Genomic DNA, 207,502 nt, shown 5'->3' with positions numbered 1-207,502 from the left:
TATGTCAGACTTGAAAGTCACACTGATTTTCCTGCATTGGTGCTGGTTGTACAGTTAGTTTAGCGAGCAGGCACTCATAAGACTGATGAAAGTGTAACACTGTGCTGATGTTTCTGAAAGTAGGGTTCAGTAACAGAATCTGGGATTTTATTTGTTGAAGTCAAATTCTTACATATTTTTTTCCCTGCTTTTTAAAACCTCCCTTCTTGCTGTGACAAATAGACACATTTTAAGTGTGAAGGCCAACACCTTTAAATGCTGTTCTGGGAAGCACTGACAATATTTAATAAAGAACTTGCAGTCTAACTCTACTCCCTCCCATGTTCAAATACTATGTGATATTTGTAAAGTTGTAACTAAATAAATCCGTATCTCAAAGAAGAAAATACATGCTCAGTCCCAATCACTTTAGACATTTGTGTAAGGAAATCCATACAATTATTAGAATTAAGAATATGGTGAATAATATTCAAATAAGAAAACGTATATTAAATAGCAGCACTGGTCCTGAGACTGAGAAAAAGCGGTTGACTTCTTAAGTAACCTAAATTGTAATTAAATATCTTGCTGAATTACAGTGTTAAATACTCATATATAATTTCATCAGCTTAGTTTTATTTAGACCTAATTTAACTTGATAGTTGAAAGGGAAGTGTGCATTACACAACTGATGTCTATGCTTCTGACCTTGCAATCAGATCCATATGTGAGGATAATTGATTTATACCCCTGGATAGAAATCTGCCAACATGGATATTAGGGCAGGGCCAAGACCTAAACTACTAACTCTACATCTTTCATATAGCTCTCTGAAAGATGTAGAGTTACCCTCAATCAAGTCTGTTGATAAAGCTTTGCAATACCAAATTTATTATAAAATTATTGAAAATATAATTTTGTTAATGAAGCTACAATGTAATACAATTATATCTATCACTGTACCCAAAAAAAAGTAGGATAATATTACCTTATTGTATTAATTAATTGAAGCATACAACTTCAATGTTTTCCTGGAAATCATTAGCTATAAACAAGTTGCAGACCCATAGAAAATGGTCTATTCCAGCAAAATATATGCAGCTATAAATATATATATATAAATACATGCAGTAGTGTGTGATCCCTAGTTTATTAAAAAAAAAAATAGGCAACACTTAGGCTGCCCACAGCTGTCTAATTTTAATAACTATGTTAGTTTTTGCAATATACTTAATTTTAATAGAAGATGTTTTATTTGGTGAACACTTCTGTTACACTTGCTCATCCATTTTCCCCAGACGCTAGGGGTATTTTTTGTACTTCTAATACTACCCGAGAATAACGTTGTTAGACTTGATTCTTACAGAGAGATGAGTCATAAGATAATTATTTTGTCTTAATTGGAAAGGGTTTACTATTTTTTCTTACAAAAAATACATTTGCATTGTGTATTTGCAAGAATAAAGAGTGTTCAAGATAAATTGGTGTAGTCAAGGAAACAAGATAGCTCTACAGCATTTATAGTTTTGAATAATATCTGGTATTAAATAACACGGCATATTCATTTGTAGCCACTAAGAGCATGCAAAGCTCCTCGAAAACAAACTTTTGGAAAAGCTTTTAGGGACCAGAGAGATGAGTAAACCAAGCCATTCACACAAAGCACCACAAGGCCTATCTCTAATATTCCTTTAAAGTAATAAAGAGACATTCATCCATGCTAAGCTTACATTGTAGAGTTCTCTCCCTGTTCTGAGTTTTCACATGGACTGTTTGAAGAGTTAACCACCCTGGACTGAAGCTGGCCTCTCTCTCCCATGGAGGGGCAGGGAATCTCCAAGCTAAAGGGTAGAAATTAAAAATTTAGACTTTCATCAGTTTTTCATAATCTATTTAAACAATTTCATGTCTTGCTGTGCATGTGTTCAGCATCTTGCAACATCTTTCTTTAGTCTTTTCTCTATCACAAACATTTTATGATGTTCCAGGAAGTCTGAGGTCTAATTTATTACTCACTGTTTCTTTCCAAGTCTTCTTTTCACCCTCCTACAAAGAGAAACTGATTGATATAGCTATTTTGGAATACCTATTTTAGTGCATTTCCTTTTGTATACAAGGCCTTAGGTTAACAATAAAAATTATAATGAAAAGAATGTTTCCCAATACAAAATTCTTAACCTTTTAATCAAATCTTGTCGTTAATCAGTCTAAACTACACTAGAATGGAAACTAGAAAACCTACAGCAAATTTGTGGTTTCAAATTTTTCTGAGAATGTGACAGCATATGTTGAAACTTGTCTTAAAATGGTGACTGTTTTTGCCTATCTACTGTGTATAGATTCCCCTACATCATGAAGTTTTGGGTTGTTTTTCTCATTTACTCAGAAACCTTTCCAGAATAAAAGAGCCTTAAAGCCAAGAAGGATCATAATATAGTTGGCTGCATTTGATGCCACTACAGGATTAAGCAAAGCCCTTTCCTCATCGTGCAAAGGTTATATAAACAGTTGTGCTTTGCAGTGTGCTCTGAAGGTCAGCAATGCAAGTGCTGTTGAACTGTTACAGAGAAAGTGAATTCCAAAGTTGAGAGCTTTCTTTTGAGGTTGTATACTTTGCTTGTTTTCTTTCTTTTGATGTGCCTGGGTAAGTATTTAGACTTCCTGCATAAGAAAGTCACACAAAGGAACAGTGTAGAATGCCAACTTAGGACCATGGGAGACTTTGTTCCTCCCTGTAGAATATGTACAACATACAGCAGCAGCACAAGGCTAGTGTTTCTTAAGCTTGAGATGGAGAACGAAAATTATTTAAGTTATTTGACCCTCCAACTGAAATTGCCACCTGTTTCTGCCATACATTGTGGAAATCAAAATTATGCAATTCCTACCATTTTGGATAAGCTTATACTCTGAGTGTAGATTTGAAGAAGGAAAAATATCTGGCGTAATGCTGGTGAAGGATTTTTCTCATATTGATGCCCGCTCCACAATATGCAGGGCAGATTTGTTCCTTGTTTATCTACAGTGCCAGTGTGTTGTTGCTGGAGATCCATTTAGGGAATTATTGTTTTACAATACCTATTTTTGTAAATTTCCAAGCACATACAAGGCTTTGGATTCAGAATAACAGGGAAAAAAAAAAAAAAAACAAACCCGTGTCTTCACACCCTATTCAGGAGGCTATTTTCCTGTATCAGTCAGCTGCAACTTGGTGTAGCTTCTTTCTTCTAGTGTTCCAGCATTTTCCTCTTGCCTTTTTCCCTGTCTCTTTTTATCAACCCACTAAATATCAGCTAGGATCAGACTGACAAATGTCTTTTCACAGAGCTTACTTTTGTGACAACCTACCCTATAAACCTCTGTTGCATCTTCTGTAGTGGCACGTTGTGTTTGCAGCATGCATGGCAATGCAAATCCTACAGGCTTTATTCCCCAAAAGGCTGTTAAGCCAGCTTTACTTTGTCTTCAATGACCAGCATGCTGAGCCCTGAGTTAATCTTTCTTGTTCAGTGAATAAAATGAAGCAGTTGAAATCAAATGCATCCATTTGTGCCAACTTTGCCCTCTGAGTGCAACACTGGAACAGGTATGGGACCTGGAGTCTTGTGTCTTCATCTGATTCTGTGATAGAGGGGACAGTGCTCCTGTAAGATAGCATGGAACCTGAAATAAAGTTAGATGGCAGTGTGGAGCCATTTCTGAGAAAGATGAGATCCTTTACTGTTGCTGCATAGAAATAAACAATGGATACTTTTGCTCTCACTGTTGTGCCTACTAGATGTGTACTCTTCGGTGACTCGTAAGGACCAGGTCAAATGCAGCTAACGGTATAACAAACCAGTCTCCATAGTGGAAACACTGAGTTCAGTTCCCTGTATTGCATCCATGATAGCTATAGATTACACTCTATGTGATGCACAGAAGTGAAGGGCACATCAATCACACAACCCCTGACTGCATCATGGAACTGTTGGGTTCATACAAAACCATTACCCATCCAGACAGCATTAGCTTCAGAGAGCAGAAGCTGCAGGGTTCCTTGAAGAGCTGTGTTGGCTGATCATTAGTGTTCTCCAGGGTTCAGTATTGGGGCCAATTCTCTTTAATATCTTTATCCATTATCTGGATGAGGGAAATTAGTGCACCCTCAGTAAGTTTGCAGATGACATCAAACTGGATTGCAGTGCTGATCTGCTTGAGGATAGGAAGGCTCTTCAATGAGATACAGATAGACTTGATTAATGGGCCAAGGTCAGCTTTATGAGGTTTAACAAAGCCGAGTGCCAGGTCCTGCACTTCTGTTGCAAGAACCCTATGCCTGGGGCAGAACGGCTGAAAAGTTGCTCAGCAGAAAAGGACCTGGGGGTGCTGGTTGACTGCCAGCTGAACATGAGCCAACAGTGTGCTCAGGTGGCCAAAAAGGCCAACAGCATCCTGACCTGTATCAGGTGTGCAGATAGCAGGAGTGGGGAAGTGATCATGCACCTGTACTCAGCAGCGATGAGGCTGCACCTCAAATACTGTGTTCAGTTTTGGGGCCCACACTATGAGAAAGACATTGAGTTGCTGGAGCATGTCCAGAGAATGGCAATAAAGCTGGTGAAGGGTCTAGAGAACAGGTCTTATTAAGAGCAGCTGAGGGAACTAGGATTGTTTAGTCTGAAGAAGACGAAGCTGAAGGGAGACCTCATTGCTCTCTATGACTACTTGAAGGGAGACTGTAGTGAGGTGGGGGTTGGTCTCTTCTCCCTAGTATCAGGTGATGAGAGGAAATGGTCTCAACTTGCAGAAGGGGAGGTTTAGATTGGATATTAGGAAAAATTTCTTTACTGAACGAATGGTCAGAAATCTAAACAGGCTGTCCAGGGAGATGGTGAAGTCTCTGTCCCTGGAGATGTCCAAGAAACATATGGAACATGATTTAAAGGCCATGGTGGTTTTAGGCCAGCGGCTGGACTCAACGATCTTGGAAATCTCTTCCAAAAGGAGCAATTCCATGATTCCACGAAGCGCCCTAAAGCTCACCGTTGGCGTTTAAAAGGGAAGGGCGCCGAGCGCGCCAGGCCTCCAGCCAATTAGAGCGGCCGGCCGGCTCGTCCAACCGGGTCGCCTCTTTCTCTTTGGTGCAGACGGGGCGGGGGGGTGAAAGGAGGAGGAGTGTGACGAGGCGTGGGGGGGGGGGAGGGTGTGTGTAAGGATGAAGGGGTGTGACGAGGCGTGGCGGGGGAGGGGAGTGCGCGCCATGCTGATCACGCTCTGCTACCTCTACCTATGGGCGCGCTGGGGGCCTTGCCCGGCCGCGCTCATCCGCCGCACTGTGCGCCGCCTCCACCGTTCCCCCTACTCCTTCACCTTCTGCTGCTGCGCCGGCGGTCCCCCGGTCCCCTCTGCTCGGCAGCTGCACAGGCAGGTGCCGCCCGAGGAGGGAGTCTGCCTCAGGATAGGGAACAAAGTCTTTTTCACGGACGAGACGCAGGTACCGCCCCTGAGCCGTGGGCTGAAGCCTGGGAGGCGCTTCGCCTGGCGGTGCCTTGGGCCGCTCGGGCAGGGAAGAAGACATGCCGGCAGCTACCGTATTACCGTAGCAACGCCGAGCTGCCTTCTCTGCCGAGCGCTGGCGGAACTACGCGATCCTCCCCGCCCCCATCTCCGAGCCTAGCCGCGCCTCCTGCAGCGGGAGGGGGGGGACGGGGTTTGTGGTGGGCTGAGGTGACGGAGCCCGAGGGAAAGGGAAGCCGCGGTTGCCGCGCTCGGGGCTGCCCTTTCTCGTTCGGCGTGTGACAGCAAGCTTGTCAGCAGCGGGCTCGGACTTGGCATTGAAAAAAATAACTTCCGTAGCTTCCCGGGCCTGTCACAGCGCAGCTTGTCTTAGATAAGACCCAGGTAATTGCCTTGGTAGAAAGTACAGTTGTAGTTGCTTCTCTTCACTAGTATATAGCCTGTCGGCTTAGGGAATAGGCTGAGGTTTATTACTATATGCCTGTGATGTGCAGCTTTAAGTACAGCTGTGGCAGTAGAATCACGTAGGAGAACTTGTTAGTATTTCCATATTTGTAACATGCTTGTAGCACATATAAGGCTTTAGTCTAAAAATCTATGTTTTGTTTGTGAACGCAAGATAACGTATCAGAGATTTAAAACGTAGTTCAATTTCTAATGTAGTCTGAGTTGAGCTTTTGGTTAGGGAGAGCTGAATGCTTCTTTAGATACAAAACATTGTTTCAACCGAGGAAAACGACATCAAAACCACGATCTGTGAAAATCACTTTTGTGCAGATGTACTGTGAGGGAGGAGGGTGGGATGAGGTTGTGGTAGCCCATGACAATGGAAAAACACTGTGCCTCAACAAGATTCTCTTGCCATCTCATGAAGTAAAACTGAAAGTAAGCTCCCTTCTGACTTTCAGGTTTAGAAGTGGAGCTCCTCGGGCACCTGCCCTAAATCATGTGAAATTATTTAAATGAATGTTGGATTTGTCTAAACTTGTCACTTCATGTGACACTTCATTTGTCTGAATTTGTCAATTCATGTGGATAAGAATATTTTTTGTTGATTTTTATGTATGTTTGTGGAAGTTGTTTTGCTTAAATGGGTGTGACTGAGATGTATTTATGAAACATGTCACTGGCTAGGTGCTACTCTTTAAGAAGCAGAGAAGCTTTTCAAATTCAGTGGGCAAAGAGAGTATTTCCAGTGCAGTGAAAATAAGATCATAAATGCTAATGGAGTTTGTTTAAAAATAGTCTTTTTATTATCTAATAATCAGATTATTTCACACTTAAAAGTAATAGTGACAATCTCAAAATCTCTCACATAAAAGGTAAAATACTCAATTCACATTTTGATAAAGCTCTTAAAACCAAACCCAAGTAATTGCCCATGTGTTTAGATGAGTTCTTCCTCAGTTGGCCTGGATTATTGTTTTGTAAATAATATTTCAACTAATTTATGCTGTACTTTGCTCCACTTCTGCTCATTTTTGAAATAGCTTCTCCTCCATCCTTGCACAGTAAGCACATTCTTTTTCTGTCAACAGTATTATGCATGCAGACTGATTTTATAAGCTTGTCAGTTTATTTGTATTATTGAGAGTCAGGAAGCCCTCAGGGAACTGTAGTTTGGCTTTAAGCTTGGCATGAAGTCAGTGTTGTTATTCGAAATACATTTGTGTCTTAAAAATATGTATCAAAGGTTACTAGTTGCATTTGACTTTTGTAATCCCTGTGGAAGATGCCTGCCAAGCTGCAGGGTCAGTAGTGTGGCATATAAGGCCACTGACCCGGCTGCACTAAAGATAGAGGCAGCATCACTGGAGCTCTTCACATCGTCTGCGTACACTGTGAAAAGAAGAAAGTTAACTAGCATGCTTTTTCAGCTTCTCAAAAGCTAGCTAAGATACTTTGCTTTCTGAGTAGGTACAACTGCCTCAGGACTGTAATCAGTAACTTCCTTAGATAAGATACCAGCAAGCCATAAGTGGTAACCTGTAAAGTTTTTGTTTGATTTTTAATCAAAGTGGATGCTTAAGATAATATAAAGCTCTATCAGTTCAGTTCACTTTCCTGGGGAAGGCAGCCGGTGTTTACTCTTGCAGCTTCTGTTCTCAGTAAAGCACAGAAAGTTAAGTAAAACTATCCCCACAGATTTAATATTGTATAGTTTCATTTTTGGATGTGGAGTGATGCACACACTTAGTATGTTATAGGGAAATTCTCTTATGTTTCCACATAAATTTACTGAAGCAAAGCATGTGTTTCTCATACAGTAGTAGCAACATATTTATTTCTAATCTTTGCCACTTTTAAAATACGGCAGAAAAATAAAGTTCAGTGCAATATCTACATAAAACTTGATGTAATATTGTGTGGGATCAGATTATGTATTGAGAAGCTTTGAGTTACTGGTAACTATTTTTTTTTTTGTTTACTGATTCCAGCTATTGAGCATTAGTCATTTGTGAGGACAAAAGAGAGAACCATGTTTATAGTTTAATGAAGGTAATGTTTGTACAAGTGGACCTTATGGACAAATTAATTTTGAATGAGTTGCAGCATTAACTCTAAACAGTAACAGGCTGAATGAGTAAGCTTGCTGCAAATGCATAAAGACTCTTTTTTTTTTTTATTTCAAAAGTACCTCCTCTTTTTATTTCAAATATTTACAAAAGATTTTTCAAATAGCTTCTTAAAGAATTTGTCCTGAGTTTGTGCATGCCCACAAAATAGAACTGCCTTTATATAACTGGCTTCACAAAGGAAGTCCTGCAACTTTGTAAATTAGGTCTAAAAATTAAACCTGCTGAGTATATAGTTCTTGGGTCACCTGTGGCTCACAGGTTGGTTGGGCTTTTGGCAACTGGGTGTAGAGAAAGCAGTGGGGTTGTATGCTTCCTTAAAGATGTGGTGTTCAACCAGAATCACTGTTGCTCCCTGGTAGAGGGGCTATAGTGACTGATTAGGCAGGTTGTACGTTGTGATTGCCATCTCAATCCCTGCTAAGTAGCAGACAGTGCCCTTACACCTATGACAACTGAGACAGCAGGACCGTGGGTTTGTGTGGTCAGGTGAGGAGCAGGAAGGAAGGGGCAAGATGAACTGCAGTGTGAGTGGGAGAGGAGGATCAGGTTGAATGAGTGATGTTGTAAGTGGCAAACAGCCCACAGTAGTCGTTGCCGGTGGCATAGTGGTCTTGCAGCCCACTTGCTTGTTACTTTCCCTGTAAATCCAAAACCTGGAGTCTGAATTGGATTAAAAGCTTATTTGTCACTTTTAGTTTTACTTTTGATGTGTTCCTGATAATGACTCAGACCTTTTTTTTTTTTTCCCCTAATTAGGAGTATGAATTAGTAGAGACCCTTCATTTAAGGTTTAAGGGTCAGATTTTAATTTAGGCTGGGCATAAAGTAAAAATGAGTTACTAAATCAGATGCTTCCTATGCAGACTTGTTTTTCTTTCCTTTCTTTTTCAGTTCCTTGATGACTTAAACAGATGGAGTCTGCTTCTCATTTCTCCATTTATTTATCCTGACAAATTACTTAAAGCAGAACATATAGCTTTTGTGACAGAAAGCGTTTCAGCTCAGACAGATAATTTGCAGAAAGTACCTGACTCTTCAAAAGAGGTAAGTAATTCTTGTTGTTTCTTATATAGAAAGTAGCACAGATGAGTCATTTGGTAGGTATAAACCTGAAACATTTAAAAAGAAAAAAAAAAATCAATGGCAGGTAGACTTCATGTGTTTGTAATGTTATTTAGAATAAAAGGGTTAATATCTTAATTAAAATGAATCACTGTTAGTATTCCAGTTCGATTTTATGCTTCAAAAAGACACTTGGCTTTTTAATAGTACACTGTTTCGGCTGTGGATAGGAACTGCAGAATTCCACTGGGACTTTGGATAAGGCATGTATGGTTAGATACACTGAATAGAAAAAAAGTACTTGAAAGCTGTCATACTAAGGCAGACCAGAAGTTCATTTAGCTCAGCATCCTGTGTCTGACACTAGCTGCAAGAAATGTCTCAGAATATGCAGAGCAAGCAAATGTTGAGATTTCTGAAAAGGTCTCGAAGCCCTCAACTGAGTGGTTTTAAAAAGTTATAATTGAAAAAGAAGTCTTTCTGGGGAGCTTCATTTCTTTGTGATTTATAGGTACAAGTTTAAGTGTTATATGTTTGGGTAATTTTGTCAGTCTGCTTTTAATCTAATTGCTTTTCTGTAAAATGCAGTAGAGGAATGGCAATACATTTTGATTGGAATTCTATACATTATGTTTGACTTTTCATGTGTGATACTAGCCAAATGTTGTTGAGGCATCTGGAGATATAAATTAAACTAAAGTCCTTATGGCAAATAGAGAATATTCATATTCTAGATACTTTGAAGTCTAAAAAGTTGTGTTCTCCATTGCCATACCGAAAATGTGAAGATGTGGATTTGAAAGATGATGTTCGAAGCCTTGAATTACTGAATACATAGCATCTTAAAACAAATCATGCATAAAAATAGTATGCAGAGCCCATCAAAACTTAGTATGACCCTGAAATGATGTCCTTAAATTTTATTTGGTTTATAACTCTTTTGTCATGTGAGAACGTTTTGCTGCCTAGATGCCTCAGCTTGAATGCAGGTCTGAAGGGGCAGAAAGGTTTTAACCCAAAGCAAAAAGATGAATTTATCTTTCAGAGAGGAAGAATCTTCTAAGCTGTACAGGTTGTTACACTTCCTTTCTAAGGCAGTCACTTGTGTGTGCTGTGTACTTTCTGTAGTGAAGAGGACAGAATGGACCTCATTGCCTACTGGAAAGAGGAGAAATGGAAACGCATGCTAGGATATCACTGGATATGCAGTAATAAAACCTCTAGTTCTGTCACTGGGGTATTGTAAAATGAACAGAGCCTCCCCATTGTTAAACAGGCTGTGCTACAAGCTGGGATCACCACCTGAGGGCAGTTGATGTCTTCCTGAATGGCCCCTGCTTAGCACCTAAAAGGGCCATCTGTCATTCTTGCTTTTTGGCATTTTACTTCAAGCTCCTTTTTGGAGTTAAAGGAAACCTATCACATGCACAGGTGTTTGTGGCCTGTGCATTTCCTTGGATAAGGAATATATATTATCTAGGCCACTTGTTCTGGGAGATGATCCAGAAACCCTCTGCTGGAGTGAACATTGAGAGCCAAGTGGCTGGTCAATAGTCTTATCTTACTTGAGTGCAGGAGCAGAAGGACAGATTGGAAATGGACACAATTTCAGATTTGTGCTTGCAATCAAATATTTAGTACCTTCACTCTCCATGGAGGCCTGTAAATTCTACAACAGCATGTCTTTGGAGCATATTAGTCTTTGCCCTCTAGAAGAGTGATGTCCAGATGAAGTGTTGCATCAGGCAAAATCATTATCTCCTTGAAGCTCAGTGTGTGAGGTCTAGAAGTACTGCAACTTGTTGAGAATTTGGCAACTTTTTTTTGCTGGAGCTTTCTGACCCTGCTTCCACTGGGCTCGTGTTTCCTTTGAGCACACAGGAAATTGCCACATTAGCTGGTTTGTAAATGGTTTTATTGCTTTTAGATGAATTCTGCAGTCTTACACATCCTACTTCTAGGAGATAAACAAGATAGGATACCTGCTGTGTTCTCTGTGTTGTCCTGGAGGGCACCTGGGGAGTGCTGGGTCAAGGTCAACTCAGAGGACTTTTTTTGCACATTCTTTAATAATTAATGTATGCATAACAATGCAGACATTTTCCATTTTAATTTGGTTGGTCAAGCTTAAAAGTGATAGTCCAAACAAAAGACCAAAACTGAAGAGGAAAAAGCTGTTTTGTTTATCGTTCTTCACTCAAGGCAGTCGGTTGGTGCAGTTCTGGCTGACTTAGTCACAAACTTCCCCAGTGACAGTGGGGCAGTGTCTGACTAATGCCCCAACTACAGTAATGCAAATCTGTCAAGGTCTGGTGTAGCTATTTTCCTTTGCTATGAGGATAGTCTAAGGTAACTGGTATTGTTCAGTTTGGATAAGAGAAAACTCTGGGGCTGACCTTGTAACTGCCTTCCGATACCTGAATGGAACCTACAGGAAGGCTGGAGAGAGACTTTTGTTTACAACAGTGTCCACTGATAGGACAAGGAGAAATGGATTTAAATGGAAGGAGAACCGGTTTAGATTGGATCTTAGGAAGAAATTCTTCACTACAAGGGTGGCAAGACTCTGGAATGGATTGTCCAGAGAGGTTGTGGATGCCCCCACCCTGGACACATTCAAGGCCAGGTTGGATGGGGCCTCGAGTAACCTGGTCTAGTTGAGAGTGCCCCATGGCAGGGGGGTTGGATTAGATGATCTCTAAGGTCTCTTCCAGCCTAGGCCATTCTATGATTTTGTTCTGCTTCAGAACTGGTCAATACTAGTATGTCCAGAAGTGTATTCTGTAACTCTGGAGATGATATTTCTTTGTGGTACAATCATGCCTGTAGAAACTCACTGCTGTTGTTTTTACTACTGAGTGGTGGTTATGTCTAGGAGTTCAGGATCTGAGATATACAGCTGTCATGAATTTGAGGCTGGCTTTCACCAACTATGTGTTCTGGCTAGTTTGAAGCCATTACTTGCTCTTGTGTTACAGATTTGGATTTTAACCAGAAAGTTAAAGCCAGCAGCTAACCTTGTGATAAACATCCACATGCTGCTTACACATTGATACCTTTTTCTCTTTTAGAATATTATTTTTTTCATTAAGAGTTAGTGTAGATGGTGCATCAGAAGATACCCAGTCAGTTTTCTAGTTAGATCACTGAGGGCTACTAGTGTGAGAATGGTCTGGATGGTCTCATCTGGATTCCCTTGAGACTAGCTTTGAAAATTACTTAGAAAGGAGGTGCAACCATTGAGGTTGTATGAAATCTCAGTTTCTTCCTCTTCTTGTTCCCTTGGGAAATACTGTGAACTCAAAAATGGGAAACAGATTCTTTTGAATGTTATCTAAACCACTTTGCTAAATTTGCCTTTTAATCTACTGCAGTTGACAGTCTAATAAAGTTATGATCAAGTAAAACATCCAAGAGCACACCTGCATTTTGTGCTTTTTATCAGCATTGGTTTTCGAATTTGTGCTGAAAGCTGTGTCTTAGAAATAAATACAAATAGAATTTTACTTACAGAATGTGATAATGCTTTCCTGTTCTGTGTGTTGAAGCTTTTAATAGCCTTGATCTTTGGGAAAGATGTATTTGTACTCCCAATGTGCTTTCAATGCTTAGTGCAGATACTGCTTTGTTTACTTCTTCCAGGACTGAATCTTACAGCAGGTATTGCTTGCTACACAGCCCTTTCTCAGCAGGTTCTTTTGGTGGTACTCTATTTCATACATTGACCTGGGTAGTCTCAAAGGACACATGTTTTTGTGAAAGGAACTGCCAACTGAAAGTCTTCTCTAGCTGTGTTCTCATGATACTGTTAAATGTAATGGTGCTTTAAACATGAGGTATCACAGGAACAAGTCTTAAAAGTGGTTGTGCTGATTTAATATTCTGTAATACTAGTAGCTATGCTTTCTTTTGATTTATTCATTTATTTAAAGTAGTTTCTTTAAATTTGCTTCCAGTCCTTGGGTTTGCCAGTTGTACTGTTTTGGTTTGGTAATGTCCCTCTGTTGGCTCTATCTACGGTGGTTCTGCTTTTCAATAGCAGAATCCTTTGGGAAGAAAGAGCAGGTTTTATTTGTAGTTCATCTTGCAGATTTGTAGTACTGTTGGTATTGTGATACTTTTGTGTAACATTTTCAAGCTGAAAAGCATGCATGTGCTTTATTCTAGATTGTGAAGTGGTCAGACTATTGTTCACCGTTGGCCTGTAAACCTGGTGAGCCTTACAAGTTAATTGCTGAAGCAAGCGTAGATAATTTCAGTAACCTTGGAATAGCATTCATGGAAGACAGGCTTCAAATGGATAATGGAATGGTGCCGCAGAAGATTGTTTGTAAGTATCTTCACAAGCTGCCCACTAGACTCAGTGCCACAGTTCACAACCCTCTGAGCTCTGTCATTCAACCACTTCTCAATCCACCTCGCTGTATCTGATCCATTGAATTGGTATTGAAACAGTATTATTGATCTCAATCCACCTCACAAATGTATCTGATGTGAAACTCTATCTCTTGGTGTTCTGCAAAAATATTCACCCAAGAAGGGAATGGAAGCTGCAAGAGTGATCCAATCATCTGCTTTTCAGTATGTTTTCTGGCTCATTTTGTTTAAGGCAATGTGTGCATGTAAGAATTGCTCCAGAGCAGGCTGATTTGCTAGTTATTCCTTGTATTCTTAGCTCCCAGTTCTAACTGTGGGTAGATGTGTCTACTTTTCTACAGACCAAATGGAATTCAGGGTTGGGTGTTGGCTTTTTTTCTGTTTTTTTTTTTTTTTCTTTTTTTTTGTTGATTGGTTTTGTTTGGGTTTTTTAACTCCCATTTAGTTGTGCCCAGCTTTTATGTGCAGCCTTCAGCAAGAGACAAGCTTCAGTGTCTCTGTCTTACTCAACATAATCACATTATTAGCTTATTTCAAAATGGTTTATTTCAAAATAGCAGCAAGTGACTTTCCACCCTGCTCTCCTTAAGAGATCACTATTCTTCCAAAGATACTTCCCTTCTCTCATTTTGTCAGTTGCTGGGGGCAGAGGAAGAGGCAAAATAACAAGCTAACAGTGTGAGGCATTTATGAGAACTTCTTCACCTTTCCATCCATAGACTATTGTTCTGTTAAGAGCACATGACTGGTACTGTAAACAGTGCATGTTTTACGTTTTTGCAAAGTTTTTGTTTTTGGTTTTTTTTTCACTCACAGTAATTGTTAGTTTGTTTCAGTGTGCTTTGTAAATACCAAATTTTGTGCTCTCAGTCAGACCTTCCTGAAACAAGAGTCATTGGTCTGGACAAGCTGTTGAAGTGGGCTAGTGTGTACCTCATGAGGTTCAACAAGCCCAAGTGCAAGGTCCTGCACCTGGGTTAGGGCAATTCTTGGTATCAGTACAGGCTGTGGGATGAAGTGATTCAGAAATAGCCCTGTGGAGAAGGGCTTGGGGGTGGTGGTCAAAAAACCGTGCCCTGGCAGTGTTTACTCACAGCCCTGACAGCCAGCCATATCCTGGGCCATGTCAAAAGAAGTGTGGCCAGCAGGTTGAGGGTGGTGATTTTGCCACTATACTCTGCTCTGGTCAGACCACACCTGGAGTACTGTGTCTGGCTCTGGAGCCCTCAGCACAGGAAGGATGTGGAGCTGCTGGAGCAGGTCTGTAGGAGTGCCACAAAAATTATCTAAGGCTGGAGCACCTCCTCTGCGAGGACAGGCCAAGAGAGTTAGGACTGTTCAACCTGGAGAAGAGAAGGCTGTAGGGAAACCTTGTTGTGGCCTTTCAGTACTTAAAGGGGGCCTCTAAGAAAGATGGGGAAAGTCTTTTTAGGAGGGCCTGTTGCAATAGGAGAAGGGGTGATGGTTTCAAACTAAAGAGGGTAGATTTAGACTAGATACAAGGAAGATATATATAGGGGTGTGTGGTTGTTTTGTTTATTTTTTTCTTTTTTTTGGGGGGTTGGTTTGTTTGTTTGTTTGTTTTACAATGAGGGTGGTGAAACACTGGCAGAGTTTGCCCAGAGAGGTGGTAGAAGCTACATCCCTGGAAACAAAGCCAGTCAGGTTGGACAGGACTCTGAGCAACATGAGCTCACTGCAGGGGAGGGTTGGACTAGATGACCTTTAACAGTGCTTTCCAGATTCTATGATTACAGTAAATGAGTTGTGTTATGAATGCAAAATTACTATGTTCTTGGGGGGTGGTGTTAGGATTAGGTCCTATCACAGATGATTTGTACTGAAATTAAATCCTCCTGTGGTAGTGATACTCATCATAGCTCTTTTTAGTATCAGCTTTATAACCTGCTTTTCTTATTTTTTGACTCTTCCAGCTGTCCATTTACAAGAATCTGCTCTGAAGGAGTTGGCACGGGTGGCACCATCTGTAAAAGAACAAAGTTTAAGCAGTACACAAATGGATGAAATAACTCCTTCTGTGACTTCTGGGATTACATTTAAATCAGGATTAGGAGTGTCTGAGTCTTCAGAGCAAGGTGAAGAGGAGAAATCCAAGCTACAGAAAGAAAGTGAACATGAAGATAAATCCAACAGTCTATCTGACAAAGAGACAGGTGCTGGAGAACATCGTCACTTGCATCTTTCCAGCTGTCATGAATGCCTGCAGCTTGAAAACAGTACTATTGAATCAGTCAGATTTGCCTCTGCAGAAAACATTCCAGAACTTTCTGATGATCAGAATAGGACACTAGAAGAGAAGAATGAAGACTGTCTAACAAGAGAAATAAAGAGAGTAAACCTTGGTGGAAAGCCCCCTAATGTCTTGATTTATCTTGGCTCTGAAACTGCAAAAGTGAAATTTGAGCAGGTAAAATCAGTCCTTCAGGAATGCATTGATACAGACAGCTATACCATCTACCAGCTGCATGAGGAACAAGTTCTGAAAGCTCCATGGATTGATAATTCACTGCTGTTGATCATTGCCACAGAGAAGCCTATTTCTGAGGAGAACCACAAACAATTTATTAAGTTTTTATCTAAAGGAGGAAAGATTCTAGGGTTTTCTTCGTCTTTTACATTTGATGGCATACAAATAAAGAGGAAAAACAAACTGAAGAAGACTGTTCATGAATTAGTGGTCTCTAAAATGGACAGCACTGAAATCAAGTTAAATCTTTTGGTCAGTGGCTGTATTTTTGAGGAAGTGATGAAGGAAGATACTGGCAAAATGAAGACATTGAGTCAATTAAATAATGCTGACAAAGATACAGTTATTGTTCATCTGACTTATGGGGACAGTGGAGGGGAAGCCATTCTTTCTCAGGTACTGTGTCTGCAGAAGGATTAATTTGCTCTTTGCTACACGTGGTTGTGGTACAGTGAAGAAGTTCATTTGTTCTGATTGTATGCTTTTGGGGTTGCTTGTCACGGGGAGGTGTAGATACCTATATCGATAGGTATCTATAGAGATAGATGTCTCAGTTTAGGTACAAGGGCTGTGCATACAGAATGGTTTTTACTTGATCAGCCTGAAGCTTAAAGAATGGTAGAGAGTGTCACTGCTGTTTCACTTGTTTTTACCATGTAACCATGCACACACAAGATCATGCAAGATCCCAGTAAGTGGTGTAGAGAGAGAGATTTGCATAGCAAGCAAGCATCTTCATGAGCAAAGCTAACCTTTCCTGCCTGCTAGGAGCTGTGCAGTGATACAGCTGTACATTTTGCAGATTTTGAGAGGTGGGAACAGGAAGAGCCAAGCTGTTGGTGGACTTGGGGTGAAAGCTTACACTGACAAGATAAAAAAACCAGACATGCTTACGAAAATATTAACTATCATGAAGCAGAGAGCCAGGCAAGGAAGTAAAGTAAATCTGGCAAGGAACTTGAAAGATGTCTCCTCTTCTGTTTAAGGTTAAGGTGGTTAGAACTTCTAGAAGTCTAATTAGTGAATGAGAGAGTCACAACCTCTATTAGTTGTTGCATGCCATCTGTAGAAAAACTGCTGTACTATTCTTGATTGAGCAACTAACTGCATGATAAAGGTTAGTCTCTGCAATTGTTGCTTTAGGTTTGTGGGTTATTTTTTTGCTAGTATTGCTGCCATTTATTCGGTTATATTCTGTTTGTATCTTAGTGTTACAAATGAAGTGAGGCATTTTATGGTTTCTTTAGCACTATTTTTGATTAAGGCTAATTTCTAGATGAATGTTCATGATATTGGCCTTCCTCTTCTGTCATTTAAAAGAACCTCTTTATTCAACTGGAATGGATTTTTTTCTATATAATGTCAAGATTAAAATTCTAAGACTTGTTTTTTGAAACATTGACATGTTTTCAGTCAGTAATATATGCTCCTAATTTATTTTTCATGGAGGGGAGGGGCAAGGAGAATCTAGTCTGCTGAAAACTTGCTTGGTTTGTTTTCCAAGTCTTCTTTTAGGCTTTAAACTTTTAATTATTTAACATTCTGAACCTAACAAATAACTTAGAAGTTAGAGTGAGCAGTGAAGGAGTCTAGAGTGAGCCAAAGTCTTTTTTCACTCCACTGAATAATAATAATGTCTTGGCAAATATGTACCTCTCCAGTGTTACAGTATTGTGTTCTTTGTTAAAAAAAAAACCAACCACCAAATAAAATCCATGCTCCCTCAAATAGCTCAACAACAGATAAGTTCACATGTTCATAATCTTTTTTTTATTATTGCTACTCTGTCTTTCTGGATAATGAGTGAGGAAGCTTCGATGGCTGTGTTGAAGGTAAATGTTGGTCACTGCTTATTTAAATATTCACAGATATCTGGCTCAAGTTTTGTTGATAAAAAGGCTGATAAGAGGTACCAGTCAGTTTAGAAAATATCTGGGTAGGTAACCTGTGCTATTAAATCAAGAGAGATTTCAGCCATTTAGTAGCAAAACTCCTAAAGTGAACGTGGAGGCAACTTGCATGTTTTGAGTTAGCCTGAGGAAGAGCAGAGATAATCATTTTCTTTGTAGCATGGCTGGTCACAATTATATCAACTTTCTTTACTCTGTGAGCAAGATTCATTTACCAGTATTTAAGCAGGTGAGGAATATAATGGAGGCATAGCTGAACAAAATTCATGAAAGATTCTAGGACCCACTTTTACCAATATTTTAGTTACAGGAGAACTTTCAGGAACCCAGAACAATCAAATTTAACTGCTCATGTATCAGGTAGCATGCACTCTTCTAGCAATTATGCAATTCAGAAATACTCATCAGGTTTCTTTAGAAGTGTGGGGTTTGTCTCTTATCAGTTTATCAGATTAAATCTGCTGTCTTATTGGAAACAGTTGTACACAGTAGTGTGCTTATAGCTTTGCGTAGGAAGCTTTGCCACCCATGTGCTGTGTGCTTGTACTAGAAAATTGATTAGATACTGTTGCTATCCATTTCTGCAAGTTCCATGGTAAAACCTGCTTTGCTGCACCGTTTAAATTGACCCTTCTGCTGTAGTAAAACTTAATACTGCAGAGGTTTTCCCCAGAAAAAGAGCACTACAGTATAGCTTCAAAAGTCAGATTAAAAGGATTAGTGTGTCATTTTATAATTTTAAATGACTTCCAGTCTGGATTTGAAAAGCCTTATTGTTTTCTCTTCAGGGGACTGACAGTGACATCAGCCATTAAATATTCTGTCACAGACTTGTTGTTCCCCTTTTTTCAGTACTCTTCTGTTTCTTCCCCACCTCATCTCAGCATATTTCTCTGAATTTCAGTGAGGTAGATCACGTGTGAAAGACGACCATCATTAAAATGCACAGAATTGGTGACATTAACAAAAATAATTATTTTCATTAAATGAATATATGTATAGTAGGGTACAGAAAATCTCAAACAAACGAACCAAACAACAAAAAAACAAGCACAAAAGTCCACCAAAAAAAAAGGTTTCTAAGGGATTTTCCTTTTTGTTCTTCTGCATTTCATTTCTACTTCCAAGAACCTGCTTCAGCCCTGAAAAAATGATCCTTTACCAGATGGTGTTCTAGGGTTCTTAGTTCTCTTAGATAGAAGCATTATCTGCACTGATTGCAACTGTGACATGGTAAGGACTTGCTCAGCTTGAATCCTACATATCTTGTGCAACCTCTCATAAAGCTCTGTCAGTTTTAATTTAATTCTGCTCTCGTACAAGCCAGCATATGACCAATATTGCTCTTGGCTATGGGTTGCCAGCAGACATGAAAAGCAGAAGCTTAAGTTAGTACAAGTTTGAACAACTCCAGCAGAAGACCAGTTTATTAAGAAGGGCTATTTTGTGTAGGTTTCAGAGAAAATTGTAGTGTACTGGTAAGTGTGATCCCTGAATCAGAACCTGTGAATATATAGGTATTTCCTAGTTTATCAGGATAATAAAAACTTACTTATGTAGCTATGATAAAGACATGAGAAGCTTTTAAACTGCTCTAGTAACACTGAACAATTCAGCAAGCACAGTAAGGACAAAGCTGCTTTTGGAACTGTTGTGCTTCTCTCTCTACCATGCTAAAATGTGTAGTACCAACAAAAAAAATATTTGTAATTCCCTTTGCACGTTTCTTGCCAGGCACACTTGGAACTGGATATCAATTCTAAGGATGTCCAAACTGAAGAGGATTTTCATTTGCTTAAGTTAAGCAATAGCAAGAGATACGAAGTTCTCAAGGAGATCCTGGTATCACTTGGCCTGAATTGTGAATTAAGCAAAATACCTCCATTAACACCTATTTACCTTCTGTCTGCTGATGAGGTAAGGCTTCAGCTTATCTTTCATTTGTTTGAATATGTCTTGTAGAGTAAATATCAATGTTTACTTAAATGCACCTTGTTTCTTACGTGGTATTTTTTGTTTGGAGAGGTTTACATATGTATTACAGGTAAAAAAGTTTAATTTCTACACGGTCACTGTTTTGTCAGCTGCTAGTAGTAGTTTTGAATTTAGCCATGGGGAAATTGTGTAAGGTTAACTTTTCAGATATAGTTGCTCTACTTCTGTTAAGAATTTTCATGCTTATTTACATGCTTCTGTGAAACCAAAACATAAGGCTGTGGTAAGCTACAGAAAGAACCAATTGAAAAGAGAGGATTTGTTTTTATTTTAAAATGAGGTAGAAAGTTCTATGTAGGCTGACAACAAAACCCAAATTAGGGAGAACGGTGTAGCAGATCAAAAATGACTGACCTGAGTGAGAGGGGGAGAATGTGTGATTACACAATAAAGAGCTTTAGTCATGAGGATGTTGTAATATTTCCTGGAAATAGAATAGCTTCTTGTAATTCAAATGGTCAGATGATTATTCTGGACTTGCTAGTCTGAGACGTTGCTATGAAGAATTGTGAAGAGCTTCTATAGTTGAGTTCCCCTAGAAACAGACATTTCATTTCTGTGCTAATGTAAGAGTCTGGTACTATGAAAATGTATTTGGCTCTGTCATTCTTCTAACTCTTCAAGTAGTTACAGGTTGTTATTAAATCACTTCTAACTCTCCTCTGCCAAACTGAATGAACCCAGCTTCCTCATCCTCTTCTTAGAGATACATTGTACACCCCTAAACCCCTTTGGGATTGCTTTTCAAAGAATCCCAAGTAGCAATTCCTTGAACAAGCTGATACCTACTTTCCCAAGATCCAGCCTGCTTCCCTTCTCAGCCTTCCTCCAGGTCTTGCATTCTCGTGGTTGCTAGAGCCAATGCTGCTGTGACCAAAAAAAAAAAAAAAAAAAATGTTCTCTGCCTGTGAGCAGTAAATTTGTAAAAATTGATTTTATATTTTTTGTGGGAGATGTGGAAACAAAACTAAAACCCATTTAGCCTTTCTGACTAATATTAAATTTGGTCTTTACAGAAGATTTGTTTAATCAGATTGATTAAATGGATAATATTAAACAGATAAATAATAAATTTATTTAACAAATTATTACATATTTATTATGAATAAAACCCAGATAATACTAAGCAGGCAAATAATCAGATTGATTGCTGAACTCTTCCTTTCTTTTGCTCTCCTCTTTCATGATTCTTTTTTTCTATGCCCTTGGCATGCTATGAATAAAAAAAGTGAGCTAATTTCTATCCGAACTTGCCATCTAGTGGCCTATTGTAGGGTTGCAGGCTGTCTGTTAATGATACATTAAAGGTAGCTTTGCAACTTAAGGTTTACACTGAAACTGACTTTTAAAAAAATATTGGTTTTCTACAAATTGTGGTGCAGGTTTGTGGTAATTGTTTTTGTGTTTTTATTTTTTGTTTGCTTGGGGTTTTTTTGTTTGTTCATATGTTTGGGTTTTGTGTGGTGTGGCTGGGTTTGTTTTTGTGTTTTAATGGCAGTTTTTCTGTGCTAGCATGTGTAGTCATTGTTTCAATGCCTTTTGCTTTCTCCGTGGTGTGTTTCCAGAATGTTGTGTAAGGAAGTTGCAATTTGTGAAAAACCTACAGTTAATAATGAAGAGATAACATATTAAAATAAATAAGGAGCATGTAATAGTTCAGATTTCTAACAAGTTTGTTATTTTCCTCCATATATCATGTTCTGTGTCCGTCTTCTTGTTTTCATAGAGAGCAAGGAGATACCAGAATTGTACCTGACAGATGAATCATTATTTTGGTTGCTTCTAAATTCTTTACATATAAAATGCTTGTTCAGTTATCTTTTTCTTTCTGATTTGTAAGCTTACATTTACAGTAGAGCTGTATGCTGTTCTATGTCATTTCCTTGGTTTCTCTCCCCTATCCCCTTTCCTCTGTCACTTCAGAACTTCATCAGACCTATTTTTTACTACATCTGGATATAAAATAAAACTTTCTCAACTTTTATTTTATGAATAAATACCTTCTTTTGTCTTCTGCCTAAACAATCCTGTGTTGGTTTTGCATCATTATTGTGATGCTCTTAATAATCCTATCAAATTATTATGCTGATTGGTGTAAATTTTATCATTAAGACTTTCAGATCTTCCTGTCTTCTTTCTGAGTCTTGGGTAGTGACTTACAATGTCATTTTTACCTGCTTCTGAGGAGTGGCACGAAAATGTTTTCCCTTTTTTGGATTCAATTTTTGAAATTTTAGTTTTCAGTATATATGGAGATCATAGACCTTAAAATAAGTTTTATGACATGGGTTTTAAAAAGCCAATAAAATATGAGCAGAATTTGCATTAGCTTTCTGAAGCTTTCTGAAAATCGGTGTGGCTGTAGAATTTGAGGATACAATTCCTTTAATTCTTTTTTCTTAACAACAACAACAAAAGAAAAGACAAGTTAATTCTGGAGAGAAGAGCTGAATGTTGTCTTTGTGTTCAGGATTTCATATATGTTATCTTTTTTTTTTTTTTTGAAAGTATGTATTATATTTTTATATTTTTGTATATAACCCTGGGACTTGGAAAGGCAGATGTTAATATTTCATGAGGAGTTACAGACTTCATAATGCACTTTTTGCTGTTGGAATCTGAAAAGAAAATTTTGATCTAGGGTGGGATGGGGGTGATATGGGAGGAAACATGTAAACCTTGACACTAGTTAAGTTGAAAATGACACAATTACGTTTTATCCCTCCAGTAGAATACATTAGGAACAGGATGGTCAAGGTGATATATTTGACTGTGTGTGGCTTAACCAAGCTAGATTTATGCTGCTGACACTTCTAAATCTGGCAGAGATTTCCAGCTGTGCTGTATTGAGTTGGAGATAGGTTGGGTTTGAAGTTGGACTGAGTAAGCACTGAATCTCACTTCAGCTGTTGAATGCCTTTCTAAACAGTGGAAATTAGATCATGTTGTTACCACTGCTGTTACTTATGAGTAGAAAGATAAAATGTCAAATTGAGATGTCAGAATAGAAAAGATGATTTATTAGATTTGTGTGTATTGCAGTTCTCAGATAAAGTTATTGCTGTGATTGAAAATCCCCAGGATTCAGGACTCAGTTTTACTAGTATTTTCTCTTTTTCCTGTGTTTCTTCTGTTCACGTGGCTCTTTCTTACAATGTCCATACTGGTAATACTCAGTCTTTGAATTCAAGTGACAGCTCTGGTAGGTAAATAATGGACATTATCATCCATCTATGAGAGGACTAGTACCTACCATGTAGAATTATGCTAGTCAGTCCTCAACTAGTGCTTGCTTCTGTTGGTGTTGAATGATTGCTGTGACAGTGTGCACTTTTTTTCATTCTTCATCTCCTTCCCTGTAAACAGAGATTAGGTAGGGAGCCTGGAAAATAGCAGCACCTGACGTAACTTCATCACAAGATGTTTTACACTGAGGTGTGCAAGTATGGTTTGCTTCAGTACACACATGTGGACACTTTAAAATTCAGTTAACTCCCAAAAATACATATTGTAATATGGATGATATTGTAACTATATCAATGATATAGTGCTACAACAACAATGAAGGCAGTGTTTGAACCAAAAGCAATATAGTATTAAAGGCAGGTTGCTTGCTGGTAAAAAGTAGAATTAAATATGCACAACTTGTTGGTGTTAAATGTAATTTTAGAGACAGATATTGATACTGAAACAGAGCACCTTTTTATTTTCCTGTTTCCTTGACGTGGTGTAAAACAGTTTAGCAAATTGTAGACTTGTACATTACTGTGAAAAGAAAATTCTCTGTTACTGTGGTGCAGGGTGAACTCAAAAGTGTTGAAACAAATGGTGTTCACTGTAATCCTGTTGTCTGGCACCCATATGTTCGGTGGCAGCTTCAAGCATAGAGATCTGATTTTTTCTGCAGCTTTGCCTTTAAACGCTCAATATTTACTCTTCCACATTGCTGTCTTAAAGGATAATTTTTCAGACATAAATGCTAGGATTGTATTTTATTGCCATAAATTTCAGCATAACATCTTCCAGGTTTCAAATCAAGAATTCTCACTCCTTGAAGAATGAGAGAGATCTGTCATAATAGTGATTATTTCCATTAGGAAGTATAGCACACCCACACATTTGCTGAGCTGAACCCTTTTAAACTTGACTACTCCTCAGACTGAGTTAGGCTGGGTCACTTTTTTTCAATATTTTACAAATGGATGGTGGCCAAATTATGGAATGTAATCTATCTTTGTTACTTTGGCTCAGCTAGTAACTGTGGTTTAAACAGTACATTCTTCCAGAGTAATGAAGAATCAATACAAACTTACTGGCTGAAGCCTGAAGTTGGGGCCTTTAACACTTGTTTATTGGAAACAGAAAGAATAATTTAAAAGTGTGCTTGAATGGACCTCTTGAATCCCAAGCTTTCCTTTAAAGGATACTTTGAGATGCAGAATACTGCATTCACAAGGGTGTGACTGCATGTTTGAGTAGCTCAGGACACTATGGCACAATCAGAATTCCTCTGGGCCAAATTTACACATCTTGAGCTGCAGTTTTGATTCTGTGATGGCATTGGATGTTTTTAAATTCCAAGTCTGTTATGTCAGCAAAGAGAGTATGAAGTTACTTTATCATGAATAAATCTTTCTTTGAGGATGGGAAATTGGAACTCTCAGCTAATACTATAATGAACCTAGATTTCAGGGTATCTTTTGAGACCATTGTTTCTGCAATATTTCCATGCATATTAATGTGTGTTGTAGAACTTGAGATTCAACTATGAAACTTCAAGTTTTTGTTTTGAAAAAAATCAGGGATAGTTATAGTGAAACTTCAAAGCCACGGTTCTATTGCTTTTCAAGTTTTCATCCTTAAAAGTGAACCAACAATATATAATCAACAAAATAGGAGACTGATGTTCTTCTGTCATCCCCAAAGTATAATTATCCTCCCTACCTGTTTTTAGCCAGTAGGGCAAAAAACAAGAGCCCTTTGGAAGTATTTATTTTGAAAAGGAAATTTGCTTTTTGTTCTAGCTTGCAAGTAACCTATGAGCTGAAGAAATGTTGAATGAAAAGCACACAACATAAAATGTCTAAAAGGATTCTGTTGGTCACTGATAAATAGTTTGTCTAACCTTTTTTTCCCCCTTTTGTTAACAAATTAGGTGTATTATTTCAGATAAACAGTGCATTATTGCAAGAAATCTTTGTACTTGCATGCTTTGTGAGTTTGTCTCTTGGCTAGGAATGAAAATGTCTTCTATGGCAAAATTGCTTCAGGGGAAAAAATAGATACAGCCATGTAAATACATCTGTACCAGTAAAAATGTGTATTTGCTGGAACAACTAATTCTTTTGGGGAAACAGATTTAATGTATGCCATGTGTGGAACTCTCTTTTTGCCATTAAAAACTGTTTCTGCTAGGCTGGTTAGGCAGTGCAGTGCATTTGGCAAACCATTTACATTTTGACAGGTAGTATGCTTTTTCTCCTAAGTGGCTTTCTGAAGAATTTTATCTGTAAACATTAACCCAAGGACTGATAAGAAAGTACTATAAATTAAAAAAAATATATATTGTAATTTAACTCCATGCGTTTAAGATTTTCCCATAATAAATTTGAAGTTGCTTGTTAGCTTGCAAGACTGAATTGTGTGTGTGCAGGGAGGGTGTATTTGGTTTGTATTTTCCCCTCCTCAAACTATCTTTTAAAATTTTTTAATTTTTTTTTTTTAAATAATGAAACTTGCAAATACCAATTGTAAGCCAAAACTATTTCAGTGTTGTTGTCATTTTTTTGAAAAGCTCTTTCTGCTCAATGTCTGGATTCTAATAATAATCCCCACTGTTTGCTAGTGCAGGGTCCTGCACCTGGGAAGGAGTAACAGCAGGCACCAGTACAGGTTAGGGATTGCTCTACTGGAGAACAGCTCCACTACAAAAGACCATGGAGTCTTAGTGGACAGCAAGTTCTCCATGGGACAGCAATGTGCTCTTGTGGCCAATGGTATCCTGAGGTGCATCAAAAAAAGTGTGTCCAGCAGGTCAAGGGAGGTTCTTTTCCTTCTTTACTTTACCCTTGTGAGACCACACCTGGAGTATTGTGTCCAGGTTTGGGCTCCCCAGTTCAAGAGAGACAGGGATCTGCTGGAGAGAGTCCAGCAGAGAGCCACAAGGATGATTAGGGGACTTGAGCATCTCCCCTATGAAGAGAGACTCAGAGCCCTGGGGCTGTTTAGTCTTGAGAAGACTGAGAGGGGATCTGATCAATGTCTACAAATACCTGAGGTGTGGGTGTCAAGTGGAGGGGGCCAATCTCTTTTCAGCAGTGCACAGTGATAAGACAAGGAACAATGGATGCCTACTTGAACATGGAATATTTCACCTCAACATGTGGAGAAACTTCTTTACAGTGAGGGTGACAGAGCCCTGGAACAGGCTGCCCAGGGGGGTTGTGGAGTCTCCTCTGGAGACTTTCGAAACCCTCCTGGATGTGTTCCTGTGCAGACTACCCTATGTGATCCTGCTTTTGGCAGGGGGGTTGGACTCGATCTCTGGAGGGAGGTCCCTTCCAACCTCTAACATTCTGTGATTCTGTGTTTTTTAAGTATGTGGTACTGAAAGAAATGGCCCTCTGACAGGGGATGGTTATTTGTGGTTATTTGACAGTCAGTAACTCTGACAATGAAAATAATGGGCCTGTCTCTGGCTTTGACAGTTCAGAGCTCTCTTGGTCAGAGGAAAGCAGAAAAAACTATTCTGAGAGCTAATGCTACCTTGATTGAAGAATGAGATTCCTGGTTTGTGCCTACTTGATTAGAAATTTGCTGGCTAAATCCTGTGCACTTCCAGCATGAAAAAAAGACCATTCTCCAAAGTGCTTAGGCTGCTTAGGGCTTTTTTTGGGCTCCAGTTCCACAGTAGTGCTGGGTGTAAGAGAGAACTCAATGGCATATCAGAATAAATTGTAGAGATTTAAGGTGATGTGTTTTTACTTCACACTTGTGAATGGCTAAGAGAATGATTATGGTCATTTATTGTATCTTACCAAGAACAGGGTGGCAACAGAGTAATGGAGAGGAAGGGTAGTCCTTTGTTTTCTGTCCTTACTCTTTAGCATACAGAGGGAGAATGAACTATGGGACTTGAAGGTAAGTGCAGCATGAGTGAAGATGGATAGGAAGGGAAAGAGAAGGAAATTTGCAGGTGAGAATTAAGATACTCATTCTTGTTTCTCACTATTACCTCTTGTTCCTTAGTAAACAGTCTTACAATGTCATACAGTGGTGTAGAAGACAGGTGGATTAAGTACTATATACTTTAGTGCATATTTGTTCTCCTCGATCTTCTATTATTCTGCATACCTTGTTAGTGTAGTTTCCTAAAAGATCTGTGCACTGTCTGCTCTCACAGGCAAGCCCTTCCCCAAAAAGATCATGAGGGAAAGTAACTCATCAGCAGATTCAGCTGAACCCATGGCATTCTCCACCCCTTATTCTATACCAGCAGCAATTAACATCTTACAACACATGACATACGTCATTCACCATCCATTCTCACTCAAAATGAGTGCAGTACACCAGAGATTTCTCACTGCAGATGCTCTGGAGCTCCACCCTGTTCCAGTACAGTCTGGATCAGTTCATTATTCGTCTAAATTGTGGGGCAGTGGGGCAGCCAATTCCAGTGACTCCTCCCAGCCCTCCAAGTGAAAGCAAATTGTGACCTTCATTCCAGTGCTCAGCTTCCAGTACATCCAGCTCTTGGGATCTTCCTGTCATGCCAGATACACAGATGGGATCCACCCCTTGTAACTTGGTGACCTCAGAGTACAGTGTATGCCTGTGTCTGATAAAGCTTTATACTCTTGTGGGTTCAAATTGCCAAGCCATCAGATCCATACAGTCCAATAAACCAATTTTTCCCTCTGGTCCATCTGATTGGAGTCGGGGCCCCTCTAATTCTGAATGGAATCACTCATGCTTTGTGAAGATGCTTTGGAAGTCTCTTCAGGAGGATCTCTGTTCTTTTGGGGTGATTTTTCCACTGGAAACTGGGGCAGTGTTCTGGGGAGAGTTTCCTTGTAATTCACAGCCTCACATAGCTAGGACTGAAGTGGGTTTTCTGTTCCACTTCCTTATGTCCTGCCTTTGGTCATGGTAAGTAAAACCACAGGGTACACCATGATGTGTGCCTCCCAAATTCTCTCTCTTGGACAGGGAAGCACTTGCTCCTAGTAGCTGAAATGTGGGACTGTACAGATGGGCAATAGAACATGTTCTTTTTGAATTGATGGAGTTCCTGGGACAGTTCCTTCACAGCTGAAACACAGGCTTGTGCAGAGGAGGAGAGACCTTCCTCCTGTTGCTGGAGCCTGCTAGTTTTTTCATCCACCATTTGTCCTTGGCCATCTTTCAATGCCAGGGATAAAGACAGAGTGATCACCTCTGGCTCTTCCTCTGTATGTTTCTTTTTCTGTACAGGGGTGATGGATACCAGCACAGGCTGGTTCTCTGGTGCAGCTGCTGTGCCTACTGTTGAGGTCTGGGTAGCCACAGTGCTGGTCTGCCTGTAGGTCCAGGGACCTTCTTTTGACCCTGAATGCTCTGAACAGTAATGAGAAGGTTTTGATAGGCATGGGCCCCAACACATTGCACTGATTTCTGTCTCTTGGGAACGTTCAGGCTGACAACATACTTTCTCCAAATATTTTACTGGTTTGTCAGGATTTTGCACTTGTTCAGGGATGAAACCTGAGGTGACCACTGTACTAGGCACTTGTCCATACAATCCCACACACCCTGCCACTTGTGGCAGATGTCCAAGTGCTGTTCTTGGGAAAGACCTGCATCATGTCGGACAAGACCTGGCCCATCAATTGGGTGAGATTACATTTACACCAAGTAGCCAGTGCAATAAACATATCATAATATGACAGTAACCAGCACAGCAACACCGTAGCTTTAATCCATTTCCCAGAGGTTATAGCTTAAAAGAAGCTGAATTTCTATAGCAAATTTTATAACGTACCATCCAGGGAAGGATGTTTTTCAAAGCTTGTTACGTGTAAAGGCAACCTGTCAGTCTTGCCTGGCAATAAAGAGATGTTAGTGGAACTCCCTCAACACTTCTCTGACAGGAATACTCACCCCCTTTTGCTCTCTTCCCATCTAGCAGGGCAAGAGGTAATAAAGAAGCAGGAACTTGTGAGGAACTGACTGTGTTACTACAGTGAAAGGAGAAAAGAGAGGTCATGGGTGGTTAAAGCAGGGGTGAGCTTAGAGATGCAGAGTAGATGTGATGGAGTTGATACCAGCTCCTCGGTGATCTTATGGGGAGCTGCAATGACATCAACTGTAACAGGTTACCATAGATTGGCTTCCTGATATATGTGCTCTTCCCCATGGCTGGAAGAGTGTGATGAGGAAAGCAGCACATTGCTTTGTCAGAAAGAGTATCATTGTGATATGAACTGTCTCCTTCATCTCACAGCACTTCCTCATCCCCAAATAAGGGAGGAGTGCAAGGCAGAGCAGTGCTTTCTGAAGTATCAGGTCTCTGTGGCTGACTGGAGCCCTGCTGGTCCCAAGCTGTTCTCACTCCTTGGGTCAGTGAGGGTCATTAAATTGACATCTTTCCTTGAAAGATTGTTTTGTTCTTAAAAAAATTATTTTGCTAGTGCTGCTGAGAAACATTTAGCTGGCCCTGTAGAGAGAGGAGGCATGCAAGATGTCAGAAAATCATAATAGTGGCTGCATGCAAAGGGCAGGGAGAAAAATACAAGGGCTATTGCAGTTAAACTATGAGACACCGTTATGAGAGGAAACTAAGCTTTCATGGCTCTCTGCTGAGGCTGATTTTTTTAAAACTAGTCTCTGACTATGAAACTCTGCAAATTTTTTATTTTTACTAACTTTTGAGACAAAATTGAAGTGTTTTTCTTGTGTGCTAACTCACTAGTCTGCACTTGTGATCTGACAGCTGAACTTTGTTCCTGCTGGTCTCTGTAAGCATTAGGAGTCTACTTCAACTGTTCAGACTTCTCCCTGAATCTGTTTATCGAAGAAGGGCTGGCATGCTGCAGGTATTTTCAGTGTGTTCAGCAGCACTACGAGACTCCAGTATTGATCAGCGTCCCTAGCCAGCAGAGTTTAGAACGGCGTTGGCATTACATTAAAACCATGGGGCGTCTGTTGCTCTTGAGCGGCGCTGGATGCAGTTGTCCCTTTAACACAGCAGCCTTCGTGAGGGAAGGTGTTTTACCACAAGGGGGCACTTGAGAGCTGGATTTAGAACCCACGCAGTAAAGTGAAAAATAAGGAAGGGATGGAAAATGTTTTATGCGGAGTGCGTTTTGTGTAGATTTGCATTAAAGTAGCCTTGCGTGTTTGCAGCGATTGCCCTGTATAATATTTCCTCGATTTTAAACCAGCTTTTAAAATTCCATAGGAATCGATGGTATGTCGCGTCAAAATACAATAAAACATTTTCAATTAAGAAATCTTGATTGGAGAGGAAGGAGACTCCAAATGTGGAGCCAAGTAATTCCAGGTGGTTGTTAAAGCTACCTTTAGTTTTTCTGTTGTTTACCTTCGGGAAATATTTGCCATCTATTTGGGGGAAGGGGAAGGAGAAATCTGTCAAACATTCCCTTTGTTTTACAGTTGTCTAGTTAAAGATGTGTTTTCCTTTTTGCGTGATAGCAGCAAGCATGCTGTTTGTGTTAAACCACCACAAATCACATTTGTAGGCACATAATAATGAATAGCATACTTATGTTCCATTATGGTTTGTAAGCAATTTTTTGGCTGTGTATTGATTCAATAGATGTTTTTTAACATCATTTGGAAAACGCAAGAAGCTTTGAGGAATGAAAGAAAATATCTTGTTTACAGCAGTCTCCATAGAAAGGGTCTTCATGCTGCTGTGAAAACTAAAAGTTAATGCCTTTTGTACCGAGCAGCATTTAATCTTATTGTGGAGCTAACTCTGATATGAAATTATGTGCTGGCATCTGACCAAAGTGCCACTCATTGAAGTGGAATTCTATCATGTTTCCAGGCTTGCTTCAAGTCAGTGTTCATGATACTTCACAATAATTTTCTTTACTAGGCATGTTTTTTTTCTATACTTCTAGAGAATGGAAAATTCTATTATCCTGTCAGGATGGCTGATATAATATATATATTTAAAACATTTGTGAGCTTGGTGTTCATCTCTTCTGCTAACTTCTCACTCCTGAAATGATAGATGATAGCATTATGGTTGTCTTTTTTTCATTTTTTTTCTTTTTTCTTTTTCTTTTTTCTTTTTTTTGGCGTGTAGGTTGCTCATAGAGCATTGCCAGCCAGCGTGTGAGGCTGAGTTTTCTTACGTTCAGTTGTCTTGGGAATCTAAATTAAAACAGTAAAATCCACAGATTTTTGCAGGCTAATTCAAATTCATGTTGTCTGTGTCTACCACAGGCACACATTCTATCATAATGTGAAGGCTGGTATTTTGTTTCAGTGCTCAAAAGTTGTAACCGAGAAACCTTTTGGAGTCAGGGTTCATGGTACTGCCTTTGAGCAGATGGGTGATTTAGATAGCAAGAATCCATAACTTGTGACAAACACTCTGGAGATCCATGGCAATTTGGCATCAGTCTGTTGACTGTGACCTCACTGGTAGAGATCTGACAAAAGTGGAGTATTTCCAAACATAAAAAACCTTGAGATTCTCTGACTGTCAGTGGGGCCTGTAGCTAATTTATGTAAGTGAGACTGGGAAAATGAGAACAGGCTTGGCATCAGCTGGAGCGCTGTGAGATGCTATCATGTTACCATTGCTCAGAAATGACGATACATTTCCACAATGAGAAATCATTATAATGGTTGTCTAACAATTTAATTAGTGCTTCTTTTCTACCTTTGCTTCTAAACAAATTATAGCTGAACGATGTAATGTTATGTATTTTAATTAAAGGGCAAAGTCGAATAATAATATGACCAAAGGGAAATAGAAATGTGACCTTATTTTGCTCACCCAAAAACAGAGATAAAACTGCAGACTTTGCTGGTTTTGAGACAGTGCATTTACCACATTTGAAGTCTTCTGAATGTGTTTCTTTGACTCTTAGCAATTTTTGACAGTTCAGTTACACGATAATGCTATCAGAAAAAACATTGTCCACTGAGTTTATCATTTAAGTTTATCAAGCTGTATTTATTCTGGAAAATTAAGATGGGACTTTAATTAAAGGTGTCGTTAATTTAAAGAACATTCCAGTCTTCTCAGAGTTTGTCGTCAATGAAGCTGAAAACTGTCAGCATTTCATAGGGAAGGGACTGACTTAGAGACTTTCTGCTGTGTTTATCCTTCGATGGTTCATTTTAAGAAATCATTTGGGGTTTCTGACATTTTGAGGAAGTCTTGAAATTCCAGGTGCAGTGGGAATGGAATTTGGCATGTGACTATCTGGCTGACATTATGCAGTTCTTTAGTGAAAAGCTGATTAAAGAACAGCTGTTAGGTTAAATCAGAAAGTTTGCTGTAGTTTCTACTGGAACTGCTATGTGAAAGATTTTTTTCATTTGGGTTGTAGTTTGTCTTCACAGCAAGGGGAATGTGTTCCAGTTTAGTAAATCACTGTGCTCAGTTACTTGGCAATTGTGACACTGACATTAATTACAAAGGATCTACATGAATATTGAAGAAAGGTTCTCTCAGAAAAAAAAAATAAAGATAAAGTCTTGTTCTGTCTGTTTTCATGGTACGTGTATTTTTCTTCTGTTGGTAAAAGCATCTGTAAAAGTGCTGTGTAGCTGAGTCCAGCAGGGCAACCTGTATTCTTACAGATTATACAGAGCTGTGCTTCACAGAACTGCATGATTTAATTTTAAAAGTTTCAGCTGGTCACAGTTATATATATGCCAGCATTTCCTTTTGCAAACACTAGAGGATCCAGAACAGGGATAAAGTTCTGTACTTAGGCATGGTGCTACGTCAGTATGTAATTATATATTCAGACCTGTGTAAGTCTGTGTGTATATGTCTGTTAATATGTTGGGGGTTTTGAACTCTGTATATAGCCTTATTAGCTGTATTAGCAACCTCAAATTTCAGAAACTGTCTTGTTTCTTTACCTCTTTAATAAATGCATGAGACAGTAGAAATTCTGAAAGTGACAGAGGCCCAGAGAAGATGACTGACCCTGGAGAAGAATGAGAAAAATTGAGGCGGGAGTTATTCCTCTAGTGTGTAAATTACAGCATGCTCCTTGACTGATGAGGGTAAGAACTTTTATGAGGGAGAAAAGCCTCAGGAGGAACAGGTAGTGCATCTAGTTTGATACCAGATGAAAGAGAAGACAGTCACTGTGTGGGAGGAGGAGAGAGGGAAATGAGGCAGCAGCTGAAGAGGCAGAGGTAAGGAGCAAGAATTGACCGTATATAAACCAACTTGAATGACTCCATTTTCTAGCATTCCTACAGCTGCTAGTTATTATAATGCATATCTAATAATTTTTAGCTATAAAATCTGTGCTACTTCAGACTGATCGTTTCACTAAGATGTAAGATAAAGGAAAACATTGATTTTTACAGCTTGTTTTACAGAGAATCACTTTCTTTATCTAGTGTGTGTTATTTCTCAAGTGTGTACTAAATGGTTCTATCCAACTTAAATGTTTTAAGTGCTGCTTCAGAAAACACTTCATAATATACTTCTCAACTTGTGAAACCTGAATATATGTGTAATTAAAATGGTTGTTAGAGCCAAGCCTTATCAGGTTTGAGTCAGTATTGAGGAGGCTAGTACAATCTCTCTCTATTTGTTTAAACACCAGCAAGAATCTTTACTGCAGTTTAAGAGTAGTAGTAGCTGTAATAAATTTGAAATATTTGCACATGGTGAGAACCAACATTTGAGGACAGAACAATAGATCCATTACATAATTTAACTTCTTAGAAGTGAGTGCACAGACTGCTGAGTCTCAAAGCATTCTTCAAACAACCTGCATCTAGATTTTTTTGCTCAGCTTCTTGCCTTTCAATATAGACTTAGAATAAAGTGAATACTATGTTTTAACAACTACAGAGGGAGTATCTAAGTAAATATAAGGTGATTTTTATTTCTTGAGATCCAACTGTGAAAGGAAATACAGATATAAAATGTATTACTGAATACTATGTATATATTTTCTTTTTTTCTGTTGTACCTTCTGTGATGTTATACTTGCAACAAAGTAACTGATTACAATTACTTTTACTTTTCAACTGATGAAGTAGATCATAGCTTAATTGGAAAAAAATTACATTTTTCTTATTATAAAGAGCAATATTCAGTTGGACAAATCATACCCCCATTGCCTCCATTTAAAGAACTGTGTCTGAATGCTCTCTACCTATTGTATAAAGACAGCTTCTAGAAACTGGAAAACCTCTTGAGATCCTCTGAATTTTAAGATGGAGACAACTACTTTGTGGAAGGATGTCTCAGCATTTCTATGTAGTCATAATCGATGAAAATTAATTCCAGTTGGTATTTCTGAAATTGTTTTTCAAGACAAGGAAAAAGAATTGTGTTTTGATGCATAATCATCAAGATGTAAATTAAAAACTGCATACAGCACGTTTTTGACTTTAGAACTCATTACATGAAATAAGCAATTATCCCAGCATTTTTTCTGATGTGGAAAATAGGCTACTTTTGATTTTTCTTTCCAAACTGGAAATGTGGGTGTGATGAGTAGTTTATGTACTGCTGCTACCTGAACAGCAGCTGCAGAAATTAAAGCTGTCTAATTAGTTTCCCATTTTTTTTTGACTGTTTTTTACATGTTAGTATATTAATACAATGTATGGGCTCATTCAAAAGAAAATACAGTAACTGAAAGCAAACACTTGTTTTTGCTTCCCATAGAGGGCCACTTTCACAAAGTTACCATAATCAGCGTGAGCTGCAAATTGCTGTAAATATTTGAGCTGCTTGTTTGAGCTTCTGAGGTTTTGTTAGAAATATCTGAAAGCACTTGAAGTTATACTTCTGTCATTATTTTAAATGAGTGTAGTTGATACCAGGAATGCTTTGAACTGAGTTCAAAACATTACTTGTCTTCGGTGGCAGAAAACTTCATTGAAGCAATGAGGCTCTTTGGCTCACAAATCCTTGTGATGTAGGTTGCTAGAAGAGGAGATAAGTTACCTTGAGCTCACTCTGTTCTTGTGCATCTGCTGCTGGCTGCTGTTGGAGAAAAGGTACAGATTTAAAAGGGCATATTGTATTCATATGGCTGCTGCTCTGTCTTTGTATTCGTATTGCTTGAGCAACCATGGCTTTCGACAAGAGCTGCCCATTTCTGCTTAGTGTTAGTTATTTAGTCATTGGAAAGAGTGTTTCATCAGGTCTTGCAATTATGGGAAGGTTTTCCTTCTACCTGTTTTAGCCATAGGCAACATCTGGGAAGCAACAATGTTAATCTGGTGTGTAAGAATAGCTAACTGTGATAAGGATATCTCCATAAGGATAGCTGTGATAACGGTATCTCTACAGCAACTGTTTCCTTTTGGAGATGGGAGTGGACTTCAGTATTCTCTTAAGTATCTTCAAGCTTTCTTCTATCCTATGTGATCCATTCTACTGATGGCCTTCAATCAGTAGTTGAGGAATAACAAATTAGACATTTTGGAATTACAGTACACCTTACTACAATTAATGCTATCCATACTGCACTGTACAAGACAATTTTTCCACTTTGCCAAAGATGTCTCTTCCTCTTAGAAGCATGAGATAATTTCCTGTTAGAATGTTGCTTTCGCAGCCACTGTCACATTCCTGAATCTTTTGTAATAATACTAGCTTGACAAACTGAAAGTGTACTTCAAAATTTAAACTCAGAATTTAAATAATAATTGCTTTGCTCTTAGTCTTCTGTCTACCTGGCTATGTTCAAGAACTGGAAATCAAAACTGTCCCTTTTTAACCAAGAATAAATTAATCATCAGATATCACAGACTGAGTATACAGACATTGCAACTTGAGTTCAGTAGTTTGTATGGAACTACTCTGGTGACGCCTTTTAAACTAATTTTTTTTTTCCCCCAATTTTTATTTTTTTATTTTAGTGCTGACTGAAGTAATTCCTGAAACTTTTCCCCTCAGGATAACTTGGGTTTTAGATGTTAACCCTCTGGTTAGGGACTATTAATTAAGGGTCTTAAACAAAGGTGGTGCATATTTAATCAGTTAAATGTTCATGCTTGGAGTGGATGTGTACAGAGCTGGTTTTCAGTCTTTCAAAGCTTTTGTGTCATTCTCACAGGTTCTTGACTTTAGAAGTGTAGTCTGAGTAGGATGTTGTAGCTGTAGTCCTCATTTTTGTAAGATCCTCTTGCACAGACGTTGGCTATTTTTCATTTTAGTGTTACAAGAGAGTTCAATACTTTCAATTCCACCACTTTCTATGGTCAGTCAGGAGCTTGAAAATGCAGGGTACAGCCATCTGCCTTGGGGGCTGGAATCTGCTTTCACTCACTGACTGCTGACCTAAGCTCTACTGTTACTCCACTTAAAAGTTTGAGACTGGCACTGGAGTCACTAACCGTTGCAGCAGACTACATTAGTGCCCATATGCAGCAAAACATTTACTGCTTACACAGTTTTCACCAAGTATTTCCCTAAGTTTAAAGTTTGTTGTCCCCTCTAGAATGCTGCTCCCAAGATATTTCCTTATCTGGGTTAATTCTAATTTTTAATGAGAAAAAAAGTCTTAAAAATGCAGACAAGTTTTTCAGGTGTGCCGTTCAGCTCAGTGTTAAAATAATGCAAGAGTATGCTTCCAAGTATTGTGCTTGGACCTTATTAAATGAGTTTTCTGTTAACTACATTCTATATGAAGTCTTACCATTTGCATTAATGAATATTGCAAAATTTTGTTTGAGAGGTTTGGTCTTCCCTCAACTCTTAATAGTAATGGAGCATAAATATCCCTAAGCACAGAAATAGGTGATTATCCTCAGAGATAAGAGAATCCAAAGTCCTTCAGAATAAAGAAAATTCTCCTGGCTGCCTGTATTTGTTTCTGTTGACTAATCTTCGTACACTGTCTTAGTCTCGAGTCTGTTCTTGTTTGCTTCTTTGAGTGTTTTGTATTCCAGAGTCACTCCGAAACCCATGAATTTCAGTCATGAGCTTTGACTCCTGCTGCGTTGTCTGCAGTACTGTAAGCTCTGTATGCCATGTGGGGTCTTCTGGAGTAGAAGCTGGTGGTGTATATAACTTGACTAAAGTGAACGCAGCCCCAAATACTGTCTTTCCCCCCAAGTTTAATAAGAAAAAAAAGTTAATTTGTGATTTGAGGCTTCATTCAGAGTTCTCAATATTAATACAAACGTTTGCCATAGCTGTTTAGGATCTATTTTCAAAGTGTGAAATTTTTTTATAGACTCAGCTAAATAAAATTAATTTGTTTCTTTTTTTTAAAATAATCCCCTTAAGTCATGCTAATATGTTGGGGTTTTTTTAGGATCTTTGAATAGCAAGGAGAACTTGGTGATAGTGAAAGCTGGTAGTTATTATCTTAATACTGTTTTTTTTATCTTCAGAGTACCAAGCATGTTCTTGCTGTTACAGTATGTAATTTTCAAGAAATTCTTCCTTTCTAAGACAGTAATTAGCACCTTTTAGTATAATTCTGTTTATAACTGTTTTGTCAACTCGAGTGTGTTATAGAAAGGATTATAAAATATATGATACATATTGAACAGTAACTGTGCAACATCGGGGACATAACTGTATTGTAATCACTGAATTGTGGTTCATGTGGAAATGCGTTGTGGTTTCACCCTGATATTCCACAGGCATTTTAGCTCAAAAACCCCTACAGTGTGTGACAAAGTTGGGAGTTCTTGCTTGGAAGAGGCAAAACCAAGGTACAGCTGAAATTGTGTCATTTGAATTTAATGCATGTTTGCAGTGCTAAGAGGAGAATCTTTGGCTCCTGTTACACTGTTCATGAACTCCTAAATTCTCTCGCATTTCAGGTATATAAACCTGTTGAAAGGCAAAACAAACCTGATGGAAAACCTTAAACTAAGAATTGTATATTATCAGTGCTAAGAAAAAATATTTTCTTAGTGTTTATTTACTTAACTCATTCTGCTACTAATTCTGAGATTTTCAGCATACCCTCAGTTTTTAATTAAAAAAAAAAAAGTTTAGTAGTACATAAAAATACTATTCTATGATAGCAGTTTTACCAGCTGAATATATTGCATCTAATTTATTACCCTGTTAGCTGAGAACAAAATTCTTCTGTATTCTTTTTTTCCTAGTCAATATAGAATACTTTTGAAAGTAATTTAAATGTGCACAGCATTTAGGGTTAGATTTATATCTTAATTTATTTTTCTAAACAGGACTTTGATTATTATTATTTTTTAATTTTTTTTTACACTCTATAATCATAACGTTCAGATTTTAGTGCAAAAAATGGAATGCCTTTTCCTTTCTGCCTGGTTTCCTTATACTTATTTTTAGCACAGTTGCACATATGCTCAATTTACTGTGCACTTTTCTTCAAGAAAATAACAACAGTTCTGTTACAAAGTAGGTGTCATGAAGAATTAAATGGTCAAACCGTAATTTATCACACCTTTTTCTGGTAGGATAAATCAACACCTACTAGTCCTCTGATTTATCAGCCCTTTCATTGCAATGCTCATTTTTGTGAAGTGTTATGTAGTGATGTTATGTCAAAGGTAGACCTTGTTCTTATTGATCCTTTACCCTCAAAGTCAGCTTTATAGTCTGTTGCAGCTAAAGTACCCTAATTACTGTGCTATGTTATGATACCATTTTACCTTGCATAGGTGGTCATATAGTGTTTTAATTTCTGAGGTTAAGAGTTACAGAGTACTAAATGAGATTCAGTCCTCTGGTTTTTAGTATCATTTAGTTTAACCCAAAACTTTATTATGGATGTTACTAAATTATACTAAATGGGAAGGGGGGTGGTGTTGATGCCTACAATCTTTGTTTCTTTCTTTTTGTGTTTGTGTGCTTAAATATAGCTATCTGGTAAAATGCAATTACTTTTTTTTTTGTATGTTTGGTTTAAAACCTGGTTAAATTCAATCCTTTAGTGATTCTTGACAGAGCTGAAAATATTGGAAGAGGTTTTGACATCCGAGAACGGGCTTTTGCATTGAAAAGTTTTCAAAGAAGATTTGAAATTGACTTGGCAACTGCTTGTGGGGGATTTAATACTCTTGTGTTTAGTATGTCATCTTACTCTGCTTCCTGCATCAGAAACCCAGCAATTTTTCTTTTTGCTGAACTGCTGAGCCTAAACCTTTTTTTTTTTTTTTTTTTCAACTTGTGTAATGCATTTCTGGTACATTTATGATATATTAGACGAGTTCTTGTTATTGTTGTAGGTGAGCATGGAGCTAACTGGTTCAGTGTATATTTTAGAATATTTTAAAATAAAATTGCATTTATTTTTTTTTAACATAAGACACAGACAATTTTAAATAACTTCTGTTTTTATTACAAACCTTGCACAGTTTTCAAAATCAGCGTAGGGTGCAGTAAATTAGTACAACATCATAAAATACTGCTTCATCAAATTAAGGGGTTTTTGTTTAAGTAGACTTTTGGCCTTTCAGATTGGAATATGGTTCTCTTTCATATGTAATGTGCTTTTTTCCTATGCATGGACGGCTTCAGGGTTTTTTTAAAGATATGCTTTCAGTTCTGGATGACGTTTAGCCTTTGACCCAGCCACTTTCTTACAATAAACAGTTTGTTGATGAGAGCAGCTGCTGGGAAGATTGCTTCCAGACTGTTCTGCTGCAGCTGAGTAAGAAAAGCAAAAGCTGGGATGCACCTTACAGCATTGCTCTCCTGTCCTACTTCTTCCTCCCCTCGGCTCTGTTTTGCATGGAGGACAGTGCAGTGGGGCCTTCTGCAGCTAGCTTTTCCCTGTGACTGCAAAGGCTGTTTTATAGTCAGGAACCATAAATGGTAGTGCTTTATCAAAACTGAGAAATCAAAACAAATGTGGTCTGCTTAGGGCAGTACGCTTTTTTTAAATTATTTTTTTTCTTCTATTGTTCCATCCTTTTAAGAATTTGTGATAACTTTTTTTTTTGCATGTAACAATGCAGAAAAAGTGCAGTTGCCTCATTTCCTGTGTTTGTTCAGCATGACTGAATGATAGCATGTGTCTTCAGGCAACCTAATACCTAAGCCTAACACTGTGCTGAAAAACAACAGAGAGATACTGATAGAATGAAATGGACATGTAGAAGATTTTTCATTTTCATTGCTAATTGGTTTCTTTTTCTTATTTTTAACCTTATTGCCAGCATTATTTTCTTTACAGAAGGTAACATCTGATATATTTTTCATTAGTTGGTGAATTCTGACCTAGGCCCTGAAGTCTGGTTTTAGAACAGATTGCTGCACATTGGATAAATTAATTTTCTGCCTACATACAGTGCTCTGTAAAGCTGAATTTAATTTTGGATTCATATTTAGACACAGATTTATGAGCAGTTACTGGGCATGTAGTCTAGGAATGGGTTGAAATCTAAGGTGCTTCATGTTCAAAGAAATGTGACTGTAGTGAGAAGGGTAAGGATACCTTGCAATACTTTGCTTAAAAAACTTTCACGTTTTTGGACTAGATACTCCAAAAGCAGTTGGCAAAATGGACCCAGTTCTATATCTGACTGTTTCTATTCACCATAGTGCTGAAACTATGCACCGTGTAACTGTTTATGTAATGTAATACTTGTTTTTAAAAACACACTGAAGAGTAGAGACATGAGGAACTTAGTCGCTGGAATGATCTCTCAGAAATTATTACCTTTTTCTTGCCTCTTTTGAGAAAGTGTATTGCAGACTGAAGTAACTACCCAAACCACTAGAGACTCATAAAAATCCAGTTGGTTGTGAATTAAAAAAGTTAGCCAACCCCACCATCTTTTCTAAATGCCCTTCAATATTTTATGCAGTTGGCTCATGTTTGTATCTGCGTCTAGGAAATCTAAGAATATTATTAATAAAATGAAACAGATTTCCTAGTTATGTTGTATCCTGAGAATGCGTAGAAAATATTAGCCAAGGAACTATCGAAGTTCATGAGAACATAGAATGAGAATGCACCACAGTTGTACTACAATAAAATCTTTATTAAGGTCTTTAGGGGATGGTGAAAGGAGGGAGTGGAGAACGGGGAATTTCTCTCCCTCCTAAGATTTTTATACTATGAACTAAAACACCAGTCATTAAAATAGTGGCTTTCTGCATGCTGAATAGAGTAAGGTGGATGCACAGACTCTCCCCGGACTTAATCTAGAGGGGTGACCTCAGCTAAAAGATGTCTTCCTGTTAGTCAAATATGCAAACCAAATGAAAATGTAAGTAATCTGAAGCTAAATTAGAATCAGCTGGTGGGGTCATGAAAGGAAGCTACCTAGCTTGCTCAATTTTTATCCGTTTTCTTGAACAAGGACTAAACTTTGAAATTCATTATAAGCAATTAAGAGAATTTTTATATATGCTTTCTAAAAAAGAATTTGAGTGCTTTATACATTTCAAATTAGATTTTGAATGTGTTGTAAATAGACATTGTATTGTAGTATTCTGTTTATTCTGTTTGCTATTGCAAAACCTATCTTCAAGCTTATTGTTAAACCTAAAAGCACAGCTATTGAGGATTCTAGGCATTGATGTGTAGTTTGGTGATGTTATTACCTCTTAATTACATATTAATGATGTCTGAGCAGTATTGAAACAATGACCATCCAATGAAATCTCTTAACCTGGTTGTCTGGTTCGAGACGCTGGCTTTGGCTTACATACACAAATCAATATATCAGTGACCTACAGCTTTCCAAAGACCTGATGAACTGGTAGAAGATGTCCACTGCAACTTAGTTACCAGGATAGTTGTTTTGTGAGAGGGAAGAGCAGGCCTATTCTTCATCTCTTCTAGTTCCTCTGTCAAAGCTGTGATCACCACAAGATAATTTTGATCTTCATCTGATCTGTGAAGGTTTTCTTTTTCTTTCTTATTTTTTTTTCTTTTTTTTTCTTTCTTCGTTCCATTCCTGAAGACTGGGTTTTGCCTGGTAGAAGAAAATAATTACTTTCAATGAATGATTATGGTACCAAATCTAGTATTTATAAAATATTTTATAAAGCCTCAGTGCAAGGTAATACATACTTGCTAGGGTTTGAAAGCAACGAGGATAGTATATGACTTCACATTTTTTTCTGTATCTTTTGTGTATTTACAGTAGGTGTTCTGCAGACTTTTTTTTTTTAAACATTTTTATATATTATTAAGTATGAACAGGATTTTAAAACGGGGCTACGGTTGCATTAGGCAACTGTCACCTGCTTTCAGATCTCAACGTATGACATTATTACAGAAAGTAAAACCACAGAAAGCAGAATCAGAAAAGCATTTTGTATGCTTCATTAGTCAGAAATGTCTACAAAGTGTTGCCCTCTTTTGTTAATAGCTGACTTTTCCTTCTGCTGACCTTCTAAATCACTAGGAACTGTAGACATGATTTTGCTGGCACTGGCCTACTGCTTACTACTTCAGTTTGTTTCTGTTGGATTCAAGTGATGCTATGGAATCTTTCCAGTGACTAATTTAACACCTTTTAAACTATTGAGCAAAGCTGTGCAACACAAAGAGGATATATGTATTTTTTTGGTAACACATACTTTCAGTTTTATAATACAAAAAAAAAATATGATTCCAAGTGCCATGCAGTTCCTATTAGAGGTTGGTCTTCTCTGTCAATGCTACTATAGAATTCATATGAAATATACTTGAGATCATACCTGAACCATATAATACCCATTTCAAAACAGCCAATTAAGAAAGAAAAAATAATAGGACACGTTAACCATATTGGAGGTGTGAAATGTATAAATGTGGTTGTGCTCTAAATGTGCTCCTCTAAAAGACTGGTACTTGATATCTGTGTAATCTTCACTTCTTTGCAGTTAATAAATGTGTATGTGGTTTAATCATTATATTAACTGATAATACATGAGTCAGTGCATCAGCTGCAGACATTGTGAAAGTACAATGAAGCAAAAATAATGGCTGTAATTCATTGGAATTGATTATGTTTTATGCCAAAGGAAGGAAATAAATTAAGTCATGTTCTAGCTTTGTATCCTGGAAACCAACACTTGGCCTCATGTACTCAACAAGCAACATCTGAAATAGCATATCACGGTATAGTCACAATATCGAGTCATCAGGTAGAGCATCAGTAGTTAAAAATGTCTGGGTTTTCCTCCCAAGAAAGTAGAGACCTGACTGATGCATACTTCTTGTTTGGTTTATGGCCTTATATTTTAAACTTTTATTTAGTTTTGCCTCCATGTTTTTAACAAAAAACCCAAAATAATTTAGGCTGTGACTGAATTTTGTCTTAATAAAGAATTCCATTGGCACAGAGTTTAAGACCTATCATCAAGAGTTTGGTGGAACAGAGCAGCTCCCAAATCACAGAACATTAGAGGTTGGAAGGGACCTCCAGAGATCATCAAGTCCAACTCCCCTGCCAAAGCTGGATCACCTAGGGTAGTCTGCATAGGAATGCGTCCAGGCGGGTTTTGAAGGTGTCCAGAGAAGGAGACTCCACAACCTCCCTGGGTTCCAGTGTTCCTCACCCTTTACTGGGAGAGATACTTGCATGTATCTGTGTGTATATGAACATATATATGAAAAAGAAAGAAAAGCCTCAAAATTATCTATCTATATATGTAAAATGTAAGAATGAAGTCTTGTGCTTGGGTTTATTTTAAACCATTGTAATGGAAAGTTTATGTGCTCTGTGCCGAAGTCTCATTGGTTGATACAGCCCAGGTGCAAATAAAATCTTCTCCATAAGGGGCTGTAATTTTCTGTTACTTTATACTACAACAGAGAAGGGTCCATATACAGCTGTTTTTTTCTTTATGTCTCCCTCTTTTCTCAATCTCAGCTGCAGAATAAGCATTAGGGTAAAAACAAAACTAGTGATTACAAAAATAAAAACAGTTTCAAACAGCAAAAGAAAACTTCTGTTATGTATCAGTTTCTTCACTTATCTGACCAAACTCCTGAAGTCATAGAAAGCAGATATTATTAAAACAAATACAGCTTTTACTCCTTCTTTATGTTACAATTGCTGTTAAAACTTTAGTTCAATGACTTGCAGCATCAGATCTCGCTTGATACAGTGACCGCTAATAAACCTTTGTGCTTGTCAGCGAAGGAGATGAAGGCTACCTAGTATGCAGTAGCCTAACTCTCTTATTCTGTGAATTTTGTGAATTAACATCTGCTATATGTACCTGCCCACTCAGAGCAACTTCATTCAGTGACACTTTTGGTCTGACAATAAAAATTCTACTTGTCCAGCTGTTTGTCGTTGGCCCAGATCAGTGAGGCTGTAACTGCTTTGAAATTTCCTATCTCTCCATACTTCCATTTGGGAAGATTTGAGTTGTGCTTTGGAGTGCTGAGGAAGAATTTGTTAGGAACTACTCACCACGTTTCAATGTCAGTTTAGTGCTTTTCTGCTTTTAGCAATTTTTTTTTTTTTACAATGCATTTAAAATACATTGTGCTTTTACCATGTGAAGTATAGGTAGAAAAATTTTCTTGTAAACAGAATTTGTGGTTGAGAATTTTAACTGTGAAAAGCTGATGAGCTCTCTTGTTGGCAAGTTGTTTGGCTGACATGTCATATTTCATTCTTGTTTTCAGAAAGAAGACAATATCTTGGCTTTAGAGAATGTACACATAAAATGTGATTTGAAAAATGAACAGTTTTATAGGAAATTAAATGTAGCTTGACTGCAGTTCCAAAACTGATGCAGTAATGATAAATAACAATTTCAGAGTCTATTTTTAGTACTTGCATCTCTATGAGGAGGAAAGGCTGAGAAACACTCGGGCTGATGAGCTTGGAGAAGAGAAGCTTGAGAGGGGATCTTCTCAATGTTTACAAATACCTTAAGGGTGGGTGCCAAGAAGGGGCCAGTCCCTTTTCACTGGTGCCCAGTGCTGGGATGAGGGGCAATAGTTACAAGCTGGAACGCACAAAGTTCTGCCTCAACATAAGGAAAAGCTTTGTTATGGTGAGGGTGATGGAGCACTGGAGCAGGCTGGCCAGAGAGGTTGTGGAGACTTTCAAAACGCACCTGGATGTCTTCCTGTGTGGCCTGCCCCGTTTGATCTTGCTTTGGCAGAGGGATTGGTCTTGATGATCTCAAGACGTCCCTTCCAACCTCTACCATGCTGTGGTTGTGTGATTATATTTTCAAAGGACAATATGTGTAATGCAGATTTTAGTACGATTGTATGTGGAAGTAGCTGCAGATATTGTTGGTGGTGCCTGAATGTCTAACAGCTACAGCATTTTGATTCTGTACTTACTTCATTAAAACTTGTACGTGCAGATTCAGGATTTTGGTAATGGTCAGAGTAGCAGTGGCCAAGAATTTGGGCATTATCTTACCTCGGTGCCTTGCTTAAAACACCTGATGTGTTCCCAGATGTGGAAGGTCAGGCATGTCCTGCACCCAACACTTTTCATTTCAATGGCCACCAGAGGTTGCTGCAGAACGGCAGACGCTGTCAGGGGTTGGTTTTGAATTCTAAGCTGAATCCTGAATTTAGCAACAAATTGCACAGTTCGGGTTCTGATGTGATTATATTCATTTTAAATGGAGTTGAAGCAGAGGTTAACCTTGACTTCTTATGTATGTTTATTTCATTACAGAAAAATACTTCTCTGTGTGCCAGTATAATTGTGGGGATCAAAATACATTGGTTCAGCATCCAGGTTTCTTTAACTTCCTGTGAAGGAGGTTCTTAGACTGAAGATTAATTTTTTTCTAGTGTGTGCTTGGCTGGCACATAAAACTTTGCTTTGTTAAAAATATAAAAACATTGTTTTAAATTTTAAAAAATCAATTGCTCTTCTTGATTATGTGTTACTTATGATTATCAGTTCAATAAAAATATGGACATTATGAGAAAAGCTTCAGAATTATACATATGTAGCAGATCTTAAATGGTTCAGGTGTGCATTAGAAACAAGAAAGTTAAATCAAGAAGCCTAAAAACTATGGGGAAAAAACACCTGGAAGAATATACTCAGGAGGACAAATAGTAGGTATTGTGTGGTATATTTGTAATAGCTTAATGTTACAGATGAATATATGCTATTTCAGTCTTTTCAGAAAGTGTGCTGTGGCAGAAGTACAGCAGACTTTATGATGCATAGTAGCAAGCGCTTTCATTGTTTGTTTAGAATGTAATATTACTTTAACCACCTTTATTTTTTACCGTGGTGTCTGTTTCTATAAGTCTGTAAATCTATCCTTATGTGAGTTAAAATTATGTTTTGTATCTACGATGTGCATGCTCAATTATGCTAAATGAATTTTTGTGTTTGGAAAGCAATGGGAAAATGCACTTTCTGATTAGGCACATTTTTTTTTCATACGATCTCTGACAAGAACGAAAGCTATAATGTTCTTAAATATCAGTTGCAGCTAATAAGTTACTCTGTGTGTGTGTGAAACAAGTAGGATAGCACACAAATAATTTAGCAGCAGTCTGTCAAAGCTATGATACTACACTAAGTGAAGATAAAAGCACTTCATGCAGATCAAGTCAAAGAAATGCCCATAAAACCCTTAATGCCACATCATCAGTTACGATGCATAATTTTTCTGTAACTAAAATTTAGCTACTGAGTCACTTGTAGATCCTTCTGGGGCTTTGAGAAGTTAGTGCCTGATTGTATTTGGAAAAAGACTATTCCTTTCTTCATATAATGATCTGCTACCCATACTATAAGGCTGCAAACCAGTAAGTCTGCTGACATTCAGCATACAAAGAACGTCACACAAGAAGCAGTGACCCTGTGAAACCTGAGAATGTAATTTCTGAGGATGGAAAAATCTATAGGAAGGTGTTAGGAACAGAGCCACTTTTCTCCTTCCTTCTTAATGTGTAACAATGGGACTTGGAAAATTGGAATAATGCCATGGATAGATAACTATTTTTAGGAGGTTTGGGTTTTAAAGAATTGGCTTGGAGCTCACAGACATCTTGTTCAAGGGTGAGAGAGCTTAGTCCTGTCTCAGCACTCATGTAGGAAATGCTAGCTTGTATTTTGCTTCCCAGATGCAATGCTGGGAAGATGAGGTGTATATGTGTGGTCAAATGTTTTTTGTTTTAAAGTCAAATGTCTTCCTCTTAAAAATTTAAGGGCAAGAATCACTTTTATGTTGCTTTCAGTAGAATAGAAACCACAGTTTTTTTGTTGCATATATCACATAAAACCCATTTTTACTTTCAAAGGAGAGCTCTTCGAAATTTAAGCTACGTGCATAGCAAAAAGAAGTCCCTGCATCTGTGTTCATGGGCTGTTAACTTACAATTTCTAAAGACATGGCAAATGTTTCATATCAAATATCTCAAAATAGAATTAGGTATCTCTAGAAAGAGCTCTGTGAATTTGTAATAGTTACTTCAGAGAGTCACCAAGAAGGTAATAATCTCAGTAATTCATCTCTTTGTGTTTAAAAAAAAAGAGTATTTCTAGATAACCTAAAACAAAGGAGAGAAAAATATACTTGTATGTATATAGATATATTTCACATTTAAAATCTTTCGCACAAAAGTGTGTGCTAACTGTGCCATTGACTAAGGACAAGGACAACAGAGAAGACGTAAAATTGCATTTTGAACACCAGTAGAGTTTTCTTAACTGTGTGCATTCTTGACTTACATGTTTCTCTTTTAGCTAGCTAATTAACAGCCACTGTTGTCTGTATTTAAAGCAAGAATAGCAAAGCTTCTTGTTAGCTGAAGGTGTGAGTCCTATAGCAGGTATTCTGCTGAGAAAGCAGTAAAGGTTTTTCTTAGCTGCTGCTTTATCCTTCAAGTCAAGGGATGGACTAAAGGGCTTCCAGCAAAGAAACAGCATGCTGAAAAGCCTGCATAATACAGATGAATGTGTCCTCCATACTTCAGTGTCTAGAAGCAGGACAAACACTGTCCTAGGGAAAGATTAAACCTAATTAATCTCTCAAGGAGTATGATCTCAACTCTAGGAAGACCCTACCAAGTAGTCAAACCAGGGCGGATTAGAACAAGCAGAAGTTGATCTTTGAAGAGGAAATTTAGTTAGTTTACCTATTTTGAAGTAGATGACTGCTGAATATTAATGTTCTCTAAAGAATGGTTGCATACGTTCACATGTGGTGGTTTGTATTTCTATGCCTGATTTTTATTTCCCTTGCCCACAGGAAATTCATCTTGCTTTTCTGAAATGGCTTGAGGGAAATGTAGACGCTGAAGGATTAAGAACATCCAGCAAGGTGTCCCTTAAATTTGTTTCTTCCCGTGAATCAAAAATGGAGATCACTCCATCTCTCATGCCAGTCATCACTGAGATGGGAAGCTTCTCATCAGAACTTTTCAGCCTGAAGACATACCAAGAGAATCTTCAAACAAAGAAGCTTGGAAAGATTGTTCTTTTTACTGAAGTTACCACAACAACAATGAATCTTCTAGATGGGTAAGACAGACCTAGATGATACCAAATGAGCTTTCTGCTGTGGAATTCACAATTACAATAGCACATGAAGTTCAGAAAGAAACTTCTTCCTCTTTGGTTTATTTGTTGCCTACAAGCTAGCCACAGTAAAACAAACAAACAAAAAAACCCCAAACCAAACCAAGCCAAACAAAACAAATGAACAAACAAAAAACCCTAAACCAAAACACCAAACAAACAAAAAACCTCCAACAAAACCCCAAAACCAACCAAACACAAACCCCCAAGCCTGGTGATCTTGTAGATAAGACACAAAATAGACGTCTTTGTATTCACAGAATGTTTATTGACAATGTATAAATACCAAGCCATAGCAGATGTGAAAATCTGAGTATGACAGCTTTGTACTTGGCAGTGGAGTTTTTTCCTCTTGCAAAGCACAAGCATCACCAGAGGAACTTGTAAATTGTTAAATATGCATGTTTAAGAGATTATTTGCATTTTCTAGCACAAGTTATTTGCTAAGCTAGTTACTTGATAAAAGTAATACCAAGTAGATTGTGGCCTTAAGTTTAACATTGCTGTTTCCTCTCATTCCTTTTACTGCATATTTCTCGAAAACGCTCTTTAGTGGTTTGTTTGGGGTTTTTTCACACATTGCTTAGGTTTACACTAAACATTCTTTCATCATCACACAGATGACCCTTGTGAATGAGTTGTGGGATACTTTTGAGAAGGTACTTAATTAGAGTTTTGAATGGGATTAAACAATATGAAAATCACAGCTACTAAATCTTAGGTTGGAGTCTATGTACAAAGACTATACTGTTACGTTTCATGAAATACTCTGATGGAAAAAACTGTCTTTGGGAAGTTGTTGCTCCTCAGGACAGATTATTCTCTGTGTGTAGCTATAACTTTTCTTGGCAGCTACTTTTGAGTATCAGTGTTAAATTCTCTGCAGGAATTGCAGATTAATTTTTCTGTTGAAAATAGCCTCAGGAATTTTGTTTCAGACTTCTTTTTAATCAGCAACATCAGTTAAATAATCTGGAATGTTATTGTAACTACTTAGCTGACCACCAATAATAGCTGTAGTTCTCAGCTCAGTGTACATTACAGAATATGCCTTCTTGCAAGTAATAAAGGTGATTTGGTTTAGAATATATGCATAGAAATTCTGTTAAGGAGGATGCATTATAACAGTATTAAAGCAAACCAGGAATTAAAAAATTATGTTTTGTGCTAAAATATTGCAATGTAGAGACCGTTGGAATCAAATAGTTTCAGCATCTCTTGAACCTCAGAGTTGTCAGTAGTACACCCCATCATGTTGATTTCTGCAGCCTTTTGTTTCTCACTCTCCAGATGAGTTTTGAGGGAGAGCCATTCTTACTTTTTAGATTTCTAAGGCCATTTTTACAGTCCTCCAGAGTTTTTGTCACTGTGCTGTTGCTGTGCTGTTCCACTTCTGGAAATGTACGCGGCTTCTCATTTTCTTCTCTTAGGCTTTTAATCACCTGTGGGGCAGCTTGATGCTCCCTTTCTAAGCTTTGTAGGCTGCTGGTTAACTGTTGCTGAAAGTTAAGCAATTTCTCTCTTTCAAATTGTGCTTGTTTTAAAAAAAAATCTGCACTATTCCCTATGTGTGCATACGGATTCTCATGCACACACATTAAAAAAAAAAAAAAAGGTGCTATCTAAGTTTGTGACTCCCCTTCCCTGAGATCTGCACCCTTGTCTTACTACAGATTTTGTGATAGATTTTGGGCATAGGCAGATGTACTAGCTCAAGAAGAGAGTACAAAGAGAAGATTTATTTTATAGGAGCATTTGTAGCATTTGGTTCTTCATATTCAGTGTTCACAGTATGTTCAGCCTGCAGGATTAAAAGCAGTGTGGTGAAGACAGCAACAAAATGATTATGAGGGCAAGACCTTTCTTCTGTGACAAGTTGGTTTTGAAACATGTTCTCAGTAACATTATTCACCCATCTCAGTAAGATACAGTATATCATTCAGAGTTTTGTGAATTTATTTAGATATCACAAACTAAATAAAATATTGTCTGGCCAATTTATGTATGATTGTATTATCAAGAAAGGCAAGGGAGCTAAGAGAAGTGATCTTGGTTTTTCAGTGTACCAGCTGAATGGTCAGCACTCAGGTTGGTTTTTTACATTTAAGTAGTCCAAATGTAATGAAGTATTTACAGATATAGGTACTCAAGATTTCCCTCACCATGATCCAGCTTGAATAGTCAGTTTTCAGGTGAGATATTCACTAGAAGTCCTGGCTCTATGCAGTTTATACTGGGGAGATTATAATTTGAACAATTAAGTTTATCTTAAAGAAAGGCCTTTGTTTTAATAAGTTAAAATATTTTCCTGAAGTATATGTTTGATGTTATTGTAAATACTTTGTTGTCATGAGTAATAGAATGGTGTAATACCTTGAGACTTCACAGATAATAACATTTCATAAAGAAATTTTTATTGAAGGGAGAAGTTGTCAAGTTTTTGAGATACTTCCAAAAGAAGCAATATAAATTTGTTAGGATATGTGTATGACACTTTTTTCTAGTTGTCAGTTCTGAATGAAAGGAAAATTTACCTCTGAACAAAAATGATTTTTTTTTTGATGAACAGGAAAAAGGTACCTATTGATCATTTGTGATTCCCAGAAAAAAAGAAATCGCAGTAGCATGTTTATAGTATCAGATATTGCAGTAAGCACTTGTTGCATGATAGACTTCCATAGGGTCTCTCAATGTTTTTGCAGTTTGTAGTGGTTGAAAATATGATGCAAACACCTCAAGAGCTTAGTGTGATTAGTAGTAAGTTTAATTAGTGAATTTTAGATAAAATCTGTTTAAATTTGATGACTTTAGATTTTTTTTTTTTTTGGTGCTTTGCTCACCAACTGAATGTCAAACTTCTGTTTCTCTTTCTTTCTACCTCCCCAAACCTTCATACCCCAAAAAAATTAAGATGTGAAAGGAGAAAGTGGGCTGGAACTAATTTAATGGCTGAGCAACCTCACAGTAGAGAAACAGCCGGAGCCTAATAGGGGTCTTTGTGTGCATTTCCACCCTGGCTGGTAATGTGCCAGTCAAAAGTCAAGCAAGAGAAACAGGTGGAAACTATTAGACCTGTCATAAAGTTTGAAAAATTGATTCTGGAGGCTAAGTGAATAGATTGAACTTGACAGTGTTGTCCTAAAGATTCTAAGGAAAAGTTCTGTAGTTTAATTTGGGATCCCTTGATTGTTCATTAGCTCTCCAGATGGCTGATCTTGGCGGTTTGAGTATTAATGTACACACTGTATTATCACTGACATACATCTATGTGCCCTAAGGTAAGAAGTGAAGTGTGAATTCACCTGTAGGCATGTAAAATTGAATGATATTAGTCCAAATGTAAACTAAAGATTCGTTTAAACATTACATAGTTTTAAATGTGCAATATTGCATTTATGATCTTGTGTTAAAAGCTTTATTTGAATCGTTTGAGGCCATTTTTAAAAGCATTTCTCTTTTTATTTCTTTAACTGAAGTTTAAAATCCTCACCAAGGATTTTTTCCCCTTCCCCCCTGCCTCCTCCCCAAAAGGAAATTATTTCTGTAAGTTTCATTTCAGAAACCTGGTCTTCAAAGATATTTACCCTAAGACCACCTGAATGGGTTAACTTTGCAGGAGGCAGTTCCAGTTTCTCAGTCTCCTCTCCTCAGAGTATGCCTTGGCTGAAACTATTATTTTTGAGGGTGCATTTGGTATACTGATACAAGTTTTACATTGTAGAGGCATAGATTAGACTTATAAGACTTGAGATCAATAAAGAAGTAGCACTAATTGGCTGCCATGGTTTCACAGGCATTTCATTAAAAAATGAATTAATTAGGTATGCATTTTAGTTGTATTCTTTACTTTATAACCTGTTTTTAGTGTTTTATTGGCAGAAGAGTTAATGATACATTATTAAGCCAGCATGTGATATATTCTATATGCAGTGCCATTGTGGATCCCTTTTCCCCAGTAATTAAGAAACACAAATTGCCATTTCTGTGAAGAGTTTGACACCAAAACCGGTGGATTTTAGTGGAAATGAAATGTGGAATGAAGGTGCTTTAATAATTGCTGAATGGGATATTTAAACAAAATGTCAGCTTAGAGTAAACAATAAACAGTTAAAAGTTTTGAAAAATCAAATCCATTACATCATTGGTGCCATTTTAGTTTTCTTTTTTTAAAATGCTTTTCTAGAATCAGATTGAGTTTTTCAGAGTGGTATAACAGATATGATTTTGGAAAGTGAGCATTAAGACTCATTCCTTTTCAAACTATTGTTTTAGTTGTATTCATGTTGCATGTATGACCTAGTGATGAGTAGTGTCTAGTTGCAGGAGGGCAGAGACACAAGTGGAAATTGACAAACTGTATTATGTACTTAGTAATTTTTAATTTTATTTTTCAAATCCTTGTGATGTTTTACTTTATGCAAACATAGTGGCTTAACATTTAGTCATTCTGTGCACCTCAATGATCTCACTTTCTTTTAAACCTTTTTTTTTTCTTAGCAAAATGAGATAAGTTGTGGGGAGTGGGTTTATAATGTCATTTGAAGATAGACATGTGCCATTAACACAGCCTTTGCAAAATACTTCTCAGAGTCACAGTGCTTGTTCTCATTCTGTCATCAGGTATACCTGTTGAAAGCCTCCCCTCTCAGATATTTGCCTCAGAATTACACTAGGACTCTAACTACAAGCCAGACTTATTCTTCTTACAACTGTTGGCTCAACTTGATCAACCATTTCCTGCTTTTTCTGTTTACTGCTTTTAATATTTCTTTAGCTAGTCATGTCTCATAATCTAGGCTTAGGTGGGTGGAGGAAGCTCTTTTGCTGTAGCAGCCAAAACCAACAGCAAGCTGCATCACTGCCTTAGTGCATTACTCTTCTGAGGATGTATGGGGTTGGTTGTGGAAAAAGTCTTCGAAGAGCAGTCTTTGTCTTTTAGTGTGGTGTGACTATCCCTGTACATTAATAGTCTGCTATAAATAAATGTTTTATTACCAACATTAACAGCTTGTAAAATTAATCCCCTGTGCCCTTCTCCTTCAAAAATGCATGTGGAAGAGCTGAAAAACAGCACGGAGGACAGGAAGGATGCCTTTCTTCCAGGAAAGAGACATTGCAGCTGGATGTTTAAATCATAGATGATTATAAATTGGTCAGTTGCATTTAAATGGTGGGTGTATTTTATATATGAACTTTTCTACTGATCCATAACCAAAAATCAGTTTGTATAGTGAGTACTTCTTTGTGCAGAGAGCTCTCACAAAATAGTTCATGTTTCTTTTAAAAGCTTAGCTTCCTTGGTTATGTTGTCTGTTAAAACTGTAGTCTGGGCTAGGAATGCTTTGCTTGGTGAACATCTAGCCTAAAAACTAAAGTTGGATACTAGTGATGATACACTTTAATCTACATGTGATGTAGATTGATGTGTTTAATGATGTGTTTAATCTACATCCCTCTTGTTTAATTTAGTCTTGATATAGTTACTGGCTTTTAAGAGTTCTATGAAGGGCTTTTTATTCTCCAAAGAAGAAAGTGTTTTGGAATAGCTGCATACATGCTTGTTTTCCTCAAGGGTTATTTTATATTCAGTATTTGGTGCCTGCCTTTTGTTGATAAAGATTAACTCAAATAACAAAACATGTTTGTTTCCTTTAAATCAAATAAAATTAATCTCAACAGTATTTTTTGCTAATTTAGTTTTAAATGTATAATATTTCATACTTTAGTCTTCTGTTCACTTATTAGTAGTATTTTGCCTCATCCAGTGTTAGAGAAAGTTGTCCTTCAGCCTGATAACAAAAGATCACACAAGAATTTCTGTAATACAGCCAAGAGTCTGTTCCCTTCCTTGCCTGTAGAAAGGGAGGAATTCGGAAGTCTTTGGCACTGATTTGGTTCTATGCCATTCCCAGACTCTTCTCTGCAATACCATTTTTCATTACATGCTTGCTGAAAGATTTCTGTATTAGGATTTGTCATCTCCTTTGTGTCAATTTTCCGTGCCTTTCTTTCCACCTGTTGTGAACAGTTCTTGAGGGCGCTAAACAATTAGGTCCCTATTTTCCTGTCACGCACCTTGTGCATATGATTTTTCATGGAATTGAAGGCAAAATATGTTCCTTTTCATTTTTTGTTATGTAAAATCAGTAGATTTTCTTCCCATTAATGAAGTGGGCCCCCCACTTGCGTGGTTTCTGTCAGTGCAGGGGGATGTTTGGCATTCCCAAAGGGAACTGAGTCATAAAAAAAAGATACCCGTTTTGCAGAGCAATTAACCCACGTTGAACTCTTATAGTATATTGTATTACCCTGCTGCTGGAAGTTCCTGAACAATCCACATTGTCGTCTGTAGCCTTGGAGCACTCATCCTTCTTAAATATAAGAGGAAACCTTGCAAGACTGCAAGTTAAAATGAGAGATGGAGAATGGAAACAGAAGGGGTTTGGTAATATTTTGCAGTTTTCTTTTACACGGTGCTGTTTTCATGCACACGTTTTTCATATTAAGATATTCAGACTTTTCATATTAAGATAAGAAAATCGAATGCTGAAGTTACAAATCACTTTTTTTCTTTTTTTTTTGAAGAGGAGGATTCAATTTGAAAAGTGTATATGTAGTAGAATATAGTATATCATAGTAATATATAGTGTATTGTTAGAGATAATTACAATATTAATTGCAACATATGACATATCTATTATTGTTACTCATTTGTCAACTCCATGACTGTCAGGTCTGCCTTTGAATTTCAATTTTTATTTAGTAAAAATTAAATGTTGCTGAAGGTTAAACTACCCACAAGCACCTACAGATTAATGTTTGCACCTCACTGAGAAAGAAATTTCATGATTTTCAATCATCATTTTGTAGCATATTGCTAAGTATAGCAGTGTGAGTTCTGTAGTGTCAGTGCAAACACATATCCAGTAGAGCTTTCCTTCTGTTCATCAAATACCTTTCTGTGTACTGGGAAACCTGCACCTTGTTGCCACCAATCCAACCTCACATCAGAAGATAGCCTCTACTGAAGTCATGTACTTATGGTAGTATGTTAAAAACACTCGAAGAGAAGGAGTAAGTCAGTGTAGGACATGACCCATTGATGTAAAAAGGGGAAGGTTGAGACATAGCAAAACTAGATATGTTGATAATCTGTTCAGATGAAACAGCCTCCCTATTTCCCTAATTAACTAACCTGGTTTAGTAGCTTGCAGCTTGGATAAGTCATGGGTCTGCATTATTCCCCCATACCTTTTCACTGTAATTATTCTGTTTGTTAGACTAGTAAAAGAATAAATTGAACGACTTACTATTACCTGATAATGTGTTTGATTAACAGGTTGTCCATATTATGTGACACTGAGGAAACTCCAGTGTGGGAATTAGTAAAAAATCCACTTGACTGAGCACTGCACATTTCTTACACTTGACCCATCAAGGAGATGTGCTGCAGGTGCTCAGCACATGCAACTTCCAAACAGACTTTTTTTTTTCTTCCTCCCCCCCCCGAAAATGGAAATTCTGGATAGGAAGCAGAGCCCAGTATGCATTGCCTTGGCAACTCCTTTTGGAATTACGCTTTCTTTAAGTGATGCTTAGGGCCTACCTCAGCCTTGGAATTATATCTAGAGTAATTCTGGTCTGATTTTTGAGAAGTTGACAGGAAGAATTGCTATTGTCAGCCATGGAGACAAATATGCTGCCTACTAGATTTTGACTTTTAACTACTTTTATTTGAAACTATGACAAAGCTCTGAATGCTGAACTACAACTAAGTGCAGTCACACAAAGCCTGAATTATTCTCTGGAGATGCCAATTTCTCCTTCTGACCCCACAGGGAGAAGAGTGTAATTCAGTTTATTAAAAACTCCAGGTTAGATCACGGCTTTCAGTTTCCATTTTGCACATCTCCATCTCTTTGCCCCTGTTAAAAAAAAAAAAAAAAGGAGGAAAAGAGATTGGATTTATAACAGTATGGGAGCTAAGGTAGGAGCTAAGGAACTTATATCATGGCTGTTTAGGGAAGTTTAGACAGCACCCGTTCCAATGTTATTAAGAATAAATACACAGATTTTTGTTTGTTCTTATGCTGACAGTCAGAAGGTAGTAATTTAATTTCAGAATAATTCCTTCACTGTTTTCAGAACAGAAAACTTTCAAAACTTGTGTAATTTCTAACTTAAACAGTAAATGAAGAAAATCCCACAGAATCTGAATTCTTTACCTAAATCCCACTGGGCTAATCTATTTTCACATATACTCCTAGTTAAAATATTTTAAGAATCTGTTTGTGTTCAATCGAGGGCTTGCGTTTATCACACCTCATATCATTTAGCCTAAAATGTTGTGGCCTGTAGAATGGTGTGGGGAAAAAAAAAAAGTGAGGTTCTCCCACTGCAACTTTGTAATCCCCAGGATTGCTATAAAATGCTGTACCTCATGTTAGTTTCAAAAGAATTTATTGGCATTGTTCGTGTTGCTTAACTGTTAAACGTGGATGAACTTCCAAATGGCTTTTTTAAACTCGAACTGACACTATTTTTACTGATGGTATTATCTTACATAAAAATCCCAGAAGTATTTTTAAGGATTCTCTGCAAATACAAAGCTTCTATGGTACGTTACATTAAGCAGTGGTGGAATACAGTTATAAGCTGTCCTTCATTTGATCTGTGTTTGATTGGATCATCGATCTCTCCGTTCACATAGGAAGATGCATACTGAAGAGGAAACAAGAGGAGAAAAATAAGTGGGGAAATGGAGCTTGAGGCACAGGAAAGATGAAATAAAAATAAGACATTTGAGAGAAACAAATATTATCTGTATTTATTGAATGTTTCTTCAGCAAATCTGTGAAGAGGAAGGTAAAATAAGTAGGAGGTAAGAAGATAGCAGTATTAGTTGGGGAAAAATCTAGGTGTTGTCTGAGTGCTTAGCAAACCAGTTGCTGATCAAAAGCCCAATGCTCCCTTGTTCAAGTGGCAAATTGCTTCCTGAAAGATAATTTACCTAATGTCTGGCTTTGATTTCTTCTGAAGTCATAATTCTTGTAATAATTCCACTTAAGAATGTGATGATTCCATTTGTAATTTGTTTTTGTTTGAAAATTGGGGAGTGTGAAGAAAGGGGGGCACTTTATTTTGTTGAGTCTAAGTAGTAATTTTGATTACACTTATAATTGAATCTGCAAATTGTGATGTGCTGTGTTGCTTGTTTATTTTTAGTCATCCTTTTACTCTTTCCTACCATCCTAATAATGTTTGACTACTTAGTCAGGATGCCATAAATTGCTCATATTTCATGCTTTAAAAAATGTGGCTCACAATGTATTACAATGGACTTTTTGGATATTGTGAAATACATTAAATTACATGTTATGTGACAGTAGAAAAACTTCTTCCTGCCTGTAATGCTTTCCATCCATTAATGTACTATATTTATTTAAATCCTTGGATAGGCAGTTAAAATTTCAACATGGAATTTCATTCACCTGTTTCTAAGCCTTCAAAACATACTGGTAGACTTTGATAGGCTGTGGGCTTAGTGAAAGAGAAAAGATTCATATTTTCATACAACTACATAAATATTTTAGCTGAAAAATTCACCTATATGTAATCAGTTGCTTTAAACTGAAGACTTTTTCTCATATGTCTTAAGGAGCAATTAATTTGGTCTTGCAAATTAAATGCTACAGAACGAGGTTCCTTTTAGGGATGCGCGTTAGCTCAATGTGATCCTTGCAGTGAAACTAGGATGTATAAACAGTGAAGCAATGACATGCAAGTAATGCTTTAGTGGCTAAAAATTATATTTCACTTCACTGGAGCAAACTAGGACTTGATGTCTGTAAGTGCCTGTGAAACAGGCTTACAAGCTGGTTTAGGACTGTTTATTATTGGCAATGGATATAACTTTCTGATGAGTACTGATTTTGTAGGAAAACACATTTTCTTTCCTTGTTGAATATAGACACTAGGAGAAAGAAAAAGATTTGCTCTCTGTTTTCTTAGCTTTGTGCTACTGGCTTCTGAAACATATTTTTTTTTTTTTGTCAAGATAATACATTTAGGAAGTAATACATAAGAATGCTTATATGATCTTAACCCATCTGTCAAGCTTCCCTGAAAGAATAGTAGTTTAAAAATACTGTCCACAGATGCATTAAAAAAAAATTATAAATTTTTAAGTTTCAAGACTGGAAATTAGATAAAGAGTTCTCACTCAAGTCATGATTTATTAGCAAAAGATAATGTGTATACATTATATATGAAAGTGTGGTTCCACATGTGAGGTACAAAAGAAATTGCTGGTGGCCATCTGCTTTATTCCAGATTTAAAACCTATTGTGGTAGTTGATGTCATGTAGAATTCATGTGTTAGAGAATAATTTTAAGTTAGTAGACTATGTCAGGTTACTAAGGATTGATGCTCGATGAATGTTTAATATTTTTCATCACAATTTATCCGTCTGAAAAAAAGTGAAATAATCACCTTTTGCCAAAGTGCACCATAGTACCAGCATGCTATTAAACCTCAAGTAGTAAAGAATCCTTATCCTAGGAAGCTTCTTGCTTTTAATAAGTAATGACTATTAAAACTTCTTGGTGTAGCGGGCTGAAATGTCTGCAGTATGGAAATATTCAGCCTAGAAAACTACATTCAGGCACAGAATATCACCTTTGCAGTGTATTTAAAGGGTATAGCTGATCTTGTCCCTGGGAACTGAAGTTTGTTTGATTAAGTCAGATTTCCACAGAGCCATGGGCCATGGGCTGCAGCCACAGAGGTGGAAATTGATTACGGAATATATTGTCATAGATATTTCAGTGCATGCCATATTCCTAAGGGATTTTTAACCCTTCTGACAGAGCAAGATGAAGAGTTATTTTGCTCAACAGCCAAACATGGCTTTCACAGCACCAAAAATTGTATTATAAAATGGATTTATTTGATTTAGTTATTTATCTAAGTGGTTATAACTTTAGGTATGCATAATATGCAAAAATCTTCCAGGCAAATTTATTCTATCTCAGAATCTGTTATAGACAAGGATTGCAAATTCATTCTAATGTTTTAGGGAAAATAAAACCAAAAATTCTGCTTATATTATATTTATTTCTGTTGCCAGTAGTTTCCTCAAACATTTCCAATATTTTGCTCTTATCAGTGATTTTTATTCCCTTATTTTTTACATCTTGGGTTAATTTCATGGTTGAGATGGAGAAGAGATAACTTACTGATACTATAATTGAATTGAGTGGTACCAATTATTAAAACTAGACATTGCAGAACTCATTTCTTTAAAAAAAGTAATTTAATGTTAAAATAGTTCTGGTAGTTGCCAACTGAGAAGTAAAATAATAAAATAAAAAAATATAGGAGAAATCAGTCTTATTTCAGTTAGGAACTCAGATTTTGACCTACTATATACTGGGGAAAAAAACCTTGTTCTGGTAAAACTCTTCATCCTACAGTTCTGAACACAGTTTGGAATGAGTAAGTTGTAATGATGAAATACTTTAAAAAGATTGAGTAATTTTCTAAATGTCCCCTTCATTTTTTTTTCTGTGTCAGCTGACTTGAAATGAATAAATTACACGTTTCTGCTATGTGGCATCAGGAGTTTACATACTACCTTTTCTACCTTCTCTGTTATTTTTCATCTCTTTGTTCTTACTAAAAGCAAGTAAGACTTCTTTTACACTAGAGAATGGATTAAACCTTCTGTTTTCTCATTATTACTGAATCAAGTATGAAGTTCAGCACAATGCTTATCTCCTCTTTACCTAACATAAATAGTTCAAAAAAGGTAAAGTGAAAAGGAAGGAAAGAACGTACAAAGCTGAAACACAAAAATGTTTTTTTTTCCTCCCTAATGTTTTATGCAGAAATAGGAGTAGCAAAGCAGAGATACGTATAAATGTCTTTTTGGACATCAGCAGGAATAGGTGTAACATATTGTACACTTGGACACTATTCTGCAAGACTCACAAGAAAATTCAATCCAGAATTCTCTGAAAAACAGCTAGTAAAGGGAACAGAGAGATTACTTGCTCTGAAGATTTTAGATACAAGACAGTCATATTTTGGGGAGGAGTGTGGAAGGAAAAGGGAAGAAGTAAATTTGGAATAAAATTGAAGATTTCTGCTTTAAGAAGTCCAGGCCAATCAAAAAGCAGGTCCTGTTACATGTTGATTATAACAATTCAGTCTGGGAGGATGTCTGCTGGTCATCATCAGATCCTTGCTGAAGGTATGTTATTGTTCTAGACTCTTCTGGCTTGTATTTCAACATGGTATGGACACAGAATACAGTAGGCGTTTTGGGAGTGGAAATAATTGGAACACTGGGATTCAACCTGATAATCTGTTTTTCATCTAAAGTACTATTTGGAGGTGTGGTGGACAGCAAGTTCTCCATGGAACAACAATGTGCTCTTGTGGCCAAGAGAGCCAGTGGTGTTCTGGGATACATGAAGAAAGGTGTGTCCAGTAGGTCTAGGGAAGTTCTTCTACCTCTCTACTCTGCCCTGGTAAGACCACACCTGGAATACTGTGTCCAGTTTTGGGCTCCCCAGTTCAAGAGAGACAGAGACCTGATGGAGAGAATCCAAGGGAGAGCCACGAGGATGATTAGGGGACTTGAGCATCTCCCCTGTGAAGAGAGACTGAGAGCCCTGGGGCTGTTTAGTCTGGAGAAGAGAAGACTGAGAGGGGATCTCATCAATGCATACAAATATCTGAGGGGTGGGTGTCAAGTGGAGGGGGCCAGGCTCTTTTCATTGGTTCACAGTGATAAGACAAGGAACAATGGGTTCAAACTAGAACATAGAAGATTTCACCTCAACCTGAGGAGAAACTTCTGTACAGTGAGGGTGACAGAGCCCTGGAACAAGCTGTCCAGGGGGGTTGTGGAGTCTCCTTCTCTGAAGACTTTCAAAACCCACCTGGATGCATTCCTGTGCAGACTACCGTAAGTGATCCTGCTCTGGCAGGGGGGTTGGACCCAATGATCTCTTGAGGTCCCTTCCATCCTCTGATATACTGTGAGACTGTGAGGTTTCATCATTCAGTGATCGTCAGATAATACATAGCCATTGGCAAATTCTATTTCACTAGTAACCAGGGAACAATTGGACAGAAACTGTACCCCTTTACTTGCAAAGAAGTAGTCCAGTTGGCTGAAGCTGTAATAGAGGGTGTTCATGACAACAGAATTATATTGCTTTGAAGGAAAATTGGTAATTTGCTATGAGGCATTAGCTTAATAAACTGGTGTGCCAACAGGAGAGGTTAAGAAGGGTGAAAATTTTCTGTTTTGATGTTTTGCCAAGTTAAGCAGTGAAATATTGTTGATGTGAACCAAGTGAAATGGAATGCTTTCCACTTGGATTTGAGACCTAAATTTCAGTGAGTGAGTGATAATTCATAAGAGTATAACAGTAGATAAGTATCCTTCCTTCCTTGCTTCCTCTCCTGCTGAGGAAAGATTGCTGAGCAAAAATCTGAAGTGCTGAGGTGTTTATTTTAACACTAGGAAACACTTACTACTTCAAATATTTGCCTGCTTGTATATCATATCTATTATACCAGAAGTGCCACATACAAATTAGACATGGCTCATAAAGGGTGGTAACTCTAGATTTGTCAAGATTTTAGATGTACATTTTCCTTTTATGTAACTGTTCTCTAACTCATGTCAGGGAGACTTTCTAGTGAGAGCTGTTGCTTTTGAATTGAAAGCCTCAGCAGAATTCTTCCTGTACTTTAAACACACAATATATTCACTTCAGTTCATCTTTAGATGGTGTTAAACTATGAAATGCGGTAATGGGAGGTTGCATTTACTGGATCTGAAAACAGGTTCTCTTAATTAGTTGGCCACATCTGCAACTGCATTTATCTAGTAACTAGCAAAACCTTATTGGAAATAGGCAAGGTGGTGGTCTGGTTTTTTTGTTTTGTTTTGGGTTTGTTTGTTTGTTTTTTTACAGTGATGGTAACTATACAAGGAAAGCCTAAGCCAAATTCAGATTACAAAATACTAGGTCAGAAATGAATAAAATACAAAAAAATAACACCAAGAGTCAAACTATGCTTCCATTTCTTTTTCACTTGTGCTGAGAGATAATTCAGATGCACATTTCATGTGTGCATTTATCTTGCACCCTGTATCTAATGGATGCTAGCATAGGAGACTTCACATATTGACTGAAGAGAAATTTGGGTTTTTTTACAACAGTATTCTATGCATCCTAGTCTGGACTACACAGAAAAAGTGCCAGGCAGCTTTTTGCAGGCTAGCCTGCTGGGACTGCTTGCCCCTTCTACTTGATTGTGGAGCCAGCTGGCTATCACATCCAGTACAACACTAGGTGACACAAATGCACTGCTCTTCAGTGAACTAGGATGTTTATTTCATGTATTAAGCAGGATCATTAAACACCAAAATCCCCCCAAAAAAGTCATCTTGTGAATGTCTTTACAAGCTTCAGCTATATCACTATTAAGAAAAAAGCTAAATTGTGAAGGTTGCATATTACAAACTGTCCTTAAAAAAAAAAAATCACACACTTTAATAATTTTTGTTTTCAATCTGTCATGTACTTCAGTATTTCTAAAGGTCTTTCTTTATTGTGTAATATTAATGTCATCAAGGGAATGAGCTGTAAGGCAGAAGTATTTGCCTAGTCTGTGTTTTCAATTTTATGTGTTCTAGTAAATCTGAGGTGCTTCGTTTTGGTTTTCAGGTTTCAAAATACATTAACCATCTCTCCATCTTATGCAGTGGCTCATACCCACCTCATTATAAGAGGAGTAAGAATATGATCCCTAGATGTGGTTTTTTCCTAAGTAGGTGATTATTGGTGTGTATGCCATTTGTGCCTAGATTTCTGCACTGGACCATATTAGTATATTGGGTCTTCCTAGCATTATTTTTTTTTTACCTGTGTGAACACATTCTGGAGGGTGGTTTTGAAACACTGATATTTGTGTTACTAGGATATGTGTGGTGTCTTCACCATTCGCCAGTAATCTGAGTTGGGTTTGGTTTCAGAAAATGTGAGCTAGTTGTATTTCCACTCTGATTTTACCTTCATCTGTTTTAAAGCACCAGCTGTATGGCAGATGCTCACATTAAGGTTCTGTTTCAAGCACAATCAAGAAATTCTCAGGATATCTTATTGCTTTTACTACAGGTTTTTCTCCTTCAGGTTCAGCCAATGCATAATCATGAGTGCATAACTATTTCAGTCTCTTGTCAAAATCTACTGACTAGAACCTCTTTTTCTCCTTAAGTTTCTCCTCTTCTCTGTACTGCTTATCTTCTGCCAAACCCCAACGGGTGAGTAGGATCTACAGTGGAAATGAAATTCTCTTCTGCTTATCTTTATTAACTCAAAATTTTGTCGCTACCTGCAAGAAATAAATACATATGTTTGTGTTTTGCTTTACTCTTCACTGTATCCATGTCCTTAGTTATTTTGATCATTCAGGAGTCCAGTGTACTGTTAGGCAGTTTTATGCAGCTTGTACAAGTGGCCCAAATGATCTGATGCTGTAACAGAGGCCCTTACCCTGTCCTCAGAGAGCAGCTTTTTTGGTGACTGTGATCAGACCAGGGAGGCTTTGCTGCCTCCCTCTTGCTTTTGTCTCCCTTCTCCCCCCTGCCACCTTTTGGTTTATTTTTCATATCTAACTGCATATCTAATTTAAAACCTTCTTTTCAAGGTGGTACAGCAGTTCTGCATGGACGTGGACATGTAAATTAAGGCCAGAAATAGTACTGGCCATAAAGTTAGATCATATAACTTTTTGTTGAGGCTGTGTGTGTTTTTAGGGATACTTACAAAGTAGAACTTGATGCAGGAGTGGGGCTTAAATTTACCTGTTATATTTGTGCCAACCTTCTTTTTTTCTTCAATCTACAGTTGTTTTCAGCAGGCTGTAAATATGCGAGTTGAGACTACAGGCTTTAACTGAAAGTATTTAACCTTTCTAATGTGGGAACTTAAGTCTTGCATGGGTTTCCTTGAGTAATTTCTTCTTTCTCCTCTATGTGCTTCATAACTTTGCTTCTAGAACAAAAAGCACTAGCCTTCTGAATAGGTATATTTTTATTTTGTGGATATCACATTTTTTACAAATACATGTGGTAGGAGAGTTTTGATTTAGAAGGTATTGATATGTACTTATGTGTTTGCAGTTGTGACCTTTGGTAATATAAGCATGTGAAGACTTCTGAAAAGAAGTCTATATCTACTTCTACTCTTGTATATGAAATGTATATTGAGTGGTTTTCTGATGCACTGAGGCATCTTTTTCATAAATTTATATGAATAAGTTGATAAAAACTGTGAACTCTCATTTCTTTATTCTTGGGATTTGAGCATGCTTAGTTCTGTTTGGGAGAGTAGCTAGAATACTACTCAAGGGTCTTCCTCAGCCCCTTTTAACATGCAACTATTATGCTGTGTGTTTTCAGAAACAAATTAAAAATTCCCAGTAAAATTGATGACAAAAATACTTAAGAAAAATAAAATTTAATTTGTTCCTCATCCTTTAGTTCTCATAACTCCATGCATCTTTGGTTCATTGAGGTTTAGGATAGGCTGAAAATATAAAATTTTCATGGGAGCTCTTTCTTGTGTTGACGTAATTTAGAGAATCACTAAAATAACATCCGATTTTGACACTTAGGAGGATTTGTATTGTTTGGTTTCATTTTCAAAATTAGCTAAAAAAAAAAATAAATCCACAAACCTAAAATGAATTCTAACCAACATGAGATTAATTGCTTTGTCCATGGGAGATTTTATAGTCGTGTGTATTTTACAGGATAATGAATGGAAGTTGCAAAATAAGCCTGAGCATAAATGCTTGTGGAAAAAAAAGTAATTTCTTGCATAGTATCATATCACAGAGATCAAAAGGTAGAAAGGCAAAGGTACATCCTTTTATGTTTGAATGTAATGGTCAGCAGGCATCTTTCTAAATTGGTTTTCTCTTGTTCTGCTGCACGTGTTGAATAGGAAAGCCATAAGTAACTGACGTGGTCACTATGGGAACCAGAAGTTTGCATATGTGAAGGGAAGAGCTCTGCAGAGGATGGTGAAAAATAGGTTATATTGAATTTTTTTCTAGTAAGACACAGTATGATACATACTTTCTAGACCTATGGTACTGTGGATTCTACAAAACAGCAGAAAAGGGATGTAAACCAAGTGATTTTGGATTTGTAGTGTAGGACATTTCTCATTAGTTGCACTTAAGTGACTACAAGACGACAGGGACACTGTTGATATAAATGAAATATTTGTGTCATGCACAACAGAAGCATGAGCAAAAGGAAGAGCCTTGGAAGCTCAGTTAGGAATACAAATTGCACTCCTTGACCCACTCTCCACCTAGCTGAAGTGGGTTTTCTGGTTCAAATTTAATTCCACGGTGGTGTCAGAGAAAACTGCTGGTGCTGGAGCTGCCCTTCAGTCCTTCTGCATGCTTTTGCAACCAATAAATGAAACTTTCCTATTGTATCCTGTATTTATCTTCAGTTGTTCCGAGTATCTTTGTTTTAATGTAGAACTTGAGTAGGTTTGGTTTCATCAGCTTTAAAATTCTGGTCAGACGTTATCCCCCAAATCCCTTGTGCATCAAGTCAGGCAAGACAACACCTTGGACATACTAGTGAGAGAAAGGACAACAGGTCTTCCAGGAATCTCTCTGGGCATTGTGAAATGCTGACAGAAAATTTTATACCTTGCCACAATATTCCCCAAAATTTGTTCAAATAGCAGTGATGTCTAGAATTAGGAATACAGTCGGCAGCTACTGTACTTCTGGCAAGTATAGCTTCCAGCTCCACATACGAAAGTGCTATAAAAAATAGATGTCTCTGGAGGCCCGAGTTTCAGAGACTATAGTTTGCAATCTAGTAAGGGTTGCCATTTGTTATGTTTGTATTACAGCTTCTGCCAAGTACTTATGACAGAATTATGGAAGTATGAAGTGCTTAAACAGAGAGTTTGAGAAAGAATTCCTCCGAGGAAACAATATTTCCTTACTGCGGTTAGGGGACTGGATGACTATAGACCACTATTTCATTTGCAGTGCTTTGGGTAAGTGCTGGTTCATGTGGGTGGTTTATTGGTTTGTTTTGCTAGGGATGCAATATTTCCTTTTCAAGCACTGCTACTCCTGATAGATAATTTGAAGTTCGAGGTGTGACAGTTCTTGTACATTTACTGTGACGCTAACACTCTGTGTGTTTTTAGAAACGAAATGTCACAGATGAGGGCTGCCATCTTGAAGTACTGCAGGGTGGAAAAGCTGCAGATTGCCAGATAAGCCAGCTGTCTAGTTCTCTGGGAAAATGCAGCTAAATGAATAGAAAAGTCTTTTAACTGTCAGCATACTTTTTTTTTTTTTTTGGTGGGTGTGTACATAGAACTGACATTGATGAAGTTAAGTATGAAAAGAGCTAGTTCTGAGAAATTCAGCTACCCTAAGATAGTAGAAGATCAGCCATTTCAAGAGATGTAATGAACAGCTAGCTGCACTCCCAATTCAGGCTGTTATAAATATTGAAAATCCCTTTTCATGATCTTAAATTAAGTGTATGTCTCAGGAGAGAGTTGTCTTCTGTTTGGGAGATGGTGTGTCACAGAATCACTGAAGTGTCAGGGTTGGAAGGGACCCCAAGAATCATCTAGTTCCAACTCCCCTGCTATGGGCAGGAACACCCTGCACTAGATCAGGTTGCCCAGGGCCACATCCAGCCTGGCCTTAAAAACATCCAGGGATGTGGCTTCCACATCCAGGTATGGGGCTTCCACTTGCCATAGTTTTCCCAGTAGAGATTTGTGGACCATAATTTCAATTCAGTTGTTTGAACAGCTAGTCTTTGTGTGAGCTGCTGTATTCCTGACTGAGAGTCCAACTTAATAAGCTACAGTGACTTTTCCCTGCCTCAGTTAGCCTCAGCAAGAGTAAAATTTTAAGCTGATAACTCAGTTACTTTGTTTTAAGATGAGTTTGGGAAACTTGAACTAGAACAGACATCTAATTGAGGTGCAATTAAAGGATCCTGTGTTCTGTAGTCCACAGGAAAATAAGGTATTGTGTGGGTTGTGTATGTGGTGGGGGAAGCCTGATTACTTTTTTCTCCAGCATTCGTAACTTTATGTGATTGTTCAAGCTGCAATTTGCATCTCTCATGTTTGTGAGTTGGTATAAAGGCTTGTATATGACAATAGGCATTACTTGCTTACTTACATTAGTTCCAGAGAACTTATAGTTGTGAAGTTTTATTCATGAAGTTACCACTTCTGCAACCATGTAATAAGCAGAGGAGCAGAGCTGTCAAGATGATTTCTTATACTGGGATTAGAGCCATGCTCTTTTTAAATGATAAACCAATAGCATTTTCATTCAATGCTGTTCATTAAGCTGCATGAAACTTTTGTATAGGTGACAGTAGCAGATAACAATTTAAAAATTCAGAGACTTCATTTCAAGAGTTTGAAACTTAGCAAATCTGTATTACTCCATAACGGTGGACCCTCGTGGTAGTTTCAGGCTTTGCCTGTAAAATTTTCTACAGATCTTGGACAGAAAGTGGTAGAATGTAAATAAATCACCATTGGATGTAAAAAGGAAAATAATTATAAGTTCTAAACAATCCCATTGGATAGACTACTAACAAAGTTGGTTTAGACTAACTTTCTTTCTCTCTTTTCGGTTTCCTCACTCTGGCAGATACTAGCTCTGGGCTTCTGCCTGGCTTTGCTGACCTTGGCTGTGTTCTTTGCTGTGGCTGAGTATTTAAGAAAACAACACTCTGCTCTTTTCTCTCCTTTACCACGTGTACAAGGGGGTAGGGAGAGGGGAGCTGTTGCTGGCTCCCCTGGTTTGTCCAGGGGGGTTCTTGTGCTGTTTATAAATTGTAAGTACCTGTAAATACTTTATATTTTGTACATATTCATTGCATTTCATTTTAGATTGTAGTTTTGCTTGTAAATTCAGCCTCCTTTGCTTCCAATTGAGCTGGCCTGGCAATTTAATGTTTGGGGGGAATTTTCAACCCACCACAACCCTCTATTTTAAAACCTGTTATCTGGTTCATATTAAAGGTGTGTAGATAACTTTACATTATTAGAGGAGAGAAGGGAAAAAAAACCAAAAACTAGAGGTTTCAAACACATGTAAAAGAGGAGGAGAGTGAATAAAAAGATTCTTCCTAACTTTCCTGGTCAAAATACCAATAAAAAATCATAGAATTGTTTCAGCTGGAAATGACCTCTAGGCTCATTGAGTCCAACAATCAACCTGACACCACCATGGTCGTTAAAACATGTCCACATGTTTCTTGAACACCTCTAGTGATGGAGTCACCATCTCCTCCCTGAGCAGCCTATTCCAATGCCTGACCACTCTCTCAGTAAAGAAATTTTTCCTGACATCCAATTTAAACCTTCCTTGGCACAACTTGAGGCCATTTCAGAGAAGAGACTGACCCCCACCTCACTTACAGCCTCCTTATAGGCAGTTGTAGAGAGCAGTGAGGTCACCCCTCAGCTACCTTATCTTCAGAGTGGACAATCCCAATTCCCTCAGCTGTTCCTCACAAGACTTGTTTTCCAGACCATTCACCAACTTTGTTGACCTTCTCTGGACGTGCTCCATCACCTCACTGTCTTTCTTGTAGTGAGAGGTCCAAAACTGAACACAGTATTTGAGGTGCAGCCTCACCAGTGGAGTACAGGGGCACGATCACTGCCCTACTCCTGCTGGCCCACTATTCCTGATACAGGCCAGGATGCTGTTTGCCTGCCTGGCCACCCAGGCACTCTGCTGATGCTTGTTCAGGTGTCTGTCAGCCAGCACCCCCAGATCCTTTTCTGCCTGGAGGTTTTGAAGCTGCTCTGCCCCACGCCTGTAGCATTGCATGGGGCTGTTGTGACCCAAGTGCAGCACCTGGCACTTGGTTTTGTTAAACCTCATACGACTGACCTCAGCCCACTGATCCAGCCTGTCCAGATCTCCTTGCAGAGCCATCCTACTCTCAAGCAGATCAACACTCTTACACAATTTAGTGTCATCTGCAAACTTACTGAGGGTGCACTCAATTCATTCATCCAGATCATTGAGAAAAATATTAAACCTGTATGCCACAAAAGAAATCTAAAAGCTCTACGTATCAATGATACTTACTAACAGATTGGAGAGTTGTGCCAAGGATATCTTTCGTAATTATAAACAGATGCTTTCCTTTTTGTCTTGTCTTTAGTCACAGTTTTCCCAAAAAGGAACCTAACAGTATATTAATTTTAACATTTAAGTGTTCAAGTTGGCCTTTCTAATAACTGGAGGGGTGAAGCTGTGTGCTTCTGCAAAAACTTTTATTTGGAGATGGAGAGGAGAAAACCTCACAGATTTCACTGGGTTTAGGTTCTGCTTTGCCTTTGTAAATCACGCTTAAAGAATGTAGTTTCAAACCTGCACAAGATAATAGTGGAATATCAGAATCCAAAATATGGAAGATTTTAACTATAGAAAGTAGTTTCATGTATGCAGTGCTGTATATGTTACACTTGTTAAAGCAAGAGGTTATGTAAATATTTGAGTTTTTAAAGATCTGTTGGACTTTTTAAAAACTAGATGTTTTATTATCTAAATTTGTGTATAATATCTTATTTCAGGAGCAAGATTAAGTATCTAAATGGCAGAAATGTGGATTTGTCACATAAGTAGTCATGGTTCTCTCTTGTTTTTTCCTTGGTAAATCCAGACTTGCCAGGAGACGAGGCCAGATTATTTTTGTGCTATAGAAATCGTTCCAAAACAAACCCTCTCTGTAGTTACATTATCCTTCAATGTAAGGAACATGTTTGGCTTACATATCGCTGACATCTGCCAAATGTTTCTTTACCAAGTGTTTAGTGTAATTTGCAGTGAGCTGGTGAATACTTAATGGTCTTTGTAGAACTTCATCTTTTACGTCCTCCTCAGCTAAAGCAAATCCTTTCATCATCATCAGTGTTACCTTTGTGCTGGCTTTTTGCTAGTTAAGTCCTTGCATTTCCCACACCCAGTTTCTTTGGGATTTCATGGACTTGGTTTGGAAGTATATACTTTTTTTTAAAAAAAAAATATTTGAAATGGTCCAGCAAATATAAGTGGTGTAAGAAAGGGACACGTTTTTCATATAAATCCTAGTAAAGTGTAAGAGTTTTACCTTCTTTGGCAGCCTATTTTAAGTTGCATAGGTGAAGCTGAATCAGTGTTAAAATGGGAAATTCCAAAAGCTGCTGGCAGTAGTAATGATAGCTTTTCTTCTCTTCCAAGTCTTTTTGTGTAGGTGCCCCTAGTTCTCTTTTTATTAGGAAATGTTATTTCTTTCCCCTCTCTTCTTTGCCCTTCCCCACTTCCCTGGGCAAGAAAAATATCCTGATTAGTTCAGTAAAAGCAGTTTATGGCACTAAAATTAGTTTTGCGCAACAAATCCAAACAGTTTTTGAAATGGTTTGAATTCTGAGGGGGAGGTTGGAGATGGGCTAGTTTGTGTCACTAAACTTTTCCCTTTCTGATATGAAATGCTTGTGGGGTCTGGAATCACCACAATAAGGCCATGGATTTTTAAAAGTAAAAGAATAATGTTAATTCTATTGCCTGCTCAGTCTCACATACATCATTAATGTTCAGCTAGGTTTAACCTGAAGATTAAAAACATGGGAATTCAAAAGCTTCATATGCAGATTATTAGTGAGAATCTCCAGATTCCTCCCCCCTACATAATTAAGCTACTCACTTCCTTTACAAGAAATAAAGAAATCCACAGTCCATTTAGATTCTTCTGAATACTAGATGAAGGAAAAACAGCTTGGAAAAAATTTTCTGAAGACATTGAAAATATCCCTTCTAGTAAGTCACAGAGAAGATGGATAGGGTGATAAGTTTTTAAAGCAGGCAATATTGGGCCAAGCTGAGTAAAGACAAGTCTTTATTGATGGGAATGTTTTCTGAAAGCTCTGATGTTTACTTTCAGATTTAGCTGTTGTTTGGACAAGAAGGAGTCATATTACTTTTGCAGATCTATATGAGCACAGCTTCAAGGTTGCAGATATAAAGAACTTTTGCAAAATTTATACTTTCATCTGTATTATACTTAATTAATTTTTAGTGATTTAACTGTATACTGCTACTGGTAGTAGAAGATGTTGTGTACTGTTTTATTTCCTAAGCTAAGTTTGCTGTAAAGTGTGCAGCAACATACCTGAGGTAGAATCTTCACGTTTGATGCAAACCACAAAATTCAGACGCTTCCAGATGCAATTTTACTATAGAATCATATTTTTTTTTTCTGTAGTAAATTGTAACAGGTAGTAATAGAATTGTCTTTTAAAAATGCTGATAAGTATTTTTTTTTTAAGAGAATGATAGATGTTGCTTTTTAATGGAGCAGTGCTTACCATCAAATTTATGAACTTTATTGTAGGGATGCAGGCTGTGATTTTAATAATGACTGACCTCTGCATTGCTGCGTTTTCCCTCCTCCTCATAAATGTCTTCTCTGTTAATGTTTGTGTATTACAAAGAGTTTTTCCCATGTATAACTAATTTTTCAAGGTAGAAAACAGCTTCTTGGGAATGTAACTGAATTGGCCCAGGAAGCCTTTCAGCTGCAGGTTGCTACTTGTGACTGGGCCCCTTTCACCACCTCTTAGAGACCTGGTTTAGTGCAAAGTCGTCTGATTAATTCAAGTTGCAAGGCAAGATAGCAAGTTCACTATATGTCTTCTCAAAGAACCCATCATGGAAAATCTTGTGCAAGTTGTTGTTCCTGAATGTTGGAGTTCTAATTAACAGCTGCAATGGAAACATTGTAGCTCCTTACCTCTGTTGCTGGGAATAACTGAGAAGATTGTCTTGAGAAATTCATCAGAATACTGTGTTAACTGGGTTGTTCCAGCTTCAGGAAGACTGATGAAGAGTATTTCCAATCAAAAACATATTTTAGACCTACCTACTGAGCATCTGTGTTCTTGTTCTGACACTTAATGGGGCTACTACTCCAGTTGTTCAGAATAATTTGCATATCGTACATCGTAATCAAAACTCATTTGTCTTTGGTCCAACAAATGAAGATTTCCTAACATGATTCATAATTGGTGTTTAAAAGTAAAATCAATCATTTCTGTATAATTACCCAATTCATAACCTTTCCTTGTGCTTCACCTCATAGAACCATGGCAGTGTGCTGTAGGTAGAGTGGAAAAAGAGGAAGGAAAATGGGTTATTTGGTGAAGCATAGGGCATGCAATTGTTGTTTGTTGTTGTATGAAATCACAATCAAAATTGACACAAGTTGCTATTAAACTCTATTTCCTGTGTTAAAAAAAGTCGGTATTAGCTAAAAAGAAACCTGCAGCAGTAGATTTGCACATAGACCTTAATGAGCCCAATTGACCTTCTGTGCTGTATTTACAATTGCCCTAAAATTGTAAGCAGATGTTTGAAAAACTTTTGTTAATAGGTCCCTAACATCTGTTTCACCAATGATATTGCCCACCAAAGCAGTCGTAATTAGTAGAGCACCTAGCGCATGCATCTTTTTCTTATTGGTGCAGATGATCGTATTTCTCCCTCAGGTATTAACGTAAAATCTTATTGGCACTTTTGTTTTAATAAATTCTACGGCATTTCTTTTTGCAGAGAGTAAAGTTTTTCCACCAAACGCAGAGTAATGTAATAGTTTTTTTCCCTGTGAAGTCTTAAAAAATGCAGTACAGTACCGATACATCCACTAACACTAGACAAAATGCAGTGGATGGTGAAAAAAACCAGAATATGAATTACTGTGTGCAATTGAAACTTTTGATAGTGTTTGTCCATTTGTGCTGCTCATATGCATGATAGAATGTGTGTTTCGAGTGGAAAAAAAAGGAAAAAATGAAAGGAAGAAAATCTTAAACTCTGCTGCAAAAAAAAAAAAAAAAAAAAAAAAAGCCAGTGTCACTTGCCCATTAAAGTTCTTTTATATGACATATTTTCCATTTATGTGAGAACACAAAAACCTGTCTGCTTGTTCAGTTTATATAGCGCTCCTTTCAAAGAAATTGTTATGACAGTCTGCAAGGGTAAAGGTTCAGTTTTAACGTTGTGTTGGTTGCCAGCCTTCATAGCTCTCATGCCTTCGTTTTTTGAAATAAACTACAATTTGAAAGTTATTCTTTAACTCCTACTTTATAAAATGTAATATGGAAAATGCAAAGGGGGGAAAGCTGTCTGAAGCTGCCAATAATGTTTCCACTCCAGTTGTTTCCATGTGGACCTCATTGGAGATAAGTCATTGACAGAGGAGCAGCTCCTTTTCCAAAGAGAGAAGTCTTTTTAGAAGTGTTCTACTAGCTTCTGCAGCAGCTTCTAGCCTTTATAAAGCATAGGAGCTTTCTACAACATCCCCCATATCTTCTCAAACTTGTGAAACAAAGACTGCATTATGCCTCAGTGGAGTTTGTCTAAACAGAATGGGTTTTAGCTATGTCATCTGTACAGTATCATAGGTACAGGCTGTATAGCATTGCAAGTTTTTCCTTCCTGAAAGTAAAGGAGAGAAGAATTTCAGGAAAGGGGATTCTTACCAAATGTCACATTCCCTGGTGGTGCTATGGTTGAATTGTGGAGTATAACTTGAGGTGCAGGACTACATTAATACAGAGATGTCTTTCGCTAGCTTACCTGTATGTTAAATTTATGGTTATATCAGCACTTATGAAACTCACCAAGAATCTAGTTTTATTGGAATTTATAATACTAAGAAGTACTATTTTGGACATGATTTTCTATGCTTACAAGGAGCAGCAAGATTAGTAGAGAGAGAGACTTTTTAGAGAGATACAGTTAGAAAAATATTTGGAGCTCACCATCCCCCAATACCTGTTGATTTCTGCCAGACATAGATAGTCTCAGGGGTCTGTGGCCTTTTCCATTCAAGGAGGTATCCCGGGCTGCCATTAATGTAGTCCTTTACCTTTCAGCTTGTGCTATGTGCTTCTGGATTGAGAAAAAAAGAAAAAAAAAGATGAACCCAACTTTTTACATCTTCCCTTCTCTGTAGTCTTTACTCATATAACAATTTAAGAGTACAAGAATGCACTAGTTATTTCATGCTAGCAATACCATTCTCCAGAATGTTCCATTGTGGTGTTTTTCAGAAAAGCTCATTTTCCACCAGAAAATTTTCTGAGTTCAGTTTCTGTAGTGACTGTGCAGATGTACTGTTACTGTTTTAAAGAACTCGAATAATCTCTCAAGTCCCATTTTTCTTCCACGGACGAAACGTAAAACAGCTTATTTCCTATTCTTTATGTGGGCCTGAAATCACGTGGATAGTAATGAAACAGGTTTTCTCTCAAGATGCCAAACAGAAACATGCTTGACTTATCACAGGAGAGACATTTGCTCATTGTTTATATAGACAAATGTAAAAATACGGAACATCGTTATGAAAACCAGCTGATACACAGAGGCACTTCTGCAGACCGCTTCTGTTTTTTTTAATGTGGTGAATGAAAGCCCTCTCCTTGATGCCTGGGGTTATGAAATGGAGGAAATGCACATTTAATATTGTAAGTAATTTCCAATGTCTCTCCTTTCTAATTAAAATATATTTTTCAAAAATAAGTGGTAGAGTTTGTACTCTGTAGGTAAATTATATGTGCCGTTCAGCTTTTTAAGCAGGTTTTTTTTTCATTGTTTCATTGGAAAAAGCCTCACTTTTTACTTGCTTGATTTTTGTCAGCCTTCTGTTTTGAAGTAGCCTAATCTAAATTTAATCAAAATTGTCAAATGAAAACTTTTTATACCTAAAATAAGGCTGGAAGGTTTTCTCTTGTGAAAACCCTGAAGATTTTTTTTACCAAGTTTGAAGTCAATGTGGTGTTTACGTACAGCTTCTTAGCTTTCAGATGTAGTCTTTAAGGTGGAGGGATGTATGAGTGTGCCCAGAGGGTATAGGAGGCAAAATCCTCAGTAAATTCAGACTTACTCATAGAAATCATTGGAAACTGTTTTGAGTTAATATTTTGGATTCATTTGAGTGTTCTTGGCACCTGTGACTTCGTAGTGAATCTCATCCTAAATGTCAGTCTTCTGTAAGGATCATCAGCTTCCATTCCTGGACTCAATTCTTTTTTTATTGTTTTTGTTCTTGGTTTTGTACATGGGTTCATAGAATGGTTTGGGCTGGAAGGGACCTCGAAGATCATCTAGTTCCAACCACCCTGGCATTGTTTCTTTATGTGGAACAAATATCTAAATCCTGTAGGTATTCTTTAGATCAGATTGTGGTAGTTTCAGGCTATGCCTGGAAAATTTTTCCACAGATCTTGACAAGAAAGTGGTAGAATGCAAACAAATCACCATTGATGTAAAAAGAAAAATAATGATAAATTCTAAACAATCCCATTGGATAGATAACAGACACAAAACTTAGTTCTGTAAACTATCTTTCTTCTCTTCCTCACTCTGGCTGATGTTTCTGCTGGCTCTTTGCTGACCTTGACTGTGTTCTTTGTTTTGGCTAAGTACTAACAAACAATTCTCTGCTCATTCTCTTGTACTGTGTACAGGGGGGTAAGGAGGGGAGCAGGGAAGGGGAAGCTATTAGCAGCTCCCCTGGACAACCAGGGGAGTTCTTGTGCTGTTTATCAATTGTAAATACCTGTAAATATTGTATGTTTTGTACATATTCGTTGCATTTCCTTGTAGATTGTAGTTTTGTTTGTAAATACAGCCTCATTTGCTTCCAAGAGAGCTGGTCTGGCAATTTAATGTTGGGGGAGATTTTTCAGTCCACCAGACAGATATTCATCCATTCAACTTTTCCTCTATTAACCTTAATCATACTTTTTAATAAATCTATAGATGTGTGTATATATATATGTATATGTATGTGTGTGTGTGTGTGTATATATATATATATATATGAGTGCTTTACTTTTTAGATTACAGATATATCCTCTGAGATAATACATGGTTTCGAACAGCCACTTGTATATCCTGGAGAAGCAGTGAGAGAATCTGTAAACATTGTGTAAATCAATAAAGATTCCACCAAGACTTTTCTCTTTTATTTCCCCACCTCTATTTTCTATGGGCACTGAAGATGCATGTAACATTTTATATTTTAAGGAAAATCATTGGATGCAGGTTTGAGAGTTCTAAAATTATTTTGTGTGTAAAAAGTGTTAGAACTGTTTTAATGGTCAAAACCAGCATGCTAGATTTTTTTTTAAAGACAAGATTGTGTACAAGTTTCCTTTACAGTAGCAGTGTTATTAATTACATATATATGTGTGTATAAATGTATATTATCAGAGTACATTAGAGGTTGGAAGGGACCTCAAGAGATCATCGAGTCCAAACCCCCTGCCACAGCAGGATCACTTCGGTAGTATGTTTCCTGTATGAAGTAGAAGAGTGGACACTGGTTGGAAGCTGGGCATTGCAACCATGTTGGCCTTGCTTTATCTATCAAATTTTCATCTGGTGAGCAACAGAGACATTTATTCACATACAATGTTCAGCCTACAATTCACAAGTGCTAAATCCAACCCAAATTTAACATTTGAGTGTACATTTACTGTTGCACTTTATGGCTTGAGCCTACTTCAGTGATGTGCATGTTATTAAACCACTTCATTTTGGGGTAATTCCAGTTTTCCTATTCTCCCCTTATGTTTTGCTGCTTTTTCTGTGTCATTTTATCATTTGTTTAGGTAACTTGTGGCATTTCTGCAGTTCCTGGGAAGGTCTGATAGTTGTGGGTCAGTTCTTTCCTTGTGTTTCTGAAAGACAAGAAATTACCTGCATAGCCAAACTTCAGTTATACTTAAGCAATTCATGGCTTCACTTCTAGGAATTTTGACAGTCAGGAACAGCCAAAAAACCCCACACCAAACAAACCAACCAAAAAAAAAAAAAAAAAAAAAAACAACCAAAACCACAAACCCCAAAAAACTGGAATAAGGTTAGGACAGCTTTGTAGCTATTCCTATTCTAATTTGTCTGACAGAAAAAAATGTTAAGCAGCAGACATTTAGTATTATTTTGAGATACAGAAATTTAATTGTAGGGCTTCTTATAAAGTCAGGGATGTTGCTAACACTGTAGTACAGTCTAGTGAAGGCATCAATATACCAAAGCATTTACATGTTCTTACTGCTAAATGGGCTGTGTAAGGAAAACCGTATCATCTACTTGGAGAAAATGTGTATTTCATTTTATTTTACAAAGCTTTTTTGCTGGTGGTAGAGGATTTCTTTCTTTGTTTTGAGATGAAGATGGCCTCTGTTGCAATCAACTTTCCTTTATAGATTGACAAATACATCAAATCAGGTGGCATGAACTAATAACCTGAACTTCATGTTCCTCCAAAATTAAACCTACAAGGTGAGATACTGTTTTCAAAAGTTAGGAGATGGTGAAATACATCAATAAATTCATGTATATCTATTGGGGGCTAAAGATAGCTTTTGGTTTTTTTAGGAGAGAATATAAAATATTTTTATATACTACTTTCCTAAAAAAAAAAAAAATTGAATGAAACACCACCACCAAAAACCTAACCAACCAAAACCAAACCAAAACAAACAAAAAAAAACCCTAAACACCAGAAAAACCCCAACCCCCCAAACAACCTAAATGCTGTAGAAGGAATAACCAGCAATTTTTATAAAGTCTGACTGAATGTATAGAATTTCATGGTTTCATGTGGGCTGTATGGAAAACAGTAGCATTCATTATGTAGTTCAACAAAAAGTTCATAATTGCAGTTGACTTGCAAATTTCTCTGAAATTACACTTCTGTGAGAAAACAGCTCTTTCTATGTGTAAAAATCACCATTCATTTCTTTAGTTTCGACCTCTGTTGATCTTACTAATTCTTAGTTATTCTCATATGTTCTACTTTTGCTGGAAAGCAAAATGGGACTTTAAAATACCTTATATGCTGTCAGAGATTTGAGGAGAGGGAAATTTCAGAGAGTTGCAGCAGCATCCATTAGGTTACATAAGATTCAATTCCAGTTTCTATTAGGAATCTTTGAGGAAACTCTAAAACTCAGTTACTTGAACTCCATTTCAAATGTAATGTGCCAGCCATGAAGCTTTTCGTACATCTTTAAAAATTAACCCAAAATTTGGTTAAACATGGCTTAAGCATTTTGATTAAACAAAATTACATGTAAGAAAATTCAGTGACCATGTTGCTGTATTCATGCTTAGTTGTTGTAATAATAGATGAGTTCTGGAAATCATAATGTAGAAGTCATGTTCACTAAGAGACTAAAGCAAGAAACTGCAGTTTTAGTGGTACCTGAAATTTTCCACATTTAAGCATTTGTAGTTGACAGGTCATTTAGGGGAGGTACTATAAAGTGTGGTACATACAGCTAACCACTCTGAAATGATCAGAAGAATTCTGTGTAAAAATCTGTTTGACCTCCACTTGCTCATTTCGATTCATAATCAAATTGTGGTTATCCTCTTTTACTGCACTTTGGTTCACGTTCCAGTGCTTTCAGAATGTGGGACTGGATTCCACTCAGGTTAAATGTCATTGAGAAGATGTGCTCCAGAAGTACACCTAGTCTGTTTCAACCAGACATTGGTGTTCAGTCTGTGGAAGCAGGGTGAAGTTACTGCAAAACCTAGTCCCCCACCCTTTTATGGTGCAGACATTGCATCCACATCACCTGCTGTGCCACTCCGCACCTCTGCTTCTGCTCTGTTGCTCCGCTTGTGGTGTTGCCTATGGTGATAGAGGCCACACAGAGAAGTGCAGCATTGCAAGACTGACTGATACACCTCAGAGATTCCTTCCTCTGGAGCTGGACTACAACAAAACCTTCTGGCCTTTTACAGATGTGGTGAAATAAGGGACTTCCTTTCTACTGGAAATACTGCTAGAATAGGCCTAACATTTAGAGATGTCAGTTAAGTTTTAGAGGGGATGTAAATTGAGTTGTAGCTGAACAGATAAATATTTAGCAGTCTGAATGTTGAAGTCATTTATGTCAGTTGGTATTTTGATGTTTTAACTAGTAGTAGTGAATTATAATGGATCTTTTCCCTACGTATTTGTGTTTTCCACTGGAAATGGGGTCTCAAATGTCACGACAGGCATTTTTCTGATAATGTAGGATCTATAGAATCTCAAGACCTGTCAGTTCCATTATTTAGTGTTTTGTTGTAATGACTGTGTAGGAAGATCAAGTGGTGTTTGCCCCCAGCTAGAGTTAAGAGAACAAAAGAATTGGAAAGAATTCTACATTTATGTGGGAAGTGCATTGAGTTGTCCTAAATTTCCTCACGATAGTGCCCATGGTTTATCCATCGTCACTAAGGCTATTATTTCATAATAAGTTTGAATTGCAACCATTTCAATGTGACCCATCACAAAACTCAGAATTGATGATAAAAAGGGAAGTCTGTTTGCCTTTTAACTTCTCAGAAAAATATTGTTAGGTACAACCAGAAAAAAAAACACCTAAAACTTTATTCTTAATTAAATCTCCTTATTACTCTTATTTTTTTTTTTAATTAAACACCATATCTCACTACCTGTCATTTCCATACTTCAAATATTGTCAGTTAGAAGTACTTACCTTCTCAGTTTAAAGCCTCACATTCAATACTAAGGTTTGGTCTAAACAGTTTTGTACTATTTAAACCTGTCAGTCAGAGGTATGATTTATGTTTTATTAAACAATGTAGTTGTGGTATTACAATTCCTAGAATAAATATAGTTATATAGGTATGGGGCTATATTTCTACTAATTTTTCTTATTTCCCTTTCCTGTCTAGCAGAATAGTTGTCAAGTGATGCAACCTTGTGTATGAGCAAGCTCATATACAAAACAGAATAAGTTATTGTCCTGTTACATATTTCTTATTTCACTGACCAAGCTCACTGTACGTCCCATTTCTGTAGTACTGAGAGGACATTTCTTGATTTGTATATTGTCAACACCCGTGCCAGTGAAATTTCTGTATCTCTGTAGGAATATATTATTCAGTGAGAAATATCTTAATTTTTCCATTCCCAGCTAAACCAGATATGATAGTTTTGATTTTTTTATTTTTTTTTTAACTAAGAGCAGGATTTTCATCATCTTGTATTTGTAAATTATAGAATACTTTGGTAAACAGGATTTACTCAATTAATCAAATTTACAGATTAGCTTATTGATCACAACTATTTCCTGCTGGAGATCAATGCTAATGTACTTCAAATCTTTAATTTTTAATCCATTTTTGAATTAACATTGATATTTGTTGGTATAAGCCCTGCTCATATGATTATTTTTTTTTGGGGGGGGGGAGGTGCAGAAAAATACTTTTTTTATCCATTAAGGCATTTATGGGAAGAAAAGCACAATTCATTTTCTGCTTATAATTGCAGGTATTTCTCTTAGGTATGGAATTCATGTTTGACATAATAGTTATTAGCTATGTATTAGAATGTCATGTATTACAGAAAGACCTACTAAGATATACAAAGTTTGGGAAAGGTAAAATGTTTAGTGTTTAGAACTGAGATATTGTTATTATTTTAATCAAGGAAATTGGTATTGTCCTGATTACTTTAAGCCATTGCTGCAATTCTATAATGTTCTAATATGAATTGCTAAGTATGTTTGGATGTTGTATCCCCACTTGTGCACTGTCCTTCTCTAACTGGAACGGGGGATAAGAAACACTGTTGACATACAGAATAAACTGCCTGCTTAATGGTGACTTAGGGGACTCCTTACAGTCAATGTCCAATACTAGGTTACTGGTTTCATCCACAGCTGACTAGAGACACCAGTTTCTTGTTCTGTTTGGAGAGTGGGTTGTGAATAACAGGCAGGAAAGACCTCAGTGTGCACTTTTCTCAGTTCCTCACCTGTCTCTCTACCAGACTAAAGGTCGACCAAACCCAAACTCCATGATTTATTACCGGCTAATCTTCTTTGGGTATCTTTTTCTATTCCAGAGTGATGCTGGAAGGAGGTGGGAGAAAGTTGGAAACATCTATCCGTCTTAGGTCAGCCTGACATGCTGGATTGAGCAGACAGGCAAGCAGGAAATCCTCAGCATAGCAAAACATACGGTAGCAACAAAGGAGAGAGGGCAAGTTGGAAAGATGTTTAATCTGCCTGTCCAGATAAGATAGAAATAGATTTTTCAGGAGCTTCAAATAGATTTGTGCTTTATCTGGCAATTAATCTGGTGACACTGTCTCATACTGCCAGTAATTTTTCTGAGGGGGGGGAAATGAACTTTCAGGGGATCAAAAGTTGGACAAGCATCACCACCAAATCCTCAGCAGCAGCACGTGTGTTAGATCCACAGTCTATCTTAATATTTTTATTAAAAAAAAAGGAAGAAAAAGAAAGGAAGAAAGAAAGAAAGAAAAAGAAGCTTTCTTAGCAATCATTTATATAGGGACTTTTAAGTCTGAAATTCTGAAAAGGGATTATTTAGATGGTATAGTCAAGTACTTAGGTTAATAGATCCCACATATGCAGTTTATTGCATACTTCTGTTTATTGCTTAAGGCACTAATTCCCTTAAGTGAAACACAGTATTTTATAGAATTAAATAAAATAATAAATTGTTTCTTTACCCATTTTTAATGTGTTAAACAGAAAATGTCTCTAGCAGATGAACATTGAAGATGTATCAAAGTTCACTATCATCGTTGGTATTGTTACTGCTAAAACTTAACCGTAAGTTAAGTTAGCTGACAGAGAGCAAAGGTCGTAGTAAAGGCAAGGTAGTTCTTATTTTCACATGATTTAGCAGGTGAATTGAATGCCTCTTAAGGAAACAAACAGTGTCCTTTGTTAGTATGCAAACTTGAGGTATACACATTGTGGGCTTTCATAGTCAAGGTGATGCTTTCACTGGATCCTGGTTCACTTGCAGGCTCCTCTTTTGGCATGTGCAGTGCTATGTGGGCAGAGAGTTTCCCAGCTCTGTTTTGTCCTTCAATCTATTGTAGTCTTCAGCATATAACAAAGAGCTGTAAGTCTGCATATGCAACTTTGACAGAAGGACTGTGAGATGCATGCAGAGCACTCTTCAGCTGCTGAAGCCTCTGCAGATACAGATGCATTGTCATCCCCTTGGAAGGATTTGCAGTTTTAAAAGATTGGGTGATAAACCAAACAGGTTTTTGCTCTGTTGTAGGAGCTGGAGTTATAGGATGGATTTAAGTCAGTGAAAGTCAGGCTCTTGATGAATTTGATACATTTTGCTAGATAAAACTGCTTGTTGCTAAGCATTAAAAAGCAGCGTGGCCAAGCAGTAAAAATGTGGTACCATTTTAATATGATTTGTGCTATCACATGGAAAAAAGCTTTTTTTTTGGGTTGTTGTTTAAAGGAGATAACAGCAGAATGTGCTAATCACATGGTCAGGACAATCTCTCTGAAACTGCTTAACTCTGGTGATCAGGAGCAGATTCTTACTGAAGTGCCTGCTGTTTTTTTTAAAGAAATACTTGTCAACATGTAACCTTAGAATATGGACACCATGGTAACAGTTTTAACATAGTCTCTTTAAAGAGCATAATTGTGTGGAGCACAAATAGAAACATCTTGACTCTTGTAGTCTGCTAATCCACTTAAAGAAATGCTTTTCAATCCATCAAGCAGTATTTTCTGGATCTTGTTGAACATCTGTCTGTCTTGAAACTACTTTGAATACAAGTCTAAGCAGGTCCTCCCTTGCTGCGTTTGCTGAGCATGGGACAATTTCAGTATTTAGGCAATCTTAGTGTTTTGATATTAGATTTGAGCTGAAGGACACTAAGTGGAATTATGAATTCATTTGCCTGTATTATAATAAAAGCATGTGTGTAGCGGTTCCCATGCACCAAAATGCTTAAGTGTGTGCATTCTTTTAGGCACGTGAGTGGCTCAGATGCTTGGTATCTTGTAAAATTCATACACTTAGGTGCATGAATACTCTTACAGGCACTTTAACACACTTATGCTATGTTAAAGTCATGGTGTCTAATAGTCTGGGCAGGTTTTGGTCAGTAAAGACAATAGGATAACATTTTCTGACATGGTGTGACTGCGTGAACGGCTCTGTTTTGGCTGCTGGATATTTTGCATAGAAGCTGTCTTTTTGTTGAATATCAGAGTACCATAACTCTGTGGGTATCTTTGGGAAAACACAGTCTGGTCCTGTGCTTAGGACCATCTGAAGGATAAGGACTAAGGTTCATGCCTTTGGGAGATTTTCAGGGCTGGTTAGGGAAGAGCCCTACGGGACAGTATTCAGAGTCAGGACTGGTAATACTGCCCTTTGGGGTGCTTTCAGATTTACATGTGCACAGGCCCTGGTATGTAGCTGTCAAAATGCAGCAGAAAACAGTAATTTCTGCTAGGCATGGCATAAAAAAAAAAGTGCCTTGATATGGTCTCATCTGGTATCTTTTGTAATTCTGAGCATGCTTTTACAAAATGCAGTTCAATAACTTACCCTTTCTAGGATGTGATGACCCTCTTCTTTATGGTGATAGTAGTAGTTTATTTCCTATAACTGGCTTATCTTCATAACCTGATAATTATTGATATTCTGGTATGGGAAAATAAGTGCAAAATGGCAGACAGTGCAAAAAGAAGTCTTGACAGTTACTTTTTCGCTATTGTCTATATGATGACTTTCTATAACTATATATATATATATATATACATGTATATATATATGTTTTTGTTTGAAAATAGCACTACCTGAAGAACATTTGCTACAAAAGATCAGTCTTTCTGAATTTTTTCCTTGGTTGGGTTACTGTGGGCAGTATCTTCTAGACCCTTTATATATTGTTGGATGATTTAGTCTTTACTTACACAATAGCAGCAGTTTCACTCCTTAGTTTAACAGTTAGGACATAAAAATGCGTTGCCAGTTTAGCAACTGCAAGCACTGTCAGGCACTCAGCAGCAGGAAGGGCCCCTTCAAAATCTGTTTTTTTTTTAAGTCCAGTTATACAAAATCACTTACTTTTCTGCAGCACCTTATTCTATAACTTACAGGAACATTTCCACATATTGTGTGTCTTTTAGGTTAAGAGAAAATGAGATATTTCCCATGAGCTGCCTTTCCAAAGACACAGCATAGTTTTGGTGTAATAGCAGACTTAACACAAGTGTAATTCACATTTTATTAATATGTATAATTCAAAATACTGTTCCTCTTCCTACTTCTTTGCATCTCCTTTAAAAAGAAATTGAGTTCAGAATAAACAGTATTTTATTAGGTGGTACAGTTTTTGTTCCTTTTTGTTACTCTTTACCTCACACTGGAGAACGAAAGGCATCTAATCTTCACCTTTGTTTTGTACTAGGAGTTGTATTGCATGGCTTTGTTGCTGTCCTGAAGAAAACATTGCATCTTTATGCAGATTCATGCAGGTTCTCTCACAATATTCTTTCACAAATGTATTTACATCTTATAAAGTGTTAGGTTACAGCTTTCTATCTTTTATGGAAAGAAAATTATACAAAAGGCTTTGCAGAGCTGAACTATTACCAACATCCTTTTCTACAAGTATTTTAAGCAAAACCAATGCACATTTGCTATCATTAATACTAGTTAATTTTGTTGCTTTTGTCTGATTTTGGTCAATAATACCTTTTGGGGATTCCTGTGAAAAAAATATTAAGGATAGAACCTGGAAATTCTGGAAAACAGAGACAAGTTTCTGCATAAATATTTATAAACTTCCATGAATGTAAATACTGCCACAAAAATAGCTACAGCAGAAAAGCTGGTGAGTTGAAGTGGAATTACAGAATATTGTTTAAGTTGCCTTCACTAAATTGTCTGCATAGTTCTGTTAAAAATTACCATCATTGTGTCACCTCCATAACTTTTATAAGTTCTGTTGCTCTGAAAACCACTACCATATTTTCCATATCAGTGAGTTAAGAGCTATTCAGGCCTAGAACTTTCAGTGAAAAGTAAGTCCTTAGTTTTTAATTGCAATACTGAGTACTAAAATAACTTTTAATTTAGTTTTCACTTTTTTGCTTAGTTGTTCTTAATGGCTCTTTTTGTGTTGGTTTTTTTGTTTGTTTTGTTTTGTTAGGGTTTTTTGTTTTGTTTTTATTTTCGGTTTAAATTTTTTTTTAGCTGTTTCTCATGATTCTGTTATTTCTGTGAGCAGAGACTTTATTCCGTTAAGCTTAGGTGAACTTTGCGCCAGTCCATTCTATTGTGGAAACGATGTTTGGTTCATTTCCTGTGATTTTAGAGTACGAAACATTTTGCTGTCAACATTGCAATCTTTCACTAGCCCTTCAGTTCCATTTTTGAAAGTCTAAATGGACGTCATTTGTGTTGAGGGGATAAAAGAATGCATGAAAACATTTTTCTTTTCATCTTTTAAGTAGGTCAGTTCGTGGTAGTCAGAAACAGTGGAAAATATTATCTTGGATTTTCCATCTTCCCTTAAAGTGTCTTCAGGATGGTGCTTGTGTGCTGATTGCAGGATTATATCACAAAAGCAGACCCAACTGAAAGTTAGTCGTGTGACAGCTTAGCAAAATGTGGTGGTACAAATCCCTTCCCCCACTGCTTAGAGTGAGAATTGCTCACTGCTGAATTGCTCGCTTGTCTTGCATCCTATATTCTCAGTTTGTTTACACCTGGATGTTGGCATTTTAATGAATAGTGTTGACTCAAAAAAGTTAGGTGAAGGATGACCTCAGTCAGAAAATTTTTTCTGCAGGAGTCTTTTGGCCTAGAAAACTGAATTCCATTCCTTTCCTGAATTGAAGACAGTTGAACTCTTGATCAGTTGTGATGGAAAAGTTGCAGCAGATTTTAATCAGTGTGCTAGACAGTGTATATGTATGATAAGAGGATCACAAATGAGATTGTTGAAACCACAATCAGCTCTATTAGGTTTTCTTCATTTATGCTGTGTCCAGTTTTATCAGGTTAGAAATGACATGGGACCTTTCTTACTGTAAGATGTATTCTTGGATCTGATAAGAAGTATTTTGTGAAGTCTAGTTCACTGTTAGGGATAAGTTTTATGAGATACATAGTCTTTGATTAGGAGCAGTGGACACGTGTTTTGTTTTCTAAACTTTGAGGAGTATAAAATAATAGAAAAGAGATGTTTCTAGTGCAGTTTTTTAAAAATGCTTTGTGCATAGTGTGTTTTTTGTCAGAGTAGCTGCTTGATCCATTTTGGTGATGCTTCTGCACACTTTTAAACCTGCTTCTGGTTACATTTTGTATGCTGAAAACACTGAAAGATCCTAGGTATACAGAGGGAAGAGAGTTTGCTTTTTGGTTCTCCCAATTACACTTCAACCTCAAGACAGCAGTAGTAAACAAATTTGTATTGTCTTTTGGTATCCTCTTCATGTGGAAATGGGTAAATTTGTTTCACTAAGGTTAATGCCATCTGTGTTCAGACAATATGGTGCTACTACCCTCTCATAATTGCCTAGAAAATATGCCTCATAATATGAACAACATGTATTTTCTCTTGATCCCCATCTTCATTTATTCTCTGTCTTTACCAATTAATAAGGATTCTGGTTTTGACCTTTCAGACTTTTGATGCTGCTGCCTGCAGAGCAGAGGGTGTCTGGGTAATATTATCCTTTTCAGAGGTTTCCTTGCTTATTGCTCATGGATGCATAAATTACTGACTTGGATTCAATTAAAAATTCTGAAGATTGTCCTACCTGTATTATGGTGTACAGACTGAACATGCCTTTGACAATGTTGTTGGCATTTGTAAAACTCAACATTGGTGTGTTAGAAGTGCCGTGTTCTCAGGTAGGAATGTGATTGCTTTATTTCTGAATTGCAAGCAAGCATACCTAGACATATTTGCAAACGTTGTATTGTTGTAACAGATATTAAGTAAGTAAGGTTTGTACGTGAAGTTTTAACTTAAAAGAGGATTGACCACTCCATTTGTAGTGGATTTGTCATGTCATGGAAACTGTGGCAGTTTTTATTTACAGTGGTAGCACTAGTATAAGTTTATTTTCATTTATTTGAATGTTTAACAGTTTTTAAGAGATGATGCTGTTTGCAGGTGCATCGGAAAAGATGGGTTGCATGTTTTCCATCCAACATAATTGTAATGAAAGTTGGGTCTTTAAGACCTTGCACTTTTAATGAACCATCTTATTGTCAACTCTCAGAATCTACTAGTGTGCCTTTTGGTGACGTTGTTGAGAATTTTAATGCATTTTAGTTCTCATTCGGCACGGCCTATGTGCTCCTCACGGGAGGGTCTTTAGAAATAGGATTAACTTCTAGAGGAATGCATTAGCCATGCCACAGAAGTAGGCAAAGCTCTAACTAGCCTGATAGATTGCTCCACGCTTCAAATCCTTCTAACTACCCCCCTCCCTCTTTTTATTGACAGCTTCTCATTGAGCGGCTCGAAGCATTAGTGTATTTAGGAGTTAGATGTTTTGTATGATCCCAGGCTGATCTCATATTCGCTTTCTGAAATTAATTCGACACTGCTTTACATGTTAATCCGCAAAGGATTGATTTTGGGAAGGTCAGAGCAGTGCAGCCTCAGAAAATGGAAGAAAAGCTCCACTTAAAACAGCTCATTTCAGTTCCCAGAAAAAAGTATAGATGCCTTTTCATTGTGACACTTAGCCAGCTGTAGGAGACTTGGTCATCTTATAGAATACATCAAATGGTGGCATTTGATGGGATCTGCAAGGAAGTTGAGCTAATTAAATTTAGCTTCATTAACCAATTGCAGCTTGCAAATGGCAAAACTATACTTTGAAAACCTGCGGTCTAACAAAAAAATCCTTGTCTTTTAACCACCAATGTAACTGCATAGGAAGAGCAGTCAGGAACACAGCTTAACATAATTTGATGTCTTACATCTATTTTTCTCTTATTTGACTGCATATTTATAGAATTTTCAGAGCTGCTAAAACTGGGAATAAATTCATATGGTGAAAACCCTTCATTGTGGGATATGCTGGTATGGGACCATTATGGATAAATACCATGTTTTATTTGGAGCTACACAAAAGAACAGGGGACTGCAATGGTGAAGTATTGTAGCAAGAGCAGGATAAGGACATCTAATAAAAATAAAGTATTGCAAAAGTGTAGCTGAATTGCAGCTGTGACTTGCTGAAATGATTCTTTTCATTTGAAAACAAATGTCTCTGATGAGGTGGTAATAGCTTTTGGTATTTAACAGCATAGTATATTTGTGGGAATTCAAAAAAGTCAGGCACAAAACCTGGTTGTTCTCTACTGTGTAAATTAGCTTGAAAATAAACACAGTTTATTTTATATTAAAATGCAAGAACAGTTTCAATTATAATTCACTTTTGACTTGAAGATTGATTAAGTCATCGCAATTAAAAATGCCAGGAAATTAAATATTTTACAGTTTGTATTTTCACTTTTTCTACTTTAACTTTCATGAGTGCAATGTACATATAACTGTTTTACAAGGAGAAAAATTGGATTCACATTTGATGTGTTAGAGTTCAAAGTGCTTCAGGTAAAATTTGTCCCCAAAAGCCTATAAATACACAAATTTGACTGCATTTCTCCCTGAAAGAGTAGTGAAGTCATTTATGGAGTTCAGATGTGCTCCATTTTTGTTTTCTCTCTCTTTTATTTTCATTATTTTTTTTTCTTATAGTGAATTAATCTTTATCCACATAAATCTTTTTGTTCAAGGTAGAGATGACTAAAAGTCCTTGTACCCCTTTCCACCAAATAAGCCAACCAGTTTAGTCAAGTAGGGATAACTGGGGAGAATGTAGTATAACAAAGATCGTGCTATAGCTCATGTATTGATAAAATGGGTAAGGCCAAACCTCAGATGAAGTATTTGTAGTGAGGAATTCACGCCTTTACTGTCTTTACTCTTGTGTAGCATAGGATACCAATCTGGAAAATAATATTTGTAGTTGAGAATTATTCTTGTAGGTTAGCATTTCACAGCATGGAGAGTTCACAATTAATATGTAAGTTGTTTTGCCAGGGTTGACAGCTGCAGGACTGAGGGCAGACAGATTCAAAGTTAACCTGTAAAACACTGAGTTTAGTCACTTGAGTGTTGAACACTGTGACAATCCCAACTGGCAATCATAGAATCATAGAATGGTTTGGGTTGGAAGGGACCTCCAAAGGGACCTGGGGTTGTTAAGTCTGGAGAAGAGAAGGCTCAGGGGAGACCTAATAGCAGCCTTCCAGTACCTGAAGGGGGCCTAGAAGACTGGAGAGGGACTTTTTACAAAGCCCTGTACTGATAGGATGAAGGGCAAGGGTTGGAATTAGAGAAGAGTAGATTTAGATTGGATGTTAGAACCCAGTTCTTTATCATGAGGGTGCTGAAACACTGGAACAGCTTGCCCAGGAAGGTAGTTGAGGCCCCATCCCTGAAGATATTCAATGTCAGGCTCCACGAGGCTCTCTAAGCAGCTTGATCTAGTGGGACTGTAATTCAGATCTGGCAAAGCTCTTGTTATTTATAAATACAATTCTGTGAAAAGACAAAATATATTTTTGGGGGGGAGGGGGAAATTAAAGTGGAATTGTCATCCCAAAACATCTAATTTTTTTATTCCAGTGTGATTTTAGAATAAATTTTGCATCGAAACTATGGTAGAAAAGATCTTAAGATATGAAACGGAGAACTTGTGTCAATATGCAAAAGGTATAGCTCTGAGTAAGTCATGGTGTTGTCTCTTGCTTGGTTTTTAGTGTTGCTTCAAACAATGTTCTTTCTAAATAGAAGTCCTAGCAAAATCCAAGGTATGATACTTCCGAAAATATGAGCAAAACCTCAAGCAGCAAATAATGCATTCAGGGATACTAATGGAAATTATTTACTAAGACTTAATTTTTAAGAATTTTTGAATCAAAAATCTGTCTGTACAAAGATGAAGAAAGAAAGAACAAAGTAAATATTTTTCTCCCTGACTTGCATATTACTATTTATAATTTATATGTAGATTATATATATATGTCTGCTAGCAGTTTAAGGTTATGTTTGTTAAAATAACAAATGATCTGCAAAACTTTTTTGTGTGAGAATGTTGTAGTAGAGTTCTAATTCAAGACTTTATCAAAGTCCTCTAGTCTTGCAAAATTCTTCATTTTGAAAAGTGGGAGAGACCACAATGTGAAATTGGTCACCTTCAGAAAATACAAGTAAGTAAATATTAATATGAAGGCTGAGAGTGCAGATCAGAAAGCTTTCAAGTGCCTTTTATAACTGGAGTTTGCCTTTTGAGTGCAAAAATAAGAAATCCTCATCTGCCAGCAAGAAAATAGATCTTATTTGTGACTGATTTACATGTTGGTATTTTGCCTCTTTTTTTTTTTTTTTTTTTAGGAAAAAATATTTTTATATTGGTTTAAGAAATTGTTTTGAGCTGTACCTCACATCATTAGAAGTTACGAAGTTTTGACTTCTAAATTTAGAAGTTTTACACTTGAATACAACTTGAAAATACATACAAAGTAGTTTTTGGCCACCTCTTAGGATGCTGCTTGGTGTTATATATTCATTGAACACATTACTGGCATTGATATTTATATACATAAAGAGGACAATGGTGGCAGTATGTAACATTGTTATAGGTCTTGGCTGTGATGGCCTACATGTTTAAGTTAGGTGCAGCATTGAAAGAAAGGTAGTATCTCTTGTTAAACCATCTGTTCCTGAACTTCTTAGTGTTGGTTCTCTTGATCCTATACCCCCCCTCTGCCTAGGTGGTGGCTGACAGTGCTCTGCAAATTAAGGGTACTAAGTGGCTGTTGTGTTAGCTGTTGAGCAGCTTTCTCTCAACTCTTAGTCAATTCCATATTTACCTTTCTTTTTCATTTGCAATTTAAAGTCTCTTTAGGTAAACTTAATTGAATAAAGCCATTATGCTATTTATAATAATGGCAAATTATCCTAAGAAAAAGTGGTTATTCATAAAGCAGGCTTTTGTACAGTACCACTACTCTTCTGAGATAGCCTCTACTGTGATAACCTGCAAGGGCACCAGTTGTTGGTAGGTGCCTTCTCCAAGGCTGAGTCACTTCCTCTGTCTGCAGAATAAAACCATTTAATTTTTCTATTTGACTTTTAACTGGTTTTAAGAATTGTGTGTCACATCTCCCAGATAAATATTTTGAGATACTTGAGGAGTGTGTCTTAAGAGAAAGGAACTGTCATTGTGTGGAAAAAAAAAAAAACAATTTCAAACAAGAGATGAAAGATAGGCAATGAGCAATGCACACAGAGAAAGTATACCTATTCCACTGATAGAGCATATGAAGACATAAAAGTAATTCCTTAAGTGCAAATAATACTGTTGCATAGATGAATTCATAGAAAAGAAGTCCAGTTAGGGTTGTTTTGTTGGAAAATACTATCTTTGGCTCAGGAAGCCCCTGAGCTGCACCTTGTTAAAACCTTTCAAGGGTGGTCTCCCTGCATGGATTCATGTGGTCTGTTATTCTCCCCAAGCTGTGCTTTGGGTCATTGTTGTGGTGGGGATGCTAGCCTAGCTGAAGCTTTCCTTTGACACAGCATCATCTTTCTTATTATGGCCAAGTTTGAAAGAATTCTTCTGAAGTGTGCAGCACATTTTAGCATAGCTCTTGGTGGGTTTTTCATGAAAGTTAAAGACTAAGTGCTGCTTCAAGCATGTCCTTCTGGTGTAGGAAGAATCTAGAGATTCTCCTTCCAGAATAAATAAACCTTTAATCAGTCAGCCTACTACCTGATTCTTTAACTATATTCTTGCTACAGTGCAACAAGATTTAGTGAAAATTTTCCCTTACACTTTCTTTTGTTCCCCAATAGATTATTCAAGGAAAAAAAAAAAACTCCCTGATTTTTAGAGAGATAATTAATGTAAGCATATGAATTTTAGAGAGATAATTATGTAAGCATATATGCAATTATCAACATAAGATATTCCCACATGCTGTTAAGAGCCATTTGTTTTGCCTTGGTTTTGTAGGCTGTCCACTCTGGTGGAATTTCATTGATTAACTAAACTGATGCTGTAATTATTACTTTACATAGCATTGTGACTCTGTAAAGTAGGTCTGTGCCAAGTACAGTACAATGCTCTAACATAACCACATGATACGGAGCACTGTAGTTTCATCTGGAATGCTTTGTGGAATAAAATGCAGTTTTCAATCACCTCCTCAAGCCCTGGGCTGTGCTTCCAATGTCTGCTACCACTCTAGCTAGATTCTGAATTTCAGCTTTCACAATTCCATGTCTCTTATATTTGTTCAGAGATCTTATTTTAAGTCTGTTCTTTCTTTTAACAGTTCCAGGTTGTGGAATACACCTTCTTTTAGCTTGGATGCAGCTGTTTCCCATCACAAAAAGAATTACTTGGTTGTATGGGGAGACTTGAATTGCCTTCTTCCCCAAACTAACAGATGGCTTAAAGATAGCTTTAATTGAGGCTGTGTTGCCTTTGAGCACTTACCAGTTTGTGATTTTGGAGAAAGGTCTTGTTTGAGGAAATCTGAAGCCACCACAACACAAAGTTCTACTGCCCACTGAAGGCCTGATATTCAGTATACAGCTCTGCCTTCCCCCTTTGCTCTCATCTAGAAGAGCTGGAGAGATCATTTGACAGAACAGGAGTCATAACAAATACGAAACTTTTCCTACATCTGTGATGGAAAAGCAGACAGGATATGAATGGAAGTTACTCGTTAAAAGGTGATTTATGTGCAATCTTAGACTACAGTTACTCAGGACTTTAATAGTAATTGCATCTTGTAAGCTAAGGAGGTTTATTGAGTAGCTAAGGTAAAAATCTTCATGCCATGTTCAGTTGCTGTCCTCAGACATTGTCCACTAGAATTTAGTTTGGGATATGAACGTGAGAGAGAACACTTAACCCAGTGGAAAACCTTGTACTGGAAGATGGTCATCATAGGCTACCTCCCTTTGCATTTCAGTTTACAATGGTCAGTGAAAACTTAGTTTGCTTCTGTACAGCTCTGCCATGGATGCAGCTATTAACAATAGGTCATGTTTTTCCTTTTGATTCAACTGATTCATAGCTCCTTGCTCTTTGCCCTCCAGCTCTCCTCCTGTGACTTCTCAGTGCTTAATTCCACATAAAAGAAAATTTTTGAAAAAAATGGAAGGAGACTGCTGAGACTATGCAATTAGAAAGAGAGTCAGTTCTCCTATTTTTTCCAATGTATAAGGAAAAGAAATTACATTCCTACTAGCTCTGACCTTTGATGATACTCCGATTAAGAAAGAAGTAGCAATGGGGGTACTTTTTTGCTGTTTGGACTTTTGGGTTGTGTTTTTCCAACTAATCTCTTGACCTGTATTGGCCAGTGTTTGGATTTTTAAACTGAAATATATATTTGCAGGATTTCAGAAGCTGAGGCACCTTACCAGCCCAGTGTGAATTTTGCAGTGACATCTTACCAACAGTAAATCACTGTCATTATTCTGAATGCTCTCTGAGTATGTAAACCACTGAGACATCCTTAATCTTAGTTTAGGTTGAGTGTTTGGTTATTTTTCTGAAGCAGAAATCATCTCAGAAGGAAAAAGCAAATAATAAAGTCAGGATGTGTATTGCAAACTTTTCAGTCACACACAAAACATGTGCAGTTCATGTCTCACTTATATATGTCCAAGTATTCGCTTTTGGTGATATTTTTTCATGCTGATGAAACATTTGCAAAGGTGTCTCTCCTTAGACACTTTATGAAAACATTTGCTTACTGTTTTTATTATATTCTCAATTATTTTTTTATAAAAGTAAGCAAATATTTATTGCTTGTATATGACTTGCCTAACATCAGCTGTCTTGAAATTAAGACTTCATACAAGATGGAACCAAAGAGGGAGGGGATGAGGGGGAAGTTGGGATAGGCTGGGGGTGGAGAAGAGAAATACAGGGACTGGATTGTTTTAAAATGAATTTTTTTTTAACTAAAGGAAATGATTGCTTCCAATCATCATAGCTTTTCACATTCTTTTCTCATATCTGACAGTTTCTTGCACAGAAGGGTGCAGTCAAACACTTTGCATATATAATTATTTCAGTATATAATTATTTCTAATTGCTACTTAATATAATAGGCGATAGTGATACAAATGTTTTAAAACAGTAATAATTATTCTTACATCTCCTCAAGTGTCAGCTCTTAACAACTAAGTTAAGACTGTGACAGATGCATAGGACCTGTGTACTAAATCAAATTCTGAAACGATATGAAGGAATTAAAACATCTCTATTTTGTGGCATCTTAGCTTATTAAGAGCCAGTACTTCCGCTGCATAGTTATTAGCTGAATATCCATTCTTGTTTTATCTGGAATCCAATCTGTAGATTTCACTTTATGAATTTGATTTGGATGTTAAGCAAGCTGTGTTGAAGTCTGCAATCCCATGCAGAGAAAGTACAGCAAAGGTAATAGGGAGCTTCCTGCCATTGCTCTTCTAGTATGATACGTGCCAAGTCTTCAGGAAGCGCTTTTTCAGGTGGGCAAAATCATGCTAACCTGCTTAAATGTCAGCAGAGATCCCAGTCATTTGTCAGTGGACATTTAACATTGAATGCGAGTGGGTTGCATTTGGTGGAGGATTTACCTTGGTGTGTGTTTTATAGGGTAACCTGTACTATTTATACATGTGGAACATCCCTTTTGAATATGACGAAGCTGCACTTCTGAATGAATCCTAGAGATTTAGAAATAAAATATCAAATCTGCATTAATAACATGCTTTTTTTTTTCCCCAAAGCTTTTTGATTTCCAGCTTTTGCTGTGAAACTTCCTTTTTGTAGACTGGCTACTGAATAGTATTTATTGATTTTTGAAAGCTATGTGAACAAAATTGTATTTTAGCTTGCCTAATAAAATATTTCTTACAAAATTATTCACTATCACCTCCTGTGATTTTTAGTTCTGTTCACACAGTTCCCAGCTGCATTATCTACCCCCAGTGTAGAAAATTAAGTCAGTGTAAAAGTATACTCTGTTTTTTAAAAAGAGGTCACGAATAGCCTTTCTTCCCTTGGTAGTCACCAGTGTTCTTATTATGCTTCATTTATATAGTTGGAGGATTTGGGAGAACCAGCTGGGCCCCCTGTCTGCACTCATCAAGAGTTAATTTCTGAAAGAGGTGCTGTTGTCATGAACAAGTGCAGAAGGTACTCTGGTGGTCCTGCCAAACAACAAGAGCTCTTAATTAGCAGCAATGTTCAATCAGACTGCTTAACCTGCCACAGCGCAGAGGAGGTCATGTTCCTTCCTGATACACTGCCAGCCTAAAAAGAACCCAAGAACAGATCCCAAATGTTGGGGTTTTTTTGAAAACATGTACTTAGTTCCCAGAGGCAAGGAAGGCAAGGCATGATCTGTTCTTGAAAACTGTCAGCAGTAAAGTGAAATTTTATTTTTTTTTAAAAGGATGTAGGGATTTCTTCTTCTGTATAGAATACTCTGTGGGTTTTGAGGGAGAAATATTTTTCATCACAGTGATGAAGAATATGAAAATTCATAGACTTCCTGTGGTTTGGTTCTGCTCCAGGAGGGCTTGCCTTGGACTCTAGTTATTTTGTAGATTGGCTACTCTACAAAAATGAAAGCTGAGGCCAGTGATGCTTTGCAATGCTTTCTTTGTTCTCATCAGCAGATCTTGTGATATTTGAATGCTTAACCGCTAATGATATATAATGCACGTGTCTGAGTTGTTGGAGGGAAGTCTCTGAGACTGGTGTGGCTGCCTTGGAGGCCATTAGCTGTAATGTGGAACACAGGATGTAAAATGCTAGCTGAGGAATATCTTTAAAAGTCAAATTCTTGAGTTACTAATTATTGTATATAATTTTTTAGTGCTAGATGTCCACATATGTAGTGAAGTGTTTTGTAGAATGAGGATAAATAGCACATGAACAAGGAGCCCAAAGTAAATAGTCTGTTGTATGAGCAACTCCTAGTAAAGAGGCCTGTTACATAGACAAAAGTTTTGAAAATTAAACACAGCAAGTGCCAGAATATCACTAACAATCAAGTTTCAAGAAAACTTACCACTGAAACTTGTTTACTTTTTTAGTGGCAATCAGTAGCTAAAATAAACAAAACAAGCAAACAAAACACCTGAGGAAGATCTGAAGGATCCATATAATCTGATTTATGTTGAATATTTCAGTTTATGGTCCTCTTCCACTGGTAGGATTTTGATTAATACCTGCAGGGAGGGTCATTTTCACATTCTTTTATGCATTCTCTTTTCCATCTTAGTGTTCAAAAAGTGAAGACTGGCATATGTGATACTGTATTGATGAATGCTCATTACCAATAAAACAGGGAAATAAAAAGTTGAGACTCCCATCTTAAAGTGGAAGTGTATCAGTTTTCCAATTAAACATGATACTGCTTAAATTCTACCTTGTTATTCTAATAGTACAATTTCAGTCAGCTGCAAAAGATGTCAGGTTGAGGTAATGTTCAGCAGAGATAAAAGTTGCACGTGTTTAACAGGAAAATCAGGAGGAGGAAACTGGATCTGTAACTGCTGTTTCTATAGGTGGGCTGAAAACTTGTTAGTAAGTTTGTGTAAGATGTTTCAGTTCTATTCTGATTTCAACCATCCCTTCTTTTTATTTGAAATATGTGAGGAATTTTGAATATGGGAAGAAAACATCTCAGAAAGTTTTTGGTTGTTGTAGCATGGGACGATGCTGTAAACCTGTGAGCTGAAATAAGCTAACTACCTGTAAGCTTAGTTTAATAAGGAGTAGGCTTAATACTGTAGGGAACTTTTTTTCCTGAAGAATAGTAGTATTTTTTTTGTTTCTCAAAATTCCCTGTTTTAAATGACTAATTGTTGAAGTAACTCATTAAAACAAGAAGAAGATTTGCAAGACATAATAGTACAATTTATTTAAACTTAAGGATAGGAAATATTTTAGTAAAAATGTAACCTCATTAGGATGTGAAGCAACTAATAAGGGAAATGTCAGCAGATTATGTTGTTGTGGTTTACCAATGATGGGAATTTAAAAGGATTAATACCAAGGACATGTATTGCCCTATAGGAAAAAGGAACTGAAAATATGCAATTCATATTTAATAGATATTTCAGAGTTTAAAATGCACAGTTCCTTTTTTAATTTTTTATTTGGAAATAACCATACATGCACACATGTGGGTGTACACATACATACAGAATGGGACCCATTTTTCTGGCTTCCTGGGAAGTCTCTTGTGCTAAGACTGTTTGATCTGAAGGTATAAACGGTTACTGTTTAGAATAACATTGAGAACCAAAATGAGTACCTAGGCTGAAATGAGCTAGGTAATATCTCTCGTGTTGCTAATTGGATGTTAACAAAGTCTCAGAATACAAAAAGTGTTCATTATTATTATAATAGTTATCTTACCAAATTGTAGCTGTCTGACAGCTGTTCTACCTGTTTAAGAACAAGTTGTCTCAGTGCTTTCATTACTTGATTACTCTCCTAAACTAACTCTATGATATACTATATAATACGTTACAACATAGGAGTGTGACTATTCACAGGCAAAATAAAAAGAACTGTCGTTCTTGTAGAGGATCTTTGTATGCCTTTTGTTGTTTGTTTGGTTTTTTTTTCCCTTTTTTTGCCTTGGAGTTTTAAGACAGCTGCCTGCCTTAGTGATCATCCAACTACTTTATAAGTAGTTTAAATTGAAAGAACCTTTTAATATATTTCCAGTGTAGATCACAGAATTGTTAGGGTTGGAAGACACCTCAAGGATCATGTAGTTCCAACCCCCCTGCCATGGGCAGGGATGCTTTCCACTAGATCAGATTGGTGAGAGCCACACTGAGCTTGGCCTTAAAAAAATCCCTGGATGGGGCACCTCTTTAGATAACCTGATCCAGTGTCTCACTACATAGTTGTGTATGTACTAATGTAAGTCTTAACTGTAGCAGAAGAACTTTGTAAAAAGTGGTTACATTCAGCATGAAGTGAAATTATAATATGAACACTCTCTTTGGGAAAGAGAAGAGAGGTGGTTGCCAAAAGCCTCTTTTGTAAGATCTTTGCTTTGATGGGAAAAACATGGTCCAAAGAGGCTTCTTATACTGAAGATGTGTCGATGAAATAGAGTTTAGTGTATATACCATTTCTGTAGTCTTTTGTCATCTAGTTTACATCTGTTGTAAATAGGACCTTTAATGTTGCTTGAAAGCAAGAATGGCATCTAAAAAAAAACCCCAAGTAAATGAATGCAACCCTTACTTTCGTACATAGGACTGAATCCACAGCATCAGAGAGTAAGGATTTTTATTTTTGCTTTTTAATGATTTATGGGATAAAGTAGATCAGAAGCGCGCTGGGACACATTATTCAGTGTTTCTTTTTTTCAGCAAGCTTTGTAGGTGCCTGTGCTCTTAAAATGGAAACAACTGTGTCTGCCATCACTGCTGAATAAGGGCATTAATTACAAGAGGTGGCTGGCTGTTAGCACTTTTGCATTAATGTAATGCTGTGTGATGTCAAAATGAGACCATCCCTTTTCACAGAGGAAAGAACACGTTGGAATTCTTTCTGTCTTACTGTGTAAGTGAAGTTGTTGCATAGATGGTTTGGTACGTGTGCATTTATCGAGATGCATACATTGTTTTGGTGGCTTTGCACAGCTGAAGAGAGTACAGTGTACATGATGAGTAAGGATTTGAGACAGGAATGTCTGCTGTCTTCCTGAGCAGTGTGAATGCTGGACTCTTCCTGGAGCCAGTCAGCTTATTCTATGTACAATGACAGTTACTATCTTCTGGATGTTCGTTTTTCTCCTCCGGTTGCCATTTGTTGTAATGATACATTTTTAGAAATTCAAGTTCTGAAAGACAAGGATGGGAAGATGTAAGGGGAACTGAAAATAAAAAATATCACTGCTTAAGTAAGAAATTTTGTAAATCTTTACGTTTAAGTCCTACTTTTAACCTAGTTGCAACTATTTGAGTCTTACAGTAATTATGTGCATTTTGTTTGCTCTTTTCATAACTGTCATTGCAAGCTAGCGCAGTTAATTAGAATAATAACTCTTTAATAAAAGACCAGATTTCAAATGTCAAGCCCACAGAATGAAGCCTAGATTCAGTGGAAGGTGGCAAGAAAAAGAGCCCTGAGGAAGTATAGTATTTTTAATTATGGTGAATGCTGTATAGGTTAGCCAGTCTACCAAAAAAACAAAAGGAAAAGGGAAAAAAATATTTTAAAGTACATCTAATGACTATAAATGTACATGTAATATTTTGAGTATTCAAGTTGGACACGGTGTTGAGGGTTTAACCACTTTTCTTCACACGGTATTGGGAAGTCTCTTACAGCCTTGAAGCCTCAGAAAAATGTTAATCCTTGTCAGTGTTGTTGCTCATCATCTTGTTCTGTCTTCTCATCTTATTCTGAAACTGTAGTCTTTGAGACAGAGACCAATTTTATTTTATAATGAGTTGCATAATGAGGTCTCCTTTGTAACTGTGAGAGAGAATAATTGCTTTCTGCATGAACTTCCCTTGCAATTTTCAATTGGATAACATTTTCCAAATTCCTTGTTGTGAAGAGCAAGGTAACACCATGCCATACTGCCAAATAGCTGCTGTAGTTTGTTGTTGAGGTGATTTCATATGCTGGTTAAAATTAGGAAGTGTTTCCCACAGGGCTTTGTTTTCTTGATTCTGAATTCCAGTATTTGCATGTTTTAGAATAGACACCAAGAAATGTACCTTCCAAAATTTGTTTTGAATGGGCAAATTTCTCCATTTATTCTCTTGCATAAAGTGAGATGCATGTGTTCTAAAATAGAGGAGGGTGTTCCTGAGGCAGAAGTGGAGCCATGTGAACATTCAGGATAGAATGTGCCTCTTACTGTTGCTAAATGCAACTGCATTGGCAGAAAGTAATTGCAGCATTGGTGTTTAGCCAGGGACCCAATATTACATACATCAATTATTTCACTGAATAAAAATAGAAGATTCTGCATATTGCAGTGCAGTTAACAATGATGACCTCAAAGGGTATTTGCACTCACCTGGAGTACTGCATCCAGCTCTGGAGCCCTCAGTACAGGAAGGACATGGACCTGATAGAGCTGCCCGGAGGAGGGCTGTGAAAATGATCAGGGGGTTGGAACACCTCTCCTATGAAGTCAGGCTGAGGGAGCTGGGGTTGTTCAGGCTGGAGAAGGTTCCAGGGAGACTTAATAGTGACCTTCCAGTACCTGAAGGGGGCCTACAAGAAGGATGGAGAGAGACTGTTTGCATAGGCCTGGAGTGATAAGACAGGGGGCAATGGTTTCAAACTAGAGTAAGGGTAGATTTAGATTGGATATTAGGAGGAAGTTTTTTACCAGGAGGGTGGTGGAACACTGGACAGGTTGCCCAGGGAGGCAACTACACTACTAAGTACTCTCTACTAAGAGGCCCCATCCCTGGAGATGAGGCTTGACAGGACTCTGGGCAACCTGATCTAGTTGAGGATGTCTCTGTTTACTGCAGAGGGGCTTGGACTAGATGACCTTTAGAGGCCCCTTTCAATCCAAACCATTCTATGATTCTATATTATGCCCAAAACTCACAAAAAAAATGAAACCAGAAGTATCTTACAGCTCTGCACTGAGATGAACTTCTGTTCAGTTGTGTCCGTAATGTCACAGAGGGAGGTGAGACTTAAGCATTTTTTGCAGTAGCTCTACACATTTGTGTTTTTTGCATCAGTATATTGGGACTCGGCTGTGTGTCTCGGAATGCACTTGAGACAGAAGTTTGGTAGCTGCAGATGCATTTGATCTCATTTGTATCATTACAGGCAGTAGTAGTCAAAATAATTCTTTCAAACTTGATTTTTATGAGTTTCAAATGCATATTGTAAAAAGGGAAAAAAAATCATGGAAGTTCACTGCTTTGATTTTTTTCATCTTGAAGAAAATGATTGTACATTTGATCAGCTACCAAAGACCATACGCATTAAAAGATGGAAAGACATGACAAAATCAGTAGTTTCTTTTGTGCTTGTATGACATTTAATGTGTAGTTCAGCTTAAGCTATTTTGCAGTAATTAATATTGGATGTGAGATCTGGGTGTTTTATGGACACCTCTTCCAAGAGTCTGAGGACATTCTAAAATTCCCTGTGTACTTTGCCTTGGACATAACAAATGCTGTGGTTTTGCTGTGCATCTGCTCCATAACCAGTGAAATACTGGTTGGCCTTGATGTTCAGTAGATGGCAGGAAAATGGAAGTCCAGGTGACTGCTGTACAGTGGCCTAGAACTAGATAATGATAATTTGTGAGTGCCCTGAAGCTGTTTCTTGCAGTGCTTTTCAATGAGTAGCAGTAGATGGGTAGATGCTGCCAGCCATTCGTTGTACTCTGAGGGAAAAGCACAGAATATTTGAATGTGTGTAACAATGTCATGTTTCTGGCACACGATGCCTGTGGTTGTGAGGGAATAAGAGGTTTTACGTAAAACCTTTTCCTGTAATAATTTTGCAGTCATTTTCACATCCACTGTTTGATTTCTTTGACATGCAAATGCTTCCATCTCTGGGCATGGGGTACGTGATAAACAAGAGAGTTACATCTTGATCTTAGACTGTTGTGCTATTGTCTCTGATTTTTAGAAATATGCATTATTGATCTGTGTCTCCCATGAGATTAGAAATAGTACACAGAGGACTTCACTCCCTGTGCAAAATCAGTTCAGAGCCCAAAGCAAGCATGTCCTTCAGGTTGCTCCAAAAGGGGGACTTGGGTGAACATGCAAAGCTCTTCAAATCATTGCTTATGCAGAGCAGTAACACAGAGTAGGAGAACATTGGTGCCCAATGTATTTTAGGTCACTACCTGTATCATTTTTCACAAATGGCACTAGTATTCCTTACGTGCATTTATATTGTCATCCATCTGTGGGTTTTTTAAAATACTTACTCTTTCGGCTTTCCAAATTCTCAGAAATACTGTGGATAAATAGTGATTAAGTGTGTACTAACATGGGGGAGCAGAACCACAAAAATTTTGATTTTGCTTTGGATCCTACAAAATTGTTTATGGGAAGACTGATGTACTGTCAAAGTAGGATTGAATAGCATGTAGTGACTGTCTAGACAAATCTAATTGATTTTATCTAATAATAGTAGATGGAAAACAAAATTCTATTCATTTCTGGCATGCAGTCTTGTCTGTTCAAAACTACTAGGGAGCAGTAGTAGTAGTGTCCTCCCCCAAGAGGGGGACTTTGATGAAAACTTCAGTGTCATTTCTGCCCCCACACTTGGAGTGACAGAGTTTTTCTTACCAATTTGAGGGACAGAGTTTTTCTTACCAAGTGCAGACTGCTACTGGTAGTTTATACTTTTCAACATTTTGCTTCTTTTCTATGATTGAAAAAAAAAAATAAGAATGTAATATACGTGTATATGTGAATGTGTTTATATAAAATTTTCTTTGCTTATGTAAGTGATGTCTAAACTGAACTCTGCCATGCCCATGCTGTCCTCATATGATAGCCCAATACACAGCCCTAACACTGGGGTAGAAGAATGCTCGTCAGGACTGCAGAGCTTTTGTGGCAGCAGAAACTTAATCCCAGTTTGTCTGGGAAAGAGGCAGCCATGCGAACAGCTGCATTTCATGAGGCCTCGTGGCAAACTGCCTGGCAGATAATGTTTTCACTGATTTGCAAGACAACCAAAACCATCAAAATACAGTCCAGAGCTGTTAGTTAGTCTTTGCAAATAACTTTGCGTTCGTATGGGAAGGCATATCTGTAAGTATGTGTTACTTCTGTTACTTCTTTCAAGTTCTTTCAGTTTACAGTGAACTGTGTTAACTGGATTATCAATTTTTTTTCACTAGGAAAGGCCTGTGGAATTTTACTGATGTGGACTAGCAACAAAATGGGGGCTAAGAGAGTAGCTTAATTTTGCCTGTAATTTTTTTTCTTTCTTTAGTTGCTAGAATGAGTTGGGGTTTGTGTGTTCATGGACACCTATAGGGTATTGCAAATATTCTTTGGGCTTAATCCTCGTAGTGTTTGTTCCACCTGGGAAGAACTGCTGTTTAATGGACAGATAAATATAGCATTGTTCTGCTGACACATATTTTATGATTTCCTTTCTAAAATTCAGTCATCTTTTCTCTGTGGAAGTATCCTGAAAGCTGATGATTACAAGGAAATTCAACTATAGGAACTCTTCAATAACAAAAATAAAGTTTCATGTCAGAGGAGGGATAGAGTGTGATAAATAATCAAAGATACATTTTATGTTAACTATGTTAACTTTTTTTTTTACAGTAGAGTATATAAAAATAATTTTAATATTGAGAACTTGACAATGCATTTAATGATTTTGGAAGCCAACCTGCTTTATCTGATGCTGGAATAGTTAATCAGGTTTTATTGCCCAGAATATGTAACTTGAGGGAAGAACTTTCTCACTATTAAAAAGATTTTATAGTATCTTTTAAAAATGGATAGTAATAGACATTATTTGTTTTAATGCAACTCAATGATACCCAGTTGCTAGTCAGTTGCTTCAATAGATGTGAAGATTTTAGTTCATTCAAAAAAACCAAACATTTTTCCATCTTTTGTTGTTGCTGAACCACTGAGACTTTCCTGGTGTTGTCACACTAAATGTGTTCCTTGTCCCTTCAGCTTGAGAGTCACACTCATGTCATATTTGGCTTGCAACACTGCATGTCTCAGCTTTCAGGATCTGTAGAACAAAATGCCCCATCAGAGAATTAGGTTCTACCCTGCATAGTGACAAAGGTCTGTTTGATCAATCAGTCTGCATCATGTCTGCATGAGAGAATTAGGGTCTACCCTGTATATTGACAAAGGTCTGTTTGACCATGGCAGGGGGGTTGGAACTAGATGATCCTTGAGGTCCTTTCCAACCCTAACAATTCTATGATTCTATGATTTGATTTTGGAATGAATTTTCCATTTCTTGCTGCATAAGAGTATCTGATGTGTGAAAGTATTGTGTCTCAGCTAAGCACTTAGCCTGTATCTTGCCTGTTAGTAAACTTTGGGCTCTGCTTACGTTGTGATATGTAGCCACGGAATTCATGTAACACTTCTGCAACTTGATACCTGAAGCAGTTTATTCTCTATACATGGGAAATGAACGCCTCTAGAATTCCAGAAAACCTGTGTTTATGATCTGAACTTGTGCATGATAAGAATCCATACGTTGGATGACAGCCAATTCAAAAAGTAAGTTCTTTCTATCTGTTCTGCCAATACTAGTAGGAATTTTGTTACTAAGAATCATTTCCCCACTGCAAGTGGACTGCAAACATAAAGCACGCACCCCTCCTCTCTCAGCCATGTGTTTTACCTGTAGTTGGCCTTGTCAACCTGCAGTATGGAAACTCCAATTCTATTTGAATTTTTCTCGTTGAATCATATGAGCCTCCCTAGTGATGGCTCAGAGTTACACAAACACAAAATGAGGGGTTTGTGACCCCGAGCTGACACATTTTGAATGAGAAAAAGACAGGATGAGTGTGGGATCTTAGACTGAATGACAGTGAAAAGAGTCTCAAAAGTGAACACAAGGAGCTTGTATTTGCTGCAATATAGAAGTTATCCCATTAAAAAACCCCAAGGGCAATAGGAAAATTAATTTTATAGGTTTATTCCGAATGGATAGGAATGGAGTGTTCTGTTATGGTAGTCTTATGTCCATGGTCAAAAAAGTCAAATTTGTTCATGCAGTCAAAATTATTTATGGAGTACTTGTTGAAAAAGACACTTTAAAAAACACCTGAAGGAAAAATATTTTCTCACCTTATTCTTTCTCAGTTATATTCAACAGTAAATATATCGTGAAAGGTAGAGGAGACAGACAGCTGCAAACACTTGACATTTACAACTGCAACTTATTAATTCTGTGAATTTCTTGTTAAAATTCTTTTAGGGGGGGAAAGGAAAGGTGATCATTTTTTCTTCAGTGATCTTTCTTTTTTTAGATGCTTAACTACTGAGTATCACAGCTGAAGTCTTTAAACACTCTTCTTAAGACCCATGAGCCATGTGCATTACCAAAGCTTCCAACTCTTAAAGCAAGTTATGACCTGTTGGATTTTGTTTTATCCAAAACCTGTGATAGTTTACAGATCAGGGTTGCCTGTTGAATTAGAGTCTCTCAAGCTTGGGAAATAGCTCTGACTTTTCCCAAAATCCAAATCTTTTGCCTAGGAATATTGTATTTACCATAAGCACTCAGAGAGAGTGGTTCCCTAACATACCAGTTATGCAATTGCTTTTTTCCTTCTTCTTGGAATAAAGAAGTATAAGGTGCTACAGTTAAGGCTTCTGTTTTAACTATAGCACAAAGACACATTTAGTTGACTTGCTGTTTCTGTTTCTCCTGTATTTCTAGTTGTTCCTTTCTTAGTCATGGTTTACTTTAATCTGCTTTGGGCAGCATCTAAAGGGTTGTTGAAGCTTCCCATTATTGATCTCCTTGCTTCAGCATCACAGATCATATTTCCTTTGTCAGATTTCCTTTGTCAGATGTACATGTTTGAGAAGATTCCTTGTGTTTTTCTGATTTCCCTTAAACAATGAAATAAATAAGATGCAGCTTTTTATGGGTATGTGTGTCACAGAGTAATAATCAGATGCAGATCACTAAATGAAGTTAGGGTGGTTGAATATTAGTTTCCAAGAGAGGTTCTGGAAGTCTGGGTCAGCAATGGAATATGGTTTAGAAAAGACAAAAAAAAAAAAAAAAAAAAAAAACCAAAAAAAAAAAAAAAACCACACCAGAAAAGATAAGAAAAGAAAAGAAGAAAAAGTCTTACTGTGGTAACAAAGAAGATGAGGCCTGAAAATGAAGTTCATACAAAAATACTTAAGAATGTTCTATATGTAAAGTGTACAGTGTAATTTTTCCAGTTCTACTCTGTGGGTGTTTAACTGAAGTTATTGATCCAGTTTTCAGCACAGGCTTCAAAAGGTGTGGATTTGCTGGGCACAGTAGAAAGCAGAGGAAAGGGAATAGTTTGAGGTCTAGGAAAGTGGAATATAAAAAAATTATGTTTATTTCATCATAGGAAGACAAAACTTATGTAAAGAAACTTTTGCTTGAGTCAGTGGTCCATTATGGGAAGAAAATTATTAAGCATTTCTCCATTTTCAGAGGATAGGGGACAACATTTTAATGCAGAAATGTGGATGCAGTAGTTTTGCCTTTAAAATTTGTTAATGAAAGGTAGCTTGCTTAAGTAAGCTGTTGTTTCTCCGTTGTTCTAAGTTTTTATGAACAGTCTAGAGAAAGTTTTACCAGGCATAGAAGAGCACTTGAGGTTCTTTCCAACTCTGACTGTGGTGTAAAATTGTGTTTTAGGCTTACACTGTAGCTGTCAGCATTGACCTGTTGTTAGAGTAGGGTTTCAGCTCACTGCTGTGCAGCTGTGGCTCACTTTGCCACGATTACAAATCTGGGTACTGATGGGGTGGCTTTTTACTTTGCACAAATGTACTGGTTACTGACTTTTAATTTTTTTTTTTCATCCACGTATTTATTCATTTTATTAATTTCTGTTTCTGAATGGTTTTGCATAGTACCAAATATATGTCTGTGCTGATGCTTCCCATTTAAGATGATCTTTCCGGTCCATTGTTTTCTCCTTTTCCAGAGCCAAAGGAATTACTTACCACAGGCCACCCTAACCTTGGATAAAACCTTACTGTTTCATTTCAGATGAAATACCACCATGTCTGTCTCACCATTTCAGCTTGCTTAGTGTTAAGTACTGCTAAGAATCATAGTATCATATAACTAATCCTCCAAGTCTTCCTCCTTCTCTTTCATGCTAGCTTCTGTTGCATGTGATCTGAATGATTGCGCTCATTTTCTTACTAGCCCAGAACACCTCTGCTAAGACTTCACATCTGACTAAGCTTTAGTATAACTCAAGTGTCAGGGTCTTCTGAACACCTGCTTTGTAGAAATGTATCGGTAAAGCTGAATGAGAAAGTTTCCTTTCTACACCTGTAGTCTGTTTTCACATTACAGCTAAAAAATATTCCGCCCCCAATTAGGTGAAGGAGGACCTAGAGGTCTATTGGGAGGTTCAGAAATTATTTTTTGGCACATTTCCCCTGTAATTCTGAGGACCAAATGCAATAAAGTCAGTTTTCCTACTCACTTGCAACTGCTGCTTAAGCAGCAGATATGATTTGGTTACATGATACAGGATGATCCTGCAGCTTTCCCCAGTTGGATGTCAGCTCTCTCCAGGTCAGGGCTTTACCCATTCATCCACTTCTCAGGGTCAGAGGTGTTTATATGTATTTGATTGCCTTAAACTGGGCATTCCTTTGAACTTTACAGAAGTTACTGTCTTTCTTGCACTTGAAGAGTTTGAAGTAACAAGGATACATGGGGGACCTTTGTTTTCATTCCTACCCACTCTGACAAAGAGAATCCACTGTTTCAGGATTTTAATATCAGCTATGTTTTGTGTTGAATATGTGGTTAAGTCTACATTATGATTACTGTTTCTGGAGTCTACAGAGGATGCTGTGGCCAGCATAAAGTAACTTCCTTATTTTGAAATCCATTCTTAATCACCCATGAAATTAACTATTGGAGTCTGCCTTCAAGTTGGCACAGTCTTAACAGGAGGGGTTTAAAAAATATTTAACAACATATTTGGAAACAGAACTTTTCTCATGCAAGAGCCAACATCCAAATACATATAAATAAGGAACAGAAAAGTGCTGTATGCTTTAATACTGAATTTAGAAGTCCTGTGGTTTCTGTTGGCACTGTGAGGGAGCAGCTAGTGTAAGACTCCAGTACTTGCTGAGAGCATTTTTGTGTTTTAATTATTAGACGCATGAATTCAGAGCCAACTGAGTTCAGCTATTGTGTTTATTGCCTTTTTTAAATTCACCATAGAAAGCCCAATAATGTTTATGGATTATTGCCTCTAACACGATCTGCAACTTGAAATCAGAAACAAAGCTGACATATCATCACTGCTGTCTTCACGCAAGGAACAAGAAATTGCAGGGAAATTCTGTTCAGGGGTGTTGAAGTGCACTGTTCAGGATCTATAACCCAGCTCAATGCTTTATTTCAAGTCAGCTCAACAATGAATTAGAAGTGCATGCATTATTTTATCCCTTGAGAAGGTTCTGGTTAGAATAGCCCTTGTTGCTATGCTAGTGGGTGGGCCAGACTCCTCAACCAGAAGTGCATCCCTGTAAAGCATCACATGGCTTAATGTAGCTCCTTAACAGAACCTGAGGCTTCAGGGGGAAACTGCAGTGTGTGAAAGCTCAGGTGTGGTGCCATGGGTAGATACAGTTCTACATTTAAGTCATTAAAAACTTTAACCTTTCCATATATTTGAAGTAAATTATGTGTTTGCCTAGGTTAAAAATGCCCCCAAAACAGTGTTACATGTTTTCAAGGAACAAATTACATTGTTTCAAATTAATTCCTGTCCTCTTAGAGATTAGTGGCTTTTTTCAATCTGCATTTTATATGGAAAAAACATATATACATGGAAAGCATCTGATTTAGGTCAATAATACATTTTTTAAAATAACATTCTAAACTTTACTTGCTAAACAAAGTATTTAAAATGGTAATTCAATTTTTAGAGCTAAATTGCCATTTTCCATTAATTTCTTCTAAAACTATCTCTCACTGGAACACTGTTTTTTCTATTTTTGTTTTTAATAAGAAATCCTTTTTTCTAGGTTTGCATTCAGTTTATTCTTTTGCTTTAACCTCTTGCATTATACTGAAGAAATTTCTAGATGCTACACATCTAGGTTGTTTTAATAGGGAAGAAGGAAAAACCTGACGTTTTTATCTGTGTGAGTTTTACAGTTAAATTCTGGACTTACTGACACAGAAGGCCTATAGTGCTTTTGATTGCACAGCAAAAACACGTTAGTACTACTTTTTTCAAGGATTTTGTGTTTCTCAGTCCTTAATGGAAAAAAGACACACCAGTAAAATACTTGTGCTTTACCTGCCTGTTTATGAAGCGATAGTTGTTTTATAACAGTTGTAACACCTGGTCAAAATTATGAAGATTTGGATGAATGCCTGGTCATGTTACCATCTTCGTGATGATGCTTGTAACATAAGTTGTACTGTGTACTCTCTATCATAGAAATACAAATACGAACAAGTGTGTACAACTGTCCTGGGTTAGAGTGAGACAGGTTGCTCTTTGACCTCTTCCAAAAGGGGCAAAAGGAAAATGCTCCACACACAGGACTGGAGAGTTGGAAAGTTTAAATGGAAAGGCTATGCACAACTATATACAACAGTACGAAGCACATAAAATACGCCAAAAATCCATATTCCGGATTTAACACAGAAGCTCTTTAAGCTAAAGCTTCACACAAACCTCCCTTTAAACCAGGCTAACAAACCCAAGTCTTCATGCCCTGCCCCCCCAAGCCTCTCTGCCCTCCATACCACACCATTGTGATGCAGCAAACAATGCAGCTTGGCACCTCCAGGCCCCACTTAGGCTGCTCCAGGCTTCATTGTCAGCATTGCCAAGGCTGACACCAGGCCTCCCCTGCTGCAGAGATAAGAGCCTGTGTGTCCTTCCCAGGAGCAGAGAGGGAAGGAAAAAGGGAAAAACAAACAGAAGTGCTTTGGTTTATAGGGATGCAGGATTTATGGGAATGAAGTACAAGTGATTACAGAATCACAGAATCAATAAGGTTGGAAAAGACCTCAAAGATAATCGAGTCCAACCTGTCACCCAAGACCTCATGACTACTAAACCATGTCACCAAGTGCAACGTCCAATCCCCTCTTGAACATCTCCAGGGATGGTGACTCCACCACCTCCCTGGGCAGCCCATTCCAATGGCCAACCACTCTCTCTGTGAAGAACTTTCTCCTCACCTCCAGCCTAAACCTCCCCTGGCGCAGCTTGAGACTGTGTCCTCTTGTTCTGGTGCTGGTTGCCTGGGAGAAGAGACCAAACCCCTCCTGGCTACAACCTCCCTTCAGGTAGTTGTAGACAGCAATGAGGTCACCCCTGAGCCTCCTCTTCTCCGGGCTAAACAACCCCAGCTCCTTCAGCCTCTCCTGGTAGGGTTTGTGCTCGAGGCCTCTCACCAGCCTCGTTGCCCTTCTCTGGACATGTTCAAGTATCACAGTCTCCTTCTTAAATTGAGGAGCCCAGAACTGGACACAGTATTCAAGGTGTGGCCTAACCAGTGCTGTGTACAGGGGCACAATGACTTCCCTGCTCCTGCTAGCCACACTATTCTTGATGCAGGCCAGGATGCCATTGGCTCTCTTGGCCACCTGGGCACACTGCTGGCTCATGTTCAGGTGGCTGCCAACCAGTACCCCCAGGTCCCTTTCCACCTGGCTGCTCTCCAGCCACTCTGACCCCAGCCTGTAGCTCTGCATGGGGTTGTTGTGGACAAAGTGAAGCACCTGGCACTTGGATTTGTTGAATGCCATCCTGTTGGACTCTGCCCATCTGTCCAGCCTGTCAAGGTCCCTCTGCAGAGCCCTTCTACCTTCTAACAGATCAACACCTGCTCCCAACTTGGTGTCATCTGCAAATTTACTCATGACTGACTCAATCCCCTCATCCAGATCATCAAAAAAAGATATTGAACAGGATGGGGCCCAGAACTGATCCCTGGGGGACATCACTAGTGACTGGCCTCCAGCTGGATGTGGCACCATTCACCACCACTCTCTGGGTACGGCCCTCCAGCCAGTTCCTAGCCCACTTTTACACTTTTCTGGTCCACCTCCTGGACCTTTCTAGCTTCTGGAGGTCTGTAACTTTGTGGTTTCTTAAAGACACCCACAGCCTCAAACTACCACAAGAACTTAGGAGAAGTTCTTAAATTACATGTTGAGAGAGTCATATGGAAATTTAAAATTGAGGCTCAGGTGCTTTTGGCCAAGGACAACAGTGCTAATGAAGAAATTAGCGTGGCATTTTAGCTAATTGGTTTTTCCATGCTAGGAATGTTTTTCAGAAAGAACTTTGAACTAACTGATGAGTTCCCCAAAGGTAAAATCTAATCTATAGGCCACGAGACATGTCAAACAATTGAAAAAATATGCTACCTCTGTGTTTTAGTGTGGGGAAGCTGCTGAGTGTGTTTTTAGAAGGAGGAGAAAAAATAAAAATTATTTTTCAGTTGACATTGGATTAGGAAGAGTAGAAATTTGCTACATCCTCAGGTTTATAGCTAGAACCACGTTGTCGTTATCACAAACCCACCAGGACCTAAATTTGAAGCATAATATGTGTATGTTGCAGGCATTAGAGAAAAGAAACAAAAGCAAATCACAGAAGAAAATTTAAAAGCTTTTAGTGTATTCTTTTAACTATCAATTACCTCTGTGATTTTAAGTCTGATTGCTTTTGATGAAACTTTCAAGAGTAAAAGGGTAAAGGAAAAACTATAAATCTAAGGAAAAATAAGTTTATTGCTAATTTTTTAAGTCTTCTACAGTTACATAGCAAGGAATGGGTAGCTTTTTATTGAAATGGTTTAGGTTTTCCCAGTTTGCAATGGAAACTTCTGTGAAGGATCCAAGGAGGACAGCTAGTTTCTGCTCGCATAGAATTCTTTTTCATGCACATGGTATCTCCAGTGTCTTTTATGTTTAACCCTGTTTGAGTAGCTACTTGGGAATAAATTCATCACTTCTCTGGTGAAACATGGCAACTGTTTAGCAACTTGTATGATTTAAGACAGGAAATGAAGTACTGTCTTAGTAAATTGCAGAGAAATTTTCATAAGGAAATGTAATTACCCAGACTAGAAATTGGCCAGAATATGAAGTTAAAATCGCTGCGTATGCAAAAAGTTCTCAGTTTGCTTTTTAACTGGGAGGTGATTTTCAGTAATATTGAATGAATTTGGAATCACAGTGCATTACTTTTGAGATCCTAATGCTTGCAGTGTCTCACACTGTAAGTTAGTGAGTCAAATATTGATCTAAAATCTCTTTGCAATCTTACTGAAATGCTGTTGTTTCCTGTCATACTGTATGGGGATTACTTTTTCATCACTGTCTGAGAGGGAGACCTTGCTTTTCCACTCTTATAGGTCAGAGAACAATTCAGGCAGGAAGGGACATTTAAAGATCATTTAGCCCAAACCCCTTGCAATGAGCAGGGACATCTTCAGCTAGATCAGACTGCTCAGAGCCCCATTCAGTCTGACCTGGAATATTTCCAGGGATGGGGCATCTACCACCTCTCTGGCCAATCTGTTCCAGTGTTTCACTACCATCCTTGTAAAGAATGTCTTCATTACATCTAGTCTGAATCTACCCTCTTTTTGTTTAAAACCACTACACCTTGTCCTGTTGCTAAAGGCCAAGTCATGTCCAGCTTTTCATCACCTGGTAACCCCAAGTCCTTCTCTGTAGGGCTGCTCTCAATCCTTCCATCTTCCATCCTATATTGATACTGGGGATTGCCCCAACCCAGGTGCAAGACATTGCACTTGGCCTTGTTGAACCTCATGAGATTCACATGGAGCCATGTCTGGAGCTCCTGATTCTAATGAAGTGTGATGAAATTACTGTGAAAAGTGACATCACTACAGGCTGCATTGATCTGTGTGGTTTACATTTTTTATAACATCCGTACCGTGCTTTACTTTGGACAAGAGTGCTTAGATCTGTGTTTGATCAATATGTTTATAAATTTTTATTCCACTCTGAAGATTCCTAACATGTTATGATAAATATGTTTCACTGCATTCCACTAACTGTTCTGATTCTTAGATCTTGGCACTGCAGTTATTTCTTTAATGAGATCTATTTGTCCTATGTCAATTTTTCAGTATGCTTCAGGTAGCTTTTTTTCAGATAAAGAAAGGTAATGAATTGAAAAGATTACTTATTATAGGAAGAAAAAACATGTTCAAAACAGGAGAGGTTTTTGCTTTCCAAAATAAAAGTTAAAGCAACTTCAAGTCCTAAACTCTCCTCACATCTCCCTTGGAAACTCCCTCCTTTACTGTAACTTTGTGGTCTTAATGATATTCACAGAGAAGCTGATTTACTGAATAAAGAGGTTCTTTAAGTTTTCAGTTTTGGAACATTACCAGTGTGTCTGAACCCAGGTTTCAAATTTTACTGGCATTTTGTTGGCAAACCATTTTTTTGGAGCCCTTTCTTATTTGGGTATGTTTCCTGACACCTTTGGCTGTATGGTACTGTGTTTTAAAATTCTCTTTTCCTTTTTTTTTTTAAGAGGAAAAGCCTATAAACATATACAAAGGACTAATTATAAAATATCTGATATAAAAATAGGAAGACAAGAAATCTACCAGCTGAAAAATGCAGTGAGCAGGAACAAAAATGAGCATTTAATGGTAGAGTTTTACTCTGCTCGTTCAGCAGGCCTGATTCTCAAGGCAATTCTACAAGCAAAGCATGCAGTAATCCAAGGTCATGATACAGTAATTTAAATCAGGCTTAAGGATATGAGTGGTAAGAAAGAGATGGTTTAATCTTCCCTTCTGTCCACTGGCCTCTTTTCCTGTTGCTTCCCTTTTGCCAGCAGCAGTGTTCATTTATGGTGAGCCAGATAGGACCATTGATCCAGGCAAAAAATAACTCACATGACTTTGCCCTCCTTGCAGTCTTCCTGCAGTTCCATTTAAACTATGTTGTTACTAGTGCACTGCTCTCACAAGACTAGCCAACTAGCCAAAGTATACTTAAGTTCCTAACCTATGCCATTCATAGTACCAACACATTATTCCTGTGACTAGTATAGGACAATTTTCTTTTCTGTAGTCTTTATTGCAGTAAGGTACAAGGAAATTGCAATCCAACATTCCAGTACTTTTTTGTTTTCCACAAGCCTGGGAGGCTGTAATCCCTTAACTCTCACTGATGTATCTAAGGAGTTCAAAGAGAACTGGACAGTAGAAGGTCTTTCTCTACTGACATTGCTGTAGAGAAACCTACTATAAAGTGAAAGAAGCTATGAATTTTGTAGTAGAACAGAAGAGTACATTGATGTTGTAGTGTATTCTGGCACATATTTTGATTGCTGGATGTAGGCAAACTTAAAGCAGTGCAGAGTGGTAAGATTTCTGTCAGTTGAGTAAGCCTCAGCAGGATTAACAGTCTAGGTGTTCTTCCACCTTTATCAGCTGTGGGTGTCAATCTTTTGGGAGCCTGCATGTTACACCTGGTGGTATAAAATATACTGTATGGAAAGTGGAAGATGGATAAAATTAAATATTCAGGCTAGTAAGAGAGTACAAACATTAATCTAGGATCCTACTTGACATGGAGATTACAGTGAACAGCTTTTGGGCTAAATTACTAGTTTTGTAGCTATTGGATAGTTTCTGACTGATGTCAACTGAAAGGACAGCTAGGAACACCAGAGATACCAAGTTTCTGTACATTTCCTGGAGTCAGAGAATCACTCAGATTTGAAGGGATCCCTGAAGGTCTCTAGTCCAACCTCCTTCTTTCAGGCAGGGTCAACAATGAATTCAGACCAGCTTGCCCAGGGCTCTTTCCAATCGGATCTTGGGAAAGTCCAAGGACAAAAATACTCCACAGCCTCTCTAGGCATCCTATTCCAATGCTTAGTTACCCCACATTTTCCTTGTTTTTTCTTATCATGTAGCAGTAGAAGTTCTTGTTGCTATGTTTCTTGTCAAGGTCTACTGTAGCTGAGCTTCAGCTTTCCTATCCTTGCTCGTCTGAATAGGGTTTGTGCATTTCTCCTTCAGAGCATTTCTCCTTGCTCCCATCTCTTTTGTGCGTTCTTTTTACAGTCATGAATTCCCTTTTTAGCCAAACCAGACTCGTTCGTCTCCTTATTTTGCTCACTCTTGTGATGGACCATTATATTGCTTGTGGGGCCATGTCTGTTGATCTCCCTTGCCCTTCAGAACTGCCTCTCCTAAGACCCCATTTATCAAGTCCATGGACTCAATTCTGCTCTTGTGAAATCCAAGGTTTGTACTCTGTCACTTACTTTGCTTATTCCTCAGAATCCTGAACAGCATTGGTTCATGGTTGCTATGGCCAAAAGCTGTGGTGCCATAGATAACCACCTGCTTAATTGGTTCTCCCTTGTTTGTAGCAGATCAAGTTAATCACTGCAGTTGATCATCTGATACTTGTTTTAAGAGCTTGTTCCTAGCATCCTTCATGAGTTAGCTGAATTGCCTGCATCCCACTTTGTTTGCCTTTTAGCAGATACTGGGAGATACAGCACAGATCCAGAGCTTTTCCTATTCTGATTGGCCAGCACAGCCTCTGGAAGGCCATTCAAGCACGCAGAGCTTGGAATCACATACAACATCATGGAGTTGCAGGCTATAGAAACAAGATGGAGGGAAGTGGAGGAGAGTTTAGGAAAAATATTTGTAGGCACATGCTTATTTTCAAATTGAACATAATGGACAGAACTAATGGCTATAAAACAGTAAAGCAAGCATAGAGGGTGCCTTTTTATCCAAAACAATCTAAGAAACTGGTAAAAAGGCAATGCTGCTTTCCACTTGACTAAGAATTGAAATTGTTTTTAGTTGCTTTTAGAATACTCTGTAAACAAACTACTTGAGAATGAGATTTTCAGACAAGGAACTTGAAGCGACAGGAGAAATCTCTCCATAACTCAACCTTTTTGTGCCCAGGTACTTTTAACGTCTGGAATGTAATGCTGCCTATTGCAATACCTCTGCAATAGTGTAACACAGCAGGATGCATTAATGAGAATTTCAACTTTAAACCCACAACGTCAATGAAATTTATAGTTGTCAGGCTGCTAACATTCAAAAGTAGTTTTTGTGGTTTCAATTCCCATTTTACATTCATGTAGGAAGAAAAAGCATTGCAGTGGCTAGCCATGAAGAGAGAGTCCTTAGACTTGAAATTTCGATAAAACAATTAAGTATTGTTTATTACTCTTGACAGCATTTACAGTGTGCACTGTTGTGCTAGAATATCTCTCTTAAGATTTCAGCTGGTTTAATATTCTTGAATACCAAAAGTGCCTTGCTCACATTTTGGAAAATACCACAAAAATGTTCAAAGCAGAAAAGAAAAAATTACTTAAACTTCTGGTATCATCCTCTGCAGTCATATAGGTGCTATCTGATTTCCTTCTTGATGAGTAAATTTGTCTTCAGATGTTTTCTGTTTCTCTATTCTTCTATCTCAGTGTGGTCTTTTGACTTAATATGTAGAGCATGCTAGTTAAAGGGCACAGAAAAGAACAGAGAATTTCTTGAAGGAAAAAAATTTGGAAGGAAAATGTGGTGAGCACAGTGATTAAGTCACTCTGCAGAAAGATGAAATAGTTAAATCTGCAACTGATTAAGTTGAAAGAAAAGAAGGGAAGTCAGTAACTAAAAAAGTGCACGTACAGTTACTCTTTCTGGTAAGGAAAATCCAAACTGTTTCTCCTGGAGAAAAAACTAACAAGCACACACAGTTTACAGAGCTCTGAACTTTTGGGGGGTGGTTTTGTGGAGTTTTTTATTATCAATGGCTTCATGGTTAATCCAGCACTATCTCAGGAAGTAGTAAAAATAAATCTATCTGTCTCTTGCTGTATCAGTCGGGTATTAACAACTTCCCCATGTTGTGTCCATTAAGGATTTTCTTAAAAGTACAAACTTGATCTCTGCATTTAATATGTTGTTACCTGCTGCCAAGCCTCTAATAGCTACATTCATACATTCAGTTAATCATCTCTCTTTGATCTAGAAGCCTGTGTTTTGGATTCATAATGAACTTTTTTCCCTGCTCTGATTATTTTCCTCCCATCGTGGCAGCACATGACTTTTTTTTTTTTCTTTCCCTATTTAAAAACAAATGCGTGAATGGAGAAGTAACAGAAATCAATGTATATAAACAAAGCCTGTAATCTCTTCATAACTGTACTTCCAAATTTAAATTAATTTTTCATGTTGCAAAACCATGAACTTGGTGTTGTAACTCAAATCACGCTGTTCCCAGAAGGCAAGGCTGAAGCCTCATGAGCCTCCTAAGGGAGAATTTTCCCTTAGGTCCCAGCATAAGAGATGTAGTTTTCACATTAAAGGTTGGTGGTAGATGGGTGAGCCTTGGCCTCATGTGTAGGATCCAAAGGAAAGAGCTATTGAGCTGTATTTCATGTAAAATGAAAAGGGCTGCTGAAGAGATCTTCTAGCTGTTGCTCTTTGACAATGTCTCGCTGATTCAGAAGTAATGTGGGATAACGTTGTGGAGCCCGTCAGAGCTTCTGTCAGTTTGAGTTTGGATATTTCTAATGAGCAAAGGCATTTGTGGTCCAGACTTTGCTTTGGGCCCTTCAATAGCGTCACAAATTGGTGGTTGTGAAAGCAAATCAGCCATCTGAAATATACTCTGAAACCTTGAGGAGCCTACTTGTGTTTTGCTGCTGACACAGCCCCAAGGGTTACTGAAACCCTGCTTTTCAACCTGCAGAGCAGGATGGATAACAGTTCCTTAGCTTGTCACCTACCTAAAGATGTATGTCTGTGTGTGGCAGGGAGACACTTCTGCTTGCAGCTGGTGCTTGCTGTCTATGGATACTTGCTTGAGTGCAGAACTTGAAACACCTTTCATACATATCTGAAGTTCAGCAGAAATAATTTTGAGCGGTACTCTGCTGGTTTGGACTGCATTTACCTCCAAGACAAGATTGCTTTTATATGAATGAACAACATGATATTTGTGCTCATATTAGAAGTAGGCTTGTAGGCTATACATCACTTTCTGGGTTTCCCTTGCTGGCAGCATCCTGAATATCTGTTTTATCTGTTAAATAACTTCCTGAACATGTGAAATGGAGTAAGATTGTAGTACAGTTCAGATCTGTTTTAAAGTGGTTTGAATGAAGTTCTCACAGTAGGGTTTTTTTCCTTCTTCTTCTTTTTTTTTTTTTTTTTTAAAGTCTAGCATTGACTCATTTGGTGGTGTTAAAGTGCATTTTCTACTTATCCCCAGAGGAAAGTTAGTATTCTTTTAAGTGAAACTATTTTAAAAGCAGAACACAAGCCTAAAATAAGCCAGTGTTCTCTAGAGTTCTCAGAAGGTGTAGATTTATTTACTGTAGTTAAATCATAATTAGTTCTCAGGGGATAGTGTATCTTTTAAACTGCTTTATTGCCACCATATTGGTTTTCTAAATAATCAGAAACTGCTGCTCTTATATTCTGTAGTATGAACAAAAAATTTACTTTAAGTAGAAACAAATGTCTCGAATTGCTAGTTGTCACTTACTGAAGATAGTGATATACAAAAAATAAGCACTCCAAGAAAACATGAAGAAATAAAGAATGTATGTTATCAGAAGGCACCTTAACTCAGCTATGGTTATAACTTTTTTTCCACTGTAATAGATATAGTAATGTTTTACATTATCATTTTTTCAGGGTTGTTTTTTATTTTTTTATTAATATTTTAATGCTTTCAGGTCAAGAATAAATGTTAACTGAAAACGGATAACTGGTAGTGCATTGTTAATATAAAATATGACCTGATATTTAAGCCTAGATTTTCATGAATGTAGCTTAGTGTTCCAGCTGATAAGCATGGGGTGTTTTCTTTTCCTAATTGGCAGGTTAATGTTTGAATTGCCTGAGGAGATGGGTTTAATAGCGATTGCTGTTCGACAAACACAAGGGAAAGGTAAGTTTCCTTCTAATGCTGATAAATATGTATTAAACATGTGAAATAAGGCATTTTAATGTGATCTGGCTGCCTTAAGGATACATTATGAGTCTTTTTGATACTATAATCTATAGAATAATTGTGTCCTCTTCTCTTCCCACTTGAACTCTAAATTCAAACTCAAAGCCCAAGTTAGCAGAGACCAAAGTAAACATTTTCAGGATGTTTGGTGGCTTTTGCAGAAATGATTTAGTGGTCTTCTAGTTTCTGCCAAAACTTCTCCCCGGTCATGGAAACAGCCATCACTACATTTAGTGTAATACAGACTTCCAAATCAGAACTCTTTTTTTTTAATTAACTGGAATAAGACCGGGTCTTGACTTTCTCTGAGATAATGGTTCCCTGATCTTGCAGGAACTGCCTGAACTTGAACTGTGATGTGGGCTTTTATGCCCTTTTGCACTTAAATATAAGCAAGTCCTGTCTCTTTACCAGCAAGGTGCTAGCACTGATTTAAAGCTGCATTCATTTTATTAGAAGCCTAATAAGCTCTTCTGAGTACAAATCTACATGAAAACGGTTATCTGGCTTTCAGTACAGATCTGGCTTGTATCGAGGTGATTCCCAGTGCGGGTGGATTTCTAGATTCATAAAGAGCATCTTCAGAAACAAGTCTTCATTTAAAGAAAGCAAATTAAAAAAAAAAATCATAGAATCATGCAATTGTTTTGGCTGGGAAAGACCTCTAAGATCATCAAGTCCAACTATCGACCTGACACCACCATGGCCATTAAGCTGTGTCCCTAAGTGCCATGTCCACATGTTTTTTGAACACCTCCAGGGATTGTGACTCTGCCATCTCCCTGGGCAGGCTATTCCAATGTGTATACCAGGAAAACCCTGGTAGCAAGTCATGTAGAAGACTGGAGGAGACTGAGTAGCAGTATGCACTTGAATCAACCCGCTGTTTTTTAAAGAAAAAGCTTTTCTCTTTAACTGTTTTTCTTTCAAAGTTAGTTTGGAAACAGCATTACAGGACTTAGAGTTGATTCTTGGATGGATACTACTGAATCTTTCTCTTTTGTAGCTGCCTACATTAACAAAGTGGTCTTTTTAAAAATACCTGTTTCTTGAGTTGAAGTTAACGTCTTTTCTCTCCTTCCTGAGGTCGTGGTGGAAATGTTTGGCTCAGTCCTGTGGGCTGTGCACTATCCACTTTACATATCACCATTCCTCTACATTCCAACCTGGGCCAGAGAATTCCTTTTGTTCAACACCTGGTGTCCTTGGCAGTGGTAGAGGCAGTTAGATCAATACCAGGATATGAGGTATGTCATTCTAATTTATCTCAAAATTCCTCTTTCCATTTTCATTAAATTCAGATTTAGCTGTGTTCTTCTGTGTGTTGAATGACCAAATGCATAATGCAGTTCTTCAGCACTAATATAGTGGCAATCTTAGCCTTCATATATGCTTGATTATTTATGTTTTAAGAAATGTAGTGTATATAAGATGAATACTGTCTTTTTACTGAGTTGATCAACTGTACTACACTCATTGCACTCAAATCTCATGAAACTTAAGACTCAAGTCTTCAGCAGTAAAGAAAATGTCAATTTTGTTTGTCTAACAATTGAGTTAATTTGTTTTGATTTTGAAGGAGTTGGGGGGAAAGGGAGGAGGGAAAAATGAATAAAACTGACAAATCCTTTTCTGCTTTTTCTGTGGGTGCTGTTTCAGTGGTCACTTTATCCCTTTTAAAGGATTTTTCCAACCCTTGTTTAAAGTTGAAAACTGATTTCTAAAGCAAGAACTTAGGAGTATTGCTCTCAAGAGGGAATCAAGTGTCCTGTCATCAGTATTAAAATGAAGAACCAGTCTTCTTCCTCACCTCATATATCTTCTTTTTAATGTTACCATTTCCTAATATTTGCTAACTATAAAACTTCGGTATTTTACAGAAGTAGTTAACTAAAGCATATGTTTCCTATATTACTGAAAATCAATGACTTATACACATTTACACATGAACTTTATTATAGTGGCACCCAGTAGCTTTGCTGTAGTTTAGGGTCTGTCAGCCTTTCCATTAAAACCTTCTAACTTCAGTGCTTCATAACTTGACTATAAAACCAAAATGCTTCAGGCTAAAATTTGCAATAGCAAATATTTGGTGAGAGTGACTAATTTAACCATTTACAATAGAAGGGTCAAGCATTAGCTTTGTAAAATATGAGTCTGACGGGGGAAGGAGTTAACTTATGAATGGAGGTGGTTTTGCTTCTGCACAACTGCCCTGGTATACTGTGGCATTCAAAAGGAGAAATGCAATTGAAGTATTAAATATTTAATGTTTACAAACTATTTATCTATAGTGTATTTACTACACATAGCACATGTACAATGCATAGCTTGCTGAATCTCTTATGGTTTACATTCACCCTAGGCAATGGGTGAAACCCATATTAAGACTCTGGTCTCAAATACATTAAAGCAAAGAAATTCAGAGTTAATGCTTAAATTTCCCTTTTAGGCTTAAGTAACACAGTGCTTGTATGCCAGGTAAACATCCGTGCAGTAGCTGAAAACAGTGAGCTAATCTGCAGATGAAGTTTCATTTTCTCCTCGAAATTTCCATTTTTCTGTGGGTTTGTGTCAGAATTGTAAGGACACTCTAACACACTTTTAATGTCATTCCTTATACCCAAACACCAAGTCAGGATTTTCATTAAAAAATCTGAAATACCTTCATCTCAGTTTATCAGCCAGTCATAACTTTTAGGATCGCCATGAATGCTGTCTATGCTAAACAGACACCAACTGAGGTCTTTGTTCTGGGTCCTCACGGAGAAAATCTGACTGCTCAGTTGGAGGCTTTACTGTCAGATGTTAGTGCTGCAAGTGCAAGTGGCTTTATATCAAGAGAATTCTTTGCTTTTCCATTCTGAGAACAGCAGGCATCTCTCTCCAGTAAGTGAAGATAAGAATGTGCTCTGTTTCTAGCATATTTTGTGATACCCATAATTTCTCTGACAAGTGAATAGTTGTGCAGCACCTCGTAACTTCATTTTGTGGCAAAGTCTCTGCTGCTGTGTAGTTTGTGTCTTGTGAACGCCCACTTGACTTGGTTGTTCTTCATGCTTGTGTGTCACTTAATTGCAGAAATAATGTCTGGTGTATGTTTTCATTAAGTATGATCTACTGAATAGCTCTTCAGAAGGTCTCTTAACACTGATAGTACTGTTTAACTGTGTCATACTTTGCATGTCTCAGGAGTCTTCTATGAATCTTTTCCCAGTGTGAAGAGTCCAGTTGTTTTGCATAACGAATATGAATTGGTGATACTCTCTCTTATAATGCTTTGATAGCAAAATCAGGTAGTATTTCCTGTCAGTGTATGTGTAATGGACTCCTCTCTGGCCTTTAAATCTGTCAGGAAAGTAGACATGCACCCAGGTGCAGTTTTCACACATCCTGTAAAGGGATTTCATAATCTACAATAGGAGGGAATGCGACTCTTGTAGTCCTGGAGCACCTCCCATAATTTGCCTCTGGGGATACAGTCATGTGCAGTTTTTCAAACTGCAGGAAGCACATTTGCTTTCTTTTTGTGTTTAAGTAGCTGGTGCAAAGTTCAGTTCAGTTCTGTACTTTCAACAAAAACTTCTCTATTGCACTGGAACGCTGTCACACAGCACAGTTTGTGTTTCCAGCTCCATGGTGTCGCTTGAGCGTAGCTGCCGAAAGCATGAATATACTTAGGACGTTACTAAAGTATTGACATAGTTGTGAACTGGAATTCCTCCTGTCTGCTAAATTTCCTTTCTGAAATTCAAGATGTCATTGTTGTCTTGGCTGGTTTCTGCAAGGATCTTCAAATACGGTGTTGATGTTGTTGTTGGCTTATCCTGATTGTGTATCAGCAGTGAGTCATATGGGCTGCCACAGCTGCATCTAGCTTGATTAGAACTTTTAAATCTTTAACAGGCACCTTGTGAATGAAGGAAATTATTTCTGTGAAACCTCACAGTTTTGAGACTGAAAATCCCTAGTGTCTTTGGCTTCCTTTTGGTTGTTCTTTTATTATCTGCCATAATGTTTTTCCTCTTTTTTTTTTTTTTTAATCTTTTTTAATAGACACAATTCTCTGGCAGAAATAAATAGACACATTTCTCTGGCAGCTGCAAACTTCTGTAGTAAACCACCTAACCACGTTACTTAAATAAGTTCTCACTACGATAAGCAGCTAGTGGTACCATATTTGGTGTGGCACAGAGGTGCAAAAGATACAGAACTATGGAATGATGAATAAGATGTTTTCTTATATGATCAACATCAAAGAGTAAAGTCTTTCTAAATATATGTTCTTCTTTCTTTAGGATATTGATCTGCGAGTAAAATGGCCAAATGATATTTACTACAGTGATCTTATGAAGCTTGGTGGAGTTCTGGTAAATTCTACACTTCTTGAAACAACATTTCATATACTTATTGGTAAATGTCTATTTTCAAGGTTTTCTTTATAACTGTGGGTTTTTTTTTTTCCCAAAGAAATTTGTTGTTACTGTCTTTATGGGTTCAAACGATAAGGACATGAACAAATAATGACAGCAGGCATAAGGAAATAAACTGCAATATTAAATCAAAAGGAATCACAAAAAAGTAAATGTTTTCGTTCTTCTTAATAATCCCATATGCTTGACAAAGAAAATGTAAATGCAAGCATCTGGGCTGATGTAATGGAGTTCAAAGAAAGATCATTACAGGAGAGAAGGAAAATGTGCTCCTTGATCCATTGTAAAACTAGTAGAATATTCTGAAAATTTTATCCTTCTTTCAGTTTTATTTTCCTTTTTCCTTTGCAATATGACAAAGAGTTAAATTAAGAATGTGCCTTTTAAATCAGGAGAAAGGGAGCTGTCTTAGTTTCCCCTTTCATCCTTTTAAAATCTATTCCTAAGTTGTTTCTGATGATACCTTTTCTAGAAGCTAGAATACTGCTAGTGAAGCAGCAGTAATGATTTGATGAATTAATCGCTTTCTGTAGTTCTCTCTGAACATAAAATCTGTGAACCAGTTGGGAAGGCTGGGTGACAGGGCAAAGCGTGACAGTCTGTTCATTGTGAAGACAAACATTCATAGATTCACAGAATACCAGGTTGGAAGGGACCTCAAGGACCCTTCAGTCTAACCTTTAAGGGTAAGAATACAGTTTAAATGAGATGACCCAGCACCCTGTCAAGCTGACCTTGAAACTATCTAATGTAGGGGAATCCATCACCTCCTTTGGGAGTTTATTTCAATGTTTAATAGTTCAAATGGTGAAAAATTCTGCCTGGGTAGCTGGTTCCAAAAAGGTAGCACAACCAATCTCAAAAAGACTGTTACAAATATTTTCCAGGAAGTCCCAATACTGTAACAGGGGAAGACATTTAGGTGCACAAATAAGTATTGAGATGTTTTTAGCATTTCAAGTCTGATAATCTTCCTGCTATTTGTTAAGGAAAATTTTTTCCCTAACCAGCAGCAGCACAAATCTGTCAGACATGCTTAGAAACCTGCCAGCAGAGCTCTAGCTTCTGATTCCAAAAATAATTCTCTCTGCTGTGTCTAAAAAATTAAATGAAAGATCCTTAGCAGGTCTAAAAGTTTAAAGAAGACGATGATAATATTTGGTTTATATTTGAATGTAGCACAGTAGATAGGTGAGGCATCTTGTAAAGGGAATATGGGCATGATATGATTTCTGTCAAAGTGCTGTAAATTTTCAGGCTAGAACAAGCAAAAGAGTTGAAGTAGTCATCCCTTCGTTCTGTGAAATATGCACAGCCATTAAATTTTCTGTTCTGTTGTGCTATCCCCATTTTGTAAATAATCTACATGTACAGAACGAAAGCTGCGCCGAGACACTTAGAAGTCTCTCTGTGTCGTTTACTGCTTCCTTAAATTTTTCCAGGACCTATTCTGGTTAACAAAAGAAAAGCAAAAATTACTCCAAAAAATAGGTCACCTTACCAAAATCTCTTTGCACATTACATATTTGGGTTGGACCTAGTATTTCTTACTCTAAACTCCAAAACATTCAAATTCAAATGGAAACTTTCTATATGCATTCTCTCTGATGTCCCATAGGAGTCATCATAGTGGTGATGGGTCTGAGGTGTGCACTTTCTCATCAACTTTCTTTCATCTTGTATCTTCTGAGACTTACTTGCCATGTACTAGTCCAAGGATTTTTTTTCCATCATTTTCAGAGATGTATGCTGCTGAGAGTAGTGGCTGTGATAACTTCTAACATTTTGGTATTAGTAGTAGCAATGAGATAAAACTTCCCCAGCAGGAAATCTAAATCATTAGAATCAACCTCTTTCAACAGTCATGCAGATTCCTTACCTATACCTCAGTTGTTTATGTGACACTCATAAATACATGAAAGTGATGATTAAAATCAAAGGTCATCTACGTGACTTCTGTACTCTTGAGAAATACCTCACAAGAATAAGGCAAAGGCCAGACCTGCATTTTTACCTGTACCATGTGCTCAAGGCCTCACAGATGACACAGTTCATGTTTGTACTTTCAAAAGTGTTTTTTAATTTTTTTTTTCTTTTAAGAACTTAATTGTTGCAGGGCTTTTGGAAGAAGAGTTCTGCAGAAGAATGTACTTCGTTAATGTGAGGGCCAGACTCAGAGCAGACGTCGGTAGCCAAACACGAGTGGAATGCGCAGGACAGCCAACGTGCTGGACCTGCAAAAGCTCTGTCTGCCTCTGTGTGCAGCTAAGGCATGTCCAAACAGTGCAGAGATGCTGAAGGCAGGGCAAGCTCTATGACTGGAAGATGTATCAGCCACATCAGCATGCTGCAGGATCAGCCCTCAAATGTGTGTTTTCCACTGGTCTCACAGTGGCAATGCAAGGGTGCCCTAGGTTTTTCAAATTAGCTGGCTACATTTTTACCACCCCATTTATCCCCAGAGGCTTCTGCCTCAGCTGACCTCACCATTTCAGTCTATCTGGTAACTGTTTAAATTTTTCTTTGCCAAGCAGTGGTCTCCCTATATACAACCCTGAGTGCTCTGAGCCTGCAGGTGAACTCCAAGGCCCCATTGTGCACCCTGACACTACCAACCAAGTTTAATAGCCCTGGTCACTCTTCACTTGTATTTGAATGTAAACAGCTGAGTTAGGTCTAGCTGGCATGACATATTTTATTTTTCCAGTGCATTTTCCTTTGTCTCTTTCCAATAATACATTTCACCTCATTTCCATAGGATCAACGTATGGGGGATTGCTATCACCGTGGCTTTCTCTGCACATGTTCTCTGGCTAGTTAAAAGTTGAAAACTCCTCTTCACTGAAGAGATCCTTCTCCCCATAGTTAATAAGAATTTCTTCTTTATGTGAATAGTCTCCATTAATAGCAAATTTCCAAAACAGTGTATCTGGACCTTCTTGCAGATGAAGGTTTATCATGTCTGAATCTGATTGACAAACAGAGGTTTTATCCCAAATGTCTGAGGACAGGAAAAAAAATTACTAGGAAAAAAAAAAACAACCAGGTAATACAATATATTTCTTCACATCCCTCGAAGCCTGTTTCAGCAGACTGCAAAAGAGGCCCCAAGAGCCACATATAAATTAAAAAAGTGTTCTGCCAGTGCTATTCTAGCTGGGGAAATCTCAGTGAGAGACTTGAGGCTTCTAAAGGATATGCTGTGGTAAAATAGATTAAGCAAACTGGAGTCTTGTATGGCAAAGTTAAATCTTCTGGGCTTTTCAGAGCAAGCCAAACAAGGCTTATCAACTGAGTCAAAAGGCTTCATTTTCAGAAAATGCAGTCAGCTAACTGTAGTTAACAGAAGGATCTCTTAATCAAATTTTACACTGAAAGACAAGTCTCCATCTGAGGGTGTGATCAATGATTGACTCTCAATTAGCTAATGATTTGTCAGCTTCCAGGGAGTAAAAGAATTTCTGACTTTTATGTTACTGTAACCAATGTGCAAGTTATCATTTGCCATCTTCCTAAAGGCCCATTGACAGGAAGGAGTGCTGTTGAAAGACTGCATTGCATTCACTTCTGCAGTTCTGAGGGGGTGTTTTAAGGGGAATGAGCAAATAAAATCTGGACTTAGATTTGTAAGGAAAAATGTAAAGGTGTAAGAAAATTCAGAAAAACAGTTACTGGAAACAAACATCCTTAAAGATAATCTTACAGGGTAGTTGAATTGAGTACTGACTTTCTGGTGGCAAAAAAATGTTCGTATTTACAGATCTTGTCCCCTTCTTCCGGTTTGTTTTCTTCAGGCTTTGGATTTAATGTGAGTAACAGCAACCCTACCATATGCATCAATGATCTCATCACAAAATTTAATAAAGAAGAGGGGACACAGCTGAAGCCTTTAACTGCTGACTGTCTTATTGCAAGAACTGTAACTGTGGTAGAGAGGCTTATAGATATTTTTCAGGAGAAAGGGCCCAATGGAGTTCTTCCCTGTTACTACAAGTACTGGGTACACAGGTAAGTTTTATGTTTTTCTTGACCTTTTTTTTTAAAAAAGTTGAAAAGAGCTCATGGGTGTTTTGTCTTTTGCTACTAGATCTTATTGCCTTTAATACTAGTGACTGAAGTAAAATATACTTCCAAGTAGGATGTAGTTTTTTAAGGGAGAATAAAAGTAGCGCATGGTAAAATCAATGGACTAGCACAAGTTAAAGAATGCTTCAAGGTATTTTACATGTATCATCTCAAAACAAAGGGAATTGGGAATGATTTGTTTAGTGATGAAGCCGCTCTGCTCATGCCTTTCATAAAATACAGACTGTTTGGATTAACTCCAACTCTGCTAATTCCGTAGAAAGAAATTAAAGCAGGTAGAAAATGCTGCTGAGTGCTATTCTCTGTGAAGAAACAGTGAAGTGGGAAACAAAAATACTCAGCTAGACACTTGTCTTCTAAGCTGTGTTTAATTGTTTGTGGAATGTCCAGCAATGAATTCTTAACCATCTGGTTCTCTTTGTTCGCAGTGGTAAGCAAGTCCGTCTGCACAGCGAGGAGGGCCCGATTGCGTGGATAGTCGGCATAGATGATTATGGGTTCCTTCAAGTCCACGAAGAAGGCAAGGGTCTACAGTCTGTGCACCCAGATGGCAACTCTTTTGACATGCTGAGAAACCTCATCGTCCCAAAGCATGAATAGTCCGTAAAGCTCACAGTGCAAAGGGAGGCTCTTTAGTATTGGCACTAAGCAGCTGAATTTGCTTAAAGGTGGGAAGGGCAGCTTGATTTTTTTTTTTTTTAAATCCTGATTTTCTCACATCTTTGCTCTGACATGGTTAACTTCAACAGTTAAGAAAAGGTAATTATCTCATTGCTGAAGGCCTTTATTCTTTTAGTAACTTTAAAGCATATCTATGTTGCCATTCTTTGTAAGCATCTGTTCTTTAAAGAGGAGCCTGAATGCAAAGGAATACTTTGCAATGGACAGAACTTTCTTTTCATTTACGCACTGTATTTGATAAACTGAAGTGAGTAAATATTATCCTTTTCGTGTCTCTGTGTTTTTACTTTACTTTAGCACAGTGCAGTCAAATAGATATATTTTTACTGATGTTTGTTTAAACTAAACTCTGGTTGATGTGTTGTCTGCAGTGGAAACAACTGGAAGAGCTCATTTTATGTTTCTGAATTTACTGGGATTACCACTGTGTTACAGCTCAGGTTTAAATGTAGAGCCTTACTGATTTGGTTCTTCTTCATGCAGGCCTGTACATCCTGCACTGTGATCTCCAGTCTTGTACTCTTCCATGGCTGTCTTAACTCTCTGGAGAGTTTTCTGCCAGTATTTAAGAACTCTGTTTGGTTGACCAAATTATTTGTACTCTGCTCTGTCAGTTGGATCTGAGTAAATAATCTTGTATATCCTTCGAATCTTAGTCTGCCAAGAAGCTTCAGCCCCTTCAAACATGGTCCACTGGAGTAGTGTGTCACCAAACTACAATCTTCTTATCTGGGTTATTGTAGAATCCTGTTTCAGGAGAGGGAAGTCCTAATTAATTTAGAATTTAATAGTAATTCTTTTGTAATAGCAATGAAGGTAAGTGAATAAATAAGAGAAAGTGTTAAAACCCCTGTTGTGAACAACTACTACAGCGAAAAGGAGAAAACATGTAGTTAACCTGTGTTTGAATTCTCTTCCATTGTTGTTGTTGTCACTCTCTTCCCAAAGCAGGGCATCTGGTTTTGGTGCTAACCATAAAAAAAACAAGAAGTCTAACACCTGCTGACCTTGCTTTGGGGGCTGACCTCACAGTTCAAGGTCAGGTGTAACAATTTGGCCATGATTGGAAAGCATTGTGAAGTAGGCACATGGGAGCTTCCATGCAGTGGCACTTTGTCAGGTTTTTCTCCTGGGCATGCCAAATTTGTACTAGGAGGCTTGGCCACCACAGCACTTCAAAAAGTTCTCAGCAAATGAAAAGTCTGTCATAGGTGTGATGTGGCCAGGTTCATTTCCTCAAATAGGCAGCACTTCTTAGTATGTTGCTTTGTCCCTACTGAAGGTGGATCAGCCAAATTGGTTACCACAAAGGACTTCTGTCTACCAGCCAGAAATGGGGGTTTTAAGTTAAAGTTCACCTCATAAACAATCCAAGCATGCTAGTAGATTGTTTCAGCTACAAAGCCAAGAAATCTTAAAACAAGGAAACTAGTCTGTAATGGTAATTTAGAGTAATCCTCACATATTAGGGTTTAGGTGGTTTGGCAGCAAGTGCTTGAAATTAAGTTGTCCCTAATATATTTAGGATTTTATGCTCCATATCACAGGAGATTTGTCTGTGTGCCTGGTTGTCCGTGCCCTGCTGTTTTGTTTTCCCCTGTGACCCCCATCATACGAGACTGCTCACCAATATTTCATAGACCTGTACAGCGGAGTGTAGACAGCTGTTAATTGGCATAGTTAAAATGATACACATGAACACCAGCTTTTGGGGTTTCCCACCAGATGCTTTCAAAATGGCTTTGGGCTGTTAATTTTTGGCAACTGCCTTCATTTTGGAATCAAATATTGATGTGTATTATAATCAAATTAAACTTGTCTGGGTTAATGAAGTTTAAACAAAAAGAAGAAACCATTTATATATGTATATGAAAAATGTGTAGTGTGCATATACATGCCCACGTCTTTCCTAGGCGTCTTGGCTGCTTCTTGTACCTGTTCTTCCAAACAGCTTATGAGCAACGTGTGCTGCTGGAGGTCAGCTGTGGAAAGCATAGCTCTGGTACTGTTTTTCCAGTCACACAGTTTTACAAAACTTTAGATCTGTGCCTCAATCCAGTATTTGTAGCTAAAACACTGTCTCTGCTTTGGTGCTGTAGGGTATGCCAGTGGGAAGCACTTTTAATTTTGCTCATATTCCAGATAGAATGATGAGGACCTGTAGAGATTTCCTTTATGACCAGGTCATTTATCAGGTTTTGACATGAACTGCTTCTTTAAAACTCACTCTCCCTTCGCTAGGGACAAGTACTGTAGAAGAACGATGAAGGGCAGAATGGACCTGCTAATCTTCCTTCAGCTGTGTTGCCATAGGGTCTGAGCAGCAGGCAGATGGATTTTTTTTAATAGTAAATTCTGCAATATTTCTGGTTGCTATTTTTCCTTTTAGATTTCTTCATAGCCTTCTTAATGAAAAGCTTGCTCTATTCTAACTCTGAGGTGTAAGATTATTCCAAAAAGTGCTGCATTGGACAGAAACTTAGCATTGAATTTCCTTTCTGCAAATGGGGGCTAACTCAGTGTGGATGTGTCAGAGATGGTGGTGCTATGGGAGTGTACCACTTTGCCTCTGCTCTTCAGTGGCCTGTTCTATGTGTGTAAGTCTGCCAGCTGTCTTGAGGGAATAGCCTTGAGTTGGATGAAGCATTTCTTAGAAATTTGACCTTTCCTTCAGAACAACCAAAGAACATCACAAAGAGAATTCCCATCATATAGACAACAACTGCATGAGGTCCTGACTGGCAGCTATTAATGCCATGAGAGCCAGTGAACCTCCCTGGGCCATGCTCACCTTAAGGGAGGTAAGCAGCACAGCCAGTAGTCTTGCTCTTTCTATCCCAAACTTGGCACACTCAGAAAGCCACAGCATTTCTGTTTGAAATTCATTGTTGTTATTGTTCTTTATGTAGGACAGACAGATGTGGTGTAGAGTGGCTCTGGGCATAGGTATGGAGTGAATCAGACAACTCCAGATCCAGAAGTAATGCACTGAAGATGTTTCATTTCACTCAGCTGTCTCGATTAGTAAAACACCTCTTTCATTGTGAGGCTGATGTCATATCTTAAACTATTCTCTTGATGAAGTGATTTAAAAAAAACACTTATTACAGTGTCCATATTTCTGTGACTTCATTTTTCTCCTCCTGGGCTCTGTTATAACATTTCTCATTACACATTGTGAAAATATTTGTAGAGATTGTTTATTGATCGGAAAACTTCTGCTGAGCAGGCTGAGTGTGTTGGCATCTGTCCGTATTCAGAAAGAGTAAGTGGGTTGTGTCCAGTCAGCAACAATGCTGCTTCCAAAGGTTTGAAAAAGTAATAAAGTCCTTAACATTTAAGAGTTCAAGCAGTACGCCTCACTTCTAGTAAAAGGTTTTATAAGACTTCAGAGCATTTTTATTTAAAATGTAGCCAACGGATAAATGTACTTCAAGAGCTATTACCTAGAAATGATGTTAAAGCATTTTAATTCTTTATGCTGCTGCTTCATTGTACAACTTCTTTTTTTTTTTCTTCCCCCTTTTCTTGGTTTTTACAATTCAGCTACAAGACACCATCAATCTAGACAATTACTCTCTGCAACTATTCTGTAATATACAGTAGCCATATAAAAAAAAAAAAAAAAGTGCAACTTAATATCTGTCCTGAAAAAGATTTGTGCAGCAAAGAGTTGATTCCCAGGGGTGACTGGTTTGATAAAAGCATTTGCATGCGCAAGTTACTGCAGTGATGCACAGCACTGATCAGACACCAAAGAAATTAAATGTGGACTGAGGAAAGAGCAGAGGTCAAAAAATGATGGTGCATGGCAGGCTGCAGTCATGTAGCACACAACTGAGAGGAAAGAAGTGCAGGGAAGAATTGTAAAGCGCTGTCGTGCTTCGGTATCCTGCATTAGTGTGTTTCATTAGTGATGCTGGGTTGTTTTCACTGCTTCAAGAGTTGTCCTCTGAAAGGCAACATGGCTAAAACAGTGGAAAAAAAAACAACCCTTGTGTTTTATAGTACTTTATCTGTCAAATATAGCATAGAATACAACTGAAACAAATTTTCACACACGCAGCTTTGTGAAACCCTCCCTTTTGTAGCAAAAGAAAGAAATCCAACTTGCTTTTCCTTTGGCTACAGGGTTTTATTAACATTTTAGCAGTTTTGTTTTACATAATAAATAAGCAAAAATGCTTTACATTTTTAGGGAATACATATATAATTCTGAGCATTAATAGGTTGTTTGTTTTGCGTGCTTTTCCATCTACATTTGTCAAGTAGCTTTTATCTGCATCATATTAAACATTAAAAAACAAAACCAAAAACAACAACAAAAACCCCCCAACAAATAAAGTGTGATGTTCAGGAAAAAATGGAATAAGTATTTTCTCTGTGTTTTTTTGGAAATATGACTGAAATATTTCCAATAAAACTTGGTGTCTTGTTTTGTGATTTTTTTAGAGAAATATTGGTACTCTGGCAGGTTTTCCATTCATTTGCACTTTATCTCAGTTGTGTATCTTCCAGTTTTGTACCTATTGTCCACTGTGCTTAATTTCATTAAATTACATTAATACCCTTTTTCAAATTTCAGGGCTGTTGTGACAGGGAGAGAAGTCTGTTCCTTCATCACTTTATTTGCATCATGGCATTTCTAGTATTAATAAGGTAAAAGCTTTGAGGCTTCAATATCGGATTAACATCTCCAGCTTTACATTTTGCTAAAATGCTCCCTCTCTCCCTCTCTTTCTCTCTCATTCTCCATGTCGTGTATTTGCTAGGTCTGAACTCCCCTAAAATAAAACATCATATCTAGTCACATGACAAAGATATCTCTGGTGGCTCAAATGAGTACAGTAGAGAGAAATGAGGTTATTTTTCATAATATATTCCAGTTCACACTCCACTTCTGTGACATAATTTTTTCCAATTACTAATAGCGTGGCCACTGTCTGTGGCTCAGCTGCGTTCTGTGCTCTGAGTGTGCTATGAACATCTGTAGTTCCACTGACTAAAAGTCGTCTTTTTTTTTTTCTCTCAATATAATTTACTTGCATTCCAGATGTGAACAGGCAATTGCTGTTTCTATTTGGGAATGGCAAGAATACTGTTTCACACATTTGGTTTTTTAATCACAGGTCTTTTCCAAACCTATGCTTTATTATCATATGTGAATGCATAATTGATTCATTATTGCCTAACAGGCAAAGTTCATGTACCTGTGTATCACATACTGTGAAACGTCTGCGGGAGAATGATGGAACACCTCCTCTGCTCGAATAAAGCCTGCAAGTGTGAATAACAAGGTAGATGCTGGAAAAGTATTTGGTGGTGTTAAAAATATCAATAGCATTTTTTTAACCAAAGCGTAATTTGTACGTTCCTGAAAACATGTCATTATAGTGAGAAGTACTTACAAGAACAGAAAAATACACCAGATTGACTTTACATACGGCAAATGCCACCAATGAAGAATAAAGTGCAGTAGGAGAGTTGTGCATCAGGTTTCCTTTTAATGATGCAAACAACATCAGTGACTCCTTTATAGGGCATGGTTTTAGTTTAACTAAACTAACATGCAAGTCTGAACATAGTTCTGTGTTTTAAGGGGTTGGGCCCATTTATTAGTAATGCTGGCTGGGAAGGCTATTAACCAACGCCACTGTAAAAACAACTTGTATCTCATCACTTCAGTTTATGAAGTCAGAGTGAAAGCAATATTCACTCGTAACGTTTCTGTACACTTGCTAACTTCTCCGACATTAGACAAGCCAAGGAGTGCAATTACTCCACTGAGTGGGTGAATATGCTGGTTTGGTTCTGCTCTTTTCTTAAGTCAGTGTTCTGCTAATGGCTGATTAAGTATTTTTATCATGGGAGATAATTTTTGTGGGTTTTTAGCAAATGAAGAGGTCAGATGACTATGAGCTTCCAAGTGAACATCAATTTAACTTCATAATAGAGCCTTCTCTATTAACCTTTTAATAGAAAGCAATAAAAATACTGAAAGTGTTTTAAAAGTATTTTTTGTGCACTCACAACAATAAATATACATACGAGGAGCTGACTGAATATTATTGCTGCATATAAATGATGGAGAACATGTCCTTTTAGAAGTGTATGTTTTCACTACATTTTTATCTGACAAGGTGCAATCCATGAGCAAGTGCTTTTCCATATTGCACAAGCCAGGTAAGTGTTTTCTTCAGTGAAGGTCTCTAGAGACAATCTGATAAAATTTTTGACGTGTAAATTAGCCTCAGATTTGGCTAAAAAATACAGCACTACAACCATCTTTATTGTTGGTATTTACAGTTATTATTTAGGAAGTAATTTGTTTTATTAAGAACACACAATGGGGAAGCAGTTGAAAACCAAAGTGGGGTGACTTGTCAATTAAACACGCAGATCAGTATGCCTCCTTGTTTGTAAACAAGTGGAGGAAAAAAAAAAAAAGGAAAAATCTATTCCTAATAGGCTGGAGAAAACATCAGTGTGTGCTGTACACTTCTTGCTTGCTGCAGTTTATTAGCACTAACTGGGATGTGTGCAAAACACTGAGCTCCAGACCCTGATGTACTCAAAGCTTTGCTGTACTTCAAGTAACTTTGGATTTGTGGTTGTGCAGTGACTTCTGAATTTGGGTATTCAGATTGTCCACTGATACTTGTGAAGTGCATGAATCAATTATTAGTCTTGCATTTGTGTTGACAATGAGGTTTATGCTTAAGGAAGTTCAGTGTGTTAAAAGCTGAACCTTTCAAACTTCAGAAGTCTGCTGGTAAGTTTAAAACAAAGCATAAATCTTCATTATTCCCTAGACTATAGAAAAAACATTTCTGGTGCTATTATGATGATGTACTTTTGACTGGCTGGTTTCAAAATCTGCACAGCCTGCTCCCAGAACACGTTAGAGAAGCTTCTTTTTTTCTTATTACAAGATTTTATAGGGAATGGTCTTTAGTTCCTGCTACACGATTTGTCCCAGTTTGCCATGACAAGACCTGTAACCCTTTCATACGTATCTTGGTGTGTATTACTCTGTCATTCCTTGTCAAGACAAATGGTAACAGTCTCAGAACACTGAAATCTATGTTAAGTACATCGAGTACAGATTTGATTGATTTAGTTTACAACTTGGATAATTAATAAATATTTTTTTTTCCCAAACTGAGTTTTGTTTACTTAGTACATGTATTATGGATACTAAAAATCACCACTTCTTAAAAAAAGTTCATTGGTCAGGGTGTGTCAGGTGGGTAGAGAGGTGATCTAAGGTTTCACACAGTTTGTCAAAAACACCTAGAGTGTATAGTTTATCATAATGATAAAAAAAACCAACCTAAGAATCTTGTATGTATTTTGAGAAGGAGGGATTAAGGAACAAAATGTTCTTCATATAGATTTCTGGCTATAAGACCTATCATTTAATTTTGTTGCACGCTATAAAATAACAAAAATAAGATCTGTAACATGTCTTCTCACTGGCACCAGAGCTTAATCTGTGACAACAAAGCATGGAAGCTAGATGTAAGGTTTTTTTTTCCCGACCTTGAAGGTACTGTTACACATGGCTTGCCAGGAGCACTCCGGTCTGTCCCTTGTTGACCTTCAGCTATGCTCAGTAAATGTAACCATGGTTTCTCATGCTTTTTGCAAATCATTACAGTTTGGCTTCTTAATTCAATGTAAATACTCTTCTATTACTGTCACCTTCCATTGGCTATTATTACAGAAGTTCCAATATAATGGGGTAGTGCAGATTCCCTGTGGGTTTCTGGAGAAGAAGCTGATGAGGGACTTTGGTTTTTGTAAATAAAGGTATTTACTTCCTCAGAATTGTATCCGTAATTTTCTCCTACGTGTCCCGTCGCCGTACATGATGAAGTTTGAAACGTGCCATGTTTGGCTAAAACGTGGTGATAATTTAGGAGCACAAATGGAACTTGGCCAGAGGGCCTCACATCCATCACACGTTCGCTTTCGGAGTCATGATCAAGCTTTACAGTCATTCTCTCATCACTGTCCAGTTCATCTAGGTTTGTGGAGTGGTGACTAATGTGCCCGTATTTGGGTTCTTTCATGCAAATCCTTCTTGTTTGCTCATATACTGAGGGCATTGGCAGGAGATGACTTAATTGTCCTATAGTTTTAGACTGGAAACATTCTGCTTTTGGCAGCAAGGAGTTAGCTATTGAGTTTGAAAAAGAACTTTCATTAATGCTCATTTTGTCTTGGAGATCTCTGCTAAAAGCTACCTTGTTTTCTTCTTTAATGAGGTGGTGAGGTGGCTGAATCCTGGTTTCTGTTTTGTTCGGTTTCATGATGCCAGAATCGTAAATCTCTTCTTTGTATCTGCTGCCTGGCATGGGTGCTGTGCAGCTCGTAAAGTTGTCAGATAAAGCCTCTTGACTGTATCTTCTGTTTGATATGGGCACTTGCAGGAAAGAGAAAACATGTTAATTACTGACCATGAGTTGAGTAATAGTTTAGCACTTTTTATGAGTACCCATCTGGTTTGGGCCATGTCCAAGTATCAGTGAAGACACTCCCATTTGCCTCAGTGTCTCTTTAAGACAGTGCTTAGAAGTAAATGTAGACCAAACCATTTCAGAAAGGCCAACAGCGTTCAACAATTCTGAAAAGGTTTTCCATGAGAAATGCTTAACTGAATAATTATAAATGACTGTCATTATTAAAAAGGTTAAATCAAGCAAATGTGGAAATGTGACCTGCTGTCAAAAACCTTGACCTTAAGTAAACTCTTTTCAGATATTTATTGAAATATTTAGCAAAGGATGGATAGCTTTTATTACATGTTAATGATTCAATGAGTAGAGTAAACCAGAATGTACTCTCCCAAGTCACTTTGGAAGTGGTATTGGACATTTGCCCTTGTAATGGAAAAAGAGAGCATGTGATACCTCTTGTTTGATAGGTGCAGTATCTTGATTGTGTGACATTAAGGGCTTTTTCTCTGTGAAAACCTAGCATGAGATATTTAAAATGTCTGCTTAAAAGCAACACAAATACTTCTTGAGTAATGTTGTAGCTCTGCTTTTAAGGTGCTATAATGTAATAAAGCTGTATAATATAATTTACAACATACCCTGAGAATGTGTCTCTTAGAATGCGAGAGTACTAAACTGGGAATGCATGGAAAATCACAAGCTAGGTTCTTACATTTTCAAGAGACTATGAACCAAGGATTTCTGTTTAGGCTTTAAAATAAAATTGAGTAATCTTAGTTTCTGCATGGTAGCTGAACTCTTGAAATAATTTGATTTTTTTAAAAATAATTTTCTGCTTGACTTAGGCAGCATTTTTGTTCCACATGTTTCTATCTGCAAATGGTAAGAGAAGAAGCCACTGGTTTACTCCTGTGGAGTATGGCTAAAATGAGGCAAGTACTAATAATTTTGCAGTGTCTTGTATGAATAGTTTGACAGTTACACTACTCCTCCAAGGCATATTTTAAAGTTTTATGTTAAAAGTTAAATGAGGCACTTGGCAAGTTTCTCAACTTAAACCTAAACTCTCTTTTGTGTAACGATCACTGAAAGCCCTGGACACCTTTTGCAAAAGGGATTTTCTGTTTTTCTAAAAATATTATTCAACATCTTAAAAGTTTTGGGTTTCCCCTGTAGTGGTTGCTGATGAAAAGGTGCCTACTAATAATTAAATATTCCCTGTGCTATAGTAGGCTAGCAAAGCTGTCATGTGTAACAGAGGATGCAGAAACAGCTCAACTGTCTTTTTTTTTTTTTTTTTTTTTTATATGTAGCTTCATTTCAGAGGGAGTTGCACCACATAATTTGTGCTAGAATTTAAAACAGGAATCTGGATGAAATTTATTCTTGATCAACCTGCCTCCCTTCTGGAAACAACAGCCTTTCCAGTTACTCTCTTTAATTTGTATGTATGTATTTTGTATCAAGTACATGCAGTCATAACTAAAAGGAATTCTTTAAGCTGTTGAAAAATGGCCCTCATCACAAATCAAAACAAGGATTCAGCCACATGTACAACTTGGAAATTTTACAAGTGTAATTATACTACTATAATTTTAACTCCATGTTTGGCATTTTTACTACAAAATGAGTATACACGCTGAGAGCTATTGACATAGAACTAACGTAATTTAAGCTGAGCTCTTACTCTGGGTTTAGTGTTTTTCCCACTTGAGACATCCACAGGAGTGAAGGGTTAGTTCTCTTACTGCAGAACAGAGTATTGTTACTTCATGGCTCTACTCTGGTATCTGAACAAAAGATTGTCCTTTTCCATCTTCAGAGCCCACGCTTGTAAGAAGTTACAGCAGCACAACCACCACTTGGCCCCTGTCTGGGTTTCTTCATTTTTGTAATCATTCTGTATGGCTGATGGCTGCCTTCTTGGTACCAAGAAGTAGTTTGCATACTTGGGAGATTTACAGGATATTATCCATTTTGTTCTATCCTGTTTCTCAAATATGCTTATTGTCTGTCTCTTGAAGGGAGAAGGTAAGTGCCTAGTTAATTGTTTCCAGGCTTCCATTAAAGTTGTCAACACATTAGTGGAGTTTGACCAGACAGTTAAGCAAGTTGTGTCTGCAGTGCAGAATAGCAAAATAGGCTTTGGCCTCTTCAGAGCAGTTACTAGAGCTAGACTTCAATCTGCTTTTGTCTTCCTTTGCAGACAAAAGCTTAAGGATGCCCAGGCACAAGCTCCTCCTGGGGAGTCTTTCATACAGAAGTTAATAGAAAGCAGACCAGCTGCTTTATATTGCTGTAGAAAGGCAGCACCCTAGGATTGCTTCTACCCATTTGGTATGTGGGCAGTTGCCAGAGTATCTTCCTCAACAGGTACATGGAGGTCCCATGTATTCTGCACTTCTCCAGCACCAAAAACACTTTACAGTCATTGAAGTCTGTACTGGGACCAGTGCTGTTCAACATCGTCATCAGTGATATAGACAGCAACACTGAGTGCACCCTCAGCAAGCTTGCAGAAGATACCAAGCTGAGTGGTGTGGTTAATAAGACTGAGGGACAGGATGCCATCTAGAGGCACCTGGGCATGCTGGAGAGGTGGGCTGAGGAGAATCTCATGAGGTTAAATAAGGTAAGGGGCAAGGTCCTGCACCTAGGTTGGAGCAATCCTCAATATCAGTCCAGGCTGGGGGGTGGGCGTGATGAAATTGAAAGCATCCTTGCAGAAAAAGACTTGGAGGTAACCAGCAGATGAGAAGCTGGACATCAGGCAACAATGTGTGCTTGCAGCCCAGAAAGCAAATCACATCCTGGGCTGCATCAAAAGAAGCACGGTCAGCAGGTTGAGACAGGTGATTCTGCCATTCTACTCTGCTCTGGTGAGACTTCACCTGGAGCGGTATGTCCAGCTCTGGGGCCCCCAGCTGCTGGAGCAGGTCCAGGAGGGCCACCAAGATGATCAGAGGCCTGGAACTCCTCTCCTACAAAGATAGACTGAAAGAATTGGCACTGTTCAGCCTGGAGAAGAGAAGTCTCTGGGGACACCTTGTAACTACATTTCAGTATCTGAAGAGGACCTACAGGAAGGGTGAGGAAGGCCTGTTTAGAAGGTCCTGCAGTGATAGGACGAGGGCCAACAGTTTTAAACTGGAGCAGGGTAGATTTAGGTTGGACGTAAGGAAGAAGTTCTATACAATGAGATTGGTAATATACTGGAACAGGCTGTCCAGGGTTGGGGCTAAAGCCCTGTCCCTGGAGACATTCAAGATCAAACTGGATGTGGCCCTGGGAAGCCTGATCTAGTTGGAGGCATCCCTGCTGACTGCAGGGGGGCTGGACAAATGACCTTTGAGGGCCCCTTCCAACCCAATGCAATCTGTGGATCTGTACAGTCAAGTGCATTAATTTGGGATGTTTTGTGGGCTGCCCTTCTGCCAGAGCAGCTGAGCTGTCTGGCAAGTGAGGTAGATACACTGCACATCTGAAGTTGTGTATCATGCCAGAGTGATAGCATTTTACTTACACTGCTTCCATTCATAGCAGCCTAAAACCGCAATGGTGAACTCAGTCCTGCAATGCTGAACTCAGTCCTGCAATGGTGAACTCAGACTGAAAGGGTTGCAGCTGTTCAGTCTGGAGAAGAGAAGACTTCTCACAATAAGAGGAGACCTTATTGTGGCTTTCCAGTATCTGAAGGGGGCCTACAAGAAAGCTGGTGAGGGACTTTTTAGGATATCAGGTAGCAATGGGACTAGGGGGAATGGAGCAAAACTAGAAGTGGGTAAATTCAGATTGGATGTTAGGAAGAAGTTTTACACCATGAGGGTGTAGAGACACTGGAACAGGTTGCCCAGGGAGGTGGTAGAAACCCCATCCCTCAAGGTTTTTAAGGCCAGGTTGGATGTGGCTCTGGGCAACCTGATCTAGTGTGAGGTGTCCTTGCCCATGGCAGGGGAGTTGGAACTAGATGATCCTTGAGGTCCCTTCCAACCCTAACAATTCTATGATTCTATGAGTCTTCAAGCCTCATGCCTGTTAGTTCTCACCAAGTAGCTCTGTTTTCCCTCTGGCACACAGGGTGCAGCTCATGCAAATTGAGGGAAAACCCAGAGATAAGAGCCCCATCACCTGGCAGTCTGCTCAGATTTCAGCATCCAACCATTCAAGTGCAAACAGGAAGACTGAGGCTGTAGTAGGTATGGATCTTTGTTTAAAACATATCATGTCTATTGATAGTTGCAGTATACTAGAGAGATTTGCCCTCTGTCATTGTCATGTATTGTGTGGAACCTGCTGCTGTTATTTATACTGTGCTGCAGTCATGCCAGCTTCACAAATGAAAGGGCTAACTGGAGTGAAGTATTCTGGGGCTTGAAGTTCAGATTGCAGCTTGGGAGGCTTCCAGTTGCTGCTTCTTGGTTCCAGCTTCTTGGGTGTTGGAATCGTTTTTTTCTGTAGGCATAGTGGTGGAACAGGTGGGAGTTGGGTAGGTGCTGGTTTTGGTTTTCTGCTTTATGCTGAGGACTTTTTCCCTGTATTTGACTGCACTTCTTCTGAAAATAGGCTAAAATAAGATAATTATGTACTGTATTATTAGATTAATTAGATTATTAGCTAAGGTAATTATGCATTGTGATTATGATATCTCATGTTATATTAAACTCTTATTTCCTTATCTCAATTCTGAGTTTTGCAGAAAAGAGATTTAATTCACAAACATGTCTTTCTATACCCAGCATTAATAGGTAGAACTGCTCCTTCTTCTATTTCAGTAAAAGTTAAAGATATCTTGGAACCAGGCTAAAACAAAGGAAGACTGGTACTCAGAATTGGTGTTCATGCAAAATGTATGCAGTGCTCATCAGCAGAGTTTTACATCCTGCCTGAAAACATATTAGCTGTAATTAGGGCAGGGTGAAGCTCCCTTCATGCATGCTTTACCTTGCATAATTCTTCATGGACTTTCTGACGACCTACACTGACCTCAGAAGAGCAATATGCTAACACTTGAATGCTGACATGTAGCCCATGGTATTTCAGTATGTTTCCTAATCCTTTGTACAAGAGGACCTTCAGAGAAGAGAATCAGTTACTCAATCACTCTGACTTTTGCTGAAGAGTAAGGAGCAGAGCCACTGAACTGCTCTGGTCACACACTCCCATGTCATGGAGTCATGCTGATATGCCTCCATGTCAAACCAGGCAAAGATACAACATCTCTGAATATTGTCCATGCCCATAAAACAATTTGTTTTAGATTAGTTGACTATCTGCTGTTGTCACCTGGTCTGAACTCTAATTCTAAATCCTCTGAGGCATGGGCTGATGTTGTAATTACTTTCTCCATTGTTGTCCCTCCAAAAACAATAGTAAGACAACATGATTTTCAAGATCTCTTTGTCTCTAGTGGAACACACTTTTCAAAGAAGATGTCAAGTATTTCTTCCAGTAGTTGCAGGCTAAACCTGGGTGTTATTCTGGGGAAGGAAGACAGACAGATTTTTCTTGGTATTCTGTGTCATTTCCTGAGTTTTGGCGTGGTTAGTGGCACTAAGCTCCACGCAGCACGGACTGGCCAACAGCATCATTTAATGAAACGTGGGTGCTGGGGTACCCACAGTAGCAGTGCATCCATTTGAGTGTTCAGAGGAAACTTTCCTTACTAAGAATATGGCTACCTTCTCTGAAGTGAGTTTCTTTTCTGATGACTAGGCCAGCTGGAAAAAAAGTGCAAGAAGCTTCAAAACCATATTCTGAGGCAGCAGCATCTGATTGGCAGGCAGTTTTATCTGCTACGTGCTTTTCCAGAGTTTTGATGGCTTGGCATGATCATCTTAGGATCTCTGATCTCTCCAAAAGAAGCTATTTTCCATAGAAAAAAAAAAATGTCTCTGGCCTACAGCATTTTTGGCAGATGCATCTATGGATGTGCTGTGGAATAGCCCTTGCATCTAACCCGGTTGCCAGATGTCATATTTGGCATCGCCTTTGCATTGAAGATAATGATGCTAAGCAGATCCTCTCTGCTTTGAAGCTTACTGGCTGACAGTTTTTCAGTGAACCACTGGAAAAAAAGCAGCAGTTGGCAATGTAAGGAAGATCAGTTGCCCCTTTCAATTCAAAGCAAAATATTGTTTCCAAAGGTTCAGGTTTTTCTTCTGCCACCAGCCTAATCAAGATGACAACAGTGGTAATTCTACCTCCAGAGGAAATAAACTCTGAAGCAATTAGATAGAAATCCTCTTTGTGGTTGAGGCTTCATTTTTCTTTCCCCTCTCATAATACTGTGTGTGAACTCAAGCGATGATCTCTGACCAGGCCTGAGTTTGACCATATTCCATTTTCCTTCCTGAACAGTACTTTTATAACTGCTTTTGCAGAGATTTAATTGTACCCTGTCAGTTTTCATCAAATACCCAATAGCTAAACATCCATTAAAATACATGTGCTCAAAAGTGAACCCACATATTCCAACTTAAGCAACAAAATCTTATGCAGAATTTATCTGCCCATATCAACAAACTGATGGTAAATTGCTTGTCTGCTGCTATGCTCACTGGGCTTTTCTGGCAAATTCTATGGCCACAATAAATTTTACAGACTGTTCTCTAGCAGGCTGCTCTTTTCACACCCATTCTCAGTGTACTCTATGCCAACACTCTGATGGGGAAGGGTTGGATTGAATTTCTCCATCAGTCTCACAGTCCTGTTAGTCTGGAAGCAGAGAGGAAAATCTGGGCTGACTTCTCTACACCTAGAATAGGCTTGTCCCTACAGACTTACAGGATTTACTTTAATACTCAATCTCAAAAGATGTATCTTTTTTTCTTTTCCACAAAGATACAGCATCATTAGAAAGGACAAATCCTTTTCTTATTTTTGCTCCAAAGCTACTCCTTGTCACACACCCAGTCCACAACAGCAACAAAACTAGACTTTATGAAGAGTTTTAGTTTTGCACATTCTCATCTTAAACACACAACAGTAAAATAAAATGCTACAGTCAGCTAGGTGAGGTAAAAATGTCCTGTGAAAGGCCAAACCCTGGGCAGCAGTTATTTGCTTCTCTGTGGGAGACACATTCAATGTTTTAGACTATATTCTGTGTGATGTAGCAAGCTCAGCTTGTAACTTCTGCAGATATTCCCTTCAGACATCTTTTAAATCTCCACTACTGCTTCCTCCATCCCATCCTCCCATGAAGTTAGAAGGAAGGAGCGTTTCCATCTAACTTTATAACAGTGTGTCAACCAGTCAGTTCTCATCTGTGATTTTTAACTAATCAAAATGGTGTATGCACAGAGATGTAATGTGTATGAGATCTAAAAATTAGAGCTTGTTTACATTTAGTTACTTTTTAGCTTTGCAAATTTACTTTTTACAGATTGTCAGCTCGAAGAAGACAACGTCTTCACTGCTTCCTTCAGACTGTTTGAGCTGATTGCAGTCAGGCATTGGAATAGGTTTCCCAGGGAGGTGGTGGAGTCACTGTCTGTGGAGCTGTTAAAAAAAAAAATGTGGACATTCCACTTTGGGACATGGCTTGATGGCCATGGGGGTCTTAGATTGATGGTTGGGCTCAATGATCTCAGAGGTCTTTTCCAACTGAAACAATGCTACAATTCTATGATTTTATAATGCAGTTGATTAGGGAGGAGCACTGAACTAATTTTCAAATAAATCAGAAGACAGGGCATTTTGTTTCTCACTCCCTCTAGTAACTGTAAGGCAAAGACATTCAGAAAGGCTTTGTACTCAGAAAAGACAGCCTTCAATTTTTATGGAAAAAAAGGTCACATTTATTTTAATTTTCCTGTGCGAGATGAAGCACATTTGGTTCTTCCTCACTTCGACGTTGTCTTATCTGATCTGTTCTACTATACAACTCTGATGGTGCAAAACAGGAAGGTAAACTGTGCTGGTGTTAAAGGAGGTGGTGTCTCTGCCTTGTTCTAAAAGTGATTCTGGTGAATGCTTTTTGTAACCGATGCTTTGATACTATTCCAAATCAAATCTGATGGTAATAGGAAGAGGGATAACATGTAAATACTATACAGAGTGTTTGTTACACTTCACTGGGTTTGATTTTCTGTGTTTCCTAAACACCTTGTAATTCAAACTACTGTCACAAACCTTTCCGGGACACGCCACAGCTTTGCTTTGTTGGTTTTGTTTGGCTTGTTGTTTTTATAAAGTGACACCCACCTTCATAGCTCTGTGCAAGATTGTGTCGGATGATGTTCACTGGCTGATCAGGAAGGTTTTTGGATGGTGACTGGCTGTTGGGTACCAAAGAGTTGGCATAATGCCACTGGCATTCTCCATTTGTCTGCAGCGTACTCAAGAAAAATCGAGCCACTTCACAAGGTGCTCCTTGGGATTGCCCAAACTTTGAAGGCAGCATTTGCTTTTTGCTACTGAAGACATGAGAATCTACAGGGAAGTGTCCATAATGGTAAGAGAAAGGCAGGCTATACGATGGGGCATATAAAAGTTCACTGTTTTCTGAATGGAAGTTTTGTTCTTGAATGGTGGCAGCGTTCACTGCTGGGCTGGATCGCCAGTTTCCCACCTGGCTGCATTCCAGTTTGTCTGTTTGGAATGAGCTGTATTGCTGGGGGAAAGAAAGAAAAAAAAAAAAAGAAGGGGTGGGGGAGGAGGAGAAGAGAGTTAAATGACTAACTTTTTTATGAAACATCATACAGACCTCCCTGAACTGCCATCTCACTGGCTGAAGGGACTGGTTTACCACTGCATTTCAAGTTCCTTGTCATGATAGATTTAGCTTCACTTAACATGGGAACAAAAAATTGTTTTATCATCATAGTACTAAGGGTTCATTTGATAATGTCAGTTGAATTTTAGCTATTAAATGTAAGCACAATTTTGTTATAAAGCACTGGAAGACCATGAATACGATTTTACGTGTGTTGGCATGTCAAGCTTTGGAATGGAAAGAAGGCAAAATCTCTCATTTGTATCAACTTCTATTACAAACAATTTTCTCTTCCCATTCTCTCCCACTCTCTTCTCTGAATTCCAAAGAGCTTTTTGGGCTCTCACTATTTCATATGAGGTATATGTGCTATCTGCATTTACTGTTATTTTAGAGTAATAATAGCCCTTTCCAACCGCTTCTCATTCCAGTCTCAGAATGTCTCATGGTGGGTGTCAGACTCACCAACTCAGTTTTATGGACAAACTCTATAATTTCCTTTCATATTTGGTTCTAGCTTACCCCATGACAGTAAGATGTTCCAAATCCTAATCCACTGCTCTGTTTGCTGGGATTCATTGTTACGACACATTCTCCAGCACAGGAAACTGATAATACCTGTGTGACACTAACAACTCTGCACATCTACAGCACAAATTTTCATAGCACAGCTATCTTGATACAAGTTTTTCTTCTTACCAAGAAAGCACATTGATTTTTGAAGTGCTTTACATACTCCATAGCCAAAAGTTTTTGTGTTTGTGTCACTCGACAGAGTTGGTTTGTACTACTTGTGCTGTCTATTCCAAGAACAAAAAGGTTTGGTCTATAATGAAATTCTTTCAGCAGGGCATACTGTAATCACTTCTGCATGATCTCTATCCTGCCCAAAGCACTCTACAACAACAACTGGTAAGTAAATATTGCTGAAAAAGTTACCTGTTGTGGGTAAGGCGTTGTTCGGAGTTTTGCCTTCATTTTATTACTTTTGGGTTTTACTATTTTCCTTGTTTCCTGCGAGGTAGATACTGAGTTTCTACATGAAAACTGTGACTTAGAAATGGTAGCCTGGTCCAGTGACAACTGAAGTTCCTTATATTCAATATCTCTGCAAAAGAACAGTCCAATAAATTACATAAACATACTGCAGAAATCCAAAATAGCTCCTTTGAAAGTACATGTTAGCTTTCACAGTGTTTTCATTTTAATTCTTCCAAGATTTTCTGAGTCTGCAGTGCAAGTCTGGGATGTCAGCAGACAGTGAATTTTATGGTCTGACTCCCCACATGTCTGTCACAAACATTCCCCTGGGAAACACATTCACATCTTTGTATTAAGTGTCCTTGCCCTCTGGACCTAAGCTGTGCCACTTTCTCATCCATATGTGGCACCTTGCAGTTTGGAATCAACATTTCTGTCACCTGATAGAATTCAGCTGATCAATTCACCTGTCTCTTCCTCAATCAAGAACTGGTCTCTGCTCTGGCTCTCACAATTAGCCCAGAGGAAAGAAAAAAGAGTGATGATCCTCCCCTGTCAGCACAATATGCTTGTGTCTATTGCATGCTGCAGGAGCTGCAGTGTGGGTTTTCTGATGGTCTCCAGAGTTTTTGTTCAGTTTAGTTTTATCTACCCCACAGACAGGGCAGAATTTTGTAAAAGAGGAACAAAAAAAAAAAAAAAAACACCAACCAAATCCAGAACAGACTGTGGATCATATTTTGAAACACTAATTGATTCCTTTCTGATTATTAAATAGTCTCCTTGGTTTTGTCAATTACAAGAGCAGAGCATATTTCTGAAAGGATAACTAGAAAACCCCTACTTCTCTTTCAGTTTCTATCTTGAACTCATTTCAAACACTTTTATTGGCGAATAACCTGGAAGTAAATTCAACTCAAGAATAATGTTCCCCTTTTTACTCAATCGCTTGCCCTAACTCATGGGATTCAAGCAGGTTGCAGAGCTGAGTCTTTCCCTCATGCTGCTGGCTCACACATCTGTGTAGGAATGAGGACATCATTAACTTGTGTGTCTAGGCCTGAGTACCTACTTCAAGTAGTTTAGAAAGCACCCCAAGGTTTCTCAACTATTACACTTAAAATCCCCAAAGTTATGTGTCAGAAAACAGATTATATCATGCAAACACACCTAATCCTAACACATGCATCCTGCAAACACATCCAGTGTTCAAGTCAGATAAAAAATGGACTGGTTCCTGCTTTTTTACACTATTCAGCTCAAAGGGATAGATTTTTTTCTTTCTTTTTTGCCCCAGATAGTCTCTTCAGTCACAATCTCTTTTGCTGTTAGTTCTCTCTCTTATTCAGTATAGATTTGTGTCTCTCTCAGGTTTATATCAATGTAAGAATTTTGTAACACCTTCATGACTTGAACTAGAATTCATAAAGTGCTGGTCCAAACCATTGGACATTCACCAGCTCAGTGGGAGCTACTTGCCATTGTGAGAACATACAACCCAAGGCAAGTGAGGGTATCCTCAGTGATTCACCTGTCTCTGAAAAAAGTAATGCTTCCTACCATGTCTCTGGCTCTCAAATTGACACTGTGACCTCTGCTAGGTAGCAGCAGATTTCACCATGTGTGGACGGCCTCAGCACAATTCCAATTACAGAACTGGGATCCAGGTCTAACACAAATGGTTACAAGTGGTGTTGCGTTCAAGCATACGGTGTACAAGGTAACACTCAAGAGTGCTAGCTCAACATAATTGAAAAAGAAGCAATACGAGAAAAGCAGCAAGCACAGAATGATACTGGAAGACAGCAGTAAAGCAAACTTCAATAATTTAATTATTAATGAATCAATTGCTTGTAACATGTAATGGTACAAAGTATTTTGACTTACGTAAGGACATAATTGACACTCACTATGCAGTGAGGCCGTGACGAACGGCTGTTATGCACAATAGTGGCGTAGCTCTGCACCCAAACCCAGCCTCCGTGCTTGGACAGCAGTCGGTAGTACTTGGTTGTGACTTGGCCTTTCACCAGCACTGTGAATACAATTGAAAAAAACATTTCATGTTGCTTTGAGCTGTGACCACTTCCTGAACGGATTTATTTGCAAGGCAGGGACTTTTCTCCTTCCTCCCTCTCCTTTAAACCTCTTCCTTCTCCCACCAAACTTTCAATAGCTTCCCTGCAAAGGTATCTGTCCTGCTCCTTTACACAGATTCACAAGGTATTGTTTGCATATCCTGTGTTGCACACTACTAAGGTGTGCCTTCTTTTCTAGTTCACCCTGCTCTCTTATGCTTAGATTCTGCAAAAGCTCTTAACTGTTTCTAATCTTCTAACTGAAAAAGAGAAGTTAAAGGCCACAAAAGTAATCTGTAGTGGGCATAACTAGCTTTCATTTTTCCAGTATATTTGGAAGCACTTTTGTCATTCATAGATTCATAGAATAGCTTGATACCTTGATAGATTGTTTTACAATATATTTTATGCTGTGATCACAGAATCACACACAAAATCACAGAATCAACAAGGTTGGAAAAGACCTCAAGGATCATCAAAGTCCAACCTGTCACCCAAGACCTCATGACTACTAAACCATGATGCTTTTTCCATTGTAAGTTCTACATTTTGAAGGTTGATTAAAATAATATTTAGTTCTTAAGCATACAAATAAAGACAAGGACAGAGAGGTAAATCAGTCATGTAACAGATTTCATAGAAATGTAATTCTTTATACACCTCTTTACACCAAGATGTTATGCAATCAGGCTGTGCTATAGTAGGAGTTGTGCAGCATCTCTAAATATTTAATCTAGCCACAAATATTTCTGTTTCAATGCCAGGCTTCTAGTGAATCTAGTGATAATGTCCAGCCTTCAAAGGTGGTTCTCCTCTTGTGTGACACTTGAGCACTCCTCTAGGAAACTCCATCTTCTTACTCTTCTATACAATCAGTGATTTATTTAAAAGTAGGAAATAAGAGACAGAGATTGCTATAAAATGTATGCCCCCAAAGCCCCCAGTTAATAGCAACAATTCCTTTACATGATTAAGAAAGTGAATTACTGCTTGCAAATTTAAGTCTTGTACTAGACTAAACTTAATACCAAAGCTCACTGTAATTTTATTTTCATTGTGCATGCTTGGTGCAGAAGAAGACAAGCAATAAGAAAATGAAATAACAGCTCTTTCAGCCAATTCTAGCAAAACAATTGAGCACTTGAAATGAAAATATATGGCCTTATGATTAGTATTCATAGAATATTTTTCTGACAGAGAAGGCATCCAATTTTAAATTGGGAACTAAAGAGTGCATAATCTTTGAGGGTTTGTTTGCTGATTGGTATTTAGCTACATGGCTGTCAGTCATCACTGGGGTTGGCTTTTATTTTGGTTCAGTTGCTAGTTGGGGGAAGTAGGGGGTTGTAATTTCAACAGTGATCAGAGACCTCCATAATATGAATAATATGACTAGCCCAATGTAAGGGTAAGGGTTCTTGTTCTTGATAAAAAGTCCTCTGTAACATAAAGGTCATCTTTCTGGACTGCTTGCTCTCCTGTCTGTCTGCACACATTACAAAATATTTAACTTTTTCTTCAAATCCAGTTGATCTCCCTAAGGAAATTTGGCTCTTGCTAAAGGGATACAGACATGTCTTCCTGGAAGTGTCAGCTCTTCTTGCATTACAGGATATGGTATCCATTTGCTCAGAAAGCAACAAGAGAAACAACATCTTGCAGGACATTCAAAAACCCATCCTTACTGGCACAAAACCACTGCCTGCTGTGTAGAGTTTGAAGTCTCTCTTAGATATCAACATTTTTACCTCATGCTTGCCAGTGTCCTCTTTCAAGCCTGTATTTCTACATGGGACACTCTACAGGTTGGAAATGTGTTTATTAAGTACAGATACTTAAGCAATTCTACATGGGACACTCTACAGGTTGGAAATGTGTTTATTAAGTACAGATACTTAAGCAATTCTACATGGGACACTCTACAGGTTGGAAATGTGTTTATTAAGTACAGATACTTAAGCAAATCACGAGTAATGTGTGCAAGTACACCTACAAAACAAAAAGGCATGTGTAATCTTTAAAAGTGGAATGTGTCACTTCAAGGTAAAGGTCTTGTAGCTGCTGCTCAAAGATTGAGTGTAACAATGCCAAGTAAGTTTGTTCAAAAAATATGTGTTAATAATCAGCTATATGCTGTGGAATCACTATGTTTCTTGGTATTCTATAACCCACAGGGTCAAGTTCTAGGAAATTATGCTTATATATTGCCCTAGGTCATCCAGCAGGTACATTTTGTGACATGGCCTAGGCTTCTCAGAACAAAGTCTTTGTGTTAGGTTATCAGGTTTTCCTTGAACTGAAAATGCCTTCCTACTCTGTCTCTCTGTCTTCCAAAATAGCAAGTAATGCTGTAATGGATCACTAGCTGTAGCAAAGTTGTGCTTTGTGACTAGTTTTGACTTTCTATCACTGATTTTTTTTTTTCCATCCCTGTTTTAGCTCTCTGACTTACAATATTTTAAAATACGTGAAAACAACTGAGGACTACAGTCTTCAGATTTCCTTCCTAATTATATGGATAAAGTAATATTTCTCCTGGGATAGGGGAGGACTCTGTGTCTCCTGAATTTTTAGCAATTTGAGGAAAGTCTGGCCTTGGCTAGGGGACAGCAAACTGTGCTTCTGATACAGTAAATGAGGTCAATTTCCACTTGGCTCTGTGTTAAATTACTCTGTTCAATGCTGATTTGGAAACCTCAGAAATGACAATGAGGTAAATCTACTACCAAGCCAATGTGTGCAGGCTCAGACTTCTTGGTGGCCTCTGTTGCAATCAAACAGGGAGGATTCAGTGGCTTCAGCCTTGACTTTTGGATGTGCCATTTATAACTGGGTGTTCCGCTATTGTGGTTCACTCCTGGTTTAGTAGGCAAGCTGAAAAAGGCACTGGACTGGCTGGGCTGGTCCTTTTGGTCTGTCATAGATGGCTATTTTAAAAAGCTCCAGCAGGCTCATGGATATAGGCCTGTGAGTTCCTAGTCTACACTTACGAATACCACTAAGTGAACTTCTTGGTTCCACACTAGCAGCAGTTATTGTTTCAGCTTCCCTGGTGCACACAACCTGGCATGTCATCAGTCAAGCCCTCCAGCAGTGTGCTAGGTGGATGGTGCCCCAGCAGAGTCTGCAGTTGCTTGCCTTCTTAAAAACTAGGGCACTTGTGCCAGAATGTTTGATTGTGGGGAAAACAAGCAGTGTCACAGACAGAGCATAAACTGTGCTCAGCTATAAAATAGATTCTATAAATACACAGGTTGACTTCTAGGAAGCAGCAAAACGGTTTGGTGATGGCATCAGCTGGGGTTGGGGCTTGCCTTGGCATGGCACAGAGATGAGACTCTTGGAGAAATTTGTGTGAGAAAAGCAGTGATGTTACAACATATGAGATGCACAAAATCTTCCTTACAGAGAGACAATGGTACAAATGAAGTCATTTGTCTGAGGCCAGAAAAATATTTCATCTATACTGGAACAGCTTCTCTGTCCTGTCCTTTAGAATGCAAGATCCTTAGGCAAAGACTCATTATTTGTGTGGCCACATTTCCCCAGTTGCAGAGCAAACACTGTGTATATTGATGGTGCTATAGAAATAAACAACAATAGATCAAATGCCAGAAAATTTTTCATATATCTGGAACCTAATGAAATGTTGAAAACAGGAAACGCCGCTTGCTGCTGGCACATCTTAGGCAAATATTCACATCCACATTTTCCTCATAGTCTGATGTTCTTGTTATGTCTCTTCTAACTTGTTCTCCTTACTGTTTCCCTTGTTTTGCTCTCTGTGATACCTAACTCTGAGTTGCTTTGGTTCTTCAGTGTGGGATTTTTTTTTCCTCTTTGAAAAAGCAATTGGTTTCCCTAGCTTAGGGTAGGGTTTTTTTTCCCTTTCCTTTTCTTTTTCCTTTTCTTTTTCCTTTTCTTTTTCCTTTTCTTTTTCCTTTTCTTTTTCCTTTTCTTTTTTCTTCTCTTCTCTTCTCTTCTCTTCTCTTCTCTTCTCTTCTCTTCTCTTCTCTTCTCTTCTCTTCTCTTCTCTTCTCTTCTCTTCTCTTCTCTTCTCTTCTCTTCTCAATACCTTACTAGGCATAAGATCTTTCTCTCCAGTTCTTCAACAGATGACACTTAATCATCAGATTGCTTTATAGACTGGTATGTCAAACTTGCCTGCCTTTTACTGTTCATGTTCCTAAGACATTTAGTGATGGATGGTGGGGAAGTTAGAACAGTGCTCCCCAGAGGAAGCTTGTACACTTTACATCTGTTTTGATAATTCCTTTTGCTTGGTATTCTGACCTTGATTCTGCACTGTTCACAACGTTGCCTAAGCACTGACCATTATTTTTTGCTTCTTGGCATTTGCTTGCCTTGAAACTGTAAAAAAAAAAAAATCTATGCATATGTCTCACCTTTTTCTTCTGTTTTTAAACTTTACAATAAGTTATATCTATAATTCAGACAGAGTAACTACAGAATGGCTTTTAGTTATTTTGTTTGGTTGAGGGCTTCTTTCTCTTGTGGGAGGAGTTGGAGTGGTACATAGATCAAACTGGCAGCCAAAGCACAAATCTCCTACAGTGGGCACACAATTCTCTATCACTATGCTCTAAAATGGAAAACTCTTTTCCAGAGATGACTGTAGCTACATAATGGAACCATCTCTATACTGGCTGGCATGGGTATTTTAAATAGTCTTGTGAAAATAACGAGTGGCATTTTGTACAGGTCAAAGGTCCTATTCAGATGCAGATGTTACTACTACAAAGAGGATGCCCCCAAGAGAACATTACCATGTACTCTAGTCATTCTTGTTTTTCATCTCCAATGGTCCAGAGTATTCAATAATGTTTTGGTAAATATTAACTTGAAGTTCAATTTCTGTTTTCCCAGATGTAGCACACACTGCCATCAACAGAATCCAGCACTTGGAATTTCAGGGCTGACTAGCCAAATAGAGGTACACCCTCCTTTGTATTTCAGATCCTGAGGAACAGCACCTAAGGTGAAAACCAAGCTGTTTTCTCCTTCAGGAAGCCCAAGAGAAGGATTTGACTTTGGCTGCTTTCAGCCCACAGAAGCAATCTGGAAAAAATAATCACTGACATTGGTTTTTGGATGTCATCTTTGCATCATATGGGCTGTGGCTGACTGAGCCAAATCCAGAGTTCAGCCTCAATTTGCTTCTCAAATTAATATGCTACTGAATGAACTACTTCCCAAATCCAGATGTTCGAAGACTTGATTACTGTCTCTGTTGGCAGATGAGGAATTATTAAACATGTAAATTTTTTCCCCCCAATGCTCCATTCTCCAAACCTCATCCACATGCTATTAATGAACATTCATCTAAGGATTTTCTGGGTTTGTGCTCACTTCAAACATGGGGTGATTATTACTAACATATTTCAGAGGAATGGAGAGCTGTTGTGTAATGTTTCTTTTTAAAATGGAGGGTAGTAAAGTTCAGATTTTCCTCCATCAGTCACTTACTTGCTTTGTGGTGGTTTGTTTTTTTTTTTTTTCCCTTCAAGAGTTCACCACCCAGAACCAAGTCCAAACTTTCAAAACAACCTAGATCCTTTAAGCAGGGAGACAAAAGTAGCCAGATATGGGTATTGGGGTTTTGTTTGTTTGGGGGGTGTGTGATTGTTTTGGGGTTTTGTTTTGTTTGGGGGGGCTTGGTTTTTTTGTTTTGTTTTGGGTTGTTGGGGTTTCATTGTTGTTTGTTTGGGATTTGATATTTTTTGTTGTTTTGTTTTGGGTTGTTTTGTTGTTTTGATTGGGTTTTGTTGTGGTTTTGGTTTTGTTGGGTGTTTTTTTTTTTTTTTTCCAGAAACACAGCATATTGGATATGTAGCTTATATGCAGAACTAATGGTTTCCTTAAGTGATAGCCAAGCACTTTTGAAAATCTAGCTCCAGTGGAGGTTTGGAAAGCTTTCTCTGCTTTCCAGTATAGTGCCTGTTGTCTGCAGAGGTTCTCATTCTACTTCATATATTTCAGCCTAGCATTTTCTTTTTACTTACGCAGATGATGAGCATATCGCAAATGGAAGACATCACAACCATGAACGTGGTGGTAGAGGGTTTTTTCTATCAGATCTTGAGGCTCATATCCAGTTAATTCAGTCACCCTGGAAAAGGAAGATTCAAAAGTAAGCAAAATCTCTAGGAATATTCAGTTTAATTAACCTAACATCAGATTGTGCCAACAAATCAGGTGCCTAAAAACTGCAGGACAAAATGTTAGTTTTGGAAACAGAATCCTCATCTTTATAAGAAAATAAACCCACTCAACTCAGCCAAAGCAAGGTGCAGCTATTCCCTGGCCAACCTCACACACACAGGCAGGAAAAAGAGTTCTTTTACTTATTTCCACTTTGGGCTTTTGCCACTGCCATGCATGATTCCTTGCACAAAGATCCAGTTGAGGAGCCATTCATGAAACAATGAAACTACTCTCGTGGACTGCTGACACATTTTCATTTGCTTTTGCAAACATACAAGTGTAGCATGTGTGTCAGTCCATAAAAGCTGTAGTCATGGTCTATAAATAAATTCAGGCTAATGCCTAACAGAAGAAAAAAAGCAGGAGCTTGTTCCAGCTGAGAACATGGAAAGACTAGGAGCAATGAAGATCACAAGCTAAGAAAGGAAGGCTGAAGCTAGACTTCAGAAAAACATCCTCACATGATGAGAAGTAGAATAATGGAACAAATTGGAAACAGGAGCATTTCTGCAGATGTTAAAGAACCAGGCTACACTGGTCAGACTTACACTGGCTCAGACCTGAAGAGTCAAACTTCATGGTTCAAAATGGACTTTTGAATACTTAGCACTGTTGCTTGGGAACAAAAATCCTTAAAGTACATTGTGCAACTCAGCCATAGTGTGGCTTGTATACCTAGTGTTGTTGGGGGTGTTTTATGCTGTCCTGGGCTTTCTTCACCTAAAAAGGTAGAACAGAGGTACCATACAAAGGCAAGTCTACATTAACAAGCAACACAGTCCATTAGCAGGCAGTCTCTAAAGTAAAATTGTTACTGCTGAGGATCAACTTCTGCAGCATCAGAGGCATCTGGATATTTTAACTCCAGGACTTTTACTTGGGACTAGCTCTAGTCTAGGCCTGTGGACTGAAAGCTTTATAAATAGCTGGAGTGCTTTAGACATGCTTTTGAAGGTTGTCTTCCAGTTTAGATTCATCCAGAAGGAATATAGTTCACATGGCTAAGGCCTCTCCATTGTATGAACTATGGTGCAATGAGTGAGGACTCTCATTAATTTCAAAAGGATGCTTTCGTTCTGCACTTGAACACCAATGAGGATACAGTGTATCAGATAACAACACAGTAGTAGCTACAGAAAGGAATAGAGGGTCTCAAGCAACATGTATCATCAGAGGTTGCAGATAATGTAAACTTTGATTATTTTCCTTTTGTAACTATTATTCTTTACTCTTACCCTAGCATTAATGAATCATGTGGGGCCCACAGAAACTGAGGACTTTACATTCAACCTGAGAGTTTTGTTGGGGGTGGATTCTCTAAAGGAAATCAGAAAAGCAAACAAAAAAAGTAATGCCTTTGTGGTCTGATTTTTTACAAATACAGAACAAATACACACAGCCTCTAGCTATGCCTTCATCTGGGGAGTTAGGGACTCAGTCAGGGACTGCTCTCTTTCTGCAGGAGGATATGTGACTGTATGCTTGCGTTCCTCCTGCCCAGTGTGCATTGTCTCTCCTCACTATACACTTCTAGGGTCTTAAATTCCCTACCAGCATGATGAAAGATCCTGTTCGGGTTTCAGTGCTCCTTCTGACTCCTGTACAACTAAAACAAGGGTGACAATTTCATCCTGCTCACTTAACTGGTGAGTACAGAAGCAGCTAAACCAAAAGCAAACAAAATGCTGCAAACCTAACCTCAGTGATAATTTTCCTGGAGGCGCAGCTTCACTTTGAAGCTGGTCTTCGCATGGGCCAAAAAACCCCATCACTAACTGTTACAAGGACACCAAAAATTTTTGAAGTTTCAGTCTGGAAATAAACTCAGCTGCTTGACTTCCTCAACTCAAACTCAGCCCCTCTCCAAGCCACTTTAGAAAGCCTGGGCTCTGCAGATGGTTCTTTGCATGTGACAGGGTGCACAAGGAAACAGAGCTTGGCCCAGTGATCAGTTCTGCCCCCTGGAGTTCTTTAAATCTTTTGTAAACCATGTAGCAATGTATTTATAGGCTGTACCAAGAAAATCAGAAGCAGCAGATCACTTTGGAGGGAATTAACTCTTCTTTTTTCAAGTGATCTTGATAAATGAACTCTTGCATGTTTTACAAGGTATCAAGTGTCTAGGGAGGCTTATTTAAGTGCTCCTGCCTGTGGCTTTCATACTGACCTGTCTGTTGTGACTGTTACCTCTAAATATCTACCAACACTATTCCTTATATGGACTCCAGAAGCAAGCCTGAAAACAGTTTTATCTTATTCCTAATATGTCCCTGCTTTGAGCAAATACAATTTGATTTGCTCAGCTGGAAGAGCAAAGGGCTTTGGTAATGCTTAATACCCCCTGACTGTCCTATATGTGTAGAACACCCATCTGCTCCTTGGTAAATACAGCTATGCAGCAGTACTGATTCTATCTGTGCTCCTGTCAGCACCTCTGGTTACACTGTCTCCTCCAAAGACACTTATGTCTCCAGGCAGTTCCTCTTAGGCACCTCGTTTCCTTTTTGACACTTGCAAAGACTTGTTGTTAAACCCCTTGTGCTTCTTTGTAGCTGTTACACACACACCCCAAAAAAAAAAAAAAAAAAAAAGGATTTCAGACACAACTACTTCTTTGTATCTCAGCAGCTGATGGTCCTCTATCTCATTGGCTTAGCATGGAGGAAGAGTGAGTTCTTGCATGGGTGACCTGCCATGAAAAACTTCCCCACTGTCTTGGATACAGACTCCTTTTTGACTGCTGCACATAAATATAATTTCTCCTTCTTACAAATCCAGCGTGCCAGGGAAATAAGAGTGACATACTGCTCCACATGCAGGGATTTCTGAAGAATGATCATCCTGTCAACAGTCAGATCTGGTTTACTGTCTGGGAATTTGGCTTTTCCCCTGAACGTATATTGAACTGCGCTGTACAAAGTATCATTGTATGCTAAAAGATACCATGTGTTCAAAGTCATGTTGGATGTAACCTTGAGCAATCTGGTTTAGTAGGAGGTGTCCCTGCCCATGGACAGGGAGTTTGAAACTAGATGCTCTTTAAGGTCCCATCCAACCCAAACTGTTCTATTATTCTCTGATTCTGTTTCAAGAAGAAAGGAATTAATCATTTCACAGCTGCTTCAGTCATGGTTTTGTGCTCTTCTGTTCTTATCTAGTGTGTGAGCTGTATCTGCTGAGAATGCAGACAGGGTTCTCTTCCCTCAGCAATAGCTGTTTTCCCATAGTAGCCAACTGAATTCAGTTCCATTTTAGCATCCCCCATTAGTAGGTTTGGTTTCATCATTAAAGCGCAGAAGGCTATGTTTTCTTACTACTCTGCCAAAAGCTTTGTGGGTGATCCTAGCAAGTCATTTGACCTCAGTTTCAGTTGTGTTGGGTTTTTTTTTAAATTATGGATGAGGGTACATCCTTATTCCTTTTGCTAGCTTTGTATGTTAAGCTCTAATTCCTTTAAGGTGAAAATGTATTACTGCTCATCTGCCAATTGCCCACAGGCTAAGGAAAGCTTTGAAACTTTAGGTAACTACAGGTTAAATTGTGCAGGCTATTATATGCTGGCATTCAAGGTGAAGAATGATCTGTATAGCTAACTGAAGACCCACATGGGCTTTGCCTTCTGTTTTGGACTGCTTTCTGCTGTCATGGATATTTTGATCTGTTTGGAAACCCTTGTGATAACACTTCACGTTGAAAACATCTTATGCTAGAAACGAAAGAGCAGCTTACCTGGAATCTAGGAATATTAATTTTAAGTCCAGACTTGCTCTGAACATAAACATGTTACTGTGAAGTTTGATCTCAGTGATTGCACTGGGAGGTAAAGATTGACCTACAGCCACCAGTCCAACGATTTGGTAACAGGAATCGTACAAAGACATATCTAGCATATACTGCCGTATCTTCAAATAGCCACTGCAGTGGATCACCTGGCAGGAGAAGAAAACACACTCAGTGGCAATGGAAGAGACCACAAATCATCTGACCATCCACTTTCCACGAGGTAGTGAATCAATACACCCTTATAACACCTAAATTCTCCATAGTCCATTAAGGCTTCAGAAGTGTGGTTAGTTTACAAGTAGAGATTAAAACACAGTAGATGACGGTTTTATGTTTACTGCCAGCGTGATTAATCGAATATTAAAGCACGTGTTCTTTGTTGACTATCTAGATTGCTTTCTACTTAATACTTGGATTTGTCTCTGACATCTGTTTCGTGTAGATACAGTCAGAATTCCTTCTTATTACTCAAAAAATTGGGAAGCTGCTTTTTCAAATTACTCTCTCACAAGCACAGATATATCTAAACATTTACATTCTAATGAGTTATTATTTTGTTTAAAACCACACTTTAAAAATCCAGTGGAGATTAATGCCTTACACTTATAAAGAGTCACTTTTCTTTATACGAATTTGAGCTCTCCAGTCAAGTTCAGGCAACATTATTTTGACATGTGACCAAACCCAGGGTCCTGAGACCATACTCCTGAATCCCCATATGCAATTTCTCATCACAGATGTGATAACTTCAGAGATAGATTGTGAAAATTCATAATGCCAGCTGAAGAGGGGAGGAAATGGTAACCTGGGGACTATTCCAGAACATAAGATTTCTTTAATGCAGTAGTATTGTTTAGAAATAATTTCTGCTCCTGCCCATTTTCAAGCCAAAAAATAGGAATATTACACATTGTTCAGCTTAATTTATTTTTTTTGTTTGACTTTTAACTGTCAAATCAAAATGAATTAATTTCCTCTGTACTTAATACTCCTGAACAGCCTACTAAACAGTCACCTATAAGTAGGCTTCTCCTGTATAGCATTTCTTCCTCCTCTCCAACCACCAAGTGGTTAGTATGTTTAGCAGTACAGTAGCAAGCAAAACTTACTTAGATCTATCAGAGCCTATTAATTGCCATACTATTTGATTCAGGAGTTTTCCCCACTCTCCAGCTAATCAGGTGATAATTTTCAAAATTATTAAGTCCTGACTCTAAGTACAGTCAAAGAAAATAAATTTAGGCAAACATCTTTCTAGATGAGTACTTCCTTAAATGTTTCACTGCATAAACTTTCAAGAGTGAGCAAAAGAAAAAAAAAAGAAAGTGATCCCTCTGATCATAAATGGAAAAAAAAAAACAACAGCATAGGGAGATACTACCATTATAAGCTCTAGTCTTTTACCTGATTTCAAATTCAGCCTTGGGATGGAATAAATTTTGCTGGGAAGCAGCTGAGCAAACAGGGTTTCGTGTAATGAAGAATTATTAGTCTTAACCAGGTAGATACAAGTGTAAATAGACAGATATCTGTCTGGACCTTGAACACATTCCTTAAAAGAGCTCTGCTGCTCTTATATGCTTTTCTTTTCGTTTTTGAATGACTTGAACAAAAGGAATCCTCGCCAGACTGATGAAGTATCCTTCTCTCCTTGTGCTTAAGCAGTAGAATTATACTGGGTAGCAAAAAGAGCAGCAAATGCACACTGTAAAGCTGAAAATAACTACCTGCATTGCAGTGTTATTATAGAATCTCAACAGTTGTTGTGGCTTCTGATTTTATGTAATAAAAAGAAAATGTAAAAAAAAAAAAAAAGTTAAAAAAAAAGGCTTTATAAACACATTTTGTGGTTTAGTACTATTCAAGCCTGAGCTGACAGTAATGACTATTTAGGGCAACACTTTGGTCTCATTAATGTGGAGGTCATTCTGCTCAGACCAGGGAGGTGATGTGTGTGACTGGGTGGCTGCTCATGGTAACGCCAAGGCAGAGGGAAGTGGGAAGACTTACAAGTTCCTTTATCTAGGCTCATACCTCACCTGCCTTCAGTTTCATAGGGGAATAAGACTTAGCTGTGTGCTCTCCTTGCACTTTTGTGGCTGTGCTCCAGCCAGTTCTCCAATCAGGAATTAGGACTCAGGAATGTGCCACAAAGCAAACCCCCAGCTCACTGGGAGAGAGTCTAGACTTCCATTACTAAGGGAAACTGGAGTCAGCAGTGGCATTTTTTGCATCTGTTCTTATTCTTTCCATCACAGACTTTGTGTTCAGCTACACATACATAAAAAACCCTAAATAAATAAACTTGGTGCTTGACAAATACTTGGAGGGGGGGCTTGTATACATTACCTTGTAGCCACTGCATGTCAATCCTGCATTCCTCTTGGCTAGAACACACTTCATTCTTAGGAAAAATGATCTCTCAATTTCATACTCTGAAAGCATAAACCACACTGCTTGTTAATCATGGATTTCAAAACTGTCCATAATATTACCTTTCAGGATTTAACAGATGAGTTTATATCTCAACCTTAGGCAACAACAGAAGTCAGCCATTCTACCTTCCCACTCAATCTCTGCTTCAAGATTTATTTCACCTCCACGCTGGGATTCCCTGTGCAAGTTGGACAAGTCAGTATGACAAGGTCTCTAATTTTCTGGTTTTCCCACCATTTGCAAGGCAATCACCTTGTTTCTGAACAGCTGGGTACCAGCCAACATTGGTAAAGGGAAGGAAATGTATTCTTTGGAGCATAAGTAAATGAAGGTACTCTCCAAAATAAGAGCAGAATGGGAAAGAAAAGAGTTCACTGGTTTTGTAGTAATGTATGTAGCTAGTCATGTCCAGAGTAGTGAACTTCTGACCTCCATATGTAATATTTGTACCTGTTTCATTGACTTCCAGAATCATCTTGTATATGGTTGGTAAACAAAATTCTTCTCGGGTAGCCTCCAGAAGTGTTTTGAAGTTAAATATTGGTCAGATACACACATATTTTCTGCTAAGAATAAGTTACTATCACCTTTAGTGTTAAACATTCTCAGTAACAGTTCAGATGTCGTTAATAGTTCTAACTCTTTTTAACTGAATGTTGCAGCTTGGCAGAACCCAACTATATCAGGAAAAGAAAACTCAGATTTGTTGCAATGTGTATTACCTCCTAACTTCCCATACAGTTTGATCCAAAGCAATGCACTGTAAGCATTTGGAGTCTTGCTTTAATTGGATTTAACTGTTTAGTTGTATTCCAAGTTTCTGTGCATCCATCCCTCAATTAACACCACTTAGCCACACAGTTGCAGTGGTTTGAACCTCAGCCCACTACCTGGAATCCAATAAACTCTCCATATTAAATTCTGTATTTAAAAGTCTTAAAATATAACCACAGGGGGGAAAAAAAAAGTTAATGGAGAGGGAAAAGAAATACAATGTGTAGTGCATCTCCACTAGAATCAGCCTTCCTATTTGAATTTTCCATGAATCTTCCTAATGCAAATTAGATCCGTATGGGGAAAAACAGGCACTTAAAGGAACTGGCACTTTTACTACAGAGTTTCAAATACAAATGTATGCAGTTTGGTGGGAGGAAGACATACAGTACAGATTACTATTGCTGAAGTATGATCTCACAAGTAAAGAATGGATCTGGGAGTTGGGAACATCAAGTGAAATTCATGGCTTCAATACAGGTTTTCTGTGTGACCTAACACTACTGCTTGTTCTCTTTCAGCCCCACTCCCATACACACAAAAGAAAGGTAAAAATAACACAAAGTAATGAGTGTACAAAGGCCATCTTTTGGCCTGGACTCAGTTGCTAGCAATTCTAATGACAAATTCTGTAAAAGGAGATGATTAGTGGTCTTGGAAGCAATGCCTCAGGCTTCTCAAGTGTCTTGCCACAAGACCTAGAAGAGTCTTTTTCAGTAACAGACTCCTTCCAGGCACCTTACTCATTAGCCTTCCATCTTACTCATGGCTGCTTCCATCTTTTTTTTTTTTTTTTTTTTAATGTTACTGCAGACTAGTGCACTGCTGCAGAAGCACTCAGTTAGCTTTGAATTCACTGTCCCACCAGGAATAGGTTATGATACACACAGTGGTCTTTAGGTAGCTATAAAACTAGAGTAATACCTAGACTGTAGGATAACATTTTTCCTTTGTTATTTTAAATCACTAATTATGTCATTATTTAGGAAGAGGTCTTGTCCCCCTGATTTCATGATGGCAGATTGTAAATGAGAGGTCTCCCTAGAATACTAGTCCCTGTAACTAACTACAGGCTCTCTAATAAACCAGGAGGGTAACTAAGACAATTCAAGGGCAAATATGTTATATGACATAGGAGAAGAGAGTAAAGATGGATCTAGTTGCACCCTGGTACTAAATGATATGGAGAGGGAAGGGTGATAGAATTATGATTCAACAGTAGATGCATGTGATTTGTGAGACTGCAAGGCAATAATTAGTAGCTCTGTCATTGTGTGTAATCAAGTGCAAAATTATATAACTGTAATTTAATAATGATGCATTTATTAATCCTCGAATTATTAGGGGTTTAGTAGTGTGTTGCTGAACCAACAAATAATAGTCTTTTAAATCAGTTACATCTCATGCCTGCAATCTAAAGAGGAAAAGATATCCATGAAGTAACTGAGGACTCATCTGTGAGCTTCCATTTTTGAGGCCTGAACGAGCTGATATTAAGATGCCTCCAGTACACAAAAGCAGAAAGGATCCATGTGGCCAAACAGAATCTCAGTCCTATGACTGACATACTGCCTTTCTACCTGAGGAGTGCAAAGTAGTGTATACAGGATTATAAGGCTTCCTTCTCCTGTGTGTATTGAGTGGTTGTCTGAGAATTGCTATTTGGGAGGGATGGGGGATGCAGAGCAGACTATGCCTAAAGGAGAAAAAGAGAGCCTGACTGTTCCTGGATAGACTTGGGTTGTGACAACTGTTAACATGGGATTAGCACAGTTACTTAGTAAATGTCCCATAGCACAGGTGGATGCAGAGTGCCACAGCCACAGCATTTTTAACCAGCTGGCTGGACTTGTTACATGGCTGGTTAGGGCTAATGGTTGTGCCAAGCTGCCTAGTGAACAAAGCACAGGTGCTATATGGTCTCTGGCATCTCCTTTGGAGGATTGGAGCTGAAAAACACAAAAGCTACCAGAGGGAGAGCCTTGTGATTGTGTGTGAGTATAAAGTCTGCTAGTAAGCTTTGAGACTGACTTGCTGGCAAGGAAAAGTAGGACCATGCTCTTCATATTGTTTATGATTACATAAGTGCCACTAGTTTGTATCTGGTGCTTGTAAAAGTGCCACTCTGCTGTCCACCTTGATCTGCCATTGGTAGGCTCTGTGTACATCTCTGTGTTTGTGTGCACTTACAGGGGATAAGACCATCTCTAGACCTGATCAAGAGACTGCAAAATATAAAGGGGTAGTGAGTCCAAAACCTTCACATAAAGAAACCAGATGTGCAAGACTCTGAACAGTGTGGATTGGTATTTCTATTAACTGATACCCCTGAAAGGAGAGAAAGGGGAGTAGCAAAGCAAAAAAAGAACTACAGTGTATTTGTAATTGTAAAGCTGATTGGGAAGTAAAGAACCCCAGTATCCTGCTGGATGGTAACACATCCATCAATACAATGCAAAACTTAAAATGTCACATGCAGGCTATACCTGATACAATTAAGATGGTCTGCTGTGATGAAGAGAAGGTAAAAAGAAAATGAGGTACTTAAAGGTTTAGCAAGCAAAGAGGGAGACACCAAATATTCAGATAGGAGAAATCAGAATAGCTGTGAGAAGAGTGACAACTAGTGAGTGTTGGTCTGCTGTTGAGGTTAATCACAAAATTGTGAGCAGACAGTAGGAATGAAAGCTCAGTTATAAAGCAGGAAAAAGTCCTGTAGCATAAGTGGCCAGCACCTGCTGTAACTGCAGAATGACTGGAGACATTCAAGGATGTAGCTAGTCTCAAATTAGGGAAGATAGAGAAACAGTGAGTATAAAGTAAGCACTCCAAGCTTAAGTAAGAAGCTAATATAAACAATTAATCTTATGAGTTAAGTGATTTTATCAATCAGAATTAAGTTTTTTAAAGCTGCAAAAATATCACTAGTGTTCTTTCAAGCAAACATGGAAGCACAGCCTAAATAAATAACAGACAATCTTAGGCTACCAAGAAGGTAAAAGAGGTTTGAAACAGAAAGGAAAGAAATCAAGTGCTGCCAATTCTGAAGTAGTTAAAGGCTGAGAGAACTGTGGGTTGAGCATGTATATATGAAACTTAAAAGGGATAATAATGAATAGTAAGACATTATGACTGAGAGTATAAGCAACACTGAAGAAAATTATCCTTCTTGATTATTACAGAATATTCATACCATCTAATAACCAAAGCTTAACCACTGTATTTAATTATTCTATATAAATGTATCACTGTAAGTGCTGTTATCATCTTTCCTTCAAGCATGAAGAAAATGTTAAAAGTCTATGTGCAGACTGCCTGTTATAGAGAAAAGAAGAAACCAACAGGTTGCAGACATAGCTAATGAAGGATGAGAAACAAAATGCTACTGAGTAGACTAAAAAGTCTTGCAGAGATGTTCCAGCTGAGTTAACACAAACATATCAAAACTATGCATAACAATCTTTGTTGTTTTCTGTCTTCCTTATGTGTCAGAGAAGAAAAAGCAATCCATTCGAATCCTGTGGGTATTGATAACCACACATGGCTCAGCTTTGCTTTGGAGTTAGTTATGGTTTTATGAAAAGAAAAAATAAGAAGTAAACCCAGACCCAATGTGAAGATGTTTTCATCTCTAACAAATGAAACCCCATTTCTCTGCATAAGGATGTACTTCATGTTATTATGAGTGATAATGATTGAAAGAATGCTATTATAGCACTGTAATCTCCCTGTCTGTACTCTGTGTGTGTTGGTATGTGTGTAACCTGATATATTTACACAACAGCATTTTGAGAGCTGCAAGAAACAAAGGAGATTTCATTAAGCATAATGATGCCTCCCATGGTAAACTGTACTTTCCAACTGCATCATCATAACATAGCACCTGGAACCAAAACAACTGTGTCTTCACATGCTGGGGGATATTTTAGGCTGGAGTAAAACAATCTCACAGGTAAATTTACATTTGTTGCTGCAGGAGTTATTATATGTTCTAGTCCCCTGTTATACACATACAGTGCCCTATTGTGCTTCCAAAAGCAAGCTGAACAACTGGAAAATTGATGACAAGAAGCTGACTAGACTAGACTGGAATGGTTTCAAAGGGACCTACAACAATCATCTAGTCCAACTGCCTGACCACTTAAGGGCTGACCAAAAGTTAAAGCATGTTGTTAAAAGGGCACTGTCCGAATGCCTCTGACAGGTGTGGGACACCAACCATCTGTCTAAGGGGTCTGTTCCACCATCTCAATAACAGAGAAATGCTTCCTAGTGTCGAACCTAAACCTCCGCTGGTGCAGCTTTTAACCATTCCCATGTGTCCTATCTGTATATCAGGGAGAAGAGATCAACACCTCCCTCTCCACTTCCTCTCCTCAGGAAGCTGTAGAGCAACAAGGTTGCCCCTCAGCCTCCTTTTCTCCAAACTAGACCACGTCAATGCTAACCACAGTGGGATAAACACATCTTTTGACCAGCTGTTTATGCTGTGTTTGATGCATCCCAGAATATGGTTTGCTCTTTTGACTGCCTGGGCAATTTTTGTTGCAACTCACAATCAATTTCACTGTTGTGCCTCTTAGCCCCACTTCTTTCAATACCTACTATTCCATCAAGTCCACCACATATGACAAAATGTGTCTGCTTAGCTGCACCTTCTCTAGTATTTGCCATAGCTATCTATAATTCTGACAAACAGCTGTGTATGGCTATGAAAGGCATAATGCAGTTTTCCTTTATACTGATGTCAGTGTTGTGACATGGATTTGGTTTCCCCATCTTCTCCTTTACTTTCTACATCAGCGTCTATTTTCACTCTTTACCTGAATGGGACTTGTTTTCCTCTACCAAACAATTTTAAAGTAATTGGGCAATAGATCCTTCTTTTCGTAAGTGAGTTGAATAATTTTCTAAGTTTGTACATTATTCTGTTTGAGCTTTTTTCAGAAGATGAGTAAAGAAAATGTCTCAATAGCTGCTACAGATAAAAAGAAACCTCAACCCTCACTTCTAAATTCTTAAGTGTCTTGAAAGGCTCTGATGATAGCTTCTTGAAAAGCACATCAATCATATTAACATTTTCCAGAACTTATTGATGTTGTGTTTATCTACTAAGGAAATTAAAGATGAAAAGCAGAGCTTTAGGGTTCTTTCTAAATATTTACTCACCCATTTTTGGCATAGTGCTTTTCTTTACCCTCATGTGAAATGCATTCACAGGTCTGTTTTTCTTTTCCAACTATTTCCAATATTTCTAATAACTTGGGTTTACTTATGATAGCAGGTTTCTGACTCTCTTTGCCCTAATCAAATTCTAACGTTTGAAAGTGACTGTGTGTTCCCCATTGCTCCACAAACTTCTGTTAAAATCTTTTTAAGAATGACCTGTGAGACTCTCTGTTCTCATCCTGGAACTTTCGTTTTCCATTTTTCCCCAAATGAGTGGTTGGTTATAGTTGGAAATGAAAACAGATGCAAGTAAAATACTAGTTTTGGTCAACATGGTTATATACTTTGAGAAGATTTCTCTATCTTTTCTGATGCTCTTCTTTGTAAAGGTGTAACTGAGGTTACTACGATCCTGACTTTTTCAATATGTCTACTAGCAGAGATTTTAATAAAGCTGAGATATCATTATAAAATGAGTTTTATAGGGGGAGGCAGTGCAAATCAGAGTCCATATTCTTGTCCAAGATGTCAATTTCAAATCGTTGATATTTATTTTTTAGGAAAACTCCATGTTTCCTTTATCAGATTCAGAGAAGTTTTCTGCTCTGCTAATATATTACTACATTGCTTGGTCACCTTACAGAGACTCCGTCCCTGCAGCACTGCTACAGAGTAGTTGAATGGATTCAGTAAAAGGTATAAATGACACAGAGAGTAAATGGCTTCACTCAAATCCCAACCCAAACTTATCCATATGTTAACATCCTCATAGAACTGAAACACATCAACCTGTCAATGACAACACACAAACCAGTTGCTGTCTATGGACATACAGAGGATATATTTCTTTCTTACATATAAAGGATATTCCTTTCTTACATATGGAGGATATTTCTTTCTTATATAGAGGATATATTTCTTTCTTACAAGCATGGAGTACCATTTCTACAAAGTGTGCCTTTTTTTTTTAGCTTAGTATATCATGCAATGCAGTTTGCCTGCAAGCACAAGTCAAGAATAAAATAGACTTTTATGTGGATTTGTGTTTTCTTACTCTCATAAACAGAATAAATGTAATGGTAAAGAAAACAAGTCTGGCTATCATGGATAAAGAATTTGTGGATGTGTTCACTCGTATTGCACATGACTGCCAAACAGGGTTCTCCAAACATTTCTGTGAAATTATGGTTAGCTTAAGGAAGTCAAAATTGTCCATCCCTGGAGGTGCAATCCATCTTTGCTTTCCACCCCATCTTTCATCTCTTTCGAAAGAAAACAGTCACAAAATTCTGTGGTTTGTATGCTGAGTGCAGAGTGGATTGAGAAAAAAAGATCATTATAGTTTTTTCCACAGCTTCACCTTTCATGCCTTTCATTTTCTCTGAGATACATCTCTTTGCCAAAGCTCCCAAGTTTTTAGCTTTAGCAAACTGTGGTGGTTTTTTTTTTGGTGCAGAACCACTTTGTAAACGAATATACATTAGCATGCAAACTGCACACTGCTGCACCATACACTGTTTTAAGAATATACATCTCATCTGTCACGATGAAAGACAGAAAGCAGCATCAAAACTGGGTGCTCTTGACACAACTAATGATTCTCTTTTGCTCTTTGTGGCAGCTTAGGTGCAATGTCAAATTTCATCTATAGTGTAGGAGATGAAAACTGTTCTCACAGAGCACATTTAGAACAAAGCACTGTGCACGCAGTCACCTGCTTCTGCCTTCCCACCAGTCCCACTTGTGTGAAGACAGGTGTTTGCCTCAAGCTAGTGCATTCCTCTGGGGGCAGGACACACGTGTGATAAGCTGTGCTCCTTGTCCCTGCTGTGCTGTTTTACAGGGTGGAAACACAGATACAAGAAGTTCATGTCTGGATAACACCTCGCTGCCCATCCTCCAAACACTCTGCATATTTTTGCCCTTTCAGTTGGTCATTTTCCTCTTACCTCCTCAATACTATGAAGTTGTACATGTTGTGTAATCTGCAGTACATCTGGGTCCCAGACAGCACACTGCTGACTAAAAGAGCATGCAATTACCTTGGCTAGTCTCTTATGAGCATTCAAAGGCTGTAGCTTTTGTGAGACACAGAAGCCAGAAGACCACAACTTCTCTCTCTTAATTCTGTATGAGGGTGGCACCAACTTCTAGACCAAAATGAGGCAAAAACAACATATGGCACATACAAAACATATGGCTGCATAATAACACACACAGTTTTAAGGTAGTCATTGAAGCTGGGAATCCCTGAATGACCAACAGGGCCAGCATGAGAAGAGGATTGCAAATGCCTCTGATGAACTTTTCTCATGCTGAGTTTAGAAGCAGGGCTGAAGATCAGGTAGTGGAAAATGAGTCAGACCTGTAAGCCTGGTGTATCCTGATCACCTTTCTTATTGTTATGCCAGAAAGAACAGTGCAAAAGTGAGGTTGTGAGTATAAAACTATTCTACAAAGTAAAATACTGCGTGGAAAGGGATGTATGAAAACAACATTTCCCTTTCCTTCCTTGTTACATGTGGTCAAAACAGTAAGACATTCTTTCCCTTCCCTCTATTGTGCTGCAGCATTATATACATGCACAGAGGTTACAGGATTAAGTATTTGAGAATACTCATCTTCTTTTTTAGCAAATGAGTGGCACCAGTTGATTGATAGAATAGAAATGTTTTACATAGCAAACTTGCAAATTATATGCCTAGAGAGAGCAAGTTCCTATGCACATACTAAGTTGAAAACTTGTGTTTGTGAGCTGACTTGCTTTGCCTTTGCTGTGATAGAAAGCAATCAGTTCTGTTGTTAGCCTCTCTCCCAGTGCTCCAAGCTTGCATAAACTGTCCAAATTTTCTCCCCATTTGGATAGTTTGTTCTACGTCCTGACTGTATTCAGAATCCTGCAGATTGTCTCTATGATCATTCCAAACTTAGCCATTTGCTAACATTTGTCCAAGTTTTCATTTGCTTTCAAACTTATAGAAGAAACTCAACAAGGCACTAGACAGAAAGGAAAATAATAGCTTTTGCAGTCTGAGACATTCTATTATTTTTGGTATGTTTTACTATTACTTACCAATGGAAAAAAAAATTATTTTTAATGGGGTGCTAGCCACCCACCCTCTTTTCCAATTTTCTGCATACAAAACAATATTTTTGAGGTTTCTCACATCTAAAATAACACTAACAAGATCATCATCTCAACATTGTCTTTCAACAATGGTTCTCCTATAAAATAATTTTAGATTTTATACCAAAAATTCCTATCCCCATTTGTCTTTTGCATATGTACTACTAACAAAACAAAAAAAATTCTCTAAAACCTAGTGTAAAAAAATCTTTCCAGATGCACAGTTTTCTATTCCCTTTTTTTAATATTGAACAAAATGCATACAGAGATGTTCTTCCTTGAGAGGAAAAGTTTGCATCAGCCTTTACTTCTTAGCTGATTGAAATGGTGCCCTTAAAGCATCAACCTTGTGGAGAAAGCCTGGCGCACTGTATTCCATATTCCTTGTTCAATTTCCATTAGGCTTATAACTCATCATATAAGAACTATGCAGTTATTAGCAGGTAACTACAATTAGCAGGATGTCTACAATAACTACAGTATTTCTTTTGCCCTTTGTCTGCTCTGGGAAATGTTAATAAACTGTTTTTAGGGCACTGTGTGTTGGTGTGCAAGTCAGCAAAAGCTGGGAAGCTACAGAGGTGTTAAAGGATTTAAATCTCAGAAAAAGCATCTGAAACAAATAAAAGGCACGCAATGTCTGACTCCAAATATACACAGAGAAAAACACCACACAATGCTGAATCCCTCCCAGCATTACTTAATTGCTTGTCACAGTTAACCTGCAGTCACATACCTCTTATTTCACTTGCTTGCTTGTATTCAGCTGCAGTGATGACAGACGGCCTGACTAGGCACACCCAGCTTGCACTACCCTGATATTTAGTCTCACAGATGTGGTTCAGGAGGTATAGCATCTCCCAAAAACTTCCAGCTGGTTTAGTGTTACTATTCTGATGCAGGTCTACCATTCTATGTTGCTGGCTGTTAAAGAAAACTTTCTGCAAACCTGGTTGGTACAGACATGCTGCTGATAGGAACACAATTTGAGCATCCCAGCTTGTGTCAGTATGTTGTTTCCTCTAAAGAGCATGTCAGGGGGAGCTAGGTGCAGTCAATAACCTTGGTTCAATCCTCAGCATTCAGTCCCTGACAGCCAGCCACTATTTTATATCTATTCAAAATGCTTATCACCTTTGGGCAAGGCACTTCATAATAGGTGCTTCACAAACCTCTGCCAGCATTGTACCCCCAACCCTGCTAGTACCAATATGCTTTGCTGCTAGAATCATAGAATCATAGAATCAGTCAGGGTTGGAAGGGACCACAAGGATCATCTAGTTCCAACCCCCCTGCCATGGGCAGGGACACCTCACACTAGATCAGGCTGGCCAGAGCCTCATCCAGCCTGGACTTAAACACCTCCAGGGATGGGGCCTCAACCACCTCCCTGGACAACCCATTCCAGGCTCTCACCACTCTCATGGGGAAGAACTTCTTCCTCACATCCAGCCTGAATCTCCCCACTTCCAGCTTTATTCCATTCCTCCTAGTCCTATCACTACCTGATAGCCTCAAAAGTCCCTCCCCAGCTTTCTTGTAGGCCCCCTTCAGATACTGGAAAGCCACAATAAGGTCACCTCAGAGCCTTCTCTTCTCCAGACTGAACAGCCCCAACTCTTTCAGTCTGTCCTCACAGGAGAGGTGCTCCAGCCCTCTGATCATCCTGCTGGCCCTCCTCTGGACACCTTCCAGCATGTCCAGATCCCTTTTGTAATAGGGGCTCCAGAACTGGGCACAGTACTCCAGGTGGGGTCTCACCAGAGCTGAGTAGAGGGGGAGAATCACCTCCCTTGACCTGCTGGCCACACTTCTTTTGATGCTGAGCTGTAGCATCTTGTACTTAGTAGCCTGACAGAGATTTCTGTTTATGCTGTATAAAACAGAGGTAAGGAAAGAGGAAAACTCACATGCTTCCATGAAGTTCTGGAACTATTGCTGGCTAGGCAGAATTTTGCATGGGACCACAGTCTACTGGGTCTTCTGCACTAAGGGACATGCACAGCAAGCATTGAATCTCTACATTCAGTCACAAATGTAACCTTGCAGACCAATATTCAGAAACTGCTACCTCACCATCCTCGCATTTTAGAGCCCAGCTGCCTTTCTGCATGACCTACCTTCTTCTGCAGCAAGAGAATATCAACCATTGAACCTAATTTGTGAGTTTCACTACTTGAAAAATGATAAAAGCTTTCAGAGCTGCAAATGCTTAAGGAAAACCACATCTCTACATCCTAAGAAATCCGTTTCTCAGCCTTACACCATGAAACATTTCCCATGTTTCTGTCAGTTAAGTATTGCATATGTTAGGATAGAGGCACAGGTATCGTGGTATCAGCCCATGAAACAAATACAGGCAGTATAGGGAATGGAAAACTGTGGTGTAAGGCTTCACAGGTACAAAACTAAACCAGAACACACTAAAATGCTGCAGACCAGAAATATATTAAGCAATATTTGTAACAGCAGATAGGGCCAGTGAAGCCATCTGAGAGCTGAGCACAGTCAGTACATATCTTTTGGAAAAGATATTAAATTTATTTTATTTTTAAATTTCCCCCCTTCTTCTCATTTTATGTTAGCCCATCCCAGTTAAATATAATTGATTCTTTTTGTTACAACTGGTGCAAAGCTGGCCTAAAGATTCATGTGAGGCTGAGGCATACTCTACCTTTAATGCATAGGTGAGATTATTCTTTTTCCCCACCCCAGCTGTTCTAGAAAAGACTCCAGCTGTTGGCTTCTTTCATAGCAAGGGATCAGTACATACTGCTTTACATTTTCTCTGCTGGTCATGCAAGTAAAAAGGCAGCTTAAAGACTTTGTAAGTTAAAGCTAAAATTCTCCAAAGTCTCCACAGATCATGGGGCTTACGGCTTTCATTGAGTCATAGCTTGTAGACTTTAAAGGCCAGAAAGGAGCATTAGATCATAGGTGTAACCTGTATATTGCAGCTCATTAAATGTCAGTCAGTTACTCCTGTGCTGAGCTCAGTAACTTCTGTTTGCCTAAAGCATATCTTCTACAAAGGCATACAGCCTTGATCTGGAGACATCAGAAGACACTGCTACTTCCCTCAGTATTTTGTTGCTGTGGCTAATCAAACTCCCAAGTATAAATTAATGCACTATTCTAATTTGAGCTTTTGTGGTTTCAGTTCACAGGCACTCATCTTGGATGCATTTTTTTCTTCTAAAACAGTCCTTTAGTTCCATTATTTTCTTCTCTTGGAGGTATGAACACACAGTAATCGGGTCACCTCCCAAACTTCATTCTGATAAACCAAACAGATGGTGTTCTTTCATCTCACATTATAAGCTTTTCCTGTCCTTCAATCATTTCTGTGGCTCTCTTCTGTTCTCTCTGCAATTTGTCTTTTTTTTTTTTTTTTTAAGTGGGCAACAGAATTCTACAGAAAAATCCAGTGTCCATTTCATTAGTACTGTGTAAAGAATACAATTATTCATACTGCTATTCCTGTTCACTATTCCCCTGATTATACACACAGGGATTTTCCATTACCCTCTTTTGCCACAGCTTCACAACAGGAGTTCACGCTTAACTGTTTCTCCTTTATGACCCTTAAATGCTTTTCAGAGTTGCTGCCTTCTAGTTTCTTGACCCAAAAGTTTTGTTTACCACAACTCAGTGTAACAACACATTGGACTTTAGCTAAAGAGTGATGATAGAACAACTAGTTCACCAACACCTATTTTCCTAAATTTTATTGCATTTAGTATTTTTATGAAGTCCAGGCTTCTGCAAGAATGTGATTATTCAAGAATTTCCACTTCTTTTTTAAAAGATCCCTATCTACCCTCTGTATTTGAAGATAAGCCTTGTTGTACCTAAAAGAAAAGGAAACTTAGGGTAAAAAAAAAGATTCATTTTAAGAAGGCTTATGCCTTTCAAAGTAATAGATCATTTTTTGAGTACCAGGCTGAGTTATCTGAACAAAACCAATGTGACAGTTGAGCATGTTATAAAGAAATCCCCACTATGTCTGATTTTATACAGTGAGCAATAATTTCCATTTCCCTGAGAAATAAAACTCATGCGAATAATATTTCTAGAGCTTGACAGCTGCAAGGCTTCTAGCTTTCTCATGTTGTTTGATCTTTCAGAAAAAGCTTCTATGGAACTGATGATGCACTGGAAATACAAAAGAAAGTCTGAAGAGAGCAGTGAAGGACAATGAGGAAGTTTAAAAGCAAATAAATAAAGGGATAACGTCAACATTTACCAAGGTTTCTGTGGCAATTTTAGGCTGATGCCTAGGAAATTTTTCCACAGATTGAATAGAAAATGGTAGATTGTAGATAAATTACCACTGGATGCAAAAGAAAAATAATGACAAGGTCTAAATAATCCCATTGGTCTGATAAGTGACATAAAGTTAGTTGTAATAAACTAACTCTTTCTGTTTCTCAGCTCTTTACTCTACCAGATCTTAGCTGGTTGCTTCTGCTGCCTTGCTGACCTTGGCTGCATTTATTTGTTTTGGCTAAGTCCTAACAAGCTACTCTCTGCTTTTCTCCTCTTTCTCTTTCCCTTGTCCAGGGGTGAGGAGAGGGAGAAGCTATTGGTAACCCCCTGGCTTTGTCTAGGGGGTTCTTGTGTAAATACATGTAAATATTGTCTGTTTTGTACATATTAATCGCATTCCATATTTCTAGATTGTAGTTTTGCTTGTAAATATAGCTTCATTTGCTGCCAAGTGAGCTGGTCTGGCAATTTTATTTTGGGGGTAATTTCAACCCACCACAGCTGTAAAACTGGAGGTCAGAAATAATCTATACTCTTGGTTATTCATTACCAGTAACAGAATGTCACAAAACACAGATGTGTACATTCACATTTATAGTTTCATGTCTGTCGCAATAGATCTTTATCCAGCTAGAACTGCTGAAATAACAACTGAAGTAAAAATGTTTATATGTATCTGAGAATTAGCTGAAGAGCAAGTAAAATTACATAAGCCAAGCTGTGAATTTGTGTTGCAAGCATCTGTTTCTGCAGAGTGATACTGATTTTGCTCCTGAGTGATACCCCAGATTGGTGAGATCTATAACATAATAAAGTTGCAAAAGGAAAGTTTTTATTTAACCCAGCGACTTGATGATTCAGATATGTTTTAAAAGAGATGAAATCAAACTCAAATGATAAAAATCTTTAAAAAGTCTGTTTTCCTGTTTACTAGAAAACAAAACCTTCACTCAACTTCCCTCTATCCTAAGTTATTTGTAGAACTCCATGGTATGTTTTTGTTTAAATATTCAAAGTATCTACTAAGACACAGCAGTAGTTGCTTCATTCTTGTCATTTATTAAATAGATTTCAAAGTTTCACTAAAGAAAATTTGGAATTCTGCTTTGATTTCTGTAGGCCAGGTAGTTTCAGGTTGTATGTGTACAATGCAGAAAAGAGAACTACTGGCACAGGGAAGACAAATACAAATAAATATTTGGTTACTTTATGCATTTTTTTTTAATTAGCTCTGGATTCTCCACACATTGTATGGGGAGAGATGCATAGCAGTAAGAGATGCATAAAATAATCCCTATAAAAACCAGAACATATTTTAACTCCTTTATTTATCTTCTCCAAGTCCCCCAAAAGACACTTATTTTGAGGTTTTTATCAGTTTCCTCCACTACACAAAATTTTGCTCAAAATAAAACATATGTAAATGAATCACATGTCAAAGTAAATTTTCCTTTACTTTTGCACTACTGAGAAACCCAAGCCTGATGCTAATTACAATCAGCACCTATGCAGAATGAGGTGAAGAAAGCTACAGAGAAGACGACATATATCTGGGGCTAGTTATACCACCAGCAGAATTTCAGACTGAATGATGCAACAACACTGAAATTAACAGGTTTCCATTGTGTCTTTTCAAGCACAACCAGAACAGAATTATGCTTCATAGTGACTACAATTTGTTAAGGAAATGAAGAATTTGATTGTAAATAACTACATGAGACAGATCTGACTTTTTTTCAGAAAACAAATGCTAGCAGGAAAGATAATAATGCAAGGACATAAAAATGTAAGCAAGAAACAGTATCTAGTTATGAATGCAAAAAAAAAAATTAAAATCTTTCTGGAACTATAGTACTAGCGTGCTGTGTCACTGCTTCTACTAAATCAGTGTCATGATACTAAACAGAGTACTGGAAAAGCTAGAGGCTTATTTGTATTTGACATAAAAATGAAGGCCAAAGAATTGCGCATGACTTTAAATTTTCAAAAAAATCCCCAACTAACAAATTATAAAACATAAAAATTGTAGTAAAACCATTGCCATTGGCAAGACAACAGGATTAATAAAGTCCTGCTACCAATTCTGGATACCAGCAGAAAAGCATGAGGAGCATCTGAGGGAACTGGGATTGTTTAGTCAGGAGAAGAAGAGGCTGAGGGAAGACCTCATTACTCTCTATAACTACTTAAAAGTGTAGTGAAGTGGGAGTCAGTCTCTCCGCCCTAGTATAATGTGATAGAATATGAGGAAATAGCCTCAAATTGTGCCAGGGGAGGTTTAGTTTGGATATTAGGAAACAGTTCTTTTCTGCAAGAGTGGTCAGGCATTGAAATAGGCTGCCCAGGGAGGTGATGGAGTCACTGTCCCTGGAGGTGTTAAAAAAACACATGGACATGGCACTTTGGGACATGGTTTAGTGGCCGTGGTGGCCGACAGGTGGACTTAAAGACCAAAGAGGTCTTTTCCATTTTCTTTTCACAGAATTTCTTTTCATAGAATTTTCCCAAATTCTGTGATTCTATTCCCTCTGCTTATCAGTAAGGTAGGAAAAAAACGTTTGGTTGGTTGTTTTCTTGTTTTGTTTTAATGTCAACATTTAAAAAATAAATCCCTGACAGAGGGATGAGCAAACTGTGAAACAGTCAAGTAACAACTAGAATCAGAAGAATCCAAGAGAAATAAGGCTTTTCAAGACACCAAGAGGCACATAAGCCAACCTGTCTGGGGAGAAAGAACAGAGAGGAAGGCTAAGATAAGTCTTTCATTTTCACCTCCCCAGAGCAGTACCTACACGTCCAGCACATCAAACTTCTCTGCGTGCAGAGACTACACGATGAAATCACAGCAGAGCTGTGGTAGGACCACCAAGTACAGAAAATGCAAGCCACTGGAACTGCAAAAAAAAAAAAAACCCTGATGCTAAACAGAATTGTGATGTCAGCCCAAAGCTCCTCCTTTTGAGCTCTAAGAAGGCCAGTAAAACAAAATAGCAGGATAATACTAAGCAAGCAATTATGGAATATATGTGAAAGCACATTGTACATGATGGAGCCAGGTTATTTTTAGTATTTTAAAGTTCAAATAATTGACCCTCAAACAAAAGCTACTGAAGAAGATAGTGCAAAGATGAGCAGATCTTTGTGACTGTTTAACAGTTACAACACCAAACTAACAATTTAATACACAAATGGTTGTGTTAACATTTCTGTGTGGTGGCTGAGCACAGCCAGGTTGGGCAGTCTGATCCAGCTGTTCACATAATCAGTAAGAGTTCTGCTGTCTTCCCTGACATTCCATCCAGCTTAACATCATGCTGTATGGGTACACATGGGTGAATCACCTGCAGCACCTGAACAGGATATGTGAAGAGGCTTGGTGAATCCGTGATCCAGCATCAAGGCAAGAGGACATTGTTTTCCTGGAGAGATCACTTCTTAAATGAGAATTTCTCAATCTAAGTGATTTACAAAACCCATTTTTGCTCTTCCTGCAGTGGAGGGTATTAGGTCTTGCTGTTTGGTCAAGCTTCAAAATTAACAGTTATTTTTAAAAAATTAAAAATATCCTCCCATTTCCCGATTGCTTAATGCATTTTTTTTTTCCTGACAAGAGTGAATAGCTGCAGCTGTAAATAGCAAGACTATTGCAATATTCCTTCAACCTCATTCACCATGACAAAGTAAAAGAGACCAAATGGTCACTGTGCAAAATCTAAAAACCTGGTTAGAACACCCTGGACTCCATGGCATGGAAAGCATTATTTAGTCTAAGATGCTTTATACCCTTTACTACAACAAATAAAAATCCTGGATCACAGTTTCAAGTTCATGCTCCTCATCCATTCACGTACATTCAGATAAATAGGAACTTGTCACATTTTGGCCTAGAGTTGTTACTTTGTTTAGTCATTCAGTGGTAGTTTGATGACAGATCACACAAGTACCTTGTAAGAGGTGAGGATGAAGAGGCTGATGAGCAGTAAGAACAGCTGTCATCTCATCGTGATCAGAAGGATGTATGTACTCATAAATGCTATTACCAGTAAGCTCCACCTGCAAAGAGACATACAACATGTGAAGCAGTGCAGCTGGTTATTTCTTTTTCCCTATCCCAAAAGTGCTGTTAACTAACCTACATACAAGGACTGCATTTGGGTAACTACACAGAATTTTTAAAACATAAGTTGAATATTTCAAAACTATGTTCCAAATTATACCCTTTAAGCTGAATAAATTCCTTCCTCAGTAGTAACTAATATTTTAGGGGCTTTTGTGGGAATTTCAGGTGATGATCCAGATACAGAAGAGCTGCTATTATGGAGATCTGCCAGATGAAGTGAGAAAACAAAGCAGCTATAGAAATGCCAGATTGACACAAAATGGGATAAAGCCTCTGTGAATTGTACTAACGTCTCTCAAGAAGACAGATATCCAAGAAAAATTATGTTTCTACAGGTTCTCAGAAACTATCACCTGCCTTTGGCTGGCAGCTGAGCCTTCAGAGCCAAACCACTACACTGACATGATCACTTTGTGTCTTTTCAAAGCCTATCCACCACATTCAACCCACAGTAGTGCGATGGGCTCAGAACAGTAGCCAGTGAATTCAAAAGCCAATCTTCTGTAGATTTGCATGGGCACTGGATTGAACCTTCACTACTTTACATAAACATGCACAGTAAAGACTAAATCTGTCTTAAATAGCTTTGTATTCCCTCTTCTCACTTGAACTTTGCTCACACAAGAATGTATTTTTGCCTTTCCCACTGTTATACCAGTAACAACTGTAGTACAAAACCCCCTGAATGGCCTGCACCGTATGTCCTTTTAGCTAACTCTACTTGCCACGTATAAAACTCACCAACAAAAGTCTCCAGATAGATGCAGTAATTGATTTAAGGAGTGAACCAATACTTTGAGCCTGTGTTTTAAATTAGTGTCAGGCTGCCCAATTGTTCAGTGTGGTCTGATGTGCCTTGGGCCCCCAAGATCAGAGACAGCTGAGAGGTGAAGTAATTTAACCTATTATTGTGAGCCAATCCTACTGGTTTGCTAAGATGTGTGAGTTGCCTTTTCTTTGGAATAAAAGGAGTTGTCTGCCCTACAGAGCAATCTTTTTCCAAAAATGTTTCTCCTCATTCCATTTTCTGCATTATTCATGGAATGTCTTTTCCTAAGACTTTGCTAACTAACATTTTTTCTAGTCGTCTATCTCCTACTTCTTCTTTCTAACAACCCCTCCCTGCAAAAATAAAACCAGCAACACTAATTCTAAACAGAATAAAAATTCACTGAATAAGGAAAGAAAGAGGGAAAGGAAGGGGATGGGGAAGGGGAAGGGGAAGGGGAAGGGGAAGGAAGGGAAGGGAAGGGGAAGGGGAAGGGGAAGGGGAAGGGGAAGGGAAGGGGAAGGGGAAGGGGAAGGGGAAGGGGAAGGGGAAGGGGAAGGGGAAGGGGAAGGGGAAGGGGAAGGGGAAGGGGAAGGGGAAGGGATGTGGCTTCATTTGTGTAATTTTCTCTGAATGATCTCCTTAAAAAGCATTGGTTGTTCCTTTTCAGGATTGCAACAGGTGGTGACCCGTTACAGTAACACTCCTTATTCAAGTTTTAGTGACAGGAAAAGGAAGCAGAATATAAAATCTCGCTGTGAGTCAGGCTTCTGTTTGTTTTTAATTACATTAATTTACATGGAATAAAGAATATTGTAAATGTCCATAACTGTAAATATCACAACCAGATACAGACACATAAACCAAATTTCAGTAAACTTCTAGTAATTGTAATGCTGATAGACATTTTATTGGCCTTTATGCTTAGTAAACCAGGACATGAAAAAAAAATTGCAGAACTACACAGCATTTAGACCAAAAGGAGTATCACTTCTGAGTTGGTTCTTATTTTATCTTTGGCTAATAGTGATCTTGACAAAAAGTATGCTTTGCCTTTGAAATGAAAATAATTGTATTGGACAATGCAGCTTCCAAAGCTCATGGGTGGCTGGCTGTGTGCAAACAATCTCTTCCCTCATTATAAAGATTTTCTCACAAAAACACCACCAAGTGACCTGACTAGCAACATTAGTTGCAGTAATCCAAAAGATTGTATTGCACCTCTGCTATGATCAAGTATAATGATAACCACATCAGCATCTTAGAAAGCATAGCTCACAGGTATCTCTTGCTTTTCCAGAAGTCACTACCTATTTCAAAAGACCTACTCACAGAAATACACATTTGTTGCCAGGATTCACAGGACTGAACCCAAGGTCACAATTTTACCCAAACTGTAATTTGGGTCCCAGTGTTTATATCTAAAATTCAAAACTAAAGAGCTTTGTCTGACTAATGACTAGTTTTTCTGGTTATACACATAGGAATTTCTACCCTGATGTATGCATTTGCAACCCCAGCAAAAATCAGCAGGAGGTGAACATACAACACTGAAACCAAAATTGACTGTAAAAATGCAAGTGGAAACATAAAGCCGTCAGCAAAGAGATGGGGGCTATGTAAGAGTCAAATAACCAAAATATGTATACATAATTTTGAAACTGACCACAGTCTCCTGCTACTCATAGTGCCTGCATGCTATTTTAAAGCCTACAATGAAACACTGAGAAGTTTAAAAAAAAAAATAAAAAAAATTATATGGTTCAATTCATGAGCCTTCTAAAATCCCATGCCTCAGACTTATTAAACCAGCTTCCTCAATGCAGATTTTTAATGTCTGTAAATACCTGCTTACTACCAAATATTGCTGTTTCCCACTAAGAGGTTTTTTATGTGTAACTCAGATGCACATTTCTTCCCTGCCAAGAAATGATTCATAATAAACACAGAGGACTAAGTAGATCTATTCTAGAGCAAATAATTACATCTTTTGCCTTTCATATACTGATTTGTTGAAAGTCAAATAAACTTGGAAAAGTTCAGATGTTTGTGGTCAAATATTTCAAGACTTATCAACAGTCAAAGATAAGCTTGGCTCTCTCATAGACCCAGAAAATGGCTGGAACAAGCTCCAGACTTTCAAAATTATGTAAATATGTATCTTTCACCATTGTTTCCTAAAGGGATTTTCTTCTCCATTCTTTGGACTCTAAGGTAAAAAAAATACTTAGGGAATTGAACCTATTTGTTACCCACAGGGGAGAAAAAAAAAAAAAAGGCAAGAAGTTCACTCTCTCAAGCTAGTACAAGTCAGATCAGCACTAGTCTGAGGCCAACTAAAATTATATGGAGATGGAGGAGGGGGGGCCTAACCATCTGTATTTACAACATTTACTGTTACTTTTCAGAGCAAAATCCAAAGCCACAAATTAAGTGATAGATCCACAGATTAAGATGTAGCCTTTTCAGAAATACCATTTCTGTTTCCCTGATGCTCTAGACAGAAGTGAGTGGAGTAGCACTGAAAAATGATCCTTATTTAAAAAAAAAAAAATTAAAAAATCAAAATAAATAAGCCTAACTACAGTAGCCATTGAAGGGTTATTCAGAAGCTCTAATTTCTTTCTGCTGAAGTTAGATTCAAGATCAACTAGAAGATAAAGGCTCTCCAAGAATATCCTGCAAAATGTATTTACATGGACTTTTATTTACTTTAAATGTACATTTGTTTAAACAATTTGCACTTTAACTGGAAATTGACGTGTGGACTACTTAATTGTCAAATTATTTAATAAAAAGGCCTTTCTAAGCACATTCTGAAAATTTTTCTACAATCATTGCTTTGATCTCAGTTTGTGTTGGCTGGAGCTCTATAAGAGCACTTGTTGAAAATACAGTGTGGGATTATGACTTGGTGAGGGAGACTTACAGAATTTGCTCCTACAAACCAATCTCATTCTTGTTGATGTTGGTGGCAAAACTCCTAGTGATTTCCAGAGCTGTAGGAACAAGAACTCGCTTAGAGCCCTGGGAAGTTTACAGGAATATCCTAGTATTAATGTATTAATAGCCTAGCCCAGAATTAATGTTAGCACTATGTAAAGCAAAGTTGTTCCTTCATGAACAGAACACTGAGAAATAGCAAGAGCAGATTTAGATGATAAAACAGTATGAGGAACAAGGGGAAAAAATAGTGCCTTGTTTAGCTGGGGTTTTGTGTTTACAAATAAAAAACTGCACACTGTCACATTGATGGAGCATGTAGTATTTTTAAAGTCTAAAATGCTCTTAAATTTCACATCCCTCTGTTCTCTTGGATCCAAGCTTTCTGAGGAGTTCAAGTATGCATCCCATTCAATTATGAATCTCTACCACAGTGATATATTGTGATTTTGCTTATTAAACTGACTTCAATGACAAATTTGACCAAATCCTCTAGTTTTCCTATGCAATCTCTTGCAACAAGGCAAGACAGGTATTTGTATGTGTAATACGCATGGAATTCAGCCTGTGCAAAATGGCCATAAGGGCACAAGGGATAAATGTGAATAAATACTGTGTGACTTCCTCCCTTTTCCTTGAATGTGACAAAGTCTGTTTAGTGCCATATTGATCCCCTACTTCTTTAATTTCACCAGATGACTGGATAATACTGAGGCCTACAAGATCTGATTATCTGATATTCCTCAAAAAGAAAGAAAATGAAGACATTATTTCTGGACAAACCCTGCAAGATCAACACAGGACAGTGAGACTCTCTTTAGGCAAAGACAGATGGGAACATTCAGTGTTTTGAAATAATTGTACTGACTAAATTAATCTGTTCAAGAAGCCAACAACACTGTGGATCTTAAAAAAGGGAAGGGAAAAAAAAAGGCAAAACTCCATTTTAATTAAGCTTTTGATTCGCAGTAGGAAAATTTACCATTCTCTAGGAAAGTTGATTCTAAAATAAAGCAATGTATAAACTAGTTTGAATGTGCATTAAATCTTATGAAACAATTAATACTATACTGCAACCAACTCAACTGAACAAACTGCTTGAACTAAGGATGTTCTCTGTTAAACGTTGCCAGAAAAAGAAATTATCAGCTGGAATGCTTATTCTCAACATTACTTTTTCTTAAAAAGAATACAAAAAAACCCAGGGATTGTAATTGTCCTTTAGAAGTGGTATTTATGAGATTACATAACTTTTTCTGTGCTACTCAGACTTAATTTTTGTTCCTCACAGCTACTAATTGTAACAGGACTATACATACAAAGAACGTCACCGTTTTTCAGTCAAAAATATTGGTTACTACCAAAATTAAAGTACTTATATAATCCCAAAACTCAGCCTTTTCTGTTTATCAGGAGAGCCACAGAGCATATTCCCCAGACATTTCCAGAATATCCTGCTCTCTCTCTTACTTTCATTTCCTTATTCTTCTTCCCTCTGCTATTAAATCCTTATTTCACTTTATTTAACTCTAAGATGTGTTTAAGCTGCAACTGCTTCTGAAGAAACACTTCTGTTTCTTACAAGTCTCATTTAGGGCCCAGTGAAATTAATTAGGAGTTTTTCTATTGGACTTCACTAAGCTTAAGGTCAGGTGCCACCAATGAATTTGTGCAATACATTTACACACAAAGGTATGGAAACTTGCACTCTGCAATAAATTCAGGCTATTTGCCCCTGTGCCTATCCCAAGAAGGCAAAAAAAATTAGAAATGTCCTTCTAAGAAAAAAAAAAAAAAACAAACAGTAAAAAACCCTTATACTTCTTGTGCAGAACAGTAGTAAACTGAGTTTTATGAGTTCTATCACAACCATATAAAACGCTTTACTGAAAAGACCACTGAGCTGGAAAAACTCAGGAAAAACTACCCTGAATTCCATGTGAACACTCATAAATCTGCCCCCCCTTTTCTTTCTTTTCCTAAAGCACATTTACCGTAAAACTCATGTTCCACATCAGATTTCCCCTCTATTTCATAGCAAGTCTCAATATCTTACACAATCTAAAACATACAAACTTGAATTCTAAACTTTATTTCAGGTGTATAGTGTTACCACACAGGCAATAGGTTTGGGTTTCAAGTTCTCTATACATCTGTAATTTGCAATATCATATTATTTATTACCCTTCTGAAAGGTAATGAGGAGTAAAATACAATGAACAAGTAAGATATAGAGATAGACATGATGTGGTTTTAAGTACAAGAAAGTTGAATATTTGAATAAGGACATTTGTCAGAGAACGAAGTTGAAGTTTCAAATGCCCCTAAAAAATTATATTGTACATGAGGCATAATACCAGTGTTAGGTTCCAAATTTAGTATCTGTATTTAACAGATGAACAGTGTAAATTTCTCATACCTGAGATAAACCAAGATGTACAGATGCTGTTTCTGAGATGTACATTATTTTGCCATCTGATGCTACCACAAAAACAAAGCCATCCAAAGTCTGAAAAAAAAAAGAGAAATATGCGTGGTAAAAAGCAGGCAATCTTGTTAAGTAATTTACAGGGAAGAACATTTTGGATTCTTTGGGAGGTAGATTGCTATGCAACTTCAAGAGCACAAAAACAACAGCAAACTTTGAGGAACAGAAAGGTTTATCCAATGCTGTTGCTACAAACTCTGTGACATATACACACTTTATGAAATCCAATTCATTCCTCCTACGGATGCTAGCTTTACTGCTTCACTTTAACATTCTCCTGTTGACTCTGGTTATTTTAGTGCTTAGTACAAATCCTGAACTATGTGGTACTTAGGGGTAAATCTAGTACTACACAAGCCATTTTTTATGGTATAATTGGCAGACACAGCTTACCACTATTTGCAATATATTTAATGATACCATAAGCAATGCTTTAAATTTCTTTGACTATATTTTTAATAACGCCTTTCTGAACAGAGTGCTGTCTGCTCTGTAATTATGTGAACTTAGGAAAAGAAAGTAAAATAAATTAATGTTCAAAACTTTATCACACTTGAACAGAGAGATTTTTGCTCATTAAACTATATTCCTACAGTCTGTGAATCTTGACTTATGGTAATACACAATGCAAACTTAAGATCCAATGCAACAAATTTGTACCAATGGGATGTTGACTAGAAGGTATATATTGCTTGTATGAGTAGAAACATAAGTTCAATTTAGTCATAGGTCATTCATACAAGAAAAAGAATACAATATAATTGGTACAAGTTAGATAAAACTCACCATGATTTGGACATACAAACTATCATTCTGTGGGGGTATTTTGATTCTGCAATGTCAATTTGAGGCATTTTTTCAAAAGTATCTGATATGCTCATTCAAGAAGTGTCCACTTTCTCTAAAGCGTTTAGGAAGATTTGATCAACAAATACATACAAACTTCATTGGAAAATACATTTAAAAGAGAAAAATAGGGGTTTTTTTCAGCACACAGATAAAGCAAACACTTATTTTCATTCATCTCTTAAGTCAATGAACCAGAAGAGAAGCAATAAAAACTTGTATGCTTTGTGCTCTTACAGCGCTGCTCCAATAAGAAAATATTCCAAATTATTCTCTGGCCTACTAACAATTCTGTAGCATGTAATTGAAAACAGGTTATTCTTTGCCTTTACTTTTCCTTTTTATTAATTTTTTTGAACATAACTTTAATTTTGTAGAAATATTATAATGGGAAATAAATTATTGCATGCTTAGCCATAACTTTGCTTTTAAACACTGTCATTTTGCAATAGCTCTGCCTAATATCATAACTAAAACTGTGTCAATGCTTCCATTACTGCATTATATGGTACAGTAGGTCTCTAACTTTCCTATACAGAAAAGCATACTGAAGCTGAAACTTCACACGTAAGGTTTCAGTCTAAGAACCTTTTAAAAAGCCTTACAGTTAATGTGGTTTTATTAACATGTTAAGAATTCATAATTCAGAAATAACTGAACTGCAAAATGAGTATTACAGATGATTAGCATGTAATGTTATTTAAGTTTCTTTAATGCCAGACAAAATGTGAAACACTGAATAGGGAGTCAGAGCAATATAACAACAATTATTTTTATTATGTAATTAGATATGTATTTGCTACATAAGTTAGTGGTTCTGAAACAGATGATAGGACATAAAACTTTCAAGGCTAAAAATACCTCCATGTGAGATAATGTTGAACTTTATCTTTTCCATTTACTGTATGTGGTCAGTAACGTGTGCTTCAAATCACTCCACCGAAAGCGTGCTCTCTTTTTATTTCGGGAGAACGGATGACACCTTTGCAAGGCTGCAGTAACTAACTAACTAACTAACTGTCCAGGGCATTTCCATTGCCGAACGACTTCACCCAGTTTTCCCCATCTAGCCCACCCTGCCTCCTCTTTACGTCCGCCGACGCAGGCGGCTTACAGGGGATCAGAGCAACTACCTGAGGGGGTTTACAGACAGCCCGCCGGCCGCAGGGGCCAATGGCTGGGGTGCGAGGAGGGCGCGGGGAGCAACGACCGAGGCTCGCCCGGAACGCCACCGGCTGGCGGGGCCGAAGGTGGGCCTGGAGACTCGGCGGGAGGAAGCGGCCACAGATTGCAAACAGAGTTTCTGTTGATTTTTTTTAATCCCCAGCCGAGCGAACAGTTAAAACAGCTCCAGCTCTGTGACCACGAATTAACCTCCCACAATAAAAACGCCCGTTAAATGATTACGGTTTACTAGGTCATTAAAATCGGAGGGGGAGAAAACCCCGTGCTGTATTAAGTTTACGTATATTGAAAAAAAAAACCAACACATAAATAAAAAAGGAGCTAAACGTAATTATTTTTCTTTCCCCTCCTGTTGGCACACACGCCCTAGCTACGATTTCCTAAAATCTTCTAGGCAGAGAGAATTCAGAGGAATTCCAGAGCAGATCAACGGGATTGTGAACAACGGTATTTTCAGGTGGTAATGACCACGAGGGACCTAATCCAGATGTAAGGCTCCACCTCAGGAGCCCTACTCTCCCTCAGAGGCTCCCCCTCTCGAGTGACCGGCGGAGAACGACCATACCCGATATCCGGCACCCTTTCAGCCTAAACGCGCTGCTGCTCGCCGTGGGCTGCCTGCGGGACATACCCAGCAGCTCTGGGGCGTCCGGCTACCGCTTTTAAGGCTGAGAGACGTTTTGCGTGCATACAGAGATGTTAGTTCTACTAATTTTAAAGGCGAATAGGTAAATAATAATTGAAGTGATGTCTCAATTTTTCTCCTTTCAAGGGCAGTGTGAGACTCGGGAGCAAAAGGGAGATTTCACCCAGGCTCCCGTGGCAGGGCGAGGGAGAGGAGGAAAGCGTCCACTACCTGAAGTAAATGCGATCCGAGCTCCTTGGCCACGTTATCCAAGGGCCCTATCCTGCTCGGCTGTCCCCAGGCGTCGCCCAGACCTGCAAGGGAACCAAAGAACTGGTTAGAGCGGGAAGCAGACCCGGGCCTGCCCTGCTCCTCCGGCGGGACAGGCGTCTCCCGCGACTTCCCACCTCTCCCCATTCCTCCCTCGGGGAGCGGGCCAGGCCGAGACGTGGGGGATCGGGACGTGGCAAAGGTTGAGTCCCTTCTACACACACGGATGGAAAGAGAACTGTTCTCTTTCTAGAGGTCCTGGGGAGGGCATCCCCGCGGACCCACTTTCTCCCTCCCCAGAGACCTGCCCGCTTTCCAGCATGTTCCCAGGGAGGCGACTGCCCCAACTGCTTCCCCTCGACCACCATTCCGGTACGGTCGTGCCAGCAGCACCGTGTCCGTCCTCCCTTCCCCCGAGGCCAGGATGAGGGAAGACCGGCCACACTGAGAACGAGACGCCGCGGACGTAGGAGGGGAGCAGCCGAAGGCCACCCTGCAGAGGGTTCCCACGCAGAAGGCACAAGAAGCTGCGAGATATTTGCGTGTCTTCAATTACTGCTCGGGCCACACATGCTCCCCGCGGGAGGTGCGGCAGGACGCTCGCTGACACCCGAATGCAGACTTGCCCTCCACAGCTACCCCCCCTCCTCACCCGTGCTCGTGGCCAGCCTGGCCCCGGCCGAGCCCTGGCCCCGTTAATCCAGCGGGTCCGATCCGGCCCCGCTACTCCACCACAGTGCTGTTCGGTGGACTTGGGGGTGGAGAGCGGGGTAATCCGTGTGCCCGGCGCTGCAGCGAAAGGTCATGCTAGATCTGTCTTGAGGGAGGCTTGAAGCTAGGAGAGGGAGGAGGCGAGGATAGGATACTAGTTTAGGTTTTGGTTGTTTGATTGTTTTTCATTTTCTCCATGCAAAGAAGGCCTGCACCAGCTCCCCGATGTAGCTGCGACCGCTACCCTTGCCAGCCGAAGAGCTGGAGACTCACGTCGGCACCTGATGGCAGGCTCTGCAGCGAGCTATTGCCATTAGAGTGCACAGATACGCGGGTGAGAAAGGAACGTACGCGACCACATCCGTTTAACGCTTCGGTTTTGGAAAGAAAGAACAGCCCTTAGGGATACAGCAGCGCTTCTGAGAGGCCACGGAGCCCTAAGGGCGTTCCTGCCCGTGCTTCCCTGTATCCGAGCAGCGCTGCCGGGGGCGGGTGCTGGCGGCCGGGGCACGCCGCCGTAGACTTCACAAGAGCCCTGGCTCTCTGTGGCCGGGGCCCTCAGAGTTACGTCCATGACTCTCTTCATCCCGGGCAGTCCTCAGTGTCGCTGCAAGCGGATGTGCCTCCATGAAACCTCACCGACCAGGTGCTTTCAATGAAACCTCCCGCCGTAAGCTTGCAGGGGCAAAGGCTGCTGCAGCTGGAACCCCACTCGGCTCCGCTGCGAAAGGAAGAAGCTGACAGCCTGAAAGAAACACCTGCCCGAAGCTTCACCTCTGGAGTCTCTTTCTAAACTCCCCGCTTGTGCACGGGGCCCGCCCGGCCCCTCCTGAGCCCCGGTCCTGCTAACCCTGCATGTCTGACAGCAGATCCTCCCGGATCCAGCTATCCTTTGGTCATGTGTCCACAGGCAGCCCTGATCTAGAAATTATGGGAGCCTTTCTCCCCGTTCTCAGGGCGTCCCTTGGGGTGGACATGGTTTCCCACTGGAGGAACGGGAGGCGGTGGAGGGGACGCGTAGCAAATCGTAGCTGCCTGCCGTACCTTCCCTCGAGTTCCACCTCGTCCCAGTGCCTGATGTCAGCGAAGCCTGGCTCCACGCCCCGCTCCTGCCGGGCAAGCACAGAGGAGCCTCCGGCTCCCAGCGCCAAGCGGGGTAACCCGGGGACCTTGGCGGGCCCTGATGCCTCTTTTGTCATCGCACGGCAGTAGCAGCACGCGGGATCAGACCCAGGTGGGTCTGTTTACTCACTCCATGTCATTTACTGCAGCAGCCCCAGTGGGTTTTTCTAAACCACGCCACAGAAGTGCACAATGTGCGGCTGCGCTTTCTTGTGGACAGGGGAACGACGCCTTTCCTTCCCTGAGAGGTGTTTGACCACGCATTGGGAAATTTGCTTTGAAAAACCAAACGAAATGTCGCGGTTTTGTACTGCTGTTTCTCAGTTCGCAGCACGGAGAAGGCTTCTAAACTTCCAAGGACCTGTCAAAATGTTCTTTCTGCTGCTTCCCCTGGGGCGGAAGGTTTGAGGATCACAGAGATATCCTGCAGCCTCTTTCCTGAGACTGTAACAAATGCAAACGACAGAGTCAAATCTGGTTCTGCGCGGCTTGCCCCTATTTCGGTTTACTAATCGCAAATCTCGAAACATGGGGTTGTAATCCAACAAAGGGCATTGCGGATAGCCGTGTAAAAACTGTCCTGGAACGAACCCTAACTTTCCGACGGAGAAAGCAGATTTACTCTTCCAGCAACTCACGAAGAAGCTCTTTAATAACATAATGCGTCTCTGCCTCACCCGTGCGTGACAGTCCACTCCCTCCTGCCCATCATGGCTGGCCAAGTACTGTTTCACAGCATCCCCCAAATCTCTACTACTTTTGAGGTTCTTTCTAAACCCAGAGTAAAATGTAATGACTCCCATGGACTAGTTCCCTTTGAAATTATAATTTGGAGTTGCAATTGCGAGCTCTCGTGTTTGGTGGATCAGCCTGGTATTCGTCTAAGCTTATTTTAAAGCCGACGATTTTATCATTTAATCCACCAGCAGATCGTTTTAAAGGTGGAAACGAAACGAGTAAAATCTTACGTTCAGATAAAGGACTAAAGTCCATTAACTTGTCTTCCGAGAGATTTGCAAACGCGCGGCATATGTCCTGTAAACATATGGATGCAATAGACTCCGCCGAGCTGCTCCTGCCCTGCCAGTAAATAACGCACATTTTCGCTCACTGGGTTGGAGCGAGGCCAAAAGAACTGCCGGTACGCAGCGAGCGTTTCCTACACTGCCTGAGCGCGGTGGGAATTTGCTGGGCTGGCTCGGGGAAGGAAGGCGCATCGGGTGGGGACGGCTAACGGCTCTCCAAAAGGACTGTGCAGCCGGTGCGGTGCCGGACGGATCATTTTGAAGGGAAAGTTTTTAAACGCCCCATTACAGCACGAAATATCTGTTACATTGGCCCAGAGAGCGAACGAGAAACTGGCGCATCTTTCCTGCAAATGCTGGAAACATCCATGGGGGTGGCTTGTCCACCGAGAATAGCCTTTTTGCCGTATGCTAGAGGGCAGGGGATCGCCTACAACCAGCGGTTTGGGGCGACTCCGGGCGCTACCGGCAACGTGAAGCCTGGAGACCCGGAGCTGGACTCAGCGGCAGAGCCTACCCCGACGGGCAGGAGCTGGGCACGGCGAAGCACTGGCTGCAAGGAGGGTGACTGGCCGGTCCCAGGTGCAACCTGCTCTTTCCTGACATCCCTCTGTTGGCAAATGTGAATGAGAAGACCCTCTCTTTGTTTATCCTTCATTTACTGATGTCTGTAAAGATCACCGGGCCTGTCCCCACCAGCACTGTGCTGAGAGGGCAGGACTGGCACAGCGGGATATCTGGCAGGCAATGCGAAGGAGGAAATAACACAATTGTGCCCACCAGTCCTTACTCGAGCACTGGGTAGCAGGTTCGGCTCCGACAGCGGCGTCCTGGGGACAAGAGAGGGGATTTTGCACATGCACCTCACAGTATGTGTTACTTTTGCCCCTGAAAGATGTGGGGGTCCTCATGCGAAAGTGTCTCCCTCCTTTGGCAAACACGGGCACGATTTCCCTCCGAAACTGTCGTTTGACATTTCTGTCTGTTTTCAAAAGTACCATCTCCCAGTTTTCAGGGAGAACGGAGTGATTTAAACTGTGATATGATTTATAAATATTTGTGATCGACTCACACCTTTGCTCTCCAAATACATAAATTAGTATAGACACACATTTGAAAGCGAGATAACTTTTCTGTTTGGGATTTTGCTAAAAGAATTACTTAGCGATGTATTGAGTATCGAATTGCCCTGTAACTTGGAGTATTTCCTTTGTGTATACTGTATTGTTCCCGGCCTCCCCCGGTCCTACTGCTTTATTCACTCTCCGTCTCTCGCAAGAAACCTGGGTCAACTACAAGCGCCAGGATTTTCAGCTCCTTCTCTCCCGGCCTGTTTTTTTTTTGGGTTTTTTTTTTTTTTAATTCCACGGAGCGGTTGTGTCTCCCTCGGCCAGGAGAGCAACGGGGAAATTACCGGGGGGAACGGTAAGCTGCCAGTCCAGGCACCGCCGGGGCCGGGATGGGGGCAGCCCCCACTCCTTCGTTCAGGCGAGATCCAGTGTTAGATGGCAAGTGTCCTGTCAGCCCGTGAGGCGGGTGAGACAGCGGGGCTCTGGCCAAGGGGCAGAGCTGACACCTTGCCCTAAGATCTGTCTGCAGAGTGGGGCGACATATCTCAGCCCCGACTGCACAGGCTTGACAGGCAGGTCTATAGCCAAAGGGGAGCCTCCGGCCTCGGCAGGGGTAACCTCTGGTCGGAGCAGGAGGCTCTCACACTGGGGTCACCTTGGTAAGGAGCAAGGCTTCTTCAGCTTAGCTTCGGCACGCGTGTGCCGGGCCACTGGCCCCCTCTTTGCTGGCTTCACCACTGGAAAGACAGGTGAGAGGTGGGCGATAGGACGTAAAGCTCAAGACTTCAGTTTAAAACAAACAAAACCAAGAAAACCAATCCCAAACCAGCAAACCAACCTCAAACAAAATAACCCAAACAAAAAAAGAGAAAAAAATAGAAGGGGGGAAAGTAAAAGGCCAAGTCCCAGAGAAAAACAAACAAGCAAATAAACAAAAGTCCAAAACAGAATAAAACAACAAAAACGTCCTGTAGGAGACCCAGACGAAACCAAACCCAGCGAGCCTCCAGATCATGTTAGCAGGCCCAAAAGCGAGTGCACGACAAACCGCGACGTCCCGGACAGAGACACAGCTACCAAGACTGTGACCCCCTCCTACCCTCTCTCCTTCCATTCCTCCCATCCCCGCACTCCACGGCTGCCGGTTCCCTCCTGGCCGCCTGGGAACGGCCGCGCAGTTCCGGGGAAGCCCTAATGGCACTTTTGTTTTAGTAAGAAGTTTAATGCCACCATTAGCGGTTAGTACAATAGAGGCATGGTTGCGAAGACGGATTTGCTCGGGCTTTATTTACTTTATTAATTAATGAACTTCTTCGGAGTGTGTATGAAAATTAGATTAAATAGCTGCAATTCGCCTTGATTTTCTTTAAATATATATTCACAGTCAGACTTAAATACGGACAAAAAGCTCTGTATGCTCCTAGTAATTTCTGTTGTCTGTGGTTCAGAATAAGGAAGATGTCTAAGATCTACCACTCTGACAATTTATTCAGATTATTTTCTGTGGTGCATTTTGTCTTTTGGGTCACTTATTACTTATCCCATATCCATCCAATTTAAACGTCCATAAATGTGTATTTGTATAGTCACTTTTGGAAACTGCATCAAGCAGGGAGAAGGCAGAGTATCACAGTTTAACCAGTCTGCCATAACTGGGGTATGGAAAATTGTGTGTGATTTATTCTATTGTGTTTTTCTTTCATTTGTTCATATTTAGGAAAAAGTAAAATAAAATTTTAAAATACTGACAGTCAAGACAGAAGTCCCGTGGTATATTTTTGTTCTGCAGTAATATATGCCTTGGCAAGAAATCAAAACACAAGAGAATATGATCTTACAGAACATGAGCATGGGGGAGGTTGTAGGTTGTCATCTCCCCAGCTTTAGTTCGTGAATCTGAAGGTCAGACCGAAACTTCATGGCAAAAATCTATGATACCAGAGCACGGAATTGTGCCTTCCAAGGCTTACACTTGGAGTGGAGAAAGGAGCTGGAATCTAAATCTTTCACTTCTTGGAGACTGATTGAACGCTTCCACGGAGGGATCTGTGAATTCGGTCCAAAATGTGTATCTTTTGGAAAGCCCTGGATGGGGTGAGTAGGGGGAGACTTGTCTGAACCCTCTCACAAGCTTTGTTGAAGTGATGAGACTAGACTCCTTGGTTAAGGTCTCAAATTTATCCTCAGCTATATGCTAGCTTTTTCTGAAAATAAAGTGTAGGGGGACGAACAACAGAGTTATTAAAAACACAATGCTCTCTCTCTTCCCCTCCTGTCTAGACAAATCTGGAAGCCACTTTTATAGCTGACCGACATTTCCCTGGGCCTAGCACACAGGCTGGAGAAGTCTCAGGCTTGTCCCTCTCTTCCACTGAGGGCTGGAAGAAGTTAGCTCCTTTGAGCCATCACAGAGAAGTGATGCCACAGTGCCAGGCATGGTGGCTGAGGAGGCCTGGGGTGCTGGCCTCATGGTGACTGCCTCTTCAGGGGGATAACTCCCGGGGGAGCGCGGGTGGCACGGGTTCCAATGCTCCGGGAGCAGAGGCTGATGAGTGTTACACTCCCACCTTCATTCCAAGCCCCAGGACCCCGGACATGGGTGTAGTATCACCTATTGTGTGTCTTCTGCCTGTTCTCTCCTATCAGGTCCAGCATGGTCAAAGGGGTGTTTTCTCCAGGTCTTACTGCCCCAGAATTTGAGATGCCATGCCGGGTAGCCCTCTCTGCTTGTTGGGCTTCACCCCCTTCACCTCCCAGTAAAGCCAACTGGAAACTACCTGTCGGACACAGGGTGGGAGGGGAGGAGGACCTCCCCTTCTATCTTTCCGTAGATAAATCCCGAAGGAAAGGGAAGTTAGATTAATACGGGATGCAGGATCCTCCCGGCACCGAACATCCTACTGCAGCCGGCGGGACAGCAAGCACTGCCTGAATCCACTTCTCTTCGGCTGCCCCTTTTACCCTCCACCCTCCAGGCACTAAACCCACGGTTCAGGGCCGGAGGAGGTTGTTATCCCGACCTCTCATCTCTGGAAGCAAAGCTTTGGTTTTAAATGTATTTCCATCCGTAGTTAAGACGATGAAAGATCAGGAATTCACTGTATGCATTTAAAAGGTTGCTCTTAATAAGCAGGGTGTGCGGAAACGCACGCCCGGCCTCTTTAAGGAAGACAGACACATAAAACACACCCGAGCTGTGGGTATAAACCTGCTCTCGAGGCCGTCTTGTTGCTCTTGAGGACCAGTAAGGCTGGGAAAGCAAGGACACATCCAGCAGCATCTCTAAACGTGCCACTTCTCTTCCCTCCTAAATCAAAGCCATTCGGGGCCATGCTCCCTAACCATGACCGGCGAGTGGCCCCCCGAAATTACTACGAGCCATTTCTCATTGGGAAATTTCCCGATGGGGATAGCAGCTGGAAACTGCAGCGGAGCAGCACCTCGGTTCCCTTTGGTGCACTAACACGGCGTGTTTCGAGAACGCACGCTAAAGGAGCCCTGGCTTTCTGTAGCACGGCTTCTACTTGCTTTCGAAATTGTTGAATTAGATGGCCGTAACGGTAAGCTTTCCTCGGTCTGGGCGTGCGTGCGTGCGTGTGTGTGTGTGTGTGTGTGTGTGTGTGAATTTCGTCCCCCTTCCCTTATCTTACGATTAATTTATTTCCTTGCCTCCCCCATCCTCTCCCCCCCCCCATCCTCTCCCCCCCCAGCCCTCGACTTTAATAAAGCGCCTTAGAAACCGCGACGGAGAACAAACCTTCCATTCCGGAATCTGCTAATTCCTTCACCCACCCACCCCTGTCCGAAGAGGCACAAACAAATGGCAAAGGGGGAGCAGGGCTTTATTTAACCACCCGCAGACACTAACCAGAGTTTCATTTCACGCCTCCCATCAGATGAACGGCTACACGTAAAGAATCGGCGGCCGATGGCCCCCCACCGGTACTGGCCGGCTGCCTGCCTTTGCCCAAAGCGGCCCCAGCCGTGTGCCCTTTCGACACTCGGGGTGTCGGAGAGGCTGTTTTTTACCAAACCCCGGAGGACAGCGAAAGTGGTATCGGGCCTCGTTGCTGCGTGTCTCCGAGAAGAGCTGCAGGAATCACCGGCGCTCACCGCCCCGCACGGCCCCGGCCCAACAAGGCCCCGGCCAGGGACAGCAGGTCCCGGCCCCGCTCAGGAGCAGGTTGGGCTCGGGCCGTCCCTCCCCGCTCTCCCTAACCCTGGGAAAAGTCGGAGGGCCTCCCTGCGAAGCCGCCTCTCCTTATTTCCCAGCTTGCTTCTCTACCTATAGAAAACTCTAACCAAAACAAAATAATAACACTCACACTATTTATATCCTCCGAGGCCGTGCCTGGGCACCGGCAGGAGCGCCATGCCGAGGGGCCTTCCCCCGGGGGCCAAGGCTGTTGCCTCCGGGGGCTGCAGATGCCGGGCACTGCAGAATCGAGCAGAGCCCGATCTCTTCCTCACGGTCCCCCAAAGTAAAGACAGAGGTGAACCGGCAGCAGAGCAAAGAAAGAAGGAACCGAACGGCTCTGCTCTCCTCCACCGCCGAACAAGTTCCCCGACCCCGCGGCCAGCTCGGCGTAGCCCTCGACCGGGACCTCGCGCAGCCAGTATCCCCGGGTGCGGCTCCCGAGGGACTCATCCTCCCACAAGCGGCCGCGGCGAGCTGTTTTTGGGTTTAGGCCTCACGGGACCAGAGCTGGTACTTGCATCCCTCCCTCTGCACGCCACCCCCGCGACAAGCGCTGGCTTTCGGGCAACGCAGCGCTGCCTTTTCCCAGGCAAGCGGGCTCCCTTCTATTCCCGGCAGCTTTTCCGTCGTTTGCCACCGGGTACTGGGACCTCTGCAAACACCCCCCCTTCCTCCCAGGACGCAGAGGCGATGCGGGCTTGTCTCGGGGTATGTGCCCCCCTCCCTTCCGACTCGTTTCGGACCACAGTGCTGCCCCGTCCCTCTTGTGTGGGCAGGGCGGGAGCTGGACAGCCCCTCCCGGGATTACCTTCGGGGAAGACTGCTCTCATTTTCAGGTAGCTGGTGGTGAGACGAATGATGGACGCTTTGTCCAGCTGGGAGGTGATGGCCGAGGGCAGAGGCAGGAGTTTGGCCAGTTCGTAGAACTCTCCATTTTCTTTTTCCCGTCTAGTCTTTGCCGCATTCTTGGACTTTTCCTTCATCGCGACTACTGCAAGGCGAAGATGACACTGGCATATTAGACCCGATTCTTCCGAATTTCAGGGGGCATGGATTTCGGCTTCACAGTTAGTATTTCGTTTAAAGAGGGAGGGTATTCACCCACCTCAAATAAAAAAAAAAAATGGAGGGGGAGGAAAAAAAAAAAAGAGGAAAGGGGAGGGAAAAAAAGCTAAACCAACAAAATAAAACCAACACCAGCAGCAATGGTACGAGGATGGGGGAAGCGATCTCTGAGCCACAACCACGGCAGGCAAGCCGCTCGGGAGACGGCAGTTCTACTCTGACCCTGAAATATCTAGCGCTTCGAAAGCGAGATTGAAAAACCTACACGAACCACGGTCCTCTGCCTGCAGCTGGAATCGTATCCTCTCCTCAATGGGGAGCAAATCACAGGGATCCCTTTACTGAAGGATTTCTTCTGCTCAATCCTTCCCCGTCCAAAAATTGTAATAAAAAATATTAAAAATAGAGTGTCCACGCAAGAAATCGTTTGGCTAAGCAGGCTGAAACATTTTTGGACAATTTGTCTCTTAAAATAAAATAAGGGGGAAAAATAAAAAGAAAGAAAGAAAGAAAGGAAAGGAAAGGAAAAACCGCGCTGCTTGTTTAACGAAGCGCAAAACGATCTGGTCCCGGGGCCCGAGGTGCCGAGGGGACGACGAGCCGGCAAGGCTGCCCCTCGTTAAACAAAAGTCAAAGCCGGTGTGGAGGGAGCTAATGGTTGGAGAGCTCCGAAATCAGAAGTTTGCATTTCCTTCAGACATTTCCCTCTCGGTCTGCTCTCGGCGGGCAGCGGCTGGTCCTGCGGCAGAAAGAGGCTTTCCCCTGTCCCCGAGGGGCTGCTTCAGCGCCAGGGCGCGGGGAGCTCCGAGCCCTTCGGGGCAGCTGCGATGATGGCGGCAGAGCTAGGCTGGCGGCGGGGGTCCGGGCGCGGGGGGCTACTGGAAGCGGGGCTGCTCCCGCCGCTCCGGCCGCTGCGGCCAGCTCCAAATGTGGTTCTCATGCGGAGTCAAATTAAAGGATCCGTTTTCCTCGGGACCAGTGCCATTCAGCGTTGTCTCTTTCCAAACAAGTCCGAGCGCTGGCAAAGGCGCGAGATTGATTTTGTTGGATTTATTTATTGGATTTTGCCCCCTCCTTTTAAAGAAAAAGAATTTTCAAGATCAAGAATTGTTTCTTTCTTTGTTTTTTTTTTCTTTCCTTTTCTTTCCCTTTCTTTTTTATTTGTCACGCATTTAAGGAGCAAAGCTGTGGTTCTTTCTCGTAGACATGCCTTTCAAAAGCGAAGGGAGGGGTTGCTACATTCACCTCCTACAAGGAGCAGTGATCCTCACCATAAGGCAAGGATCGAAGGTAAAATTCTCCTCCTCTCGGAAATCCTAGACTTCAAGATTCGAGCCTGAAAGCAGAGATATCTCTTTTTTTTTTTCTTTTTCTTTTCACTCCCCCCTCAACCCTCCGTTTTCTTTCTTTTTTTTTTTTTTTTTTTTTTTTCTCTCCCAGGGGCAGAAAGAGCTCTGAAGTGGACCCCTCGGTTAATTCTTTAGCAAAGCCTGCAGAAAGCCAGGAGAGCCTCAAAAGGGGAGGGGATAATGTATCCGTGACGTGTCCTCCTGCGCAGCGCCCTCCGAGGGACCCAAATACAGAGGAGTCAGAAAAGAGCCGCAGTTAGCACTTGCCATGGTACAGGAGGCCGGGGCGGGGGGAGCCGGGGGCGGGGGCCGCTTACTGTTGCAGCCTGATCCCGCTCCCTGCGTCCGCGGAACGTCGCGGAGACCCACAGCCCCCTCACCCCGTAACCTGCCGTCGCTCACGTACGAGCTTGGTGCACCGGCCGTGACCCCTCAGCGCCGGGGAGGGCCTCGTACCCCAAACCGTAGGGACTGGGACACGAGCGTGCCCACGCGTGTCGCGGCCCGGGTGTGTCGCGGCCCCTACTTCACCAGACTCACTGCACCGCCATTAAGTCACCCGAACACTTTGTCCTATTGTTTTGGCTCTGGGGAAAAGGGACAAAAATGTACCTGCATACATGTACGTACCTGTGAATGTATCATATACACATACATATATATATAACACACGTTTCCACTATTTATTCACACTATACACATTTTGCACGTACACTATACGTGTAGTAGGTATGTATATGTATATAAGTACATGAATACATTGACACGCACACACACACACTTATTTACACACAGCCCCTCGCACTACTGCATGTGAGGAGAGGAGCAGCATTGGCCCGCGTTCCCGAGGCAGCTGCAGGCCCTGCCGAGGGGCCCCGCTGCCCACCCTACCGGTGCCGCACCGGCAGCCGCCGTTCACTAGCTCTCTACGTGACCCTTCGCTGCCCGATGGGCCGCCGGTGACCGGGGCCTAACCTGAAGATGAAGAAACACCTCGAGCGGACGGGCTTTGCAGGCACCTCTTAGGCCCCCTCCAGGTAGAGGAGACCCCGTGGTGGCCCCACGCACCTCGGCGTGGGCAGAGCCGGGCGACGCGGCGCTCACAGGGTTCGGAGGTAACAGCATGGCTCGGCGACACTTTTATAGAGGTGGACTTGACACAGCGGCTGCTAAAACAAGAGCTATGCCCGGGTCCCCTGTCCCCGCTAGCGCCATGTCCAGAGCGTCAGGATTAACCCCGGCCTGGCTTTAATGTTGTCCCACCTCAGTGGGAACCGCCCGCGCTCCGAGGGTTCTACCGCGCTGCTGGCAGGGGCACAGACTCAAGGACACCCACTATCACGTGGAACTGGCCTTGCCTAGTGGCCCCTCGCGAAAGGAGGTCCCGCGGGCCGGCTGTGCACGGACACGAGTGGGTCCAGTACGCTCCCGGCTGTGCTGGGGGAGCTGGATGCAACCGACGTTAGTTAAAGAGGAGGAGAAAACACTCGGTGCGAACAAAAGGAGGAACCAGGCAGTGCGGCGGTCAGAGCCCGACGATACGCGGCTCCGCAACCGCGGACACAGGGAGGGCGCCGAGGGGGGTGTGTGGGATCACCCGTTTGCAAAACACAATGAACCGGTCCTTAGTATTAATCCCCGGGAGAGGCCTGGCAGGCAGGCGGGTGTGTTTGCTTAAGCTCGCCCGCCCCTCTGTAATTATCCTATTACACCAGAAAGGGCCCGGCCCAGCGTAGTCGAGGGAAAGGCCACGCTCTTTAACCTTCCTGCCGCCCACGGAGGCCCCGTCTCGGCGGGCGGGACTTGCGTGGTCCCCCGAACCAGCACTGCTGTCCCAGCTCTCCCCTCTCCGGACGCGCTGCCCGGGGAAGCCAGTTTCCTCTCCGCGCTCAGGGGACGAAGAGTAGGGAGGCTGCGCTCCGAAGGGCCCCGGGCTCTGAATGCGCGGCCTGTTGACCCGTCCCGTCCCAAATCTTCCTCTCTTCCATCTCAGGTACCCGCTACTGCTCTCGTCCCTTGCCTGGAGCCGTCTTGGTCAAAAGCGACTTTCGCAGGCGTTACAGCAGGGATAAGAAACGGACTCTCTGCCCTGCTGTCCGGGGTACTATTTCGGCTAAACTGGCTCCAAGGTCAAACAAACCTGAGCAAAACGGTTGCACAGAGGAGCCCTGGCGCTATGATCCGTAATTGCCTCCCGCACTGCCCTTTTAAACCCCAAAAGAGGAGCAGCCCCTTACCCTTCTAGCCGGGGCACCCCTCTCGTAGGGGCAGCCCTCTCATAAGGACACTTGGTGCACGCCTGGGGACGCAGTCGGCGATTAGAACCGTCGCTGTATTTTTTTATTTTTACGGAAGTATACTCCGCCTGGGACTTTTCACCGAGCAAAACAAACCAAAATTAACCTAGAAAAAAAAAAATCAAAATCAGTCGAAAGGAAACTTCAGCCTTTCGGGGAAATTCTCAAAATACAGTACAACTTCCGCCTGCTGCAGAAAGTAGACCCATTAGCAGAGGTGAAAAAAATTATACGGGGAAAAGTTTTTTGTATATTTATGTGCGTGCAAGAAAACTAGCTGTACTTTAAGACAGTCCCAATGGGTCCAATACAACAAGCTCCACGATCACGAACCCCGAGAGGGAAAACGTATGGGACATTTCTGGGTGCTGTAGAAAAATATACAGGGGCGAGCGATTTGATCTCAAAGGAAAACCAGCACGTTACGTCTCTAACAAATGACGGTGATTTGGAGAAGGCATAGGTTTCCGAATGTTTGCAACAGAATTAGAACAGTCTCGTTGCTACAACGGCGGCCCAAACCTATCGGGGTGAATTCACAATATTCAATTCGGTGAGTTCGATGTGGCTGTAGGGACGTTCGGGCAAGGGCTTCCTTCCGTCCATTTTCGTAACAAATTCCACGCCAGGGACGGAAATAAATAAAGAGAACAAAACCCCCAATTAACTTTAAATATTCAGAACATATATTTACTGATACGTTATCGCTGAATCATAAACAGGGCGCGCACAAACCCCACTGTTATTTAACAACATTTTCTCTTGGTTTGAATGGGACACGGAGAGATGTTTCTCAGGTGAGCTTTATTGTGGAAGAATATTTCCCTCTTCCCTCTTTGTAAACTAAAAATGAAGAGAAAGAAGAAAGCGTGTGGTGCAAAAACAAAAAGCAAAGCAAAGCAAAGCAAAACAAAACAAAACAAAAAGAAACCCTGCATAGCACCATAAACAAACACTGTCAGCAGCTCCCTGGCCGCCACTGCAGCATTGCCCGGCTGCAGTGAGTCGGGAGCTACCGGAACCTGCGGACCTGACGGACGGCGTGTGCGTGTGTAGGGTTACGCCGGTGGGCGACCGCGGGGCATTTCCCCTGCGAAGGGAGACGCGTGGCGGGGGCTGCCGGGCGCTTAGCCCACGCGTGCCCGCCTGGCGTTGGGGGCAAACCCGAGTGCCTTATTTTACTCCGGGGAGCGGAGGCGAGATTCCGAAGAAGCTCAAGAAGAGGGTGTTTAACGCCTTTTTAAAAAGTTAATCCTTAAGGAGACTCAAATAGCGTCTGGCAGGCGGAACCTCGCTCCGGTGCGCGGCGGGGTGGGGAGTCGCACCACCGCTCCCCTCACGTCCCATTTCCTCTCCTGCTGCCCGCCTTCCACACTGCCCGGACGGTGGCGGCCCCGGCCGGCAACTGAGGGAGGTTCCAGGGGCACTTCGGCCGCAGTTTGCGGACGTTGTCGTGTTTCGGTGGGGACAGTGGCGGAGAGAAAGGACTCAGAGAGGGGCAGGCAGCAGGCAGGAGCTTGCCGTCGACCTGTGCGCAAATGGTCCCGGTGCTGCCCAGTCGACTCCTGCGACAGACACCTCTTCAGGGTGGTGGCTTTGGTCTGTCACATTCATACAACGTACAACGTACTTCTACTGTTTTTCTCGGCCTCTTATGCCCGCATAACACATGCAATGCTAGACGGGTCCAGGCGGAGGAAAAAGCCCCCCAGAGCCAAGCAAAGCGCAGGCCTTAACTTTTGTCTGATGTGCTTAGCTAACGTATTAACTGTGAGAAATACCACCAAGTTCCTCAGGAAAGAAAATATCATCAGATACTTTAACATTTACAGCCTGCAACATCAGCACTGGTGTGAGCTCAAGAACTAGCAGTGCTTATTGTCCCTGGAGAAATCCCTTATATTTTTTTTCCTGTAACTACTGTTCCCAAGTGTGGATGTATACACATACACGCTTGCACACACAAATCCTATAAATGCTAATAAAACAGATTCCTCAGGATTTGTTTAACTTTCACTGGCACCACAATCTTATATTGATATTCAATGGGGTTACCAGTGTGCATGAGGATTACTAGTTAAGTATAAACCACAGGATCAACCTTCTAGTATGCCACTTGAACATGTCCTTACAAATAAGTAAGGTGGGAAATGTAAGAACTGACTATACCATTAATTTATGCTGAACACTTGAAAGGAAAAAGGGAAGTTATATCATGGTGCTAGAATTATTGAACTATGCAGAATCGAGGCCTCTGGTTGCCGGGGATCATTTTCAGCTCTTTACTTGAAGCTGTATTACTGCCATTGTCTAACCTTTGCTGGCCACATGGGACAACATTTGGCAATCGGACAGAAAATTATTTCTACTGGGCATGAACTGGAAATATCCAGCTGGGGTGTGGATCCCATTTCTAATCAGAGTAGAGGGAAGAAAAACTTAACACTCCTTGTTACTCAGATAGCATTTTCTGAGTTTGTCAAAAGTGACTTAAGATAACTATCCAGAAAAATAGCTGCTGTTTAAAAGTGGAATAAAGGTGCTTTTTTCCCCCTTAGAACTAGGGTTTAATTTTTTTTTTTTCTGTACATGCTGTAGAGTAGGGTACATGGTGTACATAATGTGCAGTGCGGCAATAATAAAGACATGTAACACTGCAGGAGCTGTCAGAGTTGATGGACTGATCCAAATGGATGACATTTGCAAAAAATATGTCTAAGTTAAAATCACTGAAAGATCATGTTTGGGTCAGGTTTTCAGTGTCAGTTTTCCAAGAAGAATAAAGTTATTTTGTTAAGGCAAACTTTTTTTTTTTTTTTTTTCCCAGCTGGACCTGGAATTTGATAAATTTTCAAAAAGTATTTTCTTAAAGCTCAGACAATTAGTATTAATTATGATACTCAAACTTTCCTGACCAAACATTTGCTTCTGCTAATATAAGTTGCAAATCAGATGTCTTTTAACTACAGTAGACAGTTTAAAAGGTGAAGCTGTCCTTGGGAACAGAAAAGGGAATGTATCAATCATACAGAGGAAACTTCTAGGCTGAAGAAATAGGAAAAACCAAGTAGGAAAAGAACACAGTGGAGAATTTTTGCTGTCTGTCTGAAATACTTTGAACATTATGAAAGTAAATGTAACTATTTTTATTTACTTTAAAAAAGTTATATTCAGTGACTTGAACTTGTTTTCTCAATGGCCCTCATCTTATATGAATAGTGTGACTAATCTAGTGGAGATGAATAATGGATCTGTGAGGAATAGAGGAATTCTGGTGCAAAAACATCTTTGTTTTTTGGTGGTATTTTATGCTACTTGGAATTCAATATATTATGTAATGGCTGTCAGAAGAACTTTGGTAATACTTCATGCTAAAGTTTATAAATACTTTAGTCATGATTTAGAAATGATGAATGAAAAACGCAGTTTGATGTTTTACCATGTTCTAAGCACATTCATAAACAAATGTATATGCTCTCATTAACTGCTGTACCTTTGACTTGTAGCATCCTGGTTCAGTACTTTTGCATTTGTCCATTGAATGCTTTGTGACACACGTAACAGCTTATTTCCAAATAGGTATTTTACCATATATAGTCACAGAATCATAGAATCATAGAATTGTTAGGGTTGGAAGGGACCTCAAGGATCATCTAGTTCCAACCCCCTGCCATGGGCAGGGACACCTCAGGGAAATTTAAGCCAAGAATAATATCTTCACATGGGACTGGGACATTATTGAAAGAGATATGGAGAAGGGAAGCTGAAGTTCTAATAAAGGTCACTTAAGACCTCAGCCCTCTAAATGGATATGTATCAGCCAACTCTCCAAGCCATTAGCTTAAAACCATGTGAAATACTTGCAGCAGTTCAGCCTTGTCAGGGCATGGCAAGACACCAAGCAGAATGAGAAGAGAGGGTCTGTCTTCTTTGCTAGTGTGATCGAGCTGATAGGCACGTGAAAAGCAAGGATTCACAAGCTCAGCTATTGGGCAGCTGGTGATGTGGTTTCAATGGACATGATCCCTTTTGATTCAAAAGACGGAGCAGGGAATGGCCTCATACCATGGTGTCTTGTTTGAAATGTTTTGCAAGTTTCCCAGCCTTCATCCTTGCAGGGTCAAGGCTTTGCAAGTGCTGGGAGCCCATGTGAGCTAACCTCATCAAAGGCAGAATGCAAGTGGTGCTCCTTGCCTCTAACTGAGTTTTTCAATATAGACAATTGCTGTCTTCTGGTCACCAGAAGTGATGAGATTGCCATTTGTTAAGTAATTGCCACAGTGCCACATGCTGTTTGCCACTGAAACACTTCACAAAAATCCTGCATGGGCACGCAAGGCATTTGCTTGTATTGATAACTCACCCCTCAACAAATTCACACCAGCAGATTTCTGTCGTTGAAACTCTAGCCAGTCAGGAAATGTATCTGAAAGTGGAGCTACTCAGTACAGCAACTTGCTGCTATTTCTCATTATTGTTTCCAGCTTTGGCTCTAACTTTGCATGCCTTCTTCTCTTTTTCAGGGTTCATATTATCGTTTCCACACTTTTATTATGGCAGCTTTGGATATGTTTGGTCTTAACTGAACAAAGATGACCTAAGTTCATCAGGAAGATACTCAGAAGACACTGCCCTCTAAAATGATCTGTTTGACCTTTAAAACCTGATCCTGAAATTTGATCCCCGAGACCCATCAATACCAAAGAATTAGACACTTCGGTCACTGGATGCCATTTGAACATGCTCTCAGTTTTGGAGCTCAAGGCCAGATCCAGAAAAGAACTCACAAAGAATGTAAATGCTGAAGCCTAAAATGGGAATGCTTAGTACTTCCACTTGCTAATTGTGGCTATATTTGAAGCCCAATTGTCATAATTTCAGCTCCTCAAACTTCCCTCCAGTTGCAACTCAGCCTCAGCAGGCTGAGTTATCATGGTACCTAATGCAGACCTAGGAAGCAAGTGTTCCTCCACTTCTCTCCTTTTATCTGTGTTCAATGAACAGACTGTGAAAATGCACAGAAAACATCCTCCTTTCTATGATCAGCTGAAGAAGATGTCCTTTTTTTATATACAAGATAGATCAGTCAGTTATGATGGTGAATGCATAGACTCAATTCCCTCCTTTCACCAAAAGGATTCAACCACAGGCCTCTTATTGTGGTGGAATTACTCTGGCTGGATTCCAGGTGCCCACCAAAGCTGCTCTCTCTTCCAACTGGGTAGAGGAGAGAAAATATAAAGGCTCATGGGTTGAGATAGGGACAGGGAGATCACTCAGCAGTTACCATCATGGGCAAAACAGAGTAAATGTGAGAAAAATTGATTTAATTTATCATCAATCAAATCAGAGTAGGATAATGAGAAGTTAAAATCAAATCTTAAAACACCTTTCTCCCATTCCTCCTTTCTTCCTGGTCTTAACTTTACTCCCAATTTCTCTACCTTCTCTGTCCAAGCAAAAAGGGGGGTGGGGAATGGGGATTGTGGTCAGTTCATCACACATTTTCTCTGCTGCTCCTTCATCTTCACACTCTTCCTCTCTGCAGCATGGGGTTCCTACCACACCATGGGGTGACAGTCCTTCACAAACTTCTCCAATGTGAGTCCTTCCCATGGGCTGCAGTTCTTCATGAACTGCTCCCAGAGGGGTCCTTTACACGGGGTGCAGTCCTTGAGGAACTGACTGCTCCAGACTGGGTTCCCCACAGGGTCAAAAGTACTGCCAGAAAACGTGCTTCAGCATGAGTTCCTCTCTCTAAAGGGCTAAAAGTCCTGCTAGGAGGGTGCTCCAGTGTGGACTTCCCATGAGGTCACAGACTTCTTCAGGCATCCACCTGCTCCACTGTTCCAGTATAGGGTCTTCCACAGGTTGCAGGTGTTTGTGTGCTCCACTGTTAACCTCCATGGGCTTCAGGGGGATGGCCTGCATCACCACGGTCTGCAGGGCTGCAGCCTCTGCACCTCTGCTCCAATACTGGGAGTACCTCCTCCTTTTTCCACCTTGGAGCTGTTTCTCTCACATGTTTTGCATTCTTTGTCTGATGCTTGTGTTGCACAGGCTTTGTTTTTCCTCTTCTTAAAACATGTTGTCACAGAGATGCTATCACCATGGCTCATGTTCTTGGCCTTGACCAGAAGCAGGTTTGTTTTGGAGCTGACTGGCCTTGTCTCTATCAGACTTAGGAGAATCTTCTAGCATCTTCTCATGGAAGCCATCCCTGTACCACCCTCCCCCCTCTCCCCCCCAACAAAATCTTACTGTACAAACCCAATACATTTATCTATGTTTATCAGGCCATTGTCAACTTGAGCATGTGTGTGTGCCACTTTCCTTCTGAATTGACTCATTATGCCTAAAAATATCAAGATATACTGGGAAAAGGACAAAACCTTGATGTCTTAAATGATTTGTTTTAAACGTTTTGTTTAAATGATATAGGTGATCCTGATCCTGCTCTGGCAGGGGGTTTGGACTAGATGATCTTTTGAGGTACATTCCAGCCCTTAACATTGTATTATTCTGAGAGTCTGGGAAAAGAAATAGCACATACATGCATTAAGTTTTTGGAACAGGATGAAGTGCAGGACTCCCTTCCTTCTCCCAGCCAGCTGCGCTGCCAAGCAGGCCAGGATCACTTTGTTTCCCCTCCTCTTTTATTCCTTTAAGTTTTCTAGGCAGAGAAGCCTGGTGTGAACAGGAGGAACTCTGAGTTTCAGCCCCATTTATACCCCATGGGTATAAGAGTCTGATCTTCCTCAAAAGCAATTGAACTTTCCCTTTACTTCATGAGTTCAGGACCACTCTGCATTATGGCAGTACAATGAAGAAAACTAGTGTCTGCC

The 207,502-nt window shown here is 39.2% G+C and overlaps 2 protein-coding genes across 4 annotated transcripts; one reads left to right on the top strand and one right to left on the bottom strand.

Annotated features, from left to right (window-relative positions):
- Positions 1-5,221: 5,221 nt before the first annotated feature.
- On the top strand, positions 5,222-128,509 carry HLCS (holocarboxylase synthetase). Of its 2 annotated transcripts, XM_054386265.1 has the most exons (12): positions 5,222-5,359; positions 5,405-5,455; positions 8,949-9,101; positions 13,287-13,449; positions 15,431-16,380; positions 19,629-19,811; positions 48,208-48,479; positions 119,224-119,291; positions 120,441-120,601; positions 123,653-123,767; positions 127,582-127,795; positions 128,302-128,509. In XM_054386265.1, the coding sequence occupies exons 1-12, from the start codon at positions 5,222-5,224 to the stop codon at positions 128,471-128,473; spliced, it is 2,640 nt and encodes an 879-aa protein (XP_054242240.1). In that variant the 3' UTR covers positions 128,474-128,509. The 2 variants fall into 2 exon arrangements, with proteins under 2 accessions (XP_054242240.1, XP_054242232.1); XM_054386257.1 differs by having other exon boundaries at positions 5,222-5,455.
- A 7,745-nt stretch (positions 128,510-136,254) lies between these two features.
- SIM2 (SIM bHLH transcription factor 2) lies at positions 136,255-196,929 on the bottom strand. Of its 2 annotated transcripts, XM_054387513.1 has the most exons (12): positions 196,755-196,929; positions 187,782-187,864; positions 184,826-184,915; positions 178,519-178,627; positions 161,149-161,234; positions 158,746-158,945; positions 154,815-154,921; positions 148,601-148,748; positions 146,672-146,840; positions 145,222-145,630; positions 141,363-141,386; positions 136,255-136,952 (listed from the first exon to the last, which is right to left on the bottom strand). In XM_054387513.1, the coding sequence occupies exons 1-12, from the start codon at positions 196,927-196,929 to the stop codon at positions 136,255-136,257; spliced, it is 2,298 nt and encodes a 765-aa protein (XP_054243488.1). The 2 variants fall into 2 exon arrangements, with proteins under 2 accessions (XP_054243488.1, XP_054243479.1); XM_054387504.1 differs by lacking the exon at positions 141,363-141,386 and having other exon boundaries at positions 136,255-136,982.
- Between the last annotated feature and the right edge of the window lie 10,573 nt (positions 196,930-207,502).

Source organism: Indicator indicator, chromosome 1 (assembly GCF_027791375.1).
Source record: "Indicator indicator isolate 239-I01 chromosome 1, UM_Iind_1.1, whole genome shotgun sequence".
Lineage (NCBI taxonomy): Eukaryota > Metazoa > Chordata > Aves > Piciformes > Indicatoridae > Indicator > Indicator indicator.
This window is presented reverse-complemented; position numbering and strand designations above follow the sequence as displayed.

What these genes read in the sequence shown, in the direction of transcription:
- HLCS (XM_054386257.1), top strand. Translation starts at nt 5,222, where the DNA reads ATGCTGATCACGCTCTGCTACCTCTACCTATGGGCGCGCTGGGGGCCT. An exon ending in ACCTTCTGTCTGCTGATGAG is followed by an intron (nt 19,812 to 48,207) that starts GTAAGGCTTCAG and finishes CCTTGCCCACAG; the next exon opens with GAAATTCATCTTGCTTTTCT. An exon ending in TACAAGTACTGGGTACACAG is followed by an intron (nt 127,796 to 128,301) that starts GTAAGTTTTATG and finishes CTTTGTTCGCAG; the next exon opens with TGGTAAGCAAGTCCGTCTGC.
- SIM2 (XM_054387504.1), bottom strand. Translation starts at nt 196,929, where the DNA reads ATGAAGGAAAAGTCCAAGAATGCGGCAAAGACTAGACGGGAAAAAGAA. An exon ending in TACATCTTGGTTTATCTCAG is followed by an intron (nt 178,628 to 184,825) that starts GTATGAGAAATT and finishes GTCTCTTTGCAG; the next exon opens with GTGGAGCTTACTGGTAATAG. An exon ending in AGTGTCAATTATGTCCTTAC is followed by an intron (nt 146,841 to 148,600) that starts GTAAGTCAAAAT and finishes GTTCTTTTGCAG; the next exon opens with AGATATTGAATATAAGGAAC.